At 46.1% G+C, this 288,358-nt stretch overlaps 3 protein-coding genes across 3 annotated transcripts; all 3 read left to right on the forward strand.

Annotated features, from left to right (window-relative positions):
• Nucleotides 1–40,826: 40,826 nt before the first annotated feature.
• Nucleotides 40,827–53,112, forward strand: SALL4 (spalt like transcription factor 4; the record flags this gene model as incomplete). Its single annotated transcript, XM_079543384.1, has 4 exons — nt 40,827–40,896; nt 48,432–50,957; nt 51,652–51,959; nt 52,690–53,112. 4 exons carry the CDS (start codon nt 40,827–40,829, stop codon nt 53,110–53,112), a joined length of 3,327 nt encoding a protein of 1,108 aa, XP_079399510.1.
• A 7,639-nt stretch (nt 53,113–60,751) lies between these two features.
• ATP9A (ATPase phospholipid transporting 9A (putative)) lies at nt 60,752–109,074 on the forward strand (the record flags this gene model as incomplete). Its single annotated transcript, XM_079543175.1, has 28 exons — nt 60,752–60,819; nt 66,929–67,073; nt 67,747–67,860; nt 70,137–70,245; nt 76,120–76,178; nt 77,014–77,065; nt 77,629–77,723; nt 78,874–78,954; nt 79,620–79,695; nt 82,342–82,418; nt 83,119–83,279; nt 84,039–84,181; nt 84,768–84,880; nt 86,390–86,602; nt 90,430–90,591; nt 96,351–96,443; nt 97,260–97,343; nt 98,105–98,275; nt 99,913–100,011; nt 100,265–100,354; nt 100,455–100,599; nt 101,346–101,410; nt 102,153–102,308; nt 103,420–103,484; nt 104,307–104,415; nt 105,684–105,741; nt 107,594–107,797; nt 108,938–109,074. 28 exons carry the CDS (start codon nt 60,752–60,754, stop codon nt 109,072–109,074), a joined length of 3,144 nt encoding a protein of 1,047 aa, XP_079399301.1.
• Nucleotides 109,075–131,883: 22,809 nt separating this feature from the next.
• NFATC2 (nuclear factor of activated T cells 2) lies at nt 131,884–207,271 on the forward strand (the record flags this gene model as incomplete). The annotated part of the gene is made up of 10 exons (XM_079543226.1): nt 131,884–132,034; nt 139,204–140,215; nt 140,548–140,716; nt 153,718–153,920; nt 155,260–155,432; nt 164,901–165,041; nt 179,423–179,478; nt 180,382–180,508; nt 182,061–182,756; nt 207,216–207,271. The coding sequence occupies 10 exons, from the start codon at nt 131,884–131,886 to the stop codon at nt 207,269–207,271; spliced, it is 2,784 nt and encodes a 927-aa protein (XP_079399352.1).
• Between the last annotated feature and the right edge of the window lie 81,087 nt (nt 207,272–288,358).

A 288,358-nucleotide genomic window follows, 5' to 3' on the forward strand; every position in this document is an offset into this window, starting at 1 on the left:
AATCCTTATACAGCTTATAATCCTTATAATAGCTGCTTTTTCTGTACAGCTTTCCCAGCAAGCAAATCTCTTTCTGGGGTGAACACACACGGGAAGGGGACAAACAACTACTAAAGTTGCTATGTATTTTTTCTTAATTTGAGGCAAATTCTGTGGTTCGTTCCCATCCCTCCATCTGCTGAAGATGCAGGAACCCTTTCATCTCCCCCACATGAAAACAAAAAGAAGCAAGTTGCTGCAATCTTTAGTTAATTAATTAGCTTTTGCACTGATTTGAAGTTAAAATTTTGCCGACTGTTTCAGCTGGGTACCTGGATTTGCAGCCCAGATTCTGCAGCCAGGCGGTCGTTGTCACAAAGCTGTAAAAGCAGGAGTCTGCATGAGAGGGAAATGTGTGCATAAAGCCATCCAGTATGAGAGGTGACACCCCCGAGATTATTCTTGTTTTAAGAGGCTTTTTAATTTCTAGGCTGGTGAAAGGAAGCCACCCAGCTTTTGTACAGAGATTTGGACAAATGTTTTTACAGTGAGCAGCCCTACAGCTGTGGTGGGGCAGATCCTCTGCAGGTGTGAAAAGGGAGCGCGGCCAATTGAAGCCTGCCAGTCTGCAGGTGGCATGATCTGCTGCGAGGTGAGCACAGCAAAGCCTGGCCTCCAAACAGCCTTGTCAAAATAGGTGGTTTTTTCCCAATATCATGGTCAGAGGAGGCAAAACTCAGACAGGCTTCTCTTCTCGTGACACATTAATTATGTCAGAACAAGGTGGAATCAGGTGTTGAAGGTGAAAAATAACGAATATGTGTTATCCCAAGCAGCCTGGGTCATTGTCTGCACAATTTCCATTTGCAATGAGTTTGCTCCAACGCTTGTGACTGCAATTCATTGCCGGTGGGAGGATGCAATCTGCTTGTGCGTCATCCTCAGTGGGATCTGCAGGGGATGACACACCTTTGGTAACCATAGTGCTCCCTGAAATCTTGGGGGACCATGTCCACTATCCATCCTTTGGAAGTGGAGCCAGGAGCGTGCTGCTTTGTGTAGGGAGGGCATTCATCCAGCCAGCACAGGGCGTGGGTAACCACCCTGGCATTCCCACGCATTGCCAAACAGCAGCAAGCCTCGAGTGTATGAGCTCAGCCTGAGATGCACATTGATCAAGACCAGCTTATGCTATACTTGAGTCTCCTAACTTCACAGTTTCGGTGCTTAGGATTCATTGTGCTAAAACCTTTCCTTTTAGGGCATTATAAAAACTCTGCTTTTGTGTAATGCATTCGCGGGAGAGTTTTGTTTTGTATTCTGGGCATTTTGCAAAATAAGTTTGAATGAAATTGTTGTTTATGGTCATAACAGTTCCTTTCCTGCTTCATTTTAAATGCCTGCTCATAATAAAATACAAATTCATCCCGGCAGTTGAATAAGCTGATAAAGCACATAAGCAATTCAGGGATTTTCTTGTTTCCATTAAAAATGCCTAATGTCCTGCATTCGCACGGTTGCTAACATGATTTAGGTCTGGCCCACTAAGCTGTTTTCAGCATACTGTAGGTCTAATTGTAGACTTTTCCCAAAGAGCAACGCCAGCTTTTTCCCTTTCTCTGCCAGGATGCTCCTGCTGTGAGCCTGCAGCAGGGCTGGCTCCTCGGGGGGGCACTTCCAGCCCCACTTCCTCCCCCAGGCTGGAGCAGGGGGTCCTGGGCACTTCCCCAGCCCTCCTTGGGCTCTGCCTCACTCTCGGTTCCAGCTTGCAGCCACACCTGCTCAGGGCCACTGAACAGTTTTATGAGAAAAGCAGCTTAATCTCTTCTAGTAAGAATGATTTTGGAGGTTCCCACCCCCCGAGCCTCCCCTTCCTCCCTACCCCTGCATCTCCTCCGGGCCCTGAGCACAGACCTGAGTGCCCCCTAGCACCAGCAATCCCATCTCTGGTTTTTATACTTATGGTATAAACATTTCCTGAAGCTCATAAACACCTTTGTCATTTATCAGTGCAGTGAAAGATGTTTATTGCCTAAATATGAAAACTGTGACGGGATTAGTGCTTGAAGGGGTTCACTGCCCGGTGATGCTCTCCAAAGGACGGAGGCTTCAGGACCCAATTTTCCATGTGAATACAGAGGCCCCACTTTTTAATTACTCGTAGCGATGATTGCAGCTCCCAGCATTAAACGGTGAGCACTGTCTGACCAAAGCTCATTTTACAGCCGTTCTGGTATGTACCAAATTGAAGGAGGTAAAAGAAAATGGTCGGGGCGGTGGGGGAGGAAGAGGAGATCTATAACTGGCATGTTAATAGAACTCCAGTTTGTCACTTCAGCAGCACACCCCGAGCGTAATAACTAAGCTTCCTTTCTATACCCCCTATGAGCCCCTTTGTATTGACAGATGCCATTTGTTCATTTACGACGTGATAATAAAAACCTTCAGTTTTACTGAATGTTGTTCTTTTCCTCCCCTGACACTGGGGCACCAAATGGTTTGTACTGCACTCAGCAGGCACTTTTCATTAGAGATCATGGCATGAAAATGAACTGTATTTGAAAAGCATTTAGTAGCAAAGTTCTGGTATTGAATGGGCTGCAAATAAATCTTCCCTACCTAAGAAGCAGCTTCCTGGGTGCCCCCGCACGCATTTAGAGGCGCGTGCTGAAATAATGCCTGTCTTTATGTGCAGGGCTGCATTTGGGAGCCCCAGCGCTCGGATTCCTGTCGTGGTTTTTGTATGTTGGTATCAATTCCCCGCGCTGTTTTTTTAATGCCCCCATCTTGCTTTAAATGGCTGAAAAATATTTCTTTTGGCTCATCTGTGCTTCCCGAAGCTGGAGATTGTGAGCGCTGCCAGAGGTTTTCACACAGGCACACAAATGAAGTGAAAACTGTAAATTTGGGCATCTGGAAACCAGCAGCTGAGCTGATAATTAAGCCTTTATTCAGGAATGCTTGTAAACATCATCTTGAACTTTATTTCTAAATACTATTCACAGTCCAGGCTTACAGCACTTAAACAATGTGGCTTGATTTTCAGAGACACTGAATGCTCAGAATTCCGACTGACCTGTATATATGCATATATATAAGTCCATAATTCTGAGTTTGATCCACCTTTGAAATTGCTGCCCAGAAGTTTGCAATAAGGAGTAAAAAATACAGCAGATAAATGAAGGAACGGACATTGATTGTTCAGCACTTTTTATTTGTTTTAATGCTGCAGGATAAGGAGTGTTTCCTTCTCGTTCTGTAAAGGAATCAGGTATAAGTTTAGTGGCTATCCATACGTTTTGCTGGGAATAGCATATCCAAGTGCACCATAACTTAGTATGTGGCAATAATTCATAGTTATTCATAATTAAGCCAAAAAAGTGATAATTAGCAAAGCTCATTTGGCTGAAGTGGAACAAAAGCACATACCACACTCTTTATATCCCAGCAATGCTCTCCTTTTTTTCCAAGGCAAAATTCTAGCAACGTATCACAAAGTTCTGCAAGGCTGCAATATGGCAATTAGTGTCTTTAATCATTATTTTCTTTTAATCCCTCTCGTTTCACTATATTTGGCAAAACATCTGTCAAAGAAGTATTCGCTAACCACAAGCAAGGCCACGATAGCTGTTATCTCCCTTCCCTGATCATCCAGGAGAGACTTTTATCGCCAGCATTATCACTTGTTGCAGAACGAGGAGGGCGATGGTAGCCCGGAGGATGAAATAGTTGAATCATGGGGAACCGATTTGCAGCGCCGAGCTCAGCTGGTTCCCCTTTCATCTGCATGCAGTTCTGAGCTGCTGCTAAAAATCTGTTTTGTGGCTGTAATAAAATTCATTCTGCAGCCTCGCACGCACACACCAAATGGTTTGCCTAATGCAGGAGTGTTGCAGTCATCTGGAACAAAGAGAATTCATACGATTTGGGGGGTTGTTCTGTGTTTTTTGGTTTTGTTTTTGTTGTGAATCAAATGAATGTAATCGTTTTCTTGTAAAAAGAAACTGAAGGGTGGGATGGGGGGAGGTGCTGCTCAGTTCTGGTCCCTGCAAAAAAAGGTCTGCAGTGAAGTTTGCCAAATTGTAAAGGGAGTAAAATCATCTTCAGGCTTTGTGTGACCTGAAAATCACAGCAGTCAGCGCTCCCAAAGAGTCACAGCAGAGCGTTTTGAGGCAGGTAGCCATGCACGCCCGCCCCAGGGTACCCCATGTTTCACTGACGCTGCCTTTAGTCTACAGAAATGCTGGGTGGCCACATCCTTGGGGCACCAGAAAGGCAGAACGTCAGGTTCTAGCACAGGTAAAAGCCCGTGTGCCATCTCTGCCCCATCTCTGTGTCTGAGCAGAGCTCCTGCTGTGCTGGAAGGGAGGCTGCCCTGCGCCTCACCTGCCTGCAGCTCAGTGGGAGGATTTCTTCTGTGCTTTTGGTTCATTTGACCTGTGGCGACATTTCTCTGTCTTCCCACATGGGATTGAGGGCAAGTTGCCACAAAATTATTTTTATGTAATTTTGACTCTGTATTGTGTTCCAGTCGGATTCCAGCCTGTAACATCCCAGTCTGTGTGATAGCTTTAGGCCCAGCTTGTGGTCTGTGACCCCCGGGGTCTCATTAAGTACAGTGGAAGTGCAGACAGGATGAGGTGGGAGATGCTCTAATGGCTGTAGTGTGCCAGCAGGCAGCCTGGGGTCAGCTCTGTTGTTTCTTAGTGGTCTTTGCTGAGAGTCACCAGCCCTGGGTTGGTTGCACTGAAATAACTCTAATACCTTTACACTGAATATAACTCGATGTCAGAAGCAGTCCTGTTGAATTAGAAGCTTTTTTTATTTGTTTATTCATAGAGAGAATAAATCGGGATTTTTTTTTTCACTCAGAAAGCTGAAACCTGCTTTTGAGTGGCTGGTTGTTGTCAGCATCTGAACTTGAACAAACCTCAGGAGTTTACAAATGCAGGTGCAGACTGATCTCTGCACTTACAGAAGCCCAGTAAGCCAAATAACCCATATTGCACGTCTCATTCCCTATACAGTTAGTTTCAACTATTGAGTAATACATGACTTTTTATTCATTACCCTCTCTTTCTTTGTATGCCCACAAACACTTTTTATGCTGGAATAACAATAATTTCTGCTTAGCTAGAGAATCTGCTAAGTTCTAAATCACTGCCTACATATGCCCGTTTCTTAGATTTTGATTAGACTGGAAATGTATAGAAGAGTCTTTTGTAATCTGAAGAAAGTGCTCTATAATGCTCTTTAAACTTCTATGCATCCAAATGCAAGAAATGGAAATAAATGTCTCGTGTTTTTTCATATCTTATCTCTTGGTTTTGCACAAAAATGACTTCTGCCGAGCAGCAGATAACATCTCCCTCTGAGCACCGAGCTGGGTTAACTCAAAGAGTTCTCCCCTCTTCCCAGGCTCTGCTGCTCCTCGCTGTACTGTAGGCCGTTACTGTGGTCATGCAACAACCAAAGGCAGAAAGTGCGTAGTGCACCCTCAGAAAGGAACCAGTGGAAACCTATCTGCAACAAATCACAGATACGGCACTGCAGTGGGAGCCACGTACAAAGGAAAGCAGAGGGAGCCTTCTAATTCTTGCAAGCAACAGCAAGGAAGATCAGTTAGGCTGGGAGGCCTCTCCACCATCAGCATTTCAGAGTGTGTCCATGAGTTACATCAGCCCTGAAGTAGTGCTTGTTGCTTGTTTATTTACAAAGGAGACCTGCAAGACATAAATGCTGAGGAAAGCTGATGAGCAAGGGTACAGCAGGCAGCCCTGAGGTGAGGCAGGGCAGAGACCAGCCGTTAGATGGCTGCCAGCAGCTGGGCGCTTTCTGAGAGCAGCATTTTGTGTCCTAACAGCAGGATGGCTGTCCTTGCCCTGCCCCGTGCCTCTTGGTTCCTTACCCACCCTGCTTATGCTTCTGAAATCCCATGCTGCTTGTACCCTGCACAGCTCCCGAGACAGCAGCATGGATGGAAATCTCACAGACATCAATTTAGAGAGGAAGAGCTGGGCAGGGTGTTGGCTGAGGACCCTGGCAGCCGCTGCTCAGCTCCCCTCTGCTGACATCTTCCTGAGCAACCTGGAGCAAATTACCTCTTCTCCCCTTGCCCTAGTTTCACCCTTTATACAGGGAAATGCGGATTGTGTTTCCCAATGTCGGTGCGATGTTGTGACATATCATACTCAGATACTGTGTAATGGGGACACTATAAATTCCATAGCTACTTTATCTGATCCGGCAGTCATGAGTCTGCCTGTCTGAAAGTTGCTGCAGTTGATAAGGAAACATTCCTGCCCTGAAATTCCTTTTTGAGAAAAGAGTAAGGAAGGTCTCTGCCATGTCCTGGTGAGCAGGTGCCTGCACTGCAGCAGTGAACAATCACGTGCCGTGCTGTGCGAGAGCCTCTGGAAGTGTGCACTACTGACCCTGCAGAGCTCTGCTGCCTTCCTGCAGGGCTTGGGCCAACCCCTCACAGCAAACCATGCAGGAATTATGAGAAACTCTTCTCACGTTTGTTTTTCTTGAATAGCAAAATGATGGAAATTAATGATCATAAGCCTCTGTTTCTATTGCATTTGATCTATTTGCAGCAGTTTTACACCAAGTCTTAGCCTGATGCAACACATCGATAACCCCCCGAATATCTTTGTTCATCATGTCCACTACAGTGGACTCTTAACTCCTATATGGTGCTTTATTTTTATCTTCTGGAGTCAAACTAACTACAAGATCTCCAGAATGCACACATATATTCCTCTGTGAGCAAACAGGAAGGAGTTTCCAGGTTACCAATGGCAGCACCAGACACTTCTCCACAAGGCAGACATCACAGTGATGGCCAAGCACATCCTTGGAGAAAAGCCTTTGGTGCCACTTTGGTGGTGTGAAAGTCTCAGCACCTCCAGCACTGTCTGTACACCTGAATTTCTGACCCCACAGCAGCAAAGTCAGAGAGGCTTGTTGTTTTTGTATGTTTATTACCAAATTCTCACCTCTTCTTTCCTGTTTTTCCATTTCATCTCCATACAGGCAGCCCTACAGGGTATCTTAAATAACACGTTTATCACTTCAGCAGTTTGCAAGGAACGTGACTTGTCTCGCTCTGTTTACTGAGCCTGTCATCATTAGAATGAAATGACAACTAGGATCAAAACTCTGAAATCACTATCTGCATTTAAACTGACCTCAAGTCTTTCCTGTAACAGAACCACTGCCGCAAGCACTTCAGAAGTGCAGTGCTTTCCATTTTTAACACTAAACATCATGATCTTTTCTTATGGCAGTTTTTGCTGTGCACATTTGTTGATATTTTGTTGCTGTGGTTGTTGCTTTGGTTTTGAAAGGTAGGGATGTAGGAAGTCAACTGAAATCAGATTAATTGAGCTCCTTTTGATATAAAGGTCTCAAATCAATACGCCGTTCCCCTTGTAAAAATCACAATTTTTGTGTTTTTTTCCCATGCCTCCTGAGATCTGGCACATCACAGTGCACTTGGAACTAACTTTTCTTTCCCTTTGCACCCCCACACTTGCCCATGTGCAGCTCTGTTTTTCCCCTCAGGGAACCTATGGGAGGTCTGGAAAACTCCGGGGAGCTTTCTGAGAGCATTAATAAGAATAACACCGTGGTTTTAGGTTTAAATTAAAAATATGTATATGGGAACGGATTTTTCTTTCTAAGGATAAACAAGTAAAGCTGCTAGTTAAAAACTGTTCTTAAGGGAAAGGTCCCTTTTATCACAAAAAGCTTAATACCAGTTAATTGTATTTCATTGTATTTGGCAACTATGGTACTAAGCATTTACAATTCCTTGTAAAATGTCTGGGCAACACTGGCTGAATTCTTCTGGGCTGTATTTTTTTTTTCTTCTTGATAAGTAATTTCTGCCTAATGGTCCAGGCCAGTATTTTCTGTTCAGTCTTGAAGCATTTTGTTTGCCTAAAGCAGAATCTTGTCCCTGATATCTGTGCTGATCTTTATAAACCTCATCTCTGTGCCGTGATGCTTACTGTGAGCACCATGATTGCAATCACAGGTGGGAGCAGAGCTTTCTGCTATAAGTAATTCTACAGATAACAAGAATAAGCATTTACAAGATGAAACTCTCCAGCTCAAACACATATATACCAGCACAGAAACACAGGCACCTTCGGATAGATGACAATTTTTTGATGGCAATCAACATGCATTAAGTTATTGGTTATAGCTGCACTGCTTCATTTTAGCCTCGCTTGAAAAGTTAGCCAGTCAGTGCTTCAGATAAAGGCTGTGAAATCTGATCACTGGAACTAAAATGGATGGCTTAGCTGCCTAATCTCCTCCATCCCGTTATCATCAGCTCGCAATCCCCTCCCCAGCCATCGTCACCATTGGGAAATAGCCACAGACTTTTGGGAATATTCTACTGAGGTAAAGTAAACAGTTCTCCAAGGCTGCACGACCATGGGTTGATGTGCTGGGGAGACCCAAGAAGGGGAAAATGTCTGTTGGAGTGATTTCAGCGCTTTCATGTGTCATATCAGCTTGTTGAAGTGGATGACTGGTTGTGGTGGTAGTAAGGGCATCTGAAAATATCTGACTATATATTCCAGGTCTGATTATATATTCACAGTCTGTGTTTATTCTAGGAAGCTACCACTGAAAACTAAATTCTCACAGGCAAGAAATGCTATTTTCAGTAAGAATTTTACCTGGGAAAATAGAATTTGTCTCATTGACATGGTGTGCCCATTAGTGCAGCATGTGGGCAGGGTAAGACATGCTTAAAGCAGCCATGTGAGATATCTCCTGCAATGGGGATCACACTGTGCTCTCGTGCACGACCCAGAAGCAGCTGGAAGCTGAGGAGACCCTCTGTTCTTCTTGCTCCTGCAGGAAGCATGAATAGGACCGGGTCGGCAGGGCAGGGTCAGGGGCAAATACAGAGCACTTGGGGGGTGGCCCCTACAACAAACTGCCCTCACGGTACCCACAGAGCTGTCCCAGAGTCCTCTGCCCCACAGCCTCTACTTCAGCTTGCAAGATCCCTAGTGTTCAGTGCACACTGCAGGGCCAACGCTTTTTCTCTGCGAGGTCATTTCTATGTGCATAGCAGGCAGTCCCTGCTTTGTTTTTCCAAAAGACTTTCTCTGTAAGCATGAAATAAGTTCACCCTCCTGCCCCAAGTTGGAGGAGCACCTACTGCTGCCTGCTGCACACAGACCCAGAGCAGCCCGAGCAGAGCTGAGGAACTGCTGGCTTTCTGAGCTTTGCTTCTGTCACCTGCGGCACTCGTGCTTCTTCCAAAGCAAACTCTTTCTAGCTTTGCAGAATGCACACAGAGTTGCTGTCTTGTCAGTGCACTGAATAAGAAGACAAAATACTGCTGACATCACTTGTCTTTTACATCCAGACCTTACTGAGCTTCACGAAAGGCAAAAATCAGTTGTTTCTGTTTTTCTTGGTATTGTACAGTACAGCCCACCTCAGTCTGGTATGAGGTGTTTATTCTGTTCTGCAGAAGAGCTCAGGCACTCTCATAATATAGATCCCAGATTTAAACTATATTACATGCTGGAAATTGTTATAGCAAAAACCAAAACCAACAAGTGTTCTCCAAATTGCTGCAATCTCTGAGCAAGAAAACATAATGAAAAGAAAACTGATGGATTGGACTCACTTTCTGAACCTCTGGAAGTTTCAGCAGCTTACATTTATTAGGCTTTAACTGGGCACTTTATTGGCGATAAAGTGTCCCTCTCTGCGTCCTGTAATAACGTGAGCGTGCTCAGAACATGTGAGCTGCTGCTAATTAATCCAGCTGTGATTATCTGGAGTGTTTTACAGTGTGTCATTTTGGCCAGTGTGCCAATGCTGTGTGAGATCTGCTCACCCTTCTGAATGTGAGCGTGAGCTGCTCTGGATAACAGCAGAAATCTCCCAGGTAAATGTGTGGAACTGGGGACTTGGCTTTAGGCTTCACTCGTGGCATAAGGATTATTGTGTGAGAGGGATGGTCTGCTATTAATTGTATGTTCTATATGAGATAGTATTTTTTGTATTTATATTCACATTGAATGTCCTCTCTCCAAAAATAGAGGTATTTCCTACTCTGCACTCCCATCCCCCTTACACAACCAAGGACATATTTAAAACTTAAGGGCAAATGTTCCATAAAAAGCTGCCCAACCCTTTGCAAATTCCCTGCATAACTCTCGCATGCATCCTCTAACTTTAGTCCATCCCTTCTCCGAAGTTGTAATTTGCCCTCCAGTCCTTTTCTCTCTTTTTTTACAATCGTTCAGATGGCAATTAGCTCAGGAGAAGCACTTAGAGCTTTGCTTCAATTACAGATCCCTCCATCTCAAGTCAGATGCTCGGCTGTTTGATGCTGATTTGAATGTTGCTTTGTATGAAACATCAGTCCGAATTCTCGAATTGTTCCCCCTTTATCTGAGATTTGTCTCATGCTTTCCACCCATGGGTGTGGTGATCGATGTCCCACGCAGCCCCAAAGCTAACTGCTCACACAGGACTAGGTTTTGTTAAAGAAAATCCTTTAGGCAGAACGCTGAAGCTGAAGAAAAAGTAGAACTGGTGCTGACCGTTACTACAGTCCCTTTCTCTCCATCGAACTCAAAGCTTCACAAAGAGAAGTAAATGTTTTCATCTGCGTTTTACATGTGCATGAACTGAGGCAAAGGGGGAAAGGGTGCATCTGGACCGAGACTGATGTGATATGGAGCCAAAGAGGTCTGGGGGGTTTGGTGGCTCTGAGGCCATTGCCCCCTTTTTCCTTAAATAATTTCAGTTATCATAAGGATGACAGAACTGGGGAGAGCTACAGGAGTTAGCGAAATTTTCCTTTCTCTGTATGTTCAATTTTTTTTTTCAATTTAAGAATAATTAATTAATACCTGAATACATGAATGTGATAACTTGAAGCAATTGTTACTCATGCTGTGAACCTCAACACCAACCCCTGTCCTGTATGTCTCTATCAGTGCTTCTTTTTCTAGCCTCCAAAGATATCTGTTCTTTCTTTCTGTGAAAACACTTTGGGGCAGAACAAATTTAAGGAGCGTTTTGGGGTAGAAATACTATTTTGGGATCCGAATATCAGGGTGCTGAGCGCTGTGGAACACCCATCATAAGAAGCAGTGCGAGCTGCCCTTCAGAATTTTGAGAAAGCAAAGACTGCTTGTCATCATGGAGGTAATTGTGGCTGAAAAATGACACTGGACTTAGAATTGTATATGACACTTTCATTCTTGGCCTTTCTCTTCACCCCCCCTCCCACCCTCCAAATTTCTACTGCTGTATATTAAGCATCCGCCTTGTGAAGTTAGAGTAGCTCATAAAAGCGTTAAGTAAAAAGTCAAAACTTACATGGGAACAGTTACATTTTCTCTGTGTGGCCATAATGAGGTTATTTATGGTACATGTAGGAAAGATTAAAGGTTTTCATAATAAAGGAAAGCAAGAGCTCAAGAATTGGGTGCCTCCTAACAGCACTGACTCTCAAGACAGGATAAATCACCCAAGCAACCATTAAAACTTCAAGAAGATTGCTTGTAAACCTCCAAGCAATGCCAATAAAGCATATTCCTTGGCATATAGCAGTCCATATGGTGGAGCTCAGCAGTTTTTCAGAAGTAAGGGCTATTCACAATTTAACCCTACTGTCTTTTTCCTTATAGGGCGTAGTGCCAATGAACCACTATCAAATCAATGCAGTCTTTAAATGTGGGAGGGTGGGGGGCATGGAGAGCAGACTGCAACCTCAGGAGAAGTTAACTTAGCAGGAAGAGGACTTCTTGAGAGCATGAAGATGTTTTTAATTCCCGTGTTTAGGAACTCGGTGCCATTTTTCATTATGTTGCTTCCTGGGGGTCTCCCATCGTAACAAAACGTTAGAGACACATTTTTATGGGCCATCAGGAAGTTAGGAAAATAGTCCAAGGCCCTTCAAGGTTCTGGTTCATTTGCATTTTAAAAAAGTCAAGTTTGCCCGTTCCTCCTACTCTGAGAGGCCAAGGTAGTGAGAACAGCACTAAATCACAGTGTAGATTTGAGTGTGCCATAACAGCAGCAACTGCGTGGGACAAAGCCAGAAATGTCCCCTTACTTTTTACACCAGAGAGAAAAGCCCAGACCCAATGGTGTTGCTCCTTTTGTTGCTGTTGTTCCTTGTCAGGAAACCTAAACCAAGAGAAGTGATCCCACAGGCTCAGGCTATACCAAAGTAGGCATGAGAAAATGCAGGTAGGATGTGCTGTGGGGTAATGTGGGCTGCAGGGCGAGCCTCAGAGATGGACCCCACAGTTCTGCACAGCCTCGGGATTGCTTTTTTGTTTCTTTACCCATCCTTACTCAATGGAAGTTACCGAGTGTGACCTCCACGTTAGTTCTTAACCCTGATTTAAGAAAGTGCTACAAACTTAGGAAGCCTTACTCCTGCACCCCACAGGCTCCGTGTGGAGTCTGCAGCGTATTGCTGGGGAAGTGCTGACAGCAGGCTCATTTCCCACACTGACATCTTGATTCTCACTGAGGGGATTTCTGGTGTTGTTGCACAGTAAATAACAGTGATGAGGAATACCTACTGGTATTCGAGCAATGAAGATTTAAGCAAATGTTCAGTCTATGGGAAATACATTTTTTTCCAGGCAGTAATGTAAGAAACATAAAGTAAGTCTAAATCTCCTATGAATACATCAATATTAGTCAGTTGCAGAGAAAAGTTAATGAGTACCTCACCTAATATAAATGTTCATCATTGAATTAATGTTCATGGAGTTGTCCTCAAACCACGCTGCAGTAATTGTCCTATTTAATTGAGCTCATTGGACGTGTTCCTTGGTGACTTTATGTCTACATGGACGAGGATTTCCCTATAGGGGAGATGGATCCACAATGTCTGTCCATGCAAACCATGCAATAATGCACACTCCAGGGCAGTCCTCAGACGTCACAGTGGTTACTGCCATAGATTACTATCAAATCTGACTTAGAAAAGCAATGAGCATTCAGCCCCCCCAGAATGAAGGAACGCCAAATTGCATGCCTTGCATAGGCAAGAAATATTTGCTGTGTTTGTGGGGAGGTTCAACAGCATTAAAGATTCAGAGCTACATTAAGACTGAAACAGTGAAGTAAATGGGAACCAATACTAAGAAAATGCAGCAAGCGTGACCCAAGCCCACTAAAATCTCACTGCTGTTTACTTCATCCTCCCTTCCTCTTCAGAAATCCATGCATTACCAGCACAGTATCTGATACTTCGCAGTGCCCTTCTGAATTAACAGTCTTATTCACGTAGCAAAGTCGTTCGGTGGAGCATCCAGAAATGCCCATGAGATTCGAAGGTAGCCTGGAAATCTTTCAAAGGACACCGAGATAACTGCAGTGAGTCTTCTATTGCATTTCCATTTTATGGCATCTTTTTATATTCTGCAGTAGGCTTTTCTGAATAAAAATGAGACAGCCTCTTAAGAGGCCTTTTTATTATTTGCATTTGGCAAAAACAGCCTTAATGAGCTGTTAAGAGTCATTCCCCAGTCCTATTGTTGGCGATGCATGGGAGCCTGTAAAGTGCTGAAAAGCCAAAAGACAATTTATGATCCCTGATGCTGTCCCTTCCTGAGACAATTCTTCAGAAAGGAAGATATCTGGGGAGTAGGAAGTTCCATTATGTAAATGTCTGAGTAACTTTCACCGGAGTCATAACTGTGGAATTTGCTGTTTTCATTTCACAACTGTTTACGCTCTCTTAGTTCCCCTTGAAAGCATCAATGCCATCATGCACTGCGTGGCCCTTCAGCTCCCCAGCGCTGGAGAGTAGGAAGATGAGTCAAGTGAAATTCCCCATTCCTTCCCAGGACTGAATTCCAAGCGGGCACTAATTAATTTACAGATTTCTTTTCTTTTTTAAAGCACTGTTCATGTTTAATATCTGGCGGCAGCAGCCCCTTTGTCAGCACCAGTTGCATTAGCCTCGTGCACACAGATCTGGAAAGTGTAAGGGAACAAGAATTCACTGACATATGGGACAAGGGGGTCATTCAGCACCGTGGGGGGGGGGAAAAAACATGAAACAAAGAGTTTCACAAGTTTCTGCAGCAGATGGATCTGTGGTTCTTGGCATTGTTTTCTCTTTGAAAATGGACAGCAAGCGGTGAGTGTCAGAGGTGTTTGTTATTGACTGAGGTGCTGAAAAGGCAATCAAATATTTGTGACAAAGGCAAAGACCTTGGTTGTTATCATTGACACCCAGACGCCTCAAGAAAAGAGCAAATATTGCATTCATTGTATTGTCTCTTACTGTAAAGGCAGAATGACATCTGTCACCGGGTTCCTGTGTATCGATCTGCTGCAGCCCTTCCTAACTCAAATACTGTAAATGGGTGAGGAATAGCTTTGTCAGTGCGACAGTAATTAAGTGATTCTCTCGCTGTCTGAACAAAGAGATGACCCAATGAGGCCTTCTGTTTGTGCAATTTTTCCTGTTTTGAGAGCAACACTTTCTTCGGTCATAAAAAGAAGGGTGGCATTAAGCTGCAAGGCAGCTGCAAGCTGGCCATCCCAACAAGCTGTCAGGGCCCGGCCTCGGTGCGCAGCTCAGAGCTCTCTGGGGCACATAGAGATGGGAACAGCCCTGGTGAGCAGCCCTGTGCCTTCCCTGCCTGGGTCCTGCGGGTCGCAGCCTGGCAGGCAGGCACTCGTGGGTGCAGGCAGTGAGAATTTGGGCCGCGGTTACATTCAGCTTTTCATCCGGTTTGGAAGCATACGCCGTGTTCCTGATTTGCATTTCGATGTATAATTTTCAAGCTGTTCTTGACTAAACAATGAAATGTCTGTAATTTGATTGCCTTCCCTTTGTTGGTACACATAATAGTCACTTCTGTTCTCCTGCAACAGAATAAAGTTTCCAAAAACAAAGCGACTTTGCCCTCCTGAAGGTGCCAGCCCAGGTGCCGCTTTTTGCTCCTAGGAAGACAGCACGGCCTCACATTTCTGTCCTTTTCAGTCTTATTTTTCTGCTTGATATTTGAAATCCCCTGAAATGTTGGAGTCTGATTCTGACCTCACATCTTAAAATCAGTAGAGTGACTTTAAGACTCGTTCCTTCTTTCATTAATAGCACTATAACTGCAGTATAATTTTTCCCCATTGGGGAAATATCGCCTTGTTGTTTTGTTAAACCCAGGGCGCTTTGTCTGCAATGTACTCATCAGCAATTACTCATGTGCTGAGCGTTTTGTCACAGTTACTTACTGCTTACAAGCCAGTTATACATAGCAAGCAGGGCCAGACTCTCGCTGCTGCAAGCAGCTGTAAGGAGTGTGACAATACAGCCATGCAAATTTGCAGCAGCTGGATTCTTGGCTCCTCACTTGGCTTCTGATTGTTTAAAAATGTTCTCTCCTTCTGTAATTTTATTTGCATAAAAACACAGCACAATAATTTGACGACTACTCACCCTCACGCTGTGCGCAGAAACAAAACAGCTTGCGATGGAGCTGAGCAATCCCTTCTTTTCCCCCTGAAATCACACATCTCTCGCTTTCTCTCCTATGGTGTGACTTACAAAAGTGGCTTACAGTGCAGCTGGGTTACGTGGGGAAATGAGTAATGCGGAGTTGTTAAATGAAAAGGATTATTGTTCTGTTAGCTCGTGGAACAAAGCTTCCCAATAAATGTCGTGTTCTGCCGGGCACTGGGTGCTTTGTGCACTTCATACCACAGTCACACTGTTCCCGAGTGCTCATCCGCAGCAGTATTCTTTAATGCTTAACTCGGTGACCTCACAAAAATAATTGGTGTGAAGCAAATTTACTTAGCCCTCTGCCTTTATTTGCTGACTGAATGGCTCCGAGAACTGTGCATATTGTTTATGGAAATGAAGAGAGAAAAGAAAACAGAAAGTTGCTCTGCAGATAAGACGGCCCATGCACAGAAGGAAGGCAGGGGCTCAGTGCCAGGCCCCCCCTGCACTGCGGGCACCTCAGGAAGGATGCTGACACACTGATACAACTGCAAATCAGCTCAGTGACTGGGAAGGTCCAGGACAGCTGCTGCGATTTAAAACTGTTAACGTTTTTGACATTATCAAGTTAAAATTTCAGGTTTATCTGTGAGCTCTGACCAGTAATTATCCCCCAGATGCAAACAGCAGTAATTTATAAGCAGATTTCTCCCGACTCGCAAGTGAAAGGATAGGACAGGATAGATTCTCATTTCTCTGCAAAAGTCTGTATAAATCCTGGCGTAGCCTTAATTGAACCGTTGGGGGAAGAGTTTTGGCACAAGCTGCATTCCAACCTCAGAGCATCGTGCCCAGCTGCACCTTCCCTGTCCCATAGAATCGTGGGCCAGCTGCACCCTGCCCTGCACCAACCGCAGCTCCGCGCAGAACTCTGCCAATTTGTGTGCAAATGCATTTATACACATATACACGTGAATCTTCCCCGTGGAAAAATCCACTCCTGCAGCTTAAATAGCTGATAGACATAACAGCATCGCGCAGCCTGATGTGCATGTGATAGAACCACGCTACAAAGCAGCTTACCAAACAGCTTGCAGAGATTAGCTAACAAGAACTAAGTTATTCTTTTCAGAAGGTGTTATTAGCATATTTTTCATCAATACTATACTTAACAGCTACTACATAGCAGGAAGTGGTATTTAACCTCTTGTTACAATGTAACGAGATTACTTTGTATGGTTATGTTACATTCCATTCATAAAGGCCCTCCTGTGTCCAGTTAATTAGATTCACTGTTTGGCAGCATTAGCTTGAAGAAAATGCAACAAAACGTATTTGGAATATTTAAATGTTAAGCCTTTGTTTTGCCTTTCTTTCTTTCAGGCTGTACTGAGCTATGTAAAACTTGATATTGAGCGATTGGCATTCATTGCCCCCTCTGCCCGGCCTGATGAATGAGGAGCGTTAACCATTTAAATCCCCGCAGCTAATTCTCACGGTTCTCTGAAGTGCGGGACGATCACCTCATCGCTGAGCCCAAACCGGGGGGGTTTTGGCGTTGTTCGGCTGCGGCTCTGCACTGTCAGGACTCTTGCTGCAAGGTTTGCTTTCCAGTGAGCTCCCGCTCGGTTTGGACAGGGGCACGGGAACCTGGAAGGGGCTGATCTGAGTTCAGAGCCTGGAATCAAGCAGTAAGACAGGGGTTTGGAATGCCCTATTTCTGCATGAAATGGCTCCTGTGGTCTTAGCAGTTTTTCTGTGGAAAAGGTGTCCTTTTCTTCTTTTACTTCTTTTCCTAAGGATTTCCTGGGTTGCACAGCTGGTGCCAGGAGTTCTATTCATCTGAAAGATCCAACATCAGTTAATAAAAGAATGAGTGAAGAAATAAACTTGCAAAGGCTGCATGTGATTTGGAAGAGTTGCATCAAGCAAAGAGGGGTTGGCATCTCCCTCTTCCAAGAGCTCTTCTGTGCTTCTACAACAAAAGCCTTGAAAAGCAGGCGAACGGCTCTGCTCCTCCGTCTTTTTGTCTTCTGTGAGAGCCATATCAGATGGCTTTACCTCTGTGTATAAGAAAATAAAAACATAAAAAGAGGAAAAAAATGTCCCATCCACTGACGAAATGCAGCATTGCAGTGTAACAGTGCCACTGGTTTGCAGCTGGGCTGTGCAGAGCACAGCTGGCCGTGGTGTTACAGCCTGCACTGCCCATAAGCAGCACCAAAGTCACATCGGATCTTTTGTTTCTGCCCTGCCTCCCATCCACCTTCCCAAGATCATCAACACAGCCCTTACCCTCTGCACTCATTTTAGGCAAAAGAAAATTTGCAAGAGAGCAGGGAAAGCATATTTACGTATTTCCATGTCCAGTGTTATTATTATTTAAAACAAAAATAAATTTTTGTAGCTATTTTTTTCTGCATGAAAACCTGATAACTGGATTCGAATTATTGCTTGTTTGTCTGTTTGTTTCATGCTGTGAAAGTGCAGCCAAGCAGTCCTGAATCCCACACAGTGCCCACTCCGGCTGCACTCAGGTAAGCTCCAGCCCTGCAGCCAGCCATCAGCCAGCTGTGACTTGCACTTTCGGAGCACTGTGGGGCAGATGGAGCCCCCAGGCACAGCGGTGCCCACAGAGGGAAGGGGACACGTGGCCACCTGTAGCTCTGGGCACCTGGGCCACTACCAATATCTTTGGGGCAGCCTCAGCCACAAGTCTCCTGGGAAGGGCCCTCCTCACACGTGCACCAGTCACGCTGGGTAACAAATTCCAGCTTTTCCCACCTGCTTTTCAAGGCTTTTGTTGTAGAAGCACAGAAGAGCTCTTGGAAGGAGATGCCAACCCCTCTTTGCTTGATGCAACTCTTCCAAATCACATGCAGCCTTTGCAAGTTTATTTCTTCACTCATTCTTTTATTAACTGATGTTGGATCTTTCAGCGACTTCTTTCAGATAAGAAATTCTTTAAAATATTTTGTTTGTGTGTTTCCAGGCTGCAAAATTAATTTAAAAGGACACTGCCAAGGTTAGCAAGATCAGAATTTGATTTGAGTGACTGTGTGTGTTTCCTAATGACTTTGTAAAGTCTGCACAGATCTTAACATGAACACTCCTTCATTTTATTGTACTTTTTTCTCAAGACAAATATATTTCTCCAGGGAAAATGTATAAAGGCTGCAGGTCTGGCTTCATGGGCACTCCTACTAAATCTACCTGGTGCTCATATGTAACAGAGGGAAAGCAAATTACAAAGAAAGAAAGCTTCTCTTTCAGCTTTCCAAAGAAATGAGTTTATTTTAAACAGAAAAAGGAGTTGAACCAGGAGTGCTGTGCAGCCCCTTAAGCAGCACTGTTTGAAATTTAGAAACCAAATGAACGTAGCAGTGTTTGTTGGTGGATGATGGGGCACTCAATGACTCCTGCAGCAGCTCCCACACTTCTCAGGCCCGCACTCTCCCAACATCTGCTTCAACCCTTCCAGATGCAACCAACTAATCCCCACAGCTGCACTTCTCCACTGTAATTGCTGGATTTATCAGTTATTCAGTCGATATCCTCCTCTGCAGTTGCAGAATCTTCCTTTCCCCCTCACCATGACCTTGCTTGATGAAACAAGGCAGTGATGCTTTTGGGTTCTTTGGGGCCTTGCCTCAAATACACGGGCACAAATGTTGTCACATGCCACCTTTAGCTCTGGAAATATGTCTCATTCAAATATTGTACTGGCAGCGGGGTTGTGGCTGTTAGCTGATTGCAGAAATGGCCCAGTGGGAATAACAGAATGTCCCATTCAATACAAGCCCTGGAGACTTGCTAAGGATGAGGTGATCTGCTCTTGAACTGTGACTTATCATAGCATCAGATGCAGATAACTTCATCTTGAAGGTAAATACCTATTTCTAGGGCATCACTTCCCAAAATACATTCATGTGGTTGAATTCAAGAGGCAGTCTTACCTCTACCAGTTCTGAAGTTCCCTAAAGCCAGTAGCAAATGTTTTTCTACAACATTTTCTTTTGCAGCTTTGTGTTTTATTCATTGTTCTGGTGTTGCGTCTTTACTTCAGAAGTGAAAGAAGGACGCATACTTACTCACATGGATAAATATTATTACTCGTCCAGATTCATAAGTTGTACAGAGAAGTGATGTAAGCTTGCACTGCTGGTGAGTGTCCTCTCTAATGTTTCACTCTGTTTCTGTTCATTTGCAGCAGCCAGCAGAAGAACATGTGGAACTGCATGGCACGAGGATGGGCTGTCGTGACACGAGGATGGGCTGTCGTGACACGAGGATGGGCTGTTGTGACACGAGGATGGGCTGTCGTGACACGAGGATGGGCCGTCATCACGACACGCCAGGTTTCTGGGTGCAGGTGGGAGTTGTCCAGCAGGGCCTGGAGCTGCAGGGGTCCCAGCCTCACATCCTGGGAGCCATCGGCTCTGCTGTGCTGCACCAGGCAAACACCAGGGGTTGGTTCCATCTCCTGTAAAAGCAAGAGAAACGCTGTGCAGTGAGTCCTCCCTTCTTTATGAGCACACACACAGTTTGTGGTGCCGGTGTTGGTGCCAAACAAGCTCAGCACAGCTGTGGCAGCCCTCCATCCCTGCTGGAATGGAAGCACCCACCTGCACAGGTCGCGATGGGAAACATGAAACTGGTCCTATAGGGGTTTGTTCAAGGCTACATCGCATCCCTTACATAAAGGAGTACCTGTAGGAGCACTCTTTATTCCTTTCCTGCAGGGCTTTCTCAAGTATCTTTTTTCCCACCTGTGTTTTGGGACCCTTCCAATTTCACCTCCTACTGGTAAACCATTAAGCTGAAGACCAAAAAGCAACACAACTGCTCCTCCATTTGTGCAGTCAGAGGTTGGAGGAAGCTATACGTGATGGGATTCAGCAAAGTATTGTGTCACACACCAAAATTCAAACTCCTTCTACCAGGATTGCAGAAATGCACAATGTTGGGCATGCACACAAGTAGCTTGTCGAATGGTGGCCTAAAATGACGTGCTATTTGTCAGTATAAATTCTACTTTAGCACTTATTCTGGACCACCGTGGTAAAATAAATCATTATCTTTGCCACTTAGTACTAATGAAAAACAATATTATTGGTATTTCTCCTATAGCAATTCACTTAAAGAGGAATGCTGTGCAATTACAGAGGGTGGCTAACCATGCCTCTTGATCAACCTGATAATTAATCGGAATAGAAGAAAAAGCCCTGTATTTCTGAGTGCTGATCAGGCAGCAAAGGCACTCCAAACATCTGAAGAAAAAACAGTTTGTTAATTGCTGTCTAGACAGTTTATTGCTGCAATAAGATCAAAACACAGAATACTGAGGTTTGGGGTATGAATCATGCAGACTAAACAATTGTTTTATTGCATTTACAGAGCACTTGATTTATAATGCAGTCAGTTTGGTAGTAAAATTCCTCTATTGTATATCCTGAATAATTTCACCTCTTTCTGCATCTCTCTGTTTTAATTCTTTATCAGGATGTTTTAAAAATATCCTTATGGAGGGGAGATTACTGTTGTGCACGTATAAAGTTACCTATCTCAGACCTCAGTTATATCATCACTGGGCACACAGTGCTCAGCTGAGCCTTTGTCAGCTGCTGGCATTAAGGACACGTTGAAGAACAGATTTATTGGGCTGCTGTCTGCAGTGAGCACACCAGAGGAGAAGTAAGACTGTCCCATTGCAAGAGGATTCATTCTACTTCATGCTGAACCAAAAGGAATTGTTCAGGCAAGTGACTTTTTTCTCTTTGATACTTATTACTCTGCAAAACACTTTTCCTGAAAGAAGTGATTCATCTCTCTTCTTGTACACCTTCTGGGGTACCTCTGGAAGACCAACGTTTAAGGGGATTTTCCCAGGAACCCAGAAACTATTGGGATGAAGAAAGTTACTCTTGTCTTCACTGAGTGGAACAGTTGCATGAAACTGGGTCTGCACAATACGCCAGTTCTCCTGAGAACATGAAGCGTTGTTGCCTGTTTCTTTATATAAGAAAACTTCCTATTGTTTTTCATTTCTCAGTTTTGATCAATGTGATCATCCAGTGTCCGTGAGATGCAAAGAAATAACGAATCAAATGTAGTTTTGGAGTGAAATCAAACCAAAGATTCCACCTAGGGCAGGACCAACCGTCCTGGGTATCCTGAGCACATGGAGGAGACAAGTTTGCAGGGACAGCTGGAGGAGCACACAGGATGGTGTGCAGCACAGAGGGGGGAGCCGACGTGTAGAAGGGTGGGACTGGGCAACTCGGTGGGCACTTCTGTCTCATGACTGATCCTACAGCTGCTGTGCTCCTAGGAAGGCAGGGGCCTCAGGGGTGTGCTCAGATGAGGAGCCTGTTGGAGGCTGGGGCCCATCTGGTGGTTCCTCAGGTTTTGGGGCACTTACTGGGAGCATGCACCAGGCACTGACGGCGTGTTCTTTGCTCCAAAACTGTCCTTGGGACAAAAGAGCTGAGGAGTTTGTGGTGGGGAAAGGCAGAGCGAGAGAATTACGTCTAGGGAAAGGCACCAAAGTGTTGTAGGTGATATGAGCAACAAGTGTAGATGCTGAGAGGAAGCAGGGACCAAAGACCATGGGAACTGCAGCACAGCAGCCAGTGTGCAATCCTACACAGCACTCTGTCCCTCTCTGCTCCAGCAACGCACCTTCTCTCCATCAGTTCTACGTGAGCTGTTACAAGAACACATATCTGGGGCAGTCAACCCTTTGTGCTTTCTTTTACATGGCTTTAAATGCTGTTAGAAGTACTTCTGTTGTTTATTGCTGCTCAATAAAGTTTTATCTTGTGAAAGTCATGATTTATTTACTCCATCTTGCAGAACCGACATGTGCTTTCTCCTGCATCAGCACCCCTTTACCAGATTCATAAAATGTGTTAACAATTCATTTAAAATTCATATAGAAGCCAAGTACAGTTCCTTCCCAAAGCTGCACCAAGTAATATAAAGCAGCACGTGCCCTGACATATGGCACACCATCAGCGTGTGCTCTTAAGGTCTCCCTCAGCTGTACTGCAGTGTGCTTTTGCAATTGCTCCTGTGGCCAGCCAGTCAAACAGCATCTTCCCATTTCCCAGTCACCACAGAGTTTTGGTTAATTTTGCCTCTTGGTTACCTTAAAAACACAGATTATTGGAATAGTTGGTTTAGTGAAAGACTGGCTGAGAGTTCATCTCCAGCTTTTATTCAACTGCCCGTTTAATGGGAGTTTTCACTTGCCCGGAGGAGATCTGCTTTTTGCTGGGGTATATGTATGTATTATGCAAGGAAAAAGGTAAGGTGAAAATCAAAACAAGAATTTCTATCTCGGTGTGCTCCTCTGGGATAACCACCTTTGTAATAGCTCTACCAACAGCTTTCGTTCTGAGAGGTGCGATCATTTTGTGCCTTCAGTGACCTTTCTCTAATGGCTGTGAAATGTCCCCTGTTATTCCCTTTCCCTGCTATGTTTCGTGTTCCTGCAGTGTAGCCACTCTGATATTTTCCTTCTCCAGCACCAAGAGCCATGGCTGTGAGCACGGCCCAGGACTGCCCACCTCCAGCTCCTCACAGCAGAGTGCTGCTGCATCCAGGTGGAGCCACGACAAGACAGACGTGGAACACAGCCTCAGACTTCAGCATCCTCTGGTATCTCATGATATTTGCGTAGTCCCCAACCAAATTGTACGTAAGGAATCCGCGATGCCTCCGCAACACTCTTTTTTTCCTCTCTATTCCCATTTTAATAGTGTCATGTGCTGGGAGAGGCACATTTGGGATTTCCAGAGGGAAAACTATTGGCAGTTTTGTGCTGGCCCAAACAGTAACAGCACAGTTTTGGGGTGTGGACAGGTCCCAGGCGTGTGCTTCAGGCTCTAGCTGTCCTTCAGAGGAATACCCAGCTGGGCAGCCCTGCTCATTGTGGAGTCAGGAGTCCTTGCTGCATTCCTCACGATGTTGCTACACGTGTTTGTGCAATATTTGGCTTATTTGTGCAACATAATTAATGAAACATGTCTCATTGGCACCAGCATCCCTAGGGACCCTAAGCAAATGGGAGCCTCTGAAGCATTAAAGGGCCTTAAAAGCGGAAAATATTTACCACAAGTTTATTAAACCAAGCTTTACTGGTAGTAAATTAGCAGCCTGTAGACATGCCTTTTTCTTGCAGAGCTGATATTAATCTTTCAGAAAAATACAGCAACCTCTTACAATTTTCCCTGCACTTCTCTTTCTCTCAGTTCCCAAGCGCTTTGCTACCCAGCCTCCGATGTCTGCTAAGCCCTCCCTTCTGTTCTCTGCAGAAAACAGCAACGAGAGAGGGACCCCCATTCGTGTGCCGACCTCAGAAAGTTTGAGAAAGAGACCAGGCCTCATACAGTGCATCAGAGCAAAGCCCCACACGTAACACCGCCACGTTATTCCTTTTCACGGCGCCGCTGATCCATGACACTGCAAGGATTTTAAAGACATTGACCCAGAGTCTCAGAAATGGAGCAGGGGGTGGTGGAAACGCCCGGTCTGTTCCTACATCTGCAGTGTAGCTTATGTGATCTTACCATGCTGCTTCAAAACCACAAAACACTGTGGGGGTGTTTGCGAATTTGCACATCTCTTATACGGCACCATTGTATGGTAAGTTACACTGGAGCCTCTCCTGAGCTCATTAACAAAAGCCCATTGTGTGAGGGTGTTACACCCCACGTGCTCAGCCCGGGACCTATACGTGTCTCACGAAAGTACTGGGGATCTTGCATGAGAACTGCTTTCTAGTATTTCTGCTTGGACTTTAATGACATTTGTGCAGGTGCACAGCTTATAAAGGAATCTTTTTCAATTCAGCTGTAGCAGCCATTCCTAGCAAAGCTGGATTTTTAGTAGCAGCCTCCAGAATTGTTGCTGCATCACTTAGTTTTACTCCTTTGTATTTGCTAAGGATGTGCTCGAGTGTATTTCCAGTAAATAGGGTATGTCTGTGCGTCGCCGGGGGAAGGCTTGTGCCAGTCCATGAAAGCTAAATCAAGTCCAGGGCAACTGCAAGGGAGGATGTGTGCAGACATGAATAAGCTCGTCTTTTCAGCACAGTGCTGCTTCACATTAGTAGACGATTAAGTTTTATTGCGAGATCAGACCCTTTGTGTCATGCAGTGTGTTCCTGACTGTGTTTGATATAACTTGATAAGAGCTGAGGGTGTAAGTGGCAGGAGTGACCATGCTTCCGTGACAGAAGGGACTGGTGACAGATCCAGAAGTGGATCACAGGTCGGGGGATCATCACTAAAAGGACTGTGGGAAAAAAAAGGTGGAGGGGTTTCTGTGCTGCTGGCAGCCGCCGCTGCCCCACCGGTGCCTGTGCAGTGCAGCTGCAGATTTCTGGGAGCCCACCGTGCTGCCAGGCCACGGCAGTGGGGCTGCCCAGCAGTGCTTTGCAGGGCCGGCGTGGTGCACCCCTCCCCCTTCCTAAATCCTGCAGAGCCCAAGCTTATTTGTACAACAAACAAGGCTTGACTGGAGTTTACCATGCAGAATTGTGCCTCTCTAATATAATTCAGCTGCGTGCGTATTTCATTGCAAAGAAAATAGAGCAATGACTTCCATGAGCTTCCTTCATCAGTGGCCATTGCATTAATGCTAATTGCTCATTTGACTTCTTCAGGTGTAAAGAAGTGCATTGGGCAGGGTTCTGAACAAATGTCCATCAGCAGCGACTCATTAAAGCATTCGGAGCTACAGGCAGAAGCAGGATCAGAGTCACCACTTCTAGTCTCTGTCACACAGGCACCAACCCTTTATAAATCATTAATTTCCAGACTGTTTATTATCCGGGGGAAGTAACAAAGCAGTAGTATCACGTAACACATCCTAAGAATGCCTTGTTCGTTTTAAGAGCAAATAAAACTGAATAGCACCAAGTTGTTAGTGATGCAGCCTATGAGACGGAGCAGAAAGACAAAAAGGGGGACGAATCCGGCTGGGGCCACAGAACAAACAAGGGAATGGGTCAAAAAAGCCCTTGTGCTAGAGAGCCTCCACGTCCCGTATCTCCATGCAGATGCTGTTTGTTTGCTACCAGGTGGAAATTGGCTCTGCTGGCTGCGCTGGGACAGCACAGCAGTGCTACGGGTGGGAAGATTTCCCCAGCTGCTGTTGCCATCCGTCGGCGTTCTCACAGCAATGATTCAGCTCCTGTCCACGGGCAGGGAGCAGCGCGGAGCCGCCGTTCCGAAAAATAATAATTAGAATTAATTACTTTGCCGAGAAAGCAAACTGCTGTTGTTTTGCTTCCCTTCTGTAATGCGTTACTCGCATGTTGCTCAGGGTGTGAGGAGGAGTGACATCAACGGCTGTGCCGCCTGTGCTGCAGTGCGGGGCGGGGGGTGAGGGCAGGAGAACGGGACCCGGTTCGCAGTGCTCCTGGGCACTGCTGAGCTGTGCACCGTCACTTATTCCTCTCAGTTCTGCCAATAACAGCAATGCCAGGCACCGTCAGGCCTCGGGAGCACAGACTGTGTTGGCTTCTTGTCAGCTTACCTTAAAGCCATCCCTGGTTTCAGAGGTAAAAAGCTCTTTCCTGGCCAGCATTGCTGAGCTTACACTGGGCTGGCGTTTTTGCTCGCCTCATTCAGCAGTCAAGTATTGTACTTCTGAAGGTGATGCTAACTGCAGCCCAGGCCTCCGAGATGATTGTGGTCCATGTGTTCCTTATTTTAGTCTCTTACGGCTCCTAAACACTGTTCTTACAGTCGCTATTTGAAGTTATTGTTAGGCACAAAATATTAGAAACATAGCTTTGTCTATAAAATGCATGATTAATTTAATCTTTACCATATTTTGTTTTACATCATGCAGGAAGCGTTTTAGTCTGATGAGTACCACAGATGTGTAATTAGTGCTATATACAGTAAACTTGATTATAACTTACACTGTCCACCCTGGCTCCAAAAATCCTCGCAGATTTTCATTCAGTTGCTGCCCTCTCTCTGAATGAAAGCAGTTCAGTTCAGCCATCACCATTCAGACCACACCGGTACCTTTCCATAGGTCAGATGTGGTGGCAGTTCTAACACAGGGCTTAGTGGGAACGTCTCTAATTAGGCATTTGCTCTGTTTAGCATCTATCATCTGATTTCTCTAGCTGAGGTTTGCCTAAGTCAGGGTTTAATGGGCATCAGGACTGGGAGATAAAAGGAAAGGGAAAATGTTTCTGAGGAATTTCTGAATTTCAGTGAGAAGGAGACACCTGCCCTGGCTGAATGAGAGGCCCTTTACGTGCTTATCTCCAACTGCCAACACTCAAACACCTTTAAAAATCAGGCACGATGCTGATTTTTTTTGTTTTTAATGCTTAATCACATAACAGCAAATCCATTAAAAAATCTCCGTGCTCCCTTGATTTGTTCTCTGCGTCGGCTGCGAATCTTTGGCACGGATGCACCTCTGAGGTCGATCTGGGTCGATCTGCCCAATGTAGCTTTGGCTGAAGAGGACTGAGGCGTAGTAGCAGCTTTAGGGCACCGAAGAAAGGGCTCCTCCCTTGAGCTCTGTGCTCCTGGGTGAGGCTTCCCCGGGTGGGAGTGCCCATGTGGGCAATGGGAGCTGCGTGCGGGGGGGCCGCCAGGAGGAGGGGGCAGCAGGGGGAGCGGGGCAGGCCATCCATTCTCCTATTACAGGCCATCCCTGTGTTTATATCATCTTGTTTAGCTTACTCCTAATGCACATCCTAAGGCGTACCTCTAATACACATCCGAAGACATGTTTATGAAAATTCTTTATAAGCAAAATATTTTACTTCCATGGAGGAAGTTCAGATACAGAGCAGCCTCAGCGCTGCGGTCCCACTGTGCTCCTGCCCTCTCTCCCTGTGCATCTTTTCCTGAAAAATTCAGCCTCCAGCCCACCCACATCACCGCAGCAAGAGCCAATAATCGTAACATGTGGATCCTCGGCCAATCTTGTTTTGTTCTTGCTAACATGTTTGCAAGCAGTAATCATTCTTCGGAAGATTAAATACTACCTAGGGCTGCTGAAGGTGAGTTGTTGGCTGGACAGCCAGCAGTGAGACTTTGGATCCATTTTTTGGTTTGATTCTTGAAGCACCTCTTCAGAGCAGACCCCCATCCCTTCGTGCAGCACACATTCCCTCGGTGTGATTCTCCACTGCCCACGAATTGGGAAATCTGAAACGTCAGACGGGCTCAAATCAACGGCATCATTGAACTGGCCAAACACACCTTGGTCCGAAAAGGATTTTGAGCATTTACTGAACCCATTGACGCCATTTGTGAGTGCTCAGCACTTCTGAAAATCAGGCAAGAAGCTTTTAAAGATTAAACAATAGCCCGACTCCAGCAGGAAATAAAATCATTTAAATTTTGAAGAGAGACACATAAAAAGGGGACGTGACATTTGAGAGATATTTTATTATGTTAGACAGCAAATTCATAGGAAATGCTTTTTCTGTGGAGTGATTTATGGGCTGAGGGACTCACGGCCACGGAGACGAGGTTTTAAAAGTTTCAGGCGCAGACTGGATGACAGAACTATCTTTGTTTAACTGTAATTGCTAATAGCGTATCTGCAAGGGTTGTTTAACCTCAGGCTTTGGGGTCTAATCTATACTCTGGTTTTCAGGTCTGTTTAACCTCAGGCTTTGGGGTCTAATCTATACTCTGGTTTTCAGGTCAAGATGAAACCTAATGTGGTGGCTGGTTATCTCACATCAGCTTAATGCAGGCTCCTTCTCACTGCCTGCCCTGAGCACCCCATCAAGCATTGGTGCTCAGACGCCTCAGGAGGAGGTACTGTGCCAATGCCCTGCAAAGGAGTTTTGCCCATAGAGGACAAGAGAACACGAGACCTACAAGGGCAGCAATAACAGGCTACTTATATAGAAGTTTTCTTCCTTGATGCTACGATGCAGCCCCAAAGTCTCATTCTGCACAGACCCAATCCAACACACACAGATCTCAGACTCGTCACAATGCAGACGAGCACAGCTTGCTGCACTGCTGCACTCAGCCTTGTCCTGCATTATTTATGGTTATTCTCTTTGGGAAAGAAAACAAACAACAAAACAACAAATAGTTTACGTGCTTTTAAAGCTCATAAATATAATGAACCCGAGGCAATTTGGCAAACCTGCCTTATGGCTGGTGGCCACCTTGGACCTGCTCATGTGGTCATGCTGACACGTCTTCTTACCTCCAAGGAATATGTCACTTGCAGCCAATCTATCACAGTGACACGCCGCTCAGAACATTTCTTTCTCTTCGTTCATCCATTACTTCACTTCCTGCCATCCATCTCCCTTGAGATCTCTTTTCCTTATTTTTAATACCTGCGCCAAATTGTATCGCTGCCATCTATTTACCCACTGTGATCATCAGACTAAAACCAGAAAGAGGCTGAAGCCATTGGGCCAAAATCTGATCACCTGCATCCCTTTTTATTCACATATCATTGATGGTATCTGGAGAACTGAACGTGCACTGGGTTTGAATGAATGAATTTCACATATGAGTGAAATAAATGGAGGATTCTGCCCCACAGGTACTTGGGGGGAAAAAAAGGGGGGAAAAAAAAAAAAAAGATGGTATTAGCTTAGATTTCCCAAAAAGCTCTAGAATAAATTCCCTGAGATTTTTGTCTGTCTATCTATCTATCTATCTATCTATCTATCTATCTATCTATCTATATCTATCTATCTATCTATCTATCTATCTATCTATCTATCCATCCATCCATCCATCCATCCATCCATATATATATATATATTCTGGAAATGTTCTGTTTACTTTCTGGGGATTGCGACCTTGGGGTGAACCCCATGGAGACCCCACGTTGTCAAGATGTTCTTTGTTATCACGTCTTTTAAGATTACTTTACAGATCCAGGGAAGAAAAGCTTCTCATACAACCATTTGTTTCTCTAAGAACTTCAGTTCTAAATGAAACATCAAATATCGTGGGAGTTGGTAACCTGAAACCCAACAGTTTGTATCAAGAAACTGCTCAATACAACAGTGAGTGCTCTGAAAGCAGGCATTCATTTCCAGAAGTGCCATCAGCTGGCCTTGTATTGGTACGTCCCCAGAACTCGGGAAGTTTGCAGACATGCATCCTCAAACAGGCACTACTGCATTGGAGCTTTTTCTCTCTTTTCTCACAAATGCACAGGTGAAATTTCCATAGCGTTTTGCAGAGATCACATAATTCCATGTAAAGCCAGAATAAATAAAATCAGTGCTTCTTGAATGAATGTTGATAGGGAGCGAGGTGGGAGAGCAGCTGCTGGGCTGTCAGTGCTGGGCCGGAGCCCAAGGGGTGGGACAGTGAGATGTCCTCTGGCTGTGAAGGAGCATCCCAGGGGAAAAGCTGGAAGCCCATTCCTTAGGCTACACAGGTGAATTTATGGATGATTTTTGTCCTTCCTATTTTGTATTATCAGTAGCATGGTTTTTCTAGGCTGAGCATCAGGTGAACTAAACACGTTCGTAGTCTTCACTGACACAAATTCAGTGCAGAGCTGTGCAGAAATTGGGGGAGAACCTGCAACACCACCCGGATGAGCAAACTGGGGTTTGCACTGTGGAATGCATGTGGGCTTCAGACACTGTCAATCCTTTCTTTGTTTCCTGAAATTTCAAGCTCCTTGCAGGCCTTTAGCAATATAATGCCTTATTTTAGCATAACTGTTCCTGATAAATCCCTATAGATACCGAAATATGTGAAAAGCTGCTTAGCCCTGGGGAACACCCCAGTACCTCATTAGAAAAAGATGGAGTAGGGTATCTTAAAGCAAACAAAAAAGTGATGTCCCTGTTATAGAATTCCACACTTGAGGTAAACCAACCCTAGCCCAGGAAACTGTATCCTGGGTTACTCATTCAGAGTATTCCTCCCTGAGAGGCTGCTTGTTTGTGTATGGCTGCCCCGGGCTATTGCTGCAAAATTCCTCGTGCTGAAGCAACTCCATTCATACAGGCAGGGCCTGAAATAACGCACAGCCAGGCTGACTGCCAGCCAAACACAGGTAGCTGCAGTTACAGCCCGACTGATCCGAGTTCAGTCATCTTTACACACAACACAATCTTTTGAATTGGAAACACGGAGAAACAAAGCTGGAGGGAGAAACTGCCTGTGTTTGTCAATGCCGTGCATCCAGCAGACCTCCCCCATATCTCAAAGGGTTACAGAATGTATTAACTGAGCTTCAGAATGCCTAATAAGTACATAATTGCAGACTAATTTCCCCTTTCCTAGATGTGAATTTACAGTGGTGACAAAAGAGAAGAAAGCAAACAAAAAGCACAGCTTTCTTCAAGCTCGAAAGTGCTCTGAGGCCGAGATGCTGCCCTGATGAGCTGTGCTGGTGAGGGTTAGGCACAAGAAGGGAGACTTGGAGCAGGTATTGGCCAGGTGCCCCCAGAGCCACCCACGCCTGCTCCAGCCCCATGCCCATCCCCTGCACCCACAAACTACTTCTTTGTGGCCGTGGTCTGAGGAAATGATCCAGCTGAGTTAGCAACTTCTTTGCTGCAGTAACTACAACATAAAAAGCGCAGGAGAAAGGTGGGAGCACGTAGCTGTGATGCTGCTCAGTGCTGATGCTAAATGTCCTCAAGCTAAAGCTGGCTCCATGAACATGGAAACCCATCCAAAGTCTTACACCACCCAAACTAAAGCCTTCTCTCCATTTTGTAACTTCACCCTGAGAGAAAACACTGCTTCTCCTGATTGCATCTTTGTCATCTTCTGCCTTCATAAAGCACTGCAAATACTGATTGCCCGAGATAGAAGGGGAAATGAGAGTGACAGCCTGCTTGCTGGTCAGACAGCATCTAACAGAGGCCACAAAGATGGGGATCTGGCACACAGGGTGTTTGATGAGCAGCTGAGCTCCCTGAGTTTGTTCAGCCCGGAGCAGAGACTGAAGGGAGGCCCAGCAATGGCTGCAGTTCCTCATGGGGCAACAGGGCCCAGGGGGTGGTAATGGGGAGGGTTAGGGAGGGGGGGGAAAGCTGCACCCCAGAGAGCGGTGGGTTCAGCCATAGCAGAGCTCAAAGAGTGCGGAGACACTGCGGGGACGTTGGGTTGGGCTTTGGGGTGGTTCTGTGTGGGGCCGGGGGTTGGGCTCCCACTTGGGATGTTCGGCGATTATAGGATGCGGGGGGAACGCCCTGCAAATTAATGATGCGTGATCGAGTCTTTCAGCCCTCGGGCAACAGTGTTACACCTCGTTGACACAGCTGCAGGGCTGATAAATAATTGCATTTCTCAGGGCTGCCTCACGTGGCCCCCGAAAGCCCAAGTTTTCTCATGTTTTATTTTTCTCAAAAGAATAATGCAAACAGGGTTTCAGCATCCTAAAGCCTACCAGCAAACCTCCGAAATCAAACCGCAACCAGAGAAACCTTGGAGGAAACTTAGTGTATGAAAAATGATCTTCTAAAAAGCACGCAGAATGTTCCTTCACCTAATTCTCTGTATTGATCCCTGTGGCATCATCTTCTTTCTCTTTTTCTTCTTCTAGTGCATTTCTATTTCTTCCAAACACACCAAAGAAATAACAAAAAAGATGGGAAGAAAAAAAAAAAACAAACCAAAAAACCCAAACATTTCCTTTACAAAACAGAACAAAGTGGTTTTTCTTTCCAATCAGTAATTTCTTTTTCTTTTGTAAATGTAAGAAGAAACTCCTGAAAAATCAATATATCGTTGTCAAGTCATGCACAATCAGGAATGGTGCAAGCTCAGAAAATAAAGGAAATTGCAATGTTTCCCTCTCTTTGGTTAGCCTTTAGTGCACCCAAGGTGACTGCCCAGCTCCCCATGCTTCTGGTTTGTTCCTCTCTGAAAATTTAAAAGCTAATCTCGGAGATGAAAAGAAAAGTTTGAAAAGAATTGTTCTTGGAGTCAAAATTCCTGGTGTCCTAAATTACAGCAACCCCCACCCGGAGCGATTGGCTCCTCGAGGTAATCTGAGCTCTCTCAATTAACTGGCACAGAGATAAAGATTGCTCATGCTAAAGTTGTCACACAACACCGGGCTTAGAAATTGGAAAATCTCAAGCACAAGGGAGATACCTTTTCACTTGTATCTGTAGTTTCAGCGTGTATCAATATTTGGATTTGGTTTATTCTGTCTTGATGTGCAAACTGAGGGAATTATATACAGAAACAACAGAAAAGGACTTTTTGTTGAATTACCGTGTTAATTAAAATGTAGAAGACACCATTTACTGCCTGAACACTTCAGAGTTTGAGTCTGCTGCTTTTGCAAGGCACAACTGGCATCTGCAAAGTACGTGCAGCTCAGATGTGAACTCCTTACAGACCCAAGAGGGAAAAAAAGATATTTTAACGAGTTGTTTTGCACCTGCAATTAAACAGACATGCAGGCTAGTCTAATTTACACTGAAACTTAATTGCAAGCATAAATCTTGTGTATAGGTATGACACAAACAAAACCTCTCCTAGCTGTTCATGTTCGGTGTTACAAAGGAGCCAGGAGTCCCATAGCTTCTTTTTGTTTTTCATGATTGTAGGCTTTCTTCTTGGGCACGGCATTGCTTTAAAGCATTTGTCGTTGTCCCTGAAAATACCCAATTGTGGAGTATCAAAAAAACCCCAACCAAATGAGGTGCAGTTTGTCCCGGAGTTCCTTTGAGCACTGGTGCCACTAACAGTCAGCAAACAGGGTGAACACGGGCTTGAGGGCTGTCATCTATGGAGTGAGCATCCAGCCAAGGGGCTCTGCTGCTCTGGCATGTTTGTGGAGGGAGCCGGGATGGAGAGCACTACAAGGAATGGCTCAGGGGATTATAGAACTGCTGAGGTCACTTTTATCTTCTAAACAACATTTCATGTGTGGAAAGGCAGTTGGAGCCTCCTGGGGTCAGCAGCCCTTACACAAAGCGCAGCTTCACGATGAAACCTAAAGCAGAAGGTGCCAGCGGGGCATCCACAGACCCACCAAGAAGCACCTGGGGTGGGCGCTTTCTCCCCTAAATATCTCACACAAGTTTATTTCCATATCAGCTTGAATATTTGGAGGTTTTTGAGGGTTAGGAAAGGAGACTGAACGAGGCCAAGATGCAGAAGATTCAAGAGACCCAAAGCCACGGAGGAGCACCACGGCCACCCTCCACCCAAAGCTGTTATCTTTGTGGAGATTCACACCGAAGCAGGACTGGATGCTCCGAGGGTCACATTTTGATTTTGTTTTTGTGAAAGGATGGGCAGTGAAGGGGCTGCTGGATTTGTTTCACCGCTCTCACAAATGTATTCCTGCTTGAATTATGAACCCGCTGTTATGCTGATAAGCCTGTTTATGGTGTGACCTACTTAACCACAGCTCTGGTGGCTCGAGCTCGCAGCAGCGCAAAGGCCAAAGGCCCCAAACAGGAAAAGATATCATATGGGGGAAAAAAAAGTTTCCAAGCCTTTGTCCTTTACATGCTGCAAGGTGTCAAGCACTGAACCAGCGCTCAGACCATTGTTCAACCAACTGCTCTTTTCAAATGGAAATGTCTGCAAAAGCCATGTCAGCAAAAGGAATTCATGTGGCTCCTAGCTTATATCCTACAATAAAACCTGAGGACTATTAGTCCATACTTAGGACTTGTTACTGGGTTTTAAAGCTCCTTTCAGGCACAGTTTTTGCCTAATCTGGCCGGATCACTAGCAAGGTTATGAAACTGCAAGGTTATGTTGCTTTTACTTGGGAATGTATGCAAAAGGTTGTTTTGCCTCTTGTTTTTTAGTCCTTCTGCTGAAGGCACAGGAACAGTACAGGACTAGCTACGTTCACACGGGAAACAGCATCAAGGCTTTCCCAAAGTCTCTTGATTTTTCGACTTCCATGCTCTGAAGATAAAACTCCTCTGAAGGGCCTCCCATAGGGTAGTATCCAATTATATTTGTAATCCAAATCTAATTCAATCAGAGACTCCAGTTACAGCTGATCTGTCTTTTAATCTAGTTAAGGTCTGTAGGGTACACTGCACTTCAGCTATCACGACAAAACTAAAATTCAGGCTGTTGAACACTTGTAATCGGGAATAACCAGGCTACAGCTGGAACATGAGAGACGTAGGAGGTTTGCACAGGGCCTCTCTTCATCTAACAGCCAAACATCACATCCGTTTTACTTGCATCCAGCTATCTGCCAGCTTCTAATTACAAAAGAGCTCAATAAGGACTTTTGGGCTGAGCCAGATCCATCGAGTATTTCAGCAGTGCACATGAAGGGACAGACCAGCTGACACACACGAAGTGCAAGGCCATGGAGCACCCCTGCATTGCTGCACACGCATCAAGGGTTCGGTAGGTACAGAAGCAGGCGGTGTGAAAGAGCTGTGAGGGGAGCCAGACAGACGGAAATGGCTCTGCTGGCTGCTCCTGCTGAGTCAGTGTGACATCAGAAAATACAGCCAACCGCTGTCAAAAGAACCAAGTCCTGAACCAGTCTGATCAGCCAGTGTGAACGGGGTTACAATGAAACAACTCATCTTCATAGCAGGGAATACTTTGCAGCTTTTTGGTTTTAATTCATACCGGAATGCACTGCCCAAAGTGACCCGGCTGGCAAACAGCAAAGATGTCCTATTGTGTTTAATCTCAGGAGTTGCTATTAAACTTAATTAGTCCTGCCCCATATCTCAATGGCTCAGTTTCAGTGTTTATCCACCAACGCCAGGTCCTCTCTTTCAGTTCTAAGGACTTCACTTCATCAGTCCCAATGAAGAGTTCATACTTCATCTCCCAATGGCTGAAAGTTTCAGCCATCTGGAGAGGTGGTACATGAGCAATGTATGACCTAGCACTAAAAAATAATTTCCTGCCTGTAGTTAAATGTGTAGTTTTATATTTGGTGAGCTCACAGCTCATTGCATGAATCAGACAGAATCTCCAGAATCATTCATTTAAAATAATAGCACTGGACATTTCAGCAAAACCAGATAAATACATTTAAAAGAACGTTACTTGCAGCAGAGAGAACATGCTGCTGTCTTCAAGGCTTGGTCAAGAATCAATCTGCAGGGAAGTTGGAATGCGGAGAATGGGTGACATTTTCCCAAACTTTACACTCAGAACATGGTCCATACATTGTAAAAACAGTAAATAATTCAGATGCAAAAGTTACCACATTGTTACATTCCATAAATTTTCCATCTTATTCACAGCATTAAAAAACCCCAACAGTACTAAGCTTGATCCTTCCAACATCTAGCTCACCATTCTGATACGAGCCAATGCTTCAAGCCATGCAACGTGTGTATGTCCTTTTTCTGCTTTCAGGCCCCCATTCAGACAACTTTGTGTTCACTTTGTTCCGTGTATGGTTTAAGTGATAATGTTTAGTTCTGGGTTGTTTTCCCTCCCTGTTGTTGTTCCAGCCAGACGAAGCCGGAGGGCTCGGGTTTGGGTTTGTTTGGTTTGGTTTGGCTTTAGTTGCTGCTGTGGCTTGTTGTTGTTTTATGTTTTGTTTTGTTTTTAATAACAGCTGAGCTGTCAAAGACCAGATGGCATCTCCAAAACTTGCTCATGCTCTGAATCCCCACTAAGGATGGCCTGTCAGCCCTCCATTAGGAATGGCACGAACCAAACTCACCCCCACAGAACCAGCCAGAGTCAGGACCAGGACAGAACTGATATAAGTAACGGAGAAACTGCTGTAGCAAAAGAAATAGATCTCCACCATCAAATACATACATTAGTAATCGTAAGTCATAAAAGCAGAGTGAAAGCCAATCTCACTAAGTAGAAAACCCTGCTGAGTGGAATTTTGACATAATTCAATTTCGATCTTGGTGCTTCACTGACATGAAGAAGGAAACACAGCATCCTCTGAGCTGCTTTGAATCTTCCCTGCATGAACTCAGCAGACTTTCCTTGCAACCTGGGAGGAGATCTCTTGAAACAAAGTCAGCTCTGTACCACGACAGGCAATGTGTTCCATGTGCTCTTCCCCAAGTGCAAGGAGCTGCATTTTGGCACAGCACAATGGCACAAAGTATTGACCATAATGAAGCAATAATACGTGCAAGTCTCTCATGATTATCCAAGACAATAAGCACTGGGGGAGGGCAACCCAGTTAGTTACCTACCAAACCGGATTCAGCATAGCCACTTGATTAAAGATTTTGCCATCACATTCCGGTATGGTTTGGCACTCATTACAAAAATACATAACCCATTGGCTTCATTTCTAGTTCTGAAGGAGAAATGGGAAAATGCCCGCCCTGATGCCCCGGGCACAAGGTTAACGTGGACTCCTAAAAGCACTGCTGGGCTCTCCCCTGCAAAAAAGTCAATACTGAGACATCTCTGAAGGCTCCATTACAGCTCAGTGTTAAAAAAAGTTTGTGTACCTTGTCTGGAAGGAAACGATCTCACAGGATTCCTGTTACTATCTGGGATGTACCACTGGGACATGAAATTCAATGAAGGCAGCACCACAATGATAAGTTACACTTACCTCTGATCGCAGTGTTTATTCAAAAGCAAACAAGTGTTTGAAAATGAATAAATGTTGCAGAGCAGAGTGCAAGCTATTCACTAAGCAAAGTTAATCCATTCCTTAAAAGATGTGGTTTGTATACTTGGGCAAAGGCAGATCCCTCATTTCTGCCACTTAATACAAGATATTACATTAGGATGCTTCTCATGCTGTGAGAAATAGAGCTGATGGTGTTTACTCTCGCCTAGATGAAACGCTGGGGCATTTTAACAAACATCCCCGGTTTGTTTGTTTACCTGCCGGGCCCACATGCCTCTCATTCCTCCGGCTGGAGCCAGTTGTGGCTCTTTCACAGGGTTACAGTTCCAATGTTACCCCTCAGCTCCCTCGGAGCCGCTTCCTGCACCTTCAGTTAGAGGCATCTGTGGCAAAATACGTTCTGTTTGTGACGGCACGGAACGCACAGGGATTGGTGCCCCATCAGGAGTGCTAACGTTAAGAAGGTGGTATTTCTGTAGTATTGTAAAGCGTCTTAGGAATGGCAGTGTGGTCAACCTGAGTGGGACAGGCTGTGTATGGGATGAAGAAGGAGGGAACTCCAGTGGGTACTTCTTACAGCCCCAACAGCTTCCTTCTCCTTCACCTTCCCACACTTCGACGGAGGCGTGAAGATAGTGCCACCTCCAAACTCATCCTCTCCTCAGCCCCACAGTCGATGCTCAAATATTGCTTCAAAAATGCAAAATAATGTAATCTCTTCACAGAAATCCCAGCTGGTGCAGCGTGGTTATTGGGAATGTGACAAAGCGACAACCACAGCCCCACTCGTTTGGCAGTGACACTCCTGCACAGAGGGACCTGCTGGGCAGCAGAGCAGAGTGCTGCTGTGAGGGTGCAGTGGGTGCAGGGCTCACACAGCACAGCACTGCGAGCTGCCATTCGTGGCCCCAGCACGGGGCTGCACAGTGCTGGCAGGGCACCGTCACCAGGGATGCCCAGCGCTGGTGGGGCTGGCAGGAGGTTGTCCTTCCAGACTGTTCCTAAAAAAATAAATAAACGTCAAGGCAGAAAAGGAAGCCTGCTATTTCTCAAGTCCAGAAGCTGAAATCATGTTAATCCATAGGACCGGGCTGAAGCAGAGCCTTCTGCACACGACGCAGTCATTCAGCTCTGCCTATTCACAATCACAATGGGAACAGCTTCTGGGCAGTTTTTTGGGCACATTTCTCCTCTGCCCGTATTTCCCAGCCCGTTGTGCTCTCTCTTTCTCTTGCTGCCTTCCCATCCCCTAATACAGCATCTTGTTTTTTTCTTCCTTAATTCAATGCTTCCCAACTCCCCTTCGGTTCTCTCACTGATAGAGCCGTACCGACTGAAACCCCCGTCCTCTGAAATCAATACCAAAACTTCCATTGATTTCATATAATATATTCTTTTAAATTCAGTACAAATGCTCCATGTGAGATCCCCATTTTAAATATGGATCTACTGTACAGGGCTGTCTGGCTCTCAGCATAATATCTAAAGCGCTGTATTTAATAAATAGACTGGTGTGGGCTGGCAGCATTGTGTGTAATAAATGAAAATCTGTTGGTTATTCTGAGCATATCAAGTGTAAAAGGAGAAAATTCATCAATGTAAATACCTATCTGTGGATCAATTGCTATCAATCTCGTTTAACAGTCTATTTCCCCAGGACACACTTTGGAGACAAAGAGCATTTCAAACTGCTGGCTAAACAAATAGATACAGAGAGTTCTTTGGGGAGCATGAGGGTGGAGTAACACCAGATAAAAATGATTTTAAATACCTGTTAATCTGAGCTATTCCATATGACTAAATAGAGTTTCTCCTGCGTGTTAAGCATACCCCACCAAGAGGAGGGCTTTGTGAGGCAGTGATATTTGTGGACTGAGGAAAGGGCAAGGAAAGTGGTGTGAAAAACAGAATTTGTTCCCCAACCTCCAACAGCTGCCCAAGGAGGAAGGTGATACCTTCTGCTCCACCGCATTTTCTCTAAGATTTGTATTATTCTTCCCTAAATAAAACCCCTCAGGAGACACTACAAAAGGAAAACAAAACTCCAAGAGAACATATAACCAACAAGAATCACGGTGCACGGCTCCCCTGGGTCTGCAGTGCTGAGGTCCTTTCATGGCTGGCCCACACAACCCACAAAGCAGTCAGTCCTGCAGCCCTATGGGCACCTGACATGGCTGTGTCCACAGCTCAAACTTTAAAATAATGGTACAGATCCCAAATTTTGCTGATAAAAATGCTGAAAAAGTCACCAGTAAAAGGAGACTGTGGCATTGTGCAATGGGCTGTGGCAACAGCACGGCCCAGTCATCTACCATTGTTTCCTCCCCCCACCTTCTAGCAAGATTTGGCTTTTTCTCTCTAAATCACCCTCCTGAGTCATCCCCCCACCCCCTCCACCCACAGCTCTATGGATTGATGTCTGCAGTCCCGCAGCTTCGCAGCTGGGGAAATGCTGTCCTCATTTTACAAGTGGGAAACTGAGGCACAGACCCCGGCAAGCAGTTTGCTGAGGGACACGATGGTAAGCAAACATGGGGTCCAACAGACCAAACCTCCATCTTCTGAACCCAAATAAATGCAATCCCATCGCTGGAGGCATTCGAGGCCAGGCTGGATGTGGCTCTGGGCAGCCTGCTCTGGTGGTTGGCGACCCTGCACACAACAGGGGGTGGAACCGATTGATCGCTGTGGGCTTTTTCAACCCAGGCCACTCTATGATTCAATCACCCCTCGGCCAAATCAAGCACTCCCCGGTGCCTCGTCACCCCGCTCCATTTTTTCACAGTCCCTGGAGGGGATTCAGCACGAAAGCAGAGGAGCTCAGGACTCCCACGCCCGTTTTGCAGCTCGCTCTTCCAAACCGTCCCGGAGCCGCACGCCCGTCCCCGTATCCCGGTGGGCTCCGCTGCTGCGCTGGGGGCGGGCGGAGCGGCCGGCTCTGTGCCGCGGCCGGCGGCGAGGCGGTGACCCGGTTGGGGCCGGGGGGGGTGAAGGGGGGAGGGGGTAACGGTGGTGCGTTTTTTTCACGCGTGATCAAACAGGAGGGAAAATATGAAACGGATTCTGCTCTGCACTGACGCAATTAACGTGGTGCGCGCCATCGTTCTTGCTTCGAGTTTTTCACATGAATCCTTCACGCGTGCAACGTGTTGTTTTTGTTTGTTTTTCTGTTTTTTTTTTTTTTTTTTTTTTTTAAAAACGCGACTGGCTCGATTTTGTCGCTCCCCAGAAAGTGAGACTTAAAAGAAGGCTTTAAACAAATGAAGCAACGCCAAGCGTAATTACACGCCGTCTGGATCCGCTCGTAAAGCCCCTCAACGTGCTGCAGCACCAGCAGACCCCGCTTCGGACAATCTCCTTTCCACCTTATCTAACGACAAGAGGGAAATTAGTATTGTCTTTTGCTTCTGTTTGCTTGCTTTCTTTAGGGAGGTTAAAAAAAAAAAAAAAAAAAAAAAAAAGTATCTCAGAAGTGCAATATAAAAAGCGCAGGTGAGATAAGGAAGCTATCGGCCCTGGCGGCCGCGTGTTTGTTTACTCCCCGAGCGGGATCTGCTCCCCCCCCCCCCCCCGGGCCGCACCGCCTTTGTCGCCGCGCGGGGCCGAGCCGGGACTACATCGCCCAGCGTGCCCCGGTGCGCCCTGATCAATGGACCTTATTTGAATAATCTGTGAGCCCTTGGACTCAGGCCAATCAGCTGTCAGGGACCCATGATAAATCGCAATGCATTATTGATAATCATAATTACTCTGACATGCGCATTCCGCCCAATGGGGGTAATTTCCCAACTCTAGGAATTTGTTGTGAAGAGGAAAATAATTGCTACTATTTTGCTCCCGATGCTGGTGCACCATGTCGCGACGGAAGCAGGCGAAGCCCCAGCACATCAACTCCGAGGAGCAGCCCCCAGATGCTGCAAGTGGTAAGGGGGGGCCGCGGTGCTTTGCAGCCCGGCTGATGCGCGGCGGAGGCAGCGGGGCGATCTCGGGGGGGGGGGGCTTTTCTTCACCCTCGTGCTTCGCCCTCTGCTCCTTCCCCCGTCGGGCTCCGACCCCGGTTCCCCGCTGGCTTTCTGGGGGCGCTCCGCTCCCCTTCGGGGGCCCACCGCGGAGTTGCTCCACAGGGCTGCCCGCACGGGGGTGTTGCGGGTTGGTGCTGCCCGCAGCACGGCCCCAGGGGCCCTCGCCGTGGCGGCCTCCGGTGCCCCGCTTCCCCCCCCCGTCCCGCGGAGCAGCGCCGGATCCCGCCTGGGGGGCGCGGGGTGCGGCGGCCCCGTACGCTCAGGGTGCGGCCCCGTGGGAGGGGACCCCCAAACCTTCCCTGGGGCGGAAAGGATTTTGGGTGGGGGCGGGAGGGGGGGGGGGGGACGGAAGGAATTGTGAACCATCTTCTCGGGGGTAGGAAATAACTCCTTCGGTTTCCCGATTTGCCTATTTCTCGGTAGTTAGATGAAGACTTTGTGGGGCTTTTAAAAGGAGAAAAAAGAGGTGGGGGGGGGGGTGGGGAGCGCTCGGACTATTTTTGTTGGAGATCACAATCGCCCTGGACCTTTTGTAGCTTGACCTCCAGCCATCTTTGATTTCCGACTTCCTAAAATAACTCCGGTGAGCTAACGCGGGGTGTGCGGGAGCGCTTTGTATTTGGGTGGTGCGGGGGATTTCTCTCCCGCAAATCACTCTGCCTCCTTTTCGGTGAGCTCGCAGCCCTTTGCCTTGCGAAGGGAAGAGGAAAGGATATATTTAAACTTCAATTAGCCCAGAGCCCTGGGTGGGCGTGCAGAGAAGTGGCTGTTTGCCGGCGTTTCCCCGCAGGAGAGAGGAAGGCTCGGGGCTGTCTCCGTGCCCGGCTTCCCCCGGCGGAGCCGCATCTCCCCGCGGGGCTCCTCTGCGTTGCGGGCTCTCCCCGCTCTCCGCACCCCGGGCAGTACGGAGGAGCGGGGGCAGCTCCCGGGGAGGCGGCGGCGGCCCCGGGGTCCGTAGCGGTGCGGGAAGAACTGCCGGAGCGGCCCCGGCCGCTTCCTTAGAACTGTGGGTGTTGTGGTCAAGCACTTCTGTAGGTCAGCTCTAAAGCTTTGGGGGTTCTTTGCCTTCCCAAAGGGCTGCTTTTCTGGGGGGGGGGGGGGGGGGGGGGGGGGAGGTGAGGGAGGATTACAGTCCTGGAATTGATCGATACCAATGCACGTTACGGGAGCTGTTGATTCCCAAACCGCAGGAGGTTAGGGCTCTTAATTTTTTTCCTCCTCCCCCTTCTCTCTTCTTTGAGTCGAAATGTGCAATTGTTGGGTCCGGTTAATGGTGACTTAAGAATCGGCAAGCTGGCCAGAAGGCAATAAATCCCATGTTTAATGCATGACTGTTTTCCTTTGTGCATATGGTTAGGTTGGGGGATGGAGGTGATGTTTCCACATGTAAATCTCTGCCCGCTGCTGGAAAGCCACCTCCGGGGCTGCGCTGAAACAAAAGGGTTAATAACTCCTGATGCGGCCCATCGGGGCGGGGGAGGTGTGCTGCGAGGGGAGGATCGCTCCGCACCGCGCACTTGGGGCAATGGGCAGCTGCTTTTGTGTTGGTCGACCTTTTTTTTTTTTTTTTTTCCCTCTATCCCCTTTTCTTTTTTCCTCGCCCTTCTTTTTACATATCCCTCTATGAAACCCTCCGCCCCCCATGAGAGCCGGAGCAGCACGGGCCAGGGGGAACCTGGCGAAGTTCTCACCCCACCGGGGGGTTTTGCTCCCGCCGGGATGGGGCCGGGGCCGCCTTTGTGGGTCGGAGCGGAGGCACCGGAGCGCCGCCGGGATGGAGCCGGGATGGAGCTGCCGGGCGCCGCCCCGCGGCCGCGCTCTGCCGGGACCCCTCGGGCCGGCCTCGGTCGGGACACGTCCTGGCGGCGCGGCCCCGAGCTCTGCGGGAGCTCCGTGCCTTCCCAAATTAAAACACGTGGGTTCCGAGTGTCTGATCTCCGAAGCGGTACCCGTATTCCCCGCTCCAGGTGTGTCGGAGTGCTGAGGGCACGTAACAAAGTGGAAATACCGCAGGGATTTGGCTGGGACGTTATCGACAGTATATACATAATCGAAATAATAAAATCAAGCCCTTATCTCCTAGTTTGCAAATGCCCTTTTTTTTTGTTTTGTTTTGTTTCCCGAAGCGATGCGGACCCACCTCTGCGAACAATGCGGCGCGTTAAGCTGCGGCGCGGCCAACGCGGTGATCAATTAACAGGTCAAAAAATCAGCAGGTGGGCATCGGGGGATCATGCGATAGAGAGAAATTAGCATTTCCACAAAGGGGATGAAAATGGCCATTGTGCCCCGTAGCCGCCACTAAAAATATATATATATAAAAACATCTGATTTATTCTTAAAAATACAGTATCAAACTGCAGCTTTTCTCGGGGTGGTTCTGGACTTCGTTTCTTCAGTCCCGCGCTCTGTGCGTGGAGTTGTGCTGATGTTGGTGAGGTGTTCGACGAGGAAAGTGACGAGTTTGGTAGCGGTGGGTTTTATTATTATTCGTTTGGATTCGTCCGAAATGGGCGCAGAGCGGGGAGGGGGGTGGGAGAGGCTGGGACGCCGGGGCTGCGCGGCCGGAGGGGCCCGGGGCTGGGCGATGCCCGCTTGTTTTTCCTTTTACGTAAGTGAAACATTATATTGGTTGTAGTGATGGAGCCCTTCGCTGGGCTCGGCGGCATGTGACGTTTTGACAGAGCTGCTGCTCTAACCTTTGCCTCCTCCCGCTTGCTGTGGGTGGTAAGTTGATGTCAGGCTTACAATTAGGACTCTCATGCAATTGACCTTGGCAGCGGGGTTTGTGCCGTTTAGCTCGGTCTTAAACACTGTACTCGTGTTAAGTGCGGTCCGGGGCCGCCGCGCTCACAGCAGCGGGAGGAGCGCGCCGCGGAGCTTCGCGCAGAGCAGGTAGGGCCGGGCCGGGCTGCTCGTGCGGGGGGGAAAGCTCTATTTTTGTTACAGCACTTTTGCTTTGTAGCAAGACGGGGGGAGCCCCTTTGCTTTAAATAATTATAAGAAGAAAAGTAATACCAGTGCATGGGTGGCCCGTGGGTTTGCGGGCCCCGCTCCCCCCACCCCGCGGGCCGTGAGTGCCCTCCGCTGTCCGCCGGGCTCCGCGCGGCGCGGATAACCGCGGGCGGGGGGCACTGCGGCGGCTCCGGGCTGTAAAGCACTTCGGAACGACCTCCGGAGGCTGCTGGGGTGGGAGCGGGGCTCCGGGCCTCTCTGGGGGAGAGGGGGGGGCTGTGAGCGGTGTGCTGGGTTCGAGAGCTGCGAACTTTTTTCTTCTTCCACGTGCGGCTGAACGCTGCTTTGCCCCTCGGGTGCGGTGTTGCCGTGGCTCACGGTGACCTTGGGCGGATCTTTCTCTTTGGTAGAGAGACGACCAAAAAGCAAGTCGTTAGATAGGTGGTCAGATGGTTTAGAAAAAGGCCTTGAGGAAACCTGGAAGCACGAGGAGTTGCAGTCGGGGTAACACGTGGATGGCTTGGGTAACAAATGCTGCAGATAAATTCGGCAGAGAAAGCACAGAGGCCTTTGGAATTACTCCTGTAAGAAATCAGTCCAAGGCTTGGCGTACTCAAATGAGTGACTTTTTTTTTTTTAACTTTTTCTTTAACTATAAATGTATTTTAAAAAATGTGTTATTTTGCGTTAGGGCAGAGGGGAAAGTTCAGACAGTTCTAGAAGTGGCCAGACTTGTCAGCTGGAGGCGTGAGGGGCAGCAGGGCAGTGCTGGGGGGCACAGAGGGCACCTCAAGGCTGACTGCTCCCAGCCTGCAGGAAACGGGCACGTGTGTCCACAGCCGAAATCATGTTCCAGTATTAGAAGCTGATCATACCTGGTCAGAGGGAAAAGTGCTCGCCGAAGGCATTAAACTGCCCAAAGGAGGAAAAAGAAAACAGTTTTAGCCCTGAGCGATTCCTTCTAAATCGCATCCAAGAAAACTTTCTCACAGTTGAAAAAAAAGGAGGCTGCTAATTGCTGAGCTGAGCAGAGGGCCAGCAGCGCCCTGCTTGGAATGAAATCAAACCAGATAAGATTTACTTCTCTCCTCTTTTACTGGCTCTTTCTCTCTCAAAAAACCACCTCCCTTAATTCGAGCAGTGTGGATTTTATCAGCCCTTCTTGTCGATGACCGCCTTGTCCTACACAATAGTGGATTTTTTCCATCCATTTGCCAGTGATTCAATCTAACCCCCCTGCTGGGTTTACTGCATTCTTCTAACTTATTGGATAACTAGATGCTGGGAGATAACATTCCTGAAATTCGGGGGTGGGGAGATTTAAAAAAGAAACAACAAAAAAAAAAAAAAAAACAAACCAAAACCCACAGCACCAAGGCCAGGAGAAGCCCTGCTCCTGAGAAGCTTTTGGAGAGGGCAGAGCAGAGTGCTGTGGCTGGCTTGGGCTGCTCGGGAAGTGCTCAGAGCTGGGGCTCAGCTGGGTGCAGGTGTGGTGTTGGTATCAGTGGGGTGTTGGAGTGCTCCTCTGTGTCCCAGCTGCAGTGGGGTGACTGAGCGCCGTATTCCTGCTGTGTATCTTCCAAACCACCACCAACAAAGTGTTTTGAGATAAATGAAGCGCTGTACTTCATTTCCCTGAGTTGTAGGGAAGCGTTATGCCTTTCTTTCCCTTCTGTGTCATACAGCAGGGCAATGCAAGCTGGGAATTCAGTTCATTTGGAGTGCTCAGCTAGTGCCTTGCTGATGGGGGAACTGGCAAACAAAATGTGATGGTAACAGTGCTGGCAGCTGCACGGGGCAGCCTCACCTGCTGCTCCTGGGCCTGGGGATCTGCTGCTCCATCTGAGCAGTGGCAGGGGTGTGTGAGACCAGAAAAGTCGCTTCTGGAGCTCCTCAGAGTTCTGGAAATGGGGGATGTGGATTTTGTTGGAGCTGGAGGGGAATGACAGTCTTTGGATGTAGCACAGTCTTATTGGTGGCAAAAGAAGAAGGAGCTGTCAATGGGACGGAGTTATGATGGTATGCTTGGAAGTAGCTTGAGAACTTGTCTAGACAGGGTTATGCTGGAACACCTCCTTGGGGTGGGCTATAGTCTGTTGTGTGGGCATCTCTGCTCCACCTGAAGCATTTCATGAGGCCTCCATGGAGACGCAAACTCAGTGGTGCGATGTGTGTGTGCTCACAGGAGACGTGGGCAGAAAGTGTTGCTCTTCCTGAAGCAAAACCTAGGGGTATTTTGCAACTCAGGGGAAGATAAAGCTCCAAATGCTAAAGGACTTGGAAAAGAGGTTTTGGTGTTTACGGCTGTGGTTCTGTGAAGTACCTGTTGGGTGGGAATAGTTACTCATGTAGTCAAGGAAAGACCCAGAGTCTGTGCAGCACAGAGAGAAGGCACTTCTTCCACTGTTGAGTGCTTTCTTTTCCATTGAAACTGCTCGGACTGTCCCAGACATGGGAGCTTGAAGACATCCATTCTTGACCTCAGCTGACACTAATTATTGACCGAGTTCTGCATCATGTACTTCTCCTACTTAAGCACTCTACAGACCAGATTTGTTTTTTCGTAGTTAAATTGAATTTAGACACATCAGTTTCCCGCTTGCAGTGGGAAGTATGTCAACAAAACTCTTATTTTTGTTTTTTCATTTCCTTCATTTGTGAAAGTTGTTTGGGAGGGAGGGGTGAAAAAAAATGTGTCGCTCTCCCTGTCTTGCTGTTCAGATATGAGGGTTTGAAACCGTGTTGATCACAGCTAAGAACACCTCGTTTTGAAATGCAACCTGAAGTGAGTGTGTTTAGTAGAATTGCGTGTGCCCAGATTTGTACCGCAGACTGCAGTACAGCAGGTCTCCAATGCACAGAGGCTGGAGTTGAACTAGTTTTTTAAAAAAGCTTTCCTGTGTACTTCCATCACTCAACACGTTAAGCAGTTAAAGTTTTGATTAGTTGAATTTATATGTATATATAATACTCTTTTACCTGGACAAATGTCAAGGTTTACAATATCACCCCCCACAGAGCTCTTATGCTGCCCCAGAGCAGATGGTGAACGTGCTGGGGCTGCTGCCCAGGCACCTCCACCCTGCCATGTACAGGATATACACGTATCGGATGTGTGGTTCAGTTACACCTTTAAAATGAAAGCCACAGATCGCTCTGGTGCTTGCAGAGTGCTTGGTTCCATTTCAGGACAGTGTGGGTTGGTAGTGTGGAATCGGAGCTCAGCCCTGGGGTGAAGCACTGGAGATGCGGGACCTGAATCCAAGGGGACTTTTGATTCAGATGTTGTGGTGGTGGGACTTGCAGCAACGTGCCCCTGCTGCGTGTGGGAGGCGAGTGGGGGACTTGCTTGCTGTGCCCTGGCACCCATAAGGCTTGGAGCGCTTACTGCAGGTTGCAGGATGCTGTGTGGTGCTGGGCTGTCCAGAGCTGTGCCCGTTCCTCCTCACTGCAGTACAGGGGCCTGGAGCTTCGTCTCCTGCATGCTCACCCACCTTGAGCTGGCAGGAGCTTGGTGCTTGAAGGATGGTTGGGTTGAGCAAAAACATCCTGTTTTGGTTTAGAATTTCTCAACCTCTCTTCCCATTCTGGTACTTCCCTGAGACATATTTTGTATGTGTCCTCTTGCAAATAGTGCTTGGTTTGTGGGGTGGCAGCAGGTGGAGGGCAGGGGTGGACCTGCGGGTTTTGTCTCCTTTTAGTGAGAGAAGGAATAATTTACAGATGCAGCTAAGCACTGCGTCCTCACTGGGTCTGAAACTTCACGTGTGTCACAAGCAGGGCTACAGCTCGGCATTCCAGTAGTTGTCAGCATCAGTGTAGGTTCATTTCTGCCTCTGGGGTTCTTGTGAGTTAATTGTTGTCTTGTTATTGCTGTGACTTTCTAGAGGCCTTTTCATGTGAGTTTGCTTCTGAAATATTTCAGAGCTAATATTAGAGTTAATTATGCTTCTGTCAGCCCTCTTAGGTAGTAATTACCTCCGTAATGGAGGAATGAATGTCATTTACTGTATTGGTGTACAGTGAAGAATGAACTGCTCTGAACTTTGTGCTAACAATTTCTGTGAGGCCATTAACTAAGAATTTTGAAGTTCAAACGAACAAAAACAACTGAACATAAAGTTAGCTTACAGTAATCAGGTTTTTCCTCTGTTAGGGTGCCTGTTTTTTCTCACCTGGGTCACACTCCAAGCCATTTTGCAGGGACTAGCTGGCTTGTACTGTTCCATTTCTATCTGTATGAAGGGATTTGCGATAAACTTCTGTCAAGCCTCATGAGGCTTCCTTTGTATTGGTTTTATGGAAAACAGAACTGAGATGCGTAATTTCTTAACACTGCCAGTGCACTCGTGGCGAAGGAGTAGGATTTCAATCCACAAACTGGACTGTGGGACTCTCAGAACATCCTGTGTCTTTGGCTTGCAGTTGTGGTGGGGCCAGTCTAAATCCAGCAATTAACAATGTGACTTCTTTGTTTCAAGGGAGTCCACGAGACGTCCCAGGTGATGGAGATGGCGAAATGAGCTCCAAAAGGTGCCGAACAGAGGAAACAAAGATCTGTGAGAAATGCTGTGCAGAATTCTTCGATCTCTCTGAATTCCTTGAGCATAAGAAAAATTGCACTAAAAATCCGCCTGTCCTAATCATGAATGACAGCGAGGGAGCAGTCCCTCCTGAAGGCTTCTCCGAAGCTGCTGTCGGGAGCTTCTCGAGTGACCGAGGGGATAGCAGGGCACGCAAGGACACTCAGGCGAAGGGCTGCGCCGGTTCCGCGGAAAAGAGAGAAGGAAAAATCGACGCGGAATCGGTAGGAGGGATGTACCTCAAAATAGAACCCCCGGCTGCACCCGCGACTCCTGGGCTGAGCTATCTACCAAAATCCAAAGTACCGAACACTAACGTGACTTTGCAGACGATACGTGGCACTAAAGTGGCTGTGAACCAGCGTACCACCGACGCCATCGCTTCTTCAGCCGCCAGCTTTAACGCTATTCCAATGATCCTGGAGCAGCTCGTGTGCTTGCAGCAGCAGCAGCTCCAGCAGATCCAGCTGACGGAGCAGATCCGCATCCAGATCGCCATGATGGCCCCTCACGCCCTGCACCCCTCCATAGCCGCTGCCGCCGACCCGCTGAAGGCGCTGGGTGCTCACATGTCCCAGCAGCTGTCGGCCGCCGTGGCGCTGATCGGGCAGAAGGCGGGGAGCCAGAGCCTATCGCTGGAATCCTTGAAGCAAGGCAAACTACCTCATGCTAACACTGGTGTTGCGGCCGCCGGCTCGCTGGCTGCCGGCCTCTCCTCCTCCTTCCCCCTGAAGCCGGAGGCGAGCAGAACCTTCGCCGGCTCCATTTCTCGGTTCCCGAATCCTTTGCTACCTCAGTCCTCCCACTCCGTCATCTTCCAGAATCCCCTTTCGGCCGTTTCTTCTGTCATAGATTCCTCAAAGAGGGTGAAAGGGAAACCTCCCAATATTTGTGTGTCTGAAAGCAAATCGAATGCGGAGGAGCCGTTCTTCAAACACAAGTGTAAATTCTGCGGCAAGGTCTTTGGCAACGACAGCGCCCTGCAGATCCACCTCCGCTCCCACACCGGGGAGAGACCCTACAAGTGTAACATTTGTGGTAACCGCTTCACAACCAAAGGAAACCTTAAAGTGCATTTTCAGCGTCACAAAGACAAATACCCCCACATCAAGATGAACCCTTACCCGGTCCCTGAGCACCTGGACAATGTTCCCACAAGCAGTGGGATCCCGTACGGGATGTCTGTGCCACTGGATGAGTCTAACCTGATTGTGGATAGCAAACCCCTGCTGACAACCCTGCCTACCTCTGCAGCCTCCAGCGCTCCTCCGAATGCCCCCAGCCTCACGGGCACCAAGGAGCCGGCCGCCTTCTCAGCAGAGCTGCCCTCTCGGCCTTCTCCAGACAGCGAAGGCGGCTCTTCCTCATCTGGGGCAGTCGGTCATGAATCAGGAACGGAGCAGAGCTTGAGCTCTCCGCAAGCTGCCTGCAGCGTGAGCATCTTCCACGTGGCCGGGTCGAACGAGCAAGGCTCAGAAACATCCAAGCTTCAGCAGCTGGTTGAGAACATCGATAAGTCCACTGCGGACCCCAACGAGTGTCTGATCTGTCACAGAGTGCTGAGCTGCCAGAGCTCCCTCAAAATGCATTATCGTACCCACACCGGGGAGAGGCCGTTCAAATGTAAAATCTGTGGCCGTGCCTTCTCCACCAAAGGGAATCTCAAAACTCATTATGGTGTCCATCGGGCCAATACTCCTCTGAAGATGCAACACTCGTGTCCTATCTGCCAGAAGAAGTTCACAAATGCGGTTGTGTTGCAGCAGCACATCCGCATGCATATGGGGGGACAGATACCTAACACACCCCTGCCGGAAAATACCTGTGACAGTGCTGAAGTGGATCCTGCTGCAGCTGAGAAGAACGGTGACATCAGCCGCCCAGATGAGAGCATGGAAAGCATGGAGATGGAAGAGGACCTGGAGTCTCAGGATGGCCCCAGGAGTTCCTCCAAACCTTCTACCCCATTCGATGCACAGTCGGAATTGCCGGCCGCAGCCGCTGGCTTCTCTGGCATTGCAGCATTGGAGAATCAAATGAAGATTGTCAACTCTGCTCTGAACCTGCAACGGCAAAGCAGCTTGAAGTCTAGTGACAATGGCTCTACAGAAAGTGATGGCATGACGAACGATTCGTCTTCTGTGGCTGGAGATCCAGACTATCAGAATGGCCGAAGTCCTGCTGCCTCCGAGTCCACCTCGCTGCAGGCTCTGTCCCCTGCCAACAGCCAAACTGAGAGCGTGAGGTCAAAGTCCCCGAGCTTCACCAGCCAAGAAGATGTAGGCACGGGAAGTAAATCAGAGGGCCCTGAGGGTGCTGCTGGAGAGATGGAAGGGGTCGTTGCTTTGGATTTAACTTATGGCAACATTGGTCGGAAAGTCATTAAAGAAGAACCTGGGCTACACTTTGCAAATGGAGAGTATGGTGAGTAATGTGAAATGCTGCAATAAGTTGGGGTGGGGGAGTGGGATGGAAGAAAGCCTTTCCTAGCAGGACAAACAGGAGGAAAAACCGGTTCAGTTCCCCCTTCTCCATTTAGACCGTGCTTTCCTGCCTCAGACTCAAAATTTTAAAAAAAGTTCAAGGCTTAAAAAAAAAAAAAGATCTCATGCAAGGGGAGCACAGCCCCTTAAAATAAGCAGAGGCTGTGTGCTTGCTCTATTTCCTGGACATACCTGATACTTCCCTGTAGCTATTTAAAGTATACATGTTGATATTCTGTGGAAAACCATTTAACCCAAGAATGTGGCATTAAAATACTGGAGCATTTTGTGGGGTTTTTTGAGCTCTTTAGCACCAAGAATGATGTTTATCTAAATTTGGTAAGGAAGTGAGAATGTTGAAGTCTTAAGTTCATTAGAAAAGACAGGAATGAGAAGATTTGTTTGTGTGTAACAGCCCTACCGTAGGGCTCTACAGAGCTCTGCAAGCATGTATCTCTAAAGGTGGGGACTTTTCCCAGACAGACTTTTCCTTGAATGCAGATGTAGTGTAGGTGGGATAAATACTGTGGGTACAGGTGTGTGTAGATAAATGTCTGTGTATATATATGTGTGTGTGTGTATATATATATATATATATATATATATATATATATATATTCCTTTTTTCTCTCAAGGTCGAAATAGTATTCCAGCTACTTTTGTTAGAGCCCCACCAGCCCTCATAAAAATGGAAATACCAAGTGAGCGTCCCATTAGCACTAGCCATTTAATTGGCCCACCAGCTCTCTCCCCTGGTGTTGCCCCTCTTCTGGTGCCACGACCGAAGTTCTGCCGTCCAGCCAAACAGCACATCTGCACTACGTGTGGGAAGAACTTCTCCTCTGCCAGCGCCCTGCAGATTCACGAGCGGACGCATACAGGGGAAAAGCCATTTGCCTGCACCATCTGTGGGAGAGCCTTTACAACGAAAGGGAACCTGAAGGTAAGCTGCCTGCTGCACTGTGGTCCCCTTTGCTGGGGAAGGCCTTAGCAAGGAGGGAAGAACTATTGCTGTTGGGAGCAGCTTGGGCTTTCTTCTGGCTCTTCAAGTGGTCGCTTTGACTCCTGTCTGTTTGTCTTCAGATTAGTCCATTTGCCCTGCAGGGGACTCGCAGCTCCTTGGTGCAGTCCTATGAGAAATGTTCAGTTTACTTGCATAAATGCATTTGGGGAGGGAAGACGTTAAACTGTGCAATTTGTGAGCAATCGCTTGTGGGAAGCAGCAGCACCTTGTGTGCGGCACGGAAGATTTTAGCTTAGGTGTAACATCTCTTCCAAATTGCTTGGTGAGGCCTTTCTTCTTTTTTCTTATCTTGCATTGAGTAGTACTGCTTCAGTGCAGTCTGTTGGTGGCAGATAATGTGGCTTTTCCTTTTTGAAAGGTAGGGGAGCAACTGTGCTGATGTCATTCCAAATAAGTGTAGGAACACATTGCTACAAGCGCTCCAGTAGTAAGCTGAGGAGCCATGGTTACAAAAGGCTGCTGAGTGACTGTCATGCAGGTGGAAGGGTGAGGATAAAGGCAGGCGAGAACAACTGGCTTAAACACCTACCTGAAGGCACACTGACTATGAATGCACTCATAGCTTCTTCTAGTTGCAAGCAAAGCAGAATGTGAGTTTGTCGTAAAAGAATTGTGGCATTAATGATTCTCTGTTTCCCTTCCTGGAAAGGTCCATGTGGGAACTCACATGTGGAATAATTCTGCCAGGCGGGGAAGGAGGCTTTCGATCGATAACCCCATGGCTCTACTGGGGAATGACCCCAAGAAGGTATCCGAAATGTTTCCCAAGGATATCATGGCTCCTTCGGTGAGCATTGACCCCACAGTGTGGAATCAGTACACGGCGGTACTCAGCAATGGCATAGCAATGAAGACCAACGAGATCTCAGTGATCCAGAGCGGCGGCTTACCGACCCTTCCGGGCAGTGCTGCGGGTGCTTCAGCAATAAACACTGCTACGGTTTCCAAAGCGGATGGGACCCAGTCTGGGGCTGCTTCTGACACGGAAAAGGCCGGCGGAGCTGCTGCAGACAACGTGCCAAAACATCAGTTCCCTCACTTCATGGAGGAGAACAAAATTGCTGTTAGCTAAGAGCTCTAGTGAAGATGACGTGCAGAAAGAACAAATATATATATACAAACATATATTTTTAAGAGATTCCACTTCAGCCTCCTATTTTCCTATTGACGTGCAAATGATTTTATGGTTGTCTTTGTAAGATTACGTTGCCCAGAGTACAATCATGGTATTGCTTTGCAAATAGTAAATAATAAAGAATAGGTTTTCCTTTTATTTGGAAAGATGCGGGTCTTGCAAAGTAGTTCTTATGTGTGACTTTAATGTGTACAGCCTTACAGAAATTTCTACAACTTGAAATTCCAAAGGTTTAGATTATTTACCTCTTCATTTAGAGTGAAATACTTGGGGGTTTTAAATAGAGTGGAAACAGCCTACTGTTGGTGGAGAAGCTTGTATTTGCTGATAAGAAATGAAAGCTGTTAATGCGGGTAAATATCCTAGAATGTCTGCCGCCCTCTTAGAAGTAGTTTTTCTGTTTGAATTTTTGGCTCTGTGTGATTTCTGAATGTACTTTTTTTACTATAATGGCGATAAAAATGACTTTTTTTTAATTCCTTTTTGCCTCAGAAGTTCTATGAAAGGAAGTTGCTGTTTTTCTTCAATCACTGCTTCTAAGGAATTCTGTTTCATTGACTGCTGCTTATTTAATAGTACTACTAGAACAGTCCTCCACGTATAGTGCCAAAACCCCTACTTCCAAAGATGTGCAGTTTTTCCTAGATGTTTTATTTCAGTACCAAGAGCCCAAAACAAATGTGGGTGGGTATGTATATACTTTTTTCTTTCTTGAAAGGGAAGACTTGCCTTGGGAAGTCAGGTCTAAAAGCTCTGCAAGGAATCTCAGGTGACTGTTGCAATTAGGCATGGGAACTAGTTTCCTTAGCAAGAGACTTTTTTTTTTTTTTTTTAGTTTTATTGTTTTAATTTGAGTAATTTAGAAGATCAGTCTGTGTAAACCTGTATTTAAATATGAAGTATTCATGCTTAGGTTAAATGTTTTTTTGGGTTTTGGATGGCATTCCTACTCTGGTCATTAAGTTTCTTGGTGGTCTGTGAAGTTGCATTCTGCCAAAATGGTAATTAATGATCCGTGCATATTGTATGAAGGTTGCTGGGATGGTCATCTGGATTCTAAGTTATCTACCTCATTTTTTTCTTTTTGTAGATGTAGTGTCTATTTTTCTATTAATGACCACTGTAATAAACTGAGATTCAAGCAGATGCTTCCATGCACTATCTGAAACCAAAACCTGATGTATTAGTGGAAGCACCTGAAGACTTACTGGACTGACCTTTCACTATTCCTCTGATGTCTGCTGGAGCCGTGTGTAGTTGGCTCTAAAGCAGACTGGAAACTGAGCGTTTGGTAAAGAAGGACTGAGCGATGGAAAGAAGTCTTTGGGACCACAGGAAATCAAGTCCAGTCTCTGTTGTGGAAGGCTCCAAAAGTACAGATTACCAAAAGTTTGTGTAATGTTGTTGCACCTGATTCTTGCTTGTGATCTCTGTATGCCGAGTTGTGCCTTTCCTGCTGGACTTGTACGTGAGAACATACCAGTACCTGTTTACACTGTAAGATGGATATTGTTACATGGAACATGCAAAAGGCATCCCTGTTGTCAAGTTTTCTGCATTGTGAATGTATGACTTTTATGTAAGAACTCTGTAGTTTTGAGTATCTACTGACGAGTTTCTGTTGGCATTTTGAGAATAAATTTTGGGATGGCTTTTTCACACACAGTGCTTAAGTTTTTCTGGTGAAGCAGGAACAAGTTTACTGAAGTCAAACCAGCTGTGTTGATGTGAGAGCAGTGTGAGCACAGCACGCCTTTGGTCTCTGCTCATCAGCCTCTCCTCTCACCTGAAGGACTTCCCTGTTCCTCTTGCTATTAGCTCACTCAACAGGGCCTCTTTGCAGTTGGGAATGCAGCATGCTCACTGTTCAAGCGAAGGAGAAGACATAAGGCTAAAAATGTTAAATTTGAACTTGAAAATTGGCTTGATTTTTAAGAAAATGATAAGTCTGTAATATATTAGCTGTATTCTAAAGAAACATTTCTCTTGACTTACCCTTTTAGTCCAAAGTGTTTCAAAAAGTAAGCAGGGACTTCAAGGGGTGAGGCTCCCTCAGTGAGTTGGGTAGCAGCTCCCCAGGTGAGGCTGATGGGCGCAGGCTGGAGCAAAGCATGGGTGGCTGTGGTGGTGGTACAGGTGGAAAGGACCTGCAGCAGTGGGAAGGCAGAGAGGCTGAGATAGCGGAGCAGGGATAAGCAACGTGTCTGCGATGTTCTCCTGATGAAAAGCACTGTGTTTGCAGCAGTTTGTGCTTGTAGGAACATTTGGGATTAGAAGTGGCTGCCTGTGTTTGCGAGGCAGCAGTTGAGGCAGAGAGCTTTCATAGCAGCTGGGTGATGGCACACGGTTGCTGCTTTCAGTGGTGCTCAGCCCCTGGTGCTGAGCTCTGGGGGTCCCATCCTGTGCTGGGCTGTGGGTGAGCGCTGGCCATGCACTTAGCTCTGTCTCGCGTTCATCACTGACCTAGAAAAGAGTCTCTTACAGCACACCCAGCAGGGCAGGAAACGTAACTCGGGAGCAAAAAAAAACCCAAACCATCAGTTGCACACTGCTGTAAATTACATTGTATTACATTATCCTATGTTTTCTATTTTCTGAACTTAAAAAGCAACTTACAGTAACTAAACTTAGTTGCTTATGAAGAGTGGTATTTCTTTGCAGCCTTCTTCTGTTAATGCCACTGATACTTGAGAAGGTGTCTGACAGATGCTGATTTATTGGTGTGATTTTTAGAGCTCGTTGTACCTAAATTATGTGCTGGCCTTCCCAGCCAGTCCAGCGCAGCATCCCTCTCCTTTCAGAGCTCCTTATGAGTCTCACTCTTGTCACATGTAACTTCTGACAGGGGCAGCTCACTGAGGGGCTGTGGAGGGGTGGGGGGGATCTGCAGCCTGCTTGCCCTTGGGATGGTGATACAGGGGGTGCTTCTGGATTCCCTCCCTATCTGGTCCAGCAGGACACAGCAAACAGCAAAAAAAAAAAAAAAAAAAAAAAAAAAAGAAAAAAAAAAAAAAAAAAAAGAAATAATTTTAGAAAACAGTTTGCTAACTGTTGTATAGAAAAGTTTCTATGCTTTTGCTTAGATAGAAGTAAGAACAAATATGACCCGCAGTATAAATAAGGTCCCATTTTTATTATAACTGCTCTCATTTGTCCGTTCTCCAGTTAGCTCATCTCAGCTTTCAGACCAGCACCAATGCTGGGAGCTACAGGAATGTGAGGGCCAGCTGTGCCTGCCCCAGGGCTGCATGGAGCAAAACACTGCAGGCTGTCCTGCACTGCTGCTGCAGTAAGGCAGGATCTGTGCTGCAACCCTCCATGTGTGATACCTTGCCGGGCCCTCAGTGGCTGTGCAATTGCATGCGTGTCGACTGAGAGGGCTTAATCAGGCTCTCAGAGTTGGCTTAACGGCCCCTTACACTCCTGAAGGCCTTTCTCTGCACGTTTGTTTCAGGAAAAAAAAATTGTCCCTGTGCAGTCTGTATGTTCAGAGCAGCAAACAGTCGTTTGCTGGCACATTGGCTGTTTTGGGGAAGCCAGCTCGGTTACTCAGGTCCTTAACGTTTAGCAGGCGGTCACACAGGCTGCTTTCAGTATCTACATCTCCAGATGTATTCTCAGCTCACCGTGTCCAGATTTGGAAAAGTGTCATTTCTTCATTATCCCTTCCTCTGTTCCCCCATCGGTTTTGTCAGTCTGACACAATGACCAATGTCTAGAGATGGTTTTTGAAAAGTTCACAAACGTAAGATGTACGACAAATTTGTAAACCATTTGTTCTCAGTTTGGAGGTTTTCATTTCTTTGATCCCACCCACAGGATGTGTAACAACAGTAAAAATCAGCATGGGAACAGCTTAGAAAACAGCTGAAGCTAATAGCAAAATCATCTCAAGAATAAATAGAATGAAATAGGTGTTTATTTTTCTTGAAATCAGCACCTTTTTCTGTCTTTGTTCCTTATATCTGACAGCTGTCCTAAAGGAATGACAGCTTGACGATATTCTTGTTGTGAAAATTCGATATTGAGGGATTGTCCTCCTCTTGATCTGCAACACATAATTGAGTGAGGAGGGAAAAGATCCCATACAAATACTGCACTTCCTCAGATCAGCGTGAGAAGTCTCTGCTCTGCAGCTTCATTATGAGAACGCCAAATGTTCCCTCCGTAGCAAAGCCTATGGCAGAATGAGCTTTATTGTAGTTTCCTTTAGCAAGTGTTGATGGATTTATGGAGGGCTTCATTAAATATGGGCTTAAAGGATATCCGCTATCGCCCACTTGTCAAAAGAAAAAAAATAATATCAAAGCCGTCTGCGCGGATCAGAGATGCAGGTGTTAACAGGGCATTGTGATCTGGTAGTGTTTAGCTCGCCCATTAATTGCAGTGCTCTTGTCTGAGCTCAGACGCTTGGAAGATAAATTTAAGAGATGAATGCATCCCACGTAGGCTCGGGGCACACAAGCGAGGACAGCGCGGTGCTGACAGTTCCTGCTCCGACATCCCTGTTTGTTTTGTGTTTCTCTTACCAAAATGCTCCTTCCTGGCAATGACGTGTGCGGCTGCTGAGCTCTGGGAGCGGGCATCTTCTGCACGCTGCCCTTGTTTTGAGTGAGTGCCACAGCCCAGGTCTGTCCCAGTAGTGCCTTGAGACAGTGACGTTTCTCCTCCCCTGAGCTTCTGTTTCCGTGTCATCTGTGTGAGTGAGTCTGTATGTAGGGAAATCATGCACGCATGCCTGCAGGTTTGCAAGCCCTTAGCAACCGGCTCCCTGCGCCTGCACGCTGTGTGCCTTGCAGATGGAGCTGCACCGTGTGTGCAGGGCAGCATTTTCAGACAAAGAAGGTGAACCCTGGCCTTTGTAAAGCTTGCAGTTATGAAACGAGGTAATGACAGGTACAGGCAAAATGCCACAGTTGGGAGCTGTCTGTGCAATCAGTTACACACCTGCATCTGAGCCGTTCCCTTAGATGTTATAATGGCCTGTAATTTGGTACTCATATTTGGGGACAGCGGGGAAAAGCAACAAACATGGTAAGCAAAAGCCAATGCAGCCCCAAAACTTTATAGGTCTTCCAGCATATGAAAAGCCAAGCAGAGTATTGGTGTTGTCACCTTCAATAGTGTTCATCAGGTGAAATCACAGGAGTCCTGTGCGTGACAGACTCAATCATTTATTTAAGTGCGTAACTAGAGTAGAATAAAATTTATGGCATACTGTGCTAAATAAGTAATGGACACACATTGCAAACATGCTGTCAAAGCAAACATCTCTTGTTTGAGTGGGTAACCGGCACTGGTCTTGTTCCTTTGAGGAAGGTAGGCACCACCCCATAATAGCTTAGTGGTGAGGCACTGGAACAGGCTGCCCAAGGAGGCTGTGGATGGCCCATCCCTGCAGGCATTTGAAGCCAGGCTGGATGTGGCTCTGGGCAGCCTGGACTGGTGGTTGGCGACCTGCACACAGCAGGGGGTTGGAACCAGATGATTGTTATGGTCCTTTTCAACCCAGGGCATTCTATGATTCTACGATTCTATGATTGTATGATTCTATGGTTTACCTGCCTTTAATTGGTGTGAGGCAGAGATCCAGGTCAGTGTGAGGATCTGTGAGGCGCTCTGAAAACTCTGCCCATGGGTGAGCAGCTGTGCCACAGGCAGTGGGTGCAGGGAGGGAGAGGAGGGGCCTGATGGGTGAAGGAGACCTGGGGAGAAAGGCAGAAGGGTGAGGCAGGGGGGATGCAACTGCACAGAAAAGAACTGACGATCGCAGTTGTTGTTCATTTGTAACCCACAGTGCAACCTGAGCTGTTGCTCTAGGAGGGCTGGAGAGCAAACAAAGCTCCCCACAAAATTTAACAGGACTTGTTCTTTTGTTCTTTCCTTCTTTTTCTTTTTCTTCTCCTTTTTTCCCTTTTCACTGGGAAAGTTATGACTGTTAATTAAGATTACATTAAACTTAATCTTAAAAAAAAAAAGTTCCATCCATTCAGAATTTGATATGCCGAAAAATGGAGTTTGTGGCTGCAATTAGAGCATTAGGACGATACTCATCAGTTTTCATTTCAGTGTGAGCAGTCTCTGAAGGACTGCAGAGCAGTGTTTGCTGTTCCATCAGGACACAGGTATTTTGCACCCAATGGGTATTTTAAAGCCTGTCATTTGAATGCCATGGTTTGTATATTACAATACACAGCATGCTTGTGTGGTGTTGCTGAATAACGATTCATCATTTTTATCATGCGTTTTACTTGCCCACAATCCCACGGTGAAACTTGGCAGGAAAGCACTCTGCAGGTAATGTATGTTTTAAATGGGAATGCCTCGTGTGCTTTAATATGTCACACAGACAGAGCTGTTGCACTTACACTATGGCTCACTTATTCCCTGCTCTTGGTCACTGTCACTGTGGTATTTTAGCTCAGCAGGACGATGAGCTACAAGACAAAGTGCAGGCAGGGCAAGGAGCTGCAGCAGCACTGCCAGCAGGTACAAGGACACAGATCTCTTTGCCTGGTGACCGACTGTGGGCAGGTTATTTGGTAAGGGAAAGGTTTTGCCAGCAGTCTGCAAGTGGATGAGTAAAAGCTGGCCTTGAACTAGAAAGAGATGTAGATCCTGCGGTGACCAAGACTGCAGCAGAAGATGCTGAGATGGACATGTAGCTCTGTTTTATTTGATCCTTATCAGCACTGGGCATTTCCTCCATCCGTGGGGGGCACAGGTGTGAATCTGGTGGTTTCAGGCAGGAAGGAGGTGGTCAGCAGGAGGTGATCGCCCCTCCGTACTGCCACCGGTGAGGCTGCCCCGAGTGCTGTGCTCAGTGTTGGGCCCCTCACTACAGGAAGGTCACTGAGGCCCCTGGAGCACACCCAGAGCTGGGCAGCAAAGCTGAACAGGGTCTGGAGCACAAGTCTTATGGGGAGTGGCTGCAGGAACGGGGAAAGAAAAGCTTTGCAAAGAAAAGCTTTGAGTCTTAAACAGAACAGAAATGTTGGGATGACTCCTGTCTGAATTTACAGTTGAAATCTGAATCAGGCCTGAAAGTGAGTCGTGGCCGGTTGTGGGTGATGGTCATCAGGCAAGAATGATGCGAGGGGCAGCCCTGGGATCCTGGTCCTGTGATGTGGGTGGAGGGGTGGTGTAATGGGAGACACAAGCAGCACCTCTACCTGTCCACATGTGCCGGCTGAAGGAGGCAGAGGACGCACAGGTCGTGCCACGGGCCTGTTGCTCCGGGAAAGCCCAGGTGGCCACGCGTGCAGACGACCAGCGATGCCAGCATGAGGGTGCTGAGCTCGGCTGGGAAGAAGAGCTGGGGGCACCAAGGGGAAGCGGCAGGTGGGATGCGGGATGCGGGATGCTGGCGGGCACGGGTGCCGGCAGCGCGGTACCCCGCCAGCGGGTTCCGAGCCGGTGCCGCCTGCGGGTCAGAACCGAGCCGGGGCGGGGCGAACCGGGCGGGGCGGGCGCGGCACCTGCGTGCTGGGAGTGCGGCCCCGTCGGCGGAGCCGCGCCGAGCCGAGGCGCTGCTGGGAAGCGCATCCCGCCCCGCTCCGCCCCGGCCGCCGCGGCCATGACCGACAACATCCCGCTGCAGCCGGTCCGGCAGAAGAAGCGGATGGACAGCAAGCACCGCAGCGGGTGAGCGCTCCGCGGGGCGGCTGCGCGAGGCCGGGGCTCCGCTGCCTCGCCGTGCTGCTGCCCGTGTCGCGGTTCTGCTCGGGGCCTCTGCGGGGCGGGGGTCGCCGCTGGGCAGCGGTTGAGGGAGCGAAGTGGGAGGAGGAGGAAGAGGAGAAAAAGAAGGAGGACGAGGACGAGGACGGAGCTGGCGGCCGCTGACAGGTCGTTCCCGGCGCCATTGCCGTGGCACGCCCGGCGCTGGGAAGGATCCTGCTGGGCGGCCCTGCGGAGCCGGGGCTGGGGCAGAACGGGGCCTGCGATTATCGAACCCACGAACCCACCGCTGGGGGTCGGCGGGCACGGAGCAGCGCTGCCGGAACAGCCGTGTGAGAGCCGGGAGCTGCGGGATGGTCCGTGGGAGCGGCTCTGCCTGGGAACGGTGTGCGGGGCTGTGCCGAAGGTCTCCGGCTGAACGCTCTGTAACTGTATCAGCGAAAGCAATACAATGTCCTTATGCTGGATGTTGCAGTGGATGTGTTCTGCCGGTGCTTCCAGACAGGAAGCTGAGTAAGAATGAATTTCGTGGGAAATGGCACTGCCTGCAGACGGGTTGGTGTGCGCGGGGCACCCGGGTTACCTGGCTGTCAGGTTGCCGTGCAGAACTTGGCTCTGCATTGGATGTATTTGTAGGCGCGGTGAGTGATGCTAGCAAAAGAAAGCAAAGCCTCGAAGGAAATAATGCCTGCTAGAACGAGAGGAAATTGTTATTTTCCCATTGTTTGTTATGGTTTGGGTTGATGGCCTTCATTTCAGGCTCCTCTAATTGAAGTTATTGTACTTAATAGGGAGCAGTATAATGAATAATAAACTACCAGCACAGTTTCTGTGAGCTGATGAAGCAGTGTCTGTGGCAGTTAAGCCTGAGCTGGAAGGTACGTGTGATGCAGCACAGAACTCCCAGCCCCTGCATGACATGTGCTGCTGGACAGGTTCCACGAGGTGCAGCCACCATGGCATTGAATTCAGTGATGTGATTGAAAAGGCTCAGAGAGAGGAGGCAGCGGCAGCCAGAGAAATTTCTCAAAGCTTCTTGAATCTTTTTTTTGGTCAGAAAATGCTCTGATCTCTGGCACATCTCTACTATGAAGTGGTTGGTAGTGGCTGGCAGTAATAACCTCCACCTAACCCAAGCTGCAGCTCAGTGGCACCAGACCTCAGCTGGTGTCAGCAGACACGCAGACGCTGCTTCTGTGCCATCAAGAAATGCTGGCAGCCTGAAGTTCTGAAGGAAGATTACGTGGGGTTTTTCTTAATGGCAGTCTGAATAACTTGGCTTTAGGTTTTCTTGTTTGGGTATTTGATTGCTTCCTGGGAGCTTATGTCTTGTTTGTCTGATTATTAGGCTGTAATTCAATCAAATGATAGTGTGGGTAGCAAAGCACTGAGGTGGAGGAATCCAAAGTATTATGAGCAACTGCAGGAGGAGTCAGTCAGCAGGCCAGGGCAGGTCCTGGGGTCAGGTCTGGGATGGAGTGTGGGGAGCCCTGCGCTGTCATCAGGACCTTCCTCCTGTTTCCTCTGAGAAAAACACAAACAAAGGCATTTGCAAGTCATCTTTGTTTATACATGTGAAAATCTGCTGGTAACCAAGCTGTGAAAGGCTTCATTTTAACAAAGACTGACTGTAGTTTCTAGCATGTCTGCCTTTTTCCCCATAGGGGCAAGTTCTTAGACAGATTTTGCTGGCTTGGTGTCTTCTGGAGTGAGAAATAGATTTAATTTCATGGACTGAATGACTTCATAGAAAAAAATAAAAAAGGAATAAATGCCCAATTCTCATACCTAATTCTCATACAGGCAGCAGAGGACAGGTGTCATCTCAATGCTGCTTTGATTACAGCCTCAGCTTGTAGTGTGCTTTGAAGAGCAGCCAGGGAGGAACTCGTACAGTAGCTTTGCAGAGATGAATAATGGTCCAGACAGCTGAGATCTGTGTTAGTGAGAGAAAGCATGTGCTTAATAAACCAATGGGAGTAGTGGTTATCTGTTCCGCAGCATAACTTTCATGTGGGCCTTCCTGGCTGTTGTCAGAGAGCATGTGCTCTCTGTGCTTTGCAGCTGTACTCCATGAATTCAGCCACGTTTCCCAATGGCCTTGCAGCACTCTGAGGACCACTCAGATGTGTGCCAGTTGGGAAGGGAGGATGGCACAAGGTGGTGGAGGATGGCGGTGTGGCATGGGAGCTTCCCGGGGTGAGCACTGATGGGAGTGAGCTGCAAGCTCCTGAAGCCCTCCAGGCACTCCTTTCAGTGCACAGCAGAAGTTTTTCCTTAAATAGCTTATGGTCTCAGTCTGCAATCCTGCAAGGCTTTTTTTGAATCCAGCGAGCTGCTGTGCTCACCATGCCTCTGCAATGTGAAGAGGCCTTGATCCAGGAATGCGGGAGGGAGAACAGGGAATGAGACTGGGGAGGAGGAGCTTTACAGTCCGTGTTTGTGCTCTATGGGTCTGCTTAAAATGGCAAATTCCATTTCAAAGTCAGCAGAGGGAGATGGGAGCTCCTGGCCGCCTGCAGGTGGGTGTGCAGGGCTGGGCTGGGGTGCTGGCGGAGCTGGGCAGTGTGCCTGCTTGGCTTGGCTTGGTTCATTTGTTTTTAATATCAGTAGGAAATACTTTTATATGCACTTACTTTATATGCTACTTTTATATGCATTTACAATACTGATATGCAGGAGGCTGGTTTGTAGGTTGCAGATCCTTAACAGTGTCACCTGTGAGAAACATGGAAATGCCATCTGAGAAATGGGATTGTTGGAGGAATGATTAAATATATGATGTGCTTCAGCACTGACTGGACTAAATCTACTCCAGTTTTAGGAAAATGTGGCACTTTTCCATTAGTTTTGTTGTGCATTCATAAGCTTTTTTTTCATTTTCTCTCTAAAATGTTTCTCTGTCCAACATGCTGCTTGGTGATGGCTGTTCATCACGCATCTGACAGTCAGTCTGTTGTATTACTGCTGCTCGCATCATTGCTGAGAGTGCATTTCTGTAGTGCTCCCTGTGATTGCACAGTGAGCCCCCGTGACCTTCAGCAGCTCCTGTTCATTTAGCTCCCAGTGCAGGTGAAGAGCCACACTGCCTATAGGACTTGGAGTTTGGGAGGCAGTTCATTTCAGAAGAGATGCTTCTGAGCGATTGTCCTTCAGGGTGATTTCTGAGTCTGGGTTTTTTTTTGTTTGTCAAATTGTGATTTAGAATGTGAATAACATAACACAAGGGGAACTTCTTCGTTTAAGCTGTCTTTGTAAACATTTTCATGTTTGTAAAAGTTTGCCATCCTTGCACATGGGTGTCCCAAGTCTGACACGTAGCACTGCAGCGCAGGAGGGTGCACACAGACATGGCTGTCCCTGCTCTGTGCAAGCACTCCATGCCTCTGGGGTGCACATGGGAGGTAACAAGTGGCGTTTACTCAGCTTGCAACGTTGGCAGTGTAATACAGAAGGAGTCAGGTAGTGAAGTCATCCTGCCTGCACGTGATCCTGGGCGGTTTGTGGGATGTGCCATTGGTCTGTGGAAGCACTGAGTGCTGCTGCAGCCACTCCTGTTTGCGTAAGGCAGCCTGTAAGGACTGAGGATGGCATACGAAGGGTTTTCAAGCAGAACTTGTGGGCTTAGGTATGCATTCCTCATTAATGACAGCATCAGAGTTGAAATAAGTACAATGAGACTTGATTTTTTTTTTTTCTTTTCTGGGGAAGACATCTGAAAGAGTGGTCAGGCGCTGCAGTGGGCTGCCCAGGGAGGTGGTGGAGTCACCAACCATGGAGATGTTCAAGGAACGTTTAGACGTTGTGTTGAAGGACGTGGTTTAGTGAGAATTATTGGTGACAGCTGCATGGTTGGAGTGGATGACCTTGTAGGTCTTTTCCAGCCTTGGTGATTCTAGGATTCTGTGGTCATTCTGTGCTTAAGGGATGTCTGTGTTCCTACCAGCAGCTCTGTTGCTAGCAATGTGCCAGGCCATGCATTCCCTGGCACTATTGGTGTGCAGGAATGACTGTTGCCTCTGACATGCTGCACCCTTCTGCTCTGCATGCCCAGCAAGGCGCAGCAGTGCGGGCAGTCTGCGGGACAGAAGGGGAACAAGATTGGGGAAAAAGAGAGGGTTAAATGCCATCCTGGGGACGTGCTTTGGTTTAGAAAAGTAAGAATTAAAAACATTCTCTTTGGGGATTTACCTGGACATATGTGAGATAAAGATCAGCCTTCATTGCCCTGCATGCTTTCCAGCTCAGAGCAGTGGGGCGGTGCCTGGTGGGATTCCTGGCTCTGCAGCTGAATGCTGTCACAGCACACAGCTTGGTCATTGCTGGTTGTAGTATTGTTGGTATTATTTCACTGGTTGAAAGTTGTTTTGTTTTCTTTCTGACAAATGCCTTTATGTTGCTTAGAAGCCATGTATTGAAAGGCTGTGTAGGAGACTTTGTAGGAGAAATGCTGGGTATTCTTAATTCAGATGTTGATACTTCTGGTACTTGCCTTTGAAAACTTGCTGAGCAGGAAGTTTTTCCTTTGTTTGTCTGATGAGGTCTTAGGTTTGCTTTCCCTGTAATTCAGGACATTGCGAAAGCTGTGAGTGTGGCAGGGCAGGAATTTCACAAACCTGTGACTTTTCATGGCAGATCCTCCCATGGCCTTTGTGTCTGTACTTAGAACTGGTATTTTTAGGTGCATTCTCAAGCCTTATAGTAACACATCGTTTGTACATTAAAATTCCTACAGCACCGAGTGTCTCTGTGGTGGGAATGCTCAGGGCAGTTGTGGCTTCCATTGCAGAACTTCTGAGAAGTTACGTTGCACTTTCCTCCCTTCAGAGTTGCTGTCAGTACTGGAGCTTGCAGCGCCCTTCAGGAAGGAGCAGTTGTAAGGGTTTTGCAGTGCTAGCTGTTAACTTCCTTCTAGGTTGACAGCACTGTAATGGTGTGAACAGCCGGGTGGAGCACACTGCTCTGAAGGTGGAATGTCCTGCTTACCTGGGCGGGTTCTCTCACTGTTTTCATGCACGTTCTAGACTAAATATTCTGTAAGTTACTGAATTTAACGTGACTGGAAGTCTGCTCTGGAGGTTTAGATATTGGCTTGACAATCTGCCCAGATGGCTGGAAATTTCTCTGGAGCACACCGGTGAAAATCACACTGTAAAAACTACCAGCCCAAGTAAAATATCTGTTAAACGACAGTAGTAGGCTGTTTAAGCTTCGTCCTATTGTAAATATTTGGATGTAGGTACCTTGCTCCTGTTGCTGATGACTAGGATCCCTAAGAGAGGCCCAGCCTACAGAATAAACAAAGGTAACTGGTTTCAGATGGCTGGAAGGGCTGAGTGGTTCCCACCATAGCTGGAAGCACGTCCGAATGAAGCTGTGAATACCAGCCTTGTTCCTGTGGGCAAAGCCTCTTGTTTGGATTTCTATCATTCGGAGTTCACTGTAGTTAAAACATGAGATGTAGGCTAATCTTGTGTGATTTCCTCCATTACAGAAAAAAGGGATTTTTTTTTTCTATAGACCGTTTTATTTTTTTATTCAATCTGAACATCACTGTTTCATCTGTTATCCATTCAAACTTATTTGAGAGGCAAGTAACTGGTAAAATGACTATTTATCTTAGTTCTTCATCTGCAAAGGAAAAAGAGAACTCCCAATTAAAAGATACCGACTTAATAAAATATATAATATATAAAGTGTAAAAATATAATGAAATAAAATGTATGTAAAGTTTGTGAATTTGAGTGTCTCACACCACCATACTGTTTGCTTCATGTTGCAAGCAGCTTTTGTGATGTGGGTATTGTACACAGTCATGGGTGGGAGAAAGATTTCTCTCTCTTGAGTTTTGTTAGTAAGACAAAGGTAAGTTTGTAGATCTGACCTGCTGGTTGGTGAGGAGGAGAGCTCCTGGTTTACAGGTGGTTTTAATGTGGTGGAAAACAGTAGCAGATGAGAGGTGGCTGATGGAGGATCCTGGGCTGTTTGTCCTGGCAGGTGGAGAGGGCCTGGGGTGTGTGTGAGAATCATGGTTAAAGAGCAACTCCTTATTTAAAATCAGATGTTCCTCTCGTAGGTGCTGTGAGTGCTTACGATGCTGTGGGAGAAGAGACCCAAGGCCTCGTACGGTTTGGCTTGGCCATCCAGAGAAGAGAGACCAGAGATACCCCCGCAATGTTATCAACAACCAGAAATACAACTTTTTTACGTTTCTCCCTGGGGTAAGTGTGAGGAAAGGTGCTTCCTGTCATCCTACCCAACGCTGTGCCCAGTTCCAGCGCTGTTATGGTAGGTGAGCACAGAAGCAAATGAGTGCCATCTGCATTTAAGGGGTGAGGGGGGAACTGGTGCCTCTCCCCTGCCACTGCTGGGGGAGCAGCCTGCTGTGTGGATGGGCAGCAGCTCCATCATCCCTGCTGGAGCAGCTGGATCATCCATCCGACACTTCTGGTAGCAGCAGCAGAAACAAGTCCAATTCTGCCCACTTTTAAAGTCAGAAAGCGGTCGCTGGTTGAGCCAAGCTTTCTGAGTTCATTGGCTTCTTCTGATGTCTATGGTGTGATTTTTTGCAAACCAAATCCTGTAGCTAATGATGTAGCTGTTTGCTAGGAGTGTCTCTTTGCAGAGTGAAGATAGTTAGAAGTTTAAAACCAAAACAAAACGACTTATTTGTGTTAATACTCGGGCCTGGCTGCGTGGCAGTGTTATCCAACCAGGATACCATCAGCTGGGAAGAGTAGGTTGATCTTTAGAAAAGAGTTTCCAGGAATACTTTAAGACTGCCTTAAGTGGCCATGTATGTATGAGCAGAAATGTTTCAGAGCATTAGTGCAACCTGTATGACTTCCAAACTCTGTTATTGACCTCTTTTCTCTTTTCTTCTGTTTTTCCTAGGTGTTATTTAACCAGTTCAAATACTTCTTCAACCTTTACTTCTTGCTCTTGGCCTGCTCTCAATTTGTTGTTGAAATGAGGCTTGGTGCGCTCTACACATACTGGGTTCCTCTGGTAGGTGATTTGAGGTTTGTTTACTTAAGAAACTTTCATTTCTTGACACAATTTCTTTTGCTGCCCTTTCTCCAGGCTGTAAGTTAGTACCTTAAATCATTTAGTTAGCTGGCTGTTTCAGGCCCTGCTCTGTACATGTCACATAGATAGCTGCTCTGGCTTTGGGCTCTGTTTTATACAGCTGTCCCTGGGATGTGAGAGGTCTCTGCCTCTACCTTGTTCATCAGTGGGATGCCAGCAGAGACAGAGCTCTCAAGCACTGTGCGTGGTGACTGCAGAGGCATCAGGACTTTGTGTGTTAAGTGGTGAAGTAAGTGGGGACCAGAATAAATACATTGCCCTGCTGATTTGTGTGTTGCTCACAGCTTCTCTGAAGGCAGGGTGTGCTGGTGGAGGGTCTGTGAGGGCATCTGGCCCTCCCAAGGAGCCCAAGCACTGCGAGCCCAGACCAGCCTGGTTACTGCAGCGAGGGACCAAAGGGCACCTCTCTGAAGTGACCTTAAAGAGTGGCCATATGCGCAACGGAGGCAAATTATGCTCTCCTGCCAAACAGTTTGACCTGCAGTTTAGGCGTAGGTCAACAGACTGATTCATGGTTTAACCACATTGTGCAAAACAAATGAGAGAAACCTGAGAAACAGCCCTGCGTGTAAAATAACTGCCATTTTTTAATATAAAAACCATATATATAAATATAGAGAGACAAACCTGCGTAGCCTCGTACCTGTTCAAGCTGCAGATACTCTTTCCTTCCTCTAAACGTTTGCCCTTTTCTTTTGATAGCCACATGTTTCATCTGATCAAAGGAAATCAATAATAATCAGTTTTGAAGCAGAAACTCATATGCTGTCAAAGGATGTAATGAAGAATAGTTGTGTGGGGCTGTTAGATCTCTGAACTGCACTGCATGAACCAGCCAAAACTGGCAAATGCTTTCATATAGATAGCTGTACTTTTTCCCCAGCTTTTATCCAAGTACAACTGTTATTTCTCTCTTTATGCAAATATCTTTCCTGCTGCACTTCAGCCTATAGTGTTGCAGGATAGCTTTGATTCAGAAGGGCCTCTGATCCGACTGCTGCTCCGAGCAGAAACCAACTCAGGTTGGGTTCACTCACCTTCCTGAGCTTTGAAAACTTTGAGCTTAAAAATCCTGTTTGCTTTAAAGAAGCATTTAAAAAAAAATCAACTGAGATTTGATTATGGCAGCACAGTGCTCTCAGGCACTGTTTGTTTGCTGTTTTGTGAAATGGTTGTGATAAAAAGTCCATGGCTCTATTAAGAGGGGCTGGGCTGAGGAGGGGCAGAGGGAATTTTTCCTGCCTTTCAGGCTTCCAGTACAGTGAAATCCTTGGCGTAAATCCAAAAGAAGTAAAAGTGCAAGTTGAGGACACAGCTGCCAAGGCTCTGTTCGTGTCAATGCCTGGATCGCACTGCTTTCTCTCTCAAATTAGTACTTTTAATTCCGTTTGCAATGCGAATCCAACAAGAATTTCACCAGATCCTATTGTATAAGTACACAGAAACTCCCTTTCTGGTTTTGTACAGGCATTTGTGACTTGTCTGTGCCAGGTGAGCAACTGGGGTTTGGCTCAGGAGTGGCCAGAAAACAGCATAAGAAAGGTCTTTGTTCACCACTGGCTGCTAGTCCCAGGGCTGGGGATAGGATGACCTGTGTGATGGCATGGTGAGACTGCACATGTGGGAATATTTTGAGGTCATTATTTGAAGACTCTTCAAGCAGCCAAAACATAAGCTGAAAATTCCAATGCTTTTTTTTTCTTTTTCCTTTTTGAGAAGCAGGTAGGACTTTCTAGCTAAGCACACAGATGCAGATTGCACATAGGAGAGAAATGTTCACTGCTTTCTCAATTTGTTGGTTACCGGAATGAAAACTTCCGTGGTGGTGCAAAACAGCACTGTGGGGTGCAATGCTTCTCTGAAAAGGTTACCTGATGGCTTCCCAGTTTCAGCATTTGCAAAAGCAGCATTGAATGCATTAAAGAAAATAAAAATAAATAGCCTTTCCTAAGGACTCTGCATGTACAATTTTAGTTAAGGGAATCAGACAGGCGTGTTGTAAAGTCTGACCTGTACAGGTGATCCTCATCATTCTCCATGTGCCAGAAACGTTGCTTTTATTTGTGGCAGGAACCTTCATTCTCAGTTAATGGATGGCACGGCCATCACTACTGATGAATACTTTGCACGGCCTGTTAGAGGCAGATGCCTTTTCTGCTGCCTTTCCATCCACTCTTTGCCCTGTTCCCTTTCAGGGATTTGTGCTCGCCGTTACCGTCATCCGAGAGGCTGCGGAGGAGATCAGGTGTTACATGCGCGACAAGGAGGTGAACTCACAGATCTACAGCAAGCTCACGGGGAGAGGTGAGTGCTGGGTGGGCTGTGTGGGGCTGTGCTGGGAGCTGCACGGCCCAGGCACTGCTTGGCTGCCTGCAGGGGCTGCCCTGGGGCTCACCGTGCAGCCTGCAGCTGCTTCCATTGGGTTCCATGCAGCTGATGGAAGCTGCATATTCTCAATGTTCTCAATTCTGGCATGGGCCAAACCTTTTCTCCAGGTTACTGTTCCTTCTTGGTAGATTTGAGTAAGCAAAGGAAATGAAATCGGATGTGAATCACCTTGGGGTTCAGAGGTGGCTTTTCCTGGGAGGGAAACATGTTTTCCTTTCTGCAGAGAGAAGCGGTGCAGGAATGAGAGGAGGGAGGCAAACACTGCAAGCACACAGTAGGATGAAGCGGGCTGTAACAGATGCGTGCTCTTTGTGTTGCTGCTGTTCTCCTCATTTTCTCCTGTCCTTCCTGCCTGCACTTCTTGCTTGGTCACAGTGTGGGTGAGAGAAGCAGATATACAAACAATTCCTATAAACTTGCAGTTCATATTCCTTGATGGCAACAACAACCGTGTGCCAAGGGAAGTGAGGAGGATCCACAGTGTCAGATTATTTGCACAAGCATTTTACCAAGAAATCAAACTTCAGTCTGTGAAACTGTCAGAAAACTGTCCTTTCTGCAAAAGGAGATTCAACGTGTGAGGGTGGAGGTGGGCCGTGTGGCCGTGCCCAGGTCTGAGAACCCTTCCAGCATGCCTACTGCAAACCAGAGTTCAGTGCAAGCACTCTGTCCTGATGGAGCTTGGATGTGCACATGTTACGTTTCAGGTGAATTGCTTGACATACTGACACACTCCATCCCTTGTTGAAATGCAATACTGGTTGAGTTTCATAGTTCTTCTGTGACATGCATCATGCAGGCTTTTTACCACACCTTCTGTATGTTTCTGTAAGCAGTGACAGATGCAGTTCCTCAGTATTGATAATATCTTCTCTTATTTTTGTTTGCATCTTCTTTAGCCCCTTCTTCCAGCAGTGAGGAATGCAGAGCCCTCACTTCCATGAGCGCAGCTCTGGTGCTGCTGGCTGCCTCTGCCTCTTGTTTACGACTCTGTCACACATAACAAAGGCATTTAAATTCTCATTTGAAACATTGAATGCTGCCTTGCTATAGTGGCTGCTAATACTGTGACAGCGTTGGTGACGCCATGGCTTTGTTTTTAAGAAGGGAATTAGCTGAATTTAAGCAACTTTTTTATTTTCAAGTGTCTTTGCTATAAAAGTTTACAGCCCTGAAATAAGATGCAGTGCACGAGGTGTGTTAGAAGTGCACAGCTTCCAACGATTGCACTTCTACACTTTTAAAAAGCTTGCTTTTTAAAAAGTGATTGCTTAGGGCTGTGTATGTTTCACATGCTGGGAATTATGAGACATCTCCAAACTGGGGAATCTGAGTTTCTGAATATTAAATCCTGTTTTAATAACATGTTCTTACTACAACACTTAAAATGCTTGGCAACCAACAAAAGCCTCACCCGAGAGGGGTATACTACATCTATTTAAAAATATAAAAGAGTTGCCTTCTGGATTCTATTCAGTGATCTATAAGGGGCCTGACCTCTCCTTCAGTTCTTTTCATATTGCTATTACGTTTCCCATGAATGATTTCCCTTCCCCCAATCCTTTAACTTCTCTAATTTTGTGAAAGAACCCAAGGAGGATCGGCAGCTGGGCAGTGGTTGGAAATCCTAAGCCACTTTGTTTGTTATTAGCACACGGTTGGTGTAGAATCAGCAATGAAACCCTCGAGCAGCGTAGGTGAGAGCAGGAAAAGCACAGAAAATTGTGATTATCAAGTTGGTGGGGGAGCAAAGCTGTTTTCTGTCTCGTGCGAAGTTCAGCGTCTGTCAGTAGTCGAGCCTTTCAGAGGACGTGAACATCCACTTTTGAAAAGGCCACCACAGCTGAGAGGCATTTCTGACCGCAGCAGCAGTGTGTGATGCCAGCATGGCTGGGGGTCGATGGTGGCTTTCTGAGTGCATGTGTCTGTGAGCAGCAGGAAAAGGTGGCTAACTTTCCAGCTGGAGCTTCTTTAGGTCAGAGGTAAAAGCAGCAAATGGCAAAGTTGGAGTTAAGTTGAGAACAGCTGAGCGTAACCGTTAATTTTCAGTGCGGCTGGGAAACTCCGGGTAGGACTTGTTTTGTTCTTGTTTCGCAGCACAGTTTGTGCTTCGGGATACTGGCACAGCCCTGCAGTGCAGAGGGGCGCTGCTCAAAAGCCCTCTGGATTGTTGCTGGCTGTTTGAATGCTGACAATAGTTCCACCGCTAAAGCCAGTGCTTAGGAGGGGGAGATTAGGTGAGGCATGATGCTGAGCACTGCTGCTCTTGGAGATTGGCAATAATGGATCTAATGGCTCTGTAGCTTTCTCCGAGCTATTTTTATTTCCCCCGAGTAATTGCACTAAGCTGCCATTAAGGTGACTGGAGAATAGTTTTCCCATCTTCAGCCTTACTCCCCCACAGCAACATCAAGGCTGAGAGTACATTCTCTGGTGTAAATGAAGTCAGGGTGACTGAAGCACAGATGTGCATAAACATACTGAAGAATCAATCAACAAAACTGCTCGTGTGCTGTTCTGAGTGAGGGTGCAGTGAGCACAGATATGAGGGCTCCAGTCCCCGTGCAGCCCAGCCCTGCTCCTGTGTGCAGAGTTTGTCGGGTGCTGGGGTTGCTCACCTTTGTAAGCCTTGCCAAGCTGCTTTCTTTGTAGAGGAAAGATGAGAATCCTCTCTGGATCACGTTTTATTTTGAATATGGTTGCTGAATTGCAGTGTCTGTAGTGTTCTCAGAGGGCGGTGTGACGCAGGGCAGGCAGGTATTTTCTGTGTTGTTTTAACATCATAAGACAAATCGCTCTGAACCTTTTTTCTCCTCCACCATTACGATCCGTTTACGTTCCAAAATGATGAACCAGTGGCTTGTAGCTTTTTTTTTTTTTAAATAGAAAGCTCTTTCTTTAAAAGACAGTTGTTTGGATTGTAATAAAAAATAATCAAATTTCAATCCCCTATTCATAAACCTACAAACCCCCTTGTGTTCAGAAGGCTGTGTGCTGACTTTCTGCATGATAGAAAGCTTAGAACCGTGCTCACAAATTCTTGGTTTGTTTTTCTTCTCTCTCTCTCTCTTGCCCTCCCTGGGTAACACTGCATAACAGAGAGAGACTCCACAGAAAGGAATGGGAGGAGACCTCCTACCGAGGGGTGCTCCTAAAGATACAGATCATTGGCATTTACCAGCCATACAAAAACAATATTTTCCCAACCCCTCTGAGCCCAGCTCTGCAGTTTATACAGCATAGAAGCCACAGAAGCCCAAAGTTGGGTGCAGTGCATCCGAACCGCCTTTCACTTCTTGGCATGCATTCAACTTGTTTCAATAAACTGCTCTGTAATCTTCAATGCCAGATGAACTATTTTGAACTCTGCCTTAGCTGTGCACATCTATGGTGAGATCTTAAGTGCTCATGTGACAGGAAAAAGGCATTTCTCCTGGCTGAATACTTTAAATAATCTGCTTTGTGGTATATCCTCGCACTGCAAATTTGGTGATGATTCCAAAGGCCATAGATAAAGTTGCAGCAAAGTGCTTGCATTATAAGATCTCCTTTCTGGCTTTTATCAAAACCAAACAATTCAGAATGAAACAAGAATCACATTTTTTTTCCTTACCAGAAGAGATCAGAACTAGCTGCTTTTCTGTGATTGTGCTAACAGACCTGGGTGTTCCTAGAAAGCCCTTCTGAGTGCCTTTATAAAAGCAGCTATTTCTTATTACAGGCATACTTCAATAACAAAGCAATACTGGGAAATGAAGCTGTTGTGTTATTAGCTAGTTTCTCAAATGTGTGAGAAAGCATCTAACGTGTAGGAGCTCGTTTCCCCGCAGAAGGAGAGAGGTATTGCAGAATTCCCAAGATCAAAATAAAACCGATTCGAGTAAGTTGCTTTATGGGAGTCCTGAGTCAAAGGAAACATCTGGTCCTGCGCCTTCGTGGTGGGACATATGGTGCAGACTGCAGGGATGTCATCCACGAGAGGCCGGGGCTATGCTGGGAAGCAGAATTGGCTCTGCTACCTAAAAAGGGCATCTCGCATATGTATACAGGAGTTGTGAAAGCATGCAGTGCTTACAGAGCTCCTTTTGCTTTAAAACAGCTGATGTCGGGAGGGTTATTGAGCCAGGCAAATCTGTTCCAGTTGCTTTTTAGAAAACATTTTGGAGCAGGTATTGCTGTTTTCAGAGTAGTGATGCAAAAAGCCCTTTAATGCACGTAATGATATGAAACAAATGTGTTGTAGCTTTGCCAGAGCATTCTTTTTTCTTGCAGCACAACTTTATTTCATTAAGGAAAAGTGATACAAAACCAAACTTCCATCCCCGAGCCCTGCAGGAAGCATTTCTATACTGCCAACCACCAACAGCATCCGTGCTATCTTTAGGAGGGAGTCCCCTGTAGGGTCAAAGCAGGGCACCTCTCCTCCCGTGGGCTGTTCTGCACAGGGGTTGCTGTGCTGTGCTGTGCTGTGTGGGATTCCAACCTTCTTTGCACAGAGGAATATTCCAAAGCACTTTTTGTTGTTCCATGAATAACCGTCCTAAAAGGGGAGGAAGAGATGTTATCTGTCAGACCCTTTTAGTGTCAGAGCACCTAGCTTTGGATGGCCGTGCAGAAGGCTGCCAAGGATGCTTTTTTGCATCCTCTTGGAGCACAGCTTTTCTTTTCAAGCCTCTGCGTAATGGACTCTTAATCCCTGGTGCTTTTCCTGCCTGGCAGGGATGTTTTTAGCCCAGCATTCATTTTGTTTACCTTTTTTTAAAACAAACAAACAACCCAAAATATAAATCTCCCCCGTGGCAAAACCCAGAATCTGCCGAAGACCTATGAGATATTTGTGAAATGGGCCATGACTGCTTATAATTTGTAGGAATAATTACAGCATGCAAGGAAGTCTGCATTTATTAGCAGCAGTGATGAAGCATGTTGTTAAGCACACAGTGTGTCACCAAAGCAGCAGGCTGCCAGGAGCCCAGAAAGGCTTTCATTGTTAATTTGGAGCAGAAACACTGAAGCATATCCTGAGAAGGATGCTAATGAAGGGACTGCCAGTAGTAAAATCCCAGTGACCTTTGTGCTTTGTGCTAATTTCTGCTCCCCCTCCCCTCCCCCTTCTCCTTCACCCCTGCACAGCTATCTGGCCAGTTAGCCCTGAATGTGGAGGTACAGGAGGAGTGCTGTCTGTGCCAGGGCGAGCTGCCACGTGCCTTCCCCACTTCTACCCAAATCACAGCACCTTACAGAGGCTTTTGTTGAAATAAAACTGACACAGAGAGGCAAGGTTCAATTTAATGGATTTTTAAATCGCTAGTTAGTTTGAGAAGGCAGATCAGGAGCTGGCTAGCGATCTGAAATTACTAGCCAGTTGTTAAATTAACCCTCTGTTTGGAGCAACTGCAAAGAAAGGAGTACACACATGTGTTCTGTAGCGCCTGCTCTCTGCAGGGGTGGTTTGGGCTTTGTCCCTGCGGAGGTGAAGGAGAGGAAGCTGAGGTGACCAGAGACAGCGCTGTGCTGCAGGATGGAGCGAGCCTGCTTTTGAACGTGTGCCCGTTTTAGTTGTGGCTTTCAGGTCCCAGCTTGGGGAGCTGAGCTTTGGCTTTTCAGCCACCTGGGGAAGCAGCAGGTGGATCAGTGTTGCAGTTTTCCTGGTTTTGCACCATTGCCTGGCACGTGCTGAAAGTGTTTTCCCGAGTGTAATGGCTGCGGTGTCAGAGCTGTCACTGGGGTGATGGGCAGCAGCCCTGCCCTGCTGCACGGGGCTGTGACACTGCTGTCTTCCCTCTGCAGGGACTGTGAAGGTGAAGAGCTCTAACATACAAGTAGGAGACCTCATCATTGTTGAAAAGGTGAGCCTTTATGTGCGTCTTCTTTGTAAAGTGCTTTTCTTGGAAACTGAGGTATTTGATTTATGATAGGCTTACAGTATTGAGTGTTGGATAACACAGTATTTAATTACTTTCCAGGGTCTCCCTTTTCCCCCCTGGCCCTGGAAATAGCATCACTGCCTTTACAAACCAGATCTCAGAATAAGAGCCTATAAGCAATGTTTTCTGATCTCCCCGTAGCAAGACAAAAAGGCTCCCTGACCCTATCTTTGACTGCTGCACACAGGTTAAATGTCTGATACAAATACAGCATACAACACCAAAATGTGTTTGGTATAACCAACACAAAGGTGGAGGGACAGATCCATTTGTGGGCATTGGGATGTACATTTTCCCCCTTTTTTTCCTCCAGTTATTTTCTTCACACTTTCTCCATGCAAGCAGCTGTGTCCTCTAAAACTGTTAGTCTGAAAATATTCAATAAAAAATATATATATATACCCAAACCCTGGTACCTGTAGGCCCCAGGTGCGTGCCTTCCTCCAGCACAGAGCTTCCTTGAAAGGAAACTGGCATTGGTTTAACATTTCTTCTGACCTCCAGAATTATCACTAGCTCTTTTGTAAAGCTAGACGTTGGCCAGTCTGGTCAGTGGGAGCTGGCTCCGGTTGTTATTCTGCACTCGGGATTCTGCAGGGAAGTGAGATTAGGATTCCAAGCAAAATGAATACCAAGCTTCGGTTTGACAAAGAAATGCTCTTTCTCCTCCGTAGCCTTTGCTCGTGGCCGGGGCTGTGAAGGAGCTGTGCACGCGTGTGGGGTGTGTGCACAATAATGGCCTTTCTTCTTGTAACAGAACCAGCGGGTCCCTGCTGACATGATCTTCCTGAGGACGTCGGAGAAGAATGGTAAACATCTGGAACCAATTGTCAAAATAGCCATTAACCTTTCACTGGTTGTTTAGAGAAAATTATCTTTTGAAAACGTGAAAGAAATAGATAATAGTAAAATTTTGAAGAAATGGGGAATTCAAAGGCTTCCAGGGACCACCAGTTCTCAGGATGTTACACTCTGGCTTTGTTTGCTAGTCCAAGAACATAGGTAGTTGAATCCAGGGTGAATGAGGTCACAGAATGCCATGCGTTGTAAATGTAAATCATTTTACGTGCTGGTCAGGTTTGTTTTGTTAAGTGTGGAATAAGGAAACGCTTGATCTGCAGGTTTACAGAGCATGATGACTAATTTCAAATGTCTTAAAGATACAGAGCAGAATCTCACTGTACTTTGAACTGGTGGGAGGAAACAAATGTGTGGTGCAGGAGTATAATTCATCTATTCTTACCGTATTAACAAGTGTTACTTTAAATCAGATACTGTTTCCAAAGAAAGAAAGATGTCCTAGAAACAAAACCATTCTGTAAGCTGTAGGTGTACCTACGTGAGGGCACTCATGGCTGTGGATGCTCCCCAGGGTCTTGCTTCCTTCGCACCGACCAGCTGGATGGTGAGACAGACTGGAAACTGCGGCTGCCGGTTACCTGCACCCAGAGACTGCCGACCGCCTCTGTAAGCTGCCTGCTAAACTCACTTGGGGGGAGAGGTTTCGGTCAGCCAGCTGCAAATGTTCCTCTGCTTCAGTTAATGGCTTTGAGAAACAAGTGAACACTGTTTTGCACAGGACCGGGTGCGCAGTGCAGGTTCAGTCTGGCAACAAAGAGAAGATTTGGGGCAGGGTGAGGCTGGGTGTCTGTGGCTGTCAGGCAGAGCTGCACAGCTAGGCTGTGGTGACCCTGCAGCAGGACATGGCTCATGGGGGAATGCTGCTCTCTGCTCCAGAGACCACTGCAGTAACTCAGCGCAGGACAGGTATTGTTGCAGGACAGGTGCCTTGCTGCTGGTACACCTGAAATGCTCCCTTTCCTCCTGGATTGCAGTATACTCAGAGACACAACTCATGCATTTTCATGAAACGGCTCTGGAAGTTCATGGCTCACCTTTGTGAAAGGAGGAGTGACCAGTAGTGCTTCCCTGTATGATCTGAAACAAGCGTTCAGCCTCCACTACATGTGCTGTTTCCCAGCTAAACTGCTCTTTAGCTAAAGTAGGTTCCTCTGGCTGAGTGCTCTCTAGCTAAAGTAGTTTGTCTTCAAAAATTAAAAAAAAAAAGAAAAGGAAAGAAAGAAATCTGGGTACCCGTTTTATTGATGTTGTCTGTATAGTTGCAGGAAGATTATTTTATACCAAAGCTTTGAAGCAAAACATTCAATCTGTGAAGTGAATAGTTCACCTGGAGTCAGCATTGGAAACACTGCTCAGAAGTGACATATCTCCTTGTCACCATGGAACTGCTCCCAGTGCCACTGGCATCTCAAGCTAACTGTTGAGAGTTAGGATGTTCCTTGGTTACCTTGGAAGATCCAGACCTTCTTTGCTAGGAAGCGATGTGTTTGTTAGGCTCTCTTGAATTTTTTTCAGGCTGCATTTGTTTTTATGGGGCACTAACAACCAAGTAACTCCCAGGAGTCTCTTTGGTTTCAGTCCAATGAATACGAGCAGGTAAATGCCTTCAATATGCTGGTATAATGGTTATATTTTCTGTTAGGTAGTTGGGCTCAAGAAAATAGTATGATTTAAATGACTTGAAGTGTTTTGTTAGAACCGTTTGTATATTCTTAAAACGTGCTTGTCTAAATGCCCCAAACACATCTGTGTTTAGGACCTGCTGCAAATCCGGTCGTACGTATATGCAGAAGAGCCCAACATTGATATACACAATTTTGTGGGGACCTTCACAAGGGTAAGTCATCTTACATCTGCTCGAAATAATGAATGTACTGTCTTCTGTGCCAACCTGCTGAACACCAGCAGGATGCCAGACTTCTTTCAGGAGAAATGTGAGGTCATGCTCTTCCTCGTGCCTTTTCTCTCGCTCTCTTTTCTTATTTTTTTTCCCCTCCGTAAAATACATGAAATAAATCTGAAACAAAAATGTTATTTTCGAAGCTTTGACTTGGCAACAGTGTCATGGGCTGTTTGTGACGGGGGACCTTCCACTGCTGGCATTAGGTCTGAACGTTTGGACTGAGGTTGGTAGTTATGTATGCATGGTGCTCGGAAGGAAATCAGCACCGCTGCAGTCTCTGTAGGGTTAAAACCCTTTGCCTGTGAAAAAGCAGGGGTTCCTGGTGAGCTTCCCACTAATCCCTTTCTCTTTTTTAATGCATAGAGGTTTTCAGGAGGAAGTCTGTCTTTATACATTTTCGTCCAACTCTACTTTCTGTACTGAAATCAAGTGATGCTTTTCAACCTAGGCAGAGATCTCACTGGGTTAATGAAAATCCTCCATCTGTCCTAGAAGCCCTCTGCTGACAGAGCATCACTCTCCAAGCACCCCTGTGTAACTCCAACAGCCTGTTGCCTTTTAAATTACTGACACGGTGTCTTATTTTCCCCCCATTGTAGGAGGACAGCGACCCTTCTGTGAATGAAAGCTTAAGCATAGAAAACACCCTGTGGGCCAGCACAGTGATTGCATCAGGTAAGGTGGAGGCACGTGTAAATTATTTTTAAGGGAATATGTTAACAATTTTTAAAGGTCTTTTTCTGATAGAATAATAATATCTGTCAGTTGGAGAAATTAGCAGTGGGAGTGAGGTTTCCCACTTGTCCTAACACCTCTGGGGAGCCGGACTGGCGGCTAATTGCCTCTTGGACATTCCTAGATGAGAAAGAACTGGAGTGGCCTTTGGGCACTTCTCTAGCATGTAGGACCAGAATAGCACTTAATTGCTCTTCGCATTGACATCCTAATCTGTAACAGAAATGGTGTCAAATAGATTCTGGTAACAGAAGCTAAGATGAAAGATTTCCAGGTAACTGCTTCCACTGAGTTCATCTTACCTAATTTTAAAGAAGGAAAAAAATACGATCTTTGACACATTTTAGTGCATGTGTACGATAAGCTTGAAGGCCTGAAATTAATCAGTGCCCTCCTGCAGAGGCTTGTCAAAGTAAAAGCCTTGCTCCTCTCCTGCCTAGCATGCCTGTCAGGACTACAGGACAGCACTCACTGCAGGAGAGTGAAGTTCTGTAAGCAGTGCTGGAGTTGTAGCTGCAGAGAGGAGGGGCTTTGCAGTGCAGTACCACAGTGTGCCTGGGATTGGTGATAATGGGAAGGAACGTGAACTCTGAGAGATTTTTGTGAAGTACTGGAGAGATTTTCATTTTCCCTTTTAAAAGCAGAACATATGAATAGATTTTATTCCTTTATGTTTCCATCTATCCCTGCTCAGGATCTTCTTTGACACATATTACAGTATTGTTGCAGCAATGTGACCAAAGGGTGCTAAAAACCTGGTCATCTGCATACAGTTGGGCCAAGTAAATAGTATTTATAGATCAGTAATTACTATGCAGAAGGTTTCTGCCTTCCTGCTTTCTGCTTGCAAACACCTTGCCTGGGGCCGGGCGGCTTCCAACACCCACAGGCTGTGTAATGCACTGCTTCAGTCCATCCTGCTTTGGGGCAAAGCCCACCCTCCTTCCTGAGTAAGAGCAAAGCTATTTGTACAGATACCTTTGGGAGTTCAGCTAGAAAGAATACCATTTGCAGGTATTTTTGCCATTCCAGCTGGTGAGTACAACAGTCTGTCTTGGATAGCCATAAAACAATCAGAAATGTTTTTCTGTTCTGTTTACACGCACCAGCTTGTCTTCAAGTTGTTTTCCAGACCTGGTAGATTTTATCCCTCAGTTTGACTGACTCGACTGATAGAACATCCATTTTTGTTTCTCCTATGGCAGTAATAAATAGCATGTTGCAGTTTGCTTCTGCAAAAAGAAAACGTGAATGTCGTTTTTCCTCTTCTGTAAGCTAACACTGTGAAGTCGTGGTGCTGCCATTGCTGGGGCAGCAGCCCTTGCCTGTAGGATGGAGCAGAGCTATGTGACTTTCTCCATCTGCTGCTATGGTCGGAGGGTCCGACTCTGACTGTTCGCAGCTGATTTGGAGTAGCTGTGCCATCTGCTGATTTAATGGTGGTGATCTTACCCCTCCTGCCATCTGGCTACAGTGATGTGTTTTACTTTTAAATTTTTTTATTATTATCTCCAAAGGAATGTTTCTCAGCATTTTTAGTAACTGCCTCTTTTGAGTTAATCTTATTTAGAAATAATACACTTTCAATTTAACGCGATTGTTAAAATTTTGGTCATTAGTGGCAGCAGCAGAATAGTGGTGCATAAAATGGCAATGTATCAGCAACAGCACTCTTCTTTTTTTTTCCCTCAGTGGTGTTTTTATCCATTTTTATAGACCTGTAAAATTTTCTTGTAGCAACCAGCGTTGGCAATAGCAGCTTTTAAACTCGTGACTGCAGCTACTTTTTGCAAAGTCTTTATGAGAAAGCTGTAGAAAACCAGGGATTTATAACACAGTTTGGTACAATATTTCTGCAAAAAGGGAGAAAAATGCTTCTCTCAGATCTCTAGAAACTGCAGGACATAGCATTAAAATACATGGGCTCCCAGCAGCTCCATCTGTTGCAGTAAGGTGGGAGTTGGTATGATTCACCTTTCAGGAGGAACAGCAATTAAAGAAATACTCAGCTAAGGCACAGATTTTAAAATAAGTTAATTCTGTCTTTAAAGCATTTGGAATTTGTTGGTTTTACTCTGACTGTGGCAAAATTCACCAAGAAGGAGCAATCATATCCCAGAGCACCCATTTCGTGTTGAAGTAAGGCACGTTTAGCACCCCTAAGTGGGATTTGGGGTGGTGGGAACAAACAATCCCTCCTCCTCCTCTGTTTTTATTTATTTATAGTCATAGTGACAAATAACTTCAAAAGGGATGGGGGTCAGGAAGAGACAAGCCAGCAAAGCACGCGGCTTCTCTCTGCATGCTCTCAGCTGGAGCAGCTTATGATGCTGTGAGTCCAGCCATAAGGGCAGTGTGGTTGGAGACTTGCTGACTCCTAGTAGGCTGTCTTCTGTTCAGCATCTGTGTTTGTATGGATTCTACATTTCAGATAACTCACCTTTCTAGTCCTTGTTACCATTGCTTTAGGAGCTAACCTGCTAAAAGTCTTTTCAAAACTGAAGGCTATGGATCTGGCGAGCATCTTTCAGAGAAGGCAAGCAGAGGTTGTACTTCTTAGGCTGAGGCATATTCTGCTTTGTTTAGGTACTGTTGTGGGAGTTGTCCTCTACACTGGAAGGGAACTGCGCAGTGTGATGAACACTTCAAACCCAAGAAGTAAGGTAGGGCAAGAAAGCAGTATTGTAATAACTAAACTTGGCAGTAATTTATCACTGAACAAAGATAAGTCCATCCAAAGACAGACTTTAGGGACAACATCAGATGAACAGGGATTTATATCGTTCAGCCTCCTGTTTAAGACAGCTACCATATCAGAGCCTGTTGCCATCTTTATTTTCTTTGAGCCTGTTGTACATGTACCTGCTTGCTTTTTTAACACTGCTGGTGCTTCATAACTAATGCTGATGACTTACATGGTTATAATTAAACAGTCCCAGGTAGAATGGGAAAGCTTATTTTGCTGTGTTCTGTCTTCTGCATTCTCTGTGTTGCTGTAGCAAAGCTGAGGCAGGGAGTGGGGGTGTTTATACAGTCTGCAGCTTTTGACAGCATGAGTCTTTTCTCACCTCTTCATGCATTTCTCAGCTTCCAAAGAATGGAAATCCTATTTAGTAGGGACTCCTATTCAGTAATCTAGTGTTTTAGTATTTAGTAATCTAGTATTCATTTAGTATTTAGTAACAATAATTGCAACAATATTGTTCATAAATTCAAATATGTTTGTAGCGTTTTAAATGAAAAATAAACATTGACTGGTGAGGAATGGCTCTTTGAATACAGGGGCTCGTTCCTTTTGTGAATATTAAATTGAGCTGACAGCTCCAATGGTGTGATGGAAATGTCTTGATTTTATTTCTTTAGATTGGTCTCTTTGATTTAGAAGTGAACTGTCTCACCAAGATCCTGTTTGGGGCCCTGGTGGTGGTCTCACTTGTCATGGTGGCCCTTCAGCATTTTGCTGGCCGTTGGTATCTTCAGATCATAAGATTCCTCCTCCTGTTCTCAAACATCATTCCAATTAGGTGAGTCAACTCCTAATTCTTCCCAGCGAGATACTGCTTCCTTTGCATCTTCCTCCCTGCTTCTAATGTGAACAGACACGTAAAGTCTTATGTATTCCTTGTTTGACAACTGAACAAATTTAGAAACAGAAATAGAAATTCTATGTATAGAATATAAATAGAATTGCTGTTTGAATATAGGAGTTGCTTTGTTGTTCCTGCTGAGTTTAAGTGTTTTCATCTGCCCACTGTCTGAGCACTCTGATGTAGGCTGCAGGTCAGTGATTTAAGTCCCTGCCTCTGTGTTTGGACTGCCTGGTTACTCTGATAAGAACAGAGGAAAACGCAGAGGAGAGATATTTATACAACATAGGACCCAAATGCCTTTAAAGGGACTGAAATTTTCATATTTAATTGCACCATATCAATAAGCAGATTGTTATTCTCAGTGTAGGCCTGGGATTCATTTCGGTTCCATTTCTAACCTGCTGTCCCCTTATCAATCACAGTGTCCTTACTTGTCTACGTTCATCATCCTCACAGATTCATCTGCTCTTCTCCACGTAATTCTGCCATATATCTTTTTGAATTACATTAACAGTGCAGCAGTGTGCAGTTCTCCCCATCTGCTGCCCAACCACTCATTTTGAACATACTTCTCTTTGGCTGCTCAAATGCAGTAGAGAAGCCCTGTGCTTTCATTACACTGTGGCAATGCATAGCGATTTTTTCCCAGAGTTTTACTTCAGATGCACTTTTTCTCCCTTTGCTCCTCCATAGTTTACGTGTGAATCTGGACATGGGAAAAATTGTCTACAGCTGGGTGATCCGCAGAGATTCCAAAATCCCTGGGACCGTGGTTCGTTCCAGCACTATTCCTGAGCAGCTGGGGAGGATATCCTACTTGCTTACAGATAAAACAGGTATCTGTGTAGAAAATACAGCTTTGAGTCATGGCACGTTGTTGTTGTTTGGCTTCTGAAGAATGCTATTAAACCCAAGGTTGAAGGTAAATGCAAAAAGCACTTTTAGAGTTAGGTTTTACAGCTGGATGAAGGTAGCCTAGGTGTATGGGCAGAAACATGCCGTCAGTCTGACTGCTGCCTTCCTCACTGCTTACAGTTGGGCTGATTCAGAGGACCAAGCTGTAATCAAAAGCTTTGTCCCACATAAAATCCTGGTCCTGTTCCAGTTGTTCCCAGAAGTTGTTTTTGGTTGCAGCAGGACCAGAGCTATGCCTGCACCTTATCTTGGCATTGACTTTTGGGTGAATAATCTCATTCTTACCTACTGGTACAGGAATGTGCACCACAACTTCCCAGGGGAATTTGCCCTGAGATTTCTGATATTGTCACCTTTAGCCTCAGCCTGTGCTGAGAGCCTGGTGCAGTGGTCAATCCAAGTTCTGGACCAGTTTCTCTTGTATTTGGGATACAGCAAGGACAAGATCATGCCTTGCAGAATAGCAATGTTGGTCCACGTTCCATGTTGATGCTGCTTCTGTTACAGGAACGCTTACACAGAATGAGATGGTCTTCAAGCGACTTCATCTGGGCACAGTGGCGTACGGCCTTGACTCCATGGACGAAGTGCAGAGCCACATATTCAGTATATACACACAGGTAGAATTAAATTGGATTGCTTAACTCTTTATTCACATCAGCTTTCCAGGTTACCAGACCAATGATGAATTAATCTGACAGGGATCTGCCTCTTGTATGTCAGTTTTTGGAAAAATCAAAAGGTGATTAGATACCTAATACATAAATATTAACCTGATTGCATTTTACATTCACTCATAGCTTGTTTCTCATCCACTAGTCTTCAGATTCCAAGTGCCATAGTACTTGCATGAGCCTGCAAGTGCCTGTGCTGTGTCCTGAGTTCAGGCTGTAAAATAGGGTACTTTTATTTAGTTATTCACCACTTACAGAAACCACAGCATTTGCTTCACTGGGAAATTAACACCAGGTAACGTTTACTGGGTTAAGTTGCTGTTTGAAATGCTGTGTACTGGGGAATTAATATAGGAAGAGGAGCCATCAGTACTGAGTAAGCAGTAACAGAGAACTGTACTTAAAGAAATTAAAAAAAAAACAACAACCAAAACACAAAAAAACCCCAGGCTCCAGATTTATGTTCTGTCAATTCATACTCAATCTCCAGAGGAAACTTGACTATCAGTTAATTATTTGCCAACATTTTCAATACTTATCAAGAATGTTTTGACGGCTGCCTGTCCTGCTATGAGGATAGTGCTGCACGTCGGTCCAAATGCCCTTCAGCACCTTCAGGGCTTTACTGTGTTTGGTTTGGTTGAAGCCTGTCGCAACAGTGCTGATGAGCTGGGAAGTAAATCAGAAAACCTTGCGTGTTGTAATCACTACAGTGTGGGAAGTAGCACTTGGCATTGCACTGAAGGACGTGTCTCACTTAGCAGTTATGGCTGTGAAGTGAGATCCCCGGTAACGAGAAGCATTGGCAGGCAGCAATTCATTTGGAAATGCAGTCCTTATTCTTTGCTCTTATTTTTACCACGTTGTGGCCTTTGACCTGGAAGCGAAGCTTTTGTCCTCTTGACACTAAAGGTTAACAGAGCAGGAAACTGAATTGCTGCGTGTCCCCTCTTCCATCAGGATAATTTAGTAATTGTGCAATTATCTGACGAGTCCCATTCTGGTACTAAAAATAGTATTAAAAATTAAATGAATGCAATTAAGATTTTCTAGGTCCATACAACCCATCTGTTTTCTGTTTCCAGCAGTGCTCTTGCACGTGGAACCCAGCCGAGGCACTGATGTTGTGTGGGGGCACAGCGGTTTCACCAAGTCCTGTGACCCTGGCCTGGCACCCATCAGTGCTGGGCAGACCTGTGTCCGTGCGCCCTTTTCTCATGTGTTTTCTAACAGCAGAGGTGATTTTGTCCTGCATACCTTCCTCCATCAATGACACTGATAAACGAGTTGCGCAGTGCTCCCAGCGGTGATCAGAATCACCGTGCACAACGAGCACGTTTCATCCCGAGGGACATGAGAGTTTGCACGGATTACATATTACGTGGTTTTCACTGAGTGAAGTCTCAATCAGAGTCGTTTTCTCTGCAGCGAGACTCTCTTCTCCTTCCCCATAAGCAATCTCAGGAGCCGCCCGCTGTGAAAGGCCTGGCCTTGGCCACCAAGGTGCGTAAAACCATGAGCAGCCGCGTGCACGAGGCGGTGAAGGCGATCGCGCTGTGCCACAACGTGACGCCGGTGTACGAATCCAACGGGGTGACGGACCAGGCTGAAGCTGAAAGGCACTACGAGGACTCGTGCAGGGTGTACCAGGCCTCCAGCCCCGATGAGGTCAGTTGGTAGAGTTCAGCTCGTGTTCCCACACTCGTGTTTCGTCCGGGGTGTATTTTGTAGGTAATAAATTCGGTTCCCCTGACAAAGGTGGAAGTTGTGCCGGGTGGCCCTTCTGTCTGAGGAAGCATCCCTTCCTGTGTGGGTGAGACGGACCTGGGGCAGCTCTGCAGGATGACCCACGTGAGCCAGAGGCTCACAGCCTTTGGGCTGTGCTGTGCCATCTTCCTCCAGCCCCATGTCCAACCAGGGCTGTGCGTGGTGCTGCAGTGCAGGTGAACTTTGCAGCTTGTTGCTGAGCGTTTTACTGGTGCTTTGTGGACATACTTTCTTTGATGTCTCACAGTTTAAAAAAAGCTTTCTATTCATTCGTATAATTATACATGCTCTGTACTTTTGGAAGGCTAAAGTCTTACACTTTCCATAAGAATCCTACTGAGATCACCCATTTGATGGATTCTTCCATTTACTATCAAACAGACTTGCCTCTGATAATAAGCTTTCCTCCTCTGGCATCAGAAGAGAAACTAGCTTTCCTCATAGTTAGCGGTGAGAACTTGTTTGCAAATAAAGGAATGTATTGGCTGAAGTCCTCAAATTGCCACTTTTCAGAAATGTGTGTGCAGGTATTATTGTAAGATTGGCATAGAGCTTCCACGTTTTGTGCCATTCAAAACGTTCCCTGTAGATTTTTTTTCTTCCCAGGCAGGCAGCTCATTCATTTCAGGTTGTGTATCTTGTCTGTATTATACAAAAGCTGCATCTTTGCTTTCCCCTGTTCCATTGAAGTGCCTGTCGTAACAACAAGCGCTTGGCCCTCTCTGGCCTGGGAGCTGGTGAGATCATCACACCCACAATCTAGGTCTGTTTTGCTTACCTGCTTTTCTCCTCTGCTGTGTTGCTCTCCCCCATGAAGGCAGCTTTACAGAAAGCAACTGCCTCTGGATTGAAATGAGATCTGAATGATTTCCAGATGGTAATTTCTGTATTTGAGGGTTTTTGTTTCTTTTTCCTAAAGCATTCGCTGGCTGCTTTCTCACAGATCCTCAGTTTATTTACATTTATACTGTGGTATATATATGTCAGTGATTTTTTTTTTTATTGTGTTATTCTGTCTTTAAAATATTTATGAAGCAATTTGTCTCAAATACCAAAGGAATTATTGTTTGTTTGTTTATTTTACTATAGCATGATGACTAATCCTTCCAGTATTTAATTTCTATTTTTCCTTTCTCCAAATGTCTTCAGTGGAGAATTACAATGCGTTCGGAAATCAGATATGCTTTGTTGCACTGAAGAAACCTTTTCTGTGGGTCTTAGATATACAAATATTGTTTAGACATCCTCTGTGCATGTCGCTCTAGATGGTACAAAATGCAGGATCAGCACAAGTCAAGTCCTTGAGAAGAGAGTGATGCTGTTAAATAACATTCCCTGTAGGGGAATGACTTTGGGCTCCGGTTAAAGGCAGCCTTTGAAATCCTATATCAATAAAATATTACCATGGCAGGGAAGGTCAGTTTATGAAATGAGTACAAAAACTTGTATTCTCTTTACTTTAACAGCGAGGGTAATTTCTACCAGTTGGCATAGGATTCATTTCCTGTAACAGAAAGCAGGATTTCCTAAATTTGTTTCCTGTGCACACTGCCATTTAGAAGTCTTGAAGTATCTTTATTCAGATATCAGTTACAGCCTTGGGGCTCTGCAAGCGTGTCAGTTGTAGCCATACAGTAACTAACAGGGGAAATGAAATAGATATAATCTGATCAGAGATAAGAGTGCCTGAGATTCCTGGGCAAACAGTCTTTAACCCTGACAACCCGCCACAGCTGCCAAGACATGAAAGGGTGCTCTGATCAATGGGCTTCTGCCCATTGCCTGTGTGCCTAGGCAACCCTAAATGGGACGTTTGTAGAGAGACTCATAGCGCAGAAGGATCAATTTGTCTCTTTAGAATGAAGCTTATTAGTCGATATTTGCTTTGGTGGCTTGGATAATTTAATTACCAGAAAGAGCAGAGTTGGGGGCTCTGCGCTGTGCTGCTGTAGCTGCTCTGGTCTGTAGCGCACAGATCTGTACCTGACCCGGCCAGGGCAGAGCTGCAAACTCCTGGAGTGAGCTCAGAAACCTATTCATTTCTCCTCATCTGTCAACATGGGCTCTCCTGAAGGTGTATGAGGGGTTTCCATCTTGGTAGAAGATGCCAGCATATCTTGGATGTTTCTCATCTTTTCAGCGTGACTGGGAGCCCCACCAGCTACTGGTTTACGGGTGCAGAGCAGACCTCCTTTATGCTGCTCTGGAAGCATGAAGTTCCTGGCCCTGCTGGAGAGCAGCCAGTTCCGTGCGGTTGGTGTTGTGCCCTGGTGTTCAGGGCCAAGCACATCGCGCTGTGTGGTGAATGGGAATGGTAACTTCAATGCTTGCAGCGGATCTGATGGGGACACTTCAAAACTGTATCATTTTTCCTCTCAGGTTACTCACAAAGCAGTGCACAGACTGGGAGGTGGTGACTTACAAGGGGTCGGCATCACTTCTCGAGTTGGACGTGCTTCATCTGGGGGGCCATTGAGGGCTGAAAGAAGTGCTCCTGGACACAGCAGCAAGGAGGAGGGGCAGCATCCTTCATTATCCCTCCCCTTTGTTGTCACACCTTTTTGTGGTCCCAGGGCAGACCAAAATGAGTAACATTGCTCTATGAAATGCAGTTAGTTAGAAGTATGATGTGCACACTGTAGCAGGGATTCCACACTGCTCTTCCCATTGCTTTTCTTTCTGAAGGTTCAAATGCTTCCTAATATAGGATTGGGATGAGATGCTGGCAGGAGGAAGGAAATGGGCACCTGGAAGGAAGTAGCAATGGAGATAGTCTGAGATTTATGTCTTCTGCCCACACTGGTGAGCTGCAAATGTCTGATGAACATTTAGTGCCATGTACACTGAGAGTGCTCGTGTAACATCACCCTGCAACAAATTCCAGTCATTGCTTATTAACCAGAGTATTAGAAACCTGAGCTCAGTTTCTGCTCTGGGAGGCGGTGAGAAGGATTATGCAGCTGCACGCTGTAATGCATGGAGGATGTCTCAAGGAAAGTTGAAAAAGAATCTCAGAAGATCCTTTGATTTGTTGTAGACATTGTGAATAAGCCTACAAAAACTGACTAGCATAAAAACAAATACCGACTCAAAATGACATAAAGGCCTTTAAGAACAAAGCCAAATCAGCTTGTGTTTTTTCATGATTGTTTAAGACTAGAGAAATTTTAGGTCACTTTTTAATCTTAACAGTAGATGAAAAAGGAGCTGAGAACACAAAGGGTTGTCCAATTAGACCAGCTGCATTAACTTCCTTAGTAAAATCTTGAGTCGATGCAAGTATTTGTAGATTTAATTTCTTCCTGTATCTAGTGATTTCCCACAATAAATGCCATTTCTGCTAAGAAATTTTGGGTAATAATTAAGTAAAATCAGAGCCCCAAAAGCCCAAGGAATAATTAACCTTCAATGAGCAGCAGCCCTGTGCCCAATGCTCTCAAGCTTTGAAAATGTCACTGTAAAATACTTGTAATATTTTGTGTCTGTTTGGATGAAGTGTCCCTTGATCTTTTCTGAAGGCTGCTGATGTATGGGCTGGTGTCAGCTGTGCTGCCATCCTGAAAAAGTAAGAAGAAGAGATTGATGTGTGGAGGGAAGGGCTTCTCTGCTAAGAAGTGCCAGTTAGGCAGCTTTTTTTTTCACTTTCTGGCTCAATGAATGGGAACGGTTTTAATTCATGAAGCATAATTTCAGAGCAAGATTACAGCCTGCTGTGCCTTCCCTCTCAGGTGGCCCTGGTGCAGTGGACCGAGAGCGTAGGCTTGACTCTGGTGGGCAGAGACCAGTCCTCCATGCAGCTGAGGACACCGGGTGGCCACATCCTGAACTTCACCATCCTCCAGATCTTCCCCTTCACTTACGAGAGCAAACGCATGGGAATAATCGTCCGGGTAGGTGGTTCAGCAACGCTCTTCTGTCTTTGTGGCTGTCCTGCGAATGCAGTGTGGGAGGCACAGTGCTTTTGCTCTTGGAGCAGTGTGACTCCTCAGGCTGCAGGCTGGTTCTGTGGTTGGAGCCAGCAGCATCTCAGTGCTGGGTTAGTTTGGTGATACGTCCTTTTCCTTGGTCAGGTATGGCCATGGAAATAGGAGGGGCTGGTTGGGCAATAAGGAACGAAAATCAGAATTTTTTGTCTGGCTGTGCAATTAACCTCAGCAGTTCTGATGATAAGCAGAGGTGCCATGTTGTTTCTCAAATAAGCCTCTTCCTAGAAAGCTAGAAGCCAGCACTGCCAGCAAACGAAACAGACACAGCCATCCCCTGCCCTGGGACCTGAACTCAGTGTTCCCTCCTGTGGCGGCTGGCGTGGAGGAAGAGGAGCTCAGCGAGTGCAGGACTGCTCTCCCCAGGGGTGAGGCCCCACCAGCCTCAGGGCAGCTCCAGTTGGCTCTGAAGCTTTGCTCTGCATCCCTCAGGCAATCTCTGCAATGTTCCTCTGCAAAAGGTCCTGCTCTGTCCCATCTGTGCCACAGTCACAGATGTTGGCATGTAACGGGGGGATGGAGACAGCAACTGGGGAGGAGCAGAGGGATCATGGATTGATGCCACTGCACACAACTCCAGCGTGTTGCTCCTGGTGGTGGGGAAGCACTGCCCACGCCTCTGCTGGGTCCCGTGGAAGCGCAGGACTCCAGAGGAGGCATTTGATGCACCTGCGGGGAACATGGTGGGTTTTTTTCCTGAGCTGGCAGCTAAAAACCATGCTGAGAATGCTATATTGTGAGCAGAGTTTGAAAATAGCTGAGTGCAGGCAAAAGCTTGCATCAGTGCAAGTGGGTAAGTTTATCAGCAGGCAGGCGCTGCGGAGGCTGAGTGTGCCCAGCTGAAATGGTGCACGTACCTTTGTGAGTCTGTCTGCAAACACAGTAGGAGATAAGACTCTTAGAAGTTAATTATCGTGGAAAGAAAGAAGAAAGTGTAGGTGTTTTAGAAACACTAGGAATGAATTGGTGCCACTATTGCCATTAATTTTCAAGATAGTGCTAGAGAATCGAAGCTAGGAAAATGAACAAGCCCAGCTGAAGTGAGCCGCTTCCATTTTCCTGCAAAGCAAATGAGAGGAGGCAGTTTAAATATTTCTTTTGCAGATAATTAAAACATCCTTGTTATTTTTACTGAAAGTACCGACGGATAATTGGTATCAGGAATTTAAAGTATGAGTAGTAAACCTATAATCCAGGACCAGAAATGATTTGCTGTATCATTTCATGTGATTTGCAGCCTTGTTATTTAAGGTGGGGAATGGGTAAGACTGATATTTGCCTCCTTTTGGATTGCTTCCTATTTATTTTGGGGTGTCTGGGAACAGGGTGTAAAATATCTTCTGCCTCATGTTTAGGGTACAGCAGTAACAGGAATCGCCTTTGTTGTTGCAAGCAGCTGTGACCAATATCTACACGTGGGCCTCCTCTGCAGCAGATTTATGTGGTTTGTTTGCATTTGTTAGCTTCACAGACCTGAACTCAGGAGCTCAGCCCCTGTCAGAAACTGCACCGTGAGGGGATGATGTTGTCGTGTTGTGCAACACTACGGTTGTATTCAACAACAGTAGATGCCACAGAGAACTTCAATTTTCCCATTACTGGGAGATTCTGTGATTAGGATGGAACTGCAGTATGTGCACACAGTGACCTTTGCAAAGCCATGTGTGGCGATCTGTGTTCTGCACAGATTGAAATTCCCAAAAGCTCGTGTGAATGGATGCTTGCTTTATGTCACCTGAGTATTTTGGACTGGGGACTTCTGTCACCCAAAGAACATCATTCAAATGCTGGATCACAGGCCTCAGTATGGTGGCACGAGTACATATTTCAAGTTGTTCCAGGCTTGAGAATATTAAAGCCTGCCTGGGGGCAGGAATGCTTGTTGAAATGGGCTGATGGGCCGAGCTCATGCAAAGCAAGCAGTGTGTGAAATGTTTGAGTGTACAGCCCCAGCTGAATGTGCTTGGACACACAGCTGTGCTGTGCTGCATGGGACAGCTGCCACGAGCAGCAAGCGCAGCGTCTTCAGCTGGATTGTATCTTACAGTGAAAGCTGTGCAGAGACTTCAGGTGGCCTTTCCAAGTCCTAGAAGAAAACGATGAGCTATAAATACTCTTTCCTCCACCACTGCTTGTAATAAAGCACAGACTTTTGTTCTTGTGTCAGAAGTGTAAGAAACCAGAGAACGTTTCATTAAATTTTGTTTGTGTGCTCAGCAGAGAAATGGAATATCTGAAATTCTTTCTTGTCTAAGTGGAAAGGTTCCCTTTTATCCCCCCTCCTTTATGTGTAGTAAAACAATAAGATACAAAGCAGTGATTTGAAGTTTATGCCTTCTGAAATAACTGTTAGCTGCATTCCTCTCATTTAGGAAGAAAAGGTTGCCTACTGTGTGTTGCTGTATTTAACATGGCACTGCTGAAGAAAACAGCACAACTCCCACTGCTGGTCAGCAGGAGCAATGCCAGGGCCAGAGCCGGTGTCTGTAGGACAGGTTTGTGCTGTTAGCAGAAGCAGTGCCCACCCTTTGTGCTCGTTAAATGTCTTCATTTTGCAGCTGTGAGCTACTGCTGTGCTGCTATAGCAGCCCATGCAGAACCGGGGTTTGAGGAGCAGGTGTTGGCTGCCTGGTGTTACCTTGCTCTAAAACACTGTCTTAAGGCAGTCTGCATTAAGAATAGTTAAACAAATAAATAAAACTATTGAATGTACATATTTACATGTGTGGGCAGTCATGTTGGTTTTGATCCATGGCTTGCAAGATGGTTACCTTTTCAGTAGATCTTTTACTGCTGTGCCGTGTGTCTAAAAGCCAGAAAAAAGGGAAAGTAGCATGAAGTGTCAAGGAGACAACAGAAGCAGTGTGCTGGGAGGGGGGAGAGAGCAGCTGCAGAGCCAAACTGCACTCAGAATTGCACCAAGTAGGAGTCAGGCGATGGTATTTTCTGCTTATCCATGCAGCTATTGCCCGTTCAGAGAAACTGCCATTTTTCAGGCAGCAGGAGCCATTGTCAGTGCCTCGCCAGGCTTCCTGCACGACCTGGGTCTGGGATTTCAGTAAGAGAAACATGCACAGCGCTGGGCAGTGGCACAGAATCCTCGCAGGGACTGCAGCTCTCCTGCTGCTCCTGTCCTCTCTGGCCCTCACAAAAAAGGTCTCCTCCAACGCACAGCTCTTAGTAAATAAAGCCATGGTCGATAGTGAAAACAAGCAGCAGATGTTGCCTGGCTTGGGATATTTTTGCAAGATCTGTTTGTTACATATGATCAACTGTCATTTCTTTAGCTGCTTATTTCAGTTCTAAGAAGTCCTGTTTTAACAAAGCAGCCGCTCTTTGCACTGCTATTTACTTACTTATCTTCTTGTAAGGAGGCCTGTTTGTTTGACCACAACTTTTTCCATTCTTCTTTCTCTTTGCTTTTTTTCCCCTTACCCATGTGGAATGATCTTTGTTGCAAAGCAAAGATAGTGCTATTGTCATATCTGGAATTGAGAGAAGCCTTTGAACTGCGGCCAGAATCAGACCATGGTGGAAAAAGATGCTTCTCCAAAACAATGTAACTGGCAAATCTCTGTGTGGATTTATAGTGCGATCTCACCATAATATGAGAACGCTGTAACCTCCTACTGAACTTGCCGAGAGGAAATGACTAATGCAAGGAGATAGCTGATACAGTATTTATACTGGACAAAACCTCTCAGCTATCTTAGCCAGTTCTGCAGCACGGGAAGTGGAGTCCTTATGCAGTTTCCTACAGAGATGTTGGTAGACGCTTCTAAATCAAATAATTGAATAGATACACCCTTACCTTTGCCTCTAACAAAATGTGTGGTGTTTTATTTGAGGACGTTTTGGTAGCGGCACTCATTTTGCTCTGGGGAGGTGGGATGTGTGGCTGTTGGTCCATGAAGGCTGAATGCTTCAGGGCTTTGAAAAGGATTCTGAAGCTTAATCATAAGAATCATACTTGTGAAGATCTTTGAGCTTGGTTAAAATGCTCAGTAAAGGATCCTTGGCCACTTAATTTTCCCAGCCAAGACACTTCTATTTCCTCTTTGGATTTTTAGTATCAGCATCAGGTGCTGCTTTTTCTTGCTGTGGAAGTGAATTCTGTCCCACTGGTGCCATGGGACATCAGGCTTTTACCTGCTGACTTGCACTATGTGTGGGAGAGTCGTTGTCACCGGTTTCAGTAATGGCAGAACAAACTGATACCCATATTATGTACTGCAAAAATGAAACAGCGTTTATTGTGCGCTTTTTTTTTAAATTTCTCCTCCTTTGTTCATGGCTGTGTATTTCCAGACCCTCCTGGGCTTTTTGTTTTTGTGTGTGAAGTTTATTTTCTTCCTATCCCTGGTGGCTATCTTGGTTGATGGAGCGGTTTGTTCCTCACTCATTGTTTTGTCTCCTTTGAGGAAATTGCCAGAGTTTCCATTAGCTTGTAATACTGATAGCTGTGACCTCCTTAGGTATCTGCCTGGTTAGAAGGGAGTTTTTAATTTGTGGTAATGTAAATACGCTTTGCTTGCAGCCTGCAAATTACTTCTATCAGATAAGGCAGGCAGCAACCTAACCTTTCTGCAGCAAGCATAAACTGCAATTATGCCCATACTGTATAATGTAACAGGGGCAGATTAGAGTGACTTTCAGTCTGTTAAGCTTTGTGCATCTGTTTTATTGTTTCGATAAGTACGAAGCAGGTTTTCAGGCTAGGGCCAGAGGTTGTTCTGAAGGCACACACAGTCAGGATCACATGTTGCTGATTACGAAGCTGATCACACTTGTCTGAATTCCTGCTGCAAGTGCCTGAATTCCAATTGAGTAGCATCTCCAAGCCTCAGGACAAGGTGCTGGGCCATAGGGGCTTTCAGCCTGACCCAGTGCTGAAGATACTTTTGTGACTGTTGTGTTGAGCTCTGTGGAGAAGGACCTGGGTGCTCTGGTGGACAACAAGCTGGGCAGGAGCCAGCAGGGTGCCCTTGTGGCCAAGAAGACTGATGCTGTTCTAAGGTGCATTAAAAAGAGTGTGGCCAGCAGGTTGAGGGAGGTAATCCTCCCCTTCTACTCTACTCTGCTGAGGCCACATTTGGAATGTTGTGTCTGGTTCTGGGCTCCCCAGTTCTAAAAAGACAGATCTCCTAGAAGGAGTCCAGTGGAGGGTCACAAAGGTGAAGAGCCTGGAGCATCTCCCTTATGGTTAAGGGCTGAGTAACCTGAGTCTGTTTAGCCTGGAGAAAAGACTGAGGGAAATCTGTTAGATGTTTATAAATATCTGAAGGGAGGTGGGAGGCAAATGGATGAGGCCAGGCTCTTCTTGGTTGTGCATAGTGATAGGACAAGGATCAGTGGCCTAAAACTTGAACGTAGGAAGTTACATACCAGTATGTGGAAGAGCTTCTTTACTGTAAGGCAACGGAGCACTGGCATAGGCTGCCCATAGAGCAGGTGGAGTCTCCTTCTATGGAGAGATATTCAAGGCCCATCTGGACCCCACCTGTGCGACCCATTGTAGGGAACTGCTTTAGCAGGAGAGCTGGACTCAATGATTTCTTGAGATCCCTTCCAACCCCTGAGATTCTGTGATTTTGTGAAAAACTCCTTGCTTAGCCCGCTCCAAGGGAGCTAATATTGCCCCAGCATTGACTCTTCTGCTTCTTCAGGATGAGTCAACGGGAGAGATCACCTTCTACATGAAGGGAGCAGACGTGGTGATGGCTGGGATCGTGCAGTACAACGACTGGCTGGAAGAGGAGGTATGGGGCAGTCTCTCTTAGCACGGGGGTTCCTTGTGTAAGTGCTTTTCTCCTACCAGGGCAGCACCTGACAAAGCTTCCGTTGTCATTCTGCCACAAAGGAGACAAGTGCTAAAATACCTGCAGGCCAAAAGATCATGCGTGCTTCAGTGGGTTAGCCTTTGGCCAAACATATGCAGTAACAGGGAAATTGGGTTGCAAGTTCAACATGCTTAGTGCAGAGTAATGTCCATAAATAAAATGGATGTTACTCAGAACTTACTGCCATTCAAGGTCACCACATTTGTCATGAGCTTGATTCTGTGTCTGGATTTATTTCAGACTGAAAAAAGTCTTAGTTTCAAAACTCCATTTTGCAGCTTTGCATCAGATTTGCAGTAATGCCGACACACAGTTTGTAGCTGTGGCTTTGGTTACTGGTTCTCTCCAGCCCCACGCCTCGATGTTCATAGAAATAATGCATTGGCCTTGTTTTATTGAGTTTATGGCCATAGATTCCAAGTCATCAAATCAAAGTTTTGTGTTCTTAGAGGCAGAGCAGACGAAATCAGTGGGGCTGTTTTTGCCGCAGTGATATGGCGGAGGGGACAGTTTTGTTTCTGATCACTGGGATAGATTGCAAACCATTGCAGATCTCCTTTTTTCCTTTTGAGTTTATCATGCACTTTATCAGATGTTGTAGACTCGCTGGGGTTGCTCAAATGGGACAGTTATTTTCTTAACCTGCTATCTGGCATTGCAGTCACTGAAATGCTGTGCATAAATCATCTTACTTGAGATAGAGTTTATGGTTTACAATGTGATTCTTCTTTCCAGTGTGGTAACATGGCTAGGGAAGGCCTGAGGGTTCTTGTTGTAGCCAAGAAGTCTCTCACTGAAGAGCAGTATCAAGACTTTGAAGTAAGTTTCATGTTTTTTGTTTCTTTTTCTTTTCTTAAACTAATAATCGCAGAAATGACTCTCACAGACCTTTCATGATAATGCTGCCTCTCATCTCCTTACTCCTTCTGCTAGAATTGCCATTTTTCAGTGTCTTGCTGTTCTTTTAATCAAAGTGACTTTAAAAAGTGATATGTAGGAAACTGGATCCCATCCAAGAATCTCCACAACAGTTCCCAGTTCCTGCTTTATAATCCTCCGCCGTGACATGTTCTGCAAATATCCATTATTTGTTAGGCAAATAGTGTTTGTCTGGGCAGTGTATTGGCTTTTAATTTGCACTGTTGCATTTTGACACTGGGGGAAACTACAAACATCCCACATCCAGCACAGCCAGGCTTTGTGTGTGGGATTTGTTAGATGGGCTCCTGTGGGCAGGCAAGATATGAGAGGGAACTGTAGGCAAACACAGTGATGGGGTGGTAGAGAGATTTTGGATTCTCTGTGACCCTCATTTGGGGAAGGGTCAGTCACCGCAGCCCTGAGGTGCTGGGGGGTCATTCCCAGGCTTTTCTACATGTGCCAGGACAGAAGGATACAGACAGACTACCTGAAACACTTCCAGCCCATTCTGCAGCAGCACCTGGTGCTAATGGGCCACTCCAGGAGGTGTTTCTGACAGACAGCTGACAGACAGCTTTGGGGGTCGCGCTGCCTAGCCCTGTATTGCACAAAAATTTGAGCTGGCTGTTTGAATGTGGCTGTGTCTGCCCTGTCCCCAGGCACGGTACGTCCAGGCAAAACTCAGCGTGCATGACCGCTCGCTGAAGGTGGCCACGGTCATCGAGAGCCTCGAGATGGAGATGGAGCTGCTGTGTCTCACCGGCGTGGAGGACCAGCTGCAGGCAGACGTCCGGCCCACTCTGGAGACGCTGAGGAATGCTGGCATTAAGGTCTGCCTAACCCACCCCTGGAGGAGCACCTGGCCCCCCCGAGTCTGCTGTCCTGCAGGCAGAAAATGGGAACGGTTTGGGGCTGTGCTGGAGTTAAATTTCTGAGTGGGTGCCGTTTTTGGGCCGGACCAATGAGTCTGGTTGATGTTTGTGCACAACTTCAGGCACAGGACGTGCTGGAAGTGGGGCTGCCGCTGGGGCGCGGGTGTCAGTGCTGCACAGCAGCCACGAGGGGGAGCCTGAGCCAAGAGAATGAGGGGCTGGGAGCGCGTCGAGGATTTTGGGCTCCTGCATCCGACGCGGGCAGTAACGGCCCGGCTGTGCCCGCTGGTGAAGGATTCCAGGCTTAGTTTTCCTCCCTGAGAACTTGCCGTTCAGATCTCGGGCTCGCAAAAGGGGAAAAAGATGGACTAACCGTTCAGATTTGAACAAGGAAAGTAGGTAAAAGGTTCTGTTTGTGGCTTCTCTGCTTTTCAGTACCAAAGTCTAGAGCTGTACTGTAAATCCAACAGCAGGGCTGTGCTTGGGATTTAGTTTGGAAGTGGAATTCCTGGCTTAGGAACAGCTTGCAGAAGTGCTTTCAGTTTGGAGCCGTCCCCACAGACAGGAGGACCTGGAGCCCCTCACTGGGCACACGGCAGAAAGCCGAGCTGCTCAGCAGTGCTGTGTGCCTCCAGGTGGGAGCTGTGTGTGGGTCGCACCCTGCGCTGCCTCCGGCTGCTGCTGGGGGTTTGTGAGCACAGGGCACGCAGGAGGTGAATCACAGCTGGAGGCAGTCTGATAATTCATCTCAGGGACCGTTCTGCTGAGATCAAATCATTGCCCAAATTAAGATTGTTAAACAAATAAGTGAGTCTTTGTGCATGTTTTCTTCTTTTCTTTTGTTCTTCTTTTTTTTTTTTTTATTTTTTTTTTTTAAGGTTTAAATATTCCTGGGTTTCGCCTTGAAACTGTGAAAACAGCCATGCGGTAAAAAAGGCAACACAATCCAAAGGAAAAACAACCAGCAAACTGACATATTTACAGTATGGAGGGAATTCTCTGCCAGATTGTAGCAGAGCATTGCTGCTGAGTATGGCTGCTGGCATTGCTTTCTAACATCCCCCCTTGCCAGCACAAAATAAAAGAAGCAGTGTGTGTATATTTATGTATATGTAAAATAAAAAATATTAAAAAAATATATATATACAGCGACAAAAAAACCTTAACACAAAACCAACTCAGTCTGTTCCAGATGCACACATCAGCAGTGAGCTAACCCCAGTTGCATCATCCACATTGCAGGCAGGGCCGTGAGGGATATTTCTGCAGAAGGGCCTGCTTGTTTCAGCACAGAAGAAATGGCTGGGGTGGGACATGTTAACACATGTGTTCGTGTTCCTTAGATTGTGTTTTGTGGGTTATATCAGCAGAATCTTGAAAAACTGCAAGTTGTGTGTAGTTGGTGACCTCTTTTGCCTTTTGGCCTCTAAAAATCTTGATTTTAATCGGTGAGAATTTTCTTGTGCGTATTAAAATGGGGCTTCTTTATAGAAAGAAAATGTGTGTATGTGTATCCTAAGAGTCCTTTCATCTGGATGTCCTGCAGACGTGGCTCTGAAGTTCTGTGCTTCACACAGTGAATGCTTGGATTTCAGGTGTGGATGCTGACGGGGGATAAGCTGGAGACAGCCACGTGTACAGCGAAGAACGCGCATTTGGTGACGCGCACACAGGACATCCACATATTCAGACTAGTGAGTAACACCACGTGCCCCTCTCAGCATCTGCTCAGGACACCAAATTCTGGGACAGGAGGGAGGCTGAGATCGCAGCCCTGTTCCAGCAGCAGACTCAGACTGGTTGTCTTCTTTCAACCCAGCGTTCTCTCCCCTCTCGTTTATCAGCGTGCTGACTGTCCGGGCTGCCTTTGCTCCCTTTGCCTCCTGTTTGTCCCGTTGCTTTCAGCCCAGCACAGCAGCCCCTCTCTCACGCCGTGTTTCCCTGCAGGTGACAAATCGTGGGGAGGCCCACCTGGAGCTGAACGCCTTCCGCCGGAAGCACGACTGCGCGCTGGTCATTTCTGGTGACTCGCTGGAGGTAGGGCTGCGCGCTGCCCCAGCAGCAGCCTGTGTTTCACCTCTGTAAAGGAGCGTCTGTGGGACAAACGTCAGTGATGCTTCTGATCTCTGTAAATTAGGTGTGTCTGAAATACTATGAGTACGAGTTCATGGAGCTGGCTTGCCAGTGCCCTGCCGTGGTGTGCTGCAGGTGTGCTCCGACGCAGAAAGCCCAGATCGTGCGTTTGCTGCAGGAAAGGACTGGCAAGCTCACCTGTGCCGTAGGTAAGTGCTTGAGAGGAACCTGAAAAACAGCTTTGTTTTCCTTCTAGTGTCCTCCTGTTCACCTCCTAGGCGAGGAATTTGTGGTTTAGTGTCTGTAAGGGCATCTGTGGCTGTGGCTGGTACGGAAAGGCTGAAGAGTGTTTTAAGCGGGTTGGACTTCCATGAAAACTGTTGGGTTTCTCTAGAAATCTGACTTCTGACAGCTTCATGCTACAACAGACGAAGGTTGAAGTCAGAAAGAAGAGTGTTTTAGCTGTGTACCCTGCAGTAGGAGATCTTTCACCAGGGGTGAGTGAGCAGGTACCTGTAGCACGGTGTCATCCCATAACCCTGGAAATGCTAAGATAAGGAACTTTTTATGTGTGTGTGGGGGATGATTGGTAAGATGCAGATTTGCATCTAGAGATGCGCGGATGTTTGGGGTGGTGCCTTTGCACAACACAGTTTGAGCTTCATCAGATACAGTGTTATTGTTAATGTGAGCTTTATGTCAGCATCGCAGGTGAAGTTGTACGCCTGCCAGACAGTTAACTCATCACTGACCTCCAATTCACGTGGGTCTGTGAATGAAGCAAATGACAACCTTCTGAAAGAATTAAAATTCCCAAGTGCTAATTTTAAATCCTGCTTTTGTTAACAAAGTTCAGTGTTTCTTCTGGTATTACAGCCTGGTCCAGGCACCTTTGATAAGGCTGAAAGTCATCTTTGTAGCTAAACTACCAATTAATCCATGCTGTGACCTGCAGGTGACGGAGGGAATGATGTGAGCATGATTCAGGAGGCTGACTGTGGAGTCGGAGTTGAAGGAAAGGTGAGATTTCCTTCTGCTTAATAAGGCTTCCTGAAGCAATTCAGAAACTTGTTAGCAAGTGGCTCTTACATGAATCCTCAGAAATCTGTGCAAGGAAGTGAGAGGCTTCCACAAGAATAATCAGTCGTAATGAAGTCACAAGCAGTTTTAGCAGAGCTGAAGTTTCCTATTTGATTACTGGGAGATTCCCTGAGCTTGGACCACCATGTTCATTTTGGGATTTTTCATCACGTGCAGGTGCTCCGAACGCTGGGGTTGTGATTGCTTTAATAGCATGCACTCTACAGATGCAATTAATGTGGATTGTGTTACTTTAGAAAGCTCCAGGTTAGAGCTCTAGTTCCTGCATGTGACGTTGTTCCAAGTGAAAGGGCTGGGTTTGGTGGTGGTAAAGACTGCTTGCAGCGTGCCAGAACGCATTGAGAGAGCTGCTGAGACTGAGCATTCGATCAGAACCGACGTGGTGCAAAATGAGTGCCGTGTAACGTGCATGCTGTGAATCATAATCCAGAGGGCTGCTTAGAGTTGGAGGCCAGGACTCAAACGGGAATTCTTTTCATACTTTTGTCTTTGCTTGAAGGCTGTGGTGGAAGGCAGAAATGCTGAGGTAATACTCTTCCCCACCTAACGTATTGCACGTTGTCGTGGAAAATTCTGTCGTGGTAACTTAGTAGGAGTAATATATTTCTTTGTTTCCAGTAATGAAATGATCTGACCATGCTTTGCTTGCTGTTGTCTGCAGGAAGGCAAACAAGCATCGCTCGCGGCAGATTTCTCTATCACTCAGTTTAAACATCTGGGTCGTTTACTGATGGTGCACGGGCGGAACAGCTACAAACGGTCTGCAGCTCTCAGTCAGTTTGTAATCCACAGGAGCCTGTGCATCAGCACAATGCAGGTGAGGAAATGTCGTGGGGGCTTTTCCCTTGAAGAGGTGGCCTAAAAAAGGCAAAAAGCAAAGGTTGTTCTTTTCAGTTTGAGCGCCACTGTTTCTTACGAAAGTTTTCATGGGTTGGAGACGGTTACTTTGTTATGAAAGCACACAAGATCTTGTTGTTGGACAAACATCAGTAAGTTTTCCAAAACTGGACAAACAATACTTTGCCTTAGGAAACACTGCTGTGTTGCAGTGTGGCTTGGTAATGATGTGAAATACTGAAGATCTGAGGGAGGACAGTTCTCTTAAGGCCTCTGCTGAGCACTGACTTCCAGGTTTGTTTTGGGTCAGGTCTTCAAACAGTGGGACCAAAGGTAAGCACCTGGCTGACGGGGTCTGGCCTAAGTTACAGTTAGATGGAGGCTGCTCTCTGGATGTGTATTCCTGTGCCATGGAGTACAAACACATTCCTCAGGAGTACTAAAAGGTTTTATAAAATACTTGAGCTTTTTGAGAAAGCTCATTCTTCCCTCCCATCTTTTTAGAATAAACATGTTGGAGAGGGATAAGTGGAAACGAGAGACTGAAACTCGAGAGGACAAAGAAGCTGCTTCAGCAGCAGAAATGTATCCAAAACTTTAAAAAAAAAAAAAATTATTTATATATATATATATATATATATATATCAGAAAACAAACCTATAATTTCCTTAACTGACAAAAAATTAATCTTCAGTCCATTGGAGTTTGTAGCCTGTATGAGCAAGCATTAATTCTTTTTACGCTGTTAAGGCATCATCTGGGGAGAGAGGCACGAGGAAGTGCACACCTGTCCTTCATGGCTCAGAACAGCTTTGATCAGAGCAGTGGGCTCTGGAGAAAACTGTGTTTTCTTCTCTGGAACTGCATCACAAAATGTTTTCCAAGTCCAGTTCTCCAGTGTTTGCTATTAAACGTAGATTTCATCCAAGGTTTGTGGGAATAGAAAGGGTTGATGTTACATTCTTCTTTGTCTCAGGAATTTGGAGAGCCAGCTCCAAGTACTTTTCAGTTTGAACAGAGTATGTTTTTAAGCCGTTACATGAAGTGCAGTATTTAATGCCTGAAAAGCTTATTTCTTTTTCTTTTTCTAGGCTGTTTTTTCATCAGTATTTTACTTTGCTTCAGTCCCTCTCTACCAAGGCTTTCTTATCATTGGGTGAGAGCTCACGTTTTATTAATAGTGTGGAAAACATGTGCATAGTGATGGATTTGGGTTAATTAATATGCAAGGTGTGCATATCTCACAGTACTGCTTTGGAAAGGTGTGATCCATTCCCCTCTCTCTCTGCTCCTCTGAGCTGAGTAAAGACACCAACACAGTGCAGACACTTCTAGAAGCCTTTCACTCTAGAAGGAGAGTGTCACATTCAGGTCAGACAGTAATAGCAATCCTTGTTCCAGGAGGAGCTCCTGGTGAAAAGCAGAGAGGTGGTCATTGTGGGCTGGAGCAGTGAGCAAGGAGAGCCAGCACCCAGCAGTGCCAGCTGGGGGACAGCTCAAAGCCTTCAGCAGGTGGAATTGGTTGCTGCAGGAAGCTGAGAGATGCCAGTCAAATACACTGCTATTGCACCTGCAGTGCCATTACTTCATAGGCTGTAGTGTACATGATTGAAAACAAAACAAAATCAACCCAAACCAGCACGTTCATCCCCGCTCTGTTCTGGTGCAAGCAGAACCCAGCGTGAGCTGTAGAGTGGAGTTTAGGGTGGACACAAGTCTCTCCTTGGCTTTGTTAATAAACCCATAACATCATTTGCAGTACTTGAACCAATCACCTGTCCATGAATGTTTCTAATCACAAGCTATTCAAAACGCAAATCCTACAGGTTTTTCCTATGTGCAAAACTCATTTGCTTCATTTGCAAGTTTTATAGTACATCCTTTCATACTTGGATGCTGTATTTCCATTCCCAACGTTAGCATTTCTGTTTGTTTATCTGGAGTTAAAAAAAAATTCATCAGTCTTCTACCTTCTCAGGTACTCCACAATTTACACCATGTTTCCTGTGTTTTCCCTGGTCCTGGACAAGGACGTTAAGTCTGAAGTTGCAATGCTGTACCCAGAACTCTACAAAGATCTTCTTAAGGTATGAGCAATTTTTGTTTGTTTTGGCTTAGGGCAAAACCGGATTTTGATTGGAAACTCTCTAAATGTTTTAAATCAAATGTATTATCAGTAGATATGGAGCTCATCATTGGACATAAGCATTTTCAAGCAAAGTTGTTTCAAAGGGAAGTTTGAATTAACAGATACAGCCAGATTTCTGTACAGTTTGCTATTGAATAGTACATGAAATACAGCTTATTGAAAACCGATGGGAAATAATAGCTGCATTCTGTGGGAAATTTGAAGTATATAACATTACTGATTTTTTTCAAAGTAAGGGGGAGGAGAAATTGCCATGGAGTCTGCAATCTCCTAAAGCCAGAAACAGGGACAGGGGGTGGGAGCACAGGATCTTATTTGGGGAAGGGAGGAGATTATCACGCATTTTCCTGGAATTTGCCTTGGGGGTCATGCAAAGGGACCTAGAATTTGGTTGCTGTGTGTTTTGTTGTTGCTTGGGCATGAAAGACAAAGGTCTTTCTCCTTAGACAAAAGAAAATTTGTCTGATACTTACCATAGATATATCAGAAAGGTAAATCTTGTCCTTGGTTCTTTTTTTTTTTTCTTTTCTGGAAAATTTTTGGAATAGCTGGGTATGCGGCCTGGGAACATCTTTCTTAACTGAAGGAAAGGATGGACTGAGTCTTCAGCAGATCGTTTCCCTCAAGGATTTCTGTTAAACAGATACTCTTAAAAACAAAGCCTGTTTTTCCAGCAGCCTGAATAAGTCTCCATCTGGTTTCACTTGTATGTTGTCTCTGATGTCATAAACCACTAATTCTCCAACCATCCTTAGGCCTGGTCTAAACATAGGGGTTTTTTGTACTGGTATAGCTATGTTGGCTGGAGAAGGTTTTTTAAAGCCTATCTGCCTTCAGTACGATGTGATTTGTGTGTATTGAAGTACAATATTAATATCTACACTTTTGTGGATGCACACATCTTATATTTCCCAGTACAATGACTGGCCTCGGGAGGCGTCTTTGCACTAAATTAATTGTGTGTGCAGTGAGGAAGAGATTGTACTGATCTGTGCAAGCTGTGAGCATCCATGGTCCCAGGCCTCCTTCATGCATCATGAAAAATGAGAATAGAAGGACAGTACCTCAGGGTTGGTTGGTCTGGCTTGTTTTCTCTCCAAATCACTTCAAATTCTCTTTTTATTAATTGGTAGATTGATCTATAAGGGAATGTTTCATAGCAGAAAACCCCCAACACAGCTTTTTTTTTCTCTTTCCCCCTCTTAGGGACGACCATTGTCATACAAAACATTTTTGATATGGGTCTTAATAAGCATCTATCAAGGTGAGAAATCAACTTTTGCTTGTACTATTTCAAGTTCTAATGAGTATGTTTGTATCGTGAGAAGTGAATTTAGCAATGCATCTTTAGTATGGTGAATAAACATACATATTTTTGTCTCAAAGTTTTGGCAGCGCTACCAGAGCAAGAAATTATGTAAAGATAAATATTAGCAACTGATCATCACTGTCATACACTGTGTGACGTTAGAAGTGCAAAGCATTGTGCTGTATTTCCCCTGTGATTTTGTGCAGGTTCCCTTTGGTGCTACAGTTGCACCATCTGTAAGGAGGAGCTTGTGACTTGTCCCTTGTTTCCAAACAGATTCCTAATCCTATGTGTTTGCTGTTTAGTCAGTATACAAAACACAGAATCTGCATATCTGCATGTTTTGTCTAAACCCTGTCTGTTAGTAGCAGCTGTGGTTCTGGTTACTTTGTAGACAACTGTAATTAAGGGCTGGAGTAGAGCTCAATGACTTGATCGTATTGCGTATGTCCTAATTAAGCTGCTAAGAGAGTTAAGCAGATGCCCTAAAAACAGCACATCCGTTTCAGCAGTGGATGTGCTAACTGGGGAATATGACTAAGAAGGCCTTTTCTTTCAAACTGCCTTTTTAAAAGTCAGGTATCCTTTCTTTAACTGTTAACGGGGAATCACAGGAAGCACGCAGGTGGTGTTGAGCTACAAAGCTCAAATGGCAACATGATCCTGTGACAGAATGTCTTGTTTTCCAGCACTCCTTTATCAGCAAGAGTCAGCATAAACGTGCTAACGTTTGTCGTGCTAACAAAGTTAGCAGCTAGTTCTTACTGATTTAAATGATGTTACCATCCTCTGTAGGGAGTGAAACCAAGAATACAAAAGCTCTGTTAATGTTATCTTCTGAAATCTAGTGCAGTAGCGCCCGGTGACAGGGCTAGCGCCTTCTGCTGCTGGGTGAATGCAAGGCTACGGCATTTACAGAGAGCTCACAAGTGGTGGAGAGCTAAGGCCAGAGGGTGATGAAGTGAGGGAAAGATTTCTCCCACTATCTTGCTGTGGTATTTGGCAAAATTGACTTCACTTCTGCTGTGCTCAATATCTAGAAAACAATTGAACTAGTTGCTAGCAGAGATGAGACTGACTAAAAACTTGAGCAGCCCTAAATTTTGGAACGTTCACAGCTGGATTTGAACTTCGTGGCTTGAGCTCTGGTCACTTGCAGGTTTTCCTTTCGAAAGGAGCCTGGTGTGATGGATGTTGGTGCAGATTACTCATGCTGGTAACATGAGTTATTTGTGCAGGTGGCCGTGCAGGGCGCAGTGAACATTCCCCAGCTAAAGCCAGAATAGGAGCGTGAAACAATGCATCGTTAATTGTGCTTTGGTGTGCCCTTCTATTAGGGAGACGTGTAAAGGAGGAGAGAACTTGGCTGAAGTAGGCAAAGAGAAGCTAACTTGTGTGCACTTTGCTTCCATCTGAGCGCTGAGGCAATGCAGTGGGTCTTAGCAATATTTGATATCCTCCAGCTTCTGAGTAGTGACCAGCTCTTTTCAGGGAGGATGGATTTTCATGATTATGGAAGTTACCAGCTGCCAAAATACTGTGCGTTCACTTCCAATTTCCACGTGTCTGTGAATATGATAGACTAATACAACAATCTGGGCATCTGTACAGTAACTTTTCTCCCCATCATCTTATCAGTTGTCTCCTAAATAGTAACGGATTCCTTGTTTTTCATGAGACCTGTGGAATGTAATGACAGTCTCAAGACACAGCTGTGTTTCAATCTCTCCAAGACTTAGCAGTAGGTTTTTAGAGTTTTGACTGGTGTTAGGGTAAAACACTCAATGGGTCTGCTGCTCTCCTGCAGGTAGCATCATCATGTACGGAGCGCTCCTCCTCTTTGAGTCTGAATTTGTTCACATTGTCGCCATTTCCTTCACATCATTGATCCTCACAGAGTTACTGATGGTGGCACTGACGATCCAGACATGGCACTGGCTCATGATAGTGGCTGAGTTGCTTAGTCTCTCCTGCTACATAGCTTCTCTGGTCTTCTTACATGAATTTATCGGTAAGGTTAAATGTCTTTTCTCCATCCAGTTGCTTTACGACCTGAATAGTTAACTGGCCTGTAAGAACATTAGTTGGATTTAAAAGGCTGTTGATGATGTCAACGTGATTATAATGGTGATGCTTCTGTCCAGAATAAACGCTTCTTGATTTGAAGGATGTTTTATGGTTCCTTCTCACAGCTAAGTGCTAGAGGAGATAAAGTTAGTCAGTAGGCTGTATGCTGCTCAGTGAATCCCATCCTTGCTTTCACAGCTTCACCACGTATCAGCTGTCATATGGAATAGCAATCTTTTATTTCCATGTGTGAACTGGACTTGAGAGTGCAAATTTGATCCCCTCCTCTTGCTTTGAAGACTTTTGCCTTTTAGCTGGATGAAGTAACTGTCTCCTAAAGCTTACCCAACTTTATCTGCTTCTTCATAGGCCCTTCTCTTTTTTTTATCTTTTTTTTTTTTTTTTTTTTTTTTTTAAAAAAAAACCTTGCCTGGAAGGGAGTTAATCCATTTAGTCTCCATGGCTAAAGGGAAAAAGGAGGAATTCCAGATCCCCCGATAGTTATCTAGTTACAAATCATGTCTGTAGGCTTTGTTCCAGTGTTTGTTCAGGGATCCACAAGATGTCACCAGTTCTTCCATAATGCTCTTTGCTTACACTGAAGGCCACGAGGGTAATTTGTTCATGGGCTGGATCTGTGTCTTTTACAGATGGGTGTACTAGCTCTGTCTTGAACAATGCTGTACCTATTTTTGTAGTGCCTCTGAGATCGAACTGAGTTGAGAGATGTGTTTGTTTGGACTACGGCCAAGTAACAGAGGCCAAGTCTCAGAGTCAGCATACAAGTAGCCCATTTAAGGAGAGTTCAGTATTTCCAGGGGATGGACAGCCATGCTTTAGATGGGTTATGCACGTGCATTTGCCTGCAATGAGTTTCATGCCCTGCTGGAATTCCACAGGAGCGGGTCAGGCATTTGTGAAAGAGGCAGAAAAGTGAGGTAGCAGGGATCGTGTGAGCTTTGAAATTCTGTGTGTGGGGGAAGTGAGGCTGTTTGAGAAGCACTGCCAGATTGCACTGCCTCTCTGTGCCTCTTCCCTGAACGTGTTTCTCTTTTGTTGACGCTGAGTTTTTCTCTTTTTACAGATGTTTACTTCATTGCTACTTTGTCGTTCTTGTGGAAAGTCACTGTCATCACTCTGGTGAGCTGTCTTCCCCTCTACGTCCTGAAGTACCTGAGGCGAAGGTTTTCTCCTCCAAGCTACTCAAAGCTCACATCCTAGGGCTGCTTTCCTTGTGCACCAGAGACAAATGCTGCACATGGCTGAGAGGCAAAAATCGTGTAGTTGTTACTAAAACAAATACGTCTGATATTTGCATAAGGATCATGTGGTAATCTCTATTACATGCTGCTTCATTGAAAAAGACTTCACAACTACCATGAGTGGAGACTGACTGATACAAGGGAGTTCTTTGGAGAGTGGAGGCACTTATTGGTTCAGCCACTTTTTGTCACTTTCGTTCAACTTAACTGGGGTCAAATGCGTGCAGCTATGGTGATGATTGGTTTCTCACTAGTGGTTAAAATCATCCAAAAGCTGCTAACTGACCTCAAAATTTATATTTGACGATTTTTAATTTTTTAAGTATCTGTGGTGTTCCTTGCAGTGTGTTGTGTAGTTTTATATTCATCTTTTCGATTCGAGTAGGTACGTTCTTTTTACATCTTGGAAATCCCTTGATGTAGGTGATGCGCTGTAGTGCTGACAACAGATTCCTGATTTATGGCATGCTGTTCCCATTGCGGGGCTCCAGTCTGCACACGCTTGAGAATCTGAGCTTGTCTGAGATTTTCTGTCAGTGCTCACCCTGGTGATTTTGGTGGTATCCAGCCATCGATAACTACAGCAAAATGTAATCCAAAATGAAGAAATGGAGTTTTGTTTAGCTTTTGTGCTTCCTGTTAGAAGGAGCTGGTGACATAATAGCTTTACTGTATATTTATTTGTATAGCAGAGAATTATCTAAACTAAAGCAAATTTCCTTTGGAAAAAAAATTTGCAGTTGATCAGACTTGAAATCTGTTGACAACGTGAGAAGAGTCTTGTACTGTTCTACAGACAATGTGGCAGACTGTCTTGAATCCTTGGAGACTGAAAGGAAAGGTCACAGAGCTGCTGCTCTCTCAGCTGTACCAGGTCTGTTTCCTGTTAGGGTGGAGCAGTGAAGATGGGCTGCAAGTAAGCGGAGGCACTCCTGGGTGGATGTTGTTCGTGACAAAGTCTCTACAGAAAGCGGTTTTTGAGAACCTTCCGTGTGCTTCACTCTAAAAACCAAACTTGAATCAGAGGCAGGAGCAGGGTCTGTACAAAGGCGTTAGGTTTGTATGCAAAGCAAAAAATGCATATATTCTTTAATCTGGTGAGTTTTGCTTTTGTAGTGAGGTTCAGCCCCCATTGTAACGCAGTGAGGATGGCTGCACGTGCACAGACAGCTCAGGAGAACGGCAGCTACAGGAACCTTTTGCTGTTGGGGCTGTGCATCTATCATGGCCGAGCTTGTATAGTGGCAGCCATCCTCATCTAATGGCCGTCGAGTCTGTGATAAATTAGTTGCTTTCTGTCTCGTTCCCACATCACAAAAACCACGGTGGTGGCTGGCACTGCCTGGCGCTGCGGCGGGGATGGCAGAGCTGTGTGCCTGCACACCCCGGGCTGTTGGGGCAGCCCGTCCGGGCCGGGAGCTGCACGGAGCAGACGCTCCTGCTCGTCTCTGTGCCACGCAGGGCGCCTTTCATGGACTGCCAGCTTCTGCTGCCATTGCCACAGCCGCTGTCGCAAGCGGCATGAAAGGCTCTGGTGTGAAAAGCAGTGGAAAATGGGAGCGTTGTTTCAGGAGAGCTGGAGTCTCTGTGGATCCATAGTGGTGCCTCTCGGGTTTTCAAGTTGAAGATCGCTGTGGCTTGTGTGGTGATTGCTCTGAGGAATGCCTTGGACGACCTGGGCAGCCTTCCTTGCTCTCAGTTATGGAGAGGAAATATCAAAGGGGAGAGAAGCAAGTTCCAAAGGAATTAGAGAAGAAATAAAAATTTGTGTAGCCTGGGGGTGAGGAAGCAGCAGTCCTTGTTGTCATTTCATGTGAGGAAAACCCTGAGTTCAGAAAAGCGTGTTTTCAAAATGTTGCCTTTCATTCCTTCTCTTCTAAATTGTTCCTAAAAATAATAATAGTATAACAGTATGCATTTCCAGCCCTCTGACACACGGTTGTTTTGGGAAAGGTGCTGTAAGTCCTACACCGTGCAGTGGTTTGTCTCCAAGGATAAAAAGCAGTGTCTGTGCAGCCCTGTTTTGGAACAGTTGGGCTGGCAGCATTTTGTGGATGATGCCATGTGCCAAAAGGTGCTTCACGTTATCTTCATTGCGACTTGCTGCAATTCCTGAATAGTGTCAGACGTGCACATGTTCTGAGTCCCCGTCAATATCCGATTTAAGAACAAGAATCAAGAATGCTTTGGCAGTTTCTTGCCACTAAGAAGTCCCTCTTGTCCTTCAGAAGATACATCGTGGTACGCATCTGTGTAGGATCCCCATCCCTGTGTGTGTGAGCATCCCACGGGGACAGCAGCGCTGCGCTACCGCCTGTAAATATTTGGCTTGTGTCTGTGGTAGAATTCACTGTTTCCCAAAGTCAGTACAGTTTACGCTGAGTGGACCATATTTGCAAAATATTAGCTTACACCAAGAAAGGGAGTGACCTGTGAATTCAGTAACATTTATTGCATCGTAACCGTGATGCCGAAGGCCCGTTGGGTGGCAGTGGGAGCAGTCTGTGGCTGTGTCTTGGGGTGCAGGCGGTGTTCCTTTGCACAAGTTGTAAATCCAGGAGGAAATTTCCCTCTGGTTAGACACTGCATTTTTTAAAGTAACCAGAAAATTAAAACTGCCATCTAGAGAACAGCAGGAGGGAGGAGGGACTGTTGTATTTTTCAAGTTTAGCACTTTACATCTGCAGTTTATTTCTCTTAAGTTATTTAAACATCTTTTTAAAAGCAAAGTTTAATAAACACACTCCTGCTTACCGTACACGTGAATAAATGCATTCTCTGTTGGAAATTTAGTTTAATCTCTTTCATCTAGTGTGATCATAATTTGTGCTTCTTGGAAGCAAAGCATTGTTTCCTTCTTGTGTGCAGTACCTTGTGCGTAGATTCAATCAGTGTTCTTCTCCCTCCCCTTTTAGTTGTTCTGGTTTGTGTGCTGCAGCAGTTTGTGCAACATGTGAGCTTTGGGACTGCGCCCCAAGTGCTGCTGTGGGATGGCAGTGCTGGGTGCTCCTGTTCCCCTCCTGCTGTGGGGAAGCTGTGCTGTGCTGTGCTTAGTGGTGTGCAGGTTTTGTGACACGCATTTTTCTGTCCTTACATCACTGCAGTAATTCCAGGTGTGTTGCAACCCTTTTCATTTTTTTTCCTTTACTCTCACATGCATTTCCCATGGTTTGCCCCAGGTTATCTTTGCAAACACTTGTTCTGCTCAGCTCATATTGCCATTGAATTGCAGCATTCTTTATTCAGCAGCAGCAGTTTAAATCTGAGCACAGCCTTATCAGAACTGGGCTGAGTGATGAGTGACATCCCTGGTGTCCTGTCAGCGTTGAGAGCTACGTGCTGAGAGCTGCAGCTGTGGCTGGATCGAACTGAGCAGCACCGAGGGTGTTGTTTGTCTGTGGTCTGCTGCACGATCGCAATTAAATGCTGTGACAAACTCCTTTGCCCTCTGCAACTCTTGAAAGGAATTCTGTTATGGTGGATCAGGGAGCTGTGGTGAGTTAAATGTGTGAATCCCTAGAGCTCATCTTCTGGCTTTATCTTTTGAAGAGAGCTGCTGCATCACGAGGTGCATCATAAATCCTTCGTTTGCACCAGCAGTGCTCAGCACCAGGCAGGTGAGCTGCCCTGCATGCAGCTCGTTGTCATGTGTTGCACACAGCCCTTCAGGTGGGGTTGGTGCATCTTCACGGCTGCGAGGTGAGGGCCATCTCAGGGCCTGCTGGGACCTTCAGCGTGAGCTGGGTGGGCTCACTTATTTTGTTTTCATTATTAGTTACTTCAGAGTTAATAAACCCGTTGATTTGCATGAAATCCTGGGTTCTATACCTTTGCCAATATGGTCCATTACTACTGCCTACTACAATTTGTGTACTTATATGCCTTTGAGAACATTTCTAATTGTTAAAATTTGTTAAAAATTAAATGTTAATTTAATTTTTAATTGGGGGAGGTGGATTCTGGTGTCAAAATGATATTTACTGTGATGCCAATGTTTTGTACCTGTCATCTAGTTAAACAACGTGTAAATATACTCTGTTCAAGAGAAATATGAATGCCAATTATTTATTGTTCTGTGGAGTTGTATGTTGCAGATGTGTAAGAACTTAAAAGGGAATGTTGTAAAACAAGGTGGAAAAATAAATTTTATGCAACTTGTCTATTTCATCCATATATGCCAGGTGTGGGGTACCGAGTCGGGCTGGGTGTGAGCCCTCCACAAGCTGTAAGCATTCTTTCAAGCAAAAAGAAAGGCAGCTTTCATATCAGAAACAAAGTAAATCTACAACAAACTGTCCCTCAGACAATTACATCTATATTAAAAAGTTCCCTTTAGATTCTGTAGGACACGGACGCCAGCATCGCACTCCCTCTCAACATTAACCCGTTGTGTGCAGTGCTAATGCAAATATTAAATCAGCAGTTTCTCTGATGTTTGTGGACATCAGATGAATGTCGTAGGCTCCAGAAATTACAGAACAGACTTCTCTCCCAAGTGTTCCCAATTTCCCACCCTAAATGGGTTACATAAGCCCTAGTTAGTGGTTCTTTTAATTTATGACGGTTTCTTTTAATGGTGAAATGTGTAATTTAAAAAAGTTAGAAATAGTTTTTCTAAACTTGCTCTGGAAAGCGAAGGAGAATTTCTCCATTTTTTTTTTCACCCAAACATTGCATAATAGTAGAAATGTCAAAGATTTCCATGGGGCTTAATTTCATTCTTCATGTGGCTGTGGTCATACCAGCAGTTTGAACACTGCAGGGGTTGGCAGATTTTTGGAAGATCACGCATCCTGGGATAAGTTTTCAGCCTAAGCTTCACCAAAGGATGCCAGTGGCCTGATTTTTCAAATTGTGGTTGTATTATTATATGCTTGTCTTTTTTTTTTTCTTTTAAAGGGAGGAGGAGGAAAAAAAAAAAAGGTGCTGGCTGGTAATTGGGTATCATAGTGCAGCCCCGAGCCTGGTGTGTGGCGTGAGAACCTGTAGAACATTACCTTCAACCATTTCAGAGAAGAAAAGCGTCGGTGTGCCCTCATCTCCTTCTGGTGGCTCAAGTAGTGACATCTGTACATGCACTCTGCATCTCTGCTGCATTAGCGTGGCATTAAATATCCCTGCTGTAACAACTGTTTACCAGGAAGGTGGTGCTGAGCTTCCTGTTCCACAGGTGGGAAATGGGAGCAGGCAAAGGAGTTCCCTGGGCCAGACCCAACGCCCACACTGGAGCATGGAGCGCAAATCTGATTTTGATTATCAGACTTCTTTCCCACCTTGAAGTCAATCTCAGAGGAAAGATACTTACTCCACAGAGTATCCAAATGGTTGCTTTTAAATCAGGAATGTGATTGCAGGCTTTAAAGCAAAACAAAATGCTGTTCTGTTACATGGAGTTCTGATAAATCGCAATCCAATGGCTGCATTTTGCTGTGTTTCTCTGTCTTGGAATGGAGCCTGCACCAATGTTCTGCAACCCTGTGGTAATGCGGTGAGTTTGAGAAATGTGAGCAGCAATTACCTGCAGGAATGGCTTTGCTGTAGCTGCAAAAAGGTGTAATGAGAAGAAAAATCTGCATTTTTCCATTGTACTCAGCAATGATTAGCAGCACTGAATCCTGGTCCATCCTACGTGAGGTCGGTACCAAAACTGGCATCAGCCTAATGCCTGCTGGGTGCTGTGGTTTTCTGGGGCCACAAGCATTTCCTTGCCTCAAAATCTTGGGCTGGAGGAGTTTTTTGGGTCACACTGTGAACCTCTGAGTTTCTGCTTCTTGTAGCTAAAGGTGCAGATGGTTACTGACTTGCAAGACCCGGCCTTCAGAAGAATGTCCTTCCCTCTCTGCTCTTTCTCCCTTTGTGGCATAGGACCTAACTGTTACTGGCTGAGCGGGTTACACAAAAGGGCTTTCAAATCATTGCATTCCCACTTTAAAGCCTCCTTCTCTGGGCTTGTTGAAACTGCACGTAAGGAGAATATTGTGTGCTGCTCAGATTCTCTCACAGAAAGAAGTAGTAACAAGAACAATCTGTGCAAAAGAATTTAGCGCATTAAAGATGGGGGTAATAGTCATTCTCATTTGTCCTTTTATGTGAACCAGATTTTATTTTAATGTACACTCTGAGTAGCTTAACCATATCCAGAAACTTGTTTACCAAGGCGAAAGTCGAATTACTCGCAATATAAATTAAGAGCACGAAGAGAGGTGGATTGATGGTGCTGCGTGCTCCTGCTCCCCATCCCGAGGCACTCCTGCAGCACACACCTTGCTGGGCACGTGGGATGGGGCAGCTCTGCACTCATCGTCCCACCACACGGAACGTTTGCCCATGTGTTGCACATCTGCTCCAAACGAGCTGTGCTGTGGCTCTGCTGTAGGCGTTACATTTCTCTGTCGTTGGACACGGATCTGTCCTGTGCTGGCTCTTGCATTTTTAAGACATGTCACTTCTGATTCATTTTGTACAGTGCTGGGTTTCAGCAACATGTGACTTGTCAAAAAGTGATGCAAATTGCTACAGATATTTAAAATGAGGCTTAGTGTAGCCATTAGATAAAGCGCTGCAGAACGGTGCTGACGGAGCACGTTCACTGTTCCAACAGCGGCGATGCCATGAACAGGAACACAGCCCATGGAAAAGGCAGGGGATGCAGGATTCCCCTTTATAAGGATCAGTGTTACCTCTGCAGATGGTGATCCTGTGCTCCCAAGTACCTCGCTGTGCTGTGACTACGGGGCCAGGCCCCATGTTAGCCCACTCCCCCTGCAGCTGGGGTTGGTCTGAAGCTGGAGCAGGTTGCTCTCATCACATCGTGTTCCCTTCCATCTCACTCTGCAGGATCTGACCTCTGAGAAGAGAGCAGAGTTGTGGTGGTGGAGGTGCTGCTGCCAGCAGGTGTCTGCTGAGGTGGGACCCTCCTTTACTGTGGAGGTGGTGCTGGAAACATCTACAGCTCTCCCCAGCCATGTCTCTGTTAGGCTCCATCCTGTTCTTAAGTTTGACATCCAGCAGCCACAAGCTGTGGAGCTTCAGAGTCCCAGCAAAGAGCAGCCAGCATTTTAACTTCTCTCTTGCCAAGGCTTCCTTAGCATGAGCCAGCAAGGAGAGCTGTGCTTCTGGAGCTGCTCTTGTGGTGAGTGAGTCCAGGGAAACCCAGCCGTGCTCGCTGCCCTCCAGTCCCACAGAGCACCCAGGGGGTCACAAACCACTCAGGCTGCACACGCAGTTCTTTCCTTAATTTTTGAAAGTAATTGGAACAGTTGCATCCCAATGTTCATTAATATAGCTTTAAATATTTAATAGGTCGTCTTGGCTTCGCTCAACCCTGCGGCAATTCAAAACCAGTGACAAACAGATAAGTGATTTTAAGGCAAAGGTGAATAAAATTAAACTTGGGCAAGCAATTTTTCCACTGAAGTTTGAGCTGGAAACTTAACACTGTTCTTCCCCTCCTCTCTGCCTGTGTCCAAGGTACATAAAATCCCCAGAGGAGAAGACCGGTTTTGTGTAGGACCCCTTGCTACCATGGTCACAAATGAACCATTCCACAGAGGCATTTATCAGTGATGTGCAGTGTGGCACAGGAATTTGGACCTCCTCCACTCTGACAGCTGGGCTGTAAAATGAAGATGTTTTACAAAGACCTGGGTTAGATGTTATCCGAGCCCAGCTATTTTTCCTTCTCCAGATACGCCTCTTTCCAGTCTTCAGCATCCTTTGACTTGTTTGTCAGAATGCACTGCTGCCTTTTAGCTGGATCCAGATAACCAAACCCATGTGACAGTTTGCATTTTAGGTTGAAATTTGTCCCAGAATTGATCAGGCAGCTGTCTCTGGGCAGAAGTGTTATTCAAAGCTGCCCACTTCTGCTCCTAGGCAGCTTCAGGCCTCCTGCTGATTGCATTTTGACATCTGATCTTTCCTATACACAAGGAGAAATGATCCAGGAAACAAATTTGTAAAGTAAAATTGCTATTTGCCTCAGGGAGAAAATCCTTCTGAACTCAGATGGAGAGAAGCACGCAGTGTGTGCTCTGCTGGGGCTGCGCTGCTCTGCACCTCCAGGGAACCCGGCAGCTTTTGTTGGAGTCCCAGCCTAATTCTCCTTGTTACTGAAGTGTGGAACTAATTTTTACAGGTGCACTGTTCACCATAAATAGTCTTCAACAGAAAGAAACGTCTTGTATTTCACATCTGAGTGACAGCTATTTCCTTCAGCAGCCTCTGCGTCTTCTGGGATCTTTCCCCACAAGGATGCGTGTGGGCAGAGATTTATAAGTGCTCCCTCTCCCCTTTATTTCAGCTCCTGTTCCCATTCTGCCTTGGAAGAACGTAATGTGACAAAGCCTTCAGTAAAACCAGAGCCTGAAGGAAATATCAGGTGTTAACATCCAATAAAAAGCTAACGCGGTGGAATGAACTGGGATTGCGAGGTACCTCTTGTATGGCTGAGGCAGGAACTGACCAAATGCAGCGTTTTTATGATGGTGACAGGTAAGCACTAATTACAGCCCCTGCACTCCATCACAAGCCGACTGTCAGGGTAACTTACTGCCCCCAGTACCTGCAGTGACATTGCGAGCGCTTTCTGCTCCTTTCTGTAACTGAATGCAGTTGGTCCTGAAGGAACATAGGGAGTAAATCTGAGGTGCTGAAAGAAATACTGCGCTAGAAATTACGCTGCAGGGAACATTTTATATGCTTTGGAGTAAATTAGTGCCTGGGTTTGGGGTTTTTAGGAAAAAAATCTTTGTGCACAAATACACACTTAAAAATACACTTTCTTTCAAACACCAACCACTTTAACAACGGTGTAAATCAGATTTTACAGACCACATATTTCAAGTATGAAGTTCATTAAACGTGTGAAATTTTAGATTAGCTGCCGGGTGTGGCCAGAGCTGCAGTAATGAGTTGTAAATTGTGCCTGGGATGTGATATCAGATTCCCAGCCCTGGCAGCGATACTGAAGGTGTAGAACCACCTGCGTAGCCTTCCTTCATTATCATTATTTAGTTCAGCCATCATGTGATAAGGTAAACGACCGCATCAGTGTTTCCATCCCTAACCCACCATGCAGGTGCCTACCTGCATTATTTTGTTGTTGTTATTAATGAACCAACTTCTGCCTTAATGTAACAAATGCCACCTATTAACAGCTGTATTACTGCCAGCACCCTGATGGCAAGCGGTTGTCTTTAGGTATGAGATGTCACTTAAATTTACGACTTGCTCTGACATTGCACGAGAGAATCCCTCAGTGGTTCCCTTCCCCAACAGCTCTGCAGCATTGCTGCCCCAGGTCCTGCTGGGTCCCAGCGCCCTGGGATGGGATCTCTGTGCTCCGCTGTGCACTGTGTTCACTGTGCAGGGCGGGAGGTTAAGAACCATTTCTAATCCTGATTTGGCCAGCAAAGGGAACTTCCCAGGTAGCAGCATGGCGGGGTTTGAGGTGTGCTGTTCCCTGTGCAGCTGTTAGCTGAGGATCTCAGAATGCAGCTGGTGACTGCAGCTCCAGCAGCACAAGCACTGAAAGGAGCAGGTAAATGCAACGTGTTGTTTGCTGCCTTTCCTTGCATGGAGAAGCACCTCTCCACCTCCCAGACGTGACTGATGTTCCTCCAATTACTGCAGTGTGTAATCGCTCCTTTCAGCTCTCTCACTCTTCTCAACCTCACCTTCAAAATCTGGGAGACAGAAACGAAGAACACCCAATGGCTTTATAATTTTAAAGAGAAAACGTCTCAGGCATGAAACCAGTGTCTTTATGGTCTCATCCTGGACTCTTAATTGCTTGTTTAGTCTTGCTCTTAAAAGGAAGTTCAATTTTATCCTTTGTGCTTGCTTGCAGAGGGCCTCGGAGCTGCTAACCTCATCACTGATAGTGGTTTGTAAGGCAGTGCCAATGTGGAAGGCTTAAGTGTTCCCTGAGAGCAATGTTTGATGTTTGGATAGAAGCATAAATCATGGTGCATAAACATCCGTCGCTGTACGATTTTGCTAATTGAGTGCACCAGGAGAACGTCGGTTGTGGAGAAGATCTAGAGCCATCTGCAGCACAGTAAATCCGTCCATTGCTCTTATCTTCGAGCTGTTGTGTCTGGGTGCTGCTTGCACAGCTCCTGCTCCACCTGCACTCCCCTTTCCCTCAACACACGCCCTTAAAGCCCTCGTTCAAGACCCAGCGTGGGCTCATTGCAGAGCGACCAGCCGGGCCGTGCGGTGGCTGTGGGGCTGCGGGGTGCCCATGGGGCCGGCCTCAGGGAACGAGGCCTGTGATGCTGCTTGGAGAAAAGAGGTTTGGCTTTCGCCTGAGAGAAGAAAAAAGGAAAAGACCGGGTTGGTTTTTCAGGAGGCTGAAGTTCAGAACAGGTTTTGGTGCAGCTGCAGGTGCAGATCTGGTGGTACTTTTGCTTGCACCCTGATGTGGGGATGGTGGCACTGCTGTGTACACGGCGTTGTGCCGCTGTGTGACTGCTTTGCAAACGTGTTTTGCTCCGTCTGGAATCCTGAGAACTGTAGGCGACAGACGTGGTAATGGGGAAAACGGAAGACTGCAGCCTAGGATGGGATTGTGTGGGGTCAGCTGCAATAATTACATCCTCACATCCCTTAAGAGGATGCTAATTCAAGAGCTGCCTGACTAAAAGCAGTGAGAGTGGGGCTCTATTGTTCTGTGAGTGAGGAGAAAGACATTTATTTTTTCCTTTACAGGAAATTTTTGAGGGGAGGGGGAAGAGAAAGAATGTTCTCTACACTTTCTTCAACATCTTTCTTATTTGTGGTTTTGTTTGCTGAAGCTGCCTTTGTTGAGGGGCAAAAATAAAAATCACTCTTTACTTACAAAAATTAGTTTTAATATTCACAAACAGAATCCTTTCGCTGAAGGCCACTTCTTAAGAAAGAAAATCATTGTGACTCAAAAAATAGCTTTTCAGCTCACTGGATGTTGTAGAAAAAAAAATTGAGCAGTTTTCATTGTAGATGAAAAGCTCTTTTTCTTTTGGAGAAAATGTTCAGATGAGGACAATCCTAGCCGCTCTGATTGCAGCCTGCGAGAGCTGCGCGCGTTCCTGAGCCACGTGGAGATCATTACGAGATCAGACACTCTGCTTGCAGCTTAATTAAGTGCGCGAATACTTTATTCAGACAAGTGCATTGTCAGAACAGGCTTTGGTTGGTTAAGTGCTTGCTGGTGTCACGGTGCTCCGGGGCCGTTACAGAAATGGAGAGAGATGCCAGTGTGCAGCAGGCAGGCTGTGCTGCGGTGCTGTGCTGCGGTGCTGTGCTGCGGTGCTGTGCTGCTCAGCCTGTGCTCAGTGTGGTGAGGAGAAGTGAGGGCACAGCGGGCACCTGACTCCAGCGGCCACACAGGGCTGTGCCCACAGCACGTCGCTGGTGTGTCCTGTACGTGATGGGGAGGACTGTATTTACCTTGGAAGGCCGATCAGCTTTTGTCCAAAGTGCTGTTGTTGTGAGCCTGAAATACCTTTGCAAGTGGAAAACAGAGATGTCTCTGTGAAGTCTATTGTGATAAACTCTCCGGCAGCTGCCCTGATGGCCCGTGAGCACATCCTCAGGAAGCCTTGATGTCTTATCTTCTGGAGAGCATGTGAATTTTTTTATTTAAACAAGCAATTTGGTTTTTTATTGCTGATTAACGGCACGGAGCCAGGCAGGCTGCGTGGCTCCCAGCAGGGAGTGATGCTGGGGACGGGGGGTGGCTGGCCTGGCACCCAGCACGCCGCTCCCCAGCTGGCTGCCGGCTCTGCCCAGCACTGCAGCTCTCCATGCCAGGCAGGGAGCTCCTTGCTCAGCTCCTCGGCTGTGTGCCTGGCCCAAAGGGGCTGCAGCAGTTTCCAAACTGGCCCGTGGACCAAGGCTGGGAGATGTGCGTCCCCCCCGCTCCATCCCTGAAGCTGAAGGTCCTGGTTGCGAATCCCGGGGTGCCGTGCCTGCGGTGGGGCTGCCGCTGGGGGGTAGGGATGTGGTCCGGAATATGCCCCTGAAAGGAAGAGGAAGTATTCTCCTAAAGAGGGAATAAATAGTTATAAATATTAGCTATTAATAGTTCCTTACCTCCAAAAATAAAATCCCTTAGTGATACCAAAATAAGAAAGCAAAGGAAAGTCGGAGGTATTTGGCCTTCCTTTGAAAAGGAAGCTAAAAATAACTATATATATATAAAAATTTCTCGTTTCTAGGGAAAGTCTCTGCCCCCGCATCCAGCCTGCACAGTTATATAAGACTTGAACTATATCCCCCTTCTCCTCCGCGGCCGCTCACAACGCGCTGCGAGCGGAGCCAGATGGAGAAAGGTTCCGTCAGGAAAGTTTAACTCAGCGGGGAAGCTGCAGCCAGTGGAGGACAGGATTCTCTCGCTGAACTCTCCAAAAGACTTGGAAATCTTACAGTTGTGTCATATGCTGGTTTGGGGAATGCTAGCAGTCCGGAGGCAGCCGCCAGCCCTCTTTCACTTCGTTCTTTATTTATTTTTTTTTTTCGCTTCGAGCTGAGTTTAATTTGGGTAGCAGGATTCAGCATTTTTAAGTTGGAAAAAACTTGGTGGAAGAAGATATTTTAGGAAAACCCTGTCATGTGAACTAGCGGGAGCCGATCAAACCGAGCTATTAAAAGAAAGACATTGTATTTTTAAACGGTCCAGACTAGGGAAGCCAACCTGTGTGCCATAACTGCTGAGCCGTGACTGCTCCCCCGATTATAGCTCAGCGTGGGATGAGGTGAAGCTTTCCATTGGGGTCGCCCATTCTCCGCTCGCTCTGGGATACCCTTTGGCAGGGCCCCCCCAGGCTGTCCCCCCACCTCCTGCTCCCCTGCTCTGCTGCAGGACCCTGTGCCCCCCCTGCCTCTGCTGCAGGGCTGTGCTTTGCCTGAAGCCCCTCCAGCTCCTCCTCAGCTGCCGATGTGACCCCAGTGAGAGGGGCTGGGGCGAGCAGGCGATGCTGCAGGGAGGGGTATGATGGTGAACACTGCAGAACTAGTGATGCTGCGCTCCTGTCCAAGCAGGGCAGTACTGACAGACACCCCTTAATATTTGGAAATAGAAAATGAGCAACTCTGACTTTGCTTCAAATGGTGCAAATGGGGGATCTGGTCTGCAACTGGCTTGGAGAGTGTGCTAAGATGGCTTTGGGGATGACACCTGTGGGGTCTGAAAAAGAGCAGTGTCGCTAGGTGCAGCATGACCAGCTCCATCCTGGGGGGAGCTGTGTGGGGCCTGGGGTGCACCCACACCCACCACTCCGGTGGTGCATCATCACACACCATGCCAGGGATGCACAGGGCTGAGAAAGGGCAAATCCTGTAGGTGTGACGGCAGCCTTGTGGTGCTGCTCTGCTGGCTGCTCCTTCCTCCAGCACTGCATCCTGCACCCTGTGCTCAGCGGTGCCTTTGCTGTGCAGGGTGGGCTGCGAAGGAAAACCTTCCAGGTTGCAGCCCAAAGGGGAGACTCCAAACGACATCGGTGCTCAGAGAGCAGTGGGGCGATGGGCTCATCCTCTGCAGGGGGAAGAGGAAAGGTTTCCCTGGGAGCCCTCAGGTGTGCATGCAGGAGGGATGCTCGGCCCCGTGGGGTGACTGCACGGAGGGACGGCGCTCCCCAGCACCCTCCGGGTTCAGTGGCAGCACACTGCATTTACAGGGTGCGGAGCTGGGGAAAGTATTTCCGCCCCTGCACATCCAAAAATGACAAAGGCTAGGAAAGTGAGGTGCGCTGAGTTTCCCTGGCCTGCCTGCAGTTGCTAGCCTGCAAGACAACAAACTAGAGAAGCAGAAAGTTTGATTGTGATACCTCCTTCGAGTCGATTTTGGGACTCAGAGAGTGAAAAATGGAAACGGCGCGCGGGTGCCAGGCAGCCCTCTGCGCTGCGCCGGCCAAGTCCCGCTGCAGTGACTCACTCCCCGCTGCTGCCCAGGGCTCCAGCTGACCCCGGCAGCCACCCCGGCTCGCAGCACGGCGCGGTGGGGCTGAGCGCTGCTGTCCTTCCTGGAGCTCAGGATCGCTTCTGGGGAGAAACACCCGCGAGCCCAGGCGCATGCAGGCTCTGCACCAGCACAGAACGAAGAGGCAGATGCTCATTAACGTGGCAGTGAAAACTATCTGCTGTAGGCAGCACATGGCTCGCAACATCTTTGACTTTATTTTCCTGTTTTCTTTTGCTTTATTTTCCTGTTTATACATAGTACGTGTAAACACACCCGCGTTGTCTTGGTTTCAGAGGCTTCCTTGGCTATTTCTTTCTTGCTGAGCTCCACGTGTATCAATGGAAAGCTGTGGGGTTGCTCCTCTCTCTTCTAAATGGATCCAAAAATAGAAGCAGAGAGTTCTGTGAAACGCCACCAAACAAATTAACCCTTATTTCTTTTTTCTTTTCGTCTTCTGCATGAAGAAAGACTTGATGGGTATTAATAGGGTGCTGGCAAATTTAAAAGTCGTAAATATGAGCTTGGGACTCGAGTTCTCTCAATGATTTATTCAAAGGTAAAAGCAGCAGCAGCCTGAGCTCGTCTCTGCTGGGAAGAAGGAAAACTTCTGCACAGAAGCCCCGTTGCTTTGAAAGGCTTTGCAGTGCCTGCGAGTTTTGTTTAAAAAGCACACACTGGGATTTTTAACATCATCCATATTTCTTTCTTTCTCGCTCTCTAGCTTTCTGCTCAACAATTAAGTGCTTGTGCTGCAGACTGAGAAAGCCGCAGAGCTGCCTTGGCTCGGAGCTGGGAGACGTCATGGATTCCTGAGTGTGAAGTTTGCAGGAAAGCCCTTGGTTTGGGAGATGGAGGCGATCCAGGGGTTTCCATGGCACTGGGATAAACAGGAGGAAACAGTGAGGGAATCCCGTTATTTTACAGCATTCAAAGACTATAAACACTCAGAGCAGGGAAGGAAGTGGCCTTTCCCTCTCTAGTAACCCTCATCTCAGAGCAGAGAACTGACTTCACTTCAGGAACAAGCTCAGCCCAGTTCGGATCCCTCTTAGCACCTCCAAACGCTTACAGAGGAGGCAAAGCAGGAGGGGTTCCCTCTGTCTGGGCAGCACCGGTCGAACATGGTTTAAAGAAGACTTTTTTCCTCTTCTTTTTTCAACTGATAATTTTTTTTTTTTTTTTTTTTTTTTTTTTAATTTAAATTCCCGATGCAGAGAGAAACTGCCTGCAGGCTGCTTCGTTACCACCACATCATGAGGTCTATGGATCAAGGTAGGGTCTCGCTGGGGTGCTGTGTGTGTGTGCTGTGTGTCTCTGTGTCTTTCCCCTTCTCAGCGCTGTGCTGCTCACCCCGCGGCCCCGGCGCTCCGTTCTGCCACTGGCAGCGCGGCCGGATGGGCAGTGGGGTGTCGTGGCAGGAAGGGACCGTACGGGGTTTGGGTTCGGTTTGAAGGCGATACAAAGCTGTCTGGAGAAACCTCCTTTAAACCTCAGCCAGAGAGGCTCTCCTCTTCCAAGCCATCACCCGAGGAGGCTCGCTGTCAAACCTCCGGGCGCTTAACCCTTCCGCCCCCTGCCCGGGGCTGGATCTCAGGGCTCCGCAGGCGGCTTCCCCGGGTCCGCCGTCGGCGGGGGCGGCGCTGAGCTCGGACGGGCGGCTCCGGGCCGCGCCGCGGGCGGGGGCCGCGGGGGGCCGCGGGCTCGGAGCTCCCCGGGGGCGGCCCCGGTCGGGGCGAGTCTGCCCGAGGGCTCCGGAGATTCACGGGGGGACGCGCTCCGCTCCCCCGCCCTCGCCGCGGCGTCTCGGTGCCGGTGGAGGGAAGAGTTAAGCGCGGCGATAGGAGGAGTCTGCGCCGCTGTCAGCGCCGGCGCCGGGGTCCGCTCGGTCCCCGAGCCGCCGGCCCGCTTCCGCCGCCGAGATCCCCCCTCTCCCGGCGGGGCGGAGGCCGGGGGCACCGCAGCACGCTCCGGCTTCCCTCGCAACGGCGAGGGCGGCTGCGGGCCCCGGGGGAGGGCGCGGCGCCGGGAGCGGCCGTGCGTGGGGACGCGGGGAGGAACGCGGGGCGGCCCTGCGGGGGCTGCGGCTCTCAGGGAGCGCGACCGCGGGAGCAGCTGTGCCCGGAGCTCCGAGCGGAGCCGGGCGGAGGATGCTCCGCGCTGGGAAAGGCCCCGCAGCCCCGCTCTCGGACGGAACGCGGGGCGCTGGCTGCTTCCCCGGCCCTGCAGCCCCCTGCCCGCTCGGCACCTCACCCCGAGGCCCGGGCGGGGAGGGGTGCGCAGGTGAGTCGCTATTTTTGATAGCGGAGCTGCGCTAGGGGGCAGGAGGTGGAGGATGGAAGCGCTTTTCTGCGGACTCGTTCCATTTTCGATTCCGTCCCGCTCCGCTCCCCGCCGCCGGCTGTGCCCGCTGAGCCCCGCGGCCGCCCCGTGCGGGGTCGGGGATGCGCGTGAGGGACGCGGCCGCTTCCATGGGGCTGTGCTGGCAAGGCTCGTAGTGGCGGCTATTTCTTTTTTTTCCCTGCCTTAGCAAGCTCCCCAGGCACCTGCCAAAATACACTCATTAACACACGCACCCAAAAGGGCTCATCCGAGAACTCGGTAGAGCCAATGGAGAGGCGCTGACGGGCTTTGCACCGCCTTAGGATCAGGCCATCGCTTTGTCTCCTGGGTCCTCGGTTTTCTCCGGCCACGACTCCTCTCTCCCGAGCACCTCAGCCACTCTTAGTCACTCTCACAACAACCCGGAGAACTTATTTTGCTGCAGAGAAAGAAGGAAGGTGAAAGATGGGATCCTTTTTCTCCTAAGCAACGTCACGCTCTCACCTATAGGGTAGCCACCTACCAGGCAGCACTCTGACAGCAGCTGCCGAATTTCTTCTATTATCGTGCGTCCCCACTTTCCCCAGCAGTACTGCAATGCCCTGCAGTCACAAACCGAAGCAAAAAGCACCGACTTGTTTTCCAGATCAAATATCTGAGAGCACAGCAGCCGCTGCAGCAGCGCAGTCACACGGCAGAGCCCAGAGGTGCTCTGGGATTGCACTCCTGGGCCCGGGTGCCTGCTTCTCCTTAGGCAAAGTTCCTGCTCCTGTCAGTGGCACAGCGGCGGTGGGAGTGGATTCTGACAGCAACTCACCGTTGTGTCATTTCTGTTCCCAACCCGTCCTTAAGGATACAGCTGCTTGAAACTGCTGGGAATAAATAGCACGTGGCACTTTCAGGATCTTGCTCTGGGTCTGGGAGGATTCCTGCACCCACAGAACAGTGCAGGAGTTTCATTAATGTAGGGTGTGTAAGAAAGCGTTAATAATTCTGGGCTCTAGCCCCATTTTACAATTAGAGCTGGCTCAGAGTGGGGAACGAAGTCTGTACGTGGCTGTTTGCAAAAGGATGGTGCTGCTCTGGCTGTGCTCCCTTGAGCTTCTGCAAATGTCAGCAGGACACGGACACAGCAGAGGTTTTCATCAGGTGACTGAGTCCCTCTGTCATCCCGTTTTCCCACATTCCTGCTGCTCTGCCTCTCGAGGCAGCCCCTTCCTGCGGGCCAGCACGCGTGGCGAGACGGTTACAGCAGCTCACAGCCAGTGAATCACCTCCGAGTCTCTCTTACAGGGCAGAAATCGCATTCACAGATGGGACACTGACATAATTGGAGCACTCTTTTATAACATTCCAATAGATATTCTAACTGAAATGTTTCATCATTCATTTTTTGGAAACAGCCAAGGATAATAATATCCTAGAGCTTCTTTTCCACTACTGGCTTCATCTATTTTTTTAAACTATGATACGCGCATTCCTTTGGTTTGCACAGCAGACTACAGAACTTAATGGGAACGTGGAGATATGAGCAATTTTTCCATTGTCCTTTCTTGCCAAACCGCTTTAAGCCTGAAATTGGGGGGTAATCTCTCTGACTCAACCTGACCCCAAAATTGAATGGTAGTGTGTGCAAGTGCGTCCCTCACAGGAAGTGCCGGAATATTTCCCCCCTCCACCGCCTCCCGTTCCTTCTTCTCTCCCAGCACTCCCCGCACCTCAGGCTGAGCAGCTCATCCACTGCAGCCTGAGCTCATTTGAAAGCGCTTGGATAAAGTCCACGTGCGAGTCCTGGTTGCCTGCTAAATTTCTGATGCTTGCCACATGGACCGTCAGGACTCTTTGGTTTTTAAGACAGCACAGATTTGTATTTTCTCTGAGTTTCAGCTGCTGAAGTGCAGCATTTTTAACAAACCCTGCCCTACCTCTTTTTCTTTAGAACTGTTTAATAGGAGCGTGCTGCAGTTTTACAGATGTGGCTACACGTCGGGTGGTCCTACTGACAGTTAGCAGTCAGTGCAGTTCTGAGAAGAGTCTGTATCTTTTCTCAGCTCGGAACATCATCCGACGCCCCGTGTTACGGTGCAGGCAATACAATGGGACACTGTAAGGAGAAACTGAAACTTGGAAGCGACGTATCAGATCTGCAGCAGATTTAAACACTGAGAGTTACGCTAAGTGCTTTTTAAATCGTAGTTTGTATTACACTAAAAAGTATTCTTAGCTTTGTTTTTGGATTTCTCGTCCCCAAGTACCCAGGTAGTCCAGCATTCACATACTTCTGAAGTTTATGAAAGCAGAGTGCTGCCAAGGGCAAGCTCTCATCCAACTATGTGGAAAAGGAGTCCTTCCATTCTCCAGTTCCCTGAAATGGCAACACAATGTATTTCCAGTTATGCTCTGTGCGGAGGCTGCTGCAAGTATACGTGGCTGCAATTTTTGTTACTGCTGCCAAGGACAGATTTTGCTTAACTCCTTGAAACACCTTTCTGGCTCATGAGAGCAGAGTTATAGAAAACCAGGAGCTGGTGCTGAGTCCCAGAGCTCCGGTGTGGGCACTGGGAGCCCTGGTGGGGGCTGGGGGCTGCACTGCTTGTGAGAGAACTGGAGGGAGCAAAGATGGAGGAGCTTTGTGGGGAGGAAGTGTTTGTCATGTGGAAAAGACGGAGTTAGGGAAAGCAAGTAGTATTTCTGATCTTTGCATGCCGCATTCTAGCCTTTCTCTCCAGTCTTAATGGAAAACAAGTATTAGGAAGCATTTGTCACATTGTTTGGGTTTTTCCTTTGATTTGGAGTGGCTGGATGCCTTTTCTGAGTGCACATATTGAGCGGAAGAGCCCGCAGACTGCTTCAGCCTTGTAGTTTTCCTGCCTTTTCTTCATTGCAAATTATTAATGGTGCACTGGGTAGTATTTGGAAGTCATGTAGCTGTAACAGCTCAAACATCTTTTCCTAACTGTTGGCCTAAGAACGTGTTTGGGATTTAAGTTAAACTCAGTCCTCAGAGGTCTCCAAAAACTGCGGCTGTCACTCAATCTGTGTGCTGCAGCTGCTTGCACCCACTGATGGTTGGTTTTGTGTATTTCTACTTAGGCCAGATCTGCACTTTGTGGATTTAGACCACTTCTGCTCAAAATAACACAAGGGTAAGTTCCAGCACAGCCCACAGGGTGCAGCATTATAACTCACACCTCTGCGCCCTGGAAGCCTGTGGGAGCTGTTATTCCCATATGACCAATGTCCTCACGTGCCCTGTGTGCACGCAGAGGGAGCAGGGGAAGCCACACAGCGCTGTGCCTGGTGGCTGCAGCTCCCTGACATCTGTCAGGTTGTCTGCTGGGCAGAAGAGCCGACTCCTACAAACTGAGCTAATCCCTGCATTTCTCCAACACTTCTCTCATTGCTGTCTTGTCACCCTAATTCCTCGCCAGTGTCAGAATTTATGATTCGATGAATTAGCAGTGAAGCTGTTTCGCATGACATGGTCCTCTTGGAAAGCAAAAGGTACATTTTCCATTTGTGGAGTATTACTAATTCTAGGAGTAGCTAAGGATAACTTCGAAACTTTACATTCTTAATGGGTTGCAGACGAGCTAGGAAACACAGGATGAAGGATTGGATAAAGACTGAGCAGAAGAGGGGGTCATTTCCCCATGCTCTCTGCCAGTCATCCATATCTTAATTTGAAAGGCCAATGTTATCGTTTGTGTCTTTTCTTTTTGTGGCTAATATAAATGATGTTATCCACTCGTGCTCCATGTGTTGTGAGCTGGAAGGCTGACAGCTCCCTTTAGAGCTAAGCCAAGATCAGCAAGTATATTTGGTTTTTCTTACAAATTTCACATAGAACAGCCAATGATAAAAGCTTAGCGCTCCAGCAAATGGTAAGCATCATTTCAGAGCAGATAAATAAATATGCCAATTTAATATATTTTGTTCTTCAAATTTAAACACTGGGGACCGAGCGGAGCCCTCAGACGCGGCAGCCCACGCTCCCCGCAGGGCCGCTCCCCGCGCACGTTCCTGAGGGCAGGAGCTCAGCGCAGCTGCAGCCTTCTGGGGGGGCCCAGCTCTGGGTCCCAGTAGCCACGACCGCTAATCACCGGCTGCGCAGGCTTCCCTGGCTGCACCCGGCGGCAGCGCAGCCCGCTTCTGGCCAAAGCAGACAGTAAGGAACTCCAGAGCTCGAGGGCCTCGCGTAGCGTTAGGAATCGCCGCAGCAGATGAGGTAGACTTTAACTGTGGTCTCCAGCTGAACCGCAGAGAGACACTGGATCCTTTTCAGCGGAGCGCCGGCAGACCCGCGGCAGGCAGGGAGCCACGCGGGCGGGAGCAGCCGCACACGGCGCAGGAGATGCACGCAGCCCCGGGCTTTGCACACTGCTTGCACACGTACGAGTGTGTGCACACAGCTGCACGCTGAGCATGCGGAAACCCCGCTCCTTGTTGCTCCTGGCTGCTGGGGGGAGTTCAGACAGCGTGATGCGAGCATGCCGTTGTAGGACTGGGTGTATCACACATTCATGAGAGAAGCAAAAACCATCGCTCTTTGAGTCTCTGCTCAGTTAAATGTGGCCCTGATTGCAGTGACATCCCTCGTTAATCTGGTGGCTGCGAATATGGAATAAGGGCTTCTCTCTATTTAAATCACGCTCCAGTTGTACGCGTGTAGACAGAATACAGCAGTAGGGCTCCTGCTATTTCCAGCTGACCATCTCCTCCTGGAGAGGTCTCAGAATAAACCTCAGCGTGGCAGGTCTGCGGGATCACCTGCCCCTCTGCAAGGTTGCTTCCCCTACCCCTAACCACATTCAAGTAAAGAATTAATGTCAGTAAGGCCTGATTTCCCACAGCAGTGCCCTTGCAGTTGCCCTTACTTCCCTCCACAGCAGGGAGCGTCGTGCAGTGTTTGCACTCACCAATAGGTGCCCCTAACGCATCCCGGAGCTGCTGGCATGGCACTTGCTGAGCGCTCTGCAGAAGCTCAGCAGAGGAACTGATTTTAAATAGTAGGGAAAGTCCAGTTCTGGTGCTGTGAATTGGCAAAGGATGGAGAAAAACAGTGTGATGAGGAGGTCATTCTTTGGCTGCCATATTACCGATACAGGGGACAGGTTACAAGCCTACGTGCTATTGATGCATTCTGTGATTCTGTGATGAGATTCCAGTTAATGTGTGCTATGTAAGAGGCTTTCAGTGAGCTTAGCCAACAGCTTGGGGTCAGATTTGTAATGCAACTGATGTTGACCTGCTAACAGGCTTAGCAAATACAAACAGGTTGAAATGAATGCTAATACACTTTTTTAATGATCTTGGTCCCACTGCCTTTGCCACTCCACTCTGCCCACAGACTGAGAGCATTTTTCAAACCCACAGATCCAATGACAGCAATGTGCACACCAGTAAAGGGGACTGAATGGACAGGAAAGCGAGGGAACAAAGTCGTCTGACCACAGATGCTGTCAACACACAAATTTAGGATCTCCAGGTGAAGTCACTGCTAGTGGCAGGAGAGGTTGGAGGGCAGCAGGCTGCTGGCAGGCATGGCCAGCATGCGGGGCAGTGCCTGCAGAAGGTGCAGATGAATGGAGGCAGTGTGGTGGAGGTGGCCGAGGGGCAGTGTGGTCAGTGGGGAATGTGACGGGACCTAGTTGGAGAAATGCTGTTTGTGAGCAGGGTGGGGAAAGAACAGAGGCCTTATGCAGAGCTTCGTGTTTCTATGGGTGTCCCAGTCAAGAGAGGCAGGAGTCCCTATGAGTGCAGGAGGTGTGTCCAGAAACTGCCTGCTGGTGCTTGCACAGGGATCAGGGAGCACGAGGCATGGGATGCAATGCACCTGGACAAGGCAAGGGCAGCACCTGGGCTCCTGGAGCTGCTGCAGGCTCCACCAGCATGGCCTGATGCTGGGATGGGAGAGGCTGCATGCACGACACGAAGCCGTGCTCAGCGCGGGGTAAGAGCGCAGAGGGCGGCTCACCCCGTGGGAGCTCAGTGAGACTTCCCGAGGTTCCCCACACCACCGCCACCCCCCGCACTGTGCGAGGCTATCGGCATCCCCCACAGCCCTGCGCTTCCCTTTCTCGTTTCACTTCCCCAGCTCCTCCAGCATCCTCCCGCAGCAGCCACCCTTTCCCCGGGGCCGGTGCGGGCCGGGCAGGGCTCCTCCTCCCCGGGGGCGGCTCCGGGCGGCAGGTGGCTGCACGGGAGCAGGAAGCTGCCACCGCTCAGCTCCCGATCCCCCTCGCGTGCGACCGCCGTCGGGGCAGCGGAGCCGGCCTCAGCGACCCCTGGAAGACGTTATTATTTCGGTTCTTTTTTGCCCTTTTTTTCTCCCCCCCTCTTTTTCTTTTCTTTTTTTCTTTTTTTTTTTTTTCCCCCCCTGACTGCTCTCCACTTGCACTTGAAAGGATACCTCAGGTTCCCATCGCCTTTCGGGCTCCTGTCGCAGCAGGCCAGCTCCGGACGAGCCTCCCGCCCCGCCGCTGCCCGCCGGGGGTGGCCACGATGAGCGCCGCTGCGCAGTCTGCGGAGCCCGACCCGCAGGACGGGACCCCCGGGCACTGCCCCGACCCCGGCCCTGCTCGGGACGGCAGTCCGCAGGAGGAATTTGATTTCTCTATCCTCTTCGACTACGACTACCTGAAGCCGATCGAAGGTTGGTGAGGAGCCGCCTCGCCCCGACGGGGCCCCGCTGCCGGAGCCGGGCGCTGCCTGCGGCCGCTCGGAGGTCCCCGAGGCGCTGCCGTCCCCCCGCGGGTTCAGCCCTGGACGGGAGCCCGGAGCGCGGCGCGGTGCCCGGTTGGCACCAGCGGGCGGTGGCTGCCCCGAGCCCTGCTGGGTGACCGAGCAGCTGGGGGATGGATTTCTGATTAGTTACAAAAGTGGTGCACGTGGGAACTTGAGCCCAGCGGTGAGAGACGAAGCAGAAGCGCTCGGCTCGGTTGGTCTCCTTGTGAGCGTCGTCATCGTGCTGGCGGGTGTGCTGGGAGCTGGCGCAGAGCAGGAGCACGGCGGCCTGGGGGGGCAGTCAGCTCCTGCTCCGGGTTCAAACGCCGTGCACTTCAGCTTAAAAACAAGAAAAGTCGGTCTGTTCTGCTTCCCCGAGCTGATGCAGGTCTGTGGTACGACCAGCACTGCGATGTGTTCCCTGGCTGTCTAAATGGTGCTAAAAAGCAGTGCTTCCTATCCCATGAAATACAGGTCTCTGTGAGAAGCAGATGAAGCCGAAAGAGGCAGGACCCGGGGGATGGATTGCCAGGAGGTCGTTTGTAAGATATGTTGGTTGTGGCTCTGCAGAGCTGAGGAGGTGTTTCGTGAGGGTGTTTGTGGAAGGAGACCATTAGGCCTGGCTGGGCTGTCCCTAGTGAAATGGAGAGTCCTTATGGAGGTGCTCTTTGCTCACCTGTTCACACACACAGATTGTGCCAGCATGGCAGCTGGGAAGGGTGGGTGATTGCAGCAGATGTACAAAGCTGAGTGTTGTTTTGAGGTTTGATGTAGATCAAACCATACTGAAAGAAATCCACAATGGGAAGAGGTCAGAGATTTTAATGGAAATACATTCAATTTCAGTGAAAACTTCAGATACTGGTTTTGGTTGTTTTTTTCTTTTTTTTTCACGACTTTTTTTCTTCTGTCAGTACAGATTCCTGCTGTGGGGCATGAAGTGGGAAGTTCCACAGCACATAATAGTGCGTAGGTGGGGGGTAGAAAGTTTTAATCTTCTCAACCACATAAATGCGGAGCAGTGTATGCTTAGAGTAGAAGTAACTTCCTTCTCGAGCCTGCTTTCTCCCCGTCTGAATGACTGGAAACCATAATTAATAGTAATTTTGTTTGTTCCAAAGATGGAAATCATTAGCATTAAAAAAAAAAAAAAAAAAAAATCACAACCATATATACCAGCATTGTAATCTGGAGAGCATTCTCTCTCGCTTTGAAAAGCACCAGGCAAAGTCTGTAAGCAATCCAGTGTACATCCGTGACCTTTCATGTACAAAAGATTAAAGCGTGTTTACACGAGAACAGAAAATGTTCAAATTTTGGGGAAGGGCTTTGTCCACATGCTGGTGGTAAATGATGCTCGTTGTTCATGTGAGATTCTGGCCTCATCTGAACTGCAGTTGGGAAAACAAGTCCTTTCTGTGGAGGATTCAAAATGGGACCAAAACCATAGGAGTGTCTGAGGATCTCAGTGCTGCAGTCTGCATTCAGAGCCCGTCTGAGCGGCCCCGGTTTCCTCCGAGTCTGGGCAGCTCCACCCACCTCGCAGCTCCTGCAATAACAAATCTCTGCAAACACGCTCAAAGTCATCTTTTTTTTTAAAGGGACAACAGCAATCGCGAGGCTCTAGGAGCGGGCTGGGAGGAAAAAGCATTTCTGGTGAATGTTTCAAAGGCTGTGATTTGATAGTATTTGCTTAAGCTTGTGTTTTAAAAGTAGGATCTGTATCACAACTTGTTGTCATGGGAATGCCAGAAATATTCTTACTGAAAGCTGCTGGCGTTCAGGAGTGCTTATGTGTGCCTGAGACAACAGGAACAGGGACTGCTATAAAAGCAACAGGGGAAACAGAGTCAATAAAAACCCTATGGTCAATATTATTAATATTAGATATTCCTTATTAAGCCAGCTGTTTCCATAAGCAGGAGCCTTGTACCCAGTGCCATTTTCCATGCGCCTTTTCCCATCCTTGCCAGATGTGGTTTAGACATCTGCTGCACTCCCCAAGCAGGCAGGATGGGGACAGGGCTGAACATGGTGCTGGAACTGTGGGGTGGCTCTGCTGGCTGCCAGGGACTTGTGGTTTCACTTGGACAAGGAAGATGCTTTCTGTCCTGTCAGAGAACCTGTTAGATTCGCTTCCTTCCAAGAGACACGTGGAGGTACTGCTGGTGGCATCCCAAAGTTTATCTTATTTCAATCTCGGGAGGTGCTGAGTGTTCCTCAGAGCATGCAGGCAGGTTCCAGCTCCCTGCGAGAGGCACAGCGGAGCTGAGGAGAGCTTGAGCTTGCTCCTGCACGCGGGGTTCCCACATGAACATGTTCTGATGGACCTTTTTCATGTTGCTGTGCAGCACTCCCATGCTGTCTCTCCACTATGAGAGGCACAGAAGTGAAAAGCCAGACTGCCGCTCTGTGTCAGTTCTTGTATTCTTGGTCTGTGCTCACCTGGATGGGATGATGCACAGGATGAGAGTTAAACTAGGGTGTCATTTGTTACACCTGAGGTTACTGTGGAGTGATCCTTTGAGTGGTGTTTTGAATTTTAAAATGCAAACAAAACCCACCTTATAATCAGGTTCCACGACAACAGGTGAGGGCAGCAGCTGGAAGTTTTCCTCCCAGGACGGAGCCCAGCAGCACTGCTGTTACATGTTGCAGTAAGGATCTACTTAGAGGAAGCGGCTGTGTGCGTATCCTGTATGGAGGGGAAGCAGGGAATGTTGGTAAATGTTACTGTTCTTCTAAATGTTTGTGCATAGACAGACCAGGGATATTGCCACCTCTCATAGCTGTCACAACCTGGATAGTCCTTCCTTTCCTCCCCAGTACAAAACTACCAGAAGGAGAAGAAGGGCTTGCAGCTCAGTGCTGCACCTGGCTCAGTAACACAGGACGCAGTGTTCTGCAGCAGCCCTACAGTAAGGAAACAAATATGCACATGTAGCAGAGAATACCAGATTTCACTCAGGAAACCGACTTTCACTTCAAGCTTCCAAGCAGGCAGTGTAAATAGCAAAATGCTCAGCTTTGAAAACCGCCACGAGCTTGGCACTGGCCCTTTGCAGTGACAATATGCAGTTTGAAAACTTTCGGACTCTCTTAGAAATAAGTAACTCCATTTAAATCACAGGAGATGCCCTGCTGCAATTGGATGAGGACAAAGCTGCGCTTCTCCCCTGAGCTCCCCCTCCCGCACACAGCTGCTATCCTCAGCCTTTGTTAGGTGATGATTTGTGTAAACCCATCGTGGAATGCAGTTGCTCTGATGAATGGAGCAGTTGCTCTGATGATCTGCTAATCCTTGGTTTCGTGCTAATTGGCAAAGTCGAATTTGGCTGACAAAATGGCTTTGAGGCTGCTGCCTTGTTTTAAAAAAGTAGCAGAGTGGGCCACTGCCACCCTGAATCCACGCACACAGGGGCGCAGAAATGCCTCGGGGCCAGCAGGTCCCTTCACTGCGTGTGAAAAGGTGAAATCCTTTGGAACTTCAGTCCGTTGATCTTTTCCACCCGTGTTTTAACTCTCCTTCTTAATTGCATCTGATGAGAGCACCTGGGGAGACTGCGGGGCCACGTGCTGGGTAGTTGAGCTGCTGGTAGCAGTCGTGTGTCTGCAGCGTCTGGTGTGCTGTTCAGGTACGGCATGGGACGTGCAGAGCCCTGCTTCCTTTTGCTATTGTGAGAGGAGGAAAGATCGTCTTTTGAACTGTGCGTAAAGACTGCGGGGCAGAGCGGCAGCTCTGGAGTGTCAGCGCGGGCGCAGCGCTGCGGGGCTTGGAGCATCCCGAGCAGGACTGGGACTTACTGAGCCTTGGGAGTCCAGAGGGAGTGTGACGGAGTTTGCTGAAGCTGACGGGGTGTGAAGAGGTGCGGTGTTGCCTGGATATGAAGCTTTCTTTAAACTCCCTTTCAAATGAGAACGTTTTGTTGGTGAATCAATGGGTGATTCAGCAGCAAGAGCAAAGGCTGAGAAGTGCCCAGGGGAGGGGAGGTGGGGAAGCACTGTAATAACGCTTGTGGCGTGGAGGTGCCACAGGAGCTGGGTCGCTCCCTGTGACGTCTGTCCAACTGTGGTCAAAAAGTTGTCTGCAGGAGGAGCCTGGTGTGTATGCTGGGATGCAGGAACAGATGAATCCTTGGAGATGGCAGAACCCAGGGTGCAAAGCTGCACCTTCAGAGTTTCTATATAATGGTTTTAAAGCTACTTTGGTTCTTGAAAAACATCACCTTTAGGTCTCTTGGTCCCAACAGCCCTCTTGGAGCAGATGCAGTGGCCCCTCACCTCCTGCTGCCTGCCACCTCTGGGCAGGGGTTTGCTGCCCTCTGCTCCTGGGGGCAGCTTTTCCTCCCCACCTCATAGAGATGCACGGGCACTGCTGCCTCCCCGGGCTGCTGCACGTTCTTACTGGTGCGGCAGAGGGGAAACCTTTCCCTACACCCCGTTTTCTCTCTCCCTGACACTGTTTGAAAGAACAAACCCTGTGCTGTTTTCACACGGGTCCCACAGCTCAGGCTGCTCTGTGCCTTGGCAGTGAGCTGAGAGCAGCCAGCCCTGCTCCCGCTGTGACACAAACAAAAACTACTGATTTCAGTGGCAGAATTCTATTTCTGGAATGCAGCGCTTGCTGCTTTGCCCAGCCGCCCCTTTTCCCTCCCGGTGAAGTCAGCGTGTTGCGCTGTAGCATCACAGGCGTGGGCAGCAGTGCCTGGGACAGTGACTTCGCCACAGCAATGAAGGCACGCAGGGCCTGGGACTCTCCCAAAAAACCTTCATCCTGCGGGGACTGGAGTCCCGGCGCTGAGTCTCAGCCCCATGCAGCCCTGCTACTGTCTGCAGCCCAGTCCCATCCCGGTGCTGCTGCCTGCTGTATCGATAACTGGACGGTGGGGCAAGGGTGGGGGGTAGAGGAATGTTTTTGCTCTGGGGAAGGCTGTGGGTGTTGTCTGCTTGGCACAGGGTGCCTGCCGTGCTCTCTCCCTGCTAGCAGTATGAGCAATCTGGCTTTGCGTGGCCACGAAGCGCCGCAGTGCTGTGAGGAATGCCGTGTGGAGGCACAGTCGTGTTGCAGCTTGTTGCTGTTCTTAAGTGGGGTTATTGACATCTGGAGCATGGATCTTCCTTGGGAGGGTGAATATGAATGGTGAAAGTGCTCATTTAGACACAGTATTTCTATGAAAGGCAAAACTAAAGTCATCTGAAGGCTGATTTTTAATGAACAGAAAGAGGGGGAGTTGTTTGCAAGACCTTAAAATTACACGTGCACATCCAAGTATCTTGCTGCTTTCCTCACACCCTCCAGTGCCAATCTCAACACACCAGCTTCAGAGCTCGGCACAAGCTGTGAGGAGCTGCAGTGCTGTCCCTGCTGCGTGTTGCCCAGCAGCCGTGGCACAGATAAGGAGCGGATGTGTGGGGCAGCTGCTGCTGGAGCTGCGGGGAGCAGGGCGGCCCTGATCTTTGGCTGAAGCTGCGAGTACTGGTGGTGGTGTGAATCTCATTTCAAGCCTCGCTCTGTTTGGTGCTAATTTTGCTTTATTGCAGCAATTTAAATCTGAATTATTCTTCTGCATGCAGTGGGAGTGATGTTTTTGTGACAGCCAAGAGGTGCGCTGCTCTATGAGCCCTACGGGGGGGTGAGCCGCGCCAATATCTGGGTATGATGCAACAGAATCTGAGTGATGTGAGTGACACGGGAATTCCCACGAGTGAGATAATGTGCAAAGAAGTGTGCTGCTCCAAGTTCAGCTACTTGTTGCTTTTTCCCTACCCCCCCCAAGATCGATGGGCCAGAATTAAGTGCCAGAGGGAACCTTAAAAGCTCTGCAAACTGGGCTTCCCAGTCATCTCTGGTTCCGTCCCACGTAGATTCTATGTGTGGCTGGGGTTGGTTGGCTGGTTGGTGTTTTTCAATAAACGCTATGCTCAGCAGTTCCTGTGAAATTGCTCTTTAAACAGAGTTTTCTCCAGGTTGTGCAAAACATTCAGCACAAAAAGCAGCAGCAGTCCATGCTGAGGCTCTGTCTTCATTTGCACGCTCTTCAGGCTGAGTTATTTTTACCAAAAGTTCCTCCCAGAGCTGATGAGTCCCATACTTGGGAAATGCTGTCACTTTGGAGGAGAAAATGGGGTTCATTATCAAAAAGTAAAGGTGGCTTTGAACTTTTCCTTACATTCACTACAAACCCTTGCTTTTGTGTTCAGAGGAATTCAGTAGTGAAAACTAACAGAAAACCCCTGAAATTAAATCACAGTTGCTGTGTGTGGAAGCATCACTATGGGCTTCTCAGCTTCTCTGCTTTTGCACAAAGTGCAGTTGTGTCCGGCCTGGCTCTGCACACAATGCACTGCTCATGGGAAAAGCTCCCTTGTGCAGGGTGGGAGGTGGAGACGTTGGAGCTGTTTTTTGAATACTTCAGTGAGGCACTCCTTGTGTGGCACACGTACTGATTTCTGATCATCTGGTGCTTTCCTGTGCTAAACTTGTCACTAAAACTCATTGGGGTGATATGGACCCAAACAAGTGGCTTTTTAATTAAGAACTTGAACTCAGCATTGGTTTCATGAAGCCTTTTTTTTTTTTTTTTTTTTTTTTTACTGGGATTTGATGCGTAAGAAATATTTTTCTCTCCATTGAAAGCTGTTCCTCAACATCTTGGTTTTATGTAGGCTTACTTGGAAGAGGTTTCATGATGAGACGGTCTCGCTCCAGCTCATAGCTGATAAAGGTTGACCAGAATCACCATGCCCCCATTGGTGCTGATGGCTATAGTTGTCCAAATGAATAGGAAGGCCAGCAGAGAGCTGATGTGCTGTGTACCCCTCCAGGTGACCCCTCTAGCTCAGGGCTCGGGTCATGGGAGCCCACAGGGCAGCGTGGAGGTGCTGGCAGTGCTTCTGTCCGTGCCTCATCTGCTCTTGAGCTTCCCTGGCTGTTAATCCAGTACTTTTCACAAGTATTAATTGCAGTTAAAAATAATTAAACAAATATTTACCTAATATCTGATCACAAGCAGTATATAAATATGCATATTTTTAATCCGCGATTGCTCAGCTTCTGTAATAATATTTATAGTCTTAAAGAGACCCTTCTTTTTCCAGAAGAACCGACTCCACATAAAACCAACAGCCCACCCTCTGGAGTTGCATACGCTCATGATGTCCTGGACTGTGGCCTCAAGCCATGCCCCCTGCCTTTTCCTAGCCTTTCTGCAGATCCCATGGGCAGATATGGACAGCCAGATAGCATAGGGACAGCACCTACACACCCTGCGAGCGCCGCAGGGGCCTCTGCTCCGAGTCCTAGGATTGAAATTACTTCATATCCTGAACTGATTAATTCAGGGGGTCCCTTCCGCAGCAGAGACACCGATGTTCTTTTGGTAGAACATCAGTCAAACTCAGCTACCACTAGCCCAAGGGTTACCCTGCCCGTCCCTGGCTTTGAGGGCTACAGAGAACCACTGTGTCTGAGCCCAGCTAGTAGCGGCTCTTCTGCAAGTTTCATTTCAGAGACAAATTTATCTCCTTGCACATCACCATGTGTTTCACCAAATAATGGTCCTAGTGATGACCTTTGTCCGCAGTTTCAAAACATCCATACTCATTATTCTCCTAGAACCTCTCCAATAATGTCACCACGAACAAGCATCACGGAGGAAACCTGCTTGGGACAACATTCACCATCACCACGTCCCAACTCAAGGTCTTCATCACCAGGTGCAAAACGGAGGTACTCTTGCACTCAGCAGCCTTCCACCTCTCCACGACAGTCAAGGACCCCCTCTCCACAGTCCTCTCCACGCATCCCCCTGAGGGAAGACAGCTCTACGCTTACTTACACGCAGTTGTCCAGCGCTCCTCTTTCCATGGATGCTATGAACAGCCTTCCTACAGATCCTTCCTGTGGTGTTCCCACCAAAATTTGGAAAACCAGCCCTGACCCTTCATCAATGCCTTCCCACAAAAACAGCATTCCGTGCCACGTCTTTCAGACTGTTGACTTCCACGGGCCCTGCGAGCAGGAGGACAGGAGAAACTCAGCGCCAGAATCGATTCTGTTGGTTCCTCCGTCCTGGACAAAGCAACTGATGCCAGCAATACCTATCTGCAGGTATGTAACGCTTCTCGTGGTTGTGGGTTCTCCGATGGTATAATGCCCTATCCCATGCACTGTGATCCTTAGGGCAGATCCTGCTGTAAAGCAGAGCTATGTGCTTAGGGACAGCAAAGGTTAATGGGAGTCCAATTCCTATGACTGCAAGGGATGAAAGATATGGGTTTGGAAGAAACGTTGTTGAAGTGATTCACTGGTTCTGCGCCATGCAAAAAATTCACATTAGTTTGCATAACTGCAGCCCTGGTAGGGTCTTCGGTGGGCAAATGTGTCAGGGCTTTGAGAAGTAAAGTGCTGGAAGCTTCAGCTTGCCTGTCTCTTGTGCCCAGCTTGCCCGTCCAGTCTCTGCCGCCCCTCGAGTGGCCGCTCTCCAGCCAGTCTGGCTCCTACGAGCTGCGCATCGAGGTGCAGCCCAAGCCCCACCACCGCGCGCACTACGAGACGGAGGGGAGCCGAGGGGCTGTGAAGGCCCCGACTGGAGGCCATCCTGTGGTCCAGGTAAGGACTGGAGAGGAAATGCATGGGGAAAAATGGGCTGGCTTACGGTGGAAAGTTGTGCCGGGGGCTGACCTGGAAACAGGGAGCTTGTGGCTCTGTGTGTGATTGTGGATGTGCATGAGATGTCTGAAGTTGGACGGTGGCGAGGAAGTTTGAGAAGTTGGTTTGAACTGGCTTATGAAAACTCAGAAACTGAACAAAAATATTTGGTACTTTTTTCTGGGCTAAACGTTGAATCCCTGTGATCCAGCTCTGTCATAAGATGTCTAGATGATCTAAATTCCAACTGAGCTCATTTTACCTTGAAAACAGGCTCTCTGTTGGTTAGGGTGTTTTGAGATGCTCAAGATGTAAAGATATCATGCCTGGCTTTCAGGCTCAGAGACCAACCAAGCTGAGATTTGAAATCAATAGCAGACTGTGTTAGATTTGCAGCGGTGTGGATGAATGTTTCAGAGCCTTGATGCCCCGGATTCCTGCAGAACGAGTTCCCATGAAATGCAGGTCAGAGGACCTCACCTGTGTGTGATTCAAGCACTCATTGCATTATTTTCAGTCTAGCGCCTGCTTTATACATAACTTACCATAGATGATGAGCAAAACTATCAGTAACTTGCTACCTCCTTTTTGTCCTGCATATGTGACACCAATAGGAAATGGTACTAGATGTAATTGTGGTGTGATAAGGAGATAGGAGGGCATCAGAATTACATAGCAGTGGGGATGAGCTGAAGAAAACGTTTGCCCTCTTGAAGGCTGTGGCTGTAGAAAGGATGTGTTGATCAGCTTTGTAACTCTAAAGAGAAAGGATGAATGAGTTTAAGCAGGAGCTTCCTGCTGAATTAGGCTGATTTCTGTCCAGGCACAAAATTTTCTATCTCTGAGATTTTGCTTGTAGTGCTATTAAAAACTCTGGTTCTGGTCCTACCTGTGCTTGTGAGAAGGGAATTCATGCTGCTGAAATCAGCAAACCAAATCCAGGCTGGTAGGGATGAGGGTAACCAAATTTGGCCTGCAGCTGATCCATGGAAGGGCTTCTTCACTGCACGAAGTCTGTGGTAAAGAAATGGCTGAGTAGCTGGACTGTAGCTGTTTGGGGCCACATCAGGCTTTTCACTCACATTTCCTGCTCATTTCAGGTAGTATCCTGAAGGAAAGCCAGGCTTTTGGTCAGGGTTGCGATGTATTGGTGTGATACTGCTGGTAACTGCATGGCACCTGTCTGGCTCAGCCACAGCTACAGTTTTCAATAAGCAAAGTTGGGGTGCATTCTACAGCTGTTCCCATTGCACTCATGACTTGCTACAGGAAGCCCAGGCCAGGAAAATGCTGATGTTTCTGAGCATGTGATTTATACTAGTAATTTCACAGGGTTGATTTGTGCTTGACTTCAAAGATATGTTAAATATTACCCTGCAGGCTCAGCCCCTTTTAAAATCAAGCCATAAATTGTTAAATCAATGAATGTGTTTACTTTGGTTGAGCTGGGCTTGTGTGTGTAAACTGGATACTTAAGGGTACAGCGTGATAGATAATAAATAGCAATCACCACATCACCATCAAGTTTGCCATAACTTAACAGACAAGATTCTTTTTAATTTATAAATCTGACAAGCTCATAACCCACCGTGGTGTGCTGGCAGCTCCGTGGATGTGTGAGCTGTATATGCAGTCAGAGCTCGGTCCCTTCTCAGTTGCTTACAAGCAGTATCGTGTACCTTTCCAAGATGTTCCTAACCTCTGGATGCTTATTGCAGTGAATGACTTTCTTGTCACATGGGTAAATACAAGTGTTTTGTTTCCTTCCTGTAATCAATATTAATCAAAGAGGGATTTATATTTTCTGTTGGACACAAGAACTGATATTCCTAGTTTTATCATAATTTGCCGTCGAGCTTAAGGATCTCAAACTGTGAAATCAAAGATCCCTGTTAAAGTCTCCCAAGCAGATGTGCCTCCGCACAGCTGTGCCTGCATATGGGGGAAATATGGACAGTTTCTTTATGAAGGTTTATTATAAACCTGGAAGTATTTGTTGGATCTCTGTTCACTTGAATGTAACAGAGTTCATATGGGTACAGAGCACTGAGATAGTTGCACCTGTACAGTTTATGACATCTGAAACTCATGAAGGCTAGTAAAATCCAAAGCTTTCATGTCCTAAGTTATTTGGCTTCAAGGCTTTTTTCCTTCTTCCCCCTCAGTGCATTTTAACTTTGTGTTCCAGTCAGATTCTGATATTACAGCCACAGACAAAATGAAACAGAAGAGACTTCTAGCACTGTGCAAAGTGCACATGAGTTTCAGGCAACCGATTGCAAGGAAATTGGGTTACATGACTTTTCAACCAGTTGTGTCTGCTTTCAGCCCCGTTGCAGAAATGCAGTGCTTGCCTGGGGATGACAGGGCTGCACTGTTGTGGCCTTTAGACCTGGCGTTGGGGCTTGGCCACGCTTTTGAGGTGTCATTACTGAGCACACCAACCACTCTCAGGTTGATTGGGTTTTTTTTTGAGCACTCAGACCCCTCTGTGCCAACCTTCTTGAGTCCAGCACTGTCTCTTAAACTTTTGGACTTAAACACTGAGAAGCCAAACGTACCCTGGGTCCCTGAGCCCCACCATAGTGGTGGTATTCACAGACAGAGTGACCATCCATCCCACTCGTGTTGCTGCGTTTTACACCGCTTTCAATAAACTGCTACTCATCTATTTTGATTATTTTTTCTAAAATATATTATATATTTTTTCTAATTTCCTGTTAAATCAGCCCTTTGTGTGGCTCATTATGCCACTGAGCCTTCTGGAGGAAGAAATGCAGGCTAGTTTTCACAATTTGGTCTTGGTCTGCAATATTTATTTTTTGAAAACTAATTTTGCATGCAAGTTTCTTCTTTTGGGCGCTCTGAAGATACAAAGCAGCAGATCTCACATCCTCCAGGCCTTATCTTGTGGTTTATCTTTCTGATGCTGCTTCCTCCTCTTCACATGTCTAGCCCTGAGAGTTTGTGCTCTGCACCAGTTGTGCACTCCAACTTTGGCGGGAGAAGAGTTCGATTAATCAAAGTGACAATTTAGATGGGCCAGGCAGAAGAGGCCATTTGCTTTGTTTACCTGGGGAAGGAAGAGAGAAGGCATTAATCCCATATAATGTTCACAACATCTAACTTCAGAGATCATCTAGAGACATGGAGAAGTGAAGGCTCCCAGTTCAGTTCTGAATCACTATGAAGGAAACTACAGCTTGCTGTCAACTAAAGTGAAACTTAAGCCTTTTAGAGATGTAAGTTGAATGCCAACATTTTGCTGGTCTAAGTGTCCCCCTGGATGTCAGATCACTGAGAACAGCAAGGAAATCCGGAGTAGCAGGGACAAAGCACGTAGTTTGCACGCATGCACCAAAATACCAAATAGGTGTTTTTCTCCTTTGCACATGGGAAAATGTGCCAGTAAGAACCTCTGTGCTTCAGGGAGACAGATTTTCAATTCTTCAGCAGAGATGGAGATGAAAAGAAATAACCTATTTGATAGGAAAGGCTGGGTATGAATGAGCTTTACCCTGTGGTCAAGAAGAGTCTCTGATCCCTTAAAAGCCATAAAAATTTAGAAAGCTCTGCAGTTCTGTTTTTGTCCCATTGCTTTGCATGAAGGCAGACTTTTTCACGATTGAATTGAAGTTATACGTAATTGTGTGATATTTTGGGGAGTTCCAAGTAGAGCCCTTGTCCTTCCTTCAAGGCAAGAGAAAGAGAAAGGGGAAGGAAAAGCTTTAAAGGAAGATGAGCAGTTGATTTGTGCAGGTCATTATCCACGCGCTCTGGATAGTTGGGTCTGTGCTTGCTTCATTAGAAATAGTTGTGTTCTGAAACACTTAGGTCCTTGTAGGTGGTCAGATAGATAAATGTGTGCTTTACTGCCGCGTTCACCTACAGCAATTGAGAGTAGTGACAGAGGGCGTCAGTTTCCATTGTGCATCTGCCACGGTCATAGAGATGCTGAGAGAGATTATTTTGTTGAGAATCTGTTTGAGAAACTTGTTTCTAAGTTTTTTTTCCCCAGTTGCCCATGTGTTTTGGACTTAGCTTGCTGTAAGCAGTCCATGGGGAAGCTGTGTTTTACACAGCTCTTTAGCACAGTAATTTGTAGTAATTTTCTCAAAGGAGTGTGCCTAACTCTGACATTGTTTTTTATTGCCATCTTAGCAAAGCCTTCCCCTGATAGACTGCTTCTCTAATTTATCTTTACAAAAGGCTCAAATCCTTCTGAATGAAAACGAGCACAGAAGCAGTCAGTAACTTCTTTGCATCTCTCATTTAGTTTCTCATACTCTCCCCACGTTACTAAGTTTTTCATCTACAAAGCTGTCGTTTTGCATTGCTTGTGTCGGATAGTTCAGTCGATTCAGCACAATCTGAGACTGCAGTTTGCAGAAGTATCCGAGCGTGCTTTTGCTGGGGCTCTGATTTATAAAGGCAGCAGCTGGTTCATGGCGCACAGCCTGACCCGTATGGACAGCCATGGCCACAGTCGGCATGGCCTGGACCTACCCAGTGTTCAGGGGCACTGGAACCTTTGTGGAGAGCAGCTGGTGGTTTATCTGTGAGGGCAGCATCAGAGGACGGGATGGGAGCATGCCCTTGCCTTATAGCAGCACTGCAGTGGTTTGGATGCTCACCAGGAAGTGGCAGCCCCACACTTGGGCCCTGCTGTGCTGCAGACCCCAGCACACATTCCCCAGGAGGCTTTCTTCTGCCTCCTCGGGGCCCTCACCCCTTATGGGCACACAGGCAAGCTCCCTGCGACTGCTTGCCCTGCTGCTAAGTGCTGGGGTCAGGGTTGAGTTGAAGGCAGTTGGTTAAACTGAGCAGGAAGGCTGAGAGAGAGAGAATTGCACGGGGTCTGTGCTTCGGGCTGGAGCACCTGGGCCACCTCGTTCCTTCATTTCCTCCTTGGAGCAGAAGGAACCTCAGGCAGTCTGACGCCAGAGCCCCTGCCTGCTGCCAGTGCCCTGAAATCACCTGGGAGCTGTAGTTGTTTAAAGCTGATCGGGTCCTCAGCCTCCTCTGTTCTCAGCACAGAGAACATCCAAAGCTGTTGGTGGTTTCTCTGACTGAGCCCCAGGAGCCTCCAGCCGGGCAAACAGGCAAGGGGTGTCCATGTCAGCCTCGTTTCAGAAGCCAAGGGGAGGGATAACCTGGTATGAGCTTCCATCCCACTGCCACAACGACATCTTCAGTGTGGGTTTGATTGTAGCAGCAGAATGAAGGGCATTCTGGAGCACTGAGCTTGGTGCCGTGGTGCTGCCCAGGTGCAGCAGTGCTGGCCCAGCACGGCAGTGGCACAGCAGCACAGCCCGCCTTCCCCTGGGTGGTCACTTTTAAAACTGTGGTGACTTTCACTGCCTCTTTCTTTATTTATTTATTGAAAAGAAGCGGTAATTGTGGAGTTGTTAATGGAACACACAGGAGCTGCTTTACAATGACAAACGTATGTTCACTTTCTTTTTATATTTGAATTTTGCCCTATGTGTTTTTGTGGTTTTCAAGTCAAAGAAGACTTTGTTTTCTAGCTTAGGCTTCCCATGGGGCTCTGGCTTGTAAATGTGTGTGACTTCCAACAGTCAACTAATTGTTTTGCTTATTAGTGAAACCAGAGCCTTTGATGGAAACTCAAAGCCAAATCACAGCTTGCTATCGTAATTTATCCTCCCACAAGCGGGGCTGGATGGATTCTGTGCTGGGGGCACATGGAGGTAGCTGAGTTTGGCCTTCTCTGCCTGTCCCCCTGCTCAGGCAAGGGGAAGTTGGAGCTCTGGGATGAAGCTGGGTGCTGGTGCTTGCACTTCCGTAGAATTTGGCCTCTGCAGGCTGTGCTGGGCGTGTGCAGCAAGGCTGGCTTGTGCTGTGCCATGCTTCTGTGTGCTCTCGTCCCCTTTACTTCCTTCTTGTAGCAAAGGCAAGCCTTGCACAGGTTCCTGGCTGCTGTTGGACCTTGAGGATTCTGCCTCCAAATCACCGTGTTTGACAAATTGTCTGTGTGTTTCATGCCTAATTTACCTGCAGGATTACTGAGCTTGTTTGCACAACTGTGGTGATTGTACGAGTGCTGAGCTGTCGGGTCATGCATCCATTTACTGTGGTTACATGTGCTATTGTGGGGATTGATGTGCAGTTCTGAGAATGCAGACCTTGGTTTTAGATAAGTCTGGGAAACTCTCTTCAATATGAATATCTCATCAAATGCAAGGCCAGATGAGTTGGTACCCTCACACTGTCCTGGTGTATATTGGTAGCATGACTGCCTTGGGATCTATCTGAAAATACACTGGAGCCACTGAGGAAATGAAAGGTCTAGATTATTCAGAGGTGAGGTAGGTAAACGTGGATGAGCCTGAAATTGGCTTCTGTTAAGATACAGAACTGGACTGAATAATAGGGAATATCAAATACGGTACTTAATAAGCCAAAATTAGAGGAAAAGCTGACTCGTGCATTTGTGAACAGTAATGCAAAAAGAGCTACTCGATGACAGTGAGGATGATTAGCTACTGAGAAAATTGACCAGAACATGAACTACATTCTCTATTGCTTAAAGACATTAAGCTGAGTCTGTTTGTCCCAGTGAAAGGGATTCTGTCCCTCATGAAGAGGTGATGTGCTGAGCGAGGGGTAGCAAAGCTGAGGTGCAGAGAAGCAACAACCTGCCTGTGTTACAGAATGACCTGTGTTGAGGCAGCGAGGAACTAAAGCCTGCTTTGGCCCTCAGTTGCTTCCTCCTGTCTTTTCTGCCGTGGACCTCTATTTTAAATCCTGGGAAGAACTAATAAGCCCAGTTAGATACTGGGAGCCTGGTTGTCATTTATGGTGAGGAGCAGCACAAATGAGATTCAGTCCTTGGAAATTTCCTTATGATTTCTGTTCTTTTGCTATGTCCAAGTACATCAAATTGAACAGAAACGTGACAAGTTTCAACCTTATTGCTCAGTGTCAGCTCCAGTGAAAGCAGATGAGCAAGCCACTACGTGGTATGGTGTCTGGAGGAGGTCTTCTGTTAATTACTGACAGCTAATGGTATGGTGCTCTCCCTGAGACAATACACTTTTCCATCCTGGTCAGAATATTGTTGAATAAAGGCTCCCCTAAAAAATCCTTGGAAGTGTTGCAGCCGGAGAGTATTAATGATGGGAATTAACGATCAAATCCAAAACACAAAGTTCCTTCAACCAGGAAACGAACTGAGCAGGCACTGCAGAAGAGCTGTGGCAAGCAGGGTCCGTTCCGACAAGCACATCTTCCTCTGCTCTGCTGCATATTGTCCTAAGGTGCTGGCGTGGAAAGCAGCCTCCAGGCAGATGTAGTGTGAGCGGGAAATAACTTCTGGTGTCAGAGCCCTCAGGGCACAGGCTCAGCTCTGCAGCCCCTGGCTGCTTCAGGAGGAAGGTGGGAGCTGGGGGAGTGGGGCTCCTTCCTCAGGCAGCCGGTGCTGAGCCTGCATGCTGCCCTGTGTGCACCAAGGGGCGATCCTGTGAGTGCTTTCTTATCTCCTCGTGTACAGCAGGAAAAGGGAAGCAGTAGGAGGAAGCGATTTCTCACGCGGCTTTCTATTTGCTTCTAATTAAGCGCTGCCGGTTGAGCTCTGTTTTCCCATTTTCCACCAACGCCTGATGGTGGCCCCTCTGAATCACCACGGCCACACACATGCACACCCCTTTCAGTGGGAAGCTGAAATGACTTCCACCAGGAGATAGCAAGTAGAACGCAGCCGTTAATAGACTGAGATGAAACAAGCAGAAGAGCTGATTTATTTCAAACAAATTAATTCGCTAGGCTCGATGTCCTTATTCCCCAGTTTTATACTCTCCTCCTGGCAGTAGCTTGCGTTGTCTAGACAGGAAGATGTGCAAAATCATCTTTAAAGATGTGTAGCTTTATATCTCCCAGGGGAGAAAGGCCTCAATTCTTGACAAGCAAAGCTCTGTGTGGATGAGTGGGAAACAAATTATTCCCTTCTACTCTCAAAGGCCATCAGTGTCTGTAACACGCAGCCTGCATCACACAGGTCCTCAAAGGGCTCTCCAGAGGTGCCTTTAAGACTTGCAGGTGCTACTGCTGCTGTCTGGCAAAGCCCATCGCTGTTTGCTTGCAGACCAGGTATTTGGCTTGTAGACGTGCAACTTGAAGTCCTGAAGAATGAAAAAAGCAAATGCAGAAACTTTCAATGCTAGCAGAAACCAAGACCTTGTAGCTGGTGAGAGGCACAGCATGGCACAGCGTGGCAGGGATGAGTTCTCACTGTGCTTACTGCCTGTAGGGACTGGCACGTCACTGCTCCTCGCTGCTTTGGAGTCCCTGTTTAAGAACAGTTATCTCCCTATCTGCTCTTCCTACTTCCTGATAATACAGTTTTATATAAACTGCAGTAATATTTAAATTCAAGTAAATACATGCAATATTCAAAAAACTGAGTTCCAAAGGTTTCTCTGAATTCCCTCTTTGTGTGCATATGTTGTACCTGTGAGAATCTTTAAGGAATTCACCTTTCTGATGCTGTCAATGTATCACTCCGTTCCCAGATAGCGTAACCAAGCAGTGCTGCAGGCTTTGCTTTGCAAAGAGATTTGCTATTTACACAGCGCTGCAGAAGTGAACCTGTGTTTTTAAATCACTGCAGCCAGAGGTTATGCAGACTGTGCAGCTGCAGGGTTTGATTCATCTGAACATACTGAGTTAGGGACTGATTTAGACTTGGATTTCAAACTTGCTCTGTGAGCGTTATGTATTCAGGTCTGCCTCTTCTGTTTATAAGATCCGAGTTCTGAAATAATTCAGAAATACATCCAGAAAATAATTCAGAATAATTCAGGAAAAATAATGCCTTCTCTCAGGTGCCCAATGCGTGGTCTCAGTGGCTGCAGCTGCTGGCACTGCCTCAGGAATTGTGTTTGAGTAGGTGACTGGGCTGCCCATCCACAGCTGCTAATGGCACGTCTGCTTGTGTTTTGCATGTGGAGTTGCATGTGCCATTCTGAAAATGGCAATTACTGCCCCTTCTCCCAAGTCTGACTGCTATTGATCTATGGATGGAGTGCAGAGTGAAGGAATTTTGTTTGTGCAGAGGTGAGCTGATGATTTTAATCATACCACAAATTTCCATTTTGTTTAGAAATCCAATCGTAACAGCGAAAACCGAACAAGAAAAGTCTCCTTGTTTTCTGGATGATGTTATTTGTTTATCTGCCGAAGTGCTTTGCATTTCCTCAGGTCACAGACCAGCCCGTGTCTGGCCATGTTAATATTATAAGAGTTATGCAAAAGTAAAGTTTAAGAAAAATCTTTCAACTGAAAGAAATAGGATCTTAAAATCCCAAAATAGAGTATGGAAAGGTACACATCATGTCTGGCTTCTCCTTCCCCTTGTGGCAAATGTGACTCAAAGGAGTTGGTTTTTTTCCAGCTCGATCTGTATACAGTTTGGGGGAGTTTTATTGTGAATAGCTCACCTTATAATACACAAACATATTTCCTTCCAGAGTTCTCTATTCATAAATCTTTCTTAATTCTCACTCTCTCGAAACTGAAATCCAGATCTTTTTTCTTTTTCTTTTTTTTCTTTTTTTCCATCACTGCAAGAAGTGAGAAAGGCAGTAGGACAGCACCTTGGTGCAGGGCTGCTCCTCTGCCCTCATCCCTGCTGTGCTCCCACTCCAGCTGAGCAGCACAGCATTGCGCCCTGCCCTTGGGCAGCTGCAGCTCTGCCGTGCCAGCTGTGCTCTGCCCTTCTGAGGGATTAGCAGAGGAGTGGGACTAGAAAATCCTGAGGCGTTAGAGGAGCTTGGTTGTTGCTAAGGGAGGAAAAATGAACTTCAGAGTTACTATTAAGAAACTGCACTTCTCCATAGGGTTCTTTGAGAGCCTCTTTTGCCCCCCCCCTTTGTGCCCTCAAAGGAAATGTCAGCTTTCTGCTAAATTGTGAGGTAGGTGCCTAGCACGGAGGTGAGCGTCTGTGCAGGCTGACAGCCTCATCCAGCTCAATTTTGAGGAAAACTGTACCTGAAACAAAACTTCAACATCTTCTTTCATTCTAGTTCACAATGCATTTCTGTGTATGAAAAGGGCAGCACAAAATACCAATTCCTTCCTGTTCCTGCGAAGAAGGTTTAGCATCCGCATTGCCCTGTTATGGATGCAGAGAGATTATATGGCACAACCAAAGCAATGCAGCGAGTTAGTGGCAAATCTTGGTGTAAAACTCCGACTTTCATGTGCCTACGGCAGTTCTGTGAGCTGTCCATCCCCAGTTTTGTTCCTAAGTCATCCTGGTGTATTCTTGGTGTATGAGTGGCAGATGGAAATGCTTGTGCTAAATGATCCCCTGTGTAATCCTTTAAAATGTAAAATATAAGCAGTTAGCTCAAGATAAGAGCATCATTTTTAAATTAGGTTGCAGAACACTTTTATATATCTTTTTTCATTGTATTTGATTTATATAATGCTATTTTGATTTACAGTGATGTCATCCCAAAGCATTCCCGTGGTGCCATAAATTACCAACTAATTACTTTACTTTCTTCCACTGATGAAACTGTTTATTTAAAATCTGGTCCCGTGAAGGACGAGGTCTTTTACGATGTGTTTTACTGCTCTTGACCCTCAGGTGACACAAACTTTGCCGTATGAGCAGACAATTGACTCCTCTTTTTTTAAGCGTGTATGCATTTGTACGGGTGTACACCTACATGTGTGTATGTTATTAGAAGACCAGGAATAGTTTTACCTTGGGAATGTGCTCTATACATGAGCAAAACCACCCTTTACAATTAATTTTCAAGGTGGTCAGTATTAAAACCTGTGTATGGGGCAGTTCTGCTATAGCTGCTACTGCCGGCCCTCACCTGGGGCAAATTTTCCTTTGTAATTTGTTACCTGTTTTCTTCTGTTCCAGTCTCCCAGTGATAACTCTGGGTTTTGCTCGGCAAGTTCATAGATGGAGCAAATGCTGCATTGCTGTCACTGCAGCCACTCTTCAGCCCAAAGCACCTCTCGTTGTCCTTGCTGGGTCCACAAATTGTGCTGTCAGGCATGATGATAACTGTGCTCAGTACTTAAAAAAACCTCCTCTCTTCTCTTTCTCCCTCTCCCCTTGTAAAGACAAGATGGCTTTTTGTCATACAATGGTTTTTTGCTGAAGGCCAGGAAATCCTGGATTTTGAAAGAACTGTGCTTAGGCTGCATTTCAGTGTTGCTCCTGGAGGACCTGGGCTTAGTGGGCCTCACCATGGGTAAGCAGGGGATGATTTGCACACTCAGTTCTGTTCCCAGTAGACCTGTCGTCCAGACCTCTGTTGTCTTCTTTTTGCCTCACTCTGTCTCTTTCTGAACCTCCTCACGGCTGCCATCATATTTAGCACATTCTAGACAGTGTTGCTCCTCCAGTACCAACAGCTCTTGTGCTTGGAGCCCAGCTCTGCTCCTCCTCTGCCTGGCTGCCAATTGGCACGTTGGCGCAGAGCCTCAGACCCTAAATTCCCTCCTAACAACGTAGCAGAGTGCTTGTGTGAGTGAGTTATTGTAGATGTCTGAGCTGCGTCTGGGCTGGGTTCTGAGGTTCTTCCATGCATGACCCGTGCTTAAGTCTGTTGGCTTCAATGGAGCTTTAGGCTGTAAGGTCTCTGGGGCACGGACATCATCTTTGTGTGCCTTGCAAATATGTGCTACGTGAGTAATGATAGCTTAGCAGAGCGAGTGTCGCTTTACATTTGCCATACTGGAGGAAGGTTGCCAGGATCGTGTTGATGCTGCATGTGGTCCCCTTCCGGGGGGGATTAGTCCTTCTGTGCAAAGATACCTCCTGCTGACTGCTGAGAAGAGAAAAAGGAAAAAAAAAAAAGAGGAGAAAAAAGAAAGGTTTGCCGTAATTACCATTAGCTTAATCTTCCTTTTTTGTGTGTTCTTCTAGTTCTGTTTGCTTTGCACAGCTTCATCAAGCTTTTGTATGTGGATGGAATAATTGAAAACAAATTTGGTGTGTCTCAGACTATAACGTTCCCTTTCAGCTAGATCACTAGCCATGTGGTAGATAAATGTCTGTTTTTCATTTTTGGTTATGTGAGAAATTTAGGATGATTTGATTTGTAATTTTGAATGTTAATGAAGAAGAAGATATTTCTTTGTCTTCTGGCCTACAAAGAAATTCTGGCTTTCTTGCTTCTCTTGAAGCAAATACTGTTTAGGAACATGTTATTTATTATAGAAGGGTTTCTTTATGTCTTTGAACTGTAGAGGGTTCTTACCGTCTTACATCTAATTCAGCCAAGTCCTCACTGTGTCACAAAACAAAAAGACCATCTCTGTCTGTACAGATAGGATTTAGTGGAAGGCAAAAAGAGTGGCTGAAGGCAACATCCTTCCCCAGCAACTGGGGGAAGGATGAATTTCAGTGAGCAGGGAATCGACGCCATGTGAGTGTGTTTGGAAGAACAAGAACATATATATTTTTAAGGCTATTAAAGAATTTTGCAGACTGAGAGCTTTGTGGGGTGGAAAAGTAGATATTAACAGAGAACATCCTCCCTAGGGGAAGAAGATGGTGGGCAGAAAATACAGTGTTTGTCTGTCTGTGAGCAAACAGTGTATGTGAGCACAGTGAGGCAGTGGGTGGTGCATTTCAGCAGCAGTGATGTTGAAAGACAACCCGCACTCCTGATGGCCATGCAGATTTTTATGAGTGCAGCTTGCGGGCTCCTGTTCATCACTGGCAAAAACGCACAGCTAATGATGACGACCAAGTTGGAAAATTCAGTGTTTTGTAGCTGAGAATTTACTCTATCAATCAGTGTTATTGCACTATCTGTATTTGTGGTAGTTTCCATGGAAATAAATAGGGGGCATTGCTTTTGGAGAGGCTTACTTCCTGATCTCCATATCTGTGAGCATCTCGGTACCTCTGCTGAAATGAGGGTATTCCAAGCTCTGTGTGTGACAACTGATTCTGAATGTCTTGCCAGCTTCACGGTTACATGGAGAACAAACCATTGGGTCTTCAGATCTTCATCGGGACAGCAGATGAACGGATACTCAAACCTCATGCTTTCTATCAAGTCCATCGCATTACGGGAAAAACTGTCACCACCACCAGCTATGAAAAAATTATTGGCAACACCAAAGTTTTAGAGATCCCACTGGAACCCAAAAACAACATGAAAGCAACGTAAGCATATTTCTTTTTATTAGCAAAGTTGTGGATGTTAAGTTCTTCCTCCCGTGGAAAGCAGGAACTTGAATGGATAAAGATGTCTGTCCTGGAAAGACTCCCCTTTCCAAAGCATTTGGATGATAATGAATGTAAGGCCCTTTTTACAAAAGTTTGAGCAGACAGGTACAGGTACCTGGGAGAAAGCTGGTAACAGGGTTATCATTCATCAGCTAAGCACGCACATGTTTTTGCTATTTGCCCCAGTTGCTGCAGCCTGGTAATTGCCTGTTGTATCCAAAGTCAGAATGGTTCGGTGTGGTGCTGAGGAAAATGAGACTCAGATCTCAAGTCCTTATGCCATGGGGATGCGAACAAGGAGCAGTAGACAGCGGAAGAAAAGCATACATTTCATTTTTACAACAGTTAACGGAATAGAAAACATCTCTCCTGAGCTCAGCCAAGTGCTCTGGCCATGAAATTGCACTCTCCTGTTGTAATAGGTTACCAGAAAAGCAAGTACAGGCACATCTTTTCTGTATTATTCCTTGCAGTTTTATGGAGGCAGAGGGATGAAGTGGGCACCAGTCTGAAACTTCGGGCTTGAATGTGTGCCAGACTGCATGAGAGTGATTGCTCTGCAGAGGGAAGGGCTGTGTCTCCATCCTTCAGAGGATACTGACAAACTTGGCAGAGAGGCTTTGTTTTTAAGCCCCCCTGCGTCATTGCAAAATCCGCATTCTTTCTTTATATATCTTCTTTTTAATAGAGTATATACCTAATTTCTCCCTTTCCTCTAAGCCTCTCCTTCCCTCTGCATCCAAAGAAGTAAATAAAAGCCTGCATTTCAAATTTAAGCAGCCAAGTGCTAAATGGAACATGACTGTCTCTTCCTAACAAGTAACCCTGGAATAATAAACCCCTGCATATAAGCAGTGGTGAGGGGGTAGGAAACTGAGTTGGATTTATCCTCCCAAAAAGTGATTTTCATTCATATGGAATGTGTGCTATTTTTCAAATGGATACAAAAACAAGTTGGCAGTGCCCATTGATACCTGCACTCACTGCACCCTCTGAGCTGAAGAACTCAGGTCCTGCAACTCTGTATTGGCACTTCCTCTTGCCTGGGCTCTGCTGTAAGCAGACAAGTTTGCTGTGCTACACAGGGCTCGCTAGAAATCAGCCTGCACATAAGCACACAGTGTTAAGCAGCAGCGCTGGGTACAGCGGTCCTCATCCCCTCATTGCCCCCTCCTGCTCCTGTCAGCCTCCCTTTGTGCTTTGGCGAATGGGAGCAGAGAAGAGTTTTCTTTTTTACTGGGTGGTGCCCGCTCTAAATGGCCTGTGTGTTTGGCAGCATTGACTGTGCGGGGATTTTGAAGCTGAGGAACGCGGACATCGAGCTGCGTAAGGGTGAGACGGACATCGGCAGGAAGAACACCCGCGTCCGGCTCGTCTTCCGCGTGCACATCCCTGAGTCCAGCGGCCGCATCATCTCTCTGCAGGCAGCATCAAACCCCATCGAGTGCTGTAAGTACCCTGAGATCTGCTGGGAAGCAGCAGGCGTGTGCAGCTGGGGTCGTGTTTGCATCGTGCTGTTTGTGCAGGAGTGGTCTGTAGAGTGAAGGTGCAGCCAGAACTTGTTATCTGCAAGCTGGCGGTGGAGGCTTGGAATCCAGACCTGGGTTGGGTCCCGGCTCTGTGATGGGAGCACAGATGAAATGGAGTGCAGGTTGGGTTTAGAGGTTTGGGCCCATCCTGGTTGTTGTCTTTTCTGGGCGATAATGCTGCTGGGGTGTGTGCTGCTCGTTAGGCTGCAGTTGAAGCAGGGAAAGCCCAGGCTATTCTGGTATTCCCCTGAGAGACAGAAGAAAACTCACAGTTTTGATTTCTAGGGGCATATTCTATAAGTGTGTAAGCTGAGAAACCTGCACCTCCCACTTGTTAAAACATCCTGAGAAAGAGAGGCCTCCAGCAAGGTGCCCCCAGGATCAGTCATTTCTGGAAGGGCTCCACCCACTCTGCTGGTTTACATGCATCCTGTGATGCTTTTTGTTGGTAAATGGTGTCTTTTCTGAGGTTTGGGGATTTCACAAATACAAAATGAACAGTTTTTCTCTTCCTTTGCTGTATGACTCACCCCTTTAGCAGAACCTGTCTTACCTTAAATCATGTTAAAGTCATTGAAGAGTTTCCCATGTGCATATTGAGGGCAGGCTCGCTTAAATAACAGCTACTTATAACAGGAGAGGAGACAACTTTGGATGGAAAATCAAGTCCAGCTATAACTAATGAATCATTGGGAAAAAAAAAAAAAAGCAACAAACCAGTAGAAATTAATTTTAAAAATAAAGCTAAGGAGATAATGATGGGTATGTACATTCTCCTGGCAATTTTTATGAGAGAATGCCAACTATTAGTGTTTTACCATCAAAGCAGAGTTTCTGGGCACTGTGATGGGAGTGAAGAGCAGTGAGAGTAACTACCAGCTGTCTCCAGGGGAGACAGGATTCTCTATGTGACCAAATGACTGAAATGGTAGCGGCCCCAGGTGTGTCCCTGCTGAAACAAAGGTCCATGTGCTAGAGGAGACATTCAGTAAACTGCACATTCTGTGGCAGGAAAGGAATCGCAGGAAAGGATCACCTGGTTTCTTCCTTGGTTTCTTTTCCAAGTGAAAACGTTTTTCTTGTAACGGGGACCTACTCAGGTGGGGAAACTGTGGATGTGACAGGTAGGTGAGCCGTGCAGACAAATAGCACGGGTCCAGATGGATGGTCCCTGGGTTGTGCGTGAACTCACCAACGACACCCCAGTTATTCCAATCCTCCTACCAGAAAACCAAACACCACTTTCACAAAGAGCGAGCTGAGCAGTTCTAAGACCCTTCCGCAAATACACTGTATTTGTGCCCATCACTGATGAGCATTCAAGCAGAAATCCAGTCATGGTTTACAGAACAAGATCACATTTTCTAAACCATACATGCACACCTAATTTGCCTGTGCAATGACTATTTGCACCAGCTTGTTTAAGATGTCTAGGCATTCATGCTGAGATGTGCTTACTTAGATGAGTCCTAGAGGCATAAAAAAGCCAAAGGTGAAGATACTAGTCAAGTGGCCTATTTATAGCTTTCTTATAATTAAATAATAAGTTTATTATAACTGAATTGATCGTAACCAATGATAGTTAGGCAGATAAGAAAGCATGTATGAGAGATGCATTTTCCTGAACTCATGGAAATAGAGTGTGAAGTGATCTGGAGAAGTAAGCCTCTTCCATTGAGAGTGTGTTACATGTTTACGGGGCTTTTGCATTTAAGTAGCGCTTCTTGATGGCAGCCCAGTTCTGGAAGATGGTTAAAGCCATGGGTTGGCTCAGCCAGCACTGCTGACACGGACTGAATCACACCAGAGATGGCAGTCAAAGTTTCTCACAGCCTGCTCACGTCGCAGTGCTCAGATTGGCTCAGGCAACCTGACACACCGTGGCATAGCAGGAGCACGCTGGGGCTCCGAGGCGTTTCCTCCTTGCATCCCAGTTTCCCCCTTTCTGTGCTGCTGGGATTCTCTTTTTCTCCACTGTTTGCTTTTTGTTTTTTTGACGTGGCCGCGTGGGAGCCCTTCTCCCCACGGCCTCCCCTGGAAGATCTCTTCTGTCTGGTAGCTGTTAATGATGTCTCACCGGGAAAGCCTCAGTAAGTAGCAGCTTTAGGATAGAGAACTGCTGTTTCCCCAGCAGTGGGGTTCCCTGGAGAGCGCTGTTGCTACCAACAGAACATCTGAGTGCTCTCCTCAGCAGAAGCTGATCCCGGCTAAAAACTCCCACCGGTGTCAGCAGATCATTAGCTGCAATGAAGCAACAACTGTGAAGTATCTGCCTTTCTAGGGGGCGATTTGGTTCTGCCTCATCTGTGTCACGTTCAGCACTTGACAGGTTTTAGGAGGGGATTTCACAGGTTCAAAGAGCCATCCGGAGCAAGTTCCTCCCCAGGCAGCTGTGTGGGAGGAACACAGAGGTGCTACGTTGTTAAATGATCAGTTATGCCTGAAAATGGACCTCGATCCAGACATGCTGCGCATTCAGCAGCTCGCAGAGGTCTTATCCTTTTGCCTGTTGATTTGTTCTGAAGCCTCTGAGGAGGCAAAGGCATCTGAGAGCCCTCTGATAATTGTAACAGGCTATCACTTAGGCAGGGAGAAAGAAGCTGCTGTGTTGGAGGTGTGGCGCTGGAAGGGTGAGAAAAATCTCTTTTGACCGTTGCTCCTTGCTGACCTCAAATCTGAGCCTGAGCATGAGTCCTAATCTCTGAAAGTACCGAGAATACAATTAGAGCAAAGTGCCTCTCAGTTGCAGTCCTTTGCTGCCAAAATACAGTATTGTCATCATCACCACAGCACGTCTGAGATCAGAGCAGCCATCACAGAGCTGCAAACAGCTGCTGTCACGCAAGGGGGTGAAATCTCAGCCACGAAGAGTCCTGCAGTTAACTTGGCCCTTCATGTGCAGCCATAACAACAACAAGGCACGCAGTGAATTGCCCCTGGGGAGTTTTGGTGTTCGGAGACCTGGTTGTTATTTTCAATCCATTCCAACAATATCTGTAATATTGGTTCTGTATGTTTCTTTTGATGCTCCCTACGAGCTGAAGCCTGTTTCTTGGTGAGTGGCTGATCACTGGAGTCGTATCTCTGCTCCTTGGCTGAGATATCTGTGGGGTGGGGAAGTAGCAGCATTGAAGGCATTTCAGAGCAGCCACAAAAGCACCTGTGAGAGACTGCCTGCTTTTCTTCGTGCTGCTAACAATGGGCAGTGCAAACATCTGTGAGATGTGAATGTAAGGGTGGGAGTCCCCCACTCGCATTGTCACAGGGTTTAATTCTAGTGGATCGTGGTCAAAGCTTCCCAAAGCATCTCACAGTTCTTGTTTCATATAATCTGTGTTTGCTGAAACTAAGCTGTGCTCACAAATCCCTTAAAATACAAATGATGACACTTGGCACGAGAGAGAGAAAAATTCTAAAACCTTGTTCTTATAATAGATATTCCACGGTGGTAAAAACAAAACAAACAAAGCTTATTACTGAAGAACAGTGTGTCCAGCTAAGGAATTTAAAATAGTTTCTATTATTGACAGTATTTTGTTCCACTAAATCGGGTCAAATATCTTATTTCCCTTCAATCAATTTCCCTGGAAGTTTCCTTTATTTTTCTCTCCTTCTAGTAGATTTTCCCATATTAGACAATCTGAGCCTATGATATTTGACACATTAATAACTCCAGAGGAAAGAGCTAGTCATTTGAAAGAATGCTGTCCTGGCAAAGCAGCGAGCGCTTTTCCTCGGCCGCGAGTTGTGCTGGCTGGAATACAGTGGCAGGCAAGAAGGAGCCCTGCTTTACTGAGACAAAGGCATAGAAGCAAATGATCTCTTTGCACCTGAGAGATACTCATCTGCAATTTTAACCAGAAATGTGATTATTATGAGAGTAGCATGGTTTCCAGTTGAATTCAGGGAATCTCCCCTGTTCGCTTCCGTTTCAAGACGTGCAGTTCTCCATAATGCAGCTCATGCAAAAACTGCTGCTTTTCCCAAAGTGAAATTTGTCTCTCTCCTAAAGCACAGAATTTAACAGTTAGTTCTGACATCTTTTGCCACTTTCAGTGTGCAACCAGAAGATTTTAATCTGGAAAATCTGAGTCAGAAAGAGAATGCCCACCCTTTCTGCAGGCTGCAAGCCTTCAGTTTACTTTATGCCTTTGCAGTACTGCTGTTGGTAAAAGTAAGCGACCCAGCCTATTATGCAGACCATGGATTTCTGAGCATAATTTAAGCTCAGCAGATCTCCTCCACAAGGGATATAAGGGAAATGCTGTGCATACCCGCAGAGATGATCGACAGGGAAGTGAACCGAGGCCATGGTTTTCCTGTCATTAATCACATGCTGGTTTGTTGAGCTGGCTGCAGTTCATAGAAAGTATCATACTTATCTGACACTGCTGCCATCAGTGCTTGTCACTCCTTCTTCACATAGGCATCATAAAATAAATTATGTGCAGAGAAGGAGGTGGGGAAAAGTCCTCTATTCTTGGTGGTTTTTTTTTTTTCTTGGATGGCTCTGTACGAACTGCTATTAAGTCGTGCTGGTAACAAGTTGGAAACTGTTGTCATCCCATCCTGGGTTCTTTTTTTGGTAGCATTTAGATCAGATTTCAAGGCTTCACATCGCAATGGTTGGAAATCTGCTTTATTTACTTGGTTCTCACTTAAGCCTTCTGCTACCCGATGATCTTAGCACGAGGTAAATCCTCCCACCCTGCTGTCCTTGGTCCTCTCCAGTCCCACCATGCAGCTCCCAGCCTTCAACTCTCTGCCCACCCAGAGAGCTCAGGGTGCTTCAGTGTGTGATGAATGGGATCAAAGTCTCTCAGGACATTAATGCACTGGGTAAGCAGAGGGCACAGGAGTGCTGCTCCTATCAGTCCTCCCACAGGCAAGCAGTTTGCAGTAAATAAACACAGAGTGACAGGAGGAAAGAGATATTTACTTTGGCTCATTAAGGTTTGCACTGAGGTGGAAGAATTAATCCCACAACAAATTACGCTGCTGCTAAGGCACTGCTGTTGCTTCTAGGATTTAGGGTTCTTTTTAGCATCAGACAGACTGCTCTCCTTGCCCTTCTCCAACCCAACAGGAACTGGTGGCTTCAGCCAGGAGCCTTTGGGGGTTTGAAAAGTCATGTTGGGGTTGGGAGTCATGGTGTGAAGGCTTCCAGCAGGCTGGGGCTGCTGGGGATGTGGTGGGAGCAGGAGGTCCCAAAGAGAGATCTGGACATTTGGCCTGGGACAACTGCTGTGCTGGGGTGCAGGTCTGGAGTCCTCTTTCAGTATCTCAATTTTAGTTTACTTGGCTTGTGATGACAGAGGTAACTAGACGTAATGCCAGCTTTGTCCTCTGAGTTGTGGGTGGTCCTCAGTCCTGCTTTTCATCAGCCAGGATAAGATCGCTTCTGAACTGTGCTCAACTATAGGATCAGATGTAAGGACAGAGAGGCAACTTAAGCTCCGGATCCAGAGTTGCGGCAGATGTCAGCAAGATAGCACAGAGCAGCTATTCTTTGGCCTCTGCTACACAGAAATTTGCATGGAAGCCTTCAGCCACGCAGCAGAATAAGGCATTGAAAACCTGCACTGATAGAAAGAGGCTATGGAGTGTCTGCCCTGCAGGCAATTATCAGACCTGCGCTGCTCTGTGCAGAGCTCGCAAGCCTTTTCCTCCCCAGAGGCAGATCACAGCAGTGTTTTCACTCTGCCTACCTTCCCGGATCCGGCCCTCGCTCATTGCTCATGGAGAAGAGAGATTGCCTAGACAGTTCCTCTCTGGAAGCTGTTAAGATACATTTAGCTTCAGTTAAGACTCCTCATAAAACGAGTCAGCATTTGGGCAAGACAAGGCAGCACCTGGAAAGCCTCCAAGGCAGTGGAAGGAAACACGATGCTCAGGCAGGGCTGGAGCTGCTCATCCAGGGGATACATGGAGGAGTCGTGCTGATGGGGAGATGGAGGGACTCACAGGCAGAGCTGAGATTTCCTAAGGGGCTCGTATGAGTGACACTTTCCTGGGGTGCATTTGGAGCCACAATAGATGCTTCCAGGTAGTCACTGTCTCAAAATATACCCTTTTCTTCCTAAAAACCCAAAAGCCTCTCTGCCAAAAAAGGACCAATTGTAGGTGCTTGTGGGCAGGTGAGGAAGGAAGAAAAACCTCCTTGCCTCGGCACTTTGCTTATGGTCAGCCCACAGGCTTGTGCATTCCATGTGCCGCATTCAGCCCACCAGCCTAGAGGTTTAGGTAGCCTTTACCCTTCTTCCGCCAGCTGGCACAGGAAGGGAGGCTAAGGGGACAGGTTGTGTGACATGGCAGCAGCGTGTGGGCCCTGTGTGCAGGGCAGCAGGCACAGGGACTGCATCCCTCCCAGCTGAGGCTGCCCAGAGGTGGTGCAGTGGCTGGGACGGCCGCTGCCTTTCTCTCTTGTGTCACTGTGTGCATTGTGTTTCTTGGCACTGTGCATCCATGACATCTTGATTTGCAGACAGTCAAATAAAATAGAAAAATAATGCCCCCTATTAATAGGTTGACACACTGCTTCAGGCCAAGTGTGAGTATTTCTATAGCATTTGCTTTGCTGCCTTATGTCAGTAACTGTTGCTATTGAAAGTAAACACCCCAACTGGTTAAATCAACAGTGTTTTGTTTATTCAAAGCTCATAAACTCCAGTAGCTGTAGGTCACTTTATGAAGTGTCAACCCCTGGGGGAAGAGAGGGAATAGTGTGAAATTATTGCATACAGTCCACCCATCATGAGCCATAGAGGAAGGGGATTTATTGGCAATTAATATTTCTTGCAGAGGAAAAAAAAGTAATCCTATTGAGGCAGTTCCATGCCGAACCTGGAGCCTCCCTTCCAGTGAAAATGGGGAAGGGGGCGAGATGTTCTTGCAGGCCTGGGTGAAAAATAAGATCTCGGAAAATTAAAACTGTTTTTTTGGAAAATGGTTTGCAAACCACCCAGAGAACAGTGCAGGCAGAACATGCTAGAGGAAGCCTGGTGCTCAGTAGGTACCTGAATTCCTCCACCTTTCCCTTTGGCATGGTATCTACACTGTGAAACTCAACTGGAAAATTTCTAAATGACATTGTTCTGCTGCACGTTTAAAGTAGGTGTGGGTTTTGTGCACCTATAAGCATACACCTATAAGTTATTAATTCTGGGTCTGGTTAAAAGCTCTTCTGGAGATGCCCATAGCCTGTAGCTGTGCCTGCGTGTAGCTTTGCCCCAGCCTGCTGCTGGCCAGTATGGGGCTGCGTCAGGAAACCCCAGGACTCCTCTGCACGCTGCAGACTTCAGGCAGTATTGCTCAGCTGCCCTGCTTGGCTGAGGATGGCATCAGGGTTCCCCAGTGTACCTGCTGCCTCCCCGGCTCCCTGGTAGGTCATCGCAGCGTACACAAACATTGTGCTGGATGGAAGTTGAACAGAGACTTGGTCTTCAGCAGCCATTTCCAACTTGCCTGGATCCAAATGTAATTAAGATGAGTCAGATGGTTATTTCCAGGCTAAAATTTGTTCTCCTTCAGCCTGAAAAAGCCTTGCAAGCCACTGATCGAAGGGATGGCAGGTTACAAAGCACTCTGTTAAGGCACTGAAGTCAGTAGGAGATGTAGATTAATCTGTAATTTTGAAAATTTGGGACACTCAGGAAGTGAACTCTGTGGATTGAATAGAAATAAACAGTGTTTGGGGCGAAGCATAGCTACATTTTCTCTTGAGTGTTATGGACACGATCTTGGTTGTTGCTGTTAACTCGTAAGTCTTTGAGGTTTCAAACCTTTGTGATAAATCCAATTATGAACTCATCAAAAGTGTGAGGATTTAGGGCTTGGAATTAATCATGCAGCCATGTGAAAGAAATTAGCAGCTTCTGTGAAAGTAATCTGAATATATAGTCTTAATTGGCAGCATCTTAGCCCAGCTGTTGTAATATATTTGAAGGGAACAGTGAGTCATAAGGTTGTTTTAAATAGATTTAAAAAAATGCCTTTTGAACGGCATAAGAAACTTACAGATATTGACTTATTAGTATTTCTAACAAGAGCAAAAGTTGTCAGACTGCAGAAGAGCTTCCACTGAGCTTGTCCTTACTAGAAAACTTGCCCTCCTCTCCCCTGCATGTCTGTCCGCATGGTTTAATGCTTGTGTTTTCCCCCCAAATATACCAACTTTGTTTTGCTGCAGTGAGAGAATTTGGGCAGCTCTCTATGCAGCCAAGAGCTTCAGATTTTCGGTTCTTGTAAGGTTGCAGAGCAGTGAATGATGAAAAGGATGCCTGCACCACAGCTCTGCCCATGTGAGAGTGGAAGCCCAACATGAGTGTGTAGGATAACATTTCATTATTTTTGGCCAAGCACTGATTGGTGTCCAGTGAAGGCAAGACACAAGTGCTCAGGGCCTCTTGGGAGCTTGCTTTTTGTTACAGAAAGTTAAAATCCAGCCAAGGCAGCTGCTAAATAGATGAGCGGCATCCTCTGGAGGCCTTTCCAGTTGGGGTGGATGAATCTGGAGGAGTTTGAGTGCGGGTCACGAACTCGCAGCTCACCAGCCCCAAACTGCTGCCCACCTGGTCTGCTCACAGGGAAGCTCCTGATGTTTTCCAGCTGTCTGTGTTGCAGGGAATGATTCTCGTGTTGCTTTCTTCGGCTTCTGCTGAGTGAGCAGTGGGTTAAGGTGGGCTCACAGGGAAGGTGAGCAGGACCCTCTGCCGCTTTCCTGACCCCGCACATGGCTGTTTTGATGGGAGGAACGGAACGCAGGAGGAGAGGTGGTGCTTTCTGGGTTTTCTGAGTGGGGATAGAGAGAATTGCAAAAAACTGGGGCTGCTGTGCCCCCACGGCTCTGTGATTGCCCCCAGCTGTGTGTGGGCTCTCAGTGCCCATGGAGACAGTGCTGCTGTGGCAGCCGCACGGAGCTGGGCTGGCATTGGGCATGGTCTGTGGGAGGCAGTGGGTGTTTGTAGAAAAGGTTTATTTTTATTTTTTTTTTCTGAAGGAATTTGGTATTATTCAGTGGAATCCTCTCTGCAGGTGGAATTTTTGGGCTCCAGTGCTGTAGTGTGCCTGCACTTGAAAATTTGGCCATTTATTTGGAAACAGACATGGGCAAGTTCCAGCTCATTCATCCAAGCTGTCCTTTTTCAAGGACAAGGAGTAAGGCCAGCACAGCTGAATGCTGCAGCCAGCTCCTGAATGTTTCCAAATAAAATGCCTTGAGTAAGTTTATTTTTCCCTCTCAAACCTAAATTTAGCACCCTGGAGAAGCTGCTTTGGCAGTCAGCGGATGGTAACGATGACAAGATCAATCTGTGGATAGTTCTGGGCAGATTTGGAAAGTGCTGGTAAAACAGAGTTGATTTCATTCATGTCTGTATTTTGTCCGCAGCCCAAAGGTCTGCTCATGAACTTCCGATGGTTGAAAGACAAGACATTGATAGTTGCCTCGTGTATGGAGGGCAACAGATGATCCTGACAGGACAGAATTTCACAGCGGAGTCCAAGGTGGTGTTCACAGAGAAAACTTCAGGTAAGGCAGTTTTTTCCTCGCTTTCCCTAATGAAACAAGGCAAATCTGCAGTACTGTTGTGTCTCGTGGTGTTGTCCTATGGTTTGTGCTCAGCCCTACTCCAGTGAGTAATCCCCTTCAGGTTGCGCTAAGTAAAACCAAATCTCTTGACTTGAGTTAACCATGTGAGTGAAATTAGCCCTGGGAGCAAACATCTGCATCGTTGGCCTTGCAGGCGCTGTTGGAAAGTAAATCAAAGCCACGTCGTGGGGAAGGCTCACAACAATACAGACACTGGGAATCAGTGGAAAAAGGATGCATTATCAAAGAAATGAGATGACCGCTACGTGCTCCTTGTGCTTATTCAATCTCGTGTTTAGTGAACAATACTGCAGAAGTAATAATTGAGATGAGCATTTCTTATTGCAGTCAGAGGTTGGGATTTCTGCCCTTAGAAGTCTGTGGGGGGAAAATGTGCATGATGTGTATTTCGGTATCAAAGCAAAATACTTTTATTCATCTTCTATATTTTTTCAGATATTTTTACATTTTTTTCAGATCTTTTCAGATCTTTTTACATTGATTGCTTCCACATCACTCCTTAGAAAGAACCCTTTTAAGCGTAAGCAAAAACATGTTTCCCCAGCGTGAAGGGAAACAGTGCCTCCATGGGCAAACGAAGTTCAAGACTGTTGAAATATGCTGAAATCAAATGGAAAATAATCCAAAATGCCACAAAACATAAAAATATATTGTGTTGACCAAGTATTGCTTCTGTGAGGGCCTTTCTCTTAGGTGTCAGTTATCTCCAGGCAGGCAGCTGCTGAGCTCTCTGAAGAATCTCTAACTTTACCACACACCCCTGAAACATAGTTGAAATTTGCACTGCTTCCGCTTGTGCAGGTTTAAGTCACCCCAGCATTACTGTTGTAAGCTGAGGCATTGGGTTAAATTACGCAGCCGTCTCAGCTGTGCACATCCGTGCTCCTGCCCTGCTGGGGGGGCTGGCACTGCATTCTGCACACAGACCTGTGCAGCAGGGCCCAATGCACCCTCAGGACAGGAACCCACAAAAGCCTGTTTTGCTCAGGCTGGAGCAAAACAAATCAGTTCAAAGAGAAAAGTTACCTGTTACAGCACTATACTATTTTTTTTTTCCAGCAGAGCTGCGTGTTTTAAATCATGTCTTTGCCAAAGTTTTCAGGTGATGTTGCTAGCTCTTGGGCAGCCGTGAAGGGAGAATGACTGCAGATTTTAAATTCTCTCTCTTCTCCTTTCATCTTTGCTATTTATTTGCTTGACTTACATAGAGTCAGTACAAGATGATCCCAAGCCCTGGTTGGTGTTGGATGAATGTAAATAATAATGAGTGGTTACAGGGAGTTATTTAATTGCCTAGCATCACCTCTGCTGCTTTTGCTGAGTTCCTGTTACTGTGTTTTCCTAATGGCATGCCATAATAGACATCACTTGATTTCTGACTCAAATACCTTACCCCAGAACGTATACTTAGTGAGCTCTGACAGTTCAGGTGGGCAGCAGAAATCCAGCATTCTGCTGTAGTAACATGTTTTCTGGGAGTGGAAATTGTTTCTTTTCTATCATGCATTGGCAGGCATTTCATCTCCCTTCACTAAGCAGTATTTGTATCTTACTGGATTTTCTAAGGCTGTTTTACAAAGTGACATTTGTTCATTTGTAGATGGTCTGGACTTGTTTAATTTAGGCTTGATTTCTGCATTCTGAATAATGTGCTCTGCGAGGATTGTAACAACGGCCAGGGAACAGAAAAGCACTTAGCAGTATGAAGGGCCAGAGTCTGCCATCCTTTACTCCTGTTGGTTTCAGTGAGACAAAGGAATTAGCAGTACTAAAAAGCAGTAGTTTGTTTTATGTCAACTTTGCAGTCTCTGTGCTGCTAAGAAAACACTGTTCATATGTTTCCTGTCAGTGAACTATGGCAGAGAAGGCATAAGCACTGTATCGAGTGACTGGCAAGGAGGGATTTAAGAAATTTCATTGCATGTCTGTGATTTATTGGGAAATGCTTTTGGCAAAAAATAAGAATCAAACCAAGCATTAATGTATATGGGCATCCACTGGTGAAAGTGGGGGGACAAAAAGTATGCTAGGGGTCTATTTCTTCTCACAGCATCTGCAAGGCATGCTGTTTCTCAGTAAGGGTCAATAGGGCTCTGAGCTGTGAGGGCTCCGAAGAGCCTGTGCAGTCAGTGCAGTTTTCTTGGCACTCTTGGTTTCCTTTTGAGCCCATGTTTTAATTCCTTCCCTCTATGCTGCCACTGTTCCGTCCGTGTCAGCGAATCATGAAGGTGCATGGGAACATGCTTGGCAGCCCGCGATGGTACCTGTCCCAAGAATGCTGTGCAGTAACTAAAGGAGATGATACACTAAAAAGGAGGTAGCTCTTAATGCCATTTCGAGGAAACATCTGAAGTGCCCAGCCCTTATTTCCGTATGAGAGTAGAGAAGACTCTGTCTGGAATAGATGTTAGAAAGTAAGAAGGACAACAACATTTTCCACACTAAATCTAAAGCTTTTCTTCGCTACTGGGGAAACTGCACTTTTTTTTTTTTTTTTCTTTTTTTACCTCCTGGTAGTGGAGAGCCATGACTTAGCCCAGCAGCAGCGCTCAGTCTGGAGCAGAGATTTGCATGCTGGCATTCCACATCCTGCACTGCTCCCCCGCTACCTCTGCAGCCAACCCCGAGCTGCTAGACTTTGGAGAAATGATTGGCAGAGGGGATGTTTGGAGTCTGGGAAGCGTAAATTTAAACCTTTTGTCTGGATCAGAAGTGTGTACACAGTTTGGTGGTCTGTAGTGTGTCTGAGGGACTGCGCTCTGCTGCAAGCTTGGTAGTAATTCTTTCTGTGTCCATGCACTGCTTTATAATTCGGCAATAACTCTCTCAGATATGCCCTGAAGTGCTTCTAGTGTGAAGGTTTCTTTCTTTAATAGATACCCGTTAAGATGAAGAAGGTTCAGAAAATGAGCTGGATATACAAATCATTCAGGGGCTGATGTAACTTCAGCTGAATGCAGTAGATGGAGAATAAAGCCTTTCTGTGGAGCTTGTACAGATTAACGAGTGTCCCAGCCAGTCTGAAAGTTAGGATCTTACTCACCTGTGACTTTCAGCTTCTCCCTTTATGAACTGTGGACTATTCAAATTATTGTTACAGTTCCGTGCCTGGTTGTTATTGTGTTAGGCTGCATGAACACAGTAAAAAAGGCCAGTTCTGCAGCAGAGTTTCTCAATTAGAAATGTTGCTGGGTGGAAGGAGGAGGTGGATACTGCACTCACCCCGGAGAGCTTGCTTGCTGCAGCGTCTGTCTGCACAGCACTGTGCAGGGAGCTCTGATAAGCTGCTCAGCAGCAAAGTAAACCACAATAAACATGAAGGTGGGTGGATTGCTTGCTGCTCGCGTGACCCTGCCTGTCGCGTCCTCTCCCAACTCACGATGCTGCCCTTGAAGAGTAAGAACAGGGGCTTTTGTGAAGGCAGGAACATGCAGCAGCTCTCAGGGGAAGCACAGTTTTCTCTGAGTTTCATTTAACAGCCACAAGCCTTCTCTGTGCCAGCAAGCGCTATTTGATTTCCCACCTTTGCCACTAGTTTTAGCTCTACCAGTAACAGCAAGGGTGAGAACAGCAGTGTGGACAAGTATCTAATGGCTTTTGGCATGCTGTACTCTGCTGATGTTCTTGGTTTGGCTTGTTTGTCTGGATTTAAGATTAGAGTAGCAAATCCCTTTTTTCCCCCAAAACTTTTGTGCAAGTACATCTGTGCAGGGAGGTGTTCTGCTGCTCAGGGTTTCACAGACATTCCACCACCTGGCTCTACCCAGGGCCTGGGCTATGGAGGTGTCTGCAGGGAGCCAGGTGCCGCTGCTGAAGTTCTACAGACTGGAGTAACCTGCTCTAGGGGCTCACAGCTGTCAGTTAGGTTTTACTCTTCAGATGGATACTTAAAGCATTCTCCAATTTCCTCTGGATTTTGTAGGCAATTGTTCACTCATTGCTGTGACACAGAGAAGCTTGGCTCTGAGAACAATAATGAATAGTTTTTACATCTCTGTTACAGAGCACAATAGATGCCATTTTCTCCCTAGAAATACCTGGAAAATAAAGAATACTCCTAAAATTACGTTGCGATTTCATTATGAAATTAGCTGCCTTTTTGTATGCTAACTACAAACTAGTGCAATTAACTCGCCACCAAGAAGTCTGTAAAGGATTCATTCTAGGCTTGCCACAGGAAATGGCAGCAGGAAACAAACTGAAGAGGCTGGAGCTCAGTGCTTTGTGTGTGATAGAGGGGATGAAGTGCTTGTGTTTGAACTGCTGATGCCTAAATATAATTCATTTTCTTAATGCTAAGGTTTACCAACATGCAAGCATTATAGTTCTAAGCTCTTTTTAAGGTTGTGTCTTCCTGCTGAGCACTTGTAATGTCTAGCTGCTGCATGGCAGGGAAGCTCATGCATTAGAAAGAGCCAGTCAGCACACACAAAAGCAGAGCTGGGTTCAAGATCTGAACTCAGAGAAACCTAACTGAGCCTATCTATCTGAATAAAAATAGGTCAGGGGAAGTTACTGGGTGGGATTATCCAGATAGAAATTTTTGAAGCATGTGTATTTTTTCAATTGTGATCTGGAAGAGAGAGCTGGGAAAGCAATCCTGTGGCTATCGAGGGCTTTGAATATGCTAAAGCTCAGGGGTGTTGTAGTTTGGTTATGGCTCACATCTTACAATGCAGTTTAAAAAAACCACACAACAGTTTGGGAATACCCCCTTGTATTTGTTTTAATTATCATGTAATAATTTGCAAGTCAGATGCTGTTGGTTGCGTTGTTTACTCCCATTTGTATACTGGTTACTGCTGCTCTGCTGTGAGTGATAGAGAAGTTCCGTGTTTCTCCAGGAGAAAAGTGCAAATGGACTGGCTTTCCCGTGCCAAACTCTTATGGTGGCCACATGGACATCATGAATCATTGCTAGGACAATGTGGGTGGTGGAGGAACAACCCAAACAGAAAGCGTTCATCTTTGGAGGAGATCCACCACAAATCTTCCAGTTCAGCGGCGCAGTGCAGGGGGAGGAGGTGGTGCTCTCTGCGCCCTTTGAACTGATGCAGCTGTCAGGTCTCTGAAGCATGGACATTCAAAGTCCATTTAACAAAAATAAATCTTTCCAGCCTCCAGATTCAAGCAATAGAGTTCTAGGATTTTGTTGTTGTTGGTTTGTTTTCCCTTGAGTTCTTCTACGTGTCTGTCTCAGTAATTTAGTTTTTCTAAGGGGGTTTCTTAGGATGATGTTATCTGGAGCGGATGAATCTGAGCGTACCTGAACATCTGCTGCTTTCAGGAGAGCTGACTGCAGGGCAGGATCAGGACTGCTATGTTCAGTGTGCATGCCAGTCTGCGCTGGGAGTCAGTGACAGCAGTGAGTTGAATCTTTCTTCTGTGCAGTGCCTGTACTGCTGTGTGTGAATGGAGGCACTGAGCTCTGCAGCCCAGGTACAAGCCAGGGAGCTTGTGCTAGCACTCGGAACAGCAGGAGTGGAAAGTCCCATCAGCTTTCTTCTTTCCTCTCTCTCTTCTGTCCTGTACCTCCTCTAGCTCCATCCTTTACCCCCTCTGTCATATCTGACAGCTTTACTAAAACATTTAGAACACAGTTTGCAGTTTGTTGTGTTACCACCATGCCCATACACCTCAGTAGCACACGCCTTCATGTGCAGCTCCAGGTGAGCATCTGGCCTGCAGCGTGTGCCTGTCCTAAGGCTGGCACTTTGTGCTTCTCGTGCACATTTATGTGTTGCTGTCCATTGGAGGTGGCTGTGGGAGATAGGCTCTCATTGCACATCCAGCTATACTAACTGCAATGGGTTGTGTACTCAGAAGCAGCCGTGTTCCTGTTTTATCTCAGTCTCCTACATTTGCATCCCTTGCAATGACTTGCCTATCACTAGAATAACAATGACAGTAACTGTTCTAATGACATCTGTACGACTTGTGCTCTCTCTCCAGTTTCCAGCTCTTCAGTACATCTCTTCCTGTAGACATGTACTTTATTTTAATTCTGAGCAAATCACTGCGTTTCTTCGCAACAGACTACTTTCAATTTTAAAAGCAAACAAACAGGATCTGTAGGGATTTTGCTTTCAAACTCAGTTTTCAGCATTGCTATTGTATTGCGAGGGAGCAGATTCTGAGATTTCCACTTGCTAGAAAAGTTCTCGTTTATAAAGCACAATAAGTTAGACCCAATGATGCTATCAATCTTCCTGCACCACTCCCTGCAAAAGTTAAAAGGAAATCACAGCTCCCTAGAAAGGTTTTACATTTACAACTTACTGATGGAAAGAGTGATTATTTGTTACATATATATTTAGTTAAAATACACAAAAGAATACAAATATAAGAAATTAAGAATTTATAGCTTCTTATATTCCACCCTTCTGGTATTCAGCTGTAGCAAGTGATCAGGGGTCTTGCTTATGAAAAGCAGCCAAAATGTCCAGTGAGATGGGGTAAATCCTTTGCTAATGGTGAGACTTCAAGAAGTGGTTTTGGAGCAGTGATCTCTCAGCTGTGTGCTGCCAGGCCCCAAAGGGAGCAGTAGGGCAGCCTGAAGAAGGGTTGTTTGAGCTGCAGCCCCTTTGGAGGCTGAGTCTGGAGTCAGTGTTGCCTCACATGTGTGAATCCCAAGGCATGTACTGGCTGACACTATTGCAAGTGCTCCCCTATGCAGGAAGTGCCTTTTGCAGCCCATACTTGTTGTAGTTGTGTAAGTTGATGTTTATCTGCTCACAGTCACAACTTGAAATGTGAGACAGTCTTCTGGACAGCACAGTTTGCTGTAGAAAACTGTGATGGGAGGGCATTATGACACAAAGTGTGAACAGAAGTTGGCTTGTGTGTTGATAACAGTGAGGAGCTGGGGCTGAAGATTGGCATCTTTTGTGGGAGATGTGAAAGGAAATCATAAGATCATCTAGAGCAATGTTCCCCTTTTCTGTTGTGACAAGCCTGAAACGCCTCCCCATGCCCCAGACAAGGGACTGGATGGCAGTCATCTGTCTGACGATTTTGTCAGTGATCACAAAATGTCTTTTTGATCATTGACGACTTCCAACAATTTTCTCTTTGAACTTCATGATGCAAAATTATTGATGCAGCTTACTCAGCAAATCAAAGAGAAACCCAAAACATTTTGGAACTTTCATTTTTTTTCCCCATGTGCATTGAACAGAGATGTTTTGTATCTCGGTTCAGCAAACAACATTAAAGCTATCGTGCAAACTGGAAGCTTCAGCTCTCTCACTGGGTTTCTAAACCAGGGAACTGAAATAGAAGGTTTAAGCAGTAGAGAACTGAGAGGAGCAGAACCTATCTTTAGCACCTGGTCACAACTCAGTCACACACACTGCTGACTGTCCATCACAGTGTAGGTTTGTAATCTTAATCTGAGGCAAAATGGTGAAAACAAACCAACAAACTACTGTTTATTTTGTTATGGAAAAGGCTAAGGAAGAAAGCACAAATCTTTGGGGATATTTATGGAGTTAGCAAAACTAAGAGTGGTACTGTAGTTTGAAATAATTCCATTTGTTCACAATATGTGAAGTTCTGCAGCTAGTATATGAAACAAATTTGCTCTCTTGCTCCTTTCCTGATAGTGTAGGAAGCACGCAAGCACTACTAGCACTTTTTCTGCTCTGCTCAATTTGTGGCTGGACTTTAGCATTAAAAGCTGCATTCACATATCCAACTGCAGAGCGATGAATGGGATGACACAGGGTGAACATTACTGCTCTCTGTGTCAGGAGGCCCATCTGATTTTTATGTTAGCTGAAAGTGATCATCTTACAGATTAATCTCCTCTTCTTACTATGCCTTGCAGCGCACTGTATTGACTGCTTGGTAGTTGTTGCTGCAAAAGAAAGTCAGAACTAGGAAGGGTTGGGGGGAGATTGTTTTCTCTGAGTTTCTTTTCTGTTTGTTCTTTCTGAGCAAAAGAGAAAGACATCCAGCAGGTATCATCAGTTGTGAATGCTGCAGAGTAACAAGTGTTAATCGGACAGATTTGAGTTTGTCCTTTTTTGTTTAGCAGATTGGGGTGTCTCAGGGTAGACAGGACATCTGCTGCTGCTTCTTGCAACCGTAGCTGCTGAAAGCCCAGCAAATCTTTCTGCGCACAGGTTCACCGCGTGGCCAAATGTTCTGCTGGAGCCAGGTGTGCTTGCAGTCCCTCGGGACGGCTGTTAGACATGAAGCTGGGGATCTCAGAAAAACACTGCAAAACAGGAAAAAATCTAAGGATCACACAGACAAAAATGCAAAAGAGTGTGTGGCTGCAGAAATGGAGTTGCCATAGCTGTCAGAGGCTCAGCGAGACAGGGTGGAATCCAGTGTTTTGGAAGGTTTCCCCGTATGACACAAGATTTTGGAATTTTACAGCTGGTAAATCCTTATTAACACAGGCAGCCCCTACTGGCCTGGATTCCCTGGCTCGCTGTTTGCTATGGGGGCGCCTGGTGGCAGCATGCCTGGTCCTCGTTATTCAGCTCTGAATCTTAATTGTTTAAAGAGAAAATTAAAAAATAATAATTCTGGGAATAAACAAATGGCAGAGAGACAAGCTCCCATCACCTGTTGACAGAAAATCGATCATATAAAAAGCTGGCACGGGGAGTGGAATTCCCTATTCTCCCACTTAGTCATCGCATCCTGGTGTGACTCATTTTATTACATGGAGGTTCCCAGTGGTTTTATTTTGAGAGGAGCTTTTGTTTAATAATTTATACACACACACACACACACACACACATACAAACACACATATAATCTTAAGAAAACAACTAATCTATTTTGATGAGTTGGCATGAGGGGTTGTTTGGGAGAGCTCTGGTATGACAGGCTGCCTCTGCTGCTTCTCTGCTCAACTACTGTCTGTATGGTTCTTTTTAGTGTGAATTGAATTCCTCAACAATAGCTGGGGAGAAATCTCCTCTAGACTCATTCTCACTGTGCAAAATGTCAGATGTGGGGCTGGGCTGGATGGCGGATGACTAATCCGTTGGCCTTTTACCTCCCAGACCTTGACTTGTATCTTTGGCCTTGGTGACTCAAACTCACGTCCTCAGTTAAATGAAGGCGCTGGCCACAGCTCCCTATAAACAGAGCTGCATTAACTGCAGTGGGCAGTCCTGCTTCAGAAAGAAAAAGAAATCAAGCTCAGTGAAGAAGTCAGTTGCTCTTCTTTTGCAAGTTGTGATTTCATTCATGCTGTGTTTGCTCTAAAGTTTTACAACTGTTCTGGAGTAAAAGGAGGCCACAACTGCTTAGGTCTGGGTGTTGAGCAAACCTGCTCTGACATGAACCAGAATAACTTCCCACCTAAAAGCAGAATTCATCCTCAAAAAGAGCAGGAGATTTGTGAGTGTTTTCCCCGGTCTGTAAGGTTTCTACATCCCAAAAATGTCTGTTTTGCTGGAAAACCCTTGTTACTTGCTTTGTTCTTGAGGTGGCTTTAAAAGCCTGGGCTGTTTCCAGAGTTGCCTGTTGTGTACTGATAAAACTTGACAGAGGTAATTGTTGGGTGTTTTTGGAAGAGTTTCCCAGAAACACATTGAACTAGGACAATTCGTTGCAAGCCCAAAGGGAACACTGCAGAAATGCGTGGTGAGGGCAGCTGCCTTGCTAGCTACCAGGCTCGATTTCTGCAGGGAACTCGCATGGTTTGCTGCCTGGGAAAAAGGTAACAGGTTGTTCATTAAGTAATTTGTGTAATGCTTGACTGAAAAGCAATGTACATTTTCAGGCATGAAATCACATGCAGGCACAGGATCCTGTACAGAATCGGCACAATAGTGCACTTAGTCTGCAGTTGGAGAGAGCTGCAAAGAAAATTTCCTGAACCTCTCAGTCCATCAGTCATGCTTGTTCAAATAAAGCAGTAAGTTTGTTTCTCTGCTAGTTACTGACCCCAAAGTCATGAGTAAAGGATCGTGAATAATGTGTAAAGGCTGTAACTGGTTCAGAAACCTTTAATTGGCTAGTTATAAAAAGCCTTATAAGGGGCTGCAGAGAATCACCCAAAATGTTCCTAATGCAGACTGACGTTTTGATTTTCCCAAAGTTTGAAGCAAGACTTTTGGTATGATCACAGTTTGAGCTAGATAGGGTAGAGTTACTTTCTTCCAACAACTCATTCATTCCCCCAAAGAGTGCTGACACAATCAGATCTCTCATCAGGGTTTAATGCTATGTCTCATAACCCTGAAGCAGCACAAAAATCTCTATTTCCTGAACATTTCCCTGACCTGTGGTGTTAAAGACTTGCCAACTAAGACAAACCATTAAATGAGCAGGGAACCACAACAGTAAAAATATTGCACGAGGCAGCCATGGCTGGTAAGACCTCAGGGTCTACATCCAAAAGTATTTTATCATCTTGAGTGGAACTACCACTCTGTTCAGAGCCACCCATTGAATTCCCCACTGGGGAGGTTGAATTTGAGATGCACCACACACGTGGAGCTGACACTGAGCTCTCACGGGGGCCGTGTTCGTACCGGGATGTCCTGCAGTGCTCTGCATGGTGTGTGTTGCTGCTGACGCAGCTCTGCACCTTGCCTCTTCAAAATGCTTCAGCAAAAATGATGCCGTCGCACTGTTGCGGTTTTTGCACTACAGCATATGCCAAAAGCTCATTGGAGTGTGCCTGTCCACAGGGGTCACAAGGAAACAAGATACTGATTACTTTGAAGTAAAATTCATGCATTCACAACCATGGAAGTGATGTGTGAGACAGATGGAGCCATATCATTGGAATTTAAGCATTAAGGTCAGCAAGTGAGCTGTGGAGTGCTTATCTTCAACAGGGCTGTGGTGCCTAAAGAACAGGGGTTGATGCTGCTGACAGGTCCTGTTTAGCTGCTGCAAGCTTTAATATATCCAAACAGGTGCACCCATCATCGTTAGAAAGATAACCTCAAATACAATTATTTCTTGTTTAATTGGGCTTTGTCTTGCTCTTATTCTCCCCAGACTTTGGACTCAGCCTAAACATCACTTGATTTTTATGGCTGGCTTCATTAGCTTTTAGTGCGATTTCAGTGGCTGGGTTACTGAATCAAATCAACTGTGATTGTGGTTACATGTGCTCCACAGGCCTCATGAGCATGGCAGATGACTTTCAGAATTATTTCTCTTTTACTTTTTGCATTTTGGACTGACGAATCCTTGTGATATCTACCTTCTATGCAAAATCAGTGATGTTGCATCTGCACAGACTGTTTAAATTTAACAGCATAGAAACAAAGATGAAAACACTGCCTGGAGGGAGAACAGTGTCAAGCATTCCCACTTGGCGAGCCTTGTCAGGACATCTTTGTATTGCATTGCTGAGACTATTCCTAGTGCAAGTCTCTACTGGGACTTTTATGTCATATCTTCTTGTTTCGTATCTTCCTGTTTCCCTTTACCGCCTCTTTTACTCAGAGGGCTATAAAAATTGCTCCTTTAGAGTTGTTTTGGCATCTGTGGTAAGGTTCCTTAGCACCTATTACGACGGTTTCTTTTCACCTCAAAGGGGAATCCCCCCATTAAGTATTTACTGCCTTGTCATCAGATGATGCATTTGGTATCTGCGGGATTAAACCCGCAGCCTCCCGCTTCCCCAAATGCGTTTACCATTGCAGCCATAGTAAAGCATTAGCTACGTTAATAGGGGCATAGATTTAACCTGCAACAGCCCAGAGCAGTGGCCAAAGCAAATGCTTGTTATTAACTATCAGAATACTTTCCATTCATTTGCACAGCGGTCCTCTGGGATGGCAGGGCTAACGGCAGCCAGACGAGAGCTTGCTGCTCCAATTACTCTGCTTGCTCTGGCCATCTCCTCCCCGCCACCCGTCACTAATCCGCATGCTAGCGTGGAGGAGACAACTGACTTGCTGGGGAGGGACTTGAAATGCTGAAAAGAGAAGAAGCCAGAAACATTTTGTGTTTCCTCCTTGCAACAAAGTGCTGTGGCAAGTGCTAGAGGGAGGTGTTTGGACTTTGCGTTGCAGCGGCGATGTGTGTGTATGCATGAGAGCAAGAAACGCAGCAAGCCAAGGGAAACACAGGGGGACCCAGCAAGGTCAAAGAGAAGAAGGGGCACATTGTGGACACCCAGGGAAACCCTCCTCCTTGTGAGTGTTTAGGGGCCAGAATGTAGCTGAGGTTTCCTGGATAGGGGGTGCTAGGGGAGGCATGGTCCTGCTGGGCTCGCAGGGCGTGCTGGGACCCTGGGGCTGAAGCAACGGGCAGCCACGGTGCAGAGCAGCAGCATGAGCCCTTCCCGAGGAGATGATACCCTGAGAGCTGGACACATCTGTTAGCTCAATGTCTGTGGAGGGGAGAACAAAGAGAAAGCAACAGAAGAAATGCAAAACGCATTTAAAAATACTCTTTCATTTCCCTTTTTGCCAGAAGCAGAAGTACTTAAATAACAGAGGACAAAAGCAGCTTTTGCAGCATTTCCAAGAATCAGGAAAAATAACAAGTCCTCTGAGAAGAAGTGTTTTTATGAGACTTTATGCTGTGCTACCAGGCCTGGGCATGCAGGAGGGGACCCTGCAATTCCTCCCTCTCTAATGCAGACGCCAGCTCCGTGGCTGCGGTATTTCAGAGCGTGATATTTTGTATATGCCACCGCTACTCATTTTAAAATGAAACTTTCAGAAGGATAAGAGGCTCTTTTTTTGAAGGTACTAAGCTTGTTCCTTTGTCAGAGGAGATTTATTTCTTATTATCATGTGCCGAAGCTTTATTTTGCACGTGTAAGAAATAAGTATATAAAAAATAAGTATATAAGTAAGAAGGCATGTATAACAGAAGTCAAGTATCTTGCATAGCATCTGGTCTTGTTCAACATCATCAGTGACCAGGATGAGGGGACAGAATGCACCCTCTGCAAGTTTGCAGATGATACAAAGCTGGAAGAAGTGGCTGACACACCAGAAGGCTGTGCTACCATTCAATGAAACCTGGACAAACTGTAGAGCTGGGCAGAGCTCAGTAAGGGCAAGTGTAGGGATCCTACACCTGCATTCATGCAGGTTAGGGCTGTCCTGCTGGAGAGGAGCTCTTCAGAGGAGGCCCTGCACACCAGGCTGACCATGAGCCAGCAGTGCGATCTTGTGGCTGGGAAGGCGAATGGTTCCAATGGGGTGCATTGCACAGAGTGTGGCCAGCAGGGTGAGGGAGATCATCCTCCCCCTCTACTCTGCCCTGGTGAGGGCACACCTGGAGTACTGTGTCCAGTTCTGGACTCTCCACTTTGAGAAAGATGGGGACCTTCTAGGGAGATTCCAGCGGAGGGCTGCAAGGATGTTTAGGAACCTGGAGTGTCTCTGTTACAAGGAAAGATTGAGAGAACTGTTCATCCTGGAAGAGACTGAGAAGGGATCTTACCAATGCTAATAAATATCTACAGGGTGGGAGCCCATTGAATGGGGCCAATCTCCTTTCAAGCAGTGCCCAGCAGCAGAACAAGGGTAGGTGGGCACAAACTGAAACATAGGAAGTTCCATCTGAACATAAGATGTTTACTGTGAGGGTGACGGAGCTCTGGAACAGCTGTCCTAAGAGATTCTGGAGCCTCCTGTGGAGATACTCAAAACCCATCTGGATAACTTCCTGTGCAATCTACCAGGGGCAACATGCTTTAACAGGGAGGTTGGACTCAATAATCTTCAGAGGTCCCTTCCAACTTCTGAGATTCTGCGATTCGATGGCTGACTTCCCAGTTACATCAAGAATCTGTCCCTGATGGACTAATCCTAGAAAAAAACCTATGCTCAGAGCATCTGCCAGCTTCACAGTACAGCATCTTTAGAAGTCAGCCTGAAGTCACTCCGTTTTGCATGCTACAGTCTCTGTGCACCAGAGCTGAATTTTTGCTTAGGCTTTCCTTCACCTCCTCACCCACGCTGTCCCTATTGCACTGGTGGGGAACTGTGTGGTTTAAGCTTAAAGTTTGCTGCGCCCCTGACCCAGTGTGACCATTAAGGAGGTATCTGACCTTCTGGTGCCCTCCCTCAGTCAAGCTGGCTGAAATCAAGTCTGCTAAAAAGCAGATGTTGCACTTGTGTGGAATATTTCATTCCTCAGTTTGCTTAATTTCTACATAAACATTTAATTTTAATACGTAAGTCTTTTCCTGGTGAGAGAAGTGTTCAATGATGTATTTAAATTAAATGCCGTGCCTTTTGGTTGAAATGAAGTCCATTTTGAGAGCTATGCCCTTAATTTGTTGCTTTTTTTCCCTAAGCTTTATGATTTAAAAAAGATACAGTTAGGTTAATACTGTAATGTTCTTCTAGATGGGCAGCAGATCTGGGAAATGGAGGCGACAGTGGATAAAGATAAGAGCCAGCCTGTAAGTATGCAAAACATTGGATGTCCTCTCCTTGTGCTTCTCAGACAGCAGCTTGTATTCAGGGGGTAGTTTCCAAAGAGCGTCTCAACAGAAAGAGCTGCTATCTGACTGCTGTGAGGCACAAATGTCAAATGCTTCAGTAGTAGATGTGCTGCAGAAAGAAACTATTCATTTAGCAGTAACCCACAGCAAATTGAATAACTGCTAGATTTTGTGTTCTTGCAGAAGACACCATTGTATCAGCCCAGTTTTGAAAGAGTCCTCTGCAGGATGCTGGCTGTCCTGACTTCCTTTTGCCTATGTGGAAGTCTTGGGTGCACTGTACTGTGCAGGACAGGATTTGCACTACAGTATTTAAAATTAACATTGGTCTTTCAAGGGAATGAGTCTCATTGTTCACTTTGCTACTGGGGCTGTACTGTAGTAGGTCAGCACATTTAGGAGCTAGCACTTGCATTGCCATGGGCCATGCCTGCCCTTGTGGAAGAGAATGGGGCACTCACTGTTAATTTCCATGGAATCAAGATCTGGCTGTAAGTAAGAAACCTATAGAATAACCAAGTTTATCCTAACACAAAGAGGGAAATCTACAATACTTATTTGTTTATCAAGCACCCATTCTGTGTCTTTTATTTGTAGCTGAGATCTCTGCCTGCAAATTGAGGATAACATCAAGTACCAGAGAGGATACAGTGCATACAAACCAATTTGCTAATACCAAAAGTCTTCCTGTTTTTCACCATCTGCTCTTTTTTCCTTTCTTCCTCACATAATGTTCTTTATTGGGATGAACTGGGAGGTTTCTCTTCCTCGATCCCTGGGCATGTAATGGGGGAGATGCACGCAACAATCTGCTGCTGGCCTCAGTTACTAATGCTGCTCCGTCCCCTTTCGCTGTTTCAGAGCATGCTCTTTGTAGAAATACCGGAGTACCGGAACAAGCACATTCGCACACCTGTGAAGGTGAATTTCTATGTCATCAATGGCAAAAGAAAAAGAAGCCAACCCCAGCATTTTACCTATCACCCAGGTAATTCTCAAGGGCAGTGCGAGTCGTTGCCTAGTTCTCATGAGCGAGATGTTATTTTCCACTATGTTGTTTCCCCATTATACGAGGATCTAAATTTTACTGAGTTCATTCAGCTAATTGCAAATAAGTGCTCAACAACTGTTTGGTTTAAAGGATGCGTGTGATTTCAGATTGAGAATTTCCCATAAACTTAAGGGGGCAGCCACGTAGGCCATGGACTGATTCTGCCTCATTCACTTGATGGGAGTTTGCCAACAGCTTCAGTGGGAGCAGACTCAGTTTGTGACATGATTTGACCCTGTGAAAACAATGAGCATTGCCTTCCCCAGTTGACGTGTACAACAGCAAGATAACATCGGATCTGGGAAAATTAAAAAGGGCTTGGTAAGGAGGAAGAAGAGTAATATATACTCTTCAGAATGGAGTTGTTGAGAAAAATATGAGTGCTTTTGTGATGTTTTAACTCTTGGGAATTGATGAGCAATCTCACAATAAACGCAACAGGATTACTAATGAGATTCCCATAATTTCTTAGCTTTGGCTGGGAGAAAAACGTTGTGAGAAAATCAGAGTATTGTGCTTGTGGAAACCAGAAAGCATAAAATAACAGTACCAGATTTTTTCAAGCTTCAAAATGACGTCTTAATTTGACTGGTTTCTAAGAACAAACAAACATTCATCCTGCTTTTATTTTAATCTGCTCCAACTTAACAGTTGTTGATTCTCTTCTTAGGTGTATGAATTGTGTAGGACATCACTGACACAAAGGTTTAATGCAGTGCTAAATTGTCCACCTATTGAATAATATTGAAAAGTACAATTTAAACACAACCTCTGAGACAGACTGCTTCAGAGTAGAAAGCTTACACTTCCCAAAGAAATAACACTGTTGCTTGACCATTATATGGTTTCCACTGTATGATATTTCTGTACTAAGCTTTGGGAAAGGTTTAAATTAAAAAAAAAAAAAAAAAAAAAGCCTTAGAAATGTCAGAATTTGTCTGTAGAAGACCAGAAGACCATCATTTACTCATACTAAGGCAACTTTTCCTAAGTGGTGGTCTTTGTACTGAGGATATCACTTGTAGCAAAAGGCCTGAAAGAGGGCCCTTCAGTAGTTCAGCACTGCCTTTGGTCACTGGCTAAATGTCTGGTAGAAAAGTGAAGCGCCGTATGTGTCACAGAATGACTGTTCATTCACTCTTCCTTTCAGATGCAAATATTACGTGGGACACCTATCTGTGGTGCTTCTTACTTTGCTTATGTTCCAGAATGGCTCTTAAGTGAATTAAAATATGGTATTTTTCAATTTTCAGAAATCTGTGGTTAAATGATTGATCAAAGACTTTCTGGAACATCTTAGTTCAAAATGCATTCAAGTGAGAGCCTCCCATCATTGCATATATATGTTTTGTTAAACTTAATGCCTGTGTGATATGAGCTTGCATGTGTAGATCTCGTAAATGGTTTAAATCTCTTTTTACTTCAAGGAAAACTTCTCTGTTTCTCATCAGCTTGTTACGAATAACATCCTTTGCATGCTTTATTGTAGTACCATCAATCAAAACAGAGCCCATTGATGACTATGATCCAGCCCTAATCTGCAATACAGTACACAGTGGTCTGGGAACAGTCACACAGCCGTACTATTCACAGCACACAATGGTCACCGAATCCCCTTCCTGTCTTGTGGCCACTATGGCTCCCTGCCAGCAGTTGCGCTCGGGCCTTTCTTCTCCTGATTCTCGATACCATCAGCAGAATCCAGCTGCAGTAGTATACCAAAGAAGCAAGAGCCTTAGCCCAAGCCAGCTGGGCTACCAGCAGTCCGGTTTGATGGCTACACCGGTCGCAATTTCAGATGCCCATAGGTCAGTGCTAGTGCATGCTGGTTCCCCAGGCCAAACTTCAGCAGTGCTCCACCACTCTCCAGGCAACCAGCAATCTTCTCCAGTGATTCACTACTCTCCAACCAACCAGCAGCTGAGGTGTGGAAGTCACCAGGAATTTCAGCACATTATGTGCTGTGAAAATTTTACGTCCAGTGTTGCAAGACCAAGCCAGCCCCAAGTCAGTCAAGCACAGAGATTAAGTCCGAGTTCATATCCTACCGTGATCCAGCAGCAGACAGCTTCAGGCCAGCGGGCAGCAAAAAATGGACAACCAGTCAGCGACCAGAAAGAAGTGTTACCAGCTGGAGTCACTATTAAGCAGGAGCAGAATTTGGACCAAGCGTACCTGGATGATGGTAAGCACCACTCTTCTCTTGTACGGTCCGATGGTTGGAGGGAGGGGTGAAGTCCATGGCTTGTAAATTCCACCTGTTCCTTGGCACAGCGATGACGAGGCCTCCTTCTGATGAGTGTGTGTATTTGCTGTTTGCTCATATAAGTATGCTTTTTGTCTTTTATCAATTGCATTTTTGGTAGATGGCAATGTGCTGTGGCTACTGTGCAGAAAGCAGCGTTCAGCAGAAACCCTCTGTCTTGCTTTGTGACATGGAGTGAGCTGTCAGGTTTCAAGCTGTTGCCATTTTGTTTCCGTTTGCCAAGCATTACTTTGGAAAATGGAGAAATTGAAACAAAATGCACTTTTAAATTATTTTTTATTATTCATATCAGGGCAAAGTCCACTCTGTAAAATGCTTTTGTACATTTTGTACCAAAAAAACCCCATTGAACAGTCTATCGAGGCCTGTAATGAATAGGGTTGTGCTGCAGGCAAAACTATTGCAGATGTTCTAGATGAACAGTAGGACATTGATAAGTAAAACAATGCTGTTTCTTTGTCATGAGCTTTGCAGATTTAGCCTTTAGGAATGAATATAAGTTAGAGTAAAGCCTTCTTTGAACATATCCTGCTTTTTCTTAGGTAGGCAGATAGTGGCAAACTGGTTGGTTGGTTCTTTTATTAAAATAGTAGGACTGTTCCTTGCAAGAGGAAATCAATGCAAAGTTAATACTAGCTGCTGGTTGCTGCAATCATGAAGGCCACTAGCGAAACTTACATTGATTTTACTGGAGCAGAGTGAGATTGTTTGATGTATTGCTGCTAATATAGAGTGTTCTTACAAAGTAAAGACTTGATTTTTGCATGTATTCACTGCTTTTATCCTTTCAGTCTGGGTAATTGCATGCATGATTTGAGATTTCTCCTTCAGTAGCCCCCTAGAGTTGTAAAATTGTGCACATGAAAGAATTTTTTCCCCAGGTTGAGGTACTGAGTGCTCTGTGGCTGTGCCATACACAGTTTTGCTGCTTTAGTGGACGAGGTAGAACGTGTATTGTTTACTCCGTTGGTCTCTGTTTGAAATAAATGTAATTGATACAGTTTTGGTGCTGTGACAGTAAAATCTGTAGAGGTTTTACCAATCTCCTTGTCTGAAAAGAAGTGTCAAGTTGGGCTGTAACAGTGAATATGATTTAGGAAATTTGCTAGGCCTGCATGAAAACAGCTAAGAAAATCCACTTCCCATTCAGAGAGTGGGGCATGATAGCAAAGCAAGATAATCTTTCTGATGATAAAAATGAATGCTGTGTTGTAAGGCACTTTTAATATGACTAGCTGAGGGGCTCTTATATGAGAAATACTTGGCATAAACCTTGTAGGAGAAACAGAAAGAAGGAAAGATGAAGTTAAAGCTAGCAAACGTTAGTCGAGCCCAGGTCCACTTAAATGAACTCCCAAAACAGACCACATTATTGCAGTGGATTTTGAATCAGGCCAGAAGCATGTAAATGCAGCATGGCTCACAAGGGATGCACTTGACCTCTGTTCTAAAAGGAGCCATTGGGCAGAACAGCAGCAAGTTAGAAATGAAATTCCAGGCTTCTGCCTGAGAGTTAGAGATTAATATATCAATTCATCAGCACAAATCAAGCAAGGTGATGTTGGTCACATCCAGCTCCTTACTGACTTCAGTGAGTTCACATCAGTTACAGAAGTGTGACTTGGAAAACTGTGATTTACTTCAGGACTTTGCAAAACATTTGATTCTGAAATGTTCAGGACTTGAATTGAAAAGCCACTTTGTTTTGCTGCTGGGGAAAAGTGACTCAGAACTTAACAAAAGCCATATTTTTCCTAGCTAGAAAGTTTATTTTTGTGCTTTATAGTATTAAAAGAAACCAAACCCAAAGGATTATGGAGGCTTTGCCCTCAAATCCCTTTTATCCAGAAAACTCTTCTGAGATAAAGTGAGCCGTTAGGTCTTGTGATCTTTCACAGACACTGAGGTGATGGTTCCTCAGCCTGGCTTGGCACGGGCGCGCTGCCCTGTCGCTGATGTTCACGTGTTAGGCAACGACTGTCCTGGTGTCTCTCGCTTCCCTTCTCTCCTCTTCCCTTCCCCCATCTTCCTCCTCCCTCCTCTTTGTTCTTCTTTCTCCATATTTCTGCTGACAGTCCAGCTTTCGACTCTTCCTGCATCTCTGACCCCTTCTTCTCACCTCTTGTCTTCTGTCTTCATGCTTAACACACACCCTTAATGTTCTGGACTTTGCTTCTATTCTGAGCTCTGCCATGAACTGCTTGTGTGCCTTGGGACAGCCCCTGCTCCATCAGTTCTCACTCCTGAAGCTGCTGCCTCTCAGAAGGGAGTACAGAATCCCAGTGTTTGAGCCTTCCTGGATGTGACCAGGGAAGAACATCTCGTAGATAACGCAATTACTTTAACACAATTATTTTACACATATATATGTACATTCAGACACACACATAGCTTTCTGATGAACTAGTGTAAAGAAGAATCCCCAGAGGAAGGGACTGTATGTGGAAAATAAGCAGCAAAATCTTTGCCTCGCAGATTCATTCCTCTTGTAAATACATTGGGAGTGAAGATAAGTGGTCGGGAAAACCTTCAGGGGACATCAGGAGATGCTGGCAAGACGCGATTTGTTTCAAATGCAGGTGAAGAAAGTAGGAAGATTGAGCTTCAGCCAAGGCCTCAATTTTGTAAAGCTCATCACCAAAACCAACCACTGCGGTACGAGTTGTAAAAAACTGATTATTTGCAACACCGTCCAAAACGTATTGGTGTTGACTTGCACAAGAGCAGAATGGAGAGCAGGCATGGCTGTGGCCTTGGGCACTGGCTGTGCTCCTGCTGCAGAACCAGAGGTTTCCTGCACAGCCCTGGGAAGCTGCTCAGCTGCCTGCCACAGCTCCCATCTGTCACACAGAGATACTGGGATGGTGTGAGAAGAGCAGGAGGAGGGTGAATGTATCACAGGCAAAGCATTCAGATGCCACATGATCTGAAAGTGTCCTGCAGAGGTTCAGTGTAAATGTGGTGTTAGGTCTTTCCATGTACAAATAAATGGACGTGTAGCTGTTGTTTTATCAAGCTGCCTGCCCCGGATTTAGTCCTTCTTTTAGCTTTAGCTGTCACACTGTGTGCTTTTTGCTTTACAAAGAAAAGTGGTTGTCATTATTCAGATGGTAACTATCAAACCACATCTGACGCTCAGAGCTGTCTGCTTGATATAGCATCTTTAAGTGATTTTTGGTGCACCAGTAATCTTTAATGGGGAGAAGCGAGGCAGATGCTTGTGTAGTGCAGTCAGATGATGATTGGCAGAGGTGTTTCATAGTCAAACTCATGCGTTCCAGAGAAAATTTCACATGCAGAAGAAAGTTCTCAGAAGGCTGGTCTGCAATGTGTGCAATGGCACGCCTGTAATTCACCGGCACTTTCCCCTTTGCTGTGAGCAATGTGTTCGTCCCCACCACAGTAACCATTGCCCTCACTTGGGAGTGTGTAAGATCTCTGCGTTTTCTTTTTGTGTTCTGTCATTCAACTACCAGAAAATCCAGGGTCTGAAATCGAATGCAATTCTTTTCTTTCCTCCATGGACAGGAGGATCTTTTTCTGAGCTTTTCTCTCTCTTCGCAGAAGGTGGTTGGAGGATTTATAGTTGTCTTCATCGTGCGTCTGCACTCGACAAATGCAGAGAAAAAGAGTGATCCAAGGCAGAGAGGGAAATGCCCTTGTTTCCCGGTGTTTTAGACAGGAGTGAATTTGCATGTTACAAATGAGCTGTGGTTCAGTGAGGGCAGCAATTTACATCATAAAAAGCCATGCTCTGTTTCTAATTAGAACTACTTTTCATAGAAGGTGTGGTCATTTCTGCTCAGACAGGGTTTTACCAAATGTGAAGCATGTTCATTCTCCGAAGCATTTTGCTCAAACACACCAGCAAAGCTGTGTATTCATCAGACTCGTTCCTGATGCTCTGACTGACTTTATTCCAGATCTTCTGTTCTCTGCTGGGACCTTACACCACTCACAGAGCACACTGCATGCTTCATTTTTGGATTGCTGCTGTTGTGTTTGTTCACATTAGGACTGAAGTCTTGCAGTCACATGCCAGAGTCCTGCTTTGCTGGGTGTGATATGAAAAAAGAACAAAAAGGTGGAAGGAGAAAGATTGCCATATCAAGAAGCAGGTCTCCTGTGTTATGTCACTGTTTGAAAATTCAGCCCCTTTTCAAGGCCGCTCATCTCCCAGTAGACTTTGTGAGTGACTGTCCTGCTGCCTAAAAACATGCAAAAGAAAACAAAGTGAGAAAAAGAAAAACCCATACATCTAAAATCAGCAGTGGAGGAAGGAAGAAAATGAATCAAGTGATTAAAACCATAGTTCCACTGGCACCTCTTTGTTCTCAAGCTCAGTAATCTGTAATTGGTGCAGTAAATGCCCACAGGCAAGTTGTGTTACAAAGCGTTTCCTGTTCAAAAGAACATGCAGGCTCCATTAGGAGACCACGGGCACAGCTGCCAAGAACTGACAGTGCAGGATGGGTGTGTGGACGCTCACTCGGTGCCTCGATGGGCAGAGTCCCACCAGCAACTGATGCACCAAGGCTCTAAGCCCTGGTCCACACGATTTGCTGCTGTTTGAAGACTTAACCAGTGGACAGTTATCAGCAGAAAGCCCCTAGTTTTCAGAAGGCATCAAGCAATTCTCAGTGATAGTTTTGAAATGCTGGCAGAGTCGCTTGAAAAAAAGAACTTGTTCATTCATTTAGGAGTTGAGAGCTTCTAAACCACAATAAAGTCCTTTCCCAGACTTGCTGTCCATTTGCTCCACGCTCGTGGCATTCCTTAGGCGGTCTGAATCACAGACAGCAGACAGCTCTTATAAAGACCATAGACACCCATCTGTTGGAAGACATCTGCCAAAATAGACTATATCCACTTTCAGTTTAAAGGGATAACAACAGTCACATTTTTCAGTCCAGTGACATTATTCGTTCAGTGCAGAGGAACACTAACAAACTGAGATAATTCCACTGCAGAAAGCAGCAGGCAAGGCTTCTCCCCTGCTCTTCAGACAGATGAAGTGGAGCACGGAGCTGCTGAGTGATTTGCCCAAGGTGATGCAGAATGCCACTGGTAAAACGGCAGCTGGCCTGAGGGATCCCAGGCTGCCAGGACCCCGTGTGCAGGCACAGGGGTAGCAGTGAGACAGTGAAGGCACAGCTCACTTGTGCCTACAGGAGGAATGGCAGAGCTGCTCTCTCCTTTTTTTTCTTTCCAGCAAACTCACTTTCTTTTTTACTGTTTATATCTAAGCATACTATCCACTTTATAGAACTGAATGATTGACTGCTGGCAGGGGTACATTGCCTGTCTCTGAGAACAGGTGTGGTTGTTAGAAACACCTTCGTTTCCTAGTGCACAGCACTAAAAAGTGCAGAGAAAGAGCAAAGCTGTCGTAAAGCAAGAGCAGGGTGTAAGAAAAATGAGTCAGTGGTCTTCCTGTCAGCTAGGAGTGACACTGAGTGTTCTGCACAGAGAGTCTTTCAGTTCAGTCAACGTTGTAACTGTTATGACTTTTTTTTTTTAAATGGAGGCTGTTAGAAATGAGAAATGTGAAGATAGGAAATGGTTTATAACAAAACTGTGCAAAGCCGGGTTAACTCCTAGAGTTACCATTTTGCATCGAACTGGGGGAGCGCTTTCTGGAAACCCTTCACAAGGCTTGTCTTAGGCAGCTTACCACATAACTGTGCTGGTTGAGGTGGCTGATATTTTTTTCTTTTGCTAACACAGCTATTATGGTAAGAGCCCTTGTATCGACACAGCTCTGTTGGTGTAAAACTGCTGCAATCAGCACGTCTGGTGCCAAGGTGGGAAGCACCACCAGCAGCTTTGCGGAAGGGTTCTGTAGCAGCACGGCCACGGCTGTGCAGGAAGGGTTTCACCAGCAGCACCAGTGCCTCTCAGCTGGCTGGACTTGTAGAGGTAGCTGCAGCCCATGTCATAGAATGGATTCCCACATGGGTTACGGTTGCACGAGCTCAGCTTTGCATGCTTACCACCTCAAAATGAATCCTGATGCCACTGCTCCTGCAAAGATGACGCAATGTGCTGGATTCATTTATTATGAAGATGTGTTGTTGGGGGGAACTGTTCCCCCTGGGAGCTACACCAGCAGCGAGGTGTGCTTTGTCCTCATGGTGTATTCTGTTGTCTCCCCTTTAAGATCAATTCTCTGTAATTGCTGTAAGTGTAACCAGTCATCTGCATTGCGTCCACATGGCAGCTCAAAGGTTTTGCTAGTTCTTTGTAATTTCATTGTGAGTCTTGGAATATTGATAGTGATTTAAAGTCCTTATGTGGGCAGCTGCAGCAAACTACGAGATTTTTTTCTCTTAGTGATCTTTTCAAGTTTTATCCAAGAAAAGCAACAACAACAAAATTAAAACTATGACCGTGTCTTGGTCTTCCGGGCGGGCAAAAAGGAAGCAGCAGGGATTGACTGCCCAATTTTTAAACCAATCTCATGGTTATTAGGTGCATGACTCACAAGCCTTCAGCACCTGTGTTTGGTGTTGATGCTTTTCACAGTTTCATTTGTTACGAATGCTGTTAGTGTTAAGAATGCTCGAAAGTGAGAAAAGAGTAGAGATGTTTTCTCCCCTGAAATGCCTGTATAATGGAGGATTCCCATCCTGCTGTGTGGGTCAGGGTGCAGGCAGCTCAGGCAGTTTTCAAACTGCGCTTCCAAAATATTGCAGGCAGGTCTAAAGAGCCCCATTGCATTGGAAGGTTGGGACAACAACTGCACATTTACTCTAACTGTTGTGAAATGAGATGCCTGGAGAAAGTAACCATCTTGAAGATACACGGCCTGGTTGTGGTGCAAAGTGAAAGGCAGTTGCAAAGCCTTCTGCTACAGAAGAGCGGCATGTTTCACACCAGCAGCGCTGCTGTGGCTGGGGCACCTGTGGCCCACGTAGCTTTCTGTCTCTCACAAGAATTATTCTGTCTCTCATAAGAATTATCACACTGTTGGTGAATAATTTAAAATTCATTTTTCTGCCACTAGCTTTTCATACTTCACTTCTTAAAAAATACCATTATTTATAGATGCCTAGCAATTTAAAATAAAAAGGACAAACCATCTGAATTTCCCATCAAAGGCAATGTCCTTATACAAACTCTGAGCAGCAGGAGCAGCTTTTCGGCCCGGCAGAAGGTGGTATGGCCTTACAGTACCCAGTCACTTTGTAATGCTAGTTACTCACCAGTTTCCAAGAGACTTGTATGCTCTAGCTTGGATGCAGTGCGCTGTTCGAGGAATTGTAAAAGCAGACTGGACAAATGCACAAGACAACCCTGCATTGGCTATGGGAGGCACTAAATGACCTAATAGGTCATTCCTGCTTCTGCGATCTGAAAAACAAGCACCACAACTGTAGTCACGCCAGCAGGGACGTCAGAGATAGGAGAAAGAAAGCAAATGCTCGAAGACTGTAATGTTCCCTTCCCGGCAACTAGCTTCTAATGTGAGTGTTCAGCCAGCTGCTAACTGTCACAGTCCTTCATTTTGTAATATAACTTTTTCTGTGTTTGCCGAGAAGAAGCCAGAGAAAGGTAAAAGCCAGCCTAAAATGTGTAAACAATGCAGTTGTGTCTGAATCATCTCTCCAAGTCCCCGTGCTTCAATTTTGCAAGCACAGAAGTCTGGGCGTATATCCAGCTGTGAATTTCACAGATGGATCCTCTCTTTAAAGGAGTCTGTGCAAAAACCTAAATCCAAGTATTCCCAGCTTTGGAAACTGTCCCATTCTTCAGTATAGGTGCGTGTCTGCTACAAATACCACAGTCTGCTTGGCAATTAAAACTCCGATCTCTCTATATTCACATGACTCATGGTTCGATAACGTTGACTTTGAAAACTTGGACCTGAGATAGATTTAAGCAGTGGATTACATTAGATATAAAGGAGTTAAATCTTCAGCTACTATAAGCTAGAGCAAAAGCAGTGAGGATCAAAGGACTTTGGGGGTGCTGCCCATGTGACTCAGCAGAGCAGCACTAATTCACTAAGTGAGAAACTGGTCTAATACTCTCCATCTCCCTGCAGGTTCTCTTAATCCACACAGTTCTCATTTTAATCAAGACACGTCTTTTTGTGGTTTTTTAATTTGGAAACTGTTTGCACTCCAAAACGGACTAAAGCCTGCCCTCAGCTGAACAAACACCATGTATTTAGAGTGAAAGTGTCATCGAACTAGATTTAGTGAGAAGACTGTTATTGGCTTCTGCCCATGGACACTGGAGTGATAGGTTTGCATCTGAGGGAGAATTTCCCACGTGGATAACTGGCAGGTGTGACAGGGGAGAACAGGGCACGGCGTCCCATCCTGCACTCTGGGCACGCTTTGGCTCGTGGCAGGGAGGTACTCAGCAGACCTGGTGTGCACCAGGGTGCAGCGCATGGCAGGGAGATCTCGCAGCTGTGCAGGGACAACCAGGTGACACTGTGTGGCTTCATCCTTTTTCAGTGCTTCTGTGTTGACGTGCTCTTCCTTCGTGCAAGGATGCTGAGCCTTTGTTTTTAACATGCAGAGGATAATTTGGAGCAGGGCAAAAGCACTAAATTAGACAAGTATGAGCTTGCAATCATTCCCTCTGATTATCTGTGCCAGGGGAGCCAAGTCAAAGATTCCCAAATGGTGGTGTGGTTTGGTGCAGTTTCTTAATGATGAATGACTTCATCATTCATGAATGAATCAAGTCAAACGTAGGACAAATAGTGAGACACATGAATGACTCTTATGACATTTGCAGTGTCTCAATCGGTGCTGATTTATTTAGGTGGTTTCTAAGTTTCTTAGGAAAGAGTGAGAATGACTAAATGAGGGGGGAACCACTTCAAAAGAAGGGGAATCAATGGTGAAAGTATTGTGACAGTTAAACCCCCCTGGGTTCAGTAGCTGTCATTATGAGCAATGCAGCATTGGAGATGTTGTCAGAGCGCAGCTCCAGGAGGCTTAGTAGCCCCAGGGCCAGAGGAGGCAGAGTGATGCACCGGGCACTGCTCTCCTGTCCGGCCAGACACCTCCTGCTGCCCGGGGGATGCTCACAGCCCCCTGGGGTTTCCCATTCCTGTGTGGAGGGAGTGGGCTCTGAAGGTGTCCATGGAGGTGCTGGTGCTGAGCGGTTCCTGCCCTCAGATGTTGTGTGCAGAGCTTCAGTCACACGAGCCACAGGCCAGCCCCCCCAGCCCAAAGTAAGTCTCGGCATTTCTGTAGCTAACGGTCACTGTCTGGCTGTCCTGTTGGCTTAGGTGTGTCCCTCAGTTCAAGGCCTTGGATATGCAGTAACTGTGTTTGTGCAAATTGATATTCGCTGAAGGCTGCCAATTGTCTGAAAATGTGGGCACTGGGCAGGTGCACAGAGCAGACTGGCATGGCTCAAATCAGACGAGGAGCAGGGCAAGTCAGAGAAGACTTCTGAGATGTATAGTTTTTAACTGCACTATGTCTTGTGTGTCTTTTTTCTTTAAAATTACATTAGTTTTTCCTTATCTGGTTTCTTCTTTACACATATGCGTTGGCTTTGAATGGAGTGCTGTCTTCCTTCTTGGAATGAGTACCAAGGTCCTATCAGCCAGCAGACAAGTCAAGAGGGCTGTTAGTGAGGAGGGCTGGCTTGGAGGAGTAGCAGATTTAGTGCTCCTCTGACCAATTCTGTCATGCAGAACAGCATCTCTGCTCTTCAGAAACCACCATCAAGGGCGAGTGGCTGTGCACAAGGCTGGAAGAAACCTCTTCTGCGTGCAGCATTCTCAATAGGCAGCGTCCCCCAGCAGTGCAAACCAGGTAGCCATTAATCCCAATTAGACTGTAATACTTACAAGTCTTTTGTCAAGTTGTGGTCAGTATAAGACATTCATTTCCTCCCATGCATGCAATGAGAGATGTGTGCAGCCGATGGCTGGGCTCTGGCAGGAGCCTCCTGCTGCCACACACGGCCACACTGCACCCAGGTGGCTCTGGGCTGAGGAATGGGAGCAGTCAGCCAAGGGCTGTGTCTGCCTCAGCCTCACTGCAGAGGTCGCTCTGCTCGTTGTGTGTCCTCACCAAAACCTCCTGAGGATGTCTCTGTTCAGGACTCGATGCTGATGCACAGCCGGCAGATGCACAGTGGTCCGGGGACTCCCTGGCTGTGGCACACAAGCAAAAATGCTTTGGCAGACAAAGAAATGAGAAAATTAACTTTCTCGTCTTCAGAAAGCAGTGCGCACCATCATGCCTGGATGGATGGAATTTGTTTTGATAGCAAAACAAGTTCTATGGAAACCATTGTGAACCCTGCAGTGAGGCTGCCCAGGAGAATTGGGGAAAGCCGCTTTTGTTTGTTGTGCTTGGCACCGTTTTGCTCTGGATGAAGATGCTTTAATTTTGTGGGGAGACCCAAGAGAGCATTCCTCTTTTTCCATACCAGAAAGCCTTCCAAGATGGCATAAGCGTCCCCTCTTTCCAGCTGCTCCTTTCCAAACACACTGTGCCTCCTAAAGATAGTCTTTACAGTGGCTGGGGCTGGTGGAAAACATGAAGCTTGCATGGATTAGCACAGGAATTCATTTGGGCTGACGAATTGGGTTTCCCTCTATAAACAGCACTAGTGTTTTCGTCTTCTGGACAGCACAGCAAACTTCACATCCTCTTGCTCCTCAGCCCGCCTCTCCCACACTGTGCATGCATCCAGCAGCCTGGTAACAGACACACGAGGTGCTGCTGCTGGGGGTGGAGAAGAGCAGGCCTTCAGCAAGGCGTTCCCAGTCTCCCCCCTTCTCAGATGGTTTTTTTCCAACCCTTTAAAGAGATAGTGTGATTATTTTGTTTTCTTGGTTTATTTTTGTTTCCAGGTAAAAGGGGAAATTAATCCCTTCTCCTCTGGTTTAGTGACCTTCCAAGCAGCCCACACTGTATGTTTGTGCATTTACTTTGCAGCTTTGTGTATCTTCAGCTATTATACACTTATCATCTGCAGGAATCTGGGATTCTCTAAAGAGGGTTTTGTCTGCTCCTTTTCCCCACAGACTTTGGTCTTTTTCTTTGCTCTTTTCCCAGTATTTCACACTGTTGTGTCGGATTGTGCTGACTTTTGTAGCCCCCATGGGTGTGAGTGGCCAAGGAGCTGTGTCCAGAATCCCAGCTCCCTGCCCCTCCATCCTTCCCTTTTCTCCCTCCCTGCTGTAAACCCTCCATCAAGCCCTTCCCTGGCATTCTTCTCAACATCCCTTCTGCAACAAATGCACTTCTGTAGAGCTCATGCTTTCTTTTATAGCTCACTGGGGTTGTTATCACCTATCATTGGTTCCCTCGGCAGTGCCAGTTTGCACTGAGCAGTGGTTCTGTCTGACTGTTCAGTCCTGGGTGATTTTGTCCAATTTACTGGGTATGGAATTAGAGTTGTGAGGACAAGAACTGGAGACTTGGGATTCAGCTGTCAAATGGAGGAGTGGTTTAAGAAGTAAAGCCCTATCTGTTAACCACACTTAATCACTGTAAACCCCGTTAAAAGTTCTTTCCTTGGAGGTAAGCCTCAGTGCTCTCTCCTACCCTTTAAGGCACTGGTGTAGGCATTGCCATACTTTCAGAACAAGCAGTTGGAGCATGTTGGAGTCAAGATGATGCAGTTGGCTGCAACTAAGATGTTTTCTCTGCCACATTATTTACTGTAGATGCCTGTTTGTGCAGGTCTTGACCACCACACTCTCCTCTGGTGAGGTTATGATGGAGTTCCCAGAAGGGTGATGAGGAAGCTGCCCCCAGGACGCCAAGGGGGGAAGGTTCTGGCCAGGACATGGGCTGTCCCACTTTAAGCAGGCTCACTGAGGTTTTGCAGCTGGAGCATCAGCCATGCTGAACCATGCAAGGAAAACAAAACCCATCCGATTTCCAAAATACTAACAGCTGGATGCAGATGACATTACAGAATTAAAAAAAAAGAAAAAAGCACAACCAAAGAAACCACTCTCATGTTATTCTCTCCCTGTTCTGATGCTGCCCCTGTGCAGCAGTGGGGCCAGATCAAGTGCCTTGCACATGCAGTGAACAAGAAAGGCAGTCAGGGGGTATTTCTGGGGTGCCCCTTTTGGGGGAGGGGAAATCCCCTCACTAGAGATGGCCAGCCCTTGGAACCATGAAAACTGCTTCTGTCTGCAGACACAAGGCTGCAGGCCTTTGTATCTTCAGCCCCTTCCAATCTCAGGCAGGGTCAGCAGTGACCAAACCCTCCCTGCAGCCTCAGCTGGCTATTGCTAATACAGTGGTCATTTACAGCCGAAGTATGAGCTGTGCTTTTCTTCTCAGTGCTGTTTGAAGCCGTACCTGGGGAAGATAGCCCACAGTGTCACCAGCAAGCAGGGGAGCAGCCTCCATGCCCACAGCTCCTCAGGGATGCTGGCACCTGGCTGGGCCATGGGCTGGAACTGCTCCCAGGGCTGTCAGCATGTTTGGGGCAGTTGTCAGCTCTGCAAGGCTCCTTTTGCCTTCTTCCAGAACCCACTGCAGCCTGAGCCTGTTCTGAAGTGGTCTTGGCTTTTCCTGCTTAAACTTGAACAAGATTTATCTTCTTGGCTGCAAAGGGGGAGGACGCAACCTCTTGAGTAGAACATTTTCATTTTTAGGTCTCTTGAGGGGGTGTTTTTGTAGCACATAACATCTTCTCTCTCCTTTACTGAGTACCTGTGAGTTTTCCTGATGCTGGGCTCAGGCTGGCAGCATGATGCAGTGTCACTGAGTGATGGCAGCAGGAAGGTCACATCATGATGCTGCACAGATGCACTGTGAGCCCTCCTCATGGTGATGCAGGAGGCAGCACGACCACCCCACCAACAAATCAGTCCTTGCACCTTCCCACCTCTGGGTATCCCAAAAGACAAACCCTGATTCCTTTTGTAAGACTCCCTTTGTTGTTGGTTGCCAAACTTTTTTCTACCTTCTGTGCCAGGGAAATGCCAGTACATCCCAGGCCAGATTCTGAGAGGTGATGTCTCTTTGTGTCTTTGTGTATTTTTTTTAATTGGGCAGATATCTCATCCACAGGGATTTAGTTGAGAGTAAGCTACCAAAATACCTTTTCAGATCTGGCCTTTCAGAAGATAACAGTGGCTTCATATGGTTTCATTACGCTGTGTGTGTATTAGCTGGGGCATTTCATTCATGTTGGCAGTCACCGTCCTTCTGAGACCACTCAGAAAGACATGCAGTGATCTTGGCCTTCAGATTTGCTACTGCTGTGTCTTCCAGCTGTCTGTGGCTAGTTCGCCAACTGCAAGACAGTGTTCCCATTCAGTCTGTGTTCTTCCTAGCTGAAGGAATGGCCTGCCAATTGCTTTTGAATGTGTTCTGTAGTCCGATGAGATCACATCGCACATAAGAAAGTTTTATCTTTATTTTAGGCAAGAGGGTGTTTTATCATAGTGTGGTTCCAAAGCCTTCGTCTTTGGCTTGGAATTCACCCAGGAAGTGTAGCAATGGGTGGTTAAATGCAAACTAATAGGTTCAATATGAGCTACAGATGCAGAGCTCGTGAGCTGGCTGTGCAAACTCGTGTATAGAGGAGAATGTTGTCATACAGCTGATGAGAACTTGGAAGGGATTAGGACAGACTTGCTAGGTACTTGCAGCATGCTCCTGAGATGTTGCATTTGAGCAAAGCATTTTGCATCCTGCCTGGGCTGTGCGAGAATGCACACAGCTCAGAGACCTCACAATTGGAAAATTTGGGATGGCTCATTAGATCCTGGGAAGGATTCCCTAGGGCAGTTTCTTTGGGTGGTTGTTCCTACAGCTTGATCTAGAATTAGGATGGAGGTCTGCAGATAACTGAGGGCTCATTTTTGAACAAGTGTAGGTTATTGTGATGAGAATAGGAATAGCCCTGGCTGCACTTCAACTGAAGATAATCACTTCAACAACATATGGATACGGAAAAACTCAGTTCTCTGAGTTTCTCTGGTAACTTATAACCCCTCTGTTCTCCTCTTCTCCTTCTTTTCTTTTCATACTGAAAACAAAAATTTTATCATTCACACTGTTGACTCAGATTGAAAGTTGTAAGTCTATGGATGATGCAGACACATTTTTCTGATGCTCTCAGGCTATTTCCCGTCAGAGGCTCCTGGCCTTGAGGTGAGATGCAAAGTCAGTTACAGCGTCTGCTCCACATACTCTTCTGCACTCCTTTTAGTTATAGGTGTTTCTTAAAATTACTTCTCCCTCTCAACTCATCACAGTCTGAACTGCGCATACACTCCACAGTATTAGCTATTATTTTTATTATTAGATTTTGGTATGGTAAAAACCCCTCATGGCTGAGATCTCCCTTGTGACATACGCTGCCTTGATCCAATGGAGAAAAAGTTCTGCCTCTCAGGGCTTGCAGTCAAAGCCCAAAATAAAAGCTAACAGATGGATGTGTGCAGACAGGCAGCGTCTGGTGTGTGGCACCTACTTAACACTGTTATGTGAATTGTAACACTGTCAGTAACCACTTAAATATATTGAATGGTCTTCCCAGTGAACTGGGGACTGGTAGCTTTAAAAAGTTATTTGTTCTGTTGTCCTGGAGCACTGTCACAAAGACCCCCCAACCTCTGGCCATGCCCACACCATTCTAACTCTTGCAAAGCAATGCTCTGAACAGAACTCACCCTTTGATGCAAAGGGAGAAGGTCCTGCCTCCAAGCAGGCACTTGCTGAAGGATGTGGAGTTGTGATAGAAAAATATGTAATATGTAGTAGTACATAAAAGTAATTTCATGCTCCCATTCTCGGTGTTTTTCACTAAGGGTTCCTACTGCCCAAAAATCCTCGTTAAAATAAGGTACATAAACATAAGCCTTCTTCACACTTAGTGTTCCTAAGTGGTTTGTGAAAGGTGAAAGCAAAGTAATTGCAAACAGAAGGATATTTGCATGCTTGTTGCATAGGAAAGCTTAGTGCCTCTCAAAATTGTTCATAGGCCACGTGTGCATCTCTCCTGCTACCTTGGGACAGTGGTTTTCTGCTATTTTCTTCTTAGAACCAGCTTCAACATTCAGACACGTTCACAGGGAAACCTGGTTTGCTGGACAGAAGCAGATTCTGCAAGTATCCACAAACTCTGCAAAGTTAAGACACACCAAAGATAAGGTGCCAGAGAATCAGAGCCAGTGAGTAGTTCTCTGGATTAACAGACATAAGCACTAGTGCTCAAGGGAGGAAAATAATTACATTATTGACTGTTTGTTCTCTACAAAACTGCCTGAAGGGAAGGGTAGCGCAGTTTGTTTCCCCTCAATTAAATATTTGTTAAATGGCTCGTTTCCCTTCAATTAAATATTTGTTCTGGAAGTTCCTTTATGACAGAAATATGAAAAGCAGCAGCACTGCCTATTCCTGTTACTTTCAGCTAATCCTGACCACACTGAAACTGCTCTTCAGTTCCTACCCCCCCATTTATTTCCTGTTAAAAAAACCCAGCTTTCTCCCATCCATTTTTTTTTTTTTTTTTAAACGTTTCACTGAATGACTCACATCACCTCTCAGTAAATAGGTTAAATCTAGGAGAATGATGAAACTGCAAAGTGACATGTGAATAAGCAGCGCTATTGCTTGCGTGCCTTTCCTGCCAGCAGTTGCTATTTAGAGGCACTGTAGTATCTGAAGATTTCATTGGTGTTCAGACCATGAGGCGCAAGCTGCTGTAGGAAAAACTCATCACCAAGCTCCTTTGGTTTTGCTGCTTTTAATCTAGAAGAAATGTCTGTTAGTACCGAGTGGCATTGCTTTCCTCAGCAGTTGTGTAGCAAATTCAGGTCCAGCGTGCGCAGACAGAAGTAGATGTGAGCACAGCTCAGCCTGGAGCTCCGCAGCAGCCACAGAGTGAGCAAGCAGAGACTGCTGCCTGCTATTTCTTAAGGCTCAGTCCATCAGCGTAGTATTTCTGTATTTCTTTTGCCAACTAGCGTTGTTTAAGAAAATGAACTTCATCTCCTTCTGGTATCAGTTTTTGTTTATTTATTTATGATGTGAGCCTTCTGCTTGGAATATTTTGCTCGGTTTCACTGCACGTTAACTAAAACTAAATAAAACTTCATCTTTTCTCAGTAACTTACTATCAACTAGAGAGCCAACTGCATGACTCAAACACGTGTCCTTCCCTTATGATTTCAGCCAAAACTCTCTGGCATTGGAGTACTGCAGAATGAAAGTCATATCTAAATATATGTGAGCAGAAAGAAAGTCAGTTAAAAAAAGACTTTGTTATGGAAAGCTACTACAAACCAAACCCACGGTGGCCTGGAGTTCCTCATCACACCCAGGCTGATCTAGTTTTCCACTTTCAAGGTACGCTTCCCAAAGTGGCTGCTGACACAGAAGAGCTGCACAAAGCTGTCAGCCCTGCTCCAGCCCCGTGGTGCTTTACTTAGTGACTGAGCAGACAAAGGGTTGACCTAGGAACTAAACAGAATATCTATCATCCTTCTAGCAAATTTAATACCTGGAGGTGTACTTTTCTCATAGCCAGCTGGTACAGATTCTTCCTCCATAATGTAAACAGGGTTTGCACCTATCTTACTATCTTCAGATTAAAAACAAAGATATTTGGGTACTGAAATCCATCAAGCAAACAGGAAATCACACTCAGGAGCACGATTAGTTCTTTCTCTTGCTGCTCCAGTCCACAACACTGGAATGAGAGAGCCGGGGCGTTGTGTGCATATGTCCTACAATATCACAACCCGCTCCCTGGAGACGCTGCCCAGAAAGCTCAGCTCCATGGTTTCTAATAGATTGGCACAGGGATTCCATTGAATTAACAGCAGAAACCAACATGGCACCTGATGAACCTTACAGTCCCTTCAGCTCACCATAACACAACGCTCGGCACCTGTTCCTCCAGGACAGTGTATCATTTGTGCACTTTTTGCACTTCTGGTTTCAGCTCCTTTATTATAGGGGTCTCCATAAACTGGTCTAGCAAGGAATTCAACAACCCGTTAACACCCAGTTCTCTTCTTACTGATTAATTGTGTGAAAGTCCTTTGGCCAGGGAAGTATAGTGATTTTTTTTTAACTAATCACTTACAGGTTCAGGTGCAATTTATTACTGATTTGCAAGATTGTAACTATTTGTGTAACAAGCTGAAGTGAAGCATGGCAGAACAAGAGGGGCACCCTACAGCTCAATGCATGGCACGTGGTGCAGGGAGAGCAGCACGGATTTCCCATTAACTCCACCCATGCACCCCACTTTGCTTTGTGTTGCTGAGGAAAAATTTCCTGGAGGGAGCAGTTTGCAGAGTAACAATTTCTGCCCAGGGTTATGTGTGAATAAGCAAACACAGAGGGATGCCTGTCTGAAAGGACTCTCGGGCTGCCTGTGGTCCTGCAGTAGCTGCCTGCTTCTCCCAGCAGTACTCAGCATCCCCAAGACACAGCATCCCCAGGGTGAGGGCTGCTCCTCACTCTGCTGCCTTTGGGTGCCATAAAATGAAGTCAGAATACATAATGATTTTTGAAGTGCTCTTGGTTGGTTCAACTTTGATCATCCTAATAGAAATTCAGCCTGGATAGGGCTGTGAGCAGCCTGGTCTAGAGGGAGGTGTCCCTGCCTATGGCAGGGAGGTGGAACTACATGATCGTAAAGGTCCCTTCCAAGCCAAACCGTTCTATGGTTCTATCATTCTTTGAAATACTCAAAATTAAGTTTTTTAGAGATACTGAGCGCTCCAGTCTTGATTGACGATTATGGGTTTGAAGATGTTATGTTGGTGTCTTACATTGGTGCCTACTAGGATGTTCAGGGAGCTCAGCGAGCTCAGCACCTCATGCCTTTTGTAGATTGGGATTCAAGCTACCTAAGGGCTTTAGAACATCCTTTAACACTCTCTGCTATGTCCACACACTCAGTGTAGGCTCATTCTGTGCAGGTCATCATCACTTCAAGCTCTTTTTTCTGTTAGCAAGGCATGAGGTATTTAAGTTCTAAGTGTGACCTTTACAGTCTTCTTGCATCCTTCAGCCTCAAGTAGACCTGGACTAGATCTGATCCTCTGGGAGTATGCTGGGAATGACCAGGGCCCTACAGCAAGATGGGGGCACTGCAACGCTCCCAGCAGTAAAGTCCTGCTGTCCCACCACGTACTAACCACTAGGTCATGCTTTTTGCTCAGTTTTAACACAGACATAGCACAGCAATTGGCTTTTGATCTTTTCTGGAAAAGAAACCGTACCGTGAAAGCACTCAAAGTCCGTAAGATCTCTGGGGTGGTGCCACAGACAGACCTGTGCACTGAGTATTTCCTTCTTGATATTCCTGGTGTACAGTGCATTTAGGACACTGGGTGGTTATTTTTAGCAGAAATGCTAAATGCTCTTTTGCTGCAGATGCACCCAACTTCCTGTTAAAGATTTAGGGTATCATAGATACTGATCTTTTTGCATCTGTAACACTATAATGTGAAAAGCAAAGCAATAATAGCAAAGCGGCACAACCCTGGGCTTCAGCAAATGAGAACAAGCCCAAATACAGCAGCTGTAGACACAGAAACAAAGGAAGAAAAACTGCTTACCTTTGGAAAGCCTCCAGGATGCAGGGATCTCCTGTGAGATCCTCTTACCTCTACTGCCAACCCTTAAATGAGGGCTGCTGAGGGGTGGATCCTGGCTCCAGCCCTTCCATCACTCAGTGAATTTCATGCAGCTGAGCTCCCCTGGTCAGGCCCTGCCTTCCCACCAGGTGCTCCATCACTGCTTCAGGCCGAGACTCAGCATTTCTGCTGCAGCATCTCATTCTGGAACCACACTGAAATATCAGGGAAGGATTTTCGAATGTTATGAGTGCGATCTAGATCCTGCAAATCACAGAGAGTTTAGCTGTTAATTTCAGTTCAGACAGGCTTCAGCCAAAAGTATGTATTTTATTTAGATTCTGTTTTCTGTTATTTAGATTTCTGTTTTTAGATATCTATATCATAATGTTAAATTCATGGAAAGATGCCGATGAGTTTTGAGTCTATTGAAACTCTCGCAGCATGCATCCATCGTAAGACTCAAATCAATTTGGAGCCATCTTAGTTTGGTATCACTAACTTCTTCCAACTTCTTCCATCTTCATAAGTAACAGAGATGGCACGATTGCTGTTGAGCCAGATTGTGCTAAAGCAGTTGATAGTTTACACAGATATCAGATTGTAAACAGGACAAAAAAGTTCCAGGATGCTTCTACTGACATCATTTTAATAAGGAATGAAAACCTTTGGAGTGGCAGACACGTAATGAAAGTTAAACCTCACAGCTGAGCACCCCTTGGCCGTTATACGTCCCAGTTTTCCAGAAAAAGCCTTTCATTGCTATTGATTTATGAAGACACCTCCCCACCCTCCTTTTTTCCCCAGTTTGTAGGATTTGGGCTCCTTTGCCCGATACACCTAAGCTTGTATTTACCAGTCAATTAGTTGCTCTTCTTACATGTGCAGAGGCTGATTTTCCAGGATGCAGAGTACAAAATAGGCTGTGTACTGCGTGGTGGGTTCCAGTGTTTGATACGTGGCTGCACAGTCTGAGAGAGCCAACTAAAATATTTCTCTTCTATATATAGTCACCTGAAATCCAGCAGCAAAGACACATCTGAGACCTGCACTCAAGACTAGCTTACTTCTTAAGATGTACTTTTTCCTCCTTACTATTGGAATATTTTTTAAATTTCCACGTGGTTTTGGATGAAGTGCCAAATGCTTTCATGATAAATTTAAATCTAAAAAGACAAGACAGAAAAAAGCAATTTTTAATATCGCCACTTGATGAGAAAAAAATCGCTTTTATTTGTGTTTGAAGGAAAGACCGTAACTCTCCTAACTTCTTTAGGCATATCTGTCCTGCTCCTTGCAGTCAAAGCAAGGTCTAATTTACACAGCCACTGTGCTTAGATCTCTTATTTGAAAGAAGGGACTGACTTTTGGTCTGGCATAAATGTGTCACGTTTTATTGGGGCCACGAGGACGATCCCATCAGTGAGTTTTGCCAAAGGCAGCGACTGCTCTCTGACTTGGCTTAGGAGACGCTCCGACCTCCTGCACTCCTGAGGCCTCGGGCCAAACTGCCAGCATTGCTCTTCTGTATTGTGATCAGTGCAGGTCTGTATTTTTTTGCATACTTATTTTTAGATAATATCAGTTGAGAAAAGAGGGGAAAAAAGGTAAAACCTCGTGCTGGATCTGAGCAAACAGAAAGGTCAGCGGTTAAGTTCTGCCTTATGTATTGTAAATGCTGAAATGTCCTTTTGATAAATTAAAACACTGAATGAAAGAGTAGCTGAACGCTAGCATTTGGCCTTGCAACATAGGTCAAAGGTTACTTTTTTTTCTCAAAAATGGTTTTGCAAATCTTTTTCAGAGCTGATAGATACACACCTTAGCTGGATACAAAACATTATATGAAAAAGAATGACTGATCTTTGATCCAAGCAATCAAAAAGAAAGGTAATTGGTATTTTTCTGCCTTTTCTCCAGCTGTGTGTTTCTCCTAACCTTTATTTATTTATTTTTTCAATTAAAAAGTCATGCCCCTTTTTATTTGGCTTAGAGAGTTTAAAATCTCACTTGATTTAATTTTTTTCTCATTCTTTTTCTTCCCCACATGCGTACCACGGAGCTGTCCTGAATTAGCTGGGCCTTGGTGGGCAGGGAAGGAGAGATGGGGCTGCGCATGCGGGGCTGAAGCATCCTGCTGCTCCCAGGCGGCAGCTAGGACGTGGTTTGTCTCCATGGCACGCTAAAAGCTCAGGGTTCAACTTTCCGGTCCCTGAAACGCCATCAGGCCTTCTGCACGTGTCTCGTGCCGCACGCGTGTGAAACGCTGCCTGGCTGTATTAGCAGAGCAAATGTGGAATAGCTGGGATCGCTGCCCAGCAATGTGGTGCAGGGTGGAACCCATGGAGGTCAGCTTTGCCCCTGATGGGACCCTCACTGCTGCAGGATCCTAAGACCCCAGACGCTGCCACGGATACAGTGCAGTGACAGCGTTGCCTCCACTGGTGTTATTCCAGACACATGTGTGGAATGACACAGTAAAGTTGTTATTGCAATGTGTTTGTGGATGTGTGTGTGTGCACGCATGCATATGAGTGTGTGTGCATGTATAATCAATTACAAGGAGCCTGACTCGTTGCCAACTAAAATTGGAGACTTTTCTCTGTCTCTGGACTACTAGTCGAAGCTCGGATTTAATACAACCCACTATCATCCCACAAGTGAATACTCTCCAGATTTCTATCTGAGAAGATGCAAATTAGAGTCTTAAACATCTCTGAGGACTGGAGCCTGAGAGACTGACTCTAACCCATCAAAGCTGAGTGCTTAGGACAAGGGGGAACAGTTTTTAAGTAAAAGAGAGGAGGTTTAGGTTATGTGTAAAGAGGAAATTATTTACTCAGAGGGTAGTGAGGCCCTGCCACAGCTGCCCAGAGAAGCTGTGGATGCCCCATCCCTGGAGGCATTCAAGGCCAGGCTGGATGGGGCCCTAGGCAGCCTGATCTGGTCAGTGGCTGCCAGCCTGTGGCAAGAGGTTGGAACTGGATGGATGGGCTTTAAAGTCCCTTCCAACCCAAGCAATTCCGTGATTCTAACTTACACTTGAGAGACATTTTAACCATGTTACTGAAAGGAGATCTATGGGATCTCAGAATAGCAAGTTCAGTGCATGATCTCAGCTTCCTCTGAAGTGCAGATACATCTCAGTTTGCTCATTTTGTTTACCCTGCTATTGAAACCCAAGTCAGTGAGATTACATCTCAGTCTGGATCCACGTGCTCCCAAAATCTGAGATGAGTGATGCCACCAGACTATGTGGTAGTGACTCCAAGCAGTCTTGGAATCCATTTCTCCAAACATGCATATATTCATTGGATTAAGGGGCTCTGGTTGTAAATCAGGACTTTCCTTGCTGGATTTACACAGCCTTCCCTTGGAGCGCTAGCACAGCCCAGCCTTAACCGCCCCTCCTTCCCTGTGCCACATGGATTTAGCAGGAATTCAGGGTGCCTACAGGGCATTGAGGCCAACTGATAACAGGGACTGAATGATAATCATTCAGAAACAACAAAAATCCAATTTGCAACTTGCAGCAGCTCACACAGAGGGAACCCAGCTGTGCACTTGAGCGTGGTCCTGCAGCACTTCCACAGAGTTTGCATTCCACACCGTCCTGCTGCAACTGGAGCTCTTTTCAGATTGCTGTCCCTCTATAACCTCAGCCCACAAAACCTGCTGCTGACCTCCAGTGCAGCACGCAGGAGGGAAAGTGAAGCCCGCAGGCTGGGTAAGCCCATCGCTGCACCATCCCAGCTGCCTGGGGCTGTGAGCTGGACCGCCCTCAGCAGGCTCGTGGTCTGCTGCTGCTGCTTTCACTTCACACCACGCTCAGCCCGGGAAGCAGAACCAAGAAGGGACCCCACAGAAGGTGTAGCAAGCCAATTTAATTACCTGCTCCTTCACCTGACATTAACCCTTCTTAGACCAAGATGACTGTTGGCTCTGATGTTTCCATTAGTTGTGGCTGCATTAGAAGAAAGGAAACTTGCACGGCATTTTTGGAACGCTGGCACGTCAATAAATAAATTGCCCTGCAGTCTCAGCCCACTCGTTTTTAGAAAGGAAATGACCCTGTGAGAGTGGGTGCCCACTTCTTTTACCTCACTGCTATTTTTAGCTGAGACGCTGAAAAATTTCCATTGAAGACCTGCTCCTCTCATTTCCTGGGTAGAGCAAACAGGAAGCTCTTCTGACTGAGCCGCAGCAGGGCTCGGCCTGAAAGTAGACCAACCTCACCTCCCTCTGGTTGCTTGCTGGCACTGCAGCACACCGAGCGCGGCTGTGATGTGCTTCGTGCGCGCGGCTGCACCCCGCCGGCTGGGGCGGAGCAGAAAGCTGGGCAGCAGGAGAGGGCAGGCTGTTCTTGGCACGTGTGCTCTGCAGCAGGCACCGACTGGTTGGAATCAGGCGTCTCCTGGCTGCAGTGAGAAAGAAGAGCTGAAATCCAGGCTGTTTGCACAGGGATTTTTGAGCTCGGAGGGTGGAAAGGGCCGTCCTTGTGTCACAGCACGCAGCAGGGACCAGGGCAGCTCTTAGCCCGTGAGGAGTGCAGGCAGCCGCAGCGGCGCTGTACAGCGACAGCGTGGAGCTTCGCATTAAGCAGATATTTTATGCTTTTCTGGGATAAGTTCCACTGCTTATAGAGAGATTTCAAACTAATAGCCATACCTCTTAAAAATTATTGCATGTGCTCTCCCAGAGATAGCCAGAGATTGGGCACAGTATTATAATAGCGATAAACTGCCACTTCTCATAAACGTTTCTTGTTTATTTGTAGAACTGTGGAGTCTTACAGCTGCATACCTGTCAGTCAGCTTGGGTCAGGAGTTGCTTTGTTTTGAATTAGTCTGTGGCTTAGCATCGAAATAACAATGGGAAAAATAATTTAGATTTGGAGTCTGAAGCCTTAGAAAATTTGGCTTTTTTTTTTTTTTTTTTTTTGACAAATTTATTAGAGAAAATAAGCAGTTTCCAGATGGAGGATCCCCCCAGTGAATGCAGCACTGAGGAGCTGCATGGAAACAGAGTCCCAAAGCAGGCAGTTCCAGAGTTTTGCATCAAAGCACTCATCTTCTAGGTCTCTCCTAACAAAGTCGCTGCCTAGATAGAAAGGTTGTGCTACGAGGGACCTGGCACTGTTGTTCAGGTTGTTTTACACAGAGAATGAAGTGATTCGGTGCCTTCTGTTGAGCCTTACTGGCAAACCTGTCCCAGCCTCTCAGACTGTTAGAGCAGTGCATTGAAATTTGTTTCTGCTGCAGTCTGCAAACAAACTAGAACAAAAGTGTGGACCAAATAGAGGCACCGGTGGTGTTTCAAAAGAAAAGAAACACAAAAAAGCCAACAGCTGAATTGCAGCCTCTGTCTGTTCAGCACTACCCACTTTATTTCCTCCAAGTCAGGCCCTTGTCTATTCAGAATATTCTGATTTCATCCTAGACAGAAATGTTACCGTGTTGAGATGCTTACACCTTGGTTTCAGTTTGCCCGGATGAAGGAGCTGTCTGTGACAGAGGGCTGTGCTACGCAGGGGATGCAGTGTGTGCCGGGGACATGGAACAGGTTGCCGGTTGTGTTTCTGTGGCACTTGAAGCATGCCGAACACCACCTCAGCCCCCTCTCTCCTCTCCTTCCCTCTTGCTTAACAAAAGTGTGTGGCATGGATTATTCGGCCGACGTTTTTTTTTAGTTTTAATCACGAAGTTACAGTAAGAATAGAGAGAGGATGTTCTGAATTAACAGCAGACTGCCCAAGGACTGCTTTTACTTCCCGTGACTTTGAAGTGCTCTTAACATTTCTTCCTCTTTCTTTTATTTCACAGTTAACGAAATTATCAGGAAGGAATTTTCTGGACTCCCTGCCAGAAATCAGACATAGAAGAAGATTTGTGAGACAGCTTCTACCAAATCCTTCCATAACTGACCTCTTAGATCCTTCCAGTGCCCCTGCAACCTCCTGCTTCCTTAGCTGTTCATCTCAAGGCACCAGTTCAATGCAAGGAACAATGTACTGGCATCAAGCTGACAGCCTTGACTAAGCAACTCGCCACCTCTCTCTGTAAACATGGAAAAGGGCACCCTTCCTTTCGTCCAAAGATCGCATTGTTCTCATGTAACAGAGCATCTGTCTGAGGAAACACTTCAAGCCTGCTGCAAAAATCTAGCTATGTATCGATGCATCTATCTCAGAATAAGGGAGAAGTAAGATGGCACTCCTGAAGGCCACACAAAGCAAGGGAGGTTATATATTAGTCTTTATTTGGGTGGGGTGGGAAACAAGGGAAGAAAGAGTAATATATTCCGCAAAAGAGCAGCGCTGCGCAGCTCACTAACAATGACTTGCCTTCCAGGTCGCAAAGCCCTTCTGAAAAATTCTGTTGTAGGAAACTGAGGCAGCTCAAGCTCACTCTGCCTTTATCCAGTCTGGGAGCAGAGGTTGTATTTTCTCACCCTGAGCACCGTGATCAGTATTTCAAGCAGTAGACGTCAACAGAATCCGGCAATTTTCTCCATTTTTTCTTGTCAGATTGAACAGGGATTTGGTGGAGAAGGATGCTCTGGAGAGCCAGTAAAAAGAGCAGTTCAGCAGCTGCTACACCTGTCTCAAGGTAAATGAAACCCACGTAAACAGAGATGAATGTACAGGAGTCACAGTAAACCCAAATATTTTATGACCTGTCCTCATTTAGGCAGCATACGAACACATCTTACGTATTTTCTCCCCAATAAATTGCTGCTGTTTCTTCTCATGTAGAGCCCGCTGTTGGCTGGTACTTTGTCTCATGTAGCAGCTGTAATGTTTAACCACACAAGCTGCAGAGGAAAATAATTGCATTTCACAGAAGCTGTATGTTCAAGAAAAAGTATACACTTTTAATACTCTATCTTCAGCACTGCAGAGCTACCAGCAGCTTCTGGAGAGGTTAAAATTCCATGTGAGGTAGCATGTAAGGTTTTGCTTTGTGTGTTTGAATGTAATGTACTGACAAATGCTAATCACAGTAAGAGCTACCTGCAGCCTGCAGCCGTACAGCTAGCAAGTTTGTAAGATTTCAGTGCATCTCTGGTACCCCAGTGGGATGAAAGCACACCTGGAGTGACTGATCTCTGCAGTAAGGGGCTGCTGCTCTGTGGGCAACAGTGGTTTGTGAATGAGGAAAGCTGCGTTGTTATGGGCGCTGAGCCTGAACTCGTAGAAAACACAGCAAACCTGCCCTGTTCTCAGCTGCTTCACAGCAGACTTCAGCAGTGTGCCCACGTGCTCACAGCAGCCACTGGGTCATGTGAATATTGAAGACCAGCAGAGCAGCTGCCTGGTTTGTTCCCCAGTACTGCAAGAAAGATGCTTGCACCAATCCCACAGCCTTCTGCAGGAATAAAACTGACGCTGCGGTGCCTTCTGCATAGTTTAGTTATTGTTAAACAGCATTTATACTGCACAGCACTTCAGCTGGTTCACACGCCTCAGATGAGCCACTTTTTCAATTGTTTTTAACCTGCCGTGTTGTTGAAATCTACCACCCGTCATGTATTTTTAATGCATTTTAATGGATTTTTCATTTTGAAAACTTGCTAATGCCAACAGTTGCCTGTCAGAAATTCTTTACCGCAGCTGAGCAAAAGAAGAGCCCAGATGGGTCTCTTGGCTTGGAAGGACCAGAAATGGCCATCTAGTTTTCCCTGATCCAACCTCTAAGGGTAAGACAGGAGAAATGAAAAAAAACAAAAATCCATTCAGAGCAAACCAAAGTCCCCAGGTAACTGACAGAAACATTTCTTTTGCTGGATCTCAAATGAAATACCAAAGAATGTGAGCTTCTTTCCAAGTCGGGAGCTCTTGCTGCTTTGCTGGTGGCTGTCAGAACACAGCTGGCCGTGGCAGTGCCCTCTGTCAGATCCCACACACCGAATCCCCAGCAGCCCTCCCTGCAGCATGCAGTTGCACTACGTGTGTTTGTGCTGTTGACTGATCTTGTCAATTTTTGTCCCCCAGTGACCATTTAAACATCTTTCTCCCCTTGTTGCTCTGAGGCATAGCCGTATAAAGCAGACAAGAAGGCATGGAGCCTTGCAGAAGGCAGTGAGCCCTCAGCAGGAGCCACGCAGGCTGACCCCGAGCCCTGCAGGGCTCCTGAGCAGGATGTACCCTCACCTGAGCATGAACTGGAAGGTCGGATGCATGCTGCTCTGGGCTGTTCTTTTGGGCAGTTTGCTTTGGAGAGCAGGAGAGGGGTTTATATATATATATTTAATATATGCTACAAGTGCTTTACTCATGCTTGCACTAGCTGTATTTCCTCCTCCTTTTTAAAGGCATAGATACTAATCTGGACATGTGTTAGGGTAGAGGCATATACATGTCTGTCTATATACTATAACCACGTAAGAGTAGATGGTTATATATATATGTGTACACATCCATCTGTGCTTCTCTCTGACCACACACACCAGTCCTACAGCTGGCTGCAGCTGCGCAGACCTGCTGCCACACAAAGCCAGCTGCTGGAGCGAGGGTTCGTATGATGTATATAATATAGACTACATTTTAGTGGTTTTATCTACAGCTACGTCAGGTCAGGCTGTGCTACTCTTACCTGCTTTTACATCCACCGTTAGTTACATAGAACAGCTTTAACCACTTCATATTTATTTCTGGAGAGAAGGAGTATCCTCAGACATAGCGACATACGTTGTTGTCTCTTTTTAAAAAGAAAACTGATGTGTTACAGATATATAGCTAGGCTGAAGAACTTCAGAATACGCAGTACTAAATTATTTCCTGTTCTCGCTGAGCAGTGTTCTGCAGTATTAATACTTGTGGCATAACACGTCTCGCTCTCTTTCTGTAGAAGCATTAGATTAACCTCGGAAGAGTTAATGCCATTCTGTGAGCAATTTGTTCTCACTTTATCTGGATGATAGCCATATTTGCACATGAGGAAATTCTGTCTTTCCTCAGTTATCTGAATGTTTCACCACAGTGCCTTCCTGCCATTGTACCAAAGGCCTCCTTGTGTGCAGGGTGTACAACTCTAATGCATTTTCCATCAGAGTTATACCATGTGAAGTACGTGGGGCTCATTGGAACTCAAAGTTCATCTCTTTCTTTTTTCTGTGCGTGTGCATTTTTATACTTCGTTTTTTTCCATCCGAGCTTTGGCAGCAAGTACAGGATGAGCTTCTATAAACGTCTGCATCAAATATATGAATGCGTAAAATAAAACCGTCGTTCACGACGTGTAAACAGTCTAAGAGTGGAATGGGAGTGGACAGATACCAGGGAGATGTTTTTGTGTCAGTTATGAGTGTCGGAAGCACAGTTTGCCAGGAGAGGAATTGCTCGTGAAGGCAATGAAATACGAAGTCCCGTTTTCGTTTTTCTCCATGAGAATAAGCAAAGTGGAAGATCTGAGCTGCGATGGGATGAAGGTGTCTAATGTACGTGTTGTTCCTGGGAGAAAGAATGTAGAAGAGCCATGGGTTTTGCACTTGCTTTGTTTGTATCCATGTAAATATGTATCACTTCCATTCTTCTTGTAGGGATACGGCATTTTCTGAATGTAGAATATTTCCAGAAACAGCACTATGTTATTCTCTATTGTATAAAATGCTGCTGCTTTATAACATATCTAAAACGGTTCTCAAATTAGCTAGCATGTTTTTACAGTGTATTTTGTAATCCGTATCTTTACCAAAAAAAGTGTCTATGCTTTTGGTCTGGCCAAATATGCAACGGCTTTTGAATTAAGGATAGTATTTATGAAGGGTGGATCTTCATTTGTTGATGCGCATTAATTTTCTATGCAATTGTTGTGGAATCGTTATTGCCCCCCAAAGTCACATTTGATCCATTTTCCAAAGACCTCAAAGACAACTTTAAACACTTTCGAAGCGTGTTTCTAAATATTTCAATCTTTTTGTCCCCGTATTTCTTTCCAAACTGCTTTCTAATAGAGAACAATTATCTGCCAGATGGGATTCAAGAAAAAGACTCTCATCTTATTTTCAGATTTTGAATTGATTCGCATCTTCATAAAGCTTACACCACATGAAATCACCTGCTGTTCCCATTTACCTGCAGTTCTCTTGGTTATTCACATGGCATTTGGGCGAACTGCAGATTCCCCAGAAATTGACTGTTTTCCTCACTGTTTACATCACACTGATTCCATGTGTGTGTGTGAGGCACCTCACAGTGCCCACTGTGACACACGGGGAGTGACAATCCTTTATTCATCTCAGTTCAGAAAGAGTAATCCACCTGTTGGAAGCTGGCATCTGTCTTTCACGTCTGCTACTTTTATCAGTGCAGCAGTGACAGTCGGTAGGAATGTCTTTAACCAGCACTCAGTATCTAACCTATCTGGTCTAAGAGCCATTCGTTTTGCCATTTTCCTTGTTCCTGATATACAGAAATAAATGAATTGGGACCAAACCAACATCGCAGTGCAAATTGAAGCAAAGATGCTGACATTCTAACAGATCAAACGAGTCACCTGGGGAAAAAGCTCACGTTTCTTTCCAATCACTCAAAACAGCCAAATGGGGCAGAAAGTTCTAGAATGGCTGAGTCACCAAATGAATAAAGTTCCGTGTCACCAGCTGGTGGGATGAGCGGTCATTCCTCCAGAGCTGCAAGGACTGAAGAGCTGTTGTAGCAGCGCTGCCAGTCCCTGTACACAGCAGTGTGGTGAGAGCTGGGATGCACAGCCAGGTACCAGGCAGGGGCACAGCTGCGTCCTGGCTGGGACCTGTGTGTGTGTGTGAGATGATGATGTGTTCCCCTGGCTCAGGACACCCAGGTCTCCTTGCAGACACTCTCTGTGCAAAGCCCCGTTAGCAGATACACATGCAAGAAAGCAATCATCTCTCAGATCATTCTAGCAGATGTCTTTTTAATCAAACTGTTTGTTCAAAAGCCTAACTTTAAGAACTAAAAAAGAGTTCATATCATTTACATTCCTACAACAACATGGTTAACCTCCAATGTAATTTTTTTGCTATCGTCTGTAAAATATTTTTATATATTGCCTGTACTGTGGTAGATTAGCAATAAATGAGAGGATATCATCTGCTGCACGAGTGTTTGGTGTATTCTTAAACACCTTTCTCTCCCTTGACAATCGGATCCCCAGGGGGTGATCCCCCACACGTGTCCCCATCTCCCCCCAGAATGCAATGACATGTAAGGCTCTCAGAGCACGCACTGCTTCCTTGGAAATGAGATGCCAGGCATCCCCTTGAATTGTGATCCCATTCCACTTCTGTAGATGAGTTTGATTCGGACAGCAATACCTCACTGAACTTCTTCACTAGCTGTTATTGTCTGCTTTTCCTCATTTCATCCCCTACCCCTCACTGCCACCCCAGCAAAAAGCAGCAGACAGCCCCCGCCAACAGGCACTCTGCAGGGCTTCCCTCTCATTACTGCATTCATCCATAATAATGAGTAAATGCCCTTCCCCAGCAGTACGTGGTTTTTGGAGACAGGGATGTGCTCTCTTTAATTTTTCTTCATCTAAATCTTTGTTCTGCATTTCTCTACTGGAGACACTTAAAGATGCATTTTCGTACCTCTGGGAGGATGCCCAGAGCTCATTACGTCTCAGTAAGAGTCGAGTTTACAGAGCATAGGATTAAAGACATTTACCTTAACAAAATCAATATTATCCTTCGTGTTTAAAAACAGAGATTTCAAACCATATTTGATGCATTTGTTGGACATGGAGCAAGTACTTTGCTTTGCTTATTCACAGAAGCCTCAGAGAAAGAGCCATGTGGAAGCTCTTAACTCGCAGTGCCCCATACAAAGGCTGGGAAGCTCATAAACCAGGAAGGCTTCGCCAGCAAAGAAGCTGTTACTGGCTGGGGGAGAACATTTTACGATGAGCAAATATACAGCACGCAGCATTTTAGCTTTATTCAGCAACAGGAAAATTTAAGTAACTTAACCTGGAAATTCCACAGCTAAGGGCTGAGAACTTGAGCACCTGAGCTGACGCCTGGCTTTAATTTATAACTTTGGTCCAAATGAAAAGACTGCAACGGTACCCCAGATTTTTAGCCTCAACAGGAAATTTCCTGGATTTTGTAGACTTTACTCACTCCTTTATGCCCCTTCAGCACAGCTGATTTTTTTCCCATTTTACCTCTTGTGGTAGCAGCAAAGGAGACCAAGTCACATTTCTAATGAACATCTGTGTTTCGTACGAGCACTCGCTTGTTCGCATGCTCAATTGTGTAAATACGCGTCTTACAAGTTCCTTTTTTTTCTTTTTTTAATACAGATGCAATTTACTCAATTTTAGAAGCTGCCCTTCAGCTTCATGCCAGATTCTTTTCTAAAAGCATCCCCACTGTCTCCTTCAGGTGGCTGCTCGGAAGCAGTGTGCAGCCATGCAACTGCCCTGCCTTTGGCCCTGCTCAGCCAGGCAGCACACAGCAGTGCACGGAGCAGAGGCAGTGCCTGTGCTCTGCAGATGCACGGACACTGATGTGTTTGCGCACTGCAGCCTGATGGCCACAACACCCAGAGCTTACTATGGCTTTTGAATGAAGCAGACTCAGAGGCCCAAGCTTACCGAGCAGGGCTGAGACTCAGAGCGTGTCAGTTTCTAGAGAAGCCCAGCTAAAAGCAGGGCAGAAGTAGGGGTTCCTTTGGCACTTGGTGATACCAAGGTCCCCGCTGTGACCCTCCCCCAGGTACGTGCTGGGGATGGAAGCTGCTGACATGAAGGGGGCAGACAAGTAAATTTGTCATGGTCGCTTTTTGTAACGCCGCTGGAAGCTGTGAGAGCCATGAAGACCTCCCTGGGAGGCTGATGGGGACGGCACGGAGGAGCGCTGAAATCCGAGGCCGGCAGCTGTTTAATTTCTTGGCTTTCATGTTAGGATTTGCTGAAGGGGAAGGACACAGAGAGCCCTTTCCTTTGAGTTGCAGTGGCCGCCGGGCAGCTCAGACCGGCATTAGCAGCAAAGTACCTTTCCTATTGTTTTTCAGTTTTCCAATTCTAAAACAATGCTGTAAATCAGGATCCTCACTGGCTACATACACACGGCATTGCACGAAAGCATTTTGGCTTCACTTACCTTTAAAAAAGGCCACATAACATAAGAAATAAATGGGAGGAATATACACAACTGAGCCATACCCACACCTCTTACATTTTCTACTCTTCCTTACGGGAAGGGGATCGCAACGCTGTGCCTCAAACGGCGCTGCTCCCTCTGCGGCGGGCTGGGGCCGAAGCGCTGTCGGTACCAAACCGGCTCTTCAGGTGCTTCGTCCGAGCGACAAGCGAGCTCGGGGCGGCGCGGCTGCGTGCGGAGCGGAGCCTCGCTGCCACCTGCAGGGCAGCTCCCGCACCGCCCCGCTCCGCTCCCGTGGCCCCGCCGCGGCTCCCAGCCCTCCTTCCCCAGCTCTCGCCGTGCCAAGAGCAGAAGGGCGTCATGGCTGCGCCCGCTGTGTTGTGTGGAAAGCCGAGTTTTTCTGTCCTCCACGCAGCTCGGGCCGCCCCGCACCGCTCGGTTCCCTGCTAAGAAAACCGAGGGCTTCCCCGGGCTGAGCTCTGCTGCTGCACTTCGTGCAGCCAGCGATCAGAGTGGGTGATGCCTCTCCTATTATAAAATATTAATTAAGAGCTGCAGCAGCTCTATTAAACCGGTGTTTGCACAGCTGCTGTGGCAGTGGGTGACATCCCAGCACTGCACACCCCCATCGGCCAACAGCCTCACTTCACAGATGGGAAAACCATACTGGGAGCAGCCGGCAGCCTCAGCTGGGCTGGTGGGCACTGCTGGGCACCAATGTGGCTGCTGAATGCAGGCATGGGAAGGATGGGTGCAGACAACGGCCGCTCTGCTGTCCTGCCACTATCAGCTCTGGTAAAAAGTCAGCCTCCCTGCTTTTAAGCAGTGGAAGGCCACAGTGAGGTCTTGCTGGAAGCTTCCCTTCTGCATATTGAACACCCCCCGTTCCCTCAGCCTGTCTCCATGGCAGAAGAGCTCCAGTCCTTTAAGCATCCCCGTGCCCTCTCTCCTCCAGCAGCCCCACATCTCTCTGTGCTGGGGGCCCAGGCCTTGACACAGTGCTCCAGATGGAGCCTCAGGAGAGCAGAGCTAAAGGGGACGATCCCTCCCTGCCCACTGCCAGCCCTCAATGCAGCCCGGTGCCGTCAGTATTCTGGGCTGCAAACACACAGATTCACAAAGTTCTGGTATGCTGCAACCATCATGTACTGAGGAACAGCCCCACAGGAAGACTGGAGGCTGGCAAAAGTGGGCTGGTTCCAGGCACCAAAAGGTGAGCAGTTGCCGCACTGCCGGCCCCTGCAATGGCCTGGCACAGAAACCACTGCTCACGTTAACATTGTTGCTGTTGGCACCAGGTACCTGGTGCAGAGAAGGAGAAACATGACCCTGTTATTCTGCTGTCCTTTGTTTCTGATTTATGGCTCCCTCAAAAGTAAAAAGGTATTCACTTGTGGTATGTGGTAGAAAGTAGGATTTCAGGACTGGCCAAAATACCTCCTCCTACATTTGCTGCAAAGGCAGCAAATTCCACATTTATTTCCTCTTCAACAGGCACAAAATCTGCATGCTAAAAAGACAGCACTGGGGAGTTGTCAGGAGCAGATATTCAAGGTCTGTTTTCCACTCTGTGATAATGTGGTCTTGTCATCGAGCGCTCAGCCCCAGATCTCACTCTTTAAGGGATGAGGTTCCTTCCTCTCCCAGATGCAGAGATTATACCTGCTGCTGCTCACTGCTGCTTCAGGGGTTTCTTCTTCTGACAAATTCTGCTCTGCAGGATTAAAGCAATCCGAATGGAAGCACGAGCTCAGGACAGGGGATGCTTTGCAATCCCTGATTTGGATTCTATAGCATAAACCAAATTTCCAAGGGAGCAATGGTACTCTGTCAAAGGAGGACTCTGAAAAGCACAGTAACAGGCAACATACATGAGGGAGTCAACCTGCGTGAGCAGGTTGATATGAACAGAACACGACCCTGCACAGACCTGCTCATTCTGATCCAGTTCATTTCCTTCAGCTTTGTTACAATTTGAAAGATGAACAGGGTGGAAGGGCAGGACAGGAACACAACAGCAAAAGGACCAGCACAGAGAGGATGGTACTTCACAGGAAAAGTAAAGGTGCTCACCAGTCTCCAAAGATCTCAGCTTGCAGAAAGTGCTCCACAAGGGAAGGACCTTCAACCAGAGACCCTTCCCCACCACATTCAGCCCTTAAATGAGGTCTAAGAGAGGTGCAGCCAGGCTCCACCCCTTCCACTCAGCTGAACTGCTTTCACCTGTGCTCCCAGTGCTGACCAGGGCTTTGCCCCAGGTGCTCAATCAGTGGTTCAGGCTGGGACTTAACAGTTTGCATACAAGCTTCAATTAGAATTTATGTCTTAAAGATGCTCCAGACCTCAGCATTTTGCATTTCTCCCTCTGCAACACTATAGCTGTCCAAGATGCAGAACCGAGGCACTGGAGTTAAAACTTGCATGAATTACAGGGGCAAATTTATTAATTAGTTTAGTTGAATTTTGCCACCTCACACCACTCTTGGTTCCTGCTTTCCTTTGCACGTAGCCTCTATGAGAGCCCAGAGGTTTTGTCCCTCTACAGCTGCAGCCGCAGACAACCTTACATCTGCACATGTAGGCTGAGGGTGGCTCTGCTCTGCCTGGCGAGCTGGGAGCCCTCAGCTGCACTATGCCTACATGGAGCAGCTTAAAGCCATTTCTTCCTGCCCATCTCTGTGTATCTCCAAGTGCCCATGTCTGGAGCCGTGGCTCTGATGGCCCCACCGGAGCACTCAGCACTTCTCTCAGCAGCACCGCAGTGCGCACAGAGCCACTGACAGCATTGGGGCAGCATCCCACAGTGGTTTTGTTCTGCCGTAGAAAGAGAAAAGGAAGGGGGGAAGGAGGGGAGATTCATCCCATGAAGCATTTTCCTTGGTTGCTGAGAGACATCTGACTTTAAATCTCCCTAACGAATAAACACAGTGCACTTAATTTTGTTTATGAAAACAGATTTATAGTGATGGCGAAAAGGATGAGTCAGTGCCCTGACTGCAGGGGTGTGCTGCAGCTGGAGACACTCACTGAAAAGCAATGCCTCAGAAACCAGAAGAACTCTCCTCTCAGACGGTGCCAAGAGATGCAATTCCTCCTCTAACAAAAACCACCAGGATGCGGGGAAAGGGCTGAGGCACACTCACAGCCAGGCAGTGGGCTGTTGAGCAAAAACTGCCATTGCTATGAAGAAGTTAAGATTTTGTGAATGAGTGCAGTGCAATGCAGTGCTGCACACACCCAGTGCGCGGCCTGGGCAGGGCTGGCAGGGCTGGGCAGTGCTGCTGCAGCCCTGGGATGCTCAGCAGAACCGAGGGAGGTCCGGTTCTGAGCTCCCCCAGTGGGACACATTGCTGACACCACTGCAGCCAAAAGTGAGTAAGACACAGAGACATGGAACTGACGTGGGGGTTTCCTGGTTTGGTGAAGCTCCTGGGGCTTTAAACATTTGTAGGTCACTCCACAAGTAATGCCTCCTATTTATTTCCATGCAAACTACAACAGATACAAGGAGCACAGTACCACTAATTGACAGAGCAAATTCTCAGCTACAAAACACTATTTTTCAATGTAGTCATCACCATTAGCTGTGCATTTTCACCAGCTATGAACAGGAGCCTTCATGCTGCACCAGTGCAGGTGACCACTGTCAGTGTCACCACTGCTGAAATGCAGCACCACAGCCTCACTGTGCCAGCACCCACTGGTTGGTCTCCATAAACATCCAGCAATTGTTGATAAATGTCAATGGGTGCCTTTTTTTTCCACATAGGGGAATTCAGTTTCCTCCCTTTGCTCCATAAGCACTTCCATGTCAGACACCACTCTGTCAGACTGCCCCTCTGCTGCCAGCTGTCACACGGCAACAAGATGTAACGGGACATTGGTGGGAAGGTTCAGCCCTACTGCCACACCACCAACGCCCGCCTCTGACATCACGGGCCAACATCACAAAATAGAACTATTTCCTTTAACACAATTTCTTGCAGCAGTTGCACAGTCTGTGCTCACTGGAGGCCCCACAGGCATTCCCCAGAGGTGGAGCACCACGGTGCTGATGCCCACTGGGGGCCCTGAGCTGTGTGTCACCCTGCCACCACGCCAAGGGCCGGGCTGCTGGATCTTCATCTCATCCTCAGCACATTCCTGGCACTTCATAAATAACATCGGCCCCTCCTTCATATCGTGGGCCTTTTGTTTTTGTTCCTCAGTTTTACCGATGTAAATCTGCCACATTTGCATGGGGCCATGCCGTGGCGATGAACGATGCCAAATAAGGACCCACTCAGCCAATTTTCACTTGTACAGAGTTTCATTGTGTGGAGGAGGGTTAACACACAGGGCTCTGTTCAAACAAAATGAGGTAAACAGAAGTTCAGCACTTTCCCTTCCTTCCAGAATATTAAAAAAAAAAGCAGCCCACTTCAGAAGGCCAAGCATGGAGGAGGGAAAGAAATTTCAAGGCAAAAGCTACAGTTGCTCATCTCCCATTCGTACCAGGTGAGTTGCACAGCAAACATAGCAGCATGAACTGGGGAAGGCAGAGGGATGGCAGTGTGTGCAGACGCGGGGCTGCTCCGGCTGGGTGAGTTCCCTGCCAGCACTGCCATGCAGGGACACGTGGCTGTGCAGCACTCAGGAGTGCAGCAAAGGCTCACAGGGCTCTCATGGCCTTATGTTGGTTGCCTGTACCCTTTGTGTTCTTAGTGAATAAGTGCAATTTGCTCTCTTCCTCACCCAGCTGTGCCCCAGCCATTTGCACGTGTTGAGGGGAAGCTGCAGTTGCAGAGGCTGTCAGTTCAGCACCTTTCAACAGCAGGAGCTGCCCGGTCAGCTGGCAGCTCCAGCACAGGTGTCACACACACAGTGAGCCTTCACACCAAGGATGGTGAGCAGCAGCAGAAGGCCCTCGGCAGACACAGCCATCACAAGTCCAGCTGTCATTCACAGAAAAGATTGCCTGAGAACTCTGGGAATTTTTCATCTCCTTAGCACACTATTTGCCCCCTGAGATTGAGACGGCTGAATCACAGATGGATCCTTTTTGAGTTCCGTTACAGTCTCCGATTAAACAATTTTTCCCATATCTTCAACGCAACACCAATCCTTCATCTGCCACAACGGCAGCAAATGCAGGGACAGGATACCCGTGCAGGCAGCCCCACGCTTCCCACACAGCCTGCAGGAAATGCTCCTCCTGCCCTCCCAGTGCTCCCTGCTGCAATCACACTGCAGCGCACACACGGGGCACCCAGCGCTGCACCTGGCCCGGCTTCAGCCCCACTGCGCGGCTCTGCTGCCCCACAGCCGGCACGGCCACGTCCTTCGTGGCAGTCAGACAGAGGCAATGCTGCAGAGAAATAACGGCCGGTAACGATTTTCCCACAAGATCCATTTAAAATAATCGGCGTCCAAAAGTTCTTGTAATTCAAGGGGAAAAAAAAGGTCTATTAGAAACTAGTTCTGTGGTACTGAACTTGGCTCACAGCAGCCCCCCGAAAACAAAAATAAAAGCCCAAGCGCTGTAGATTAGTTGGCTTTTCACCAGCCGAGGCCTGATTGGAAATCAGATGCAGATGTGAACAGAAAAAAGCAGCAGTTTCAGCTCTCCCAGCAGCCACTCGTTGTTGGCACATCCAGCAGAGTATCGGTGCAAACCCGGACCGCCCGGACCGCCCCGCGCCCTCGTGGCTGCTGTGCAGCCATCCCACCCCCATTGGGATGAACGGCACTTTTCTGCAGCCTGGAAAGGAGGGATTCAGACAAGACCAAAGGGCTCAGATGGGAAAGCTTGGTTTTCTTGTAGCTGAAGGGTGGTGAGCAGCTCAGTGCTATGAGCGAAAGCACGAGGCAAGGAACTCATGGCCTGGTTTGTCCCTGGCGGTGCTTGGAGGGGGAGGTCCTCCTGCGTGGGGCCAGGGGGTCTGCAGTGCCCAACATGTGACAGCAGCTGGAGCGAAAAGCACTGCAGAGTTTGAAGGTCCTTTAAAAAAGAAATGCTGAAGAAAGAGAGTGTGATGATACGAGATGTTTTGTGCGGTGCTGGCAGAGGAGAATTGATGATGTGATGAGTCAGTTCCCCCTCCAGCAGCAACAATCCTCAGCTGCGCCTTCCAGACCAGCCGCTGCCTGAGGTCCATAGCTCACATCAGCAACACGTTCCTGGGACAAGGGGCTGTCTGCTCCCAAACTTAACTGCTCTCCGGGGAGAAAGTACCTCTTCTTTTTCCTGTATCACCACTACAAGTTCCTTCAGGGGCAGACAGGCTGCTGGGGTGGCTGGCTGTGTTTGAGGCAGGGGACAACATTTTGTATCAAAATAAATTGTATGTGAATGATTCTATTTATTGTGCACATCTCAGACTATTCTGACTCGCTATACCCAGAAATACTGGAGAATTTAACATGAAGCACTGAAAAACATATCCATTTCCACACACAACTTCACCAGGTTTGTTGTTTTCCCCAGTTTGTGCTCCCAGACACCCATCCCATGCTCACGGTGCTTGCTGTGCTTATCATACAAACCACGTGTTGTCTCCTGACCAACTCTGCACCGAACGAGGTTTGACTCAGACCTGCTCACCACCAACAGCACGACATCTCACAGGTTCCTACAGAAGCAGAGCCAGAAAGTGTCTCTCTCCCTTAATTAGCTCTCTCTGGGGAGTGGGAACTTGGAACATCTTGCAATACTGACTGGCAGTGTGGCTTTGAAAAAAATACATGTATAAATATATGCATATATATACGCAATAATGGGCAGCCCCAGAAGCACTGGTCTTCTACGGCAAAAGAATCTGAGAACAGAAATACCATCAATGCAGGGAGAGTGGAATAAAGATCCTTGCATTAGAAAACCATTTGCTAACAGCCATGGATAAAATATCAGCTCTGGCTCATGACTCATCTCTGAACCTATGACTGTTTAAATGCCAAAGTACTTTGAGTTGTGTGTAGTCATGGTAAACAGCAGCAGGCAGTGCAGTTCACACTCTCAGTGTGTAACATTTCACTGAAGAAGTCTCCCCTCTGAGCCACCCGCCCTCACCCCTCTCTCCTTTTTCTTTTTTCTCCATCATCTTGGATTCCTACCTCCATTTTTCTCCCAAGAGCACCCATTCCCCAAAAGCACTGACAGCACTGCAGAACTTCCTGGAAAGAAACATGGAAGTTGTCTCTGGATGTTTACAACAGCAGCTTTCATACATTTTACACAATAAGATACTGCATATTTCTGGTGATGATAGCTTTGAAGATATCTCCATCTTATTCGGCCATCTCTTTTATCAGCCTCAGCTGAAGACAGACAAAGTTAATGCTACTCAATGGCCTGTAACTCTGCTTTTGACTCTGGTGGCTCCTGGAACACCTCCATGTGACAGAACAATCCTACCTTGAAACTTCCTTCTCAGCCCACAACAGATGAATGATAAATGAACTCTACTACTCCAAATAACTGATTACTGTCACACCTCCCGTGTCTCTTGGGTAGAGCTTCATTTCATCCCCAGATCCGCAGTGAAGGACCCGTGTGCCCCCCCAGCCTTCGTGGGGCTGCAGAGCCTGCCCTGCCCTGGTGCTGCAGTGCTGGGGTGACACCTCTGCCAGCAGCCTCTGCCATGGGCGTGGGGACGCAGCTCTCCCTGCAGGGCTGTAGAAACGTGAAGGCTGCAGTGGAGATGGAGCCAGCTGAGTGCTAACTGTGCCTGCAGGAGTGCTGGTGCAGCACGGTGGGACCAGACATCGCTCCCCACACCCTTCCACTCAGTTTTGCTTGCAGACTTTGGGCACTGCAGGCAGAAATTCAGTGTACAGTGATCCACATCAGGAACATGAGCAAGGAGGCATGCTGGCTTTGCTCTTTTAACAAAAAAACTGCTCTGACATTACACAATAAGCACAGTCTTGCTGCAGAGACCATTTACTACGCCACTTCAGATATTTACAAGCCTGCAACCCTCACAAGAGAAACGAAGAGGATTCAGTTTGCAGCTCGGGATCTCCGACTGCCCATTTCTGCTGGGCAGAGCTGCGGGGCCAGGGGAGAGCATGGTGAGAAGCTGTGTTTGCTGTGAGCAGGCAGAAGTGGCTCACACTGGCTGCAATTCAAAGCAAAATGTGTCATAATGAAAACAGAAAGAACAGGGCTTTTCCCTCCCACCTATTAACTCTGCAGTGCACAGCTGCTTCTCCAGTTTACACTTACAAACATACATTCACTGTAAATGTAAGATATAATGCATCACCACTAAGCCCCCAAAGCATTGGCATTACAGGAATTGCCACTTGGGGATCTGGACGCCCTACATGAATGTTATGTCACCTGCACCAACACATCACTGTCACTTGAGCTCCATCAGTGGGGTGATGATCCATCTCAAAGAGCAAATTGATGCATCATAAGGCAGCCTACTAAAAATGCTCATTAGCACAAACAAATTAAAGCTGGCAATCCTGGCCCACGGTCCTTCCACTCCCATCTGGAATCTATGCCTAATCCGGTTCTTTTCTTCCCATCCTGACCCTGACATATCAGAGATTTTTTCCAGCCCTGGAAGTAACCACCATTCCATGAAAATTGCATTTTCTAGTTTATTTTTTCCATCCTACTTGCTCTGTTTGTGCCGGGGGTGCATTCAGACCATTGCAGCTGACATGCCCCAAGCACACCCTGTCCTGCAGGGCAGCCTCTCTCCTGCCCATCCCTGACACCACAGCTCAAGAAGGGGCAGGCACTTCTCATAGCCTCTCAGATACCCAAGGGTTTACCTTCACAAAAAGGACAGTCCGGATGTCTAGTTCTCTAGAGAAAAATGCTGTGTGCAGGAGATGAGCCCCACGACACACAATCTCTGTCCACTTGGCTGGCTGTTGGCCTGGTGGTAATTTGTGCCCAGAGAGTGGTTTGATCCAAGCTCAGGATTCACACTGGGAAACTGAACTCCTACATGCACAGCGCCACTTTTGTCTAATGCGCCCAGATTATGCTGAGAAGAGCCTGCGTCTCCATGAAGACACCCATTTTGCTCAAAATATTCCCTCAAGACAAAGCAAGAGTTGGCCTCAAGCCTGCAGCAAGCTGCTTGTCTGCAAGTCTTTACTTGGAAATGGACTCAAACATATGGCCCATTAACTGCGTGAGCCTACCCAAAAGCTGGGTGATCTGGCTCTTCTGTGCTTGGTGCCTGCTGACCCTGAAATGTAAAGATTAATCATGATTTCAACGGCAATAATTTCAGCAGAGCCTTCCAGCTGCTCTGGAGCTTGATTGTCAGTCTTCCTCTTCTTGCCAGAATGGACATCAGTTCTTGTGCTAAACCCAATTCCTTTCATTTCCTTTGCTATGGAGCTCTGTCCTGCACGAGGACAACCCAAGCCAGGAACTACTTGTCATCCTTGTCATCCCAACAGACATGGCCAGGCCTCAACCCACGAAGATCCATCTCCATTTCTGTACCATCCACCAGCTGTTACCTGCTTGACTTCGGGCACCGAGTGTCTCTCAAACACTCAGGCTCCGCCATTATTGCACAGGTGTCAAAGTATGCAGGTACATGGGGTATCTGTGACACACATCTGTGTTCACAGTAAGGGACCACATGAGGGACTTAGGCCCAGATGAGCACGGTGTCAGCATGAACCTTACCAGCCAGGAGCTGCCCGTGTTACATCCCACTCTTCTCGAGCAGGGCGACCTACCAGCACTGCTCGCTTCCTCCGTCCCTATGGGAATGCATGGCATCTGTAGCACATTACCGTCTTCTCAAAGAAATGTTGTCTACATCAAGTAGAAGTATTTAATTAGCACTTCATTCCAAGCATGTGGTACAGATCACAGATCCATTTGGGGCCTGAGATGATTTATCAAGGGTGGGTGGAAAACAGTCGAAAATGTCAGAAGACCAATGTCGTCTGCAGCAGTCCCTCATTTCTGTCCTCACATCATTGTTAACTTAGCAGGGAAGCAGCCACGGGTTGTAGCACCAGTGAAGTGAAAACAGCCCCCGAATGCAAACACCAAACTGTCGTAGGAGCAATGTTTGCTGGTGCCACATCTCACCTCCATGCTGCTTCCCATCCGTGGCTGCTCTGCAGCTGAAGGTCCCTAACCGGGCCGTCCCCTCAAGCACCTCTCCTTCCCCATCTCCATGCCCAGACACGTGGACAGGCAGTCTGCACAAGCCCAGCCTCGCCCAGGGGAAGCCCTGATGATTCAGACACCCCTCTGAGTCACGCTCCCTCCCTGGAGAGGCCTCATTGCTGCTGGCCGGAGCGAGTACCGCTGTCAGCCCTGGGCTTGGGGAGAGGTGGGTGGTGACACCACGTCCAGCTCTGCGCCTCTGCTCCCTGCTGCACATTTCTCACTCCCCTTGGAGATAAAGAGCCTCATGCACAGCCTCGTTCTAAGTAAATAAGCACAAAACAGAATTGTTTAATGGAACTTGTCCATAAATTTATCAGTTTCTTTGAGGACTGAGAGATTCGAGTGTTCGCATTGGCCTAAATATTCCTTCTTGGGTGGAGAGCCAAAGCCTCAACTAGGAGGCTTCTTGCCAAGATCAAGAGCGAGTCAAAGGACATTTACAAACAGATGAGAGCAGTGATTGCACTGGAGCTGTTGGAGTGACCCGGCCATATATTTTGCACTTCTCAGGATGAAATCTGGATCTGATTGGCCTCAGATTTTTGCCTTTGCTCCTTCCTGATGCCTAAAATAAAAATGAGTAAATAATTTGGTACACAAATACTGTAATTATTATTGGGACAAATCTCTGTCAGACATTATGGCAAAAGGACAAGATCAAGTAGCTGTGATTTTTGTACATTTTATACACACATGCACATATCTGTCTATTCCTACATAGATACAGATATGTCTATTTATATCTGTTTATACGTATCTAATGAAAACCTCTTTCTTGGATGAGTACATGCAACTGCTATTAAAGCCAGTGTGACTGTGGTGAATGTGCACGTACAATTATTGATCATCTCTTGCCAATTTTATGTGCCAACAGTTTTCTGTAAGATAGAAGTGTTCTGTGTCTTGCTTTGGCACAAGCTGTCATTGCTGCGAGTGACACCGGTAATGCGCAGCCACCGCAATGCACGGCACTGTGATCCCACTGTCACCACCAGTAACACAGCGCTGGGTGAGCCGGACGGCCGTCACTCTGATGATGAGAGATTCACAGAAAATGTAAATGTTAATTCGAGTTGGAAGGCAGCACACATCCCTGGAACTGCAGATTTCTGATTTCCAAACTACGGCGAACAGAATGCTAAGGCTGCTGCAAGATCTTCGGTTCAGGCCATAAAGCAACCTTCCGAGACCCATATTTTATACTCCGGTCTGCGCTGCCAAGCAGCCTATAACTGTCTCCATTCTGCATATGTATATGTTGCACTTCTGAAATCCCAGGGCTGCATTTGTGAAGCAGACACTCTACAGCTTTCCTTTTTGTGTGCGCTGTTGCTTGTCTATATGTAGCTGCACAGACTTTTTCTTTGGCAGGGAGTTCCAGGCACGCTATTATTACGGGCACAAACTTGGATTTCCTTTGACAATATAGTCCATAATGTTTCACGAGGTAGAACCTCTAATGCTGTATCTAACACTGGGAAGCTTTGTTCTCTGCAGTGGTATTTGGGCTCATGCCTGTTTGAAGGCTGTCGTATTAAGGAGCTGCTCTGTGTCTCATGTGGGATTGTATATCTCATAGCAGTGTGTAATTTAGTGACTCCACTCCAGCAAATTACAAAGTTCAAGTCAGACTTTGGTCAGACACGGAGCAGTGAACAACGTGTGCCACCAGCACAGCTCTCCTGGGGTCTCTTAGCAGATTAAAATGTTGGCTCCAGTTTGCCAGAATGTAAATGCAAAAGTTTCTTGTCCCGATATTTGAAATTACTGTGACTGTGTGTCTGCTTGCAGTAAACGCAGCTGGAAAAGGCTACATTTGCTTTCAGAAAAGCATAATTCAAATCGTTCACACATGCTCCTGGGAAAAGCATGGCTGTCCAGCCCCAGCCTGCTCTCACAGGAGTCCATATCCAAGCGTGAACGCCAGCAGCTGCAGGAGCAGCACTTCGGCACTGAGCATCTCCGGAGGCACTTCTCTGCCACAAGGGGGTTGCTGTGTAGGGAAGGAGCAGCACACAGAGTCACCTTCCTGGGGAAGCAGGGCCGAAGACAGTGCGGATAAGGGTGAGAGATCTCTTGGGGAGGAAACCTCGATTTACCTTCTCTGAAGATACAGAGATAGGGCATAGCGAGGAGAAGGGAAAGACAGCTTAAGCCACTTTTCTGCTGGCTTTCCTTCTCCTCTCCACATATCCCCTGGAAGATTTCCTGATGGCACAAACTACTTCATGTGTATCTTGTTTATTTTTGGCCTGCATAGCTTCCTTTAGAGTCAGCCCAGCCCCTGTTGGGAACATGCAATCAATCTGGCTTCATCCAAAACTCTCTTTTGGAATAGGCAGGGGTGTCCCTGTCAACATGTCAGATTAGGAATGCTCTGCTTGGTTCAATGGAGCTGGCTTTTGGTTTAACCCAAAGGCCTATGTTAACTTCCATTGTCATTTATGCTCCAAAAATTGTGGTCTTCAGAATTTTTTAATCCTTTTTTTTTTAAGGCACCGATTTCCTTGCTAAAGTGAATTCCTTTGTTGCTTGTTTTGATAGTAAATCAAGTCAGTTGTATCCACCAGGGATCAAATTAAAAACTGCAACAAAGAATGGGGAAAAGTAATTAAGAAAATTTTAAGGGATGATACCTGAAAATCATCACAGTTCAGAGCAGAATCATTTTTCTAACACAGACTTTTGGGTGCTACTGGAAGCCAATTCAGACACGTGCTTCAACATCCACTTCTGAAATGTCACTTCAATTATTACTGCCTTGCAGAAGACCACACTCACTACATTTATAAGGGAGGTCTTTCCCACTATAGGAAGCCTTTGGGGTTCTCTGAAGCATCATTTTATGGCAGCTGAAACTTTGAACTACTGAATCTCCTGTCTCTGGCACATCTGGCACCCACGCAGCCACTGTGTGACCTCAGTGAGGAACCGCCTTCCACTCCCCCACTCATGGCAGAGGGACACCCCTCCTCGTGCTCCCACTTCGGTGATCCAGTTACAGGTAGAGCATTCACCTGGTCAGACAGGACCCTTCACAGACACAACCGGCCAAGTGGCACCTGCACAGCTCAGGGCTTTGTGCCAACACAATTTGCCCAATAGATCATCTTTTTCTTTGCTCAGCGTTTTTGGAGGAGGCATCTTGCTCCATTTTGAAGCTGCACAAACCAATCTTTGTCATGCAGAGACAGTTGTGTCTCACTGGAGGGGCAGGGTTCTCATGGGGATGTTGCTGCAGCTCTTCCAGCACAACAAAGCCAGGCTGCTGTAGTGTGAGGAGATTGTTTTGGTGAGAGGAATTGGTCCAACATGGATAAAGCCAATAACATGTAACATTCTCTTACACTTATCCAGAACCACAGCCCTGCCTGCAGTGGAGAGAGTGAACCGCAGGGTAAAGGGATGGGTGGTGGTTTTCCTTTTCAAGTCACAGACGGATCATTTCCACGGCTGTCAATCTACAAATCTCTTCCCAGACATAACCTAACTCCTCTCTGCGTGACCCAGACCACTGCTGCATCCTTCAGACCTGCTTATGTTCCTTTAAAGCTCCCAGGTCCCTCTCTTTAATTCTATTTCTTTTCAGCCCAAGGCATTTGAAATTTATAAATGCTGAGTTCTAGGTTGCCTGCTCTGATTTTCATTCATAAAAGATATGCTCGCAGTGCAGGATGCAGGTTCTGCACTGCCCAGCTGGTGAGCTGCCAGGCAGAAGTGTTAGCTTTCTCTTTGTATATACAGAAGCAGTTCCTGGCAATCAAGCACAGCTCAAAGGAACTTGAAGGCAGCACGCCGTAGAGACCTGCAGATCCTGGCTGAGCACAGGGATGCTGGCTGGTGCCGGAGCACACAGGCAGAGCGTGTCCCCAGCTGATATTCGCATCGGGTACAAGAGCTGATGCTGGAATTTTCCTGTTCTTTCTCTAAATCGCAAAGCAGTTCCACCTGCATTCCACTGCCAGGTCTTTTGGGAGAGGGAAACGCAGCTCTGCCCATCGCAGGGCACACGGCAGGGCTTTGTGCCACAGAATAGGAATTCAAAGGGCACGGTTCTACTACACTGATAAACTGTGAGGCTGAATGTGCTGCACTGTGGAGATCATTTATTAATATTATACTGAGAGATACTGCGAGTTTAAAAACAAGTCCTCCTCAACAGAGAAATCTGCTTTAGAAATCAAAAAGGAATAGTTTGTGTTTGGGTTTTCATTACAGGAAAGAAAGACTTCCAATTTTACTTTCTTCATAATATAAAAATAGCACCAGGGTTCAATCTAAAATCTAAATCCTTTCTATTTGTGTTAAAAACAGTTCTGATTTCAGGGTGCCTTTGTCCCGAGCTGCATTTTCCTCCATTTCCCTTTGGCAGCTGGCCAGGACCACAGCCCTGAATTCCAAACCTTTACTGTTTTCTTCTGGGTTCCATTGAAATCCCTGTATCAGATTATTTTTTCCTGTAATTTTAGCCTCCCTGCAGTAGGTAAAACAGATTTAAATAAAAGTCAGATTATTTAACATATTTGTATGTTTCTTTTTAAAAATAAGCACATTTTATAAGTAAATCTGAGAGAAAAACTTATACTGAAATAAAAATTTCATATAAGTTACTTTAAATTTTTTATGCACGTGCACTTTCCCTATACATCTCTGCCTCTGCTATTGCAAAGGGAGTCAAGCAGTTATTCTCCAGCAGACTGGACATTTAAATAAGGAAATGAGCTCCACTTGGAGCAATATTGACACACAGGACTGAAAACCCACTGCACGTGAGCATCAGCACTGCTGCGTTCTGTGAGGTTATTCAACACCGAGAACCCATCTGGGGATGAAGCAGCAAAGGAGTTTGATCTCTTCAGCTTACGCATAGCAATGGATGCGAGAGCTGAGCTCTGCTGGCTCAGACACACTGGCTGCACACTGATGAGAAGCAATTGCTTCTGTGCTCTGAGGGCTTCCCTCTGTCCCGAGTGCATCCAGTTTGACTGAAACGTGTGGCTGCACGTTTCCTTCTGAGGGCTCCCAAGTATTGGTAGGCAGCTTTTAACTAATCATTTTAAACTGCTGCGTTTGATGTTTTCAAGTTAAATTTTGGCTTTTATTCAAAAGCAGTTTCACACCAATTGGAAGCGAAACGAGCCATCCTGTCAGCTGTATCTGCCGGGCTGGTTTTCTTTGCCCGGATAGAAGCTACTAGTTACAGAACACCCAAACATTTGCCCCCGTTTCCTCGGTGAGAAGACAGAACAAGCAAACTGCATCCAGGATTTCAAAATTAACACTACGAAAGCATTTACAAAGCACAAAAGCAAAGCAGCCTTAACTCAGCCGTTTGGAGCTAACGCTTCTGGTGGATCGGTTCAGGATCGCGACTTTTATTTACCACTCCCATAACCTCAATCCGTCGGGCCCGGCCGTGCCCTCTGCCCCATGCAGACAAAGCAGCGGAGCGGGGACGCCGAGCCCAGGACGCATTTATTTACTGCGCGGCCGGAGAAGGGCGGAACGCGGCGCCGATGGGAGCCGTTCGCCACACAGCCGCCAGAGGGCGCCCTCCTCCTTCCCAAACTCGCCACGAGCGCTCCGCTCGCAGCCCCGCCCCGACGGCACCGCCTCGCTCCGTGCACGCACGTGCAGGCAATTAAAGAAACCAGCCGATTAATAACCGCGCTAATTATTTATGCGTGCGTGTTAAAGGCTCGTTGTTCCAGGGCTTCTACATGAAAAATTAATGTATGTGGAAGCCCGTATCTCTTTTTCTCCATCGTGTGAGAGTGTCAGCAAACCCCATGCTGTTATTCAGAGCACTGTGCTCACGCGAATCCGTGGGCTTCTGCTGAAAGTTCATCATTCGGTTCGAAGCTGAATGTTCAACGATCGACCACAGACCGGGAGCTCACCAGCTGTTGGTTGTGATGCCGTGCCCACCAGTACAGCTCTGCACACAGCTGCGTGTGCTGCACTAACAGACCCTGCAGCCTGACAGGGCCTCACAGTGAAAGAGTCATTAATTTATTTTAGGCGCTAATTCTGCACACCTCCTGGATCCCATGAACAGGCCAGGAGACCGATGTGACTCAAACAAAAGTCCAGGTCAGATGCGGCCTTGTGGGAACCAGAGACACAAGTGTTACACTGCTTTTCTCCACAGTTTCTCCTTTTTAAGAATAATTTATCTCCTCTCATTGCAGGAAGCCTTAGCAAAGAGTCCTGCCTAACTTTCCAGCTGAAGGGCAAACCCCCTCAGCGAGGCAAAGCTGAAGAAGCACTGCATGGGCAGCGCCAGCCACCCAGCTGAAGGTGCAGCCCAGGACTTCAAGCTGGCAGCGTGCAGAGGTGAAGGTTGCACCCTGGTGCACATAGGAAATAGTCAATAGTAAAGTGGGAAGGAAGGTGTGAGTTACGCTGTTCCTCTAATTCAATAAGTGGACTGAAGCTCAAATAGGTCTTTGCTTTCTGCATAGGAGATGCCTCAGCTGGACATTCATGTTCCCTGAAATCATTCAGAGGAATGATTCAGAGGATTCCTCTGAATCTCCAGACAGAGCAGCATGAGCCCGGTGATGTTCTGGTACTGCTCACACCACCACGTCTCTGCTCCACTGATCAGCTGTCTATTCTCCTCTGAGAGCAAAACCTTCAGATCAAACCAAATATCCCCTGAGCAGAGCTGCTTAAGCAGAGGCAGACTGTGCTGCCCTGCTGAGAACGGCTCCACACCATCCCAAAGGCTCCACATGCCATCTCTCCTTGGTGCTCAAGAGTCCTGGTGGGACTATCTGGATACTGCATTCTACTCACAAGTCAACCTCTGTGTTTAAGGGCAGTTTTCCTTTCTGCTCCCACTGTCCCCTCCCTTCTGGAGCTGCCAAGACAGTGATGTTACCATAACATTTGGTTAGCTCAGTAAAAGTATCAGAGAACATTTAGTACCAGAAGGAGCACGATGGGACATTCATCCATCACACTGCCTTTGTACAGAACCATTATCCACAGAGCACTAATAGACATCTCCACAGTACTCTGAATCAAGCTGCTATGTAGAAGTTTCAGGTGATCCAGCCTCTACCAGACTGCCTAAGACCAAACCCCTTTTAATATACATGGTTGGTTGCTAGAAAACCAAGGCACACCACGGCCGCCTGGGCGAGAGGAACATCTGAGATCTGTGCTTTTCACTGGCAGAAATGCAGAGAGTGCAAATTACTGAAGCGGTTTAAGCAGTCTTAATAAAGCCAGCTCTGAGCAAAAGCCTGCTCAGCAGCCGTTCTGATGGCGTTCCAACTCCTCCCTGGGAACCCCGCTGTCTTCTCACCACAGTGTCATTTTTATACAGCAGACGGGTGTGGGATGTCATTCTTGCTGTGTGATGCACATGTACAGCCCTTTGTGCTGTGTAAATCACAAGGCTGTGGATGGAGAAACACAGCCTCCGCTGCTGGGCTGTCAGAGTCTGTGGATCAAAGCTTACCCAAAAGAAGAACTGTTTTTATTGCCAGTGTAAAACCGCATGCAAGAAAAAACTTCACTTAAAACAGGTCCATAGAAGAGAAAAATAATTGAGATCATATTCTTTATCACCAGGAAGGGATGAGCTTTAAAAGTGGTTTCATTCTTCTCTACAACTGCTATCAATCTTGACCTTCCCTTACAACTCATCAGCAACGTCTGAGTCAGACTTATCTCTCCTTCTTTGAATAAAAGTTAGAAGCGATGAATTTTGACAAAGACATCTTTATGCCTCAGAGTGTCTCAGAAATCTGCGCTTAAGCAGCATCAGCAAAGCCCCCAAATCCATCAGGTAGTTTGAAAAGGCTCTAGTCATGCTGGATCAGGGCTCTATTTGCACAGTATGCCTCACTTCATCGTCCTACCAGTTACCAGTCATTAGGGTGGAAAGGGCCTGATGAGAAACAGAGAGAGGGAGGAGGAACGTAAGAGGTTAAAACGTTGGAGCTTCTTTAAATAGCACCACAATAGTGAGACAGAAAGTGCAGAATGGCTCACACACTTTTCACCCTTGTGAAATCAGACTCACTGAGAGAAACGTTTCTGCTGGGAAGGCTGAACTTGGTTTGCTCCCCATTTCGTAGCTAGCGTTTGTTCTGTGCTGCAGCACCAGTGCTTCCTGTGAGGGAAGGAATTGCTGTGCACATGGGGTAATGGAGTGATCCAGCTCCAGGAAAACTGCAGCAGGAAACAAACAGACAGTGATTTTGCACTGTGTTACTTCTGAAAGCCAGATGCCTTTTTAGAGGGCAATGGGGTTTTATTTAGCAGTGAAACCGTATTTAGCTCTAATTACGGACAGCCCGGCCCAAGGCTGTGCCACAATGATGGATTCGGGTGCTTTCCCACACAGCTCTCCCACCCACCCCCAGCAGCACTTCTCAGCACATCCCTGAATAGGTTACATGAGTGAAAACAAGCTCACGCTGTTGCCTAGCGAGGTATCAGTCCTGTGTAATTATGTCTCTAGATGGTATAAATAGTATTCTTAATTACACTGATATTAATACTGCCACTAACGTTATAAGGTTTCATTGTGGATACAAATTGCGTTTGCTGCAGGATCACAAGTCATTAGCAGAAAGAATCTGCAGCTCAGCCCTCTCTGCTCCCGGTGCAGAAGGCACTCACAGGCATCAGGATGTGCGTGTGCTACGGGTTGTTGCTGTTTTAATTTTCAGTCCATCATTGTTTTCCCCCAGAAATAGGGCAGACCAACACTGGGATTTTAGGCCCCACTGTCACCATTAAAGACGGATTCATTTCCGTGTCTCCTGCTGTGATCACATGAGGGAAGGGTGCAGCAAACCAACTGTGAGCTGGGGGGCCAAAATACCCAGCAGGTGTTTGCACACAGTGCTAGCAGATCCTCACAGACACTGTTGGTCCAATTGCTTTGAGCAGAGAGGACCTCCCTAATTCGTTACCTTCCCCTCACACAGTTCTGTGTATTTAACATTCCCCACTATGCTGGACTGGGAAAACGTTCCCTTGTTTTTCCTACCCATGCAACACAATCTCAGAGCTACAGTTTGCATGAACAGCCAAAAGCAAAGCTGCCTCCCTTCTTTGGTCACCCCAGGAACACACCATTAAGATCTCTGGTGGGTCACATCCATACGTCCGGTCAGAAATTCCTGCTTCTAACAATATTGTGCTATATTTACCAGTATCTGCCTGTGTCTCTAACTGGGACCAGGCACAGAAACTCTCAGCGATCGGTGGGGTGTGAGAAATGACCCCCACTCAGGCAGAAATGAAGGAAGTCTCATTAATAGCCATGTCTGCAGGGAGGCTGCAGTTCTGTTTCCTTGGCTTTAGTCATCAATCAGTTTTTATTACTTTCCTTCCTATTGCCTTCTATGCTTCTGCTACTTTACAGTTTCCCAAATTAATTAATGCTGAAGATTATAACGTACATGCATGAGACATCTCACTAGAATTAAAGGGGAAAAGCATTCAGAAGTAAAGTCTGATGAAAGAACCAGCTGGGGAAGAACAGCATGCTGAGATGTCAGAACTGAGCACATCTTCCTAAGGTCCACGATCTCAAACTTCTTGTTTGTGAGACAGATTAGGGAAAATAAAGGAAAAACAAAGGAAAAACAGAAGATCTCTTTCCTGGTTAAATCTGTTTTTAAAACCTCCATATTTGGACAGTGTTTTACTTGGGAACATAAGAACCCAAAGGGCCCCAGATGAGCAATTTCTTCACATTCTGCACAGGAATTCCAACCCCAGATCAAAATCCCGGGGGCTCTGCAGAGCCAGGAGCTGTGCAGGGAACCTGGGCCTTGAGCTGCTGCTGGCTTGTAGCCCAGCTGTGATTGATCACTGCTATCAGCATCCCTGGGCTGCGCTGTGGCTCAGGGGCTGGTGTAAGCACATTCATTTGAATTCATGTCGCTCATAAAATAGTGCATCTAATTACCATTTGCAAGCATGCAGTTTGTGGCAGGCAGCTAGGAGGCTGTAGATCTGAATGCAGCAAACATCAGAGCAGCAAACATTTGGAAGCTTTCTAAAAATCCATAAAAACAAGGGCTGGTAATAACATTTAATATCAAAATCCCAGCATTTAGAGATCAGAAGCTGTGAAACGGGTGGGGAAATGAGCATAAACCCATACACTGCACTTAAAAAATGATTGTGCCCGGGGAAAAAAAAAAAAGGAGATTAGAATTTGTGAAGCTGTTAGGCTGAAAGAATTAACCAAGCTTTTTCACTATTAATAAAACTTCAACAGCTTGAGTTGCCAGAGGGGGTGGAGGAAAGAAGAATAAACACCCAAATGCTGGAGGCAGTGCTAAATGCACAGGCGGCACATTTGTAGCCACTTCCATTCTCTTTGTGTTTCTGAATTAATTCAGCCTTCTTTGAAAAAATGTGACCAGCCTCAGAGCGAGCTGCAGACTGGCGGGGTTCCTAAGCACACGGTCTGCAAGTGGTGAACGTAGCACTTCCTTCACCAAATGCCTCTGCCAGTCCAAAATAACCTAAACCTGCACCTCTCATCCCACAACAGGATACGCTGCATTGCTTTACTAATATTGCTCCCACACTTAGAATTAGGACCCTTGATCTCTCACGCAGTTTAAACACTTCCCTACACACCACTTGTTATCTGTACTCACCCCTAACTAAAAAACAGTGGATTTTTTTTTTTGGTAACACCCTTTGCCATGTGATTTTTCCTGTTTGATTTTCACCACCTGGCTAGGCAAGTTGGAGAGCTCATTCTGCAGAGCCGAAGGCAATTCCCTTCCTTACTGCAGTGTGCTCCAACACTGGTATTTCCAACTCTGGAAGGAGCTGGAAATCCAAAGCACAGCTCAATTTCTAAGAGGAGCGGAATGCTTTTATTCAAATATGAGCATCTAGCTATTTTGCTCTTTGCTACAGAGCAATAAACGCATTCCTTTTGCAGCTGCAGGATGGGTCACCACTAAATGCAAAGTCCAGGTTTGGACACAAAGCTAGAAAAAATGCTACAGATTTCAAAGGATTGTGAAAAACAGTACAAGCTGAATCCAGTAAAACCCACTGGCGTCTCTTTTTACAGTTTCCCTCTGAAGATAAAACATACAGCTTACTTTCAAACTGAGTTTTACTGCTTGGGGAGAGGAGTGGTATAACAGTAAGTGAGCAAGCACATCTCTGCTCTCAGCAGCAGGAGCTCCAGGCCATGCACAGCCCAGCCCAGGTCCATTGCTGGCAGCAGTGCTATGTGGGACTGAGCAAACAGCTGCAAACACAAGGAGAGGACTGGGAGGGGAGCCCTGCAGAGAGAGAAAAAGCAGCAACTGCTATGGACTTGTAAATTGAATGTACAGAAGAGGTAGCTGGAGAATGAGGACCCTCATCTTTGTGCTTTCACAACTCAGTGTTTTGACTATAGTAATTTTTTTAAAAATTTTTTGAAATAGACTTTAGATATTTTAACATCTGAAACCTTTGAGAAGTTGATCTGAATGGGAACCATTCTGTTGCAATCAGGACCCTCAGGCCTGGAGCTGCACCGTTTGGCTCAAATGCCAGCACAGCTGTGAGGTACTGCCAGAACTATGCCGTCCTCAGTCCTGCCCATGGCTTTGTGGGGCCACCCGAAGGCACAGCAAGGTGAGAATCCCCTGTACTGCACACCATCCAGCTGCACCAAGAGCACGGAGCTGCCTGCCTGCTGCTCAGTGCTGAGACAGATGGGATTTTTAGAAACCTCACTCACAGAAGTGCTGCTCTTCAACTTGTGAGGAACCAAAAGACATCAGTTGGCTGAAATCTGCACAGAAGGAACTTTCCCAATTCAAAGAACGTTAACAATTGCATTGGAGTAAAGAGACCAAACAGAGCCATGGATCCCCGCCTTCAGGGCTCTGCCTGTGTGGAGCACAGCTCTGACTTCTGAAAACACCAGCATTGCCTTTTTTGCATCTGGAGGAGGCAGAGGGCAAAGGCTGGGAGAAAGGCTTCTCTTGTGTGCCCACAATGGAATCCCTTGGCACACAGCAGCAGGGAGGTGGGAGGGCTGAGGCGCAGGAGGGGGCATGGCTCTCAGTGCCCGGCTCCTCGCCCACCTCCAGGGCAGCCAAATTACAAAATCCCCCATTTGTTGTGAATTTCAACCTTCTGTTTTCTCTGCCACTCTCTCTGGCACATAGGAACATTTCAGTGTGTGCAATCCTTAAATGTCAGTGTAATGGGAAGCAGATGAGTCTTTTATGACAGCAATTTTTCACTCACTTTTCTTGCTAAAACTGTGCGGCAGGAATAAAAAATAGATTCGGATGGTGAAAATGGTGGTTTAAATCAGACACCACCTATTTCTCACTGCTTTTCCCATGTGAAGCACAGAAATGCATTCAAGTATCAGCCTCCTTTCAGTCTGCTCTGACGCAAACAAACTTCCGAAGCGTTGCCAACCCTGTCGCTGGTTGAGCTTTGTTATGGACTTAATGGCCTGTGCTGCTACGCACCGCAGCACGCCATGGGTATTGCATAGGATGCTTCAGATGAGTGGCAGTGCATGGCCAGACAGCAGTGTTCTGTGGGGTGTGATGCTGAGGAGGGTACACAGCTTTCATCCCATTCCTCCTCCCAGCTCGCTTCCAGAATTTTGTACGTGGCACTTGCACAGCCTGCAGAAGGAGCCAAGGATTTAATGAGCATTTGAAAGTTAAATAGTTTGTAGATGTGACTGTTCTGAAGCCTCTGTCTGCAGAAAGCCAAAAAAAGCTCTGTTTCTGTACGCAGATGAAGCTGAACTACTGAACACTTATCCAAAGATGTCCTCAGAAAGTATGAGAAATGCCAACTGAGACATATGCACGTGTTTAGGAAAGTCACCACCTAAGGATGTGTTATTGTTGGATGAAGATTTCCAAGATTGAGAGGATAAAACAGCATTTAAGAGGTGGACGACAGTTGTTCCAAATATGCAACAAAAGCAAAACAATTCCTTGTCAAAATACCATATTTAGCAAAGTGGCCCAATGATCTTTCTTTGAAAATGAATCAAAAGAGCTCCACTGTAGAGTAATGCAATCACCTCCCCTTGATTCAAAGGCTCTTCTAACACTGCTAATGCAACAAGTCTTGAGTTTGTTCTCTTCTGACCCAACCCTTACAGCTGTATGGGCAGATACAGCAAAGCTGGCTGCTGCATAAAGGATTTCAGCTGCACATTTCACCACTGCCATAGAAATGCTGGGTCCAAACAGATGCACAAACACTGTAAGCCCAGAGAACAGCATCTTAAACTTGTTCTGAAAGCAAAGTAACCAGGTCTGGATTTGATCCTGGGTTTCTAACCTATCTTTTCACCCACACTCACACCAGACTTTACAATGCAGAAGAGACACCTTCAAGACTTGATGCCTATTCAGCAGTGCATATTGAAATGACACAAAAATCATCCTTGTTTTTTCTACGTGGCTAGAATAATATTTCTCCTAAAGACATGATCTTTGAGAAGAACCAAACAGAGCCACTTTATTTATGTGCTGCACAAGAGAAAAGCTGCCCCAGACCTTCCCTTCCTGCGGGCTCGCGTTAAAAGAAATTACACTCCAACCACAGCAGCCCTTCCTTCTCCTGAACCATTCTAAGCCTGGATGGGAGCCCAAGGCACAGCCCGGGCTGCCCAGCAGTCGCACAGCACACAGATCTGGGATAAAACTGCCTCTGCTCCTCCCAGCCAAACCCATCCCAGCCCCATCCCAGCCCCTGGTGCCTGACACACCTGGGCAGCATCGTGGCTCTCTGATGCATGCCTACTTTGCAACAAGGTGCTCAATGAGACAGAGCTCCGTGGTGGGGACAGATTTGGGTGCTCCCCCTCACTAATTGGCCTTAGTCCTGGCTGCCTGCTGCTGACACTGCGTTCTTCAAGAGCTCTTGCTGCACTGGGGAAGCCACCAGGCAGCCTCGACAGGGGCTCCAGGGGCTCCCGTTGTCTGCTGTGTGAGGACAGCTGACAAAGGAACACCAGGACACGCTGAATGGAAGATCTGCCCAATGCAGCAAGATTTCCACTCACCTGCTTTGGTTCTCAATGCGATCCTGAAGGGCTGAGGCACCTGAACAGGCAGCACTATTCACCTGCACAACTGGAACAGAACAGCAAACAATTCAAATTAATTCTGTACAAAGGCAGAACAAATTGTATTATTTGCAATGCAAATGTGATTTCAAGCTTCGTTAGCATTTTCTTTAAGGTCTGTTGTACTCAGATGGAGTGATGCTTCCCAGACTCCCAGCCTGTGCCCAGCACCCTGCCTGCTTCTTTGTTCCTTTGATTGGGGAAGATAACAGAGGAACACAACGAGCATCAAAACCGATGGTGATAACATAAACTGCTTTGCTCCAATTTGGAATTAAAACCCAAAGGCAAGTTTTCATTTTAGTGTAGTAAATTCTTGATGAACTTCAACACTGACGTTATTCTGGCTTTGCTCAAATCGCCTCCAGGAAAGTAAATGTGTATGAACTCGTGTATCGATCTCCTCAAGCAGAAATCCAGACCCTATGAGATTTTTTTCTGTTTTCAAGGGTGCAAATGGAGAAAAGTGAGAAAAAATCAGTAAAAATGGAAGTATGAAATAAGAGCTTCAGGATGTGGCTGCTCCCAGCCTCCTTCTCTCCTGGGTGCCCCTGCATTTACAGGAAGGAGGTGAGATTCCCCCACAGCGTGGGAGTGCAGTAGCACTGTGGGTTTATACCTCTGGGGTCTGGGCAGGAGTGGGACCACCAAAGCTGTGCAGCAGTCCCAGCAGCAGGTTTGTGCTCAGTGCAGCTCCAGCACCGCACTGCTGTGGGCCTCTCCGCATGCACCGGGCACAGATGTGCTCCAGGGTGGATATATGGCATATCATTCGTCTAACATCGAGTAAATACATTTAATGGAATATATGGGAACAAACTACTGCGGAAACATGATATTAGGGGCTGAAAAAAGCTATATGCAGGGTAGAGCACAGTAGTTAAGCTGGTTTGCAAATTCAGACTTGTAGCATTACACACGATGTATAAACCTCCATGTGATAGGGAAAAATTTTATCAACTACTGTAACTTTATAACTGGAAATATTGAAATATTTCCCTTCTGAGCAAGCTCTCAAGGATGGCTGAAGGGTACAGAAGTGCTGGTGTACTGACTGCTGCCCACTAGAGGTCCTGCTCAACTCAGATTGATGTAAACCAGCTTTTCTAAACCCGCTTCAGTTAAATGCGATAAAATGCAAATGAAAACATGCCCAAATTGTGCACACAGACTAGATACACGGATGCGTACACTAAATTTAGGATATGCAAATATGCTTCTGATTCATATGCCCAACAAGTGCCAGTGCAGGAATACAGCAGTCCATTGGCCAAGGCCAAGGCAGCAACAGGCAGCCAGAATACTGACTGCTGACCAGTCCACACGTGTGATCACAGCAGCCACACGAAGCATTAAGCACCTTTCAGAAAGTACCACTGAAAAAGAGAGCTGAATGCCAGCTGCCATCTTCTGCCCTGAATTAAAATCCTGTCTCGGGTTCACTGAACAGTCTGCCAAGGTTCAGCGTGAGGCTGCCAGGAGCCCATCTGGCACCCAGGGTTCTTGCATGAAACTGGGTGCAAATTGTGTGTCTGCCACAGTCAGACACCATCAGGAAGCGAGATGTGAAAAGCTGGCTCTGCTCAGGGCCCAGCAAGCAGCCTTCATCATTCAGTGCATCGGCTGCACTGCACAGCAGCAGGGCTCACAGCAGTGCTGAGGCTGAAGCACACAGAAAGTTGGTTGCACAGCACTGCAGGAGCAGCGCTGAGAAGACAGAAAAATCTCACTGGGGAAATAAGACGTGAACTATACTCAAAGATAAACATGCACCCATAGGTGATGTGATGGACTTTGATCGAGATGGAGCTCAGCTGCTTTGGGATCCCATATTCTCCCTGTCAGTCACTGTCATTTCTGGTAAATCGACCCATGGTTGTGTTTCCCATGGGAGAGCTGGAAACCAAGAGAGCAGGCGCAGTGTGTTGCGACGTCTGTGTGCTGTGAGCACATGGCAGTCACTCACTGCTTTCGCAGCCCACATTCAATCTTGCACTGGCATCAGAACAGCCTTACTCAGCTCCTGCTTTGCTCTTTGAGTCATAACTTTTTGTTTTATAGACAAAAACCAAGTTTTGTACCTTCTCGGTGCAGACTCCCCTGCACGCAGCACAGGGATGCAGCACAGCTCCTACTGGCAGCAGCTTTTTCAGAGCAGTGGCAGATACAGACAAACAAATACCAGCTGGTAGAAAAGCCAGGTCCTGATGTCTCATTTGGGGCTTCATTTTTCACCTTCTCATTTGAGAGATTGCCTTTAAATCAACACAAGAGGCTCTTCAAGGCTGCACACACGCCACTGCTGCAATAAACCTCTCTAACCATATCTTGTGAAGACATGAGTCATGAGCAAAATTTTGAAAGCCAAAAAGGCTTTAAAATTAATCTAAGTAATCATCACATCACCACCAGTGCTGCCTAAATCCTTCCTACAGTTCACTTTGGCGTTCCACAGATAAAGATAAGGGATGTTTCAGAGTCCAACTGGCTGAGCTACCTTAGCCCATAGATATGAGAGGAGAAAAGCCATACAATACTGACGGTTAGCTGAACATTACCTGGCACTGTGGGGGAAGGAAAAGTGGAGAAACAACAAAATGTTTTTTCCTCCCCTCTGGAATGTCTGTCTGCCTTGAAACTTCAGGATCCAGACAAGGAAAAAATTCTGGACAAAAAAAAAATCAAGATTGTATAATTTTTTGCATTTTCTCTTTCTCCCCTTTCTATTCTCATCACATTTGTTGTTTTTTAACCTGTTCAATTACGCTGTGCCCAGAGACCCAGAGAGCCTGCAATGCTGCAGTCACTAACCCAGCTGCAGCCCTGGGCAGCTCTCCACCTGGCTTTGGCACAACCTCTTCTGCACGAGCCTCTGCCTCAGGGACACCCACTGCCTGCCCTGCCCTGCCTGTCCCTTGGCTTGCAGTCAGACAGCTTTGCATCCCGTGTGGAGGAACGCTGCATGGCGGAGTCAGAGCAAAAGAAATCACAGTATCTATTTTGGATCTTTGTATGCAAGAACTGAGGGAGAAGACCGCGGAGTGGAGAGCCCTATTAAGCTGATCTGACCTGAGCCAAACCCAGCACCTAGGGGCAAAAGACAAAAAAAGGACGAGGAAACTGCTAATGCTACAGCACAGCCCTCACAGAGGGGAGACCTGCGAGGACTGCGGCAAACACGGGAGGAATTTGGGATTCTGTAGGCGTGGATCTGGCACACAAAGTTCCTGCAGCGTTTGTCTGAAACAAAACAAGGTCTTTGGTGTCACATCAAACTTTCACAAAGTATTAATATGAACACACTCCGTTCCTCCATAAAGTCCCATGGAAACAGGTCACAATCTTCTTGTCAGATCGCATCTGAAAGGTACTATACATGTATATTTTCTATCTATTTATATAGCCTGCATCACCATAGTAACTTACCCATCTGTTAATACTACACAATCTCTTCCTTTAGTCAGGGGAGAGAAAATACAGCTTCCCACAGTCAGCGCTGAAGGTTAGCACATCATTTCCAGGAGTGGTTCTGAGGGACATTACAGCTCAGCAAAGCCCCAGAGCCCGGCTGCTCACTCTGCCCGTGCTGCCCACTGTGGGAGCAGGGAAGGGAAGCTGTCTCCAGCAGTGCATCACAAGCAGTGCTGCACTGGGGCACAGAGAGGAGCAGAATTAACTCCTGCATTCCGCTCCGTCTCGTGCCAACTCAGCAGCTCTAAATACTGCATTTCTTTTTAATGCTTAAACTGGGAAAAAAAAAGGTTGGACAGAAGCTGAGCCCACAGAGGGGCCATGGGCACCATTTACTGCATGCAATCACTGAAAGCTGCAGCACTGTGAATGTATTTCTGACTACATTTCAGTTCCTCATTATTAAAACTGGGCTGCAGTTGATTCATAGTTTTGCTGCAATCAGATGAAAACCAATTACCATCATATGCAAACCACTTCTGTGCAGATTTACAGGGAAACACTGCCGAATTCCTCAAGCAGTGGCAAATACAGCTCATATTTTTGCACACTCTGGGCATTTCCCACCAAAGTTTCCACAACCAGAACTACGTCGGCAGTTACATGGGTCCATCACTTCTGAGTGGAGCATGATTTTTCCTTTTCAGAGAGCACTGCTGGCTGCTGCACATCATCACCACGGCCCACTGCACGTGCTTACAGGAGTCCAGATGCTGGAAAAATAATTGACTAGGGGGTGAGGTCAGGTTTGGGCCGGTGAGCAGTGAGCTCTGATGCCTCTGGGCCCCTCCTGTCACATCCCAGACAGCACTGCTTTTCCCCACATTTTGGAACTGCAAATTATAATCAAATTCATGCGAAACAGAACATTAGAAAGATGAAAAGGCCACGTTTAAAATTTATGTAAGAAATACAGTACGGTAAATATTTTTAATTGGTTTTATGAATTATGCCTGTTTCACACCACTGCGCACTGCCTGCATTTGGGAATCAGCAGTTTATCACTGGAATGGGCTCACAGCTCCCACTGAACGCACACTAACAAGAACTGGGAAACGAGAGCACAATAAATACTGCAGAACAAATGGCAATGCTTTTCACTGCACAACTAATATATTTTCCTTCAAAATGAGTCTCTCTCCTCCTTGGCTTGACAACAGAATGTGACTGTCTTTGGCCTAACTAGAAAAGAATACTCAGAAAATGCTGATTGCGCCGCAAAGTCGTGTGTCAAATTTTAAAGACATTTCATCTCAAAAAATGTAGGACCTGTGGGGACTTTGCAGAGCAGTCAAGGAGAGGGAGTTGTTTGCTCGGCTGGCCAGTGCTGTCTGCAGCCCTTGCTTACAGCCCTTTTCTCCCTACATCAACATGAAGCAGCACCCAGCGCCCTGGCAGTCGCCTTGCTGCAGGCAGGCAGGTGGCCTCTGAAGTTTTGAGATTTGCATCGCGTGAAGTTCAAAGCCCCCCTTAAAGCACAGCTCAGCTGTATTTCTGCCACAATGAAAATATCTTCTGAGGATGGGAAATCAGTTTCCCAACTCCATTTTTAAATGGCAAGTAAGAAAGAAAACCTACCTCCTTCACTCCGTAAGAATTCTTTCATCTCTGCACCTTCTGATAAGCGCAACTCCAAGGTGCACACACAGTGCCAAACGAGGAGGTAATGGTGCAGTGCTGTTCCTTCCCATGACAAAACAGCCACTGCCTACAGGAAGGGAGGGATGCAGAAGGGAAAGTCAAGCAGCCCCTCGCTCTCTGGCACAAACGAAGCTGTTGTGCCTCATGCAGAGTGGGCACACAGCAGCTGCATGGCAGCAGCACTGAGCATTCTCGTGTTTCTGAGTTTGTGGCATCAGGCACCAGGACTCTGCAGCAGCCCACACAGCAGCACAAGACGATGCTCTGCATTCAGCATTGCAGGTGTGCGCCGTGGAACAGTTACCTGGCACATGGCAAAACAACAGCTCCACGGGATTTCTACAGCAAGAGCACTAAGAAAGAAGCACGTAAGTACTGATCTAACACTGAGGTGCACTGGACTGACCAGGCTCCTCAGGAAAATAACAGCTGTGACCACAGTAGATGCTTAGTGCTTCACATTATTGAAACAAAAAGCTTCTGTGGAGGTTCAGAGACACCTCTCATGCACATCTTTTGGAAAAGAACGGCATGATGGTTCTTACTGGCTGAACCAGTTATTGGCAACAACCTCCTTTTAAGCAATGGTACCATCCAAATGCAAAGATCCACGATGCACTAGCAAGGGTTTTGTTTTCAACCCTCCAATGTCCCAACCCTTTGCTGATGGAGTTTCATCCTCCCCGTCCACATCCGTGCATCAGCCCAGAGGTCTGTGGGACGGCCATCTACCAGCTGGTAGTCGTGATGAATTCCCCTCACCCAGCTTGGGCTGCAAAATGATTGATTCTCTTTTTCTGAGCACAGATATTTGGAAATCTACCTCCCTTCCTAGTGACATTACTTCCTCTCTTAGTTTCATACCGATAACAGAGTATTGGCATGCACAACTGCAATTCGTATTTTATTATTTTTCTATCTCATAAAATATAGAAATTTAAGTCACTGGGGAATTAGAGGAATGAAAGGAGCATTATGTTTATGCAGCTTCAAAATGTGGTTTACATCATGTAATGGGACATGTTTAATGTGGCTTTACACAGCAGCCTTTCATCATTTACATTTGCCTCTGGCTTAATAAACTGTGTCATTCTGTTTATGTTTGTTACTGTTGAATATTAATGCTTCGCAGGCAGCATCCCCATGAATCACACCTGGAACATGGAAATTGGCAATCAGCATTTTCATACATCACTTACGTGCTTCTGCCTCTCAGCCGTGAGCTTTAATATTTTATTTAGGAGGGGGCCAAGTGATATCAATTACTCTTGTCGGCCAGCCATCAGCACCGACACCAGACTGCAAAGCCGTGTAAGATTGCAGCCTGCTGCCCTTCCTGTGAGCAGTGCTGTGTTCCAGGAGTGCATCCTGGAACATCCAGGAGATGGGGATTCATCCTGCTGCTGGAGCCTCGGCATGTTTTGTGGTTACTACGACAGCTAAGCGTCCTTCACAAAAGACGATGCTGTTGATGACAGAAGTCCTATTAGCTCCAACACAGCTTGGATTTTACCTCCAGGTTTCTGCATACGTTGCGCATGGACAACAGCAGCAAGCGGAGGTGTTTCCTCTGGGACATCCCGTGTGCTGTGTCCAGGTGAGACCCTGCATCTCGCCTTCATGTGCTGAGAAAGTCCCTCTGAAGAGCAGTGCTGCAACGCCCGTTCCGAGCACTGCTTCATGGACGCATCGCAACAGCTCCACCTACGCTGAGATCAGTTGACTCAATGTGTATTTTTAAGCCTACAGCCACAGTGGGGTTTCACAAAAGAAGGAATACATATTTGGAAACTATCAAGAAACAGCCACCTTCAGCCATCTTTGGTACATTGGAGCTGTCGGAAGTAACAGAACTGGAAATAGGGAGGCTGGAAATGCTGCGCGGGACAAGTTTCTAACTCCAAGCTGCTGCAAAAACAGCATTCGGGTGCTTTTTGGCACGTGTGTAGAAACTTTCTGCACAGCAGCTGAGCCAAAGCTGCCCGACAGGTAGCTCCAGCATGTGCATATGCACAAGGACTCGCTGCACGCTGTCAGCACTGCCCTGCTGCTTTGCAGCCTCGAGCGACGGGGAGGCTGCGGGGCTCTGAACGCTCACAGACGGAGCAGCCGTGGCTGTGATCCGGCCCAGCAGGGGCTGCTGCACACATCGAGGGCGCACTGCTCTCCTGGCGGGGACGTGGCAGCGAGCCGCCCCAGAACAGCAGTCAGAAAGTGAAGGCAGATGCCTTGGAAATCTGTTTTCCAGTATAAACACATCCGGATTGTACTGGATTAAAGAACTTCACATCCAATAAAAACAAGGGTAAACATCGTGGAGATTTCTTTAAAAATCGCCTTTCATGGGCATTTTTATGCAGAAGCAGTTTCTGATCTTTAGAAAACTATTCATTTTATGAAAGAGATTACAAGCAGAGATATCTAATCTCTCTCATAGGTTTTCATTAAAAATCAGGACTTGTGCAGAGCTGAAAGTTCTCCAAGATTTTATTAAATTGGGCAAAGCTGGAGGAGGAGTAACGAATGTGATCACAGGGAGAAAGTTTTGCTCTTTTTATAAACTTCCACTTTTTTTTTTGCTCTACACTGCACTTCTTTCCCCCATCACTTTCTGGCTCCTTTCATTTTGAGATTCATGGTCTTAATTTAAATCTGGATACAATGTATATGATAAAGCGTCACAAAGATTACAAACTTGTTTGGAAGTTGCATTTATACAGGCACACCAAGGAATGTCTGTCATAAAACTGCCTAAAATGCTCTTCATAGCTCAATGATCAACCCATGAAGTCACCATAATAGTAGCAAAAGAGGGTGAGTGGAAGGAAAAAATTAATAAAGGAAATGAAACAGGTAATAAAAGGTTTTCAGATGAGATCTGGAATCAAAAGCAGGAAGGTATTTCAATAGAAAGAAGCTGCCCTGCATGCGAGGAACTGCAGAGCAGAGGAGTGCAGGCAAAAATTGCACGTTGTGTGGAAACCCATGTGGGCAAAGTAACTCTGGGATGGAAGGGGAGCCATGGAGAAAGGAGAACCCAGCGAAGGACGGGGCTGTGTGCCTGCAGAGTTCCACAGGTAAAGGACAAAGTGAGCAGTGCAGAGAAGCGTGAGCTCTCCATTCTGATAGGGACTGCTCCTGGACAGCTGAACCTTTATCGAGGATGCAGTGAAGGTGGGAATTTGAGACATTAAGTTTTTGAGCAGTGGTGGCAAAGGAAAGGAAGAAGTCAAGAGAAAGAAATAGGCAGGCAGTCAAACTTTGCTTTTAGTCTAATCACTCTGAAGGAGGTCGCACTGCACTCAGTAATAGCACGGGTGGTTTCCTCTCACAGCAAACTCCATTCCAAATAATTACAGAAGATAGATCACAGCTGCTGTATTAACACATGCACAGTCTATTAAGGTGTAAGAGGGAGGAGGCCAGAAAAACAGAGAGCACTTCTGCACTGCTTCCACATTTGCAATCACTGCAGTTAATCCCCAAGTTCCTTAATCAAAACTCATCAAGGAAACAGAGTCAATGGAATCAGGAGAACTATTGCTTGAGTAACTCTTGAGACAAGATTGAAGATTTTTGCAGCACTACATTATTAAAAATGATGGGCAAGTTAATAAGGCCGAGCATAATAATCCCCATATTCCTAGTAGCTGCCTTTACCCAGTTTAAATACAAAATCACCAATATACGTAAACTGTCAATCTCAAGCAGGTTTGGAAACCCCACTGAAACAGAAACCAATGAATCTAAGTTGGAATCATCCCAAGACAATCGGCTCACCCTCATCAGTGCCTTACAAAACAAAAACAACTGCGGCATAGAGCACACGACTTGAAATGCTCGATGCCTAACTGGACCCAAAATGACAAGGACAATCAGTAAGCTCCTTCATTGGACTCCCAGGTGTAAAGAAAAGCACCTGGATTAAACACATTGTAGTCAAAGCTAAAGTATTTCATCTCCTTACTGAAGATTTTTCATGGGATTTAGAAAACCCACTGCAACCTGATGTTGCCTAAATCCTTTTATGGTATGTCAGGACCCACTTTCCAACACAGCACTGCAAGAGATATTATGATAAATCCATCCTATGTTGGCACTGATGCATTGTATTCATGATTTGAAGTGATAAAATCCCTCTAATGCGACATTTTATTGCTCTCATAAATCAATTTCACAATGTCAGTTACGTTTCTGGTGCCCACTATGAAGAATCTCACTCTGTTATTGGGCAGATCTATTTCTGTGCGGAATACGGTATCCTCCCGCCACTGATCTCAAATACTCCCAAAAGATCCTCAGTGCTCAGTGTTCTCATTTCAGATCCATTGAGATTCAGGCATGTCTGAGCAGCCTGGATTTCAAACAGCCATCATCCACAGGGCTGTGCAGAGGCATGGAGGCCAGAGCTCCACAGCAGAGCTGTGCGGGGAGCTCTCAGTGCTGCGCTGCACAATGAGCTCTGGGTCTGCACTCCTTGAATTCCCATCACCTGCACTCCCACTGCTGTGCTATGCACTGTGCACTTAAACACGTTCTGTTTGTTAAGGGTATGTCTACTGAACAGCCTGATCCTTTCACAGATCAACATCTCTGAGATGAAACTCTTATGGTAAGAGTCACATAGGGAAAGCGGACATTGGATCCTGTGGGATATGGAGAGGAGTTCTGAGGTTTTCTAATCAAGTTATGGACATGAATCCAGCTGGACTGGGAATACTGCTTTTACTGTGTTAAGGGAATCTGTACTTTCAGACTGGGTAGGAATCAGGATTTACAGAGAAATTTGGAAATAATTAAAGTAGGGGGAAAAAAAACTACTCATGTTTAAATTGCGCACTTAGGTTCATTCAGAGTTTGATTTGAAGGCATGAGTCATCAGTTCTCGTGCTACTCAGGCCCAACCCCTGGAGAGCATTGGATTACACCAAGTTACAGCCTGTACTCTGGCAATTAACCAGATTTGCTTTTCTGGCTTGACTTTTTTCTGATCCTTCCTATCTGAGATGCAGCCTGACCTCCATGAGCCCCAGAGCAGTGACTGCATTACTGTGCTGTCACCAAGCCATGCTCTCCAGTTCCCAGGCTGCCAGGACCTCAGGCATCATCTGCATTAATAGAGGGCTCTCTACATCTGTATTAGCACTGGCCTGAAGGACTTGACCCCAGGCAACTCTGAAGGACAGTGCACAGCTTTTCACAGAAGCTGAGGCTTCAGAGTTATTGGCTGCCACAGCTTGCAGGGAGCGCATCCACCTGTGCTCAGAGCTCATCCCACCCTTACTGCCTCCCTTCCCCCAGCAGTGCTAATGCCTCAGGGTACATAGAGAACTGTAGGATGCCTTGCCTGTGTTTGGAGGTTTTGGTGGGAGGAGACATGGGATTTTTCTTTGCTGTACATCATTATTAGTATAGAAGTTCTTTCCTCGTTGTAATTCTGAATGGAAACGAGCACTGCTCTTTCCGAAATTCTCTGAACAGCCTCAGCTCTTTTCCTTTAACGTGCTCCTTCAAAAAAATTGTTTTCTAAAATGCTGTAGCGAGAAAAAAGGAAAGCAAGAGTCTGTTTTAGCACAGTGCCAGAAGCCCCTCCCAGCTCAGCCCCCCAAAAAGAGAGTGAGCCTTCAGCTAGAGAAGGTGGAGTGATGCTTCCATCAACTCCTGCAGTGCAACACATCACTTCACAACGTAACTGTGCAGCTAGAGCTCAGAAGTCTGAGGCCATTCAGTTCTGCAGTGCCTGACCACACCTCCAACCCAACACAAACGAGATTCTGAGGCTGTGATTCTGTCCTGGGTGTCCAATGGCACCACGTAACAGAAGTGCCAATGCAAAGAGGAACTGGAATTCTTAAGTAATTGCCCAGTAATTGCCTGAGATGATCTAAGAAGCCTGGGTGCACTCTGCTGTACACAGTTACATTCTCTTGCTATCTGATGAATACTGATCAGCTGTGCAGCAACAGAACTGTATTTCATTTGAAAGATGGAGCTGCTGCTGTCCTTGCAGAGATGGGGCTTCAATAAATGCATTATATGAGACGTTGGTCTGATATTTTTTTTTTATTTGCCTACCTCTCATTTTTTGCACACGTATATGGGTAATAACAAAGAGGATTCGGTTGTTAATGATCAGACTTCTGTTTCCAACAGGTTCTGTGCCCTTTTACTAGTTGCTTTAACAGGAATGGAAACCCAATAAAGTTAAAGCTTCGTGAATAATTTGGACTTAATTCTCATGCTTCATACAAATCACTCCATTTACACCTTCATGCTCCACTCCATCCAAGCTTTCATTATTTTTTATACTCCATCTGGGCTCATAACTTTCAGAATGTGACTGCTGTTTTAAGCCACTGCTCTCAACAGAATCACATTCCTGATGGTGGGCTGTACTTTGTACCTCCCTGAGGTCTTTCACAGCCTTTTACATTACATGTTAGTAATTCTATTTCATTAAATTCCAGTATTTTAAAAAAATATATTGCAAAAAAAAAAAAAAACCAAAACCAACCAACCAACCAAGCAACAAACCATAGAATGCGTACTTGACTTGTATCTGGTTTTGGTTGAAAAGAGGGTCTGAGCCTTCCCACCCATACGCACTTTGTTACCATTCACAAGACACAAGATAGCCCTAGACAAGCAATGCTAAACTCAGGTCTGCCAGAGACTCGATACAATCAAACGGGAGTTTGATTATTTATTGTTTTGTCTTGCTTTGTCACTGTAGCACCAGCACATCCGTTTGCTCCCTCCATCCTTCCTCCCTTCGGGCTGTTGTGACAGCAGAGTCGTAGAACCACAGAATGGCTTGGGTTGGAGGGACCTCAAGGATCATCAAGCTCCACCAGCCTCCATATCTAATACAAGAGCAGAAGGACAGAGGAGCAGTGATGGGGAAGTGACTGTGCCAAGATAAATTCCCATCTACAACAGATCTCAAAAGCAAAAAGATGGAGATTCTTTTTTTATTCTGATCTGCAGGCTTCAAAATCTTCTCCAAACTCTGCCCTGTATGTGCCAGCACACAACAAACCATCAGACTCAGCAGTGAAAAACAATTTCTGAAATGGGGAACATTTTAATTCATCATTTAGAAACTTTTCCATCAGCTTGCCCAGACCACTTCACAGGATTTATGAGGGCTTCATACCCATCCACAGCCATTTCACTGCCAGTCTCTGACAGGCATTTCATCTTACAGACCTCTGCAGTGAAGTAAGAGCCTTATTTGACCCCCACATGTGCTGCTTTCTACTTTTTCCCCTCTTTTTTTTCACTCTCTTCCTCTAGCACAGTTGAAACAAAAGTTTTTGGGGCCCTTTTTCAAAGAACCAAGGCTCAGCTATATCTTACCAAGCCTGAGTCATTTCAAAGTCGGACATCCCAGCTAGAGCTGACAATGAGCCTAAGCTCCCTCCACACTCAGAAAGGAAGAGCAGGTGCATGGGGTGGGTAATTCACCTTGCCCTAAGACAGGTGCATCGGTTGCCCTGTGAAGGCATCACTTCTTGCAGCTGCCTACAGAGGGAACCCAGGGCCCAGCTTGGTTGGGGGTGTTGGATGGCAGCTGGGAGGATGGAGATAACAGCATTCATACCAAAATATCAGCTTCCCATGAGCACTTCTCTGAGCATTACAATACTTTGTAATCTAAACCCAGGCACCACCAGTAAGTAGCATTACAGGAGCAAAATGGAGTACATCCAGATGCGCATTTACAACTGACAGATGTCTGAACCACCCCCCAGGAGAGATCTGAGATCACTTGCTTGGAAGCCCAGATCCATGAACAGCATTGAATAGGATGAAAAGGAACAAGCAACCACATATTTCAGAATAGGAAGTTGGATTTGTAATTACAAGATCCTTACAAAGAAGGAAAAAAGAAAGAAAAAAAAAAAACAACCAACAACACAACAGTGTTTGAACAAAACTCCAGTGGAGGGAGAGGAAGAAAGTCAGCAAGCTGATTTCAGCATCTCCATTGTCACAAAAACTTCCTATATGGCCAAATATTCAAAGATGGTCCATAAACCTGAAAAAGGAAGGGTTTCTTGGAAGTTTCTTATTAGTTTGGAATGGTCTGTTTCAGTTCAGCTCTCCTAGGACTATACCACTCCACCTGTACAATGGAATTGGATAAATCAGTATAGAACTGACGATGTTAGTGAGCAGTATTGGCAGCAGATGGACAGTTGGACTAGATGATCTCAGAGGTTGTTTCCAAACTAAGTGATTCTATGACTGTTCGTCTTGTCTGTATGATCATCCTTCTTTAGTTTGTTAACTCCTAGGGCAAGGAGCGGATTCATAATAAATCACTTTTAAAAAGCTCAGCAAGTAAAATATTAAATACTGTGTTGATCACAGTCACTCTCTGACAGTTCTAGACCTATTACATGTTGTACCTTAGGGCCAGTAGGCAGGATATTTCAAATTAGTCAATGCTATGGCTTTGTTACTATGATTAATGACATTTGCATGCTGCAGAAGGATCCAGTTCAGTTCCTGCTGTGTCACATTCATTTCTTCAACACAGATCATACATGCTGCCAAAGCCTGCCCTGTAGCCCTCTCCCAGTATCCCCTTCAGATAAAATCCCTCTAAATGCCAATCGAAGCTTTTCTTGATTAAGCACTTAATTATCTGACCTTTAACGTTAAACATGAGCAGTATGTGAGTAACGCATCTCACGACCATTCCCAAGAGCCTCACAAATCCACAAGTATTCAACCATGAGAACAGACAGGTAGAAAGTCCATAGCCTGAGCCCTAATTTAGCCTTTTAATTCAGAAGAAAAAGATATTAATTAAAATATACCCACAGAAAGTCGCAAGAAGCTGCAGTTTAGAAGCAGAGGTGTTCAATTATGCTGCCAAGAAGAGCGATGCAGGCAGATGCGTGCAGGGAGGCTCATGCTGCAGACTGAGGATAAGGGCTGCAGTGCTGCTTGGCTAAGCTGCAGCTCAGTAAAACGGGGCTGATGTCTTAGAGGAACGCTGAGTTTCACAGTGCATCACAGGGGGTAACACACAAGGAGCTTCACAAGCATGAGATTAACGTTATTTGGCTCTCTTCTGTTGCTAATACTTCAATTTCTGATCCTAACAAGCCAGTACATTTTTTTTTCCGTTCCAAAAGTCCCCAAATCCATACCATCAGGGAATTCTCAGAATTAAGCATAGACTCTAAAAATAATGGCCCCTTTAATCCCAACGTATAATCAACTGGGAGGAAGTAGGAAAGCAGCAAAAAGGGGGAAAAAAAGGCTGCGAAAGAATGAACATGCAGGGGAGAAAAAAAAAAGAGTCACACGTTGATTGCAGCTCTGCCTTCTCAGCTCAGGGAGCAGCATCCTGCACTGTGCCCCGAGCCCCAGCTGGAGCGCAGCTGTGCCATTCTGCCCAACTGCAGATGCCACCACACTGCATGGGTAGCAGGGAGCTCCAGCTGCACCTCGTGGCTCAGCCTCTCCAGCTCAGCAGTGAGGACAGCCCAGAGCATCAATCCACAGCGACACTCAGGCTCCATCACACAGCCATGCATTCAAAGCTCCACAGCTGATCTTGCAGAGTGCCCATTTATGAGTTTCCCAAACGGTTTTAAAACAAAGATAAAGGGACAGCTATAATAGTTACAAGAAACGACCCACTTTGAAGGATAATTTGCTGTGGCATTTGGTAGGGGCTGGCTGCTCTCGCAGTTGTGTGTCTGGGCCTTTGGAAGCTTGCCATTGAATAAGAATTTTAAATGCTACGTAGCAGAGGTACAGCTCTCCAGCCTGCATGAAAGCTAGCAATTACACAGCTGCACACAACGTAAAAAGCCTTTCAAAGAACCACATGTGTGGTTTAATGACACCTCTCCCTTCTTCCTTCTCCTGTGCCAGGTGCGGTTCAGAGCTCCGCTCCTGCAGGGCCACAGGTTGGTGGGGAGCAGGGATGCTCAGAGGGACAGCCCCCTGCAGGGACTGTTCTCGGAGTCCTACAGCAACAGACAGCTGCCTTCTGAAATTCCTCCTCTCCTCTGAGAAATGTAATTATCAAAAAAACAGAGCAGCGTGGGACCTTGGATTGTGCACATGTTCTTGCAGCACTTAACAACTGCTGTGCAGTTCCTGCTAATTAATGCTCATGATTGGCATCTACACTGGGCCTAACTTGATTATATACTTTGTTCCAGCACCAGGGGGGCACATAATTCCCAGCTGAATTGCAGGGATGGGTGTATTGGATTTCACCGATCACAATCCTATAATTCAAGTGCAGCACTGCGTTTCACATCAGGCCAATGACAGATTAATTTTGTACCCTGTGCCACTCCTCCTCACAGCAGAATGCACTCGATGCACCTAGGTTAGTAGGGTCTCTAATTATCCTTTTTCTTTCTCCCTTATTCTCTTTTCCTCTCTTCTATCCTCAAAACACATTCATCTTCTCTTCATTTGAAGAGCATCTGGAACACAATGGAACACAAGAAATAATACACTGCTTTGGGATTGTGATACCAGCATTTACCAAACTGAGTCCTTTCCACTTGTCAACAGCCTCCCCAAAAATGAAAAAAAGAGATTGTGTTTGCCTGGATTTTGTAACATTTTCAGAGGAACTGTCAGCTTCCCAAGCACAGGAAAACCTGCAGTTCTCCTCAGCTCCCATTCACTGCCAGCACCTCCCAGGGTCTGCTGCAGCTCTAGGAGAGTGGGAAGTTCTTAACGACAGAAATGAAATACAATAACATCATAACCAGTCCAGAGAGGAGCATTTTTCTGACATTTTTATATGTACATATTTGTATATATGGACCTTTAAAGATAAGCCCATGTTATTGTGCTCTTTCATTTAGTTTTTGGTGGAAAGAAAATAATCAGCACTTTGTGTTTGTTGTCAAAATCCAGACTCACAGTGGAGTGCTGCTCTGTGAGTTATGAGTTGTTGTTCTGAATGTCTTTCACAGCACACAAAACAAAGAGGTTTTGGTTCTGGCTGGTGCAGATGTGCAAGAGGCAGTGAGGCATCTCAGCACAGAGCTCTGTGGGAAAAGGCTCTCTCCCCTTCCCAAGGTGAATTAACTTCACACTGCAGCCATTACAGAAGTTCTGGCATCAGCACTAGAATACTTACAACATCCCAGCTTGGTTCTCTCTGCAGTGAGTCACACAGTGATGCAGATTTATCCTCGCAGAACCAAATCTCTGCTGGTTGGGGTTCCAAGCAGCCGTGCTCCTCAGGACCCTTTGGCATTCCCAGCCTCACCTACAGCCTGGCCCTGTCCATAGAGAATGTAAGCACGTCTCTAAATGTTTTTCTCAGCTTACTTGTCAGACTTCTCAGCAAGGCATCTGCTTATCAGGCATCAAAGCTTTTGTATCTCACGCATTAAAAAACAACAAATGCTCACTAAGGACACGAGCTATTTCCCATAGCTAAGATATGCTTCAGTCTAATTTCTGTGATGCCTTCCACAACCCCAGCTGCCATTCACAGCACTGTTTGGCAGAAACAGTCATGCCTACAACTGCTCAGCTTGAAGTCAGAACCACAGTAAAACAGGAATTAATTTTAATGCATTTATAAAGGTCAGCATGGCTAACCACCGTTAGACAGCCACTATTGGGGAGGTCAGATAGGTTCTCTCCCCCTTTTCCTCCCAGTCAGCAGTGAGTCTTTGAGTTGCCCAATTTTTTTGCTGCTGGACCCACATTTACCCTTTGACAGCAGGGTATTTTCTGCTCAGCTTGAAGGGGTAGTTCTAACTGAATAATTCAGACATGCTCCAGAAAGACTGTCCTCTAATTTAATTCTTAAATGAAGAACATCATGTTCACATTAGGAGCAGCAATAAGGAAAAAAAAAAAAAAAGAATAATTTCTTAATAATTATTAAAAAGACCAGAATTACAATTAAATTCCTGACCAGTAACAGGAAGGATACGAGGATCCAATTACAGCAGCTCTTACTTCCATCACATGTTTCATGGGGATGGAGATGACCACACGTGTGTAAAAATTGCAGTATGAGATCCTATTGAAGATGTTGCCTCCAAAGTTCTTCAGCAAGCAGCTTTGATTCCCTGACGCTTACACACACAAACAGTGCCCTTCTCTCCTCTGATGAATACAAAGTCAGTGTTTATTCATTATATCTGCATGTTTATAACAGGTGATGCACAAGCAATTGCTCGCTGCTCACAGCTAAGATCTGGGCATTGAGAATGGCATTAATGGGACAGACCAAGAGCTGGGAATGGGGATGCCCAAGAAACAGTCTGCCAGGTGTAGTGATGTGTCACCACGACTTGTAGCTCAGGGATTTCCTGTGTCATATCTTTGTAACTGCTGGCACTGGGCATATTTTTTTCTTACCAGATTCTATTGCATGGAACTTACAAGACAGAAAGTACATTGTATATACATGTGTGTATTGTATATATATATTTATATATATATAATACATATATAATACATACACATATAAAATGCATGTATATAAAATGTATACATATATCCTGTTTGATAGGATGGAATTAAGAACTTCTTTGGCTGTCAGAAAAGCTATTTATTTATTGTTTTATTTGGGGCTTTTTGTTTTTAAGGAAAAGAATGTGTTTTTAAGGAAAAGAATGCGTGTCCCTTACTTCCAAAATAAGAACAAAATAATCTTTCCCTTTCATCTGTTTCTCACTGCAGGGATATCCTCTCACTGCCACAGAACTGCTGCCACAAGTTGTGAATGACATCTGAACCAAAGGTCTGTTCCTGCTGCACGAGGGGAGCACAAGCAGCACTGCGTAACCACAGCTGTGCAGTGATATTTGCTTTAGTACCCTACCCAGACAAGCAGAAAAGGCCAAACCAAATATCTCCTTCAAAATGAAAGGGGTGAATTTTAAGGGGTTACAAGCTCAAGCACAAACTGCAGCACGAATTGGTAAGGCCAGCTTTCCTCAACTCGTGCTTATGTATTGCTGCTTACACTCACGCCTATGAATTGGTGAAGCTGTACTCCATATTTGCAATTCAAAAAATACTTTGAAAACACAAAAATCTTTGTGGGGCCCCAGTACACCATTCCACAAAACGGCAAAACAGCAGGTTTGAAGCTAATTTTGCAAAAGCTCACTTTTGTAGAAACTACTGGGCACCTCGTTGGCATACATCCCAGTTCATGCAGTCTGCACATCATAAATGAGCTAAGAAATAACCCGGAAGGAAATGGATTAATCTGCAACTCTGTTTTCTCCCCCGTTAACATATTCCATCCAGTGCTGCCATATTTTCTAATAAAAATATGAAATTCACAAAAGAAACACTTGGGTGATGTAAACTCAGTTCTGGTCCAAATGGGGCCACACTGAGACTGCATTATCACCCAGCTGCTCCAGCCTGCAGCCTTTGCTGGTGTGCTTCCCAGCAGGAGGAGAGCAGCGCTGCTGCCAGCGGCGTGGTTGGGATCACGGGCTGTATGTGCAGCCCACAGAGCTCCCACGCAGGGAGCACACACAGCTCCGTTTGTTCATGGCGTTTAATTGATAAGCAAATGTCAGGTTTGTTTGGTTTTTAATTATTTCCTCTGCTTGGGATATTAAAAAGTTCTGGAACAGAGAGGCAGCAGCTATTTGGAAAGAAAAAGAGCAGCTTTGTAGCCATGCTATAAATGTACTGCAAATAACACACGTACTTGAAGTAAGTGATCTCTCTAGAGGGCCTGAGTGTCTTTCCCGAAAAGAAGTCAGAAAACAGTTTGTGAGTTGTTAGGTTCCCTTCAATTTGGAACAATAGGAAAGCCGAGTACATCAGCACAAATATTTCTGCTGCATGTCCATGTCTGAATGCAAGATTGGTTTGGGTGGTGAACCACCCCAGTCCAGAGGAAAGGCACCGTGCTCCAAACCTTCAAGAACCAAGGCTCTCCGTGGCAGGCAGATCCCAGCCCCTGCTGCTGGGCACCCGAGCTGCAGTTAGTGTTAGTTAGTTAGTGCCAGTTATTTAGTTAGTGCCAGGGATGCCCAGATCCGCTGGGTGCTTTCCAAAATGCTCTCGTACAAAGCTGAACCTACAACATCTGCTCTGTTGGAGCACCTGCCAACTTTCTTCTTTGAAATGAAGGAAACTCTCTAAAACCAGGCCTGGTAATTTCTACGCTAGGAGACAGGTGATGCCTGCTGACATGGCTCTGAAATAATTCAAAGCATACTATTCAAAGCCCAGGTTCTAAAATAGCACTGCTGTTAACGTTTAAATGCTAAAACAGAAAGGATTACTTTTTTTCCTATGAGGAAACACGGGAGAATATTAATCAGACAGAATTGGCTCACACTGGAGTTCTACCACACTGACGCTGTGTACAACACCAGGTGCTCAGCCATCCCCGCACAGTGCTCCCATTGGAAGGGCCAGGATGGATTTCATACACAGACATAACAGATGTGTTTATTTTCTTCAGTGGCACATTTCAGCTGTAGCATTTCCAATATGATGGAGACTTTGATTCGACCTCTGCTCATAAATAAGCCCAGCGATTGTGAGAATCCGGCTATGCTGAAATAATTGTACAAAAATGCTGACAATTTGTGATGAAAGATCAAACCAAACTAAATGAGAAAACCCATCACTCACTGAATTTCAAGTCGTTTTGTCACTTGCTGTAGAGCAGGCCACAGAGCCACAGGCCTGGCTCTCCTCTGGTTTGTTTTTAGACAATAACATTACAACAGAGTGAACTCCAGTATTAAATCTCACACAGTCTGTGACAGCAGCGACACATGTCAGCATGTACTGAAAGAGAAAAGCCTTCAACCACTGAAACTGGAGCATCTTCTTCCAAAAGGACGTATTATTTTTCAAAAGGACAAGTCACCAATATGAACAGAAGAAAACTAGTAATGCCATTTGACAGGAAACAGAGACATGCAGCTGCAACAAGACTTCAGCAAAGTGTAAAACATCATTAAAGCCTTTAACTCCTCGTGCTGATAGCTGTGCATAGGGCACATGAAGAACAGTGCTCAGCATCACTCCTCCATACTGACTCATACAGAGGCTGCTAGAAAGTATCTGTGCCTTTGGAAAAGGCTTTGTCTATGTCCAAGCACACCTCACAGTAAAATACTTAAGATTTGTGGTTTTTTCCTCATGTTTTTAAATGAATTTTAGATAAATAATGGCAATACGTAATTACTGTCCTGATTTTGTCCCTGAAGTTCTCCCACTGATACTCAGACTTCAAGTAAATAGCTGAGAGAGTCAGAAACGAACAGCAGGAAGGGAGATAACAAAAAGCCATTACCTGATGGAAGATAGCTCAGCATTTTATCAGGGTTTGACTAATGGAACTTTGAAATTGGGCAAAATAGGAAGGGAATCAGGTCAAGGCCAAACACCAGCAGTGAAAGGATGCTTATGAAAACCACTGAGCTCTCAGGGATTCAACACTGTTCTGAGCCACAGAATTTCTATCAATTTATTTGTAGACCACCATTGCATACAAAGCGCCCTGAAGTCTGCATCTCCAGCCAATGGTTATGAAGTGAATATTATTTCTTTAAAATGAGTCTTTAGGAGTTCCATTATCACATGTGGAGCTGCTCTTTAAAATTCCATACAGGGAACATATTGAATAGATTACATCTGTTCATTGAAGTTTGTGTTATCACTTGAAAACATCGCAATCTTTCAAAAAAGAAAAAAAATAAAGAAAAAAAAGGATTTAACAGCTATAGAATCAGACCTGTATGAGAAGCATCTCCCTCTAGAAAGCTCTGCTATTTCTGCTCAGCAGAACAGTAGTCACCAACCATTAGTGTCAGCATCCATCTGCAGGGAGATAAGGGCAACTTCCCCAGCAGCTGCATGCGAGGAAGGCAGACATCAGGGAGAACTGCCAGGGGCTTACATCCAGCACAGCCAGGCAGCTCAGTTGGAGTGGGAGGCTTATATCAGCTGAGTACCACAGCAAGTTGGGCAACTCTCACCTCAGCTGTTTGAGGGACCTCCATAGGCAGAACAAAAGGGCTTCAACTGCTCCTTCAGAGGACAAGTCTGGAAGCACTGAGTGTATCTTTACTGACTACCACATAGGATCTTTCAGTTCTCTTCCAGCCATGCACATTTACCAGTCAAATCACTGGGCCTCTGGAGCCAAGGGCACTCCATGCAGAAGCTCACGTTAGAAACCTCACAGCCTGCTTTCACTCCTAGTGAAGAACCAAAGCCAAAGCCTTCAAAACTTGTTGAATATCTCAGGAGATTTTATGAACAACCTTTACTACAAACAACCATGCTGCAGTTGGCACTAGCAATCCAAAAACCACACAGGATTTATCTTCAGAATCTGTGCAGACAGAGAAATCTTATTAAGACAGGTGGCACTAAAAGATTCCAGGCCAGCTTATACTGAAATTGGGCAAGATGATTTATGAGATTTTAATGCTATTGAATTTAAACTCTGATTCAACCTTGGACGTGAAGCAAAATCTGATGTATATCTGAATGCTGACAGCTCTTCTACAATATATCCACTCCACATACTGACCCAGCCATTCCCTAACCCAATTTAGCCAGCAGTGATCAACAGCTGACCCAGGCAATTGAGAGTTGTTTTCCTCCAAATCTGACAAACTTTACTCTGACTCAGGCCCATCATCATCCCAAAATAGGGAAAGGGAAAGCAGCCAAGTCAAGGAGAGGAGGAGGAAAGGGAGGAGCAGGCAGCTTTCTGCTTTTGGAAAGAAAAGCGTAGGGAAGCTCAGATGTCAGTGAATTCAGACAGAACCGGTATCCAGTTTTTAATTTTTTCTTTATCATTAAATCCAGCTTTGCACAAGCTTTGAGATAGCAGTGAAAAGGGAAGAATGGGCATGGCATTCATTAGGCATGAATAGGTAAGCAGTGAATAATTGCATAAAACTTTTAATTTTTCGGCATGCACGGCTACCACCCATGTAGACAATCCTTGTGATGAGCACAGCAAAGGACTTCAAGGGGAAATTCCCACCCTAGAAGCATCCCAGTCTACACTCATTTCTTGGGGAGGGACATTTCCATCCTTGTGTGACCATTTGCTCTTCCCTCACCCCTCTGAGCAACATACAGGGGGAAATCCTCCCACTCTCAGAGTTACATGTATGTGAAAGTGGCATTGTCCAGCTTTGCACTCACTCAGCGTATAAAACCAGGACTGCCAGAAGTGTCTGTCTGACTGGGGATGACGTGGTGGCCATTGGCAAGAAAGATGAACTGCGTGACCAAAACTAAAGTATTGAAATGAGAATCCGTTCAAAGGAAAGGCAGAACCAAGATCTGATCCTTATTACCCCTGCAGTAGGTGCAGTAATTTCTCAATGGAGATTTTTGTTTGTTTGGTTGGTTGGTTTTTTTTGCATTCAGGACAGTGGTAGGAGATCGGTGCAAAGGTTTGTGGTTCAGCTCTTTCACACGCACCACTCATTGCCCTTCTTGTGCCCATGCCAATGCCAGCAAGGCCCCTCACACAGCCACACTTTGAGTGCCAAAGCTGTCTCTGCTCAGCCTCTGCTCCTTGTGGAGACCAATTCTTCCAGGGCTGGGTGCCCTCAGGAGCATCCTGCTGCACAGCTGGCAGCAGGGAGGATCTCAGAAGAGCTCACAGTTACAGTTCCTATTTCTTAAGAGTAAATATCAAGTAACCCCACTCAAACACAGCTTGTGTCAGTCTCTATGCAGGAGCCCTGCCTGAAGCACCAGGCTGCAGAGCTGACCCTGCTGTCCCCTATGGCCCATGGGGATGCAGCACTGGGGTACATCACTTTCTGCACCGTCCCACGAGAGGGACCAGAGCTGCAGGCTTGTTGCCACAGCAACCATAAGAAAAGTCCATAAATAGAACATCTTCTGCCAGCAGGATAACACATTGGCAGGAGGATTTTGCTCCAGCTTCTTACGATGTGCCTGCTCCTTAAATATATATATACACACATATATATGTATGTCTGTGTATAATACATGAATGCATATAAATGAATACATATATATATATATAATATACATATAAATCAATGTATATATGCACACAAGAGCTGTGGTCAGAAGCACACCCACTGGCTTGACTTTACTCAAGCTAGCAGGATGGCCAGAGAGCATTATGGCAGTCAGGGGAGAAGCTCAGGCCCTCTGCTTCTCCTCTGGAGAAAGACAGGCTTTTTTTTTTTTCCTCCACTAGGTACACAGCTTGGAGCCCTGCGTAAGTCCTTCCAGCCCTGTCTAGAGAAAATACACCAGCCACTCTTGCCTCCCCCTCTTTCAAGTATCAGAAAGGACAGAGAGGAGGGGCTGCCCCACTTATTTGGGAAGAATGCACAAAACAATTTAAACCACTCAGGTGAGAAAATCTGTCAAGCAGAAAAACAGCAGGGGATTCTGAATGATGTGTGCAGCTCCCTGGCACAAACAGAACCACTCTATCTCAGATTTCTGTATGATCCAGGGGATCTTTACTTCAATCCCTTCAGCAAATGCCAGCATCTGAACCCTCTGCTAAATGAAGATTTTGCACAGAAAGATATTTCTCACTGCAGTCACATTACTACTATTGGTTTTGTTTTTTTTTTTTTTCTTTTTAAGCTTTTACACTTCGGTGGTGATGGCAGTGAGGTGCCTTCAAACTGCAGTCCCCCAGCAACTGGAACAGCAGCATCCATTCACTGCCATCAGGGCTCCCTGAAAGGAAGTAAACACTGCACTCCAGGCCCCTTCCAACTCACTGTCAGTCATTGCTTCCAAATACAAGACGTTGCCAGTAATGCAAACACCTCTGCCTTCCAGCCTCCATAACATCTTGTGGCCTGGTGCTCTCTACAGCCCCTTCAACCTGCACTTTGATGTGCACATACAACACCAAAGGCAGCAAACGACCACCCTACCAAAAGGCAGTCAGTACTACCCTCAAAACCCCTGTGTGCAAAAGATCCCATCCATTGGAGCCACTCACCAGGAGTGAAGCTCCACCTCAGAACCTTCACATGCCCTCTGAGTGATGTGAGAAAACAGTGATATGTTTATCTTCATAGCCAGGGGAATCAAACACAGCAGACAACTGCTCCAAGGCTCACGGCACGCGTGGCAGGACAGGGCAACATGGGAACCAGGCTGCTGATGGAGGAAGCAGACCCTGCAACACTTTAGAACCTGGGCCCATAATTGCAAATAAGCAACTTTGATAGCATTTCTTTTATTAATCAAGAAACTAGCAACAAAACTGATTCAAACAAAAGTTTTAAAGGAAAAAATTGATAAGAAAATTAAAATTTATGCCACAGTCTAAGCTATCCAAGGCCAAGGCTTCCCATCAGGTCAGTCTTCGGTCCTAAGCACAGCATCTCCAACAAAAAACAGGGAATACGGAGGGATCCCATTATCTCGAACTTCTTTGAAATTACTCAGCTGAGGGAGGATAGCAGTGCCATTGAGCCCCTCTCCACCCCATTCACTTGCATAAATGCAGAACCACCTCGTGGTGATCAAGGTCCTCTGTTCCTCTGGTTCATTGCAGAGGCAAGAATCAACCTCCACGTTACGGATGGGGGAACTGAGGCATAGAGAGATGGCATGTCTGACCTGAGCTCACCCCATCAGGATAGCACCAGCCCTACTGAGCACAATTCTCTTCTACCCTCAATAACATTTTGCCTACCACGAACATCACATCCTATCTGAGATTATGAAGATATCTAATAAGATTAATCACTCTCTCTTCAGAGACCCACGTCTTATCTGCACCAGATAATACACTGAGATAAAGGAAGATGCAGATAAGGCTTGCCAAGAATCTGATCACATTCTTATTATTTACCCCTGCAGCTGTTTTAATCCCACTGTTGTTGAACTAAACTACGAAATATACAACACAGTGCTTTTTCTTCCACCATTAAACGTCATTAATGGACTCAGATAAAAACCCCTCACAGAAAGTCCACAGCGATACAAAGTTTGGCTTTATTTTCTTCCAAAACATTTTATTCACTTGGCAATGTTGGCTTTGTTTTTATTTATCATAATCTTATCCTCTGAAACCTATACTGATTTCCTTTCAGACAGCACTGTTGATCTCACCTAATAAATGTGGACATTGCAACATTTCATATTCCAGTCATCTGGGAAGTGAACAGAAATAGTTTTTAAAAATCTCATTTTCCATTTAAATATTTTTTTCAAACTATGTTTTCTGCACATTCACTCAACTTGTTTACCCTGTTCTTAGTGCAAATGCTGTATCACAACAGACACCTGTGACTGCAGGGCAGCAGATACTCAAGTTCAGCTGCAAAGAGGTGATTCCCTGAATTTGTACATCTATGTTTGAATCTGTAGGTCATCCAAATGAGAGTACAATATTGGCATTAGATAAGGAACGTCATGTGTGTGTCCATTTCCTCTGGATCCATACAGATGGCTTTATTTTTTATTCATAGCTGCAACATTTGTGCCATTTACTCTGCTTGCCAATTAAGCAAGCAGTAGTGAATATGTTTTTTTTTACTAATTGCATGAAAAATGATTGTACATGTATGTAAGAAATGCAGATGAACACATGAAAAATTCAGATCCCACATCATTCGAGCAGTTACAAGTTGCACAGAGGCTTATCAGTAACATCTGCCTCTCCTGCACTGGCAGCTGATGTCACTGGAGTTGAAAGGATGTAAAGAAACAGCAAAATCTTCTTTATATGTACTCAGAGATTTTCATCCCAAAGGCTGCAGAGAGCTTTTCCAAGATATATAATGTGAAATAATTCAATTCCTGTCTGAAACAAGATCACCTCTGAGGGGAAACGTGATATGTTTATATAAAGAGACATAGAATGCAGAGGGGAATAGGCTGTGCTTTAGAACTGCACTGAAAAGTTCTGCTCAGACACAGACTTAACATGCAGGTTCTTCTAAAAGACATGCACTGCCACGGGGTCCTCCTTAAATTAGAACCTCTCTGGCTCCTTGGTGCATGGCTCAGCACTGACTGTGCAGCCTATGCCTGGCAGTGTGGTGGGGCTGCAGAACCCTGCCTTGATCCTCCCTCACTTCTCATCAGTGTCTCTTCGCTACATCAGAGGTTGGGCAAAGGGTAAAACTTGGCTGGCAACTCACTGTTGGGGAAAAGACTGATAAAAGAACAAAAATTCTTGCAAAAATAACTGTATTCGAGAGCTGAAGCAACTCCACAACATTCCAGGGGCAAAAGCAACAAATTACGGGTTACTTGCTGATGGCTACCAGACAACTAGAAACACTTTCTGCTGATCCTTCCGCAAGAAATAAGTTTCACCAAGAGGCCTTCTCAAACAGCATGGTACAAGCTTGCCCTCTACAATTAACATGATGCAACTTCTTTACGACTGAGCTCAGCAGCGCCTTTCCTGTGTGGAAATGGATCCTGCAATTGACATCTTTACCAGAGATTCTTCCTTCGTAAACATTTGGGCTCACTTGGAAAGCTTACACCTTGCTTCACATCTAGCAATAGGGTTGAAAGGGAAAGTTCAAAGCACACACTTAAAGAGAATATATTGTATGTACCAAATAAGAGTGGTAAAGAATAACCTTATGAGCAAAAATTTTTTCAGAGAAAGAACGACATCACTGTCAAAGCTGGTTGTAAAAGCAGGATACATTTGCCTTGGGTAATAGTATATAGGTGAATGTAAAAAGGATGGGTGACAGAAAACACTGTCATTGAACAATAAGCCGAAGCTTCCTCATATCATTAGTAGCCAGTAAAACTAATCTCAAGTTTTGATTTTGCAAAACCATTAGTAATTCAGACCAATAATTCTTTCCATCTCAGATACCAAATTCAAAATTAATACTCAAGTACTGATTTGTCTCTGAATATCTGACTTGGAACAGAAGCTCCAGCAGAAGCGAGATGAATACATGAGGCCATGTAAACAAAGGAAACTTTAAGGAAAAGATGTTAACTCTTACAAAAAAAACCCACCAAGAATACAAACAGTTGTATTTTGAGAACTAGCACAATAATTTGAAGTCGTTACATCAAATAACTGTAGGCCTCAGGGCTTCAGCTGCTTTCTCCGTTGACTCTACACTCCGAGCCAACCCAGGTGGTGTTTGCCTGTGCCCTTCATATCAACCTTCCAGAACTACTTTAGCAAGAAGTTGCCCTGGGATGTCAATTGAGATAAGCACCAGCTCAGGTAGGTGCTACAACATCCCATACGCGTTCTGTACATACAAAATTACTCAGTGGAGCTGCCACTCACCCAGACTAGCTTTTGATGAACATTCTGAGTCTAAAGACATGTGCAGTTGCCATTGGTCAACAGCCGGGTCAGTTAGGGTTCATAAAGATGGATTGCAGAATAAATCTGAAATGAATATATGGAGAAGTGTACAATGTGGGTACTGCCCTATATACAGCAACAGGTCCAGGAGTCACAGCCATCCACAGAATGCACATCACAAACCCAAAAGCAGCATCTGTGCAATGCAGCCAGTGGCTTCCTATTTGTATGTGGCCCATTGTAAACGAATCAGGTTTTAAATCCCTTTCTAAATAATCTCTACCAATTTCATCTTTAATGATTTTCTTTGAAGACATTTTTCCCACAAAAAAATAATTCTTAAAATAAAATGATTTAGTAGCATTCTGCAGATCAAATACGGTTCAGCAAGAGCTAATCCATACTTTGTTTCAGAGAGATAATAAAATCAAAAATGGAAACACTTATCTATGTAAGAAAAGTCTATAAAAGTGCAAGTCAGCTGTAATTTAATTAGCAGCTATGGCAGGTCAGGAGATCTGTGATTCTTTCATTAATGAGCAATTTTTAGGACCAATTAACACAAAACCAGATGTGAAGCCTCGACATTCAGAGAGAATAAAGGTGGGAGGTCAAGATGAAAAGGCAGATGCAGGAACTGGAAACAAATAAGCTGTTTTCTAATTTGAATCACTGCTCTTGCTCAGGGCGACAGGTTCCTGCTGTAAGCAGATCAAGGCCATGCGGTCGGTGCACTGCTTGTTGGTCGGCTGTAATGAACTCCTGTTATCAGTGTCCCTCTATTTAGAGCAAAGATGTTTACTCATCTCATTGAAAATCAACACTGGTAGCAGGATTATCCTTCAGGGGATCAAGAACTTTTATTATTTCTTGCATTTAATGTAGAGAAAGAAAAATGTTGTGCATTGACTGGAATGGCACATCAGCTAACATATCAGCAAAGCATGGGAGCTAAGGACAATCCCACTTATAGTTGCTGTATTTGATTATTTTCTTTATGATTTGAGAGCATAAACTGAATGAGAGCTTAAGCGTTAGCTTATTTGACAAGATGGTAAATTCAAAACAAGAACAAAGGCACTGAAACGATCCATGCACAATTTAGAAATATCTCCAAACCTGCCAGCCACCAGATGTCATAAAGCCTGCAAGCGGTGATGCACTGAAACACGAGAAGGGCAAAGCTCTGGCAGCAGCACCAAACGGCAGTGTGTCAGGACACTCCTCCCATAGATCCCCATCAATCTGAGAGCCGTGGAATGAAAGGATAAAACACGTGTAAGACAAAACAAACAAACTGAGCTTTGCTCTGCAATCACCTGCCTCAGAGTGGAAGCTGTGTGGAAGACCAATGCCTCAAGCACCAGAGAAAATGCAGGGCACCACACACTAAAAAGAGCATTTAAAAGTATATAGGGCCAATCTGATCTTACATAAGCCAGACAAGGTCAACATGCTGAGCATCACTCAGTGATCTCACAGACCCAAGCACTTAAACTGCTCACAGCACAAATTCACAAACATTTAGTTTAATTCTCATTTAACATGTAGGAAAAAATGTTCATTTTTAAGCTCAGTGCAGCCTCCATGCAACATTTGAATACCTGTGAGAAATCCACCAGTTAATATAACTGGAAATCTGCTGGCTTCGCCATATGCATTATCACATACCCATAGAATCATACAAAACATGTACAAATTAATTTATATCAAGTTCTGATGCTAATGGCAAAATAGTCTAAGAAATGATAGGCAGTAAAGAACCTGACAAAACCCGATTCTTAACTGAAATAAAGGGTAAATCTCATCACCGATAGCTCTACTTCACACTCTGAAAAGAATGCACATTTCCCAGTGAAAATAGTACCAAATATCTATTGAGAAAGTGCTTACCAACATTCTGCAGTCAAAAGAACAATTCATTCAGGACGGTAACTTTACTTTTGATCCTATAAGCTCCCATTATTGCTGCTGGACTACAGCAGTCTCTAAGAGTTGCAACAACATGAAAGGAAGCACAGTCTGAATTTGCCCAAGGAGGCAGCAGGTTATAACCCCTGGTAAAAGCAATGAAGAGTAGGGAGGCATGATTATCTACTTTTCTGTTTTAAAAATCAAATGCTGGGCAATAGGGCTGTGTGCTGCCTGAACCAAACCTCGTATGATGTTGGTCAGATGGGAAACTTCAGTATTTGTACTATTATATTAGACAACCCATTAATCATCAGCCTTTGTTCTCATGTAGTCTTACTGCAGGATGTTATTATACAAAGTGCTTGGAAATTAAAAGAGCAGCAAACAGTAAGCTTGTTTCATCCATCTGAAAACTGTCTGGAGCCTTAATTTTATCACATGCATTTTTCCACTGTGATGAGACAGACAAGGATACCCACATTTGCTACCAATCCAAAACCCGGTATTAGGGAATTAACTATTTAAGTATGTCAGAATGCATGGATTATTTATGACAAGCCCCCTGGTTCAGAAGGAAATAAACCACCTTGGAGGGAAGCAGCACCTGTAACAACAAACTGACATCTTCAGTACATTCCCTGTAATACATCCCAAGTGTGACCTTGGGATCAGAGTTGAGGGCTGCAGCACACCCAATGGAGTGCCCAAAACTCCAGGATTTGTTTATAGCTCAGGTCGCTCACAGGCACACTGCAGTCAACTCAAGAGACGCAACTGGGGAGCAAAGCCAGGAGGAAGGAACCAAAATGGCTTATTGCAGCAGCACCAAATTCTTAACATCTGTAAAGCTAATGCTTTTCTCCCTGTATAAAGACACAAACAAAATAATCAATCAGGTTTATCAACTTCTGGAACCTACAAGCAGGAGGGCTGGGATTTAAATACACAACACGTAGGGCTAAAGCCTTGAATGCAGACCTGCACACAACGCACAAACTACCTTGTACAAGTACCAGAATAGGACAAGTGACACAGTCAACAACAGATCATGCTCTCCTTGCTCTCATTAGCAGGGAGATGAAGGGCCAGAAATGCATGCGCATCACCCCAGCTAGTTTAGTCAAAAGGAAGGCAACAGAAGCACTAAGCAATGTTTAACCTGTGCAGTGTATGTAGTGCACTATGTACAGGGAAAGTCTGTATTCAAATCTTTCGAACCCTTATAAATGCTCTGCACAGAAAAGGGCTGCTACACTGGGCTCTGATGATATAATTAATTGGCTTGCAGCAATCCAGGAGCTCCGGGGAAGCACTGCAAACAAAACATGGTGCTGGGCAGCGAGGCAGCAGAATGTTTGCTGAGAGCAGTCTTTGGCAGAAGGTGCAGCAGGGTGACTTCAGAGCACTAGGGTAAAGCTGATGTGGTCAAATAATGAAATCAACAAAAGATCAGCAGTAGAAGAGGTTAATAGAAGTACAGACTGATTTGCAGCCTTTTTGACCTTTGGCTTTTAAGGAAAGGAAAATTCTCCCACCAGGAAATGTTGCTCAGTGGAAGTGTGAGAGCTGGAGGATGAACCTGCATAACGGCCATACAGATTCGATTTATTTGTTCCTAATTGAGGATGCAGTAAAGGAAAAATTTGGCTCCAAATCTGACGCAGCTTGTGACATATAGAAAGGAAACAGAAAAGCGGTTTTTCAGTCAGATCACCCACTACGTCGAAAATAACAATCCACCCTATGCACTCTGACAAAATAACACATAATGGAACTAAAACTGTGCTGAGAAAAATAGTCTGTTAAGCTTCCCATTCCTCTGAGGGCTGAGGTCTATTTTTAACATGGAGAACTGGAGCTTCATACACCCCATCGAAGCTGCCTTGCTGCAGCCAATTGAGAGAAGCAGTCTGCAAAGTATTAATAATTCATCTGATACAGTTTAGCTGGCATATTTCAGCAACCAAACCACACCAAACTCTCCTGCAAGGAAAGACAGAGGAGATATTTCAGAACAAGCTTCCCCCTCCACTGTGTGTTCTTTTCCTTTCCTTATATTAACTGGCAAAGAAAAGCCTTCACGGGCAGCACTGGAGAGGAAAGGTCTACATACAGCATTGGAGCAGGAGAAGCAGGGATGCGGGTGAGAAAAGGTTTCAACAGCCACCAACCCAGTTTACTTCTGGTGAAAGGCAGATAACTCTGTGCTCCTAGCCAGTCCAGAAGTTACTGCTGGCATAGCAAGAGCAGTAGGCCTGCAGCTGCCAGCTGCACTGCATCATACCCCAGGGCAGCCTCTGTCCTTCCGTGCAGCCTTAACTTGTAGGCAAAACAACTTTTTTTTTTTTTTCCATTGATATCAACCATACGGCTTCAGAAGGAAAGTCTGCTGCCCTGCCATACTCTTCAGCAGGCCGTGTCCTGTATTTATGTCCATCCATTTTGCTTTTTAATTGTTTTCTAGAAAGTGGGAATGGTTTAAAACAGCCCATCTCTAGGTGCATTCACTGTACTGACTGCTCTAGAGAGAAGTAATTATCTTGAAAAGGTCCGTTCTCAAGAGTGAGCATGGAGGGTGCTGAACAGATTCAAAGTGATGAATAACACACAGCAAACGTGAGAAGGCACCATTATGAATGCATGAAAAAGAAAGCACGCAAAGGATCAGGGTCTGTAACAATCACTTCTGATGAACAACACAGCATAAATTGGGAAGCTGAGCATGTCCTAAGTCAAAGATCTCACAATCCTATGTAAGCAGATGTGCTTGAGAAGGAGCACCTTTGTTTCCATGGACAGTCCTTTCAGTGTGATTGCTTTTGCAGTAGCAGCAGCACGCTCAGACTGCTAGCAGAACACAGCTCACGGTATTTCCAAGCAGTGCCATGGACACTCAAGCTCTGCCTCTTCCAGTTTTTGAGACCCAATTACATGCTCAGAGCAGAAATTTCCTGTGTCAAAAAGAACTGGATGATCTTCATGGTCCTTCCAACCCAAGCCATTCTGTGAGTCTAAAAATATCAGAAAAGTCCATCTCTCCGGGAAAGCTCCCTGTAGGTCAGACTGTCCTCTGGTGTGTTGTGAATCTCTTGTTCAAACAAGACAGCTTTTCTGCAAAAATGTGATGGGATTTGCCTGATTAGGACAGGAAACCCACACTGACTCTTTCAGGTACATCACAAACCTTGTTTGCTGCCTGGGCTTGCTTGTTTGTCCCCTGCCCTCCTTGCTCTCCAAACAAACAGACACACACATCCTTCCCACTGGAGCCAAAGTCACTTATTAGAAGAAATTTGCAAGTAACACTATGGGCTTTATTTTGCTTCCATGCTCATAATTCAGGCTTCTTGATTCTGCTTGTTCCTGCAATTCCAGATCTATAGAGGCTCATATTAAAAAGTTGCCTGGCACAAAGCCTGCATCATTTGCCTACTCTTTGATGCCAAACGCTTCTGTTTTTTTGCATCTTCTTCCAGGATTCTCAGTGCACGCAGCCCAGCAGCCATCTGCAGAGCTCTCCTCCACCCCCAATTCTCAATTAGTTTGCAGCCTAAGCAGCAGTTACTCCAACACTGAGATGTTATTTCTATGAGACTCCACAGCTCTTCTTCAATTTGACTGAGTTTCTGGCTGAGCACCTTTCCGGATTTGTGATATTATTCTAATCAGCCAAACATCATCACCATTGTCATGTAGCATTTTTCATTTGTTACCTTCATCTTCTGGTCACACAATTTCTAGTTAGAGTGCTATGCATACACGATCAGATTTCTTGCAACAATTTTTAATCACAATAAGAAAAAAAAGCACCTCTAACTCTTGCTGCACTGTGAGCATTGCTTCCGCAGACGCTCATTTATGATCCTGCTGGCTCTGCTGCATGAAGATGTGGCAAAACATTTAGAAAAATGCTACGCTGATGAAAATTAAGCCAACTCAAACACTGCCACGAAGAGACAGTCCCTCCTTTCCCCATCTCAGTGCCAGCACAGACAAGAGATGTCAGGGCCTGTCTGACTGTGTGCGTCAGCTTCTGAGGAGAAGAAAACAGTCTGCTGCCACTTGAAATCTGAAAACAATCTTACAGTGTAGGGGACCCCAGTTACTGCAACTGTACCTTGGGTAGGACTCAGACATACTGGGAAATCAGGGCATTACTCTCGTGCTCTCCAGCACACAGAAGCTGGATTCCTCAGCTCAGCAGAACTCTTTAGAAAGAAGGGCAATGTTAAGACCACTTCTTCCTACAGTTCTGAATTAATGCACAGACTAAACACCAGTGCTGATGGTTTGAGCTCATCAGGAACCAATGCATTTCCTCTGATGTGGCAGCACAAAGTCTCTGCTTGCAATCCCTGCAGGAGAGACACTGATTAGAAACCTCTGCCATTGTCACCTTCATCCTGTGGCAGGACACAACACTGAGCAGCTCAGCACAACAAAGCTGTGAGAAGAGCTGGCCATTCAACCCTGTCTGCAAACCTGCTCATCTCTGACAGCATTCAGAGTCCCCCACACCTGAATGAAATCCCTCTGATTTTTTGTTGAGATAATTCTACTTGAGCAGCTGTTGTACTGCCCTGGTTACCTTTGTTCCATTTAAGCTTGTAGTTGGTGTTTGCCTTGGACTTTTTTCTTTATTTTTATTATTTTAACTCAATGGGTTCACTTTGGTTCCTACATCCATGTGACATCATTGCAAGAATTGCAGAGAGGACTGCAGCTGTGAGGATGATCAAACAAGCAAAGACATCACTGAGCTTTAATTGTGGTCGTCATCCTGAAGCCTGGCAAACAGCAGTGCCTGTTAGAGGCAGATCCAGCCCTGACCTCCTTCACCCCACACACTTCATTACACAGATCACAGCCCAAAGCCCTGAACTCCCTCCAAGCTTAAAGGGATGAGACCACGTTTATAACCCCATCTCTGTACCTGTAAAAATGGATTCCTGTAGGAGGGAAAAGCATCCCTTCCTGGCGCTGGTGTAGTACTGAGCTTGGAAGCATGGGAGCCTGAAAGAAAGTTACCAATTCAGACCAGAACAAAGCAGCCCGTTGTCCATCCAACATGCCCCTTTAAACTAGAGATGTTTTACATTATCTCCAAGTCTTACTTCTATAATATCAAGCCCAAATTCCAAGTGTTAGTAATTAATGTCAGTGTGCTTACTTCTAAGCACAATGTACTATGAAGATTGCTACAGAGGCATTTTGCATGAAATAAAGGAAAGATGCATCAGGAAATGCTATGCAAGACATTCACATTTAACAACACAGATTAACTACTCTGGAGAAAGAGATAGTAAAAGACTGCCTATAAAATAAGTAACTTGCTCGTAGAATGCAAATTGCTGTAAAGGATAACCCAAGACAGCTGAAGTTGCTGTCCATTACAATTGAAACTTGCAGTGAATAAAGGCAAGAAAGGCTCTGGAGATTAGCATGAGAGTTTTATTCAAATACTTGGCAATATTTGGCAGATAAACTCACAGAGCTCTGAACACTACTGAGGCGGTTATTTATGACTGACAAAACGCACAGGATACCAGACCATATTACTTTGCAACAGAGACAGGCTATGCCAGATGTTTTATGGCACTATATATTTTCAGTCCTTAATTAAAAGAAACAAAACCACAAGAAGCCCCAAGTCACAATCATTACAGGGATTTGAAGGGAAAACCTAAAGTCTCTCACAATTCTCTGAGGACTTAAAATTGAAGTACCCAATAAAAATGGACAGATAACCATATAAGCATAGATCTCTTCACCACTTTTAATTAAATGTGGCTCATCTCAGTCACAATTTTCCTGGAACCTACAGGTGCACTTTTCTTAGAGGGGAGAAAACAGAACACAATAGGATAAGGATTCACTTAACTGAGAAGTTAACCTCACTCTGGAGGGGAGGTGTGTATGAAGATCCAGTATATTACATGGAACAACAAAACTGCAAAACAGTGTGTCACATATTGTCTGTCAAATGTCACATTTTCTTCTTCCTTCCAACAGGAATGGAATAGAAAGAACCTACAGAAGAAAGCATTTCAAGAGAATAGCAAGTCCATGATGTATACAAATGAACACTAAAGCACAATAATCTTCAGAAAAGAAAAACGTGTGCCTATTTCTCCACATCCAGTGGAACAAGACCTTCTTTCCCATTTAAAAGGCACACAGTCTTCTTGGAAAAGAGGGCAGAGAGAAAGGGGATCTTTCAGCAGGAAATGTCAGTACTGAGCCCACTCCTGCCTACATGTGAGCAGCCTGACCCAACTCCTGTCATACGAAAGGAATCACGTGGTTTAAATTTGGAGACCTGGTCAGGATGCAGTGCTCTTATCATAGGAAGATCGGGACACTTTAGAAAGTATTAACTCCAGTTCTAAACAAAAACTGAAGCTTTGGAAACACGAAACCAAAATCCTAAAGGGCACATTTCAGGAAGAGCAAACATATGTTCCAGGACGAAGCACAGGCTGCAATGCCTACTGCAGAGCAGTCGCACTGACACAGCTCTGGAAAGCTTCCCAGGCTGCTCCCAAAGCAGTGATCCCAGGGAAGTCCGACTCCCCATGCCCTGTGTGCCCAGAAGCAGCCTCTGAGCAGGGCAGGACTTCCCAGGACCAGGCAGCTGCAACAACCCTCATGCTATAAAAGCCCAAAGAGACACCAGCCAAGTGCAGCCGCTGAGCTTTGGGTGGAGGTTGTGCATGCACATGTGCTCCAATTGAAATTAAGGTGACCGTTGAGCCAGTGTGGGTGAAGGAAGAAGAGATTTAACACGTCTGTCCCTTTAACTGAGTCCAAACCCAGGTCCTGCCAAGGACTCAGAACACTTCCAGTTAAGTGTTTCTCCAGATGACACACAGCTCACGGTTCCAGGGCTGGCACAGAAACAAATGCAAGAAAGAAAAGCTTTCACTGCCCTGGAGGAGAAGCATAGCAGAACAACTGGAAAATGGGAAGATGCTTTGCTTCATCTGGTGCTAAGGGGAACCTGGAGAAGTTTCCACATTCCTGGGACTCTTTCAAACAGAAGTTTTGGAGTCCTAACCAAGAAAGGCCCTTTAGCTCCTGGTTTGCTTTTTTGTTTTGCAACAGAGTAAGATAAATACATTTGCCCAAAATATCTTTCCCTTAAAGTGAGAAATGAACAAAGCTATGGTTTTAAACACCATGAAGGGGAAGTCCCTTCACCTTGGGTGAAAATAAGTATGTGGAGAAATTGCATTAGTCTGCTGCCAGACTTCTGATCAGAGCTTTACTACATTGTGTGATCTTCAAGCTTAAGAAGAGGATATGGAAAGATCACTACAAAGAAGTTGAACCAGATGACATGGCCCAATCCTAATCCTATCACTGTTTTTTCATCCCCTTGTCTTCACTGATCACTTATTCCGCAGCAGCTCATCGTGCATTCCTGGATAAACACAGCATTAGGGATTGTCCTTGTGAAGCACCATGCATGTTACCCAAGCCTACACATAAAATAAAGTGGACTTTAAGCCTGGATGGTAGATTCATCTCTCTGCTCCTTTACAGGCTTGCTGTGCTGCGCCACATGGGGCAGTCACTGCCCCCTCGCTCAGTTGCAAGGCAGCTTTAAGGTACTGGTTTTCTGCCATCTACTGAAGTTCGTCACCACTCCTTTTCCCAGACAGAACCTTCAATGCTCTGAACACGAGGCACACAGCAATACCAAGAGGCACTGTGCAGACACGGCTTGGCGGTCACTTCCCCAGGGTCTGAAGCACAGAGGCTGCTCTTGCTGCAGAGTAGATCAGCTCAGAATAGCCAGCAAGCAGTTTGGATTCTGGGAGAAGATCCACATCTTCTAGTCTCTAGTGACATTAAACTACATTTGAACTTTAAAAAAAAAAATCTCATTTTCTCTTTTAGATCAATGTAGTCAATAAAGGTACTGGGGAGAAAAACAATGATGTGCTGTACTGCATTTTGTGATAACCCACACACAAAGTGTTTCATGGCTGAAGGAAACCCCATTCTCACAGATCAAAAAGAAATACTGGTGGCTTTCTTAACACAGAGGATAAAAATACTGACAGTGGACAGAATCCTGATGAAATTACCTGTAATGATTTACTCCATAACCTAAAATTACCCCTCACACCTTTGAGTTTTAGGAGGATTCAGACATCTTTCTTTCCTTGTCTGTTATATTTGACACAAGTTCTCATGGATATTAAAACAATTGTTGGTGCTGCAGCCATCTACACTGGTGATCATGGATTGACTGGAAGTTCTATTTCACATATAATATATTCCTCTAAACTTCTCTATGCTATTTATTAGAAGATGATGCTCAGGGAAGAAGCCACATCTTCTTAAACGTTTGCACAGTGTGTAGTAAAACAAGCTTGTTCCAAATATAGTCAGTGTTTAAGTAGGAGAAGGAAGGGGTGGTTTCTTAAATCAGAAATAATACTCTTGCCATGAGATGCTCATAGAAGTATAATCTTAATATTCACTTAGGTTTTTGGCAGCTCTGATTTACACTACCATCCATCACCTCTTCAAATACAGCAAAATGTACCTAGATATAAAACATTACCCACAAGGAGCTTATCAGAATAATACTGTGCCAGAACGTGCTTTTTTAAGCATACATTTGGGCTCAGTTTGTCTTACCTGAAGTCAAGGGCAAGATACGTATTTCCTTATTAAAATGTAGGATTTCCTCCACTTACCCACAAGAGTCCCAGAAGCAGAAAGCTACACAGGTCTCACCACCCCAAACAAGCTCAAGAACAAAAAGGGGTTGTAAGTTCCTAAAAAACAGCGTTAATATCGTGGATTCCCATTTCACTAACATCCTCATAGCCCCCTGCTACTAACCCAGCACTGCTAACTACAAAGCCTTCTGCTGCTTTGCTCAAGTGTTTGGATCAGCCCAAACCACCGGCACTCCTCCCAAAAGAGAAAGGGTCCACACGGGGCAGACAGCATATGCCAGATCTAGATGAGAACCTGAGAAAGCCTCTGCAAGCCAAGGAGAAAGGGAGAGAGTTTTGCACGTTTGCAGTAAAGTGGTACTTACAAGTAATGCATCAGCACCTTTCATCTGAGCATACTAACAGCACTTTGTTGAAAGGCTTTAGTTTCCAGTTTGCAGCATCCAAGACTGTGTTCCCAGATGTTCTTTACTTTTCACAATTGTTCCTATTGTCTTTCCCCCATCCCCTATTAATTCTACTAAGAAACTACACAGAACTGCCACTTTACAGCAGACTTGCACCCATCAGCACCAGGTTTTGTCAGAACTTCATGGACCACAGCTATCAGGTCCAATTCTGCAAAATGCTTTTACTTAGCAAACACAGTACGCTACAAATACCTCTAACAGCAAGCCTTCTCCCTGCTCATTTTGCTTACAGAATCATTTACATTTCCATTAGTTTAGTTCTAAAACCTTGAGCATACCTGAAGATTCTTAAGAAATAGGCTGTCCATTTTTATGTAATATCGTGGTAAGAAACATTTGAAGAAAACGCATCTGAGTGAAAGGGAACACTGAAGAGCAAACTGTCAGCAAATTACTGAGCACAAGAAGATCCGAGAGGCACAGCTCCAACACTCTGCCTTGGCAATGCTACACTAGGTGCTCAACCAGCAGCACACGCTCTGCTGCTCAGGTGCAACTCTCGTCAATACTGGATCTCTCAGCATCCAATTAGACTTCTTCACCTTTTAAAGCTCGATGAAGCTTGCTCATTCTCAGGAGATCTTTCTCCCCTTGAGGAGCCCCAACATTTTGTTGTCACAGTTCCTAGAACTGCTTGCTGGCATTTGGCCCAGACAAATTGTTTGTGAATGTGTGCCTTCATTGCTCCTAAAGGAGACAGAAAATTTGACAGTTATGATAAAGAAAATAAGGTGGATATTTTGAGTCACACACAGTGCTCTTCACATTCTAAGTACTCCAAATGATCCCCTTAATACTTACAGGCCTCCAAATCAAACTTGGATCAATGAGAACTGCAGGGACAAAGTTCTCACTGTGCATTGCAGAAAGTCTCAGACTTCAGGATTCATGTTTCAGTGCTGTAACGAGGCCCTGCATTCCTTTGGAAGCATTTAATTCCAGGTGCTCCAAACTTAACCATTCCCAAGGAAAGGTTACACATAGTAACGTGATCTGCCTTTGGTCTTGTGTCAAACGCACCATTTGGGTTTAGCAGCCTGTTTTCCAACTGTCACCTCTCACTGAGTTGCAGACAGTCTCTTCACTCACATTTTGCTCATGGTGCAATACACACCATTGGCAGACTATATTACCAGTTTTGAATGAACAATTTCTCCCCAAATACTTGCTTGGATCAGAAAAACCCAATAATCTAAAAAACATGCTTTTCCTTAGCACACTTGGAGACCCCATTGCTTCCACGTATAACAGCACTCCAAACAACACCTAGAGCAGGCGAGCTTCCCAGCTGGCCACGATGCTGTCTTGGGATGCATGAAAGAGTGAACACTGTACAGTTTTATTTAGCACCTCAGAACATTCTGCCATCACTGCCACACTGCGAGTTTCTACACGTCCCCAGTGTTGGCTTTGCAAAGGGTTCTAAGCAATCTTGTAGCTGATGTGAACAAAGCTAGAGCAAGCAGCAAAACAGCAACAGCAAAACAGCTGTTGGTGAGTCAGGAAACAAAGGTGCTAAGTAATGCACCTGGGAACTCATGCTTTGCTCTGCTAATTGTATCACTTGAGTCTGTTCCTGCCTCTTGTACTGAACCAGAACCAACATCCCAAATATGTTATTTCATGTTATCATTGTGCTATTACAAAATACACTTGCTTTCCTCGCTAGAAAGCAATGGAACCTTCCCACAATATTCTACATTGAGCAGTCATTACAACAGAGGACTGATAGACTTCTTCCCTGGCTGTGCATCAGACTCATTTCTACCCTTCTAGTAGTTAAACTTCGTGATCACCACCCATAATAACTTTCTCTGTAATGAAAAAACCTGCAAGATTACCACATTCTTAATAAGGGTTATAAAATAATCGCAGTATTTTCAGCTAGTCTCTGCCTTCTTGCTACCCTCAGCAGGCTAAAGACAATCTGTTCAAAACCACTTGCAGTGCAACGGGAGGTGTAACAACGACAGAAGAGCAACACGATCACAGACTGCAGCAACTGAACAACTACTTAAACGTGACAGCAGCAAGCACAAAGACAAATGAAGGAATCTGTTTACCTTTCAGAAGGCCTCACGGGCACAGAGATGTCCAGGTAAGATTCCCTCACCTCCACTGCCAACCCTTAAATGAGGACTGCTGAGGGGTGGATCCTGGCTCCAGCCCTTCCATCACTCAGTACATTGCACGCAGCTGAGCTCCCCTGGGCTGGCCCTGCCTTCCCACCAGGTGCTCCATCACTGCTTCAGGCTGTGACTCAGCATTCTCAGTACAGCCCTCATATCAAGAAAGCATGATTAATGTATAGTTAACAGTACATGTTCTAAAAACTGTTGTCAGATTGTCTGCTGTGCTGTGAACTCAGCGTGCAGAATATGTCCATCTTTCAAATCACCGTAGATTAATAAGGTTTATTCCTTTCTACATTTGTCCTCACAACATCCAGATGTTCTCTCCATCTATTTTGTAGAACTTTACAGCACACAACCAGCTGTGTGAGTTCATTCATCCTACATCATAATCAAAAAGTATATATATATATAAAAAAAAAAACAACACAAATAAGTCAAGCTCTGATATGTCTGGATTCTGCAGCTCCTATACCAAAAGCTCTGGACCATTTATGCTTCACAATACATCCATCAACAATTTGGTTTGACTTGAACACAATCAACACCACAATCTGTACTATAATAATCAGTTTCTCATTACAGAATCTTTTCTCTGGTGAAGATCCACTGAGGGTCTTTGTGATTTAGGACAGAAGAGGTCCTTGTCTTTGACATGATTTTTAAAGAAGTGATTTTAATTTGTCATTTGGCTTTTAAAAAACAAACAGACAAAACTCTGTTCAGGCAAATAAAGATGAACAAGCAGCGAGCTGTGTTGTCAAACACAAAGTCAAGAGGAATGGAAACAGATTTGGATATTTCAGCACATTTAAGCTGCCATTCAGCAGATCGGTGAGTTCTGCACCTATTGTCAGGAGCCACATTTGAAGTGCTCAGTCTCTCAAACTGCAATGAGAGTTGTTCATGCTCAACGCTAACAGTGTGGAGATGAGGGATCAGCCTGGCCAAAGAACGTTATAAACTGTCATTCATCGACAGTGTTTACTCTTTCGGAAAATAGTTTAAGCAAACGAGGAGGATAGAGCCAAAAACATTTACTTTCTACAACTTTCTCAGCCAAGCTACAAAGTATACAACCTGCTGTAGATTATGTTCTCCAAAAATACCTGAGGGTGTAAATCCCATAATGTGTCAGTTGTGTAAGGTTACAGGAATATGACCATCACCCAGCTGTTAAAGAATATTCCAGAAAGCACTGCTCTCAAACTATCTCTAAGAAATCTTTAAAATGCATTTTTATGACTTTGAACGGAAAATGAGGGAAGATTCAGGTAGTGGAATCATTTGCAATGTCACAGCTGAACCTCATCAGATTTGCTGCACCATGCTTTCACATTCAGAAACAGTTCCAACTCAGCAGGAAGCTCCTTATGTAAGAGAAAACAGGAAGTTAGAATTTCTTGTAATGCCTTTACGTTCACCTTGAGAACTAATGACAGTGGTGCTCAATTAAGTTAAATTCTGCCTGATGTTTATCACCGGTTTTGTGAACCACAAGCTCAGCTGGGAGCCAAAGGCTGGAACACCAGGGGCTCAGCGTACAACAGCAGTGCTGCAGTGTTTTAGCACAGATTTGCACCCCTGAGATCCTCAGCTCCTGTGCAGAAGAATCTGCAGAAACCACTCTTTGCAAGGAAGGATGAAGTTGCAATATGTGCATATCTCCATGTTTGTTGTATTTCTTGAAGATTTCATGCCTTGGTGCTGTTGGGGTTAAGCCTGTGCAAATGGCAGGAAGGACTTGAGGACCTAAACTAATGGGAGATATTGAAACCAGTGACAGAACTTCAGGAGAATGTATTAGCATGAAGGCACAAATGCTGCTGTAAAGAACTTCTGTCCTGAAACTGAGCATTATTCTCAACTTGCAAATATACTTGCTGCAAAAGAAAACAAGCTTTTAAGCACATTACTTGTTTTTGAGGTTTACAAATGTTTTAGCTGGAGTTTTCTGTAGTGTTTGATTTCTTCAGTGCTGTTGCATTCTCAGAAAATCTCAATCAAATACAATAATACGATGCACCTTGCAAGAAGGATGCTTGTTTCTTACACATTTCCAAATGATATTTATTATTACTTTCGAAGCGAGGATCAGCCAGCCACTGATGAATACTTGAGATTTACTCACATATGCACACACAGCCATAGGAGCCTCTTTCCTGCGAGGGCAGTAACTTTACACTGTAAATCTGACCACTGATGTTAACTCTGTATCCAGCACCCAACCATCATGCAATCTCATCAGCTTTATGCAGGTGGATGAAAATAAGAAATACAAGTTTTGCTGTGCTCACAGGTTCAAACTGCGTTATCTGACCTGTAGGCAGCATCAGTTACAGTAGGAGTTAATATGCAATTCCAGTAAATGCCAAGCAAGCCCATGTAATCAAATGAGCCATTTAACATGTTAAAAGTAAGGAACATTCCACACCAAAGTGCTGCCTTTCATTTGTACCCGAAGAAATCCTCCTAATAGATTCTAATAGCAGTGTTTAAGAGACTTTTCTTTGGAGCACACTGTTACGCCTTCGTTCTTTTCATCCCCTTCCAAAGCCCACTGCCAAGAGACCAAAGCTATAATTTTCTCTGCCTGTAAGAGTTCCATAAGTTTAACCGACCTTTAGAAAAATGCACTTCTTCTCCTTCTGCATCTCCCTTAAAGCAGCTGCTTTGTCACAATGGCTGCAGCCCAGGCCCTCCTGGCTGTGCACAACAGTGGCAGGCTGGCATCCTGCAGCACCAAAACCACACAAATCTCCCACTTGCTGCCTTGCTTAGCAGGATGGTTGGCAAGCACACAAGAAAGCCATCACTAGATGTACAGAGCAAAGAGCACGCTGAGCCTGATGTGTTGTTCTGTCTCTGATTGCCTCATGCTTTTCCTGGCCTGGGCTGTACTACTCACCGGTTCCTCAAGCACAGACTCCTTTCTAATGCCTGTCATCAGCCCTGTGTACAGTCTTGAGAAAATTACAGAGACCAGCTATTACAAATATACCCCTCATGTCAACCTGGCTTGTGTACTCACTTTAGCCCACTTGCAAGTTCTTAGAATTTAAAAGTCATTTACAAGCCAGTTGAACTCTTAAACAAAAGGGTTTGCTGTATGCCAGGGATGTAAATAATGCGCAGGATGCGTTAACAGAAGGAATTAAACTGTACTCAGCAGCATACAGTGGTGATTATCATTATGAAGCACACGCACCCAAGTGCCAGTGCAGACTATCCAGGTGACTTCACGGACGCCAGACCCAAAAGAACAACAGTTCTGCACGGCCTGGTGCCTCAGAAAACACGGAGCTTGGCTCACTGGCATTCTGCAGAACTTTGTCTTCAGGAGTTGGAGAACTACACATTTGAAGGATAAATTCTCAGAGGATTGGAGTGCTCTGGTATTCTCAAGACTCCCATCTCATGAAGTGTAAAGTTACAGAGTAGATCAGCAAATCACTTCTCTGGACAAAAACCACTCCTGCCATACCAGCACATTTGTTAGAAGTGACAAAACGCCGTCCAGCAGATCCTCCTGTCTGCTTCCTCTGTGCACTGGTTGAATTGCCCCAGAGCCAACCATTTCAGAGCCAGCTGTGTGTCTAACAGCAAGTTCCATGAAGAGCTGCTGAATTAAGTTTCAGGAACTGTCAAATACAACCTCTAGAGAATCGATCCAGTGGCGGAAGAGAGAAAGATCAGACATAAAGCTACTGCCGTTCTGTCTCACTAAAAATATTTCACTGCATTAGAAAATTTTTAAATGTATTAAAACTAAAAAAGGCATTTAAACAATACAAAAGCTGCCAGTTTTACATGGATGTGTAGCCTTCCAAGCTCCCACTTCAGTGCTCCTTCTGTGATGCTCTTTCCCTTAAGACTAAACACTGTCTGGAACAAAACATTTCAAGTAAGTGTAATAGGATTGTGTCTGAGAATTCGTTCTGATATGGAGTGTAATCAGTCTCATCTACGGGCCAAATGAAAACTCACAATCACCAATTTACTGTAATCGAGCAATGACCTCATACTGTTACCGAAAGAGCAAGCAGCTCACAGTCTTCTTACATAGGGAAAAATAAGAAAAAAAAAAGGCAGCTGCCCTTCCCAAGATGGAGCTCACAGGATATCAAGTTCATGGGAGCTAACCCAGTGTTTGCCAGTGACACAGTTTGCTCAGGTACACGTGATGCATGGCATTAAAATGTATTCATGACAACATATTAAACTTTGTTTCTCCTAACAAAATGGCAGAAGAGCATTAACTGCTATATGTGTCTTTGCATCAGTTGTTTGCACAGCCCCTGGACTTTGTACCAGCCAAGAGGCTCCAGCACATATAGACAGCAGATGTACAGTGGCAGCACCCTTCCAAAAGGATTCTTCCAATGGCACATTCCCAGGGAAGGAAATTCTTTCTGAAAGCTTCTGAAAGTTCCCTGCAATCCATTCCCCATTACCTCCTAAAGCAAAAGCAACAGCAAAAGATTTTTAGCTATTTTTTCTCAGGGAAAGTATAAAACGATCTGGAGACCTCTAAGCAGGGCCATCCCTCTGGGCAGTATTCCTTGAAGGGCTGAAGTCCAAGTAAGAGTGTGCCTGGGAGGGAAGACAAAGAAGGGAGGACAGAACTAGGGGCATAGAAGGAAAGGTCCTGTTGGTAGACTGATGATGAAAGAGGGGGAATTAAGATGATTTAAAAAAAAAAAAAGGCTTAAAAGCAGGGAGAAAATGTCTTCGTGTTACATGAAACAAAGATGACAAAACTGTTCCGGCAGCAAAAGCTGTACCTCCTCTACCAGGTCCTCAGAAATTCAAGTCCTTTGTTTGGCTTTCATGTTACATGGCACATGAGGACAAGGACTCCATGCTTGTCCCTATTACCCTTTTGTATAAGGGATCTTGGCATTTATTTTAATCATTTGAGGGAGGAAAAAAGTACAGTCTGTTTTGGGCAGAAATACATTCCTTTACCCCCTTTATTATGGGCACTTTTTCTTGAAGGAGCCACCTACATCCCCTCCATTAAATTCCAATGCTAGGGCACTATTAGGCATGGAATTATTAGGCGACAGTAAAAATGCATTACTCCCAGGTCTCCACATATTGATAAGCTATTTAATCAGTCATCTATTTTTAGCTCTGCTAAGCAATCAGGATGCTGTTCATAAAGCACGTCACCTTAAAATATAATTGCTTTCCTCAGTTGACATCGTCATGCTCTGTTCTTTTCACCTTTAACATGAAAATTCAAATAAAGAAAACAGATAAGGAGAGATTTCGAGAGATTGCAGGTAGGTCTGATGTCTGCTCTCATCTCTGGGATGTTTGTGTAAAGCAGAGAAACACTGCTTAAAGCAGTTACATCTGGTGATACAGCATGTCTGAGATGTCCTGGGTCCGTTGTGCAGAGTGACAGGCTCATTTGTGGATGAGAATAACAAAATATACAGAACACCAGTGGTTGAATGTCTTGATAAACATCATCTATTCTTCAAGAATAGAGCATAAGCCATGACACATTTGTGTTACTGAAAATCAGAGTGGGCACAATTAACCTTCCAAAGTAGCAAGAGAAATCTTTGTTGTATCATAAATTACCTCCATCCTCAGCACGTTTTTTGACTGTCACTGCCACATTTGCAGAAAGGATTCATCTTTATCTGAAGCTGTAATTGAATGCCAGTAGTTACCTTGGTGACATTTAAAAGTCTATTGCTGTGCTTTGCTGTCAACACTTTATAATACAATAAAGTGCCTCATGGAACAAGTCAGAACACAGCTAAGAAAATAGTTCCTATGACAACTATATAAATTGAGGAGATGGCAAAGATCCCAAAATGTCAAATGGACAGTAGCGTGCAGGTAAAGAAAATCCAGGCTGAAGTCAGCGCTGTGTTAAACAACAGCCCGGAGCCGGACTGCGGCCATCTCTGTGATTAAACCAATCTGCAGTTCTGTACGTACTCCAATTTTCACAGGAACTGCTGAGAATGGTGAAACGTGCCATGCTTCAATCCGTGCGACTTCAGCAGGCTGCTGCTGGGACTGACCATTAACAACAGGGAACCACAATTTGGTGAATATTGCTCGCTGTCCTTGAAATGTTTGATAGCAGTGGATGGAATTTTATTATCAGTCAAAATACAAGATTCCCATTCTGCTTACAGCAGCATGTCCTTTTGCTTTCACACGCTGGAACAGAGCAGCACAGAGATCACATTCACTCTTAGTATTTGTAGATCTATCGTTCAGTCACCCGGAGAAAGATTTGTTGTCACTGGCACAACTCTGCTCTGCCTCAGTGAGAAATAGAGAAGCCGGAGCCAGCCAAAGCTGCAGCCCGCTCGCTGCCCGCGCTGGCCCTGGCTGCACGGATAGGAAGAAGATGAGAAAACCCAGAGGTGAGCGCTCAGTGCCATGCTCACACCGAGCCCCATGGCCCAGCCGTGCAGTGGTTCAGACAGCAGCGCTGCGGTGCACAGCTGGGAGCACGGCTGAAGCAGAGGGCGGCTGAGGAAAGCGACCCCCGCCTTTATCCTTCCAGGCTGCCTCCACTCCGTCACCTCTTCCTCAGTCCCTGCCTTTTCTTTTCCTTTCCAATAAACCTGCTCAGCCCGCACAGCTGCTCCCTTCTCATCACCTCAGAGGGCAAATCTCCTCTGCAGCGCACGGGCCTTCTGTGCTTCCACCACAGGCCATCCGGGTCATGAGTGCAGAAGCATCTGAAATATTGGCCCCTGAAGAAGGGAATTATTTCCCTTTTTCTGCAAAACCTTCAGAAATTAGCCATGGCCTCCCACCAGCCCTTCCATCCCATACAGCAACAGTGACTGAGTTCATGTGCTAGCAAGACTGCCTTTGACAAAAATCAGGGAAATGGAACCTCCTCTGAATGCAGTTCTGTTACAGTATGGCAAAAACGACCAATGTTTCACAATTAAAAGTGCAGCAAAAACTGTGCCTCTTTGACACATTTTCATCTGAGCATCAACCTGAGAGAAGAGAAATCCATAACAAAAGCTGATAAGCAGCCATGTCCATGTGGGACAAACGCTGTAAATTAAAAGATTGCATTCCTGCCCTCTGGTGAAGTTTTTACCTTGAATTCTGCACCCAGAATAAAGAAAACTGCCACTGAGGAATACAAAGAAAAGTTATTTGTGTACAGGAATGGCTCGCAGAAAATTAAACTACTGCAGAAAACCAGAGCTTATTATGCGAGAAACGTCATAAGCTGAAACACACCAAAAATCCTCCCTCGGGATCTGAGCAACATCAGCTAAAAATACCCCTATTGCACATCATCTGCAAATTCAAAGGGTTGTTTAGGCTGTTTAGATTATGATCAAACAACACTCAATACAATTTTTTCTACTCGTGACTAAAAATAGTGCCACATTTTAGGTGTTCTGATTGCTTTCCTTACTTCATTTTTATTCCTGTTTCTAATTCAGACTCGGTGTTCCCCTCAGCCTTGCTGAAAGCAAAGAGCAGTGCTTGGAGGGGACCGAGGGAACGTATGGTTATTGCACACATTGGCCACTCTTCCTAATGAAAGATGCAGGACCCTGAGCAGGAGCGACTGCATGGGAACTGCCTGCAGAGAGCATCCCTGATTTGTACAATAAAGGGCTGAAGACATCGTGTTCCCAGCCTCTGTTCTCGTCCTGTATCTGCTCACATCTGTGCTTTGCAAGTGCAAGCACTAAGTAAGGCCACCTGCACACGTCTTCCCAGCAGCACGAGGTGTAACCAAATGGCACAAACATCTCTCATGCCAAGAAGGTGCAGGCTCTGTGCAGCAGCCTACCAAACACCCATGGCTTCCTGGGAGCCCCAGGTGTTCAGCACTGTGCTGGCGTTATGCCACAGGAGGTACCAGCATCCTCTGCAAGTGGCCCACACTGAGAAGGTGGGAAGGAGCTCCTGGGCAGGTATTGTGGAGCTGCACACGAGAAGAGCAGTGCAGGTTTGAAGAGCAGCTGAATTGAAAGTCTCAGTGTAAGTCTCCAGTTTTCCCATCTTTCAAACTCAAAAGGAGTTCAAGAACTTTTAATCACAGTGCTGAACATAAATTACCATCATTTTTCTGTTATGTAACATGATTCATGCAAAGCATGCACTGGGCTTATTCCAGTTTCCACTGAAGTCAACAGAAGTGTTCAGCACCTCTGAAGAAACAGGACATGCTTATTCATGGATATAATTTATGGTACTCAAATTAGATCATTGTCCTTAAGTTACCAGAGCAGAAAAGAGTGACTTCATGTTCTTTCTTTTCTGTACGGATAATAATGGGTCGATACTGGAATTTACTCTCAGATCTTCAGTGAAATGCCTAGAACCAGTCAAACTTCCAACAAACCATAACACAAAATATTTGAAATAGTAGTTCCCAAAATCCCTTCCAGACATCCATTAGATCAAATCAGCTCCAAGATCACAGCCTATGTGAGCCCTCACCTCCGGGATGTGTCACAGAGGAGTAACTAACACAGAGATTTTCCAGTACAAACATATTAAAAGTTATGCATGAATAAAAGCCATCTTCTAGAAAGGAAAACTGGAAAGTCAAACCAGAAATCCATGAGTTAAAGCAACAGATTAGAAAGTCTTCTTACTGACAGATCTGCTCATCCTGATAGTCACTGCTTCAATTCACCATCCCTTCTTTAGACACCTGGCAGCAGTTTGTGGGTCTGGTCCGATGGCCCCGTATGTTGAGCATCATCATAAACAGCAAAGATACCCCTTGAGTCCTTGCACCTCCCCACCTCCACCTGGGCGCAGCTCCATCTCCCCATACATCTCCTGTGGAAGGAAGCACTAATGAGGTGGGAGTAAAACAGCAGCCTTTGATCAGTGGTGCTTGTAGAGCCCCTTTTTTTTCATTCTGGACAGCTAAGCAAGAGCCTTTCCCATCCAGCCACTACAGAGCTTCCTCAGCTTTTCATAGGCATCATGCTTTGTAGAGCAGCTAGCTTCCAGGTCAGTCCTGCTGGCCAGAGGAGGCTTCACCCCT

The sequence above is a fragment of the Tetrao urogallus genome (assembly GCF_951394365.1).
Source record: "Tetrao urogallus genome assembly, chromosome: 16".
NCBI classification, from domain to species: domain Eukaryota; kingdom Metazoa; phylum Chordata; class Aves; order Galliformes; family Phasianidae; genus Tetrao; species Tetrao urogallus.